We start from the raw sequence: 288,358 nt of genomic DNA on the forward strand, positions 1-288,358 counted from the left end.
TAAGAGAATGTGTATTTATACATTATTATTATTACTACTAATGCATTCTGAAACTGAAAAGAAAATTACTATATATATAAATATATAATAATAGGAGGTATTCACATTTTTGAAGGGAACAGTCTATTAAAAGTATTTGTCTGTTCTGTAGGACTTGTTCGGTGACGTAAATCAACATTTTCCAGAGTGAATGCAGATTAGTGGTATTATATTGTCTGCTTGAAGTTGGTATCTGATAACACTGCATGATGGATTAATCACAGTGGGTAGAGCATTTTTTGAAAAGGATTATTTGAGTGTCTTTCAGTGAGCTGCCAGTTTGTAAAGGTGATTGCAATGAACTACCAGGTTACAGCCTGTCTTGAATAATTGAAGCACCTCATCAGGTGCCCAGGAAGCATATTTTTTCCTTATCACAGGGCTTGGGTTGTAGGCTTTGTGTTACTTAATAGACACAGTGTGGGAATATTAATATGGCAGAAGAATACATAATATTAAAGGAGGTTTTAGATTGTTGAATACTGCTTGCTAACATTTAAAGGGGCATTTTTAATTCTGCAAATTATATGCTTGCCTATGTTAACTAGTCATCTTTTAATACCTCTAAATTAGAACAGTGTATTTTGCTCTATTTAGTAATGGATGCATTGCTGTAGAAAAGTTAACATTCTTAGATTTATTTCAATGTATTTCTGCTTGTAAATGAAATTACCCTGACAAATTGTGGCAATTTTTTCCTGTTCACATATATATATAAAACTATGCTTTACCTGTGGAGTGATGAATCTTACCTGTGCTAACACTGAAATACCAAACATAGGTGGTAATGTTTCTAGTATAGTCAAAAGCACAACCTGAGCACATGCATACATGATTGAGCAAGTCTCAGTCTAAGTCATTTGCCAGTACTGGTGAAGTTGTAAAAAATCAGGATTATAGGCAAGTTGTACAGCTTGTGCCATGTTTAATGCTCACAGGACTTTGCTGCTGCTATTGGTGCCACAGCTAGCTCAGTTAACACAAGCCTGTTGTTAATGCCATTATGGGCTGCAGACCTTTGGTCGCACTGTAGGCATGCCAAGATAGTGGCCATATCATCATGCCTGTTCACTGCCTTCTGGTTCTCCTCCTGGAAAGCCAGCCTTCAGTAGGAGTCTGAGGACACTGAGGTTTTTCTGGGCCAGGTTTAAACAGTCAGGATGTAGGTATGTGGTGGAACTATGGAGGAGTCACTAATGAGGAGCAGGCACTTCACTTTGCTTTCCATTCTTGCAAGTTAGACTCTTAGCCTGTGTGTCACTGAAAGCAGCCTTGTAGGTGTGCAATACAATGGTCTTTTGGTTTTCCTCAGTCACCAACTTTTCCTCTAAGGTTTCTAAGGTATTAGATACATCTTCTGATAAGTGGTGGACAGTGCTAACTTTGCAATTTGGGGGTGAGATGATATGGGTTCAAAATAATGTGATAAACTTTACCTGCTGCTAGCAGTCCTTTCAGGCAAACTCCTCTATTGCGAGTATCTTTTTTTTTTAATAGCAAGCAAGAACCGAAACCAATATAATCATTTGCCTTTTGAAGTTATTTTAATATTTTTTGTTCCCTAGCATAGTCTTTTGTGTTACTTCTGTGTAACTATAATTTTGTCAGTTTTAGTTGTTTTGTTATTTTTGCATAAAATTTCTGTCTTCAACTTATTTTTATCATAGGATTACTTATAAATGCAGGCAGAAAATAACTGTTTTGAAAAGCATGGTAAGTAGATGGGTGTATGTAGCATCTCTACTCTATAAGGCTTTCAATTGAATTATTTTAAGTTTGTAAAAATAAGCTTTTAAAAAAATCAAACCGTGAAATTCACACATCCTCCACCACCTCACCCCTCACCCTCCCCCATGTCCCTCGTTGACTGTGGGCGCATTTTATGTGTTACTTGAAGAGTTCTTACTTTCTATAGGGGTTGGAGTGGTTTGGTTTTTTTGGTTGGGGTTTTTTTTCTTTCCCCTGCAATGCTATGGCTTTACTTTTCTACTTATTTTTTAACAACGAGGAATTGCTTGGAGTGTCACTTCTAATTTTAACTGTCAGTTTAGTCCTCAACTTGATACAGCTAACTAGTTACAAATTTACTAGTAAATTCCAGTTACAATGTAAGTTACAAATTTGGTGTAGATAGAAACAACTGAAAAATGCAGCAATGTAACTTCAAGTACTGTGTGCTTCCCACACTGCTGTAGAACGTGGTTTTGGTTTTTATGCTTTCTAACTGCAAAAATGTTATGTTTTACTCTATCAGAAAACTTCTCTATGCAATGTGTGCTTCAGATTGCTCATGAATCTGGAGCTAGTTACCTGAATGATGGTTGCCAGTTTAATATCATAGTGAACTCCTTTACATTAAAAGGAGTTGTGTATAGTTATGTAGGTATGAATATACGGTTAGAAAACACTTGCTCGTGTATTTTGGTATGCCTATCTCTTACTTCAGTTTTAGGCATGAACTCCACAGAAACAGGGTTGTCTTCACTACTTTCATTTGAAACTTGTGAGAGTTACAGTAGAGAGTCATGGATTTAGTAGTACAGTAGTACTTTGGATTTACAACGGCATACTGATGGCAAGGCTTGGCCAGTCATTTGACAAAGTGAAGTGAAAGGGATTCTGCTAGTTCTAGGTTTTGGGGACTCTACTACTTCAGCAGTTTTACTAGGATATTTAAGTTAGATTTATGAAGAATTTCATTTCCTCCTCAAATCAGCGTTTTGAAACAATTTCCTGATCTTGGGGGGTTGTGGGGTGCCTGTAGACTTTGTCAGTATTTCAAGAAAGGTGTAACAGTTCAAGGCCTAGTTGCTGCTTGGCATTTGGATTGATCCAGTAACTTTTTTATAAAACTTACCCAAAATTACCAGTGGTAGGAAGAAAAAAGCCAATATGTTGGACTGTAACACATTACTACAGATCTGATTTTGGTTGTATTTGCTGTGCATAAATACCAGATTATTAGAAGTTACCCTTTTATTAAAATCAAACCTATAAAAAGAAAATAATAGCTAGTCTAAATAAGCTCGTATTATGCACTTAGAAATTTTTGATCTCTATCATACGCATAATGGTTCCCTTGATTACAATTTTGTCATTTCATTTGTAAATAATTTTCTTGCTAGCTTTTTGTATGATAGAGTGCATAGCTATCTAAATGATGAAAAGTCTGCAGTAATAGTAATTCTGAAGGTCTTTTTCTTCACTTTTGTGTCAGGATATTTGAGATTTTGTGCAGCAACATGTACTTTCTTCTCCAGAAGCCTTATGGTCTTTCATCTTTTATTTGTATTTACCTTGTTCTCTCTCACATACAGAAAAAGTAAATGCCTACCCTCTGATCGCTGTACTTTATTGTGTGTTTGAAAACATGTTCAGATTCATTTGAAGTTGCAACACTCTTTCATTCCAGCTTCTGCTGGTATAGGGAGTAGAGTAACTTGTCTCTAAAGAGACTCTTGTGCTGCAGCATCTGCTGTCTTAGAATGCAGAAAGCTTGAAATACTCTGAGCTGTTCTCTCTTATGTTTGCAGTTACTGTTGTACATCAATTGCATTGTGAGACAAAACTTACTAATACAAATTCCTGTTAATTATTTGATAGTTATTCTTTTGCTAACCACTTGCTATCTGTGTTATACGTATGCCTTTCATGTAGAAATCCAAATATCAAGGCTTTAAAGTCTTGGCAACTGTAGCAAACTACATAGAAGCTGTGATTGTTCATTCCTGGCCTTTCCAAATACCTGGCTGGTTTGAAAGCCATGTTGCTTTTCTTCATATACTGACAGGCTTCCACTTACTGCAGATACATGTTTTGGAGGAAACGTTAATTCTAGGGAGTTGTCATGCTTGCATGTTTCGTCTATGGGGCATCACTATCATCAGAGGAACCGTTTTTTGTAGAGATGAAAAAGGGAAGAATTGTTAGAGATGATTGACTATTTTTTTGAACAGAGACTGGACAGGATTCTTTCATGTAGTCACAGCTGAGTGTTAAATTGTATCAGATCTTTGTTAACTTTTGAAATAAATGCCTTCTTTTGGTCATACTTTTTCTGAAAGATTGCCAGCTCTCGAAGGAGTTGGGCTGCATTATCCACTTTTCAAGTCAGGGTTATCTGGGAGACTATATGGTGTTGATGTCTTGCTTCAAAATCTAAAGAATCAAAATAGTTATCAGCATCATTGCAGTGCAGAGCTTTTCCTGATTAGTCTGTTATTTGGTTTTTTTGAACTGTTATTGCCAATTTTCCCAAGCTGACTTCAGCTATTGCTCGTAAAGACTTCTTGTATTTTACTTTCCCTTGTAGAACCTCAAAGAATGCCTCACTTGATAGCACCTGAGAATTGCCTCGGGGTTACTATGTATGCTTGACTTGCTGGATTCTATAAATAAAAAAGTTCCTAACGTAGCATTCGTATTTCTCCCCAAACCAATTGCACTATTTCACTACTTTCTTCCTTTTTGCCTTTTTTTTTTTTTTTTTTTTAATACAATCAGCTGTTTTTCAGTCTACAGGACAATACATCCCTTTTAGCCCAGCCCAGCCTGAAAAATATTTCTAAGAATTCAATGTACAAGTAGTTTCTAGATAAATCTGATTGCTTTTTCTTTGTTCATCAAAACCCCTGTCTTGAATTCTGGCGTATTTCAATATAACATCATGTGCTTTTCACACACACCCCACCCCCACCCCCCCCACTCCTCTGTTTTATTTTAACTTTTTTCACCTTTAGATACTGACTTGTGCTTTGATAACTGGGTTTGGAGTGTTCATTTATTAAGTGGTAGAAGGTGAGAGGGAGGGAATAAATACAGGCTTTCTCAAGGAAATCACGGACTTTCTGGAATATTACCTGTTTGTTATTCACCAGTCTTACTGTATTAAATGTTCACTTTTTTTTGCTCATGAAAGACAATGGTATTACTGGGTAAGTAAAGGGTCTTTTTGAGAGAAAATGCAGGATCGAACTATTCATTTAAAAATGAATGTGAAACTCTTGGCAAGAAGTTTTGAGTTTGATTCTGGCAGGCCAAGTAATAGTATAAATGCAGAGAAAGAGTGGACAAAGAAGACTTGTGTATATTAATCAGGTGTTATGAATGTAAGCCATTTTATGAAGTAATTCATTAAGTATCAAATACGTGGAAGTAAAGTTCAGGCTTTTGGTAGAATTAGTCTACAATATGAAAAAATTTCATCTTTAAGGTCACTTGGTATAAAAAAAGTACCTGAGGAAGGAATGTTAAAATAAGATTTTACATTAATCCCTGCAGAATCTCACTCAAGTAGAGAACGAGCTCTGTGAGATTTATGTTGGGAACCTGCAATGAGGAAGTGTATGGGTGTGTGCTCTAAGGGTTATTCGTTACCAGATGTTAGGGATGAAAATCAGATAATAAAAGTATTAGGGGAAAAAAGATTAATTCTGAGGGAGTGATTGATAGTTTCACTCTTCTGAAAAATGAGTCACACTTACTAAACTGGGAGAGGAGTCTGCATCTTCTCTGCAGAGCATTCACAAAAAATGATAGCGCTAATTCTTATCATATTGCACTCTGCAATAGTGCATATCACTTAATGTCATTCAAATGGCATAGCCAGAGACAACATTCAGAGTTTCAAGTCATGATAAAGTAATCCCTTTTAAATAAAAATGGAAAAGAAATGCCTACTCTACAATTGCACGTTATTTTGTTCACTTGAAGGTATTCTACTCTTTGAATAGAATCTGACATTTGATTCAGCTATATTACTAGGTATGGAAGTTGAAATAAACTGGGCTTGCCTGATTTGCTTAAGAGTGAGGTGGCACCTAAACTTCTGGATATCTACAGTGTGGAGGAAATCCAGCTACCAAGTTCCTTTTTTTCGTAGTTTCCTGTGTGGTCTTTTCTAACAGTTTATTCCTATTATATAGCTCATTGACTTGAAGTAGGATGACACAGATCAGTAATTAAAGAATGCCTATATCCATCTGCCTAGTCACTGTTATGCTTTGTTGTCTTTATATCTACATGTTGTGCTGGCTGTGAACAGCCAAACAGAAGGACTTCCCAGTCAGGTTCCAAATCTTAATGTTTTGTCATCTTTATGTTTCACAGAATTCTGAAGCCTCTGAAGTGGTAATCCTGGAGCGCTGCTGGATTGTGGAGTTCAGGAGTAAAACAGATGTTTCCATAGTTCTCAGTAAGTAAGACATAGCTAATTATGTTCGGTGTGAATTTTTTATTTCTATCAACAAAAATTAAAACAAAAACGCCTAACCACTCAGACATTGGAACTTTTCTAAAAAATTAGCTAAAATATATCCTGTTATCTGTGAGGTGCATATATGTAAATATTGCTTTTCTCTGAATTCATGCCTAAAAAGAGAATCCTAAAAGCTATTGTTTTACTTTTTCTAAAATCAAGTGAAATTCATATATCATCTTCTTCCTCTGACAATAAATACAAGTTTGAGGTTCAGTTTTGTTAGGCATTATGTACAATGTGGGTTTTGTGTTGGTCCATAGCTAATTAATCTTTTTCTTGAATGATTATTTATTGCCAATCTCCATATTAAATGAGGGGGTTTATGTTGGTTTTTTTTCACCTCCTATCAACTTCTCATTAATAAAATTGGTAAAAAAAGTAGGAAAAAATCAGTTATTTCATAGCAATCAGAATCATTATTTTAGTGGAAATGTTTTACTTGGAGAAATTGCTGTCATAGTTTTCTCTGGAGGAACAGCTCAAAATAGCTGTTGTGTTAGAAATTTTTAATGAAATGGATTCTTTCTGATACCACTGCATGATTTTGAAGTACTTGGACCAATTTGCCATTTTCTGGTAACCATAATAGTCTAGTAGGCCCCTTTAGGTACTGGAAGGCTGCTATAAGGTCTTCCTGAAGTCTTCCTTTCTCCAGGCTGAACAACCCCAACTTTCTCAGCCTGTCTTTACAGGAGAGGTGTTCCAGCCCTCCGATCATCTTTGTGGCCCTCCTCTGCAATTGCTCCAACATGTCCACATCCTTCTTGTGTTGGGGGCTGCAAAGCTGAACACAGGACTCCAGGTGGTGTCTCATCAGAGTGGAGTAGAGGCGGAAAATCACCTCCCTGGACCCGCTGGCCATGCTTCTTTTGATGCAGCCCTGGGTACAGTTGGCTTTCTGGGCTGCAAACACACATTGCCGGTTCTGTTGAGTTTTTCATCCAACACCTGCAAGTCCTTCTCCTCAGGGTGGCTCTTAATCTTTTCTCCGCCCAGCCTGTATTTGTGCTTGGGATTGCTCCAACCCAGGTGCAGGACCTCGTACTTGGCCTTCTTGAACTTCATGAGGTTTGCGCGGGCCCAGCTCTCAAGCCTGCAAGGTCCCTCTGGGTGGCAGCCCTTCCCTCTGGTGTGTCGACTGCACCACACAGCTCAGTGTCGTCAGCAAATTCACTGAGTGTGCACTTGATCCTACTGCCCATGTCATTGACAAAGCTGTTAAACGGTGCCAGTCTCAGTACCAACCCCTGAGGAATGCTACTCATTACTGGTCTCCGCCTGGACATTTAGCTGTTGACCGCAACTCTTTGACTGCGACCATGCAGCCAATTCCTTATCCACCAAGTGGTCCATCCATCAAATCCATGTCTCTCCAGTTTAGAGACAACGATGTTGTGCAGGTCAGTGTCAAATACTCGGCACAAGTCCAGGTACATGACTTCAGTTGCTCTTCCCTCCTCCATCCATGCTGTAACCCTTTTGTAGAAGGCCATCAAATTTGTCAGGCACAATTTGCCCTTAATTGGTTGTCACCAATCACCACCTCATTTTCCATGCGCCTTAGCATAGTTTCCAGGAGAATCTGCTCCCTGATCTTGCTGGGCACAGAGGTGAGACGGACTGGCCTGTAGTTCCCCAGGTCTTCCTTATTTCGGTATTTCAAAATGGGGGTTACGTTTCCCCTTTTCCAGTCAGTGGGAACTTCATGTGACTGCCGTGACTTCTCAAATATGATGGACAGTGGCTTAGCAACTGCATCTGCCAGTTCCCTCAGGACTTGCAGATGCATCTCAGAAGGTCCCCTAGGCTTGTGCACCTTCAGGTGCATTAAATCTTATGTCTTGTGCCTGATGTTGAGGCACTGCATCAAAAAGGACTTCTTTCTGTATTTGGAAGCATTGCTTTGCATAACTATAACAGCTGAATGATTACCATTGAGTCTCAAATTGAGACTTTTCTAATTATGCCATTATTGAGTCCAATTAATTGATTGGAATCATGAGCTTTATGAGGTGGTGATGTTGCAATTCGAGTATAAATACAGTCATGTCAGTTCCCTTCTGGCATTTCTTTTACAATGCTTGAACATAATGCTACTGAACTGAACCAAGAATACAGTTGTAATTGCTCACAGGACTCTTTCAATTAGCTTTGAAGCCTGCAAACAGGACAGCTTCTGTGGCAGTGAGATTGGCAGGTTTTAACTCCAAAAGCTGGGGACGTAGACAATAATGAATACTGAGTAAGCGCTTCAGTCTGCCTGTGGAGAAAAAGAGGCTGTGAATATGTGTGGAGGAAGAAATATGCTTGCATAGTTAGGAACAGAAATTGCTAGCTGAGAGACAGACTTCTGAAAACAATGTTTTTGAAGGTCAGTAGTGTGGTTAGAGGTAAGGGTGGCATTCTGACTAGCCACCAAAAACATATTAAAGGAGAAAAGATGAAACAGTATAGAAAACTCCAGGTATGCAGAGCCAACAAATAATGATAAATGCCTGGAGGGTGACCAAGGGAATACAACAGAAGACAGAGGAAGAGACAGACAGGTAGAGGAGAAATGGATTTCAAACTTGGCAATTTTCCTTGCTGGAGAACAAGGACAACAGCCTGGCTGATGATTTGTTGGATGGGAAAAGAAAAAGCAAGCCAGGCTATTATGAGGTATTAGAACAAAACTGAAGATAAATGAAGATGATATACTGTGTACTGAATGAGGATAAAATACTAAAGTAAATGAAATAACAATCCATGTGCTGTAGGGGAGAAGAAAAAATTCAGAAGACAAAATGGGGGAAAAGCAAACCTCAGGAACTAAGAAGATAGCTTTGGCAATGGGGCTTCTATCATGAAGAACTAGCTGCATTGTCTCAAGAATATATCCAATGGCCACTGGCAGCCAAAAAAAGCTCTAAAATGTGCATCTGGGACTCTAAAGGACTCACATGGAAGCAGGATAGTAGGACATACCTGCTCACAATGTCCCATTTCTTGTGGAGCAGATGGAGGAGAGCTGTGCCAGAACACAGCAGAAGCTCCAAGGAAGGAGGCAGACTTGATCTGTGAGGTTTAACTTGTGGTGTGGCTGGGAAGGGGCATTTTCTTCATCTTGCAGCCTGCAAGATGAAGAAAATCAGCTGCGGGTTCAACTTGGAACCATGAGGGGAGGCTTTGGAGTAAGCTTTTCGCCAATTGTCTCTTCGTCTTCTGGGTGGTGGGCCAAAACCTAGGAGATGTAAGCAAGAGTGAGAAATGAAGACTAGCAGGGATATCTAAGAGGAGAACACAATGAGATGCAGGGAGTAAACATGGAGGGAAAAATAAGGACATTTTCATGCAACATCTAGTGATATTGTAGAGCTGATCATTGCCTCAGGGTCGTGTGGATACTGAAACATAAGGGGAGTACAGAAGAGGTCAGGCAGTCACAGCAGATAATCCTGTCAGTACTTCAAGTGCAGTGCTCCTAAAACACCCTTGTTCAAAAGATTTCTGAGCAGACCATGAAAGGAAACAGGATTTGTTAGGTGATCTACTATTCTGTATGTGGCGGGTTGCTTGCATGCCCTTGTCACATGAACTAGTAGCTATTAGTAAAACAGATCAGACACTGGTGTGAGATAGATCATAGAACGGTTTCAATTGGAAGGGACCTTAAAGATTATCTCGTTACACCCCCCACCACGGGCAGGGACACCCCCCACTAGCCCAGGTTGCTCCCAGCCCCGTCCAGCCTGGCCTTGAGCACTGCCAGGGATGGGGCACCCACAGCTGCTCTGGGCAACCTGGGACAGTGCCTCATCACCCTCACAGTAAAGAATTTCTTCCTAATATCTATTGTAAATCTACCCTCTTTCAGTTTCAAGCCTTGTCCCATCACTACATGCCCTTGTAAAAAGCCCCTCCTCTAGCTTTCTTGTAGGCCCCTTTAGGCACTGGAAGGCGGCTGTAAGGTTTCCCCAGAGTATTCTCCAGGCCGAACAACCCCAACTCTCTCAGCCTGTCTTCACAGGAGAGGTGCTCCAGCCCTCTGATCTGATTGAATGTGGCAGTTCACGCAGTGTGATTCATTCCTGAAATCCCAGAAGGTGAGATAAGGGGAGCATTCCAACCCTTTTGTCCTCAAAAGATCTTAAACCTGGAAACCATAGCTGTGCACTGAAGCGTCTGAGCAATGCAGTGTTAACTGCCTTGCCTTGGAGTCTCCTCAGGACTAACTGCTGTGTTCACGTCATCTACACTTGCACCTTGTACAACACAGGCGGGCATTGTAGCCTCCCCAGACAGAAATATATAATCATAGCTGTTTAGAGAATAGCCATGTCTCTGTTGGACCTTGGAAACCCTGTTAGAGGTGGTTACTCTGCGGGGTTTATGTGCCCAGGTGCTGTCAGAGGGGGCTGCAGGGTGGCACCTCTGTGAGGAGAGGCCCGGGCTGCCACAGCCTGTGCTGGACTGAACTGGTTCCAGCCGGCTCCTGGTGACCCACCACAGGGCACGGCTCAGCTCCTTAGCCCTGCTGGCAGCACCTGGGGTGAAACACTGCCCAGCTGTGAGGAGTGAGGGGGGGAAGGGCTGAGGAACAGCCCCGTGAGCACCAGAGGGCAGGTGGAGGGGAGGAGGTGCTCCAGGCACCCCAGCAGAGCTTCTGCAGAGACCCCAGCAGAGCAGGTATTCCCCTGCAGCTTGTGAAGAAACCATGCTGCAGCCAGGGGTAAAGTGTGAGGAGGCAGGAACAGCAGGGAGAAGCTGTTACGGACTGGCAATAACCGTCCCAGCCCTCAAACCTCCATGCCGCTCGGGGTGTGGGGAAGGTAGAGGAGCTGGGGGTGAAGCTGAGCTGGGGGGGAGTGAAGGGGGGTGGGGAGGGTAAAGGTCTTTGTCTCTAGTCAGTACTCTTTTTATTTGCAATAAATTATGTTATTTTTCCCAGAAGTCTGTTTTGCCCATGATGGTAACTGCTAAGTGGTCTCTGTCTTTATCTCGACCCATGGGCTGTTGCTTTTTTTTCTCCTCTCGCCTTGCTGAGGAGAGGGAGCCTGCAAGCAGCTGGCAGCTGGCTGGCCAAGGTCAACACACCATGGTTAATTTATGTCAGGCATTTTTCTTTGTTTTGTCCGCTTCCAGATGTGTCAGTGTTTGAGCAGAAGATGTAAAAAGTTAGGCAATCAGGAGGAAAAAGTTGTGTGAATGTTGGTAGGTTTTGGTCACGTAATGTTTCTCTGGAGTAGGGTAATTAGAACTGTGAGGCTAGATGTTCGAACCAGTCCCAGGAGCGATCTGAAGTTGACCACTGTTTTCCAGGATAAGATAGCCCTTTAAGACTGGTAATTGCATTACTCTGTGTGGTCCCTTAGTGAGAAGTAGGGAGGTAAGAGCTGTAACATCCCAGTAGGGCTGGTGAGGCATGAGGAGGAAGGGAGGGAACAGAGAAAACAGACAAAGCTTTTGTTGCAAGGTCACAGTCATCTAAAACATATTGCAGCGGATCGGGGGAAAAAAAGCTTGCATGTAGGAATACCCTTAAGATGGCAAACATTGCCTTTTGCCGTTTGTAGTATGTCAGCCACTTGGATTATTTTGTTTCCTTCAATAGTAGTGGCTTGGGAAGGCAGGTCAGTATCACTCCCCATTTTAGAGGTGGAATAACCAAGGCATATGCAAAGGTTAGTTTTGCAGACCTAGGCAGAGAATCAGTATCTCTGAATCCTGCCTTTTTAAAGGTAGACAGATGATCCAGCCTGTGATGTGGTATATACTTCCTTTCAGCAAAAGCAGTCTACTGCTTCACGAAGGCTGCACTTAGTACTTTTGTTGAATGCTTCAGTATTTCTGTTCAGTGATCTTGAGATACCATTGTGGTATTTAAATATTTGTGTGGTCTGCCTTGCTTCCAGCATAGGTGTGGTATTTATTTAATGAGAGGGAAGCAGCAACGTGGCATGTGTGAAACCCTGCAGGTATTAAAAGAAAGAAAGTATTATACTGCAGTAGGCAACCTGGGGTATCACACTGTATTAATTTCAAATACCTCAGGCTCTTTGTGAGCTTCTGTGGGGACTTAAATGGAGATTATAATGGAAACTTATATAAGTTTATTCCAGCATCGCAAAATAAAATAAAAAAAAACCAAACCCACAACACTGAAGATAAAATTTTTAATTAAATTCTTTATCTTTGAAAATTTAACTTCCAAAGGAAGATTAGCATAGCATCATGAGTAACCATGGGATGATTTCATCACTACTAATTTGAACATGAAATGCATCAGCATATAGAATTCAGTCAGCTTTGTGAATTAAAAGCCTCTGATGTCTGTATTAGAAATATCCTGCGGATATAATTTACGTATCAAAGCTTCCATTCTACTTTTGCTACAGCATATGGTGGTAAGCTGTGATGGTGCTTTATATTTTAGAGTGGCAGTGGCTCATTGATATTCACAACTGTTTTCCACTGCTGAGGTAGCAACTGAGAATTACTTTTTGCTAGCGCATGTAAAAAGAGAGAGAGAACCTTTAACCTTTTTGAACTCTTTTTCTTTGCATATTGGCATAGGAGGAAAAATAGTGATCCTCTAGAAAAGGGAGAGGCTGTAATTCTGGACATTGACCGTGTGCTTTGTACATGGTTTTTATTTAAATCCTGTCAGTAATTTCTTTTTTTTTTTTACTCTGTTCAACAAAATTCTATGCTTATAACTCATTAATGAAAATTAAGCAAGCCATAGATCATCAATCTTCCTGTAAATTTTACATATTTAGTAAAATAAAACAGTAAAGCCTTCTTAAGATAGAAATGAAGATCAATAACAAATAGAAAAGCTTTTAAATGGAAATGTGTTTGTTTTATTATTTTATATTCTAAAAGCCTTTTCATTAAACTGCAGTCTTGTGAAAGACAAGGGTCAACCCCAGTAACTGCCTACGCTTTTTGGTGACTATTATTTCTGACCTCATAGAAAGGCAGCTTTCTCTGCAAGAGATTTAGAGTACAGTTACAATGAAGTACAGTTTAAAAAATGAGGGATGTCATTAAGACATTTTTAATAAGAAATTTGTTTTCACTTTTAAAACAACTGAAATATGAAAGTGCTTGCCGAGAGAAGAGGCAAATACTATTGTTAAATTGAAAAACTTGGGAAATATAAGCAGCATTACAAAATAATGGGAAAAAAAAAAGTTATCTGAGGATGATGGAACGAACACCAAAATGCATTTCTGCCTTTAGTCAGTTGGGTTAGAGTAGAAAAGGCTTTCCACTGCCACTGGGGATATCTCAGCTTCTCTTTATGATATTTCCTTATTCGACAGCAGCCCTGTTTGAGCAGGGGAGGTTGAACTCTTTATTTGAGCTGCAGAAGTTCTGTAGGACTGTAACTTTCTATGCTGGCTTCTGTGGGAGAAAGTCTTGTTGAGATCATGCTTCAGTAAAAGAACTGTTGGCGAATAGGGTCCTGATCAGAAAAGGCTCTATGGATAGATATGTTTGCTTTCCACTACCTGCTTCCTCAGTTCTTGCTTCTAACTGGGTGTCTGCTATTGAAATAAGGAAAAGCAGCAAGGTGGGCAAGCTGCTGGAAGGGCCTCTAAGCACCTGCTAGTGAGGAATCTCCACTTAAGGTGTCTGAAACATGCTGGTATAGCCACTGGACCGCATTAGCTTTCCATAATGTTAATGTAAGTGATGTCTATTTCTGCCCACTTTGTATGTCAAGGGATGGAAAGTCAAGGGTTTGGACACAGTTATACATTGTAAAAGTGGGGCAGCTTCTAGACCACAAAACTTTCCTTCAGAATGTGTGTATAGCAACGCTACTGGCCAAGTGGGTGTGAGTTGATACAGTCCCAAGCGCTACATGCCCCTGCTCTAGAGCAACACAGCATGCTCTGCTACAGAACCTGTTCCCCCAGATTTCACCAGTGGTGCCTCCGTGTTGGCTTGCTTTTGCACCATTATCCAAGTGCCAGTTGCATTATCCAAATGTCAGTGCTAACATTTAGAGACCAATTTGTGCATTAAAATTATTAATATTTGCCCTCCCCACACCCCACTGATGCTAGTAGCTGTGGCCATTAATTTGTTATCAATTGAACATTCGTAACTGAACTAACAGTGTAGAGAAATGAGAAGAATCATTTTGATAGCAGGTTATTTATTGCAATTTCAGACTAGTGTTTAATGGCAAATATGAAGAGTATGTCTGATTTCGTAAGTTTTTAGATTTGCTTCTTGTAATAACTTAAATAGGCATTCCAGGGTTAACAGTTGGACTTTATCATCTTAAAGGTCTTTTCCAGTCTAAATGATTCTGTGATTCTAAGTAGTACAGTAGCAGTACTCCTGCTTTTAAGCACTCTGCTAGGTTCCAGGAAATAAACTAGTTATCTTAGGAAAAGCTGAGGACAAAGCTTTGTAAAATGTTGATTTAGATAGTGATTTTAATTGGATATCTACAAATCTACTGTCAGGACAAACACTATCAGGTAACTTTAGGTTACCTTAATATCCCAGTGCCTGATAACAGTCACAATCTTTCCCTTTCTGTTTTGGTGCGGTTTTTTGTGCGTGTTTATGCAAGCTATCGAAAGGTCCTATGTTGGTTCTTGTAGCTATGTAGACCTTCTTCAGTTCCAGAAGAGAAAGAGATAAAGATAGCACTATATACCATTTTGCTTTGAATTTAGAGCTAGTAAGTTGAATGTTTGTTTTGCAAAGAAAACCATTGTGTTCAACTGTGTGAATGTCTTCCCTGGGTTTATGCCACTGAACTCAAAACCCCACCAGGGATGTCCAGCACTAAGGTTTCTGTTCTGCTATTGCTTATTCCCATGTAGATAGAAAATTTTTTAGTGTTGTATGTTCTTAAATCTTACGTGTTCTCTTATTCAAAAAATACATCATAATGGTAAAACTAGGAGTGCATACCAGATAAAGAACTGCTCTTGTTGAAGTCAGTAGTAAATGTTCTCAAAAGGTAGGGATTTTTTTCCAAAAATAAATTGTGGTAACTCGTGTCAGCAAAAACTGCATAACAGAGGATGCTTGTGTACTTGTATTTTCTACACTAACTCCTTAACTGCAAAGTAAAAAGTGCTTTTGTCCACCCATGAAATACTCCTGTGTTCAGGATGTTTCAATACAAATCTAATTCTGCTGATATGTCCACCACTCATTTAAGGCCGTGGTTACATTTCTGGGTCTGGGAGTTTTATTTTCAGAAAAACTCATTTCAGCTAAGTTTTGTTTCCTTACTGAAACTTGGAATTCAGTGTCTGAGCTTGTTAGGGTTTACTGTATGCAGCTGATCTAAAATAAATAGCCTTGGAAGAGCAGAGATTATGATCTTTGTTACATGAATAAACCTATGTGCTTCTTTATGGCAACAGACATTTTAGCAATGTGCATTTTGGACATTGTTTGTGTTTCTTCTATTATCTAAACTTGTTGTACATAAATGTTACATGCATTGAAACAGTATGGGAAATACTTAACTTACTAACCATTGAATTTGCATAACAAAGCTTTCTACTTTTGCAGTGATGAATATTTTTCAGGTATCCTTGTATGACTCTCAGGATTTAACTTAGCTGTCAGTGTACTCCAAAGATCTAAATATAGCAGACTGTAGTGTTTTGAAGTGATAGGTCAGAATGAACTTCCAGATCTCAAAATTGGCACCTGTTAGATCAGAATACAGTGAATTATGCCCACTCCTGCTGCATTTCACTATACATTTTTGGTTCCATGCATTTAAGGGTGATTCAGTGTGCCTTTTGTGCATGCCAGTCTGATTTCCACAGCTAAGAGGTAAATATAAATAGCATGATTTCAATTGCAAGCCATTGATTTCCTCCCAAAGCAGATGTTTTTTCTCTAGCTAGCGGTAGGATATTTCAAGACGAGATTACTGTTCCTATTTAAAAATAAGGAGGAAGAAGAAAAGAACACTTTCATATATTTGTATTTTGGTGGTTAAGTATTGTCTTGTTTGTCTGACAGTCTTTCCTTAGCTATGGTATCTTGGATAGCCAAACTGCTGTTATTAAAATTATCTGTGGTTTTAAAGGCTGAATGGTATAAGCAGGTGTTTTGCATGCCTGTAAATATTTTTTTAAATTTTATTAGAATGAATGCTGGTCTTAATGCTGGTTTAATATGCACCTCTTCTTTTTTTTTTTATTTCTTTTTTTTTCCCCTTTCCTTTTTCCACTGGTAGCTCTAAAATACTACAAAATAAAACCAAACTTCTGAATATCTGAGATCAGTGACAGAGGGGAGTAGATCACTATGCTGTTTCAGACTTTACCAGAGTGGCAGAAAAGTTATCAGCTCTTCTAATTACCAGTCTTTTTGAAGGTTACTGCCCTCATGGCTCAGATGCAGTAGCAAATCACGTGAGAGCTTACAGGTGAACGAACAGTAAAGCTCAGCTCGTTCAGGTTTGGTCACTCAAGTACATATTTTGTGTGTAAAGAAGGATCTGATGAACATCTTCAGCTCCCTCCAGATTTTGGATATTCTTGTCTCAAGAACTGAACACCTTGTTTTCTGATTGAGCCAGGGCTAGAGGCAAGAGTTTGAATCCTTATTAGTACTTCTTAAATTGCCTGTGGAGCCAGAAAAACATTCCCCTACTTTCTGCTCTTCTTTCCAGTCTTTCCTCATGAATTCTCTAGTCCAACTGGTATGTGAAATCTTATCCAGCTTTCTTAGCAGCAGCTGCAGCCACACAGTTAGATTTCCATAGATCCACCCCCAGACAAAAAACCTGTCCCACCTCTACAGGGATTTGTGCCAGTACAGTTTTAAGAGGCTTCCAGACTTGAGGTTTGCATGTTTTGTCCCCCCCGCAACAATAAAAGCAGAGTTAATCGTAAGTGGCAGATGCTCAGTTTATGAAGTGCAAATGGGTTTAGAATAACATGTAAGTGCGTGCCCAAGGTTAGGTACTGAAGTTAGTAAAAGGGAATTTAAGTTCACCTTGTATTGAAAAACTTTTCTGTTGTTTGGGTTTTTCAAACTAAGGATGAAAACATTTAATTGTTCTGTTTTATCCAGGAGTATGATCTATGGCTTATTTAGGTCAAAACTATTTTGATGTCCAGCCAAATACTTCAGTCCTTACTAATACAATAGCACAGGTATATAGAGTTTTATGTTTCTAAATCAGTTGGTAACTTCTTTTAAAGAAGCATTGATTTTTCTTTCTTTCACAGTTTGTTGTTCTCAGTGTGTGTTGCACTAAACGTCACATTAAATTTGTGACTCTGTGAAGCCATCTATACTGCAGAATTTTAAATGCCTAAGATGTGGGTTTTTTTCTTCCTGTGCTAATCTGAATCAAATAGCTGAGCCTTGCTACTTAGCTGGATTCCTTGGGAGCTTCAGCTTTTTCTTTTCCTCCTTTTTTTTTTCCTTTTCTTTTGTTCTTAGAAAATGTGATCATTTAACAATTAGACTTCAGGCAGAACAGCAAATGACATGTGGATAGTAATGAGGTCAGAAGCTCCCTCATACAACCTGTTGAGTCTTCACAGAGGAGCTATGTCATGCTAAATTATCTGTATGTGTTGGTGAGCAGTATTCTGGCAAGGATGAATGAGAGGATGAGCATAAAGGAGAGCTCTAATAGAAGAAATTAGTGACACAGCCCTTCTGGTGAATCCCACAATCCATCAGAACCATGTCTGCTGCCCCTGCTAAATCAAATTCTTGTCCAAGTTAGCAGCTCTGATAGCTCCTGCTAGGCTGCAGAATGTGTGCTGAACAAGGATTTCCCATTTCAGTTTGATTCTGCCACCTAGTTTAGCAATATGTTAATTGCTTTTGGAACCACTCTGTGGATAGACTTTGTACTGACCTGAGTATGAAAGAACTGGGGTTTTGATTCAAGAGGTGGATGGGTTGCATGGTTTTGTGACCATGAAAAAAAAAATAAAATGTGAGAGTGGTGGTGTTAATTGTATGTGACATCAGTATTTTTGTAATGTCCCTTTTGAACCTGAGTTGCTAAAAACTGTGTTTGTGTTTTCTGAGCGCAGAGTTTCAGGGTGGAGAACCTTGAAGCTGCATCAAAGCCAGATTGTCAGTTTTGGGTTGTGGCACTGGGAGAAGCAAACTCTGAAGGTTTGCAGAATAAAATTCAGCAGCTCCGGAGGCTGATCATGGAAATCAGAGAGGAGAGATCATCAGATGAAGCACGGCAGTTTCTTCCTTCATCCCAAGTAGACAGTCTAGGAGAGCCACAGTTTACAAGTAAGTGCATATACTCATTTTGTTGGGGGATACAATAAAGATGGCCTACACTCTGTAGCAGTACAGATGGTGTCACAAACGGTACATAATGCTGTTTGCCTTGTTGCTTGAGAAAGGGCAGTTGTAAAGGAAGTAAACTGATTAAAATTGTCTTTAAATATCATTACCTGATACCTATTTTGATTTATACAGATAAACTTCAGGGGAACAAATGTGTGATTACTGTGTTTCTGACTTTTTGTCTCTGATATTTTCTTCATAAGACTTAGAAATCATATAGTTGGAAAAAATTATTTTCCTCTTTTATGTCCTATATAGACTACTGTTTAAAATATAGTTTAATAACTTTGATAAATGCATAAAGCTTAAGTGATACTTAAATTAGTATCACAAGTTTGTTCATTGTGATATAGAAGCACTCTGGGGATTTGAAAGCAACGCAGCTCTATGTTGAGTCATGTTTAGTGCGCTGGAGTTTGGGCACTGTATTTCAGGTGCCCAGTTACTTAATCCAGTCTGTATCCAGCATATACATAAAGGTGTTCCAGATCAATATGCCATCTCTGCTAGTGGCAGAATTCAACCTGGACATTTCTTATAACTTCACTAAAAAAACCCCACAACTTATTTACGTCTTACTGACCAAGGCCTTTCTGAGCCCTGCAGCTGTAATTTTCCTTGCACAGATTTGAATGGTTAGCTACAGTAATGAGAACAGTGTGAAACTAGACCTATTCAGCAACATCAGGTTTTTGTGGACCACAACAGCTATAAATTTTCATGGTTTATTATTATTATTATTAATTTAAAAAATCTTGCATTTCTGTTCATATACTAACTTGGTCCTTCCCATCTGACTAATTTCTTTAATCCTGGCAAATACTTAATACCATTCACTGAAAACAATGCGTAAATGTCTAAAAAAGACTGTCTAATTTCACTAAGGTTCATTGATACTGTAGTTGTGATGCAATTACTTTCTGCAAGTGAACAACTCAGTATTATTTAACTATCCTTCCTATGATTCTCTTGTTGCAGCTCTGTGGTTCACTCCTTTATCCTAGTACAATAAGAAAATACTGTCCTTTGCAGTAAAATATGCACTAGAACATAATTCCGTAATGGAAAGAATTAAAATGTTCTTATTGTCGTTGGTATATGAGAAAAGGAATTCATGGGCTATTTTCCAATAAAAAGAAGTTGGTTTGTCACATTACAATTTATATGTAGGTCAATGATATGGTGATATATTTTACTGTATTAACCTGATTTATGTAGTTTCATAGAACAGTTTTTTGTTTCTATTTTAATGTGATGACATACCTACTTAAAAATGTGTTATTAGATTTAATATTTTTCCAACAGATAATAGTTAGGTGTTGTGAAAATCTTATGAGTACTCATACATGAAAAATTGGGGTGGTTTTTTCCCCCCTTAGTTTCCTTCCCCAGCAACAGAATGTTTCTATTAACAAGAAAGAAGTCTTCTTCAAAAGTACTCTTTGTTTTCAGGCAAGAGTTTCATGCAAAGGTCTCTTTCACTATAGGTTTGTAACATAAAATGTTATTCCAGTGGCAATGGCAGGTAGCTAGAGGTATGAATTACCCCAGTGAAAGTTTTACTATGTATTGAAAATACATTTTTTTAGGATATTATTTCTAATATTTTTTCTTTTTCTTAACCTTAAAAGGTATTCAGAGAATTGCAAATGAGCCAAAGCTGGAGTTCAGTCTTGGTAAGATACAATTTTGACTTCTTGGCATTGCAATGGCTTGTTTGTGTGAAAAGTTTATATATATAGTGTCATACAATGTAACTGTTACCTGTTTAAAAGGATCAGAACAACCCTGGTTCCTTTAGATAGGAGAGGTAGCCACGCATGTCTTTGAAATGCTGACTTTAGATTCTTAAGTGGTTGAACTATCTAAAGATCTATTGAGTTCTCTAATGCTATGCTGCTCTACCAAGCTAAATATCTGCCCGCTAGCTTTGTGAATGTTGTTTATGAAGTATTACTTATTTGGGACAAGAAACTTAAGATGTAGTTTTTAAAAATGTATTTTATTTAGATAAAAGTCCTATCTGTTTAGAACAAACTTCTATTGAAATGTATTGATTATTATTTTGTAGGAAGGAGTCAATATAAATGTATACCTGATTTTCTCTTTTTATACTTAGTATACTAGTACATGAAAACTATATATTACCATAGCATACAATATGAGAGCTTTTTCAGGTGTTATATCAGCTCAAGCCTCCCTTTGTTCAGACCTGTACAGCATAATTAAGATTGCTCAGTAAGTCAAGCAAGCTAATTTATCGTGTACTTGTAATACAAGATAAAGGTGCACAATATTTACAACCCAAACTGTAGCATTTAGAAGGGGAAAGAAGGGGAAATTGTCAACTTTGTCATTGCTCATTCAGCACAAAATCTGTGATGCTTTTGAAATAGTAAATGAAATAATTATTTGCTGTAGAAGCACTAAATACAGTAATTCCATATCAGAAATCAGAGTAATAGCTACATTTAGTTGATTAATGGTTGGACTCTATGATCTTTAGGGTCTTTTCCAACCTAAATGGTTCTAATTATTCCCAGCTTCTGTATACAATAAAATAACACAGTTGCAAATAATGTGTCTTTGGAAATTTCTGATGCTCTATGCTGCGTACATTCTGAAATAACTAAAACTTGTTGAATTTGTTATGATTTTTGCATTTGTGTAGCCTGCTAATATGCATCTCATTGTATCTACACTGACAAACTTTACTCAGTGCCATTCAGTATCTGTTATATTTACTCTGATAGAAACACTTTAAAACATCCATTGCAAAAGCGTGTCCGTATGTGAGAGAGATGATGAGGGAGAGACATTTGTAAGCAGGGCATTATATAAAAAACAATCAGACTGCACTAGTTGGGGTATTTAAATTATCCATGAACAAATGTCCCTCAGAATGCCTCCCCCACCCCCCCCACCCCCTGCCCCAAGCAAACAAGATGCTGTCAGTGACATGCATGCAGGTTCTTGTCCTGCTCATTCCATCACGGCAGCCTGTTTCCTGGCCTTGTCCTTTGAACTGGGTTACACTTGGCTTATGCACTGCTGTAACTGTGCTGACTTAAAAGCTGATACCCTAAAACTGTGTCCTTTGGGGCAGATGCAGTTCTGTCTGATACAATAATTTTTAGATTCCCTTAATTACATCTGGGTAGCTTTACTGTATGCCTTATAAAAACTAGACAATTATAGCATTACAAAAGCTTGTTTGAGTAGTGGAATTTTTTTTTTTTTTTTTCTGTAGGGACTGTTTCTACTGAAATTGTTAAATGTTGGCATGGAAGAAAGGCCTTGTTCTGTCTTGGGGAATTATCATACTATAATAATTGTGAAGAACCATTTTAACTTTTCTGTGCCTTTCTATATGCGTTTTATAGGTGATGTAACTGTAGTATTTGGGCATAGCTAGTAAATGCTATGCTCCAGCAGTAACAAACTCCCAGAATGACCCTGGTGTGGTGTAGGACGGGGAGAAAGGTGCTACAGGCAGTGACTGCAAATTAGATGAGCCATACTTCAGGAGAAGTTGCTTTCAGTGATAAATGTGCCCCAGCAGGTAGAAGCCTAAAAACAATGTAAAGCCATTCCCAGACTTCTTTAGGCTCATGCTGGATGGAGCTCTGTTCACTCACGGTGTCAGTATTTGCATTTTGCTTTTGGTTGTTTCTAGTTGGAATTTATGTTCTGTGGCTTGTTCTGCGGCATTATTGATTGAGTCATTGCAGCTCTGTGAATGATCTTATACATTGACTTCTGGTGCTCAGGTAACAAGACTAACAGTGTAAACCTCTTGTTTTTGACTGGTGTTCCTGCCCAGTTGTAAGTTAGGGATATTTGTCAGCACAGACAGCTATGTAAAGCTGATTCTTAGTGTCTGGATCCTAAAACACTACTAAATATTTAAGCATAAAACATTTGCATGAGGGAAATATACCTTCAGTGACTAAGTCATCCATGGAAGACTTCCATTTTATTATGACAGTTCTCCTTCTTACTGGAATATCAACATACACATGCCAATACTTCCTAGCTCCAGCAACCCCACTCACCACCACTGTGCTACTCATACATGTACAAGTGTACACACATGCAGCACACACCTCTTGCTGGTGAGTGAGATGAGAACGATTTATCTGGGAAGGCTGTGTGTGCTGCTTGGCCCAACCAACCGGTTAAAATACCTGTCACAAAGGCAGCCAGTCAAGATGCCTTTTGTGCTGTTCACCTAGTTATTCAGAGGGCTGGAAGGGACTCTCTCTGACAGGCTGGTCTGTGCATCTGGGAAACATGCACTGCCTTGCCAGGCCAGCTGAGCCAGATAGCTGCCCCTTGGCTGCTGGCAGGCCAAGGACGCTGGTTGGCTGATCTCACCTTTTGAAGGCTTGATTTATGTCAAATTAAAGACTTGGCATTAGCTTTAGCTAATCAGTGATTTTGAAGACCTTTCTGTGAGGTGAAACAAAGCATGGTAAGTAGGGATGAGTGAGAGATTTGCTGCAAGCAAGCGTACTGCTGTGATGTGTGCTTAACTTAGGTAACCAAATCTTAGGGCTCTGTAGAGTTGTTTCAGCTTGATTAGGCTGGTCTTTGGCATTTAGAATTTGGAAGGCAAATATAACAGTTAATAACCTATAAAACTGCTCTCTAGCCTTGAAAGAATGGCTTCTATCTGTGATATTATTAATATGCAATATAACAACAATATTATATTTGATAAGTAACATATATGTATGTAAATAGACATTTGCTTTTGTCAGTTGATATATATGTTTTAACTACTAAAAAACAGTCAGTTATCACGTAATTGTACTTTGTAACTCTTCTGTCACTAGTTGGTCAATAAATAACAGCCAGAAATTGAACTGTCCAGTAGCTAAACCATAATATAGCTTTTTGATAATTTTTGGGTGCTGCCTAATATATGAGGTGTTTTTAGGACAGTATATCTAAACATTGTTCTTCGATGTTTGAAGGTGTGATAAATACATTTTGGAATAATATTATTAAAAAGTGTTGCTAGGTGCTGGTATTCTTTTGTGATAGCTAACTTGCTGCATTCTATATCCAGAATACTCTTGAAAGCGTTCTCTTCATAAAATGTCAAAAACACTGCCTTCTTTTTATTTTATTTTAAAGTTCAGTGAAGTGTTTTGGGTTTGGTGGGGGTTTTCTTCCCCTTCCCTGCCTCCTGAAGTTACAGCAAATGATGAAATGTCTGTATTCTAGCTTTCCACTGCAATATACTCAGCATTTTTGGGAGCATACCTGATCTTTTAACATTCCTTATTTTGGAGTCAGAGCACCCATTAGACTAAGATGTTTGATTTTTATATTCCTGAGGACTCTTTGAGAATATGGCTGGGGTTTGAACACTGTAAGTGTTGGGAAGTTTTGCTTTTCAAACTTTATCTTGTTGTTTGGTGTTTCAAGTCATTCTGTTCTTCATGGTGTTTTATGAAGCATGAGGAGGTAGCACATGTCAGTCTGTGCAGAGTGAAGAGTAGAGAAGAGGAACAGAGGAAAAGGACTAAAAACAGACCCTGGGCCTAAAGAACAAACCAGTCTAACAAACAGTGAAGCTGATAAGAAACTTTCCTGTGACTTCAAAGCACACGGGGTTAACTCTTTCGTAGATGATTATTTTGGAGTTACTATTCTTGGGTTGCTGCTTTAAATATCCCAGCCCATGAGTCCCAGATGTAACTAATTATGGTGTAGGTGCCTGACTTCACATTGATTTCAGTGTAGTTTGTGATATGTGAACTTAGCTGAAGTATTACATAATAATTATAGGAAATAAATTTTATTATGCATATTGGTGAGCATTATTGTGAAGTTTTTAAGACCTTGCACCTCTAAAGGTATTTGCATTTAGTTGATGATGAACTGACAAAGCAACACAGGAAAACTCAATAGTCAGAAAAATGAGGGAGCAGGGCAGAAGGCACAGTTGGTAGTCAAGGTGCTTGAACATGAACTCCATAATAAACGTGAAGTTAATATGGAGAAATAGTCTAAAAGGAAAGTTTTTTACTCCCTCAATGACCAGTAGAATTCATTTTGACACATTTTGATGTTTTTTTGAATTTGTCTAATTGCTTAGAGTTGTGAAGGGAGAACAAAGGATACTGCAGTTGTGGGTGTAGTTTAATCATCTAGATAACTGTATAGAAAGGAATATCTCTGCACGTGTAGGCATATTCAAGTACTAATTTTAATGAAAGCACCTGTCAAGCATTTCCAAAAGCTTTCAGTTTCTTGAGAAATTATGTTAGGGCGGTGAAGTCTGCTGGACTGTCCTATCGGTGCATAACCTCTAGGTGCTTTTCAGGGTATAGAATAATGTAAATATCATGGTTATATCCTTCTACAAAATCTCATTAAATAGTGCATGATTCATAGAAAACTTCACCAAGTAGTTGAAAGAATTAAAAATGGAAGTTTTTAGGGTATTTATTTTTTCATTTTACCAAGTAGTGAGTTGATGCAAGAGCTATAAATGCAGAAGTTTTTATTCTTCACTGTCATCTTTTTCCCAGAGTAATACTGTGATGGCAACCCTTGGAAAAGCTCTTGAAGCAGATTTAACTCTGCATACTGAACCTAAATGGTATATTGATGCTGCTCAAAGACCATGACTGAATGATTTTTCCAATTCTAAAACATAATCTGGAGCTTTTTCAGCAGCAGCTGTTCCTAGAAGAGTGAGGAGCAGAATTCTCCCATGTAACTTGGTTATCCTTCTGATACATCATGTTACAAGGTGATGGATAACCGATACTTTGTTGTGTTAGCCAAATTAAAAAAACAAACAAAAAAAAGTCATCATCACACTTCTGTTAAATTTAAGAAGAGTGATCGTTTCTCCATGAATCAAATGGTGTGTTGCTTCATGCTGAAGGGCATTTATCCCTCAAAAAAATTTAAGCATTCGCCATGTTTAGGAACATTAGCAAAAATATACAAATGAAGGGTGGGTCTGTGCTTTCTTGATTTTATTTTACTTTTACATTTCACCCTTTCTTGTGGAAATACTTTGCTGATTTTTACATGAATTTGATCTGGTCCCACACAAATTCCATCTTCCACCGAGCTAGCTAGTCAGGTTTTTTCCTGGTTTTACTGATGTATATTAGATGCTGTTTCTGTCCAATGACAACAGAAAATAGATGTAAGACAAGTTAAATAGGACAGAATAAATTAAGGAAGTCAAAAAGGTATTGTGATTAGAAAGAATGCTCTTTTTTCTTCTGATATCTACTTGTCCTGGTTTCAGCTGGGATAGAGTTAATTTTCTTCTTAGTAGTTAGTACAGTGCTGTATTTTGGCTCTGATGTGAGATCAATGTTGATAGGACACTGATGGTTTTAGATGTTGCTGGGTGATGTTTATACTAAATCAAGGACTTTTCAGTTCCTTGGGCCCTGCCAGCCAGAGGGCTGGGGGGGCGCAGGAAATTGGGAGGGGACACAGCCAGGACAGCTGACCCAAGCTAGTCAAAGAGGTATTCCATACCATATGATGTCATGCTGAGTATACAAACTGAGGGAAGAAGAAGGAAGGTGGGGACATTTGGCATTATGGCGTGTGTCTTCCCAGGTAACCGTTATGTGTGACAGAGCCCTGCTGTCCTGGGGATGGCTGAGCACCTGCCTGCCCATGGGAAGCGGTGAATGAATTCCTTGCTTTGCTTTGCATGTGTGCGTGGCTTTTGCTTTACCTATTAAATTGTTCTTCTCTCAACCCCTGAGTTTTACATACCTTTCCGATTCTCCTCCCCATCCGTCTGGGTGTGGGGGAGTGAGCAAGCGGCTGCGTGGTACTTGGCTGCCGGCCGGGCTTAAACCACGACTTTATTTGGGTTCTGCCTGTTTTGAGACTTTTGCACAGCAGCATAAGATGCTGTAAATGCATTTTATTCTTAGCAACTTAATGTTGCTAGGGTGAAGGGGTTTTTTTGACAGAAAGGATCTTCCCAAAAAGGTAGCAATTTCAAGCCCAGTCTAACAGACCGTGTTGTCATGTTTTGAGTCGTTCTGACTTAGGACTTATGGTTTTGAACTAACTCCTAGAGGAGTTTCCTTTTTCCCTCACCTTATGCAGATAAACTTGAGCTAACTTCAGTTGGTTTCAGTGTGGTTAAGTCAAAAAGTGAAACTGTCTTCCAAAACTGTTCTAATAAAGTGAGTGCCCATCACCTTTCATGTCATGCTGTCATCTCTCTTTTTGACAGTGTTTGATGATGGAACAGGATAATGCACATCGAGCGAACTGATAAGTGGGATCACCTAGAGTTAAGTGATGTTGAATTTAGTGAGCCCTGAGGAGAGTAAGTTTTTGTTACCATGCTTCTGTATTCTGTGTTGTTCATAGTAAGCTTGCTTTATTATATGCAGGTGTCACGTGAACACTGCTGAAAAGTAATTTGAGGATGGATTTGCCAAGACTCCAAAAAGCTCAAGACCAGAGTCCTTTGAAAAACTCATATCCTTATTCAGTTTTTTTCCAGATATGCTGGTTTTGAGTCCTGGAGAAGTAGGCCGGATTTTCAAATCTGTATCTGTAGGCACTACTGTAATTTTAGAAATCTATCCTTCAATCCCTTTAGGGCAGGGATTGTCTTCATTTGCATTGCAGCTAGAGAAGCAGCATGCTGTCACGAACCTTAAATATTAATCTGTACTAATTGTATCGTTGAATATGCAAGGACTCAAAAAACCCCAGTAATGCAACTTCGGAAGATGTTCAGATAGTGTTCTGCTTTCTTCTTGCATCTTGAGAGAATCTGAAAATTTTTCTTTCTACTATAATATACTTTACAGAGAAAATACAGTTCTTTGTAGAATATCTATGTATCCATACATAGTTACATAGATATCTAGCCTATGTATGTAGTTCATATATATGAAAATTTGTTTAATTGCTGACAACACATTATATCTAGTATAGCGTTACTCATTTTTAATTGTGTGAGTTGTCTACTTAGTTTCTGTGTCAGTAAGAAGTAATTCTTGATGAAAGTAGTCACAGAAATATTTTCGACTTGTCGGCATCCATTGCTACATAATGATATTCATTAAACAGCTTTGACTTTTGTAAATTCCATTTCTGTGTAAGTTACAGAGATTAAAATTTTGCATTACGCTGCACTATGTAGCAGTGAGTTGCCATGGTGGGCTCATTAAATGCAGGGATGTTTATTTGCTCAGAAGTGAGTCAGAGCACATGATGAACCAGCATGAGGGAGTAAATCATTACTGATTGAGCATATTCCAGTATGATAGAGGAATCCACTGACATACTGATGTGAGTAGTTAGTAGCATGAGGATGTGTTGGGGTATCAACATTAGAAAACCCAGGTGCAAACTGGGTTTCAGTCAGTTTTCTTCCATTCTGTTCTATGAAATTTATGTATCTTCTGTTTCTGGAAGCTTTTGCTTTTAAGAAAAAAAATAATTGTGTTTGAACTACCAGGAGATAGTGGATGACAGCCTTGTAAATACAAGCGTGTATAATTCAGGGCTGTGACTAAGGGAATCTTTCAAATCTAATAGAATAAAGATTCTCACAGTGACTCTCGCATGTTTTGATATAAACGCTTATCTGGAGATAAATTTTGAATAGCTATGGCTAATGTGTTTAGAGAGGAGTTCGTAGATACCTGAATTTGAAAAGCTATTTAACAGTTGAAAGGGGTTTTTGGAATTTAACAGTTCTGAATAACATGGTTTTATCATCTTAGTTCTCAAGTGATGAAGCAGATAATAGGATTAATTCTGTCACAAATGTACAAATTCTGAAGTCTTGTCAGAGTTAGAAAACTGCTGCATTTACAAGACTACGGAAAAAGGAGGCACAGACTGGGAAGAACCTTTCTTCTGCAAATCTTCAATAAAATTGGTAGGCTTTTTAGTAAAATCGGTTTCTTCTTGATATTGAAAATGATACTTTTGTGTCTGCTTCACATTTATCTCAGACTCTGTAAATGTTGTCTCATGTTTGCAAAATTCCTTCTATGCAAAATCTCCAAGGGATATGGTTGTGTCTATGCTGAAAACTGTAATGTTTTCTGTGAGGTTTGGTGCTAGTTCAGTGCCCCCGTGAGGCTGGGTAATGGAAGCAAATTAATTTCAACAGCTGTTTTAGCATGGGTTCATCTACCTTATTCCTTACCAGTGAAGATACTCGTGCTACCCTGCCTGAACTAGTTCTAGTTTCTGACGTAAAATACTCAAAGCAGTCAGAGGCCTTTATGGTAACTTGTCTTACGGAAAGTTACATAGGAAAAGGGATCCAGAGTTACTCAAGAATTTATAGATGTAGGCAGAGATTTAATGCAATTCTGTCACAATTGGTATATCTTACTAATTTTTCTCACACAGATATTAAAAAACCCCAAACAACTCGGTATTTTTACAAGCATAATGCTTGGCTTCTAAAGAATTGGGTCTGCTGATGAATGTGACATAAACTTTTAAATTATTCTGATGAAGCTGAGAACTTGTTTCCAGGGTATTTTTAAGCTAGTTCATAGGAATGTAGGATTAAAGATCATTAAGTTAGAAAGAAGTTATTTTTGGCACATTCTGCTGCTTTTTTTTCCTCATTATTTTTCTCTTCCTGCTTTTCCCCCAAAACACACCTTCTACTGTGTACTGTGCATGCTTTCTCCGATGTGTCTTGCCAATGTATGTGCTCTTTCCAGTTTGGTTTTTGAACCTCATTCTCTCACATGATTCTCTTCGGGTTCCCTGGCATGCCTCCCATGTAGGTCTCACAGGTCTCTCAGATCTCATACTGTGAGACTTCATTGGAGGGGGAGAGCATGTGTGTGTGTATGTACACATGGTATAGAGCAAGCGGCAGAGGTATGTATGAGTTCAGTGGCTGAGCTGGGAAGGGGAGAACAATGGCTTACCGGGCAGTTCTCTGCTAGGGAAGGAGTTTTTATGGGCAGCATCTTCCTAAAGGAGACTGGCACTGAGCCCACTCTCCTGTTGCATTACCAGCATGTCCACAGGTACAGATCTTACATGACCTGATGGCTTTGTGCTTACCTGATAAATAATGAATCCGTAACTGATTCTTCTGTAGATCCAGGAAACTGGTCTGAATGAAGAGGACTATTTAGATCCTTATTGAGTGAGAGTAATTTCTGGTGCAGATATTTATACACAGAGAGCAAGAAGCCAAGTAAAGATGAGTTATTCCTTTGTTCTTACAGAAAGCTCTGTAAGAACTTCTCACCTACAGCAGAGATTTGGATGGCGGTCCTGGCACTGCTGCCTTCTTCCAACCTTTCCCTACCTCCCAGGAAGCTGACATTTTAACTGTTCAGGATGTAATTGGTTTTTTTATATTTTGTTTTTAATTCCTTAACCATGCTGTGTGCAGCTCAAGGAGGCATAGACGGCATACACTGTCTGCAGAATATTTTCAGCATAAACTACTTTTTCATAAATCTTTTAAAACTACACTGCTGCTCCTGGAAGAAGAGCTTTTTTTCACCAAACTGCAATGTCTGGTAGGATTAAAATTTTAAAATATTTCTACTTTAAAAAAGAAACTGTGTATGTCAATAAGTTGGTTTGCTTTAGAGACATTTTTACCATTCCTGGTTTCGTGCTTCAGGGGCTGAAATCTTAGTTTTCTCTGCTGCTGACCAATGCCCCTTACAGTTCTGGGATTTCTTCTAGGCAGGTATGAGAAATAGCTTGTATTCTGGAATTACTGGAATCGGCTGGGATGCCACAAGTCACATTTATGATTAAGAGACTGGAGATTATTAAGGAACTGGAGCATCCTTCATATGAGGAGAGGCTGAGAGAGCTTGGACTGCTTAGCCTGGAGAAGAGAAGGCTCAAGGGGGATCTTATCTGTGTGTCTAAATACCTGGAGGGAGAGGTTGAAGGTGGTGAGGGAGCCAGACTCTTCTCAGCTATGCTCAGTGACAAAGCAAGAGACTATGGACTGAAGTTAAACACACATGAAATTCACTCAGAACACAACCCTCACACAGAGACTTTTTTACTGCGAGGGTGGTCAAACGCTGACACAGGTGACCTAGGGAGGTTGTGAAGTGTCCATCATTTGAAACGGTTGAAACCCAGCTGGATGCAGTCCTGGGCAACCTGTTGTAGCTGACCCTGATTTAGTAGGGGGTTGGACCCGATAAGCTCAAGACTTAACTCTGTGATCTGTGGCACAGGGATCTGTCGTGTAACTTTCTGACAGATTTTTGAGGCTTCTTAGAGCTTGCTATTTGGTTTGCAACGGACTTCTGTCATGTTCTGTACCATATGTTGATAGTAAGATACCTGTTGCCTTGTTCTAGACATTCTTCAGGATCTCTAAATAAGCCCTCATATTTATTTGAAATTAGATTGTTTAAAATTGTTGCCATCTATGTGGACTCAAGATATTTTAGGGAATTTCCACTCTTGCATTATTATTAAATACTTTAGCGTGTTTAGTGCACCTCGCGCTAAACAGTGACCTGAATTGCCTTGCTTTTTGGGCAAATAATGGGTTAGGACTGGAGAGAGTTTAGCCAATGTGGAATTAGAATTTTGTTAATGTTCTTGGCCTGGAATAATATCTTATTGGTGCTCATTTTTATGGGGTTTTTTTTGTGTACATTTGCATGGAAAGTTTTGTTTAATTTTTTCTGTATATTCTCAAAGGGAAGACTTACTAGTGGGAATGATTGCAAAATGAAGTTTAAAGTGTAATGGCTATTGGATATATATTTGCAGCAGTGGTGTTGGCCAGGGATAAAATTGAAATGGATGCTTTTACACTGGATTGAAACTCTTCCCCCTTTCTCTACAAATAAAGAATTTGGGTCGAAGACAAAGCAAGCTGAGGATGACTAGTTATTAATGCCCTTTGTCTAGTGTGGTGGACCTGAGTTGTGGAATGACTGTGGACAGTGACCCATATTCAGCAACAATTTAATGTAAAATAATATATGTAAAATGTAGAAATTAGTTTTAAAATTACGTTTTGTTCCCTCTACACCTGCTGCCAGTAAATCTTCCTTTTTTTAAAAACAAGGTGGGACAGCTTCAAGAGGAAGACTTCAGTGTCTGCTTGTACGTGCTCTCTGGTGTAATAATTGGCAACTTTTTGTGATTTGTAGCTGCTATGTTAGAGGTGGGCAGAATGCTAAACCTGTGGATCTGCCCTGTATCTGACCTCTTTCTGGTACAGTGCTCTGTTGAATTAAAAGGGGCACTGGCCCCATTTCTCCTTCAGCCATCCTGCTGGGTCTGTTAGGAAGGAAATCAGCAGTGATGTTTTTGCAGAGCATGCACTAGCAGCTGTGCCCTGCCACTGCCTGCCAGCCTGCGACTGTCAAGATAGGTGTGTGGTTTGCAAACCCTGACAGGGCCAGATACGGGCTCAGAGCTGCTCAGCATTCTCAAGGCTGAGGCAACTGGGACGTGCCCAGAAGCCAACCTGCAGATACCTAGGGGCCTTTTAGAGTTGAAAGCTTAATTACCTGGAGACTTTAGATACCTCCAAAACTAGGTAGCAGGTGTGTGGAGGCTTAGAGTATTCTGTTGAAAACCCACTCATGGACATCTCTGTCTTTTTGTGAGTTTACGCTCGACTTTTTACTGTCACTTTCTGCAGTTGGTCTTTTCTAACCTTTAGCCCAGTCTGTAAAACACTTCAGGAAGAATTCTCTAGGGAGTTCCTAGCATCTCTTTCCTTGTGTGTCCTTCTCCTTGAAGATAGTCACCTTAAAATTCCCAAAGAGTAGATAATAGATAATATGGGGGACTAAAAGCAAGCAAATTATTTACAGGTTACAGTAGTAATGAAATTAGTTCATGCTTGTTGTGCGGAATGGTAATGACTAAACAGTCACGAAACAATTCATGTTTTGTAAGGCCAATAGTATAGTAATTGATACACTTTTAAGTAACTCAAAGCATGATAGCTCTTGACTTTTTTGACTGTAATGGTACTACACTGTGTTAACTGAACAGTTGTCTTTCAAATGGCAGTTGTTAAATACATCTCTAAATATGCCTATAGAAATAATTGCAGTAATACTTTCATGTTACAAAACATTTCCCCATGAACTTTTTTTTTTTTTAATCCTCATATGTGGAAACAGACATTCCATAAAAAGCAAAACATTTAATTAGCAGAGAAGACTGAAGTCATCCTCCGCTTTTGAACACATTAGTTATAGATGTACTTATTTTTGGAACTTTTGAAATGGATGTCCTGCGGTGAGATTTGACTTGAAAATTAGGTTCGCCTGCAGGCCCTGAAAAAAAATGAAATTCTCCAAAAATGCAGTACCACAAAATCCCACAAGACACTGAATGCAGCATGACAAGCAGACTGACCTGAGGTGCTTATGACAGCTTTGCTGAAAACAAACAAAATGCTGAAGAATGCTTTTCTTCATTGTTTAACCCCTACCTCCTGTAGATAATAAATTTTCTAGTACAGTTACGGACACTTCAATTATTGTGTTTAACCATATTTTTTGTACCTTTTTTTGTGTTACGTGGTATATGAAATAAAAATTAAATAAATTGAACTAAATTTTTAAAATGCCTATCTTGTGAAATATAGTTGAAATGCTCAAAAGAAGTATAAGCTGACACTTTAATCTGAAATCCTTCTGCATTTAAGATTGATTTCCGAGGGATTGAGTGAATGCAGAATTTCATTATGATGAGTTAAGAAGAATCTGGGCTTAGCATTCTTTGAAGACCAGATTTTTTCACACCTGAGAAGCTGAGGATTGTTGGCTTGTAAATGATTGTAGGATTGTAAATGAACTGCTTTAAAAGGTAAAATGCACTAGCACTGTTTTCAACTGAGATCTGAACATGCTCCCGGTGAGATGAAGAGCAGCAATGCCCAGGTCATTCTGGATTTAAATCTAAAATCTGCCAGGGAGGCAAATGAAGGTTTGGTTTTGGTTGGGTTTTTTTTCCCCCTTTAATCCTTAAGTAATATTTCTTTGTATGAAGGAGTACAAATAATTGAAAATGATTTCTCTGGCAAGAAGTCAGCTATGTCTTTACATATGTGTCAACACATCAAAAACAAGGCGGTTTAAAACATAGTATTGTAACCTGTAAATAGCAGTCTTTGACCTTTGAAGAAATTCCTGCTGGAAATGACAGTCTGTTTGTAATACAAGAATTCAACTTTCTGGTTTAGCATGCAGTATGGTGGGCCCTACTGCTCTGTAGAGCTCATTAACATCTCCCCCTTTTTTAGATCTGTCTCAAAATACAAGCTGCAGACTTTCTGTAAATCTGTGAGTTAACAATTTAGAGTAATAATGTCAGGCCGGTATCCTAGAGAGATGAGCTCGCTCTTGATTTTGAAGAAACTGGAAATACAAATGTATATGCTGCCTTAAAAAAGTTACTTTGTGACATCTAAGTGTGGCACAACTACCATCAGTATGGTTATTTGTCACACTGTACTTTTTTAAAGGCTGTTTGTCTGTACCAACAGAGTGCTGATGGTTGAGATGTACGTTTTGGAGAAGTTTAGGAGTAAAGGTTATTTTTTTCAGGATGTGTGAGTAAACGAATCCAAAATGCTCATGGGAGATGGATTCCTTGAAACCTGTCCTCTGACACAACCCTTAATCTGTGAGCTTTTGTTATTTCTGGACTCTGTTGTTTATGTGAAAAGAAACATATATATACGCGTGCGCGCACACACACACACACATATATATATGTAATTCCTTATAAAGGGGTTATACTTTGTTATCTCATGCAGGTCCCATGCTATTAAAGTATTCTTTATTTGTCAGAATGGCTGTTTCAAAATCCCCTGAGGAGTAAAGCACTGTCTCTTACTTAGATCTCTAATTTAGGTATTAATCCAGAATTGCCACCTTTTCAGATAAGTTTTACCTAGATTAGAACATCTCCTTTTAACTATAGCTCACGCAGATTACTTGGTATTTATCATGCATTTCCTGACTAGGAAATTTAATCATTACAGGGCTAAAAGTGATTGTCCTAGATTGCACAAATCTATTTTCTCCTTTGATTAAAACTATGTTTTGCTGCTTTTTGCCTTGACTTTGAAGTACATTTTAGTCCGGTTTCCTTTTAGGCATGTGAATGAGCGTGGCTTTTGCCTTGCTAAAAGATGACCTCTGGCGTATTGGAGGAACAGTGCTTTGCTTTCTATTTTTTGTAGAGAACCCTCTTTTTCGACAGGGACTCACAAGTAATTTTCAACATTTGACAAGCCCCTGTGCAATGAGAACCAATTGTGAATCAGACTATCATTTAGAGTACTGGGGAAGGGGATAATAAAGAAACAATGCAATCACACTGCTCGGTAGTACCCTGCCTGCCTTTTTTAAAGGCCACGTTCTGCCTCTTTTGAGCACTACACGTGGAGAGTACTACTGTGGTCAAACCTTTCTGCCTTTGTTTTTGGTTGTTTTTTTTATGAATCTGTGCAGTTGATCAAAACCACGTTGCTTCTTCACCCTTCGCTGAAGGCTCTGTGCTTGGCATATGTAAAGGGAGGAAACCAACTCTTCTCAGACAAATGAATCTTAAAGGCTGTTCAGTTATGCGGCTGAGCAATAGTTTTGCTTGCAAGTCTAACTATTAGTCTTTTCTTTTGTTAGTTCCTGTTGTTAATATAGCTGTCTACTGCGTCCTGTCCTGGCACCGTCATCATGATTGCCTTCATTATGTAATATTTTCAATTGAAGAAGAAATGAATAGTTTCATTCACTAGCAGTGTCTCATGGGCAACATGGCTATGGCCACATAATCAATTAGCTTATAATTAAAGAGCTGGCACCAGAGAAGTTTACGTGAAAGAGACATCCTTATTGCAGGTTCTAAAACTGCACTGTTGTTGAGATGTACGTGGGTCTGGATTAACATTAGCTAGCTTGGGTGGTAATAACAACATAGTTGTGGGGCCCTGGAGTCTTCTCCAGGCTGCACGACATGCTGAAGAAGCAGGATGGATCACTCCTTGCTGATGTCTGGGCTCCTGTAGCTGGACTTCCACCCAGACGCCAGAGTAGCTGCTCACAGCTGCTCAAAGCAGCTGTACTGCAGTGAAAGAAGCACCCTAAAGGATTTCAGGTTGTATAGAACCTTCAGGTTGTATCTGAACCTTGTTGTCTGCTGTAGTTGCTGGACTCTGTGTTGCTTGACTGCCTGCCTTAGTTCTGCAAGGGAAGCTTCTTTCCTCACCAAATCTGAAAGTATGTTGTAAAGATGTATATGATGACATGGATTTGGAGTAAGGCTGAGCAACAGATGCATTTTCTTTACATATTAGAGACAAAGACTGTCTCTACAGTGTTGTAAAGTAATACTGCACACGGAGGATCAAAACCACTTAATGCTTGACAACTGGTGTAGCAGTGTGTAAGTGCTTATGTCAAAGGAAGAAATGTGTGCTGTTAGAATAAAAGCAGATGTGGCAGACTGAAAACTTTGAGAGGGACTTGGCACTTTTGTTTCTTTTCATCTTTCTGTGGTATTGCTGATGCGGTTTTGTACATTTATTTTTGAAGAGGTGGGCAAAGTTAGGAACCAGCAGAATATATTTTATTTATAAAAATCTCAAATTGTTAGAGGTTCTAGATGTTTCCTGTGAGCTTATAGTGTAAAGAAACTCAGTCACGAGAAAAAGGAGGCCTGTATACCGTTTGCTAGTCTTTGAATTCTTCACCTGATACTTAAACCTGCAACCACTCTATTTTTGGGATAGTGAGAAGCCTTTGAAAGAAATTACAGTGTTTGCATCTTTATTAGATAATTGATATGACAATATTAGGAAGAGGTAAAGGAAGAAATGTTTTTTAGCTCTGTTTCCAGGAGATGTAAACCCTTTTGTGGTATTCTAAAATACTAACAATACCGAACTAAATTACAGCTTTGGAATCAAAATTCATTTTGATATGAATAAATTTTGGAGTATAGTGATGTACAGCAAGATTTTTTTAAGACTTTAAGCATTTATTTTCATTTTTTCTCTTCTTCTTTCTTCATTTCTCTCACCAGACAACTTAAGTCACCTTCAGGTCAGGGTATAAATACTATTAATAGGTGGTGCCATGAGCAGAATAGTTTTGGACAGAAGGTAAAGAGGATAACTGAGAATCTAGAGCAAGAGCAAGAGCTCTGTCTTGCTGTCACTAGACTACTGCAGCATCTCAGAAAGACAGAATTCTATGTGCTGTCAAGAGGCACGGTGTGCTCAGTGAGGAAATGCAGTCTGTTTTGGAAGAATTACATTTTTATGACTAAATATAGAAGTACATGGAAAAGATAGAAATTCTCAGATACAGTTTCACAGATTAAAGGAGTTTAAAAATATTGATCAAGAGAAGTTTGTAACTTAAGGAACCAGCTGTTCTGAGCAAAGCTAGAAACTCACTTCTGTGACCTTGTTGCCATTGTGTAGCTTAAGCCTAGAACACAGAGATGGTGAAAGTCAGTTATACACAATTGTAAATAAAACTGGAGGAGTGTGACTGTTAGCAGTGAATGTGCTGAAACAGATTGTCTGACTTTAGCAATGGATTAACATATTATCAAAATGTAAATACCACTGATGAGGTGGTTAACACATGTAACCGTGCATTCACTTCTGCAGTGGAAATACAATGCCTGTGAGCTGTTCGTTGATCCATTCAGCTCTTGCATCTATTGTACCTAAACTGTGTAAGTAACTGGGGTTGTCCAGGCTGAATAGCAAAGTTGCAATATGAAATAGGCCTGCTCTAACATGTCAGAGGAATTGAAACCCACACTCAGGAAATGGCTATTATTGCTGCTGGTAATGGCAATGCAAAGTTAAGTCTAAGCCTTTGCATTTATTTTACTTTCTTGGAGAAAGCAGAAGGGTATGCAGTTTGAAAGTGCTCTGCTTAATGCCCTAGTCCGGCATGAGGCTTTCAGTAAAACGCAAAAGACACAAATCTTAAAATTCCTTTAGTACTACAAAACCAAGGGGTGGGCAGAACTTACTCTGAAATAGATTACTTACGATTTTCACAGTGGTAATTCTAACCAGATTTATCACTTCATATGCAAATAGGATGATGAGTGCAGCTGGCATCTCAACTCCTGGGCATGATCACTTATCCCTACCCTCTATCAGCATAAAGCATTTTCCCCCAGCAGCACTTGTGTATCTTATTTCAATGACTCCTAGATAATCATGCTCTTTTAGCTGCAAATTAAGTGGCTAATGATTGAGGTTTTTCTGGACAGCATATTGATCTTTCTTACAGTAAATATTGCTAATATTGTTGGTATAGTGGGATTCCTGCCCCGGCCCCCCTCCCCCCCCCCAACCTGTATTTGCAGAGATGTCGTAGAGATATATCTCTTTGTGCTTCATCTGATGACTGCCCTGTCATCTTTTTCTCCTTGGACTGTTGGTAGCAATTTTCTTCCCACTGTTAATTACAGTCATCCTCTGAAGGATACTAATTGTGTTATGCATGTGTATTTTCTTGAGATATAACTAGGTTACTTTAGCAACCAGCTGTACGTTCCAGAGAACAGAGATGTATTTTATTTTTATACAAGCCTGTCATCCCCAGAGACAGGAAGAGTGATCTTGGAGCTTCTCTTAGGTAAAAATCAGTGGATCTTTACTTACATGTGGTCCAAATGTTTTGGACCTCTAATCTGTAGAGATTCTTTCCATTGCAGTTTACCAGAGTCTGAGTATCTGTTTTAGTGACTACTGTTGATGAGTGTTCCTCCTAATACATACCTGTTTCATGACCATGTAACTATGCCCTCATTTTGCAATAACATGGATATTATAATTTCTGTGGCTGTGTCCTTCAATATTTAGTGTTGTAAGGTGAATTTTACTGGGAATCCACTCTGCAAATTTTTGCGGGAGTAACTTCTCTGTTCTTTTGGTCTCTGGGTAGAGGTGCTCTTTACCCACCAGTATACTGAAGCATTCCTGCTGACACATGAATGGGACAATCAATTAGTAGTATTCATGATAAACCAATTAGTAATATTTATTATGGAGCAGTAGCTGGAGGAGTACTCATTAACACCGTTCAGTGCTAATACCAGTCTTCAAATGTTTGTCTCATTTGCTTTCAGGCATGTTTTGCCATGCAGAGAACACATTGCTGTCCTGTTCTCATCCCTCTTACAGTTGAATTTACACTCCTAATTTAAAAGTACGACCAAAGCTTTCCTGTATGTTCTAAAGCTGGATTATTCCTAAGCCTTTATGTGTGCCTGACTGAAGGTATTGTTTTCAGCAAGCTTGATTAGCACTGTGTTCAGTGGAGGCAGAAGCAGCGGTGATGTGCACTTTCTTCTTCCTGCCCTCCTCAACATCTGCTCCAGGGTGGAGGAAAGAAAACTGCGTACTGTTTAGTGTTCTGCATGTAGCACAGGTCTGAATGTAGTGTTCTCTTATTTAATGTGTCCTTTTGCCCACTAAGGAATAGCTGCACCTCAGTTAATTAGTCTGTCTTGACAGACTGTACAATATTATTTATAAACTAGGTTGCTTTGGGATAATAATGCTGCTGCAATGCCAATGAAATGAAAAAGAAAAAAATTTTGAACATCATGTTCACACATACAGGTGTGTGAGACATGCAGGCTTCTCCCATGCCCCTTGTCTTTAGATGCTACTAATTTTCCGTTCTGTTTTGACAGCGTACAAAATAGTGTGCTCTGGAGACAATGGGGCTATGGTGGTTAATTCTTTTCCCTCGCCAGACCCCTGGAATCTCTTTTGGTTTGAAAATGGGAAGGAATGAAGCTGTGTTAAATGGTGTTTCTGTCACTGGTTAAAGAAAAAGCTACCTCGCAAATTGCCATGTAGGCCAATACATGCATCGTGTGAATCTGTGGTCTGGGAAGACATTCACTGATGTGCTCTAATTTCCCCCACTAACAAAAATAAATGTTGCCATTTGAATGCCATTTCCCAATTCTGGGGCTAGTGCTTGGTTTTCTTCCCAAACAGCTCTGTGAACTCTGAGCAAAGAATGTCTTTCAGTCCCTCTGCCCATGTCATTTGTTCCAGCTACTGGATCTTTTTCAGTTCTGGGGGATGCTGCATCTCCCTGTTTCTCTGCCAGATTAACTTCTGCTGGCTCCAGTTGGCTTAGTGCTTGGAGCCCTGCTGAATGCCTGGTCAGAATTGTTACAGTTTCAGGGAACGTAGATGATGAATTTCCAGACTATTTCTCTTTGTTGTTGTTGTTTGTTTTGTTTGTTTTCCCACTTTTTATTGTTATATAGTCATTGGGATTTTTTAATCTTTCTCTCAGTGCTCTATTCCTCCATACAGGTAATGTTTCACAAAATTCTCCCTGGTGCCATGAATTGGTCACTGAAATCATGAAGCAACATTCTGGCTGTGTTTACACTTTAGCCCAGTTTTGAGGAAACAGTAACCCGCCTTTCTCTTCAGCTGTCTTCACGTGTGTGTGTGTACACACCCAGAAGAAGAGCAGAGGCGGCACGCTAGTGCAGCATAGAGAACAGTGAAATACTGAATGTGGCAGGACTCTGGAGTCAAATATCTACTTATGCGCTTTGCATTTACAGCACACGTGATTTGTGTGCATTGTAGCAGTACTGACATGTACAGGGCAATATGTAGCATGACTGATAGAGAAGGAAGACTTGTTTACTGTGATTCATGTAAGAATAATACCATGGTTTTGATAGTAGAACAGTAATGGAAATGACATAATTAATATTCTTTTTGCTTTTATTCTTTAGAAAATAACTGTTGAAGGATAACATCATTTATTTCAAGGCATTTTAAATGGCAAGAGATCTACATGTAGACCACGTAGGTTTGCAAAATAAATGAGTATTTGTAACTACATTCTAAAGAAATTCTTATTCCTTGCAGCCGTTCATCTTGCTTTACACATAGTGATTACTTTGCTGTATTTCTTTCTTTAATATGTAGAGAAGTTGTTTCTTTCAGCCATCTTAACTTCTTTTTCTCTGATTTAAAAGCATAAATTATTCCTAATGTAGTTCTTCCTTAAACATTCATTGTACGCTGATAGGCTTAGCAGAGATGGGATTACCGGGGGAATGGATGACTCAGGCTTTTACACACTGAGTCAACAGTCACAATGAGTAGATTCATATACTTCTGGTGTGTAAGTACAAGCTGTCACTTCATTTCACTGAGTTTTGTTGATGAGTTTTTCCAGAATTAATTCAAGCATAGTGAAGTATTGAAAAGTTATGTGACCTATGTATATGGTCTGCTTGGGCATAGGTCATGATGGAAAGCATGTTGATGTTGTTACCTGCTTTCACTGTGTTACATTTGCAGCTAAGAAACCAGCCTTGGCACGCCTTTCATGTTTGCATTTTCATCAGTTTCTTTTTGAGGAGTATGTCAATAATGCCCAAGAGATGTGTCTAAATATGTAACTTATAGCTGGTATTCCACTTTCACAACCATGTCATGTTTCACATAGTCAAACATGGTTGACTGTTTGTTTGAGAAGACCCGATTTTCAAACATACTGCTAGTAAGATAGTTTAAAGGGCAGTAATGCAGTGTGGAGCTGTGGAACTTTCTAGGCTCTGAACAGGGTATAACAAACTTCTCCTGTTCTTTGTCATCAGCTTTAAAGTAATCCTTATGTATTCTTAAACATTTCAGTTGGGCTGTTTTTAAGGGAGGTGATGCACTGTGGCTCAAACTGACAAATTCTGTGTCACACCAAGTATTCAGTTGTCTGCTGGTGACAACCTTATTGAATATCCTTTCTGATTGAAATGGTAGTTGTGAACAGTAGTAGCCCAGTGTCCAGTAGAGACAAATAATTCTGTCATCGAAGTAGATGCAGGTTTCATTTATCCCTCTGCACTGGGATCTCCCAAAGAGTTCTAATACTTTGTGCTGATCCCTCCCCATTGGGGATATGCAGATGAATTATCTTAAATTTCATTGGGTAGAGCTGACATTAAGATCGTATTGCTAAGCTGTCTTTTTACAGGAAAATGATCTAATGACTGGCTATGACCACAAAAATTACCACATTGTCTCCTATGTTCAGATATCATCAAGGTGGTGACCACTTAGTGCAAATCTTCTTCCTATTGTTAAAGTTTTATCAATAGGAAAAAAGCCTATGCTTTTGGCTGCTAAAAGAATTAGTCACATCTAGTTCATGTATCTGAGACATGTCACAAGTAAATAAAAGCATTATTTATAGGGGATTTACCTCCATTCATCATGCACTAGTACTTTTTACAAGTTCAGCTGTAGGGTTCCTGCCATAGTCACTGGTGCGTTTATTTATTTATTTTTGTTTCTACTAGGTTTCTGTCTCTTTCTGTTTTTTTCCTTTTTGATGTATTCCTGTCATCTTTGGAGGTCTATTGAATTGTGAGCTGGCTAGCCTTCCTCTGTGGTGGATGTGAAAAATTCGACTACATCTGTCAATGTTCCAGCTTCTCATATTGAAAATTAGCTCTCTTGCCATTCCTCTGAAACTGTGCTTTACTGTGCTGTGTTCTAAAAACATGATTAGAGTGGAGCATTTGAAGATTGGGTGGTGGCATAAGATCAGGGTTTGTGGGGGAAAATGGCTCTATCTGGAAATTTCAATGGTCTGATTCTGCATTTGTGGTGAGCTTTAAAGAGGATATAGTTCAAACAGCTAGGTATCTGCCCAACCTGTTGTGCTTTGGTAACAGTTTTCCCATAAATCTGCTCATATTTATATTCAGGTCATATCAAGTAGTGCTAATATTTAGAGTAATTTCAATAATATGGTGAGCCTTAGTAGCAAGGAATTGCTATTCAACTCTGGTGCTGTTACATCACCTGTTTCATAAAGACTTAATAATGCAAAACCTTTTATTCTTATTGCACTTTTACCTGCAAATTATGATAGGGTCAGCTTGAGACTATCTACCAAAAGATTTCATTAGCAATTTGGGCTAAAGTAAAACTACAAAATATTCTTTGAAGGTTAGATGTAATTGTTTCCTTGTTCCTTTATAACTATGGGAGAGCAGTAAAAAAGCTTCAGCCAGTTTTCCTTTTATTTCCTCAAGCAGCAGGTCCAAGCCCAAAGGAAAAAAAAAAAGTATAAACCAAGCTGAGTTGGCCTTTTGTATGTATCAGAGCTTTCCTTTCCTTGGCTTCTCAACAAACCAGGTTTGCTTGCTGTGAGGATAATCTGACTCATCTTTTACAATGTTAAAGGTCAGCTGCACTTGATGAAGCCCCCGTTGGCAGTGACTCCTAGAAAATGTTCTTGGCTCTTTCTTGTCAATTAGCCTCTCTGAAACCAGAGGCTTTTCTTTTGTTCCATCGGGCTTCTAAGTTCCTAGTGTAGTTTGATGCACTGCAGAAAGCACTGGGTAGATCCTGTCACAGTATTCACGGTTGCATATTCCATATTGAAGAACGTAAGGTGGATGGGTTTTGCTTGGGAACCCGCGCATGCCCTGTTAGTGCACGTCCCTTCTGCAGAGCAGCTAATGGTGCATTTGTGTCTTTCCTCTGCCTCTTCTGTTTTCTTTGGTGCTTTTGTCCTTTTGGTTAGAGGGCATGAGGTGTGTTAGTCTAAAGAGTGAACTCCATCACCTACCTGCATGACTGTGACCCCAGGATAAAAATGAATTATGAAACAATAACTGAATTTCTATATTTTTATTAGGTAAAACGAGTTTTAATAATAATGTCACATAGCCAGAATACAATTATTTTTCTCATTTATATGCAAGTCACTGACAAAAGAATTGGTTATTTTGCTATCTGCTTTTAGTTATGTGGATTTTTATTCGATGAATTCTGCTCAAAAGTTCAAAATGTAGTATTAGGCTATATAAACTAACCTAATCACTGGTAGCATTTAACTGGTTCAGAATGTGTTTAAAATGGTCATGTACAGTGAAAACTGTCAAACAAGAGATGATCAAATTAAGCGGCTAAGAGAGATTTTGTGGCAGATTAAATGAGTGCTTATGTAAAATTACCTACTATTGCAGTGAGTGTAAATTCATATACTGGAGCTGATGAGCCTCTGGCAGGGAGCTTTGCAGAAGCTGCAAGTATTTTTAGTGGAAACAAAATCTCAGTTCAGTTATGCAGCATGTGACTTCCTATTTCTGTAAGTTACTTCCAAGGGACTTCCTCTGTTAAATCGGCTTGTCTCTAGAGATTTAATCTGGAGCCGGAGTGTAGTCTGCTTTGTCCTGTGCCTGTGACAGCATTTTCCCAGAGTTTTCTTTTGAGTATTTTATTTTTATTTTGTACTGTCTTCAGCATGCAAGGATCTAGTGGCTGCTACCCGTGATCGGAAGCTGAATACGTTTATACAAGTCTCAGTGGTACATCCAGCAGAGCACATTTTGACGAGGTATTCAAGCACTGAAATCGTGGAGGTGAGAGTCTTTCTTATTCAATTAACATGGTCATTAATGAATTGCTCATTTCTTCCTTAGTGAACGAGAAGTAAAACAAGTTTGTGCACAGTCTTAGGTAAGACAAGCACACTCTGCCAGTTAATAAAGCATACCTGAATGTGCTGTAGTTCTTGGCATTTAACCAGGATAAACGGTTAGAAATGAGCTTGGCTTTTCATGAAAGCTCTGTTGTTCCAAGTAGAGGCATAGGGAATACTCCAGTTCTCCAGACATAGATCTAGAATGAAACAGGGAATAGCTGCTTTCATGAAAGGACAAGGCACTGCAAAGTAAAATTAGAGTACAGTGAGTAAGGTATTTGTAAAGTATTTTTAAATTACAGAAGAACATAGGTGTATTATATGGTCTGTTATATCCTATATATCCTATCTGTTTCTTGTTCTATTTTTTACATTGGAAAGTTGATGCTTTTGCAATTTGAAAAATATTAGCCTACTTTTATAATTAGGGAAAAGTGTGTGTGTGTACGTAATGTCTGTGACTTTATGTGAAATAATTAGTAACTTGCATCACATTACAGCAAAAGTTGTCTGAGGCTGCTTTGCGAGTCTTCACTTTGCCCTGTAAGCATCATGTCAGAAACAGCTAAAGTGGTTCACAGAGGAAAATTAAGTGTGGGCAGGCAATGTAGGTGTAACTTGCTTAATTTACTGTAGAGATTCATTAAGAATGGGGAAGTCTTATTGTAAACAGAGATGAATTTGCGAAAGGCTTGTTTTAACTGTTAAATACAATGAGAATATTTCATGAGCTCTTTGTGTGGTCAGTTTCAACTAACTACTAATTAAATTGTTATAGTTTCAGGCATCAACCATACTGAAACTTCTTAATTCAAACATCTTGTTTCTGATTGGGGTGTTTCATTGCAAACTGGAATGGTGTCATGCAGAAGATGGAATAGATTATTTATTTATTTATTTATTTATCTATTTATTGAATAGAAGTTGATGCATTTCCTGACACAATGTCCTAGATCTGAATAAATCCCTGAATTTGTTGTCAAGGCTCTCAGCTTCATGGTCAAGCTTTGGGGGAGGGGAAGGCAGGGGCACAGAAAAGTTATTTTCCTTAAGAGAAATTACACTTATCATGCAAAATCCTTTATTTTACTTAATAGAAAATTTAAGGATACTAGCCTAAGAATCTTTGGAAACTAAGTATAATTAAACATTGAGAAATTCTAGCCAACGTTTTACATGATTCATTGAATTGTTCATATATCTGAGGCTATGATAAGGTTACTTCTGTGTTCACCTTTTAGATATAATCATAGTGCTACAACATAAAGGAATATTATCTTATTCCTCTACTGCCTGAAGAGGGGTGTTGTAATCCCCTCCCTGCAAATCAGTATCCTTAATGTAATACAGGGAGTCTTTATAGCATTTCTGTAGACATTTTATTGTGACTTAATGAAGATCTCTCATTTTCTGTGTGTGTGTGAGTTGTGTCTTCAGTTCATTTAAATTATTATGAGATTTCAGAAAATATTCTGGGATAAAGATCAGGTTTGTTTATTACAGGTTTCATTGCACATACTAAGACCTGCTGGCTGAGCTGTTTAGGGGCATGTTGCTAGTTTTTGTTGCAGAAGCACTCAATATCTTTTCCAGTTAAAAAACTTTTCAGAAATCTTTTTGAAACTTTCCTAACAAAGTTTTGAAGTTCTCTGATTTTCTGACTGCTTGGGTAATACTTAGCTGTTCACATCTCTCCACAGTAAAAAGCTAATTTGTTATAAAGAGCCCACAGTTTCTGTACATCCATAATGGCTTACTACACATTGCACAGCTGTTACCTTACTGAATGTTTACTCATGTTACACAGGGTACAAGAGATCCACTGTTTTTGACTGGTGTGACATTCCCACCGGAATACCCCATCTATGAGGAAACCAAAATAAAACTAGCAGTCTATGATGTCAAAGATAAATCTCAAGACACGGTAAGTGCTTTGCTTCATTCTTGCATAAATCGTACTGAGGATTTAAGTTTGTCACTATATTGTTCTTTGGTTCTCTTTAGAAAGTTTTCCAATTGGGGAAATAGGTTTATGTACAATTGGTTTTGCTTATTTCTTATACCTTAAATGTACTGTATTTTTTGTTGTTGTATTAGAGAATAGAGAAAGAGAGCTATGCACTTAAGATAGACCCTTTGCTATTGTTTAATTGGTTACATGAATCAGCACGGGTATTCCTGGCAAATAAAAAATACTTTTCTGTGCTTTTTGATGGCAGAGAACTTATGAAATACACTGAGATAACACCACTGTGAATAATTTTCCAGAAATATGTTTCTGATATGATTCTGGTTTGGGCATATAATAATAATAGGGCCATGTAACCTGATGTTTGAGAGAGGTAACCACATTTTATTTTTGATCTCTTGCATACCCGCAGTTCTCTTGTGGCTGCTGCTATTATCTATTTGTAAGGGCCCAAGATCATCTGTGTCACTGCTAAAGGTCAATAATTTTGGGTTGCAGTGTGCATTTCTGGTTACACTGTCAGCTTTTTACTTGACAAACAGTTATTCACTTGAGATGATATATGGAGGTCAGTGGGGTGATCTGAGTGATTTAACTGCCAAACATAGACCATGAGTACCAGTTTATGTGCTCCAGGTGATCTAAGACAGACTTGCAGAGCTAGAAGATACCATAGGACCTATGGGAGATCTGCATTTGTCTTCTGTGGCAGCTGGAGTCCAGCTGATAGCTTTCTCTTGGGCATCAAGAATGGTCCTTGATGCCTGTATTTAATTAGCTGAAATGCTCTTTACACATCTGTAATTGGCCCCCATTACGATTAAAGACTGTGCAAGCTCATTCAATGACTTTATATGCGTTCATTACCCATAAGACGGAAATTAAAGGCATAACTTACAACTTCAGACTGTCTTTGCTTACAAAAGTATAGTTACAAAGTTACAGATTTAGAGGACTTGTAATTTTTTTTCAGGTAGAAAATAGTTTATGTGTTTGTTTATGTTCTGGACCTTTGTGAGCAAACACGTTGGATCTGTCTCCTTACTGTCCTCTTTAATGGGAATGTATGGAATATTTCAGACACTGAATCTGTACTACTTTCGGTTTATAGACTAAAGTATTTTTTCTGTTTAAGAATAACCAGGGAGGGGGCATATACACACATTTTCAGAATGTTTATGTTTTAATTTTTGCTTATGGTTTAGACTACAGGGGCTTAAAATGGGATCTGCTATTTATTCAATAGAATTGTCACCCTTGGACAGATACAGGAATTGAGTGAAAGCAGTTTGACTTTGTCCCTTCCCTTCCAGTTTCTGTTGTGACTGACAGATGATGGAAAATAATATCCTGTCTGTAAGCAAAAAGAGTGGACTTGATTCATAGAGCTATCCCTGTACTACTACTCTTCCAGTTGGAGGTCTTGATGCTGCCTCTTATACAGGACAAGATCTAGCCTCGAGAATCGATAAAATTTGATAATTTACAAACTTTTAGTAACTTTTTATAACTCTTCTTTAAAATTGTAGTACAGGATTAGAGTCTCTCCCAGAGAATCCCGTTAATGTAGCTCATAAGTCACAAGAGAGAACTACTACTTTTGTCATAGTAGTTATGTAGCTCCTATGTAAAACACCTAGATTATCATATCTTTTTGTAAGGGAAGACGTTAATCCCACCCCTGGTTTATATATATTTAGCTTTTTTTTTCCAGTATTAAGCCATTTTAAAACAGGATGTAGATAAGAAAAAATTAAATAAGCTTTAGAATTTGAGTTAAGGTAGACTACTGCAAGTGTCAACGACCCTGGGCCATCCAGGTTGTGACTTCATTTGTGGCAATATTTGGACTTCTGTTTATATCCTAGAATATCAGCAACAATAAATTTAATGGTTTGACTTTCTTTACTATAATTGGAAGCCATCGCACTTTTCTATTAATTCAGGTGACCTTTTTGTGTCTGGAGGTGTATATAGATTCATAAAAGTCAGGTTTAAATGAGCTATGTTTGTTACTATTACTAGCGTAGCTGCAGCTGCACAGACCTCAGTCTTTGCTTCATGATCCAAGAAGTGGGCAGTAAGCCTGTTCCAAGTGCTGTGGCTTCACAGTTCTATTATCCAGGCTACAACAAAGCTGACTTTCTTGTTTCTCAAAAAATGCTGCCACAGATTATAGCCACAACATGGAGCCCCACCATTTCTCCAGACAGGTAATCCACTTGGGGGTAGAGGTGAATCCAAGGGTGTTAGGTATGCTTCTGCTCTTCTAGGTCATGCTTCCAGAGCAGTCACCAGCTCGTACAGGGGAGCATTTATGGCAGAATCAACTTTGGATCTGACTGCAAAATAGTTTGGAGAAATTGAGCAAAGAGCTACAGTAATAAAATTCCCACAGCATCAGGGCTATACTACTACTGGTTACTTCAGTTAACCAATTCAAAATAGCTAATATCCCTCGTCCTAAATATGTACTTATTCTTTTGTTATTTCCCTTGTAATTAAAATGAAACTAAAGGAAGTGAATTCTATGCATTAATTAAACTCGGCAGGATTTTACTGCCGCAAATACAAGACTGTAGAGAAGGAGGGAAAAGGGCAGTGACTGCATCACAGGGTGAAGCATTTTTGTGTTTTTTTGCCTAAACCTGCCTCTTTCTGTACAAGAGAATTAGGTCTCTTTTTCAAACCCACTAGATTTTTACCATAATACAAAAACAATTATATACTGCTTGGTTTATGCACACCGGTCATAATGCTAAAGTGAAAGGGGATGCTTCCCAGTGTGACACAACCAGAATGTTTTTTGGCACTTGTGACATGCTACTTGGGCTGCTCTTTTTAAAAATTTCAAAATAACCCTGCAATTCTTGCATCCCTGTACCAGAAAGCGGATAGTTAACTTCACTCTTGCCTGTCATTTAACTTAGATTATATAAGGAGTGAAGTTTAATTATATTAAACTACTGTGCAGCTGGTATCACATTGACTGTGGTTGATACAGTGAATGTTCTAACTGCACTTTTCACTTTTTATGCATCTCTGTCTGATGTTGATTATAATTATATTTTGGCTGTGTCAAGCTTTCTGTAATTGAGGCTTTTTAATATAATGAAACAATTGGTTTTTTTGTTTTGCCTAGTCTTCTTAAATTAGGGTGATTGGTTACTGTAAATTTTCATGTAAATAGAAACTTTTAATAAAGACTATGCTATTCCTACTTTACTTTGATATAGTTGGAATAAAGAAGTTAATAGTGTGTTTATGAAATGTAATTTAAATATATCCAGTGAAGCCATGCATACAAAGCAGTAGGTAATGCATAGTCTGAAAAATGTACTGTGACATCTGTTTCTACATCACAAAAATTTTCATCTGATATTGCCGTGAGCAAATTTATGTTTCACTGGCTTGATTTGCACTGTCTTTAAGATTTTTAGATATTTGGGTTTTGTCATAATGCTGAGGCTGCACCTGTTTAAGTCATTGTCCAAAAAAATCAAAATTAGAGGCTCATATGCTGTTAAAGTATTACCTCTGTACCACTTCTGTACAGGCATGCTATTCTTATATTTCCTATAAGCATGCAGGTTTGCCCAGTTTGGTCTAGCAAATTTTAAAGCTAAAACTGGATTAATTATCTTTGAAAATACTGCTTTGCACAAATTAGGTACCACTGCCATGACAGACCTGGAGAAAATACAAAATACATGAATTTGTGTTACACTAAGAGGCGGGGATGCCTAGTGACTAATTTGGGAGGCAACAGTCTGTCTGTCCTGCGTTCGGAGTGTATACTACTTGCGTCCTGCAGCGAGCATTCTGAACTTCATTGTGTAGAGCACTATGGTTATATTTTTGGGCAAGTACATAACATTTAGCTATGGTGAGGCTTTTCTTTGCTTTTTTTCCAAGATCGATTCTTCTGTGGCCCAATCTTCATCTGATTTGTGTTTATTTCATGCAGTTACACCTACTGCTTAGATTCTTACTATACCGACTTTTCTATCTGTAAAGTGGGTTTGAAAGTGTTTGTATCTTGTGTGATGGGATTACTTTTGTTTTAATGCAACAAGATCTTGAGGTAAACACTGTTCTTGTATGACATGCAGTGAGTTGGGCCACCTCCTTTTGATCCACACATGAAGAAGTGTTGGAAGCAGAGGAAATTAGCAACTTTATCTGGTTACAACTTTCTGTATGTAGTCCCTGCATCACCCCTTCACAGATTCCCCTTATTTATAGGAGGAAATGGAAATTGGGAAGCCCGAGAAGAAGCTTCAAAAGCATAGATTTTGAATACCAACTAGGGTTAGATTATTTAACAGGTTTTTTTGCTGTTTATCTTAAACACCAGCAGGTAGATACAGTCTCCTTTAGATGGATGTAACTACTGGAATACACATGTGATATTGAAGATATAACCAACTGTGCTAAAGCTCCTGAGAACTAGGAGAAACCGGATGTATACAAGGCAGTTGGAATATTACAGGTTCTACTGTCTGGTCTTGCATTGCTTACTTCCCAAATTTTCTCTTAATCAGTGAGAATAAAGTCAGATTAACATGGTAATTTTAGGAGTGGTAGGCATGGAAACACAGTATTAGATACGGGAATTTGTTATAAAGTGACAATTTTAGATTATTTAGGCTTCAAATTACACCTTTTAGCTTTTGAGGTTTGAATTTTCTATTGAACGTACTCACCATAAATGAAAATTTGCAAAGGGTTTTTCTTTGTATGTTTCTTGATATTGCAAGTATCCCTATTAAAACTGAATCACACCAGGGGGAGTGGAAAATGAAGACTGTCTGTCATGAAAGAAGCATTTTGAGTTCAGTTGTGAAGCCAAACCTGAAGTGGCAGCAGCGTTTCATGTCCCCTTGTGGGCATTGATCTGTAACACAAAACCACCGTGCAGTTAAGTGGGGTTTGCCACCTCTGCTGAAGAGGCCCATGGCTTGACTATTAGGAACGCTGCAGAGCAGTATGTGAAATGCATTAGCAGAGATAAATGTAAAAGCTTGCACGTCACCTACTTGCACTCTGCCTGTAGCAGAGTGCTCTTAGTCCCTCACTCTTGTGAACACTAGAACTACTGAAGCTGTTTTACTTTAAAACTTGAAGCGATGTTGAAAATGCTCTATTTTGTTTAGAGAAAAAGCACTTCAAATTCTTCCTTTTAACAGTTCCATTCACTGTCATCTCTGCAGAATTTTTAGAGAAATATTGCTTTAAGTTAGAAACTCTTATTATCTCATTCTTCTGAACAGAGCAGTATTGTACGGTACCATGGTCCTACCCAAAGAAATATTTGCACTAAAGCTTTAGATATTCATGTTTCTTTTCAATATCATATGTTTTTTTCACAAATATATATTTGATGATAAATTTAGTTTTCCTTTTGCATCAAATTATATATTCTTACTAAAAGCCATTATTGGAAATATTGAGCAGAGGAATACTTTTTATTCTTCTGGGAACATGCATGTGGAATCCACTTAAAACATTATTGTCCATCTTTCTCAGTATTTTTTAGAAGTCTGGACACATAAAGGGAAATTCAAACTGCTAACTTTCATTTGGGTTTATACTGAAATACATTCTTTCTTTGAAGTGGCTGAGGGTGTAATAAGGTTTTCTATATCTTAGTGTATCTGCGAGAGAGTTGGGGATAAGTGTCAAGACCAGGAAAGTTACAGGTATAGACCTAAAGTCCATTTGTAGCCTTGCTGCTCTTTGTGCCTAGCCCTTGAAAATTCAGTGGGAGGATTTGACTTTGCAAAAATTTTCTCTCTTTGAAAGCATCCTACTTTTCCTCCTACCGTTTTATTATTTTTTTTACTAATTGAGGCAAATTCTTCCCTATTGCTGTCTTCAGGGAAAGTTGTAATTTACTGTTCATTAATTTTCCATTTTCTTTTCCTTTTCTACCTACTCTGTCAATCAAATGCTATTGCTGCCTCACATCAGTCAAAGGTTTGCTCCAAGAGCTGACTTTACGGAAAACTGCTGTAAAACTACGTAGTGATGAGACCAATTGTATTCTGTACAAATGTAAAGGGTTCTAAGGGAACCAAATAGTGAATAACAGAAAAACAGAAAAGATAACATTTTCCTGTAGATTTTATTTTAACCAGCTAAGAATTTCAGTAACATAGGCATGGTTGTTCCAATCTCTGTAGCATGCTCCAAAAAGCTTGCAAATGTAGCGTTCTTCCATGAGTACTTTGTATGTATGTATTCATAGATATCTTTCATTGCTTCATCCCTAACTAGACCAGCACAGACCACATCAGAATAGTCAAACAAATCCAAGGTGGTTATTGCACTGCTGTATCATTTCTAATGATGACTTGCAGGGTTCAAGGGACACGTGCCTAGTACAGAAGGCAGGGTTGTTTTCCTCTGAAATATGCATGCTGCAGTGAATAGAGGAAGAAGAGCATGGCACAGTGTTTCTTTAGTCAGTGTGGAGCAACTGGACTGTGAGAACATGGCCTCAAGTTGAAGAATATGCCTCTGTCCTTTCAAAGGGTTGATCTGCTTTCCTTCCCAGTGCCTTTGACCCTGGCATCACCTGGACAAGGCACTGGGGGTGCAGCTTCTCAGGAGGGGTGGCTGGTGCCCTGGTAGGCTGGGTACTGCAGCCCTCCTGGGCAGCCCAGGCACTGCAAGCATGAAGGATTTTCTTGTACTAAACACAGCAACATGGGAATGTTGAATGGCTCAAAGGATAAGATTTGTCTGTTCTCATTGATGATTTCCCTTTTTTATCAGGTGAATGATCAGTTAGTCCCATCACACCAACACAAATTCTAAAAAGTACAAAGGGGAGCTGACATTCAAGAAAATAGTGATGTTTGCCTTTAGCTGTAGCTACTTAAAATTATACACACAACAGATGGCATGTTTACCTATAGTTGATGGGTAGTTTATAAATGAGAGGGGCTTCCTGCAGATGAAAAAAAAGCAGAAGACTTAAGATGTTTTTTCTAGTATGGAAAGCTGTAGTTTTGCCTGTTGAACTCATTTTTTGGTAGTTTCTTTACCTGGAAAATAATTCATCAAATCAATGCCTCTCTTGTTCATGTAGAAGCACTTCTAACTTTAAGTGGACACATTGAACTCCTTGAAAAATTGCAATTGTGAACTTCTGTTCAATGCTTCATGTTCTGTGGGTTTCTGTCAAATAAGACTTTAGAATAATCTATTACAAGTAATTGTATTTATACTGCAGGAAAAAATGTTCATGTGCCATCCTTTACTTGCAGCATTTATAATTTTACATTAACAGAAATGAATTAACTGTAGGAAATGTGTTAAATATTGAGGGGGGGAAAAAAAGAATAAGAAATGCTTATAGCGTAGCATCTGCCTCTTAATCTTCACTAAGGAACTTCCATTTTTCTCAAAGCCTGGTTCAGTACTAATGGAAATAGTTCAGTGACTTCCTGAAATTATTTTGATTTTTGCTTTATAATATTTGTTATCTTAATTTTTTAGTATCTTGAAAATCTGACATATCTGTTCTCACAGAGTCCAACCACAGAGTCATAGAATTGTTTAGGTTGGAAAAAGCCTTCAAGACCATCAAGTCCAACCATCAGCCTAGTACTTCAGGGTCCACCACTAAACAAGTCCCTAACTACACATCTTTTAAATACCTTCAGGGCTGATGACTCAACCACTTCCCTGGGCAGCCTGTTCCAATGCTAGACAACCCTTTCAGTGAAGACATTTTTCCTTAATATCCAGTCTAATACTCCTCTGGCAAAGCTTTAGGCCATTTCTTCTTGTCCTGTGACTTGTTTCTCGGGAGAAGAGTCTGATGCTCACTTCGCTACAACCTCCTGTCAGGTAGTTGTACAGAGCGGTAAGGTCTCCCCTGAGCCTCCTTTTTTTCAGGCTAAACACCCCAGTTCCCTCAGCCACTCCTCACAACACTTGTGCCCCAGCCCCTTCCCCAGCCCCGCTGCCCGTCTCTGGACACGCTCCAGCCCCTCAGTGTCCCTCCTGCAGCAAGGGGCCCAAACCTGAACACGGGATTTGAGTATTGAGTACTGGCCTCACCAGTGCCCAGTGCAGGGGGACGGTCACTGCCCTGGTCCCGCTGGCCACGCTGTTTCTGACACAAGCCAGGTGATGTTGGCCCTCTTGGCCACCTGGGCACTGTGCTGGCTCATGTTCAGCCAGCTGTCAACCAGCACCCCCAGGGCCTTTTCCTCCATGCAGCTTTCTAGTTGCTCTCTCTTCCCCCAGCCTGTAGTGTTGCATGATGTTGTTGTGACCCAAGTGTAGGACCCAACTGCACTGAGCCTTGCTGAACCTCATGCAATTGGCCTTGGCTGATGGATCCAGCCTGTCCAGACCCGTCTGTAGAGCCTTCCTGCCCTCAAGCAGATCAACACTCCCTCTCAGTTTGGTGTTGCCTGCAAGCTTACCGAGGATACACTCAATCCCTTTGTCAAGATTATTGATAAGGATATTAAACAGGACTGGCCCCAGTACTGAGCCCTGGGGAACACCACTTGTGACTGGCTGCCAACTGGATGTAGCTCCATTCACCACTATGCTTTGGGTTTTGCCATCCAGCTGTTTTTTTTACCCAGCGAAGAGTATACTTCTCCAAGCCATGAGCAGCCAGTTTCTCCAGGAGAATGCTGTGGAAAATGGTGTCAAAGGCTTTACAAAAGTTCAGGTAGACAACCCAGGACCTTCCTTTCGTCAACCCCTGCTGGCTGCACCCAATCCCCCAGTTGTCATGCACATGCTGCATGATGGTGCTCAGGATGATCTGCTCCGTAACCTTCCCCAGCACCAAGGTCAGGTTGACCGGCCTGTAGCTCACTGGATCCTCCTTCCAGCCTTTCTTGTAGATGGCCACCACACTTGCTAACTTCCAGTCAACTGGGACCTCCCCGGTTAGCCAGGATTGCTGGTAAGTGATTGAAAGTGCCTCGGTGAGCACTTCTGCCAGCTCCCCCAGTACCCTTAGGTGGATCCCATCAGCCCCATAGACTTATGTGCGTCTAAATGGGTGTAGCAGGTCACTGATCATTTTCCCCTTGGATTATGGGAGCTTCGTTCTGCTCCCTGCCCTGGTCTCCCCTTCAAGAGGCTGGGTACTCATGGAACAACTGGTCTTACTGTTAAAGACTGAAGTTAAGAAGGCATTAACAAACCTTGGCCTTTTCCTTATCCTTTGTCACTATGTTTCCCCCCCTTCCCCCCCCCCCCCCCCTCCAATAAAGGATGAAGATTCTCCTTAGCCCGTCTGTTGTTGCTAATGTATTTGTAGAAACATTTTTTTATTGTCTTTCATGGCAGTAGCCAGATTGCATTGTAATTGGACTTTGGCCCTTCTAATTTTCTCCCTGCATAACCTCATGACACCCTTATAGTCATCCTGAGTTGCCGGCCCCTTCTTCCAAAGGTCACTAACTCTCCTTTTTTCCCTGAGTTCCAGCCAAAGCTCTCTGTTCGGCCAGGGTGCTGCTCTTCCCGGCTGGCTTGTCCTTTGGCACATGGGGACCGCCTGCTCCTGCGCCTTTAAGATTTCCTTCCGGAAGAGCGCCCAGCCTTCCTGGACTCCTTCACCCTTCACAGCTGCTTCCCGAGGGACTCTGTCAGCCAGGCTCCTAAACAGGCCACAATCTGCCCCATGGAAGTCCAAGGTAGCAGTTCCGCTACCTCCCCTCCTTACTTCTCTGAGAATCAATAACTCTGTCTATCATTTCGTGATCGCTATGCCCAAGGCGACCCCCAGCCACCACATCACCCACAAGTCCTTCTCTGTTCTTCTTCTGTGGTCCACCCTCCCTAGCTGGCTCCCTGACCAGCTGTGTCAGAAGTTAGCTCCCACACGCTGCAGGAACCTCCCAGGCCGTTTCCTCTCCACTTCTGTGGTGCAGTTGTTTTGCCAGCAGAAATCCGTTAAGTTCCAGTCTCCCATGAGAACAAGGGCTAGCAATTGTGACACTTCTCCCAGCTGCTTCTAGAATATTTCACCTGCCTCTTCATTTTGGTTGGGTGGTCTATAACTGACTCCCACCACGCTATCGGCCCTGTTGGCCTTCCCCCCGATTGGTACCCATAAGCACTCAACCCCGTCATCGTCGTCATTCAGCTCTAGACAATCAAACCCTCCCTGACACACAGGGCTCCCCCACCGCCTCTCCTTCCTTGCCTCTGCCCTCCGAGGGGCTTATAGCCATCCATTGCGGCACTCCAGTTGTGCAAGTCATCCCACCGTGTTTCCGTGATGGCAACTACATCACAGTTTCCCCGCTGCACGGTGCCTTCCAGCCCCTCCCGCTTGCTGCCCGTGCCGCGTGCATTGGTGTGGGGGCACTTCAGCTGGGCGAGCGATCCCGCCTCCTTTCTGGGGGAGAAGCCCTGCTGCTTGCGCGACCGTTCTCAGGCACTTCCATGGTCTCTAACACGTCACTAACCCCTGCCTCTTTGCTGCCATATGGGTCTCCATCCCCTACCTCGGCTGAGAGAGCAGACCCAAGGACCTTTGTAGCACACTGTCCCTCAAACACTGGTGTACCACCCCCAGGCCTGTCTAGCGAGCCTGGTTTTAGCCCTTTCCCCCTTCAAATCCAATTTAAAGCTCTTATAATGAGCCCTGCTAACTCCTGTGCAAAGGCAAACTTTGCTAGCTAATTCCTCCATCTCCCTTCATAGAAAGGCACTTAAAAATACTGATGTGAAAAAGAAGGTACAGTACATTTTAAACCTATTTCTTCAATGCTAAAAATATTTCTGTGTAGTATTTCATATATTTAGATGAGATAAGGATTGAAAAAAATAGAAGAAACATATATGGTGCAGTGGTAAGTGCTCTTGCTTTTGTGTTATATGAAAGCGGGCAGTTAAAAAGAGTTTAGAAACATATTTTTGTTTTTAAGATTTTGGGGTGTTACGTCTTGGAAATTGAAAACAATAAATTCAGTTTATAGGAACAGATTTTTCTTCCTCTATTACAGATCTCACAAAAGTGTTCTTTACACGTATGGATATGCTTGTATCAATAAATGTTTGCATGTGAAATTTTGTACTTAAAGTAAAGCTGAGCAAATAATTCTATTTAAAAATCAAGTAAGAGTCATATCTGTTGGACATAATGTGAGATTTGATCTTCTTGAGTTCTTGTTAGAAGAGCAAAGTAAAGTGCTTTCAGAGTAAACTAGTTAAATGTTTTGTTTTATGCTGTATTTTAAATATTTGATGAATAAACATGAAAGGCTTGTGTAATCACTTAGGAATTCCAGTGCCGTTAGAAATGCACGTATCATTGAATTTTACAGTAATCAAAGCCTTTTTTTGTAATCATTATGCAGTATATTACAGAAGCAAATTCCCATTTGGTTGAAATTCTCCATGCTTTGCTTTCTTCATGCCAGAACTGAGGACTTTGTTTTGATCTGTTCTTAATTTTGTCTTGTTCACCATGGGTTGCATGATCAGGAAGAGAGAGGAAAAAAATCTGTTTTCTAACATGCATTTTTTTAAGAAACTGTTTGCATTTTTTTAGTGACAGCTGGAAAGCCAGGAGAACAAAGGACAAATATGGTTTGTAGCATGGTCAAAATTTAGTGCATTTTGTTCTTTCAAAATCTCAATAGCATAAATGTGAACAAACATTATGAATACCAACAACTGAACTCAAGGTTTTGGTGTACAAAATGGTTATGTTATTGAACAGAGTATCATCTGCTTTGTAGTGTTATAGCACTTTGTGGTATACGAGAGACAATTCCTTTCACTGGGGAGTAAACTGACTTCCCTTACCTTAAATTTATTTCTTACTGAGATAATGGATCATTACCAAGCAATCACTCGCACAGTGACATTAGGTATGATTATAGTTGGTCTTTTTGGTGGGGTTTTTTCAGTATTTTGGGGTGTTGAGAATTTGGTGGATTTTGTTTCCCCCTGGAGTTCTTTTCTTCACAGTCACGGTATTTTTAAAGCAAGAATAGTTGAAGATTTTTATAGTAACATGCAGCTGTTGATGTTTATTCTCACAGTCTTATTACCCTTAAATCCTTTGTCATGTATGCAGTCTCACTAATGTGAAAGGAAAAAGCTGCAAGTCACAATTATATAAACCACTTTCATAAGATTTTTTTTCTTCTTTTTTTTTTTAATTCAAATTCAGAGTAGGAAGCACTATAGGTTTCTATTTTATTTATAGTTTCTTCCCCGAAGTTTTTTCTTCCCCATCTTTCTCTGCAGCCTTCAGCATATCTCAGTAAGGCACAGCATTTAAAATATAACAATTGTAATGGTTCATAGAGCTATCAAGGTAATTTAGTTTAGAGCAAAACCAAATATACCAATTTGAAAAGACTCTTCTATTAGTTTTGATTGTAAAACTTACACCTGAGTCATCTTCAAGTGAAACTCAGAGGGCTCTCACTGGAAAGTAATTAGAGAAATGCATTTTGTCTAGAAGTTGATAAGCAAGCATGTTGTTATACAGGCCAAGGAGTAATAGATTTGCACCAATTCCAGTCTCTGTGTTCTTGTGAGATAAAATGAAATTTTTTTGAGGATATGTGTATTACATTGGTCTGACTTGATTATGTTCAATTGTTTCTGGTGGAGGCTGAGGTTGTCTTACTTTGCGTGTCTCACTGTTACATATGGTTGTCTACATTGTTCAGGTTTTTGGCTCTACGGTAAGACTATGGGCATGTGTCACTAGTGTTAGGCAAAACAAACAAAATCACTGGATCTCTGTGGAGTAGAAGTAAGAACGGAGTATACTACCTTATCTTTCCTGGATCTATTAGCACAGAAGTATTCAGGTGGGAACAGGACTAGAGGCAGCACTGGACTGCAGCTCCCTGGCTTTATGTTCCCTACTTCACCCTTCAGAATTTTTACTGGGAGTGTCAGAAGTGGCCAATAGTACTAAACTCTTTTTCTACATGCATTGAGAGATAAAAGCTAATTCCTTTGATTGCAACAGCATCTGCACCACTAGCAGTTGTATGGATATGTTTTGTCTTAAAATACAGATTCATAAATTTGTGTTATGAGAAAACCATTTGTCTGTTGAGATTACTTCAGCCGAGATTGTCTGCTTCCTGACAGAAGTTTGTGTCATGTGGGACAAACATGATTTATTTCCTGTAGAAGGCAGGAGTCAGTGTGTCTTTGAGATGCTTAGAAGACTTGGATTTTGACACACAGCTGCCTTAGTGAAATCGAGCATGGAGGTCCTTGATTTGTTATAGCTATAGATTCTCACTGCCTCTATTCCTGGGGAATAACTTGGCAGCTTTTCAAAAAGAAGTAATTGCAAGGCTCTCGCTCAAGAAATTATCTCTGAATGTGGAAGCTCTGGACAGTTACTGCCCAATTATTGCTACCCTGATCTGAAATAACATCACCCCTGTGACAAGGAAGTTTCTGAATAATCAGCTGTGCCCAAATGGCTTTCAGGCTTGGGCATGACAGAAGAAAGACTGTCCTTGCAGTATAAATTAAAGTAAGGGTACATACACACTGTTCCATTGAGAGACTTCCTGAAAGACTTTTTCTGTGTATGTATAATACTGTGCAAGACTTGTGTCCAGAGTTTCATTGTCCATTAAGACAACCTTGCTGTATCAGTTAGCAATCCTCTTTTGGTGGGTAAATCTGTCTTGATTTAGAATTAACCCTAGTATGGAGTATTTTGTAGTAGTGCATTCCTTTCCCCTGCTCCTTGGAGTGTTCCTCAATTCCTCAAGTTGTAGCTCATTGGCCCCAAGAACAGGCTCCTGCAGGATAAACCAGAGGGCTTAAAGTTTTAATGTCTTTTTTTTTTTTTTTTTTTTTTTTTTTTTAAGACACATGAAACATCATGATCAGCAGTACATTTGGTATGAAGAAGATAAAAAGCCTGTTGACTGCTGTTGTATTAAACCCCACAGGAACAGGATACAGGCATTTTTAAGCATCTATCTTAACTATTGTCCCTCAAACTCCATGAGCTATCTATTGAAGGAGTTAGAGAGACAGTAACAAGAAGTGAAGGGACATCATATAGTTTGAAAAGGCAAACTATTATTTGCCTTGGTTTTGGTTTGTGTTCCCCCTGCCAGTTTACTGTTTTGCAGATTTGCAGTTTTGTTTTCTATTTAGTTTTCAGTTCGGTGTGCAGCCTGATTTGTATGCCTGAGAAGGACCATGCTGTTTTCTTAGTGGTTCTGAAACTCTTACGTGAAGCTGTTTCTAGAGTTACCTGATATTTTATTTTTTTTTTCACCTTTAGTTAGACATGCTGGACATATCAACTGAAATACTATTGAGTGTGACTAATCTGTCCTTTACCCAGGAAAAGCTGGAAATTCAGGTTATTTACACAAAGTAGTCCATGCCTCTTATGATTTGAACACTTTGCTGAAGCAGCATAAAATATTCTGGACTGTCAATCTCCTTTTTAAGAGAAATTGTCATGAAATTTGTTTTTACTATATTTGCATCTGTGATAAAATTGCAGTGAATCTTATGAGACTGTATAGCTTAGTCACTCCTCTTGATTAGGTTACAATTGTGGGTATGTTTGAATTACTACAAACAGAAGGGGCAATAAATTCTTTGCTTCTTCAGTGAGTGGCTGTCATTTAGAGCAGATTATTGACATGCTGCAAATTAACCAGCACAGCATTACACTTGACATTTGATTAAAATGGAAGTGGTTGGTTCTGACTTGGGAGTTCAGCACTCTAGGTCCTGGCTGTTTAAAGACCAGGTGTCTTGTATCCTGTCTGCTTGGCACTTCCCACAACTGAGATTGCACAATCTGAAATCAGATGCAATAGGTACTTTATATGACAATGGCAACAGGTTTAATATGAGTCTAGGGATTGGGAAAAAGTTACAGGTTTTAAACTAATTACAAAGTTTTATTGGAGATAAAAAGCAAAACTGTGTTTTATAAAGAAAAGCAAACATTTCCAGGTGGTTTTCACACTTACTATGATTCTAGTTTAGAGATGGTAAAACTAAACGTATGTGGTTTGGGGTGTGTATAGATGTTTTTCTCTACCATCTTCCCCACCAAGTGACCAGAGCTCAAGAATTTGCCCTGGAAATAAGAAACTTCATTTTGAAAGTGAGATTCTGAGGCAATCTCTGGACTGTGGGGCAGATATGCTTTGCAGTAACATCCTGTAGCCCTTCTCCACTGATATGGAAGTCTGGGAGGAGAGATGTGGTGAGTGTCTGGCAAGCATCCCAATACGAAGTGCATATTAGCAGGCAGATATTAGGAAGAATCTCGGGGTCTCGATTTTAGATGTGTTCTAGAGGACCAATCTAATAGTGCATAGCAAGGTAATCCTATCATTGCTGTCTTAGGTAACACACTGAAGTCATTTGTCTGTTTCATGGCTGCTGAAATTTGATTTGGGCACATGATGTGTGGGAGACAGCAAGTAGCTGGCCAAGCACAAAGATTAGTAGGAACATAAGGGGGCAGGTAGGGGCCAGGCTCAGATGCTCAGATGCAGAGAGATTGAAGTAGAAAGTGTTGCCAAACTTTGATATGTTAAGAACTTAAACAGCCCATCCCTTTCTATCCCAGGTTTACAGGCAGTTAGGGCTGGATTTGTTTGCATACAAATAGAGCCGGATCTCCTAAGCGGGCTTCAAGTCCTAATTCCTTTGCTATTAGCTGTTGGAAAATGGAGGGAGTTACTGGAGAAATAACTATCAATACCGTGGAGCCTCAAGATGGTACATCTTTGGTTTTGAGTTTGTAGCGCAAAGTAGAGAATTAGCTAAAATATGAATAATGCAAAGACTAAGAAGTTGTGCAGTAGAAGTACAAAGCTCAGGTAAAATGAAGAGAAGACCACATGCTTCCCTACAATTGCTTTGCTAATCCAAAGTTCATGTAATTATACAGTATACCTGCACAATCTTTATTTTCTGTGCCTAAGGCTTTCAGGTTAAGTGGTGGTAGTGTCATTTGCTTCCATAGTCACTATGTAGTAACACTTAATTTATTAAGTTGTAATGGGGTTTTTTTGTGTGCAATGTTGAGTGTGAAAGTTGGGGGAGGGGGAACAAATTCAAATTCAGCCTCTATAAACATGGAACTTAAAGCATTAGTAACTACAACAACTGTAAGTAAATTGCATGTTTTATTTTCCTTGAAAAATGGAGCCAATATATGCTGGTATTACTAGCAAGCACAGTATGCTGACTTTTGAAAGTGTATTTCTTACTATTTTTTTCTCAAATCATATTCACAGAATATTGAATTGTGTGTAGTTTGCTTACCTATACCAAAATAGAAAATTCAAGTAAATTTATCTAATTTTATTTATGGTTTCTGATTCATGTGATTTATTCATGGCTCATTCAGATTTAGTCCTACAAACCATGAGAAAAAGCTTATAATACTTTATTAAAGCCACTTAATTTTTCAATGGAATATTTAAGTTGCCTTTTTCAAAAACAGAATAATTTTAATTACTATTGTATTAATGTAATAATACTACATTATTAGTAGCGCTTATTTTAAGTGGATAAATAGTTTCTACCAAATTAGCCTACGCTGATGCTCTAAGACCATTCCCCTTCTGGAAGAATACAGTGGTTTTGGAGGGACATTTGGTCTCGCTCAAAATTCTAAAGTTAATTTATTTTCTTGACTTCCATGAAATGAAACCTGTTTTAAAAAGTGATATTAGACAAAACAGCCTTTAAGTGTTTGAAAAAAAGGTCCAAGAATATTCACCTTATATGTTAGACTTCTCTTGAGGTGGGTTTCGTTTGGTTTGGTTGGGAGGATGTTTTTAGGGGAAAAGTGACTATTTCTACTAAGGTCCTTGGTGTGATGGTATTTTAAACTTGTCTGGTCTAGCTGACTGGGTGAGTCAAAATTTCCACATCGCATAAATTCTGGAGCTTGAGCTGGCAGGGAGTCTGAGGGTGGGGTACTGCTTGCAGCCTGGAATATAGGTTAGTGTCTGAGCAATAATATGTCTGCAAGAGAGAAGGCTGAATTTCTGAAAGGTGAACTTATTTACAAGAAGTTTTAAAAATTCATTTTTAGAAGAAGGCCTTTTTATTCTTTTCCTCCTTCTCCCAGTTTTCACATCACTGAGAAGATTGTGTTTTAGTGGTTTATTTTATAAATTGGATGAAAAGTTTGGAGTTTGCCCCCCGTGGTCTAAAAGAGCAGTGTGTGCTGTTTAATGCTCTGACTTTTTTCTGTATGTTGCTTCTAGAGTCAATAGTAACAAAATCGCAAGGAAAATGAAAACAGTCTGTATGGAAATTCTAAATAACATTGAAGGTCTGCTGCATGTTAATGGAACAGTTCCAAGATATACAGAAGGAACTTTGTCATGGTTTAACCCCAGCTGGCAACCAAGCACTGCGCAGCCACTTGCTCACTCCCCCTCACCCATCAGGATGGGGAGAAGAATCGGAAAGGAATGTAAAACTCAAGAGTTGAGATAAGAACAATTTAATAGGTAAAGCAAAAGCTGCGCATGCAAACAAAGCAAAACAAGGAATTAATTTTCTACTTCCCATGGGCAGGCAGGTGCTCAGCCATCCCCAGGACAGCAGGGCTCCACCATGTGTAATGGTTACTCGGGAAGACACACGCCATAATGCCAAATGTCCCCACCTCCCTCCTCCTTCCCCCAGTTTATATACTGAGAATGATGTCCCATGGTATGGAACATCCCTTTCGCTAGTTTGGGTCAGCTGTCCTGGCTGTGCCCCCTCCCAATTTTCCGTGCCCCTCCAGCCCTCTGGCTGACAGGGCCTGAGACACTGAAAACTCCTTGACTTCATATAAACCTTACCCAGCAACAACCCAAACCATCAGTGTGCTGTCAACATTGTTCTCACACCAAATCTAAAGCACAGCACTGCCCAGCTACTGAGAAGAAAATTAACTCTCTCCCAGCTGAAACCAGGACAAACTTGTATACATGTATTTACAGTCACATAGTCTTTTAGAAAAGGTGCCACTTCTTGAGATATAATTTCTTCAGGATGTTTAAAGAAAAAAGCTGAAATGTAGGCTACCATATCAAGTATGTTTGTTTATTTATTTATTTGTGGGGTTTTTTTCTATCTCAATCTATATAGTCCTTGTAACCACTAATTAGGTTAACTGTCTTTCCTCTCTGGAAATTCTGGAAATGGAAAGATTAAGGAAAATTGAAGAAGTAGGGCTTATACTGTTATATTTGGTTAGCTTCAGATCCAGGGTTGGTATTTTACAGTTCTGTTAATCAATCCTTTTCTTTGTATCTGAAAGTGGAGGTGATGTGTGACTGCAGTATTTCTCTGATGGTATTAGTTCAAACACAGAAATGTTTGCAGCATGTACTGAATGCTCCCACTTGTCTTTTCTGGGGTTCTGTGAAAGTATTCCTTTGTTCAGAAAATTTTGATACTGAATATTAATTTGCAGCAATTTATTCACTGGGAAGTATTCGTGCAGGGAAGGACAGCAACTACCCTTTTAGTCTGAAGAAATCCGCATGCATATTCTCCTATTTTTCAGATAGAAGCCTCATGGCAGCAGGTAATTATTTTGATGTTGAAGGTATAACTGAATGAAAGTGATCTGTAATTGTTGTGGTTCTTATGATGTTGTATCTTGTGTGTAGCACCGTTGCAAAATTTTGCTAAGTGTGCAGGCTCTGTGCATGCCTCTTGATTGCAAGCTTTCTGTACTCCCTTTTGCATAAATCCTTATATAGAATGTGTAGACTGGAAGAGAATGACATGCCTTGAGATTAAGCCAGAGGATGCTGAACCTGTGATCTGCATGGCGCTTCAACTCCTGCCTGCATTGCTTCTAGCAGTCAAGCTCTAATTCAGGCTCAAAGTGTCAGTGCTACACAGAAATTACTCAGTGGGGCAGGGTACCTGAGGAAAAGGCCATAGTGCTTTTCCCTTCGTGCTTGATCTGTTCAGACAGATTTGGAGTACAGACAAGTGTGTCTGTGGGATAGGTTGGTGTGCTTACACTGTGGAAAGCAGGGGAGTCTGTTAGAATTTCTGTTGAAGAGACCCAGCCATGTCTGTATACATAGCAAGAAATGAGATTTTGGTGTAGTGCTTGTTATTTTTAGGAAAACTCTCAGAAGTATTTTGCAAACAGAGACATTGTCTTTGGTATGCTGTCAGACCTCCAGCAGACGGTGCATCTGCGTGACAGTATCGCGCCAGGGAAACAGACCCTCTTGTCATGTGTGAATGTAGTTTCTATACAGAAAGAGGGAGAGAGACACTTAAAATTAAGTTAAATGTACTCACCTCTGGAGTTAACAACTGTTTGACTTGAACAGATGGCAACACTACACACTGCCTGAAGGTAAGAGCTGAAGCCATAGCTTCTTGAAGGTACTGGGAGGCTTTTGACAGGCAGGTGTAGCTGTCTGAATCAAGAATGCAGATGGAACAAATGCAATCGGACTTCTGGTTTGGGAGTAAATCCTCACAATGAGCAAAGATGTACTGAAGTAAAATTCTTCTAGAATAAACAGTGACATTCTGTTTAACTGGATTCACCTGGCAATCTTAAAGATAGTATTATGCACAGTGGCCTTTATGATGGAACATGATGTTTGCAGTATGTTAGTACAAGCTACATTCCCTACCCCCCCACCCCCCAGGCTGTTAGTATTTTTATAGGATCTGAATTGAACTCTGGGTGCAATTTATTTCTTAATATTTCTTCTTAATGGAAATTTTCTGTATTGTAAATGTATATGAAAGTTTACCTAATTATGTCTCCAGAAATACTATTTGAATCCAGTGTTTTCAGAGATAACAGGATACTTAATCAGCAGTCTGTCCTTATTTGGAACTGAAAAGGAATTGGTTGAAAAAAGCAAAGAGAAAAAAGGAGGATGGGTGCCTCACTCATCTTCATGGGAATCATTAAATTCCCTATGAACTTTTGATACGTTCATGTTGCTTGGTGGTCGTGTTCCTATCTTTCAGTTCCAGGAACTTGGAGGGTTAGTTCAACAGTGAATCAAACCTGATTTTGCCATGGCCTCCTCAGCACTTTCTGGTGGTGTAGGGGCCCCATTTGGCTAGTGCAGCTTGCACTGGGGCAACCAGCACGGCGGGAAGCTGGTGGTACAGAAGCAGCAGCTCTAAAGGCTTGCCTAGAGGAATTAAAAAAGGGTTTTAGTCAGCTCTATTTGGTCTTCTGGAAAATGTCTAAGAATTCTGAAAAGTGCTTTAACAATAACAATTTCTTTTCGGTGGCTTTATAGTCTTTGAAAGCCTCTGTTTCATGCTCCTACCTTTTTAGGTAGTCTTTCAAAGCACAAGACATGTTACCCTTGAACAAAAGAGAACTTTTAGGCATGGATTTCATTGAATATTTTTTGTTAAGTTGGCAACTGCAAAGACAAGGAGAGTTGATTCTTAAATAATTTTTGTTCACCTTCAGATTTTCGTAATTCGTGATAGGCTCTGTTTCATGTTGCTTTGTTACTTTTTGTGTTTTAGCATAGATATACCACACTGGTAAAAAGAAAAAAAAGAAAAAAAAAAGACTAAAAAAGGCATTTCCTGATAGGACAAAATTACTCCCTTAACAGAGAGAGAATTCAACTGACCTATGTAGACTGTTGCTATGCATATGCTATAGTAGTCGTGGAGGAAATCATAGCTTATATGCTGGACTGGAAAGAAATAATTAAAAGGTCTGGAATGGTACTGGAATGTCTGAGGTGCTTTATAGGAATCAAGCATGCATTTTTCTTTTCTTTCTTTTTTTTTCCCCTCCATATTAGAACTTTTACTGTAGCTGAAGATTATGTTAAGGCTTATGGGTTGAATTTATAAAGATACTCAGACTGGAGATATTTATATATCTAAAGGTGCCAGTGGGATGCTGTATGGTTTCTAATCAAGTTAGGCATCCAATTTTTAGTTTTTTAGCTACTTGAGGTACTTTAAGTTTCCCTGTACCTACTTTAGGCACTTTCAAAGCAGCCTGAAGAAATCTGTCAGCGCCTTTTTCAGACTTTACATACATTTAAAAAATGTGACCCTAACTTCTCCAGTTTTGTGTCTACTTCTCCTGGTTTCAGCTGGGATAGAGTAAATTTTCTTCTTAGTAGCTGGTACAGTGCTGTGTTTTGGATTTAGCATGAGAATAATGTTGACATTCTGATGTTTTAGTTGTTGCTAAGTAGTGCTTACTTAAAGTCACGGATTTTTCAGCTTTCCATGCTCTGTCAACATGGAGGTGCACAAGAAGCTGGGAGAGAGCAGATCCAGGACAGTTGACCTGAAGGAACTAGCCAAAGGGATATTCCATACCATAGAATGTCATGCTCCGTGTATAAACTGGGAGGAGTTAGCCGGGAACCGCCAATTGCTACTCAGGGACTGGCTGGGCATGGGTCAGCAGGCAGCAAGCAATTGTATGATGCAGCACTTGCATACTTTGGTTGTATTTCTCTCTTTCTCCCTCTCCTCTTCATCACAATTATTATTGTTATTATTATTTATTATTATTTTTAATTTATTTCAATTATTAATCTGTTCTTATCTCAACCCATGTGTTTTACCTTTTTCCAGTTCTCCCCATCTCATAAGCGGCCGCATGGTACACAATGATATATGTTTTCAGGGAGTCTTTGGGTAGGCTGGGGGAGAGAGATGTCTCAGTGACCAATCCTTGCCTTGGTGGTTATTTTATAAAATCAAGGGAATAAATTCAGTCATATGGTTGTTAGGCCCTGGAAAAAAAAAAAGGGGAGGAACACAGGTTTCAATGCAGTTGCCCCAGGTGCATGTACAGTGAGACAAATACTGTGAGGATTGACGATCAGGTAGGAGCACCTTTGGGGTATAGAACCTGGATGTCTGGTAGGCTTTTAGACAGTCAGCAACATGGTGTCAAGAGAAATTATTTTCAGAAAAAAGTTGCTTTAAATGTAATGAAGTAGTAATTCAGAAGAGACTGTTTCCACTGAAACATTTTTGAATTAATTCCAAAATGTTACTAATGTGATATGCAGCTTCCCTCATATTTCTGTTGAGAAACGGAATGGATATCACTGTATCTAGTTTGTTTTCTAAAATTCTGTTTACTATTCTTTGTACTTGAATACACAGATGGTTACTATAACATAATTTTGTCTTACATGCCTAGAGACAAAAATATTGTTCAATTTAGTTTTAATTTCACAATTAGGTATTACATGTTATCTTCTGTATTTTGTAAATGGACATTCAAAAAACTTGTTTTTGTTTTTTTTACTATGTAAAAATTGTGTTTTCACACTGTGGTTTTGTGTTCTGGAGGGGATGAAGATTTATGTTGGTTAATTCAGTGGGTTGAAACCATTGTAAAATTGAAGTTGAACTGACCATTCAGAACAATGAGAACAGGTGCATTGAATCTGAATGATTTTTCAGTCTTGGAAAAAGAATTAAGATTTTTGTTTTGAAAGAGATAAAGCAACAGTAAATATGTGACAAAGTGGGATTTCAATAAATAAAAAAGTTAAAGGCAATTAAGAAATTTGGATTCAACCTTTGCCCTTGTTTTTTAATGAACAACTTAGCAGGCTAAAATTTTGAACTGAGATATAAATAATACTCATTACTCCTGTTCTTAGAGTCACAGGGAAGTCTGTGAAGGCTGTGATCCTTTGCTTCTAAATCTTTTTTATACAGGACCACTGGAAAGGAAATTAAGTGTATAATACAGCAGTGAGAATACATTTATGGAAGTTCAGCTCTGTCAGCATGTCCTTCCTAAATTCCTGTTCTCTGAGTTTTGCTGGGCATAAAAACTAGCTTCAGGCTATGAATATATAAAGATTTAAGGCTAAACTCTTACAATTATATGGGAATTTTGAGGCAGGAATCTCTTACTATGACAGTGTGAATATATGTCATGATGAATATTTTTCTGAATGAATTTTCAAGCAGGTAGTCTTTTTTTAGGTGCTCAGTTGTGATGGTTTGGTTTTGTGTGGGGATTCTTGGGGGGTTGTTTTGGGTTTTTGTTTTTTTTTTTTTTTAACTTTCCATTTAAAGTATTTAGAAAGGAAGAATATGCTGATAAGAAGAAACGAGGAAAATGGTGTATAGGATAGAATACCGATCCCGTACACATATGGATGTATGTAAATACAACAATAACTATTACAAGCAGGACAGTACTCGTACTCACTCATGCACTGCAGAACCAAACAGGAATTTGGATTTGTCTGAATCTGTCCCACTGAATGTGGATGTACACAGACTAGGTGGTTAAAAATGATGCAGGCTTCATAGCAGGGTATCTCTGCTCTGGCGCAGAATAGCAGTCATAGCCCTCAGCGCAATGCAAGCGTAATGGCAGTCAAGTGGTGCCCAAATGAATTCAAGAGGAGTAAAGCGCAAAGGAGATTTACAATTTTTCAATTACATTCAAAAATATGGCCTTTTGGAGAGGAGTGTTCAGTTAAGTTAAAAATTAATCTTTTTCTGAAAAAGAATTGTGCTGAGTCACAAGGTGATCTGTTGTTGAATGGTTTTGGTATTATCCAGTGTCCAGACAGTGACTTTTATCTATTTTATCAGTGTATGCTAAGAATGCCTTTTGTGTAAAATATAAGTGAGAACATGAAATTGGAAGGTCCATTGCCCTTCTCTATCTAATTTTCAATAGCCCTGGATTTAAAGTCTGGGGAATACTTCCTTGGTTTAAAAAGCTCATCTCCTTCCTTTGATTTTAATGCAGTTACATTAATTTAAAATAATCCTCCTTCCTTATACCTCTTGTTTTCTGATGCTAAATAGATTTGAATCATTTTAGTCTTACCTAAAATTGGTTCTCCATTCTTACCAGCATTCTTAATACTGTTTCTTGAATATGAATGGCAAGTGTACACAGTATTGCTGATAGATCAGGAAAGGTATTTCCATTTTATCTGAAAAGCCTATTTGCTTTTTTCAAAGTTTTTGATCCTCATACTCAGACTGCTTATTAATGATATGCTTAAGTCTTTCTGCCACTGTGTTTTCTGAACTAACGCGCTTCTAGTTTGTAAAGGAAGTGCTAGTTGTTACTAATTGAATGTATCGCCTTGTACTTAATATGGTTATGTTTCTGTTACTCAGATCTTCCATGTGTAATTCTTTCTGTATCCCATTGCGGGTTTTACTTCTTATAGATTCTGCTTTTTAAATTCATTATAAAGCTTCTACAATTTTTGCTTTAGTGTTCAATGAAAATCTGAAATAAATTAGCCCTGCCACTGAGTCTCGAGGAACTCTCATTACTGTTTTAACCCTACCATTTCCTGATTGGCCAGTCTGTTAATCTCTCTAATTTCTTTCCAATGGGCTAATAATTTTTGAAAAGATATTATATCAATTGCTTTATTGAAGTCTAGAAGATAAGAGCTACTGCATTTCCTTTGTCTAGGCAATCAGTTATCTTACTGAAGGAAAATAAATCAGTCTGCTTCATCTCCATTTAATGAACACGTGTTTTTTGAACAAGAATATATATGTATGCATAAATACTGTGGCAGCCATCGGAAGTACAGTCATTCTAGTCAGGGAATGTAAAACCATGACTAAATCTTAAATTACTGGAAAGGTCTAGAATAACTTGCAGTTTTTACTAAGATGCCAACTAGACTATCCACTACTGTTGTCAGCCTACTGATACTGGAGAAATCTAACTATGAAGAGCATGAAACATTGTGAACTGATGGGACTTAAGGGAAAAGAAGATGCAGAACTTCATTAACAAAGGTCTGAATCATAACTGATGAGGTTCTGGAGCGGTGGGTGTTTTTCTTTTCTCCTTTAGCATATTTGAGAGGCTTCACATCTGTGAGATCTTAAGTCTCACACAGGTTTAGCTTCCGATTTCATTATTTTATATTAATCGGTAGTTTATATTCCTAAATACTTTATAGGTCAAACATGTCACTCATTGTTTTGGTTTTCTTTTCACGTTGTGCAACATAGCTGTATTTCCTTTTAGTACTTACCACAGTTTATTTGCAAAGTGTTTCTGACAGCAACTTTAAATCTGTTTGGATCTCGGCATGTTAGTGGGTTCCAAATGGCAGCAGGTGGTTCTAGGTGGCTCACAGTTATCAAAAGCATGAGGTGATCTTAGATGCTGCTACATATCAGTGCTGTTCAGTCTTTAGCTTTTTTCTTCTCAGTTTTATGATTCTTCAGGCAGCTTTAGTGTTAACACTGAGCTAGAGTAACATGTCTTAAGGTAACGCATATTTCTTTAAAGCACAAAATTGCATTAATTTTGCTGGAAGTCTAGTCAAGTGATAGAAAATCTCCTTTGGACAGTCCTAACTTTAAGTTATCTTCATGAGTTAATGAAACTATTATGGTCAAATTTGGTTTATGTACATTTGAAACACTGTTCTCTCATGACAATTTTAAATGGGCAGCAGCAAACTTTTTAATAACCTCAGGATGTACCTCGATTACTGCAGAAAAGGCATTTTATGGGGTCTCAGTTTGTTGCATAATTTTGTTTAACAATTTTTTTCTGTGGAGAAAATAGAACTTTCAAGCTTTTGGTAGATTTCTGGTGTGAAGCATTTCTCCTTTGCAGTTTTGGAGTTCTCAAAGACAAAGCTTCTGCTCTTGTATCTAAAGGAAAGAATGGGTCGATTTTGCTCAGAGTTAAACCCATCTATTAAGAAAAGAGAATCCCAAATTTTCATCATGGGTCCTCAGAATATGTCCTCCCCTTTCCCTTCTAAGTTAGATTTTTTTTTTTCATGTAAGACACAGCATTGAAGTAACAAAACTCTTAAGATGAGGTTGAAAAAAAAGACCAACAATTCATTGTATTAATTTCTGTCGTGATTTCACATTGTACACTTAATGTGCAGTAGACGTACTGGATATTGCAATAAAATTCTATTCAATGTTTTCCCCAAATTTTTTTAAGCCATTTTAAGCCATGCAAATACCATTTTTTCTAGCTGTTAAAATAAAAATTTACTGTTGGGTTTAATTTTAATAAAGTTCCTTTTTTGCACTAGGTTCTCTTTTATAGAGCCGAAGCCCCTGGTTTTCTAGTGGTGTTACTTCAGTGACATGGATTTGCTTCTAATTTGCATTGACACAGCTAGGAGTGGCCCTTAATTATTTTGAGCAGTATCTGTTTTACAAGAAAGCATGAAGTATTTATATTAATGTTTGAAAATACCTGTTAAACAGCACATTTGTCATTACACTTATTGAGTCTTTCCCTATTAAGCACAATTTTTGTTCAGACTTGTATTTTCCTTACTAAATTGCTGCCATCTAGCACTTAGCTGAGTCCATTTTCCTTTGAGGTATCTTGGTGAAAGGGTTATTCCAATTAAATGTATCACAGTTAATTAAAATTATAGTGTAATTTTATTCTTTTTGTTATGGTCTACAAATTCAGAAGTTTCAATAGCAATTTCTTATCTCCTTTTATACTTTTCCCCTTGTTTTGCTGGCTTTGAAGAAAATAGCCATTAGCAGCTTAGACATTATTAGGGCAGACATTGTGCTGGTGTATTTGTGTTCCTAGAATGGAAACCATTGCAGAAACCGTGTGTGTTACCGTAGCAGTAAATAATTGCAGTTGCACAATTTGTTCCAATGACAGTGATGTTAATGCATTGTTTGGTGTTTAGTATTGAGTCTAGGGAAGTGGGAGGTGGAAGTGAAATTAAGAGTTAAGGTGCTCAGTTTAATGTGGATATGCCAAAATCAGGCATTATTATAAAAGAAGTATCAAAAAGAGCCTTGTTAGATACAAGAAATTAAGACATTTTTCACTTCTTGAAGTGTTGACATTGTATTTCCTGCTTCTTTTACTGAAGAAGAGAAATAAAGTATGTAGCTAGTGCATAAACTCTCATTGACACCAATCGGCATGGGACCCAGCTTTCAGATCTCAAAATTTTGAACTGTGAGTGAAAAATAGTGCTTTTATCTGCCTTGAATTTTTTTCTGTTGTACAACCTGAATGAAAAAGGTTTGAAAAAGTAATGTACAAAGTAACAATTTCTTTCACTGAAGCTAACTTCAGTGCTTCTGGTTTCCAAAATAATTTAAAATTTGCTATTAAAAAAATGTAGACTACAGGTTTAGTAGTAAAACCAGTTAAGTAACTGGTTTCAGTGTGTTAACAAGATCTGAGGTTATAAAGGAAAGGTGGTTAAGCAAGCATGGCTCTTTAAATAATTTCATATGTAGTCTATCTTCTCTTCTGAGTCGGCACCCAAATTCTTCAGAACAAGAAGGTGCTCGTAGCTCTGAGGGGCCCACTATGTTTTGCTAACCATATTTCTAAATCCTCTGAGGAGATAAATCACTTGAATAGCATGCTGGATGAGAGAATGAGAGTTACACATCAGAAGTCTCTGAATAGCCAGGCTTTTAATGTAGCTCTGCCCAGCTGGATTATATGACTGCTTCTTGGGGATGGTTTCAATTAGGTTTTGGGCTTTGAAGAGGTATTAAAATAGTACAGTGGGTGGAATACAGGAATGTGTTCGTTAGGGGGATACCCCCAGCTGTGAAGAGAGGAAGGAAGCTGAGTAATCCTGTGGTATAAGGAATGGGAGACAAGAGCCTATGTTCTTCATCTTGCTCCAGGCTTACTGTGTTATCATAGGCAAGTCACAAATGTTTTATTTCTGTTCAGCAAAGGCTTTTATTTTTATGAAATTACCCCCAGTGTGTGAGATGAAGTAAGTCTGTGTACATTGCTAGGATCAGTGTGTTGGGTTACCACGGTTAATGTCTGAAGATGCTAAGCACCAACATAGTGGCTAGGTAAAGAGGAGCTATAAACAGGGGAGAAATACCAAGGTGTTTTACAAAGAAATGCACGGGATGTTATATAGTTCACTTTCGTTTTTAACAGAAGATACTGTAAAGAATGCCAAGCTTCTTCCACCCATGTATCCATTTTTATTTTCTAACCATGCCTGGTTACATGGAAGCTCTCTTGCCTAATAAAATTCTGTCATTTTTATTGTCATCAATCATTTTAAACAGAGGAATGCTGAAAAGCTTAGAACTGTTTGGAGTTTTTAGTACGCTACTGCTCGTCTTGTTTGGTTGTTCCTACATGCAGCTGTTGCATGAAGTCAGAGATGTTTCAAAAGCTTCAGCTTGAGTCCTTTGTTCTTGGTTAAAGGATATCCCTGCTTTTAGATAACGCTGGTAGCTACTCTGATATTAAAGTTCTGTATTCTAACCGAGTGGAAAAATTAAGTGTTCTTTCTTCCTCAGGATGCCAGTGGGCTGGCTACCAGTGGCATCAGTATTGAGCTGTCGTCCTGGTGCGACAACTTGCTTGCACATGGCTGGGCATACTTTTTTCACCTCTTCTTAAATGCAATATGCATACTGCTGCCAAAAGGTGGCTTTCTGACTGCGTTGACTAGCGAGTTTTGAAATGGCACTGTTCATGTTCCTTGTAAAAGTATCAGTGACAGAAAGGAATAGGTTTTTAGTTTGCTGTAGCTAAATTCCCCGTAAGTAGCTCATTGTATCTCTGGCAGTCTTGGGTTGTATGGAGAAGGGAAAGTTACTGATTTTCACCCACCTCTTTGATGTGCAGAGTGCTGGCCGGGATGGAGTAAGAGTTCTCAACAGCTAAACCAAGTAACAGGACTGTAACATTTTCTTCCTCAAAGGTTTAAAGCTCATAGTAATAAAGATAGTAGAAGCAGAATTTTTCCATTAATGGTTTGATGGCTAGAGTTCATTTGTCTGCCTGAAATGAACTGGGATCTATCTGTCACAGAGAATTGGTACCCAAAGTGTTGCTGTAGCTTCTGGGTTTATTAACCCTTTGTTGCAGGAAGTGGGATATGTTGGAGTGGGAGCTCCACAGATTATTGCTGTGGATGAGGAAGAAGAATGCGATTTGAGCTGGCATTTAATTTAGTTACCTCGTTCAGCTACCTTTAATTTAAATTGTTACTGTGCTGTAGCTTCTGGGTTTATTAACCCTTTGTTGCAGGAAGGGCTATGTTGAGGTGATAGTTCCACAAATTATTACTGTGGATGAAGAAGAGAAATGTGATTTGAGCTGGCATTTAATTTAGTTACCTCACTGGGCTACCTTTAATTTAAATGTTACTGTGCTATAACCTGTACTGAAATATTTTGTGTTGTCCTACTTTGTAGCCAGTTAGCCCCTGGGGACTTCACTTTACTTATTGGCTACAGCTTGTTTTCACTTTTTTTGAGTGTCATGTTGTTGCTCATTTAGTATGCAAACATATGGAGATGATTTATTTATTTATTTATTTAAACTTGAGATGTGGGTGTTAGACTCCTCTGATCTATTGTACAGGAATTCCTGTAATTTGCAGGAGCACAAAGCCATTTGTGAGAAAATTTTTTTTCACACATGGAGAGAACAGATCTTATTCTCTGTAAGTAAAAAGCAGGAAAGTCAGGACTAGATTACAGAACAATCACTTAATTCAAACGTGTGTGTGTGTTTTCATGGAAAATTACTTATATAGTACAAGTACAGCAATTATATGTTCATATAACAAATAATTTCTATGGAACCCTATTATAAACGCTGGAATATAACACCCAGGTATATGTTTGGCCCCATGCTGCGGTGAGCATAAAGGAGTAGAGCTCTTTTCTGAGAAGAGGTTCAGTGTAACCATGCTGACTCCTAGTGTCTCAAGAGCAAGTATTTGTGCTACATTGGCCCTGTGCCACAGGGCAACCTTTAGCTTTGCCCTCCACAGAAGAGGAATTATTTTGCCAGATGATTCATGGGTTGCCAGCGGAGCAGGATTTATAAAGAATGTCTTGGGACTGTTTGTTATCAGTGGAGGATGTGGGAAAGTTAGGGGAGAAAAAAGTGAGAGGAAAAAATATTGCTGTTAATACAATTGAACTGCGTAATTGGAAGTGGCTTTTGTTGTTGCTCTTCTATATGGAGGCACTGCTGGAAATAAACTGAGTATGTGCTCAGGAAGTGTGGTTTTCTTAAATGGTATTCATTAGGTACTGGTGCTTTGCAGAGGAATATTTTCAAGACAAAGTGATGGTCAGTCTGCAGATTTTCTTTCTTGGAATGAATAGTTTACTGAGATGACACTATTTTTTTAGATGAAATGAAACAGGAATAGTAGCTCTGCTCTTGAGAGATCTTTAGCATCTATAACACAGTAGATTAACAAAAGATTAGAACCGTGAATAATTTTATCTACCATACTTGACTTCTTGAACAGTTTTTTTCTTAAGTTTATTTTATTTGGCTGTTGATGGTAGCTGTAGTACTGGCAGGAGATCTCTTGAGTGTTGGCATTTGTCAAATGAAGTGCACGATTATAAAATGATCTTCAATCCACAGAGGAACACAGAAAGATTAATGGAAGATCTTTGGCGAGAGAACTAATGATGCTAATAGTGATGTTGACACTTCCAACTGCTGCTTCCTAACATTGTCTTTGGAAGAACAAAGTTTGTTTGAATGTAAATTATGGAGTACTAGTATTTTTAACTAGAAGCCTGAAGTTAGAAGTAAAATAGGCTCTGTTCATTTGGGTAATCCATGGAAGTTACAAAATGATGTCCGCTTTTGGATCCACTTCAGTGGCAGTGAGGCTTTTTCAAAGGCTTCTACCAGCTGTGTTTACAAATAAAGCTACAAAAAGGGAAATGGTAATTTTTTTTTTCATGAAGGGACTTCTTTGCATTGTTTCCTCCTTATACCTATAATATAAAAAAGGGGAAAATGTTTAACTTCTGTTTTACACCTCAGTTGTAAAACTTCATAATAAATTATATGAAAAGAAAACCTCTACAGCAAACTTCAGTGTTCAATTCTTGGTAGCAAAGAATGTAAAAGAGCAGAAGTTTGGCATATGAGCTCAGGAAACTTTCTGTTCAGGGGCAGTGCATATATCCTGGAAAATTACTTCTGGTATGGATCCTTGCTAGTACTGTCAATGCTGAGATGTAAAAATCAGCTTTTCTCTGCAGGGGCTCACGGCTCTCTGCATTTGTCTCACTGAGGGAAAGAAAATCATTCTCTTTTTCTAGGAGAAAAAGACCCCAGGAAGTAGACACGCTGCAGTTGGTATATGAGCCTTGAAGAAAAGCAGGGTCTGGGTGTTTTCTGGGTATTGTGGAATCTGAATCGATTCTCTCAGACAGAGGCTGAAAATAGCATTCCTTGTGTCTTGTGAGCGATGGCAAGATGTTAAGCGAGGTGCTGTTTCAGGAACTGCATGTTTCACTGTGGCAGCATTTCTTGTACACAGCTGTCATGAGAAGAAATGGATACATGCTAAGAAGAAAGATGCTATATAGGAAAGGAAATTAACAGCTGAATTAAATTGTGATGGTGGAAACAAAAATTACCATGACAGCAATGAAAGGGCATGGGGAGCAGAGTGTTGATGACCAGAACTTACAGTATGGACTCCAGTAGCCTAGGTGTTCTGTAGGGCAAAGTTATTTAGTTTTATATAGATGTTCAGTGCCTTTCCAGATATGAATGTAGATCAGAAAATAATTTCCATGAGGTCACAGATAAAAGGCTTCTAGGTTTTAAGTACTTGCTGTTTTGCATGATGAGTAGGCTTCCCCTCTCCCTGCAGAGGGCTGGAATTCTGTAGCTTTTGTGTTTTTTCATTAAATTCTTCATGAATTTCATTTGAAGGGCCTTTGGTTTCTTCTCTTGTATACAAGACAGAAGGCCAGTATTGTTAACTCAGAGCAACCCTGAGATTTCTTGGGATTCTAGGGGACCTTCATATGCCCTTAAACTGTCCCTCTTGAGATATATGCAATTGCAGATTGCTCACAGGTTTGTGGAGGGATGATGGTGTAGAGAGCAGTGCATAATTCACTGCCTTTCAGTGCCATGATCTCTGTGTAGGAGGATGAGAATTTTAAGCTGCAGTGTTTAAATCAGACGTGTCATGCACATTTTGTTAATCCAAATATTATCTTGAGCTGAAGCCTCACATGCAACTTGAATCAGTGCTGGGCTCTCCTTTTAAAAGAGTCTTCAGCTATTATTTTTAAATGTGGAGTTTCAAATAAGTCCAAGTATGTCTTAGTTTTTGCAGGGAGTGGTGTACTGAAGATCATTAATGCTTGTTTTATTCTACTCTGATCTTTTCAAAACCAAGAGATACAGAATTTAATAAGGTGCTTTTTATTAAATATGATTATGCTTGCAACATACGTTCTTGCAACAGTATTAAAATAGGTACTATTTCAAGATCTTTAGTGCTTAAAACTGAGCAGAGTTACTTCATGAAATCACAGAATGCAACAGAAAGAAATCAATGTTAGACTGTGTCCACTGAAGGTGTACAAAGAAAAGAATTTGTATACTTTGGTTTAACCTCTCATTTTCATTCTTGTACCTCTGAGTGAAGACGATTTCTTATGATGCTTACATTTATGTGCAAATAGCAGAAATTACAGTAAATTTTACAAATATATATGGGAATATTTCTTTTGATTTTGCTGATTTTTTTATTTTGCAATTAAATTGTTCACCTATTAGATTTTTAAAATATTTTCCATTTAATAAACTTTTTTTAGACAAAATACTGAAAAGCATTTTGACCCCTTTTATTCCTTCTTTTGAGAAATTAACTGTGTATAAATTACTAAATCTTGGCATGCTTTATGGGAGATTTTAAGATAGGGAGAACTGTTTCAGTATTCATTTCAAAAAAAATCTGATGATACTACTGCTGTGCAAAATAAACACCAAGTTGGGAAACACATGTGAAGGTGGGATTTTTTTGGTCTTCAGAAAGATGTAATAATCTGTTATATAGGCAGTTTCAAGTCATGTTTATAAAACTTATTTACCTCCTTAAGTTATACTCTCTCTGCACTATATTATGTATAGTCTTAAAAAGTATTATCATCAAGTTTTTTTATTCAGATTAATCCATTGCCTGTAGAACTGAAAAATTCCTTTTTTATTATCTTTGTTTTAAGTACTCCTTTGCTTTCATTTGGGGTAGCAACAGTATGTAGGGAGCTGCTGAAATGATACCTCAAAATGGAATGCTTTTTTGAATCAGTACCTTTCCCTCGGTTCCTTATCCCACTTCTCATGTTCCTCAACTTCAGTTTGCAATATAAATAACTTTTTGTAGCATATTTTTCTGGTTAATTTTATCTATCCTGTATCCAGGTTTCTTTGTGGTCTTCAGTTAAAAAATTGTATTGGGAATTCTTGTTGAAAAGCCACCAACTAAGAAAATACTTAACACAACCCATATTACAGTGCAGCAAATGATTTGTTCTTGCATTTTATTAGTAATTTAAGATGATCTGACATGAAAGCAATAAATGAAATAGTATTACTCAAAAATACCATATCACTTGGTGAGACTGACTAAATTTATAGTATCAAAAAATAAGCTGATCTCATGCATACATGTGCATTTTGAGTAGTTAATGCTAGAAGAGTATAACACACAGGTCTTATAACTAGTCTAACATGACTGATTCTGAATTAAATTTTCTATGTATCCACTTTCTTGTCAGCTGTTTTATTGTCATTAATTCCACTCACAGGTGGAACGAATTACAGATGTTAAGCAGAGTTTGTCCCAATACCTCCAGTATTAATTGCCCTTGTTATATTTTCATATTCTTTTTTTGTCATGTGTAAATGTGGCTGTTACTGTTCTAGATAAGCATCCCGACTGCTTGCTTACCTGTAGCAGAAGAAATAAAAGTCATAGATGTGGGGGTGTGGTGTTCACACTTGGTTTTGGTTTGGCCTTTTTGGGTTTTATTTTTTGGGTTTGCTTCTGAATGGAATTGTACAGTTCAGCTGCTGGATGTGGATTTTTTAACATTGGAAATTGCATGGATTTTATTAGAAAACTAGGCACATGTGCCTTGACATTCATGCTAAATTAGTTCACATCTTGAAATGCTTGCTAGAATTGGTTAGATAAAGATACATGCATTTTATCCAGTGGGGTTTTGTCTTGCTTCTGATTTTTGTTTAAAAGGGTCAATCTGCAAGATGGCTGAGTTCGGGCAACTACTGTAATAATCACATTGGATGCAGAGGGACTGTAATAACTTAAACAGAATTTATTGTATGAGTTGTAAGATGCTGAATGAATACAACGTTATTTCACATATAAGCTATTCTTTGTTGCATATATCTTTTTCACTTTTAGATATGAATTGTAGAAGGGAAAACCTCTAAACATTAATTTTCTAGAACTGTCACCATCCTGTCAGGACATGGGATGCTGTGCAATTCAGGGCGCTGTATCACAACCTGTCCTCAAGCTGAAGAGATTACCATATTTTTACATGTATAACTACCATTCATATAACACATCTTGTATTAAAATGCTTTTCTTTTATAAAGAATTATTCCCTGTGTGGGGAAAAAATTCTACTGAGTGTTGGGGCAAGCAGTGAGGAGAAATTGTAGGCTGCTCTGTACTTGAAGTGAAAATGAACACCACTTCACTGTATTAAGGCATGTATTTGCTAGGCTTTACTGTATTACTTGTGCTTCAGTGCAACTAGTGCTGTTCCTGTGAAACTGATGAATTAAATTATTTTGGTATGTAAGGGTACTAACACATTTTTGGAAGTACAGCCTTTGTGCTGTACATAAAATCTACTTGTTTTCAAAATGCCTTCTCAAGATGTTGCAGTATCTGTAGTCAGCCATTAAAAGTTATGCAAATTTACATCATCTATTGCAAGACATATCTGTTCATTTGATTTATTTAGACAGAAATCAAATCTGTGTCATCTAATCTACATGACATAAAATCATACCTGCTAAAATGTGCATGCGCTTTTTTTATCCCCTGCTCTTGTTGTATTCTTACTTTGTATTGCTAACATTAATTTTGATCCTTCTGAGAACTGTTAATTGTCTAAAATGCAGGTATCTTCTGTAAACTAGTTTACCTAGACCTGAACCCAAATTAAACAGAATCTCAAACACCTTCCCAAACCCACTTGACTTTGAGTTGACTGTTTTTGGGAGAATATTAGCTAAGGTTATTTATTGACAGAGTATTTTTTAAAATTGGAGTTTCTGTTCAGTGGCATTGAAATACATGCCTTTTTGAAATTTCCAATTCCCATTCCTGGTGTCAGTTGGTATGTATCCTGAGATATGATACAGGCTTTAAATCTCTGCATCCTACAATATTTCATGTCATCTGCTGAAGAAGCAAAGGGTGAGTCAGCAAGCGCTGTCATCTTGGCAGAGCACTTCTGGAAGCAACAAAGGATGTGATAGTGAAAAATTATTCTGTGCATCAGAAGTGAAAGAGCAGTGTGTAAAATATGAAAGGGGGGAAAGCTGTCACCAGAATTTGTGCTATAACTTTCCTGGCTGTGGCACCTTCATTTAATGAGCTGTAGTGTTGTGGCTGGCATTTGAATATCTCACAGAAAATATGTCTAGTGGGCTAGAATGGAGATGACTTACTTGGCTTCGAAACTTCAGAACAGATGACAGCGTGTCTGTTTTCTTACATACTTATGGCAATTTGGGGGTGGTCTGAGGGTCCACAGGTGTAGGCAGACTTTTGCTAGACAAGCAGATGTGATGGAGGAAACAAGTTTTCTGGAGCACAAGCTTTCTTGAGTTTCTGAACGAGACTTCATATGCCAAAAAAAAAGTTATCCCTTTCTTTCAATCTAGTATCAGCCTGTCTAATAACAGATACTATCTTGCCCAGAAAACATTATCTTGCTGAATTTCCAAATAAGAAGTTGGAAGATAAAAGCAAGACAGAGTCTATAACTGACTTCTAGAAATAGAAGCCTGGTCAAATTTCAGACCTAAACATCTTTTCTAAGAATACTGTTCCTAATTTTTTCTTGTTATTTGCTGATAAACCATGATTGAAACAATCCTGGAAAATTAGTGCTTTTCAGTTTCAGAAAAAGTTAATCTATTCTATATCGTGGAAATGAAAAGTAAAAAAATAGTTCAGATATTTAACTGTATTTGGTGTTTACTCTGAACCTTAGGATCTTTTTGCATCATCAGTATATAAATTCTGAAAGAAAAAATTACTTTATTTGCCTAATGTCCTTATTCACACTTTGTGACTCGTAAGAATCAGAATTTAATTACGTACCAAAGACAGCCATGACTATCAACTTTCCTGACTCTACTTATCAGTCTGAAAGTAGGGTGCTCATAGCTTATTCAGTTTTAACTTAAGATCTCCGCAAAAGCTTGATCATGCTTATAGAAAAGGATTACCACGTCTTGCAGATTACAGTTATGCTTTAAAAGAAAATAAAATTGACAAAGTAGTGGGGGAAAAAAGGGTTTATCTTAGTATGGCAATTAAGCACATTGGCACATACTGAGGTGAGGAAAACTAGTCTTTCTGTAAAATGGTTTTGAGATCAACATCATGTGCATTTCATATAGAAGTGACTATGAATGTAGTTTCACTGATAAAACCGTGAAGTACTCTTAATATGAACTTGTCTCTGTTACAACTTTGTATTGAGAAGTGGAGGAAGTCTGTGATACCTGCCTTTTGCCTTGTCTTGTAGGTACAAAGCTATGTTTAGGTTGCTGCAGAGTAAAATAGGCCCGTGTTGATACCTGCTTCCAGTGATACCTACCTCTTGCCTTTAAAGCAGAAACTAATTTAGATTGTGAGAAAGATGAGATGCTTATCTTGAAATCGCTTCTGAAGCCAGCAGTGAATTTAATAAATAAATAAATAAATGTATAAAACCCCTTTCAGTTTCTCATCTCAGAAGAGAGGGAGGTTCTGCAAAGGTCAGAGCACTATCGGAGATTGTCTGCTTGTTTAAAGATGGGTGACCAGTAGGTTATTTGCTTGAGTATTTATATACTTAGAAATTTAATTCCAGTTATGCAGGTTTAGCTGTTCCAGTCCAAGAACAAAATGCTTTCTCAAACCAAAAAATGAATTTGTACCTCTTTTCTTTGTAGATAGTTTTGGAAATGTTTATATTTGGATAGCTGGGAATGTTTGTGTTTGGATAGTTGAGAATGTTTATTTTCCCAGGAACTTCCAGAGGTTCCTGTGAGAAAAATTCCTTGTTCTCCTCATGCAGGGTTTGTCAGCAATGAGGACTAAGCATGTGCGAGCCCTAGACACAATTGTAATTCTCATGACAGTACTGCAGTTCTACAGGTTGGAAGGGACGTTATCTATGGAAGTACAGCTATAAGCTTGCTAAAATGGACATTTATTAACAGATGGATCCTGTCTACTAAAATAAAGAAAGTAGTGCTTGTAGCAAGCCCCCGTTATGTTCTCCCTCTTATCTGTCTAATCTATATTTATGCCTTCTACCACAGTAAAACTGATAAGCAATTTTACCCAGAGTTTCCCAAACCAGAAGGGAATTACCTTCCATTAGGTAGTACTGCCATCAGACCTTAGACTCCCTTATTTTTTAAACATAATCACAAAGTGTTATAAGAACAAAAAAAAAAAAATCCTTATTGATAAATCTTATTTTCCCTGCTTTTCTGGAAATATATGTGAGAGTCCTTCAAGCTTCCACTTGTTAGAGAAAAAAGCTCCTGATCTGCTAAAGGAAAAAGGGATTGCAGGCTGGGACAATTCTTTTACCCACAGATCTGTTTCAAGACACTCAGTATGGAATAATAGAAATGGGATGAAAAACAGTGGTCTCGAAGTACATGACCCTATATTTTCTACTAATGTGAACTTTTTGAATGAACTAAGACTTAATGCAGTGTAAACAAGTTAAGTGAAGGTAAATTAGTTGATCAAAGTGTGACTGAGCACCAGGTCTAAGGCAGCTGAGGGAGGCAAATGATTACCAGATGAATCCGGGGAACTATGTTCAATATATATAAGGTAGGCCTTTTCTGGAAAGCTGTCAATAATGTGATCCTTCACGTTGAAGGAAGATGAATTAGGATCAGACAGAGTGATCTGGGAAATGGGGAGCCTATTGTATGACATTGTATTGTAAAAGCTTGCCTTATTGTCCTAACAAAATGAAGTATGAGAGGGCATATGATCCCTTTCTTACGAGTACATCAGGAGACCAGTATGAGGAACACAAAATAATTACTTAGCTAAAAGACCATGTTGGCAGAAGAGCAAATGAGTGTAAACTCTATGAATAATGCTGGCCTGCAAATCAGAAAATTACTCTGAACTATCATAGCAATCATTTTTTTAAATGACCTTCCAGTCATGTAGGAGAAGAAATTCAAATAATTTCAAGGTGTAATTCAAAAATGTGTGAAGGTGTTTTTATTACATGGTGTCTGTGACAGTAAAGTATTGAAACAAATGATCTGGAGGTTCTTACAGCTCTGTGTTGTTAATACTTCTTTTTATTAAATTACCAGGCTCTTGACTGCTTTTCAAACTTTTACAACCACTTTTGAGGGTAGTGGGGTTGGTCAGAAAATACGTACTCTACACATAGTCTTTCGTACAGTAGAGCTGAAGCACCTTTCTCTGCTTCTCTCAACATCTCCTACAGATGTCAGAAATACTGACGAATGGGCGCTGCTTGTAAACATGGCACAGGCTTCAGGGAAATGATGTTATTTATCTTAAGTGTTCACAGAATTTCTTTCTGGTTGTGCTACTGCTGCAGCTGCATGCAGCAGTAACTGCAGGGAAAATCCTCTGCTGTATTCCCTGAGGGAGACACCCAGTGGGAAATGAAGGTCGAGACTGACTGGCTGAGCAGAATTGCTTTAAAATGTTCACTTTAAAATTTAAAAACGCATGTGAAGAAATTACCTTAAAACAAGGAGGAGAGGAGAAAATCTTTAACTTTCTTTTTGGGTAATCTTAGGACAATTTTCTGCTTCTGTGGGAGCTTACAGTTGGTTAGTTCTGTACCTCACATAAAAATTACTCATTCAAAATACTGAATGTAAGGCCCCCGACAGGCAAAGCATTCAGGTGTTGGCAGAGGGGTGATACCAGCTTCTAGAGGGAACTTAGGTGGAGAGTGTGTACTGGGGATGTGACTGCTCCAGCTGTGGAGTGTTTTAAAGTCTGAGCTCTCGTTTTCAGATGTTCCCTTAAGTCAGAATACTGAGGGATATTTTGTATACAGTATTGAAAAGTCTGGACTTATTTAAGGCAGCAGCATTTATTTTTTTCTATGTCTAATATGTGAAAAACCTTCTGCCATTTGAGTAAATGTTGCTATCTGTTGAGGAATTCCCAGTTCCAGTGTTGGAATTACTTATACTAGACACAAATACAAACTTTATTTCATGTAAGTAACTGGCTCATCAGTGTAAATGGTGTCAATTTTAATCTACAGTAAGGTTTCTGAAGAACTTAATGCAAATTTTTTTTATGGCATTAGATAACAGATTATGAAATGCAGATTTTGGCATACTCAGTAAACTTTATTCGGTAAAGAAAAAAAGGGACTTTCAATTCATTTTTCAAGATAGAGTCATAGTGCAATTTTTACACAAGTTTTGATGCAGAAGATTGTGTTCTGGTAATTTTATATTGCCATTGAGCTCATAATCTGGTTGGTCCAGCAATTTTTGTCTTAATTTATGTCGTGCATCATGTACTGATGCAAGGCTGTGTTGACTGGCTGTTCATCAGACAACTATAGGTGCTTTTGACCCTCTGCTTGTATCCTCTCAAGTGTCCTCTGAAGTAAGTGTTTCAAGTACAAGTTCTTTCCTTGGCTTCTCTAGCATGGTTTTTTTGGCACAGGTTCTCTGGTACTCATATGGAAATGAGATTCTTTTAATTATTTTTTTTTTTTCCCCTATCCAACTGCCTCAGGCACTGTGAGCACTGCTGAATACTTCCATTCTAGGAAGGCATTTTCCCCTGAAACTACAGCTTGCATGCTTGGGTTATAGTCTGCTGCTTCAGGGGAGCAAGATGCACAGACAGACAAACTGAGAGATTGCCAAATCCGTAAATCCGTCATGTTTTGCTCAAGCGATATGCACAATTAAATGGAGAGGGGAGGGGAAGAAAAAGCGTGAGGGAAAAACCAATACAGGTATTTCTATAGCCTATTTTCTTAATCATTCTGGGGTGAGTATTCTTTGGGTTATAATTTGTCAGAACATCTGGGTTTCTCCGGCTGCAGTTAACTGCTGGTTTTTTTTGATTCTGGAGTCTCAGTGATCTTTAGATAGTGGGATTGTAATAACCAGCCTGAGGTATTCAGACTTGAGCAACATCTCCCTGTTGGCTGGCCTGTCTAGCTGAATAGCCAAAAAAGCTTAGGAATGCTCCATCAGTAGCTTGCTGACAGAAGCTGGAATTTGGCTTCTGTGACTTGTATTTCACAGTCAAAGCAAGCAGTGAAGAGCAGGTGTCACAAGCCCTTTGAAGGGGGTTTTTACTCTTGAGATTTTGCAGGTTGTTCCCAGTATGCAACAGACTTTAAAGGGGTGATTCCTGGAAATTATGATGGGAAGGGAAAAGAGCAACCAGCATACTGGCTGATTGTAAAGATAAAGAACTTCAAACACAATGTTATATTATATTATATAAAAATTATAACTGGGGAAATGCCGAGAATATTTAGTACCTCTATAACACTACAGAAGATCTCTTCACATGATTGGGCTTTGTTCAAAATAACTGTGAGGTGGAGGAAAAAACCCTGTATTTCATTATTTCACTACCAGTGGTCATTATAATGACTGCAAAAACCTGACCTTTTAAAGCAAAAGGTTGACTAATAAGCAACGAACCAAACTGCAATGCAATGCTGTCTCTGTCAGTGAGCACTTACCACTGCGGGGGACTCTGAGCAGGTGAGTGCTGTATTGGTTCCCTGTCACGGCCACTGCAGTGCGTGGATGGTGTTATGGTGTTTCAGACCCCTGCAATGCTTGAACCATCACTTGTAGGGGTTTCTTAATGGGTGCAAACCCTGTGCACAGAAGACACAGTGCACAGGTTACCTTTTGCTAGCAGCTGGTCACAAGGGGAGTGACAACAATCTCATCATGCAAAACAAGAATGCTTTGCAGCATAGGTCTGCATTAATTCTTAACTGAGAGTTAACGGAGTGCAGCAATACATGGCTTTTTCTTCTCCCTGAAAAGCAGTGTACTGCAGCAAATGGTACTGGCGGAGTATCTGTACCCCAAGATTCAATAAAGAGCAAATTAAGTATTAGTAGCAGAAGAGCATCTATTTTTAATGATGCTAGGGTTTAAATGTTAATTATCTCTAATTTATAAAGTCTGGTTTCCTTTGTCACTTTTAATCTCACGCATAACCTTACAGTTGACAGATCTTTCTGAGTGGAATTGAAAAAAAAGCTGTCTCAAATAGGTTAAAAAAATTGATTCTTGTGCTCATGCTGTGTACTACATTAACAAGGTAAATAAACAATTTCTTCCTTTCATTTTTTGATTGCATACGCTGAAAACATATTGAAGGTTATTTAGATTTATATGGACAGATTTGATAGCTTCTTCATATTTACGTTGACTCCAAGAGATAAATCAAACTTGGGACTTTGCCCTCAGGGACTAGTTATTTATCTTATGAATAGCTGTGGAAGAGAATAGACCCAGACCTAGGGAGGTTGTTTAAAATGTGTGGTTTTCACCTGTGTATTTCAGCTTTGGAACATATTGCGGAAGCAGCAGTGTATGTGATCTTAATGCTTTGTGGAGGAAAGACCATTAACAGGAGCTGCCTTTTTCCCTCCTAGCACAGCTTCTGCACAGTCCTTATATCAGTGTTTGGTAATTTGCAGACTTGAGTGTCAGCAGCTGAAGCTTTGAGCCATGCTGACTTGGGCCCTGTACCCACACTGTAACTTCCTCCTGGCACATGAGCTATAGTGGGACGCTGTATGGATACAGTCAGTATCGTTTTGCATGGAGGCGCAGTGCAAGGTAGTTCAGCTCGGGTATGGCTGGCAATTATGCCGAGTTAATAAGCCTTGCTGGATGTGATCTGACTCTCTGTAGCATGTCCCGAAGCACTCATAATATATAGATTTTTCTGACACTTGGGCTATTCCAGCTTCCATTTGGAAGTTGCAAAGGTTTTTTGTGATGCACTCAATACAGAGAGAGTTCCAATGTAATCTTATTTCTGAATGGTGGTTTTCAGTTTTTTGAAGGCAGTTATGCTCATATGCACAAGCTGTAAAAAATAAACAAAACTGTATTTGTAATCAAATACTCAAGGCTTAGGTGGTTTTCTGCTTGTTATTCATACACCTAGTTATGTACCTACATAAGCTGTTAAATTCTTCTAACCTCAGACTTTGCTCAGGGGGATCTCCTCATGTTTGTTTTGTGCCATGTGTCTGTACTCTTCTCTAGAAAGCGTACCAAGATGCAGCCTATGCAGAGAAGAGAAAGATACTTGTAGAGAAGATGGCAAGCAAAGCAGGTTTATGATGATTCTTAGAGACGGAGGAGTTCGTCTTTTCCATTGTCCTCATATTAGTTCTTGAAAAGTGTGCCTGGAGGTAGTACATAGTCTCAGTGCTGCACAGATGAATGATTCTGACTCCACACTCCACGAGTCACAATCAAGCACTGCCTATAAAAAGTATCCAGCCGTATGCAGATACGCCTGCCCTTCTATTGACCCTTTCAGATAAACAGCTGAAACTGTCACTTGGTATACAGCAAATAATAAGGACATACATATAGCAGGGAAATAGATACATATTCTTTTATAAATTTTATTTTCTCTTTTATTATTTTATAATCAACATTAGATATATTATACTGCTGCAAAAGCATTGCTGTGGAGTCGATATAGCTTATGTTCCCTTTACTTTTCATCTTTAATTTAATTTTAACATTTGCTCATGTCTCCACATAGCAACTTTTCCACTGGAACTGTAAACCATGCAATACCACATATATGCCTATTGGAAAAAGATTTTATTTTCTGCTTTATATGGACTCTTAGAAATAATTATGCACTGCAGGCTGGAAAATTACTCCGCTGGCATTGTTGTCCATCCACTAAGCAGGTATCCAACAAAATATTGATGGAAGTGTTTTACTTTGCTGACTATGCTACGTTGATTGAACTATTTAGCAAACTGTTAATCTATATGATGAAAATAAATAGCTGGTAAATGTGCAGTGTCTCATCAATATCTTCTAAAAATGAATTTGCTGCATGCACCGGAATGGGATCTATCCTATAAAAGCTGATCAATGTTGTTGCAGAACCTAGTAACAATTTCAGTGTTCTTGGCTCATCCAGCACATACACATGAAGCTACAACTTCTCTGACTGAGAATCTACGATAAATATAGTTACTCCCCAACTCTGATGAGTGGTGCCCCATGGCTGGCAGGCAGAAGGTGGTGGTGAGGATGGGGACCATCCATAGCAGTCATCTGTGGAGCTGTGGTGGCTGTGTTAGCAGAGTTCAGTGCTTGCTTTCTGTGCAAAAGGGCCTGTGGGGGAGAGGAAAAGTGCAGATGGTCACTGTCCCAGAGCGCTTCCAGGTAACATAAAGGTAAAGTCGCCTCCACACGTTGCATTCCTATACAACTGCCAGAGTTATACTGAGGGAGTGAAATTGTGAATACTTTCCTGGAAGGTGCATATGAAAAGAGTGTAAGTCAATTTTCAGTGACTCAGTAGTCTCTCTTACCCTGTGCTTTGCCTGATGTGGTGTGTACCTAGTTCTTGTTAGATGCTGGGAGCATATAACAGTGGTGACAGAATAGTGCATTTGAGCAGCCAACAGCAGTAAGGTAAGTACTGGGCAGTCCCTGGAAGCCACTAGTGATCTGATGAGGTAAATCTAGAATAAGTGATAAAAGGATCTAGCATTATTTCTTTGCAAAATTGAAGTGCCTTCTGAATGTGGCCTTTGAGCATAAACTGAAATGCAAATGCTTTAAGGGCAGGCACAAAAGTTTCAGTAGTGATTCAGTCTTCTGAACTTTGACAGCCTGTGTAGAAGTGGCTTAGACTACCATGAATGACTGAAAAAAATGTTCTTTTTAATCATATAAAGCTGCCTTATAGAAAGGACAGTTAATTAAAGCTGAATTTAACATTTAGGCCTGGTGAAATTTGACACTTAGGTAGGTCTGTGATAAATACGCTAGAAGTGTAAGGATAGCTACTCATTTTATATTCTTCTACATGAGATTTAAAGAAAATGAAATGTATCATGAATATCCACTCTAGTGCATGAGAGTTCTTCCTGGTACGACAGACTGTTGTATACAAGGTAACCGTATTGTTCTACAAGCTAAATCACTGGAATGAATATTTGTCAAAAATATTTTGCGTTTGACCTAGGTCACAAGCTGTCTTTCTTGCTTTCGTTTTTGATCTCTTCATACATCTCTTGTCTGGGAAGATAGGGCTGTAACGTGTGTTGTTTCAGGGAAGTTCAGTCTTACCCCAGTTCTGAATAAACTCACAGTTCAGAGGTTTGCATTTAGCTCAGGAAAATTTAGAGCAAATAATGAGAAAACTGAAATTCTATCAGAATAACAGATGCTTGAGATTAAAATCTGACTTTTTGTTTGTATATAAGTTTTGTAGTTGTTTTAGAATACTGTTGGGGCCATTAGGAAAAAGTTGGTTTATGGCAGACTTTTAAAAAGTACAGTAGTTTGTTTAATCAGGTAATGCACTAGGAGAATATTTACTCCTTCAAATCCCTGTATTTCTGTTTTTCTTCCTCTTTCATTTTGTTGATCGGGACCTGAGTTGAGCTGTTTCTTATGTTTTTTATTTGGTGCCAAACTGTCTTTGTGCGTGTGCAGTGATGCTTACTTGGGCATATGTGGGCATCTCATAATGGGACTCTGATAACTGCAGTATTCTGAGAGTTAAAGTATGTTTGGAAACTCAAATCAACAGACAACATGGAACAGACCAGGCTATAACTCCCATATATGTATGTACATACACATGTACGACTTCTCTTTTTAATGAGTATTTTAAACCTGTTTCTAAATAAAATATATTTACACACACATGGATTAAAAATTCCAGTTTGCTTTCAAAAGAAGCATATTTCAGGGAGAAGAGAGGCACAGTGTAATGCCAGTCCCACTAAATGTAGTATTTCTGTACGTTTGGCTATATGACTACTGATTATAAAGTGGTTAAAACCAAATGAAAATAAACAAACAACCATGTAACTGAACTGAAAAGTGTTTTAGAAATGAAAACTGAAGCTTGTGGATACTTTTTTTACTCTTCTCATTGTGACACTAATGAAATTGAGCTTGGAACTTCAAACAGGCAACAGAATTTCTTTCCATATTTAACTCCATTTGGAATTATGAAATAAGTTTTTTTTATATGGAAGGCTTATACTGTAGGTTTTTCAGGTGTTGCCATCCTTTTCCACTTCTCTGCTGGGTCAGAAAAACAAAAATAAGTTCTCCTGAACTGAGACTTTATTCAGCAAAAGAATGAATGAATGAAAGAATGAATTTTCTATAGTTCTAAATGTATGTGTATTCCATTGATTCCAATAAGCATAAAAGATACTTGGACTTCCTCTTGCTTTAAAGCACGCCTTAGGATCATGCAAAAACAATTACACATGTTTTAAAATACTTACTGAACTACTACTGCCTTACAAACGCATCTTATAAACAGTGATGATAATTTAAGAATGAATCTTCCTCATTTGTTCATGTTTCTGGAATAAATATCCATAATAACTAGAAAATGGAAATACCACACTTCCATGTTGGGCTGTATGTTACCTATTTGAGGCTAGCGTATAGAACAGCTTTTTAGCATCTTAAAATGATGTAGAATTTGTGGAGTGGCGTTGATACTCCTTCTGTTTTTTTAAGAAACACATTTGCTGTAAGTTATTTCCCCAATTTCCCCAGTCCCCAAAAGGGCAAGTCAAGTATCACCAACAAGGAAATATCAGTAATTGTATTTTCATTCGTGCCCTAAGGTATTTTAAAAAAGTTTGTGCTAGTGTTCTGTAGCCAAATATTGGAGTTGCTAATGTTATACTAGTGGAAAAAAATCTAAATGTAAAATTACATCCAAATGAGGACTCCCACAAATTTCTAAAATATGCTGATCCTCATTAAATTGATTATAGCATTTCTTTACTATCTTCAGGCTTTTGGGGGGGAAAACTATATTTCTCACTGTAGAGAATCAAGGAATAAGAACTGACTGAGAAAAGCTATGGTTCTCTTTGGTCATGTCTCTGTGGTAGATTTTTGCTTAGCTGTTTCTAACAATATGTTGTATTTAGGATAACAAAGAGACAAAATTATCTTTGTTTTGAGGGAGGGTTTTCTTTTTTGTGTGGTAAGTTGCAGCTAGAATAAAATTATTGAGGGACACGTTTGAGGGCATGGGACAAAACAAGTCTTTCGCTGAAAGATTTGCAAAATGAGTTTGAGTTTTGTTTTGAAATCAAGCCAAAAATTTGTCCTTAGGTGGCCGTGCTGTAAATGAATATCTGTTATTTAGGCTAGGTAATCAAACAGATGTGAATGCTCAGTACATGCCTCCCTTGTGTGTTGCTGAAGCTGGCATCCTTTTTACCAGCAAGCTAATGCAACGGGCTGTTTTGGCTCAGGCAGGCCACATCAGGGGGTGTTACAGAGGTTGCCTTGTACTTTTTCTGTCGCAATTTTACTGTTTAATCAGTTCTCTGTTCTCATTCAACAACTCAAAATTCAACAGTAAAATCATGTAGACACTAAACCTACCCCCCTGAAAACCTGTACTGTATTTTGGGAAATATTTTTTATGTACTTTGTTCTTTCATTTGTGGTTGAAAATTTTGGTTCGAGATAACAACTCTAGATGAAAGACTCTGGCATTCAAGTTAGAGCCAAAGAGTCTTATTTTAGGAAAGGAACAACTGAGCACAACTTTTCTCCCTTTAGAGAATCAAGAAAGTTCAGAATGATAAATGGGTAGTGGTGAGAGACTTTCTCCACAGGAACTGGAAGAATATTGTGCTTAAATTATTAATTAATTGGGTTTTGATTATATATACCTCCCTTTAAATTTACCTCCAAAATGCAGAAGGTATGAGGAGGAAAAAGGTGCATGAGCACTTATCTCGTTCTTATTGGAAAGTAACAACAAAAGAGTAATGTTTCTTTTGCCTTTTTTTTCCTCTCCCCCTCTCAGGTCCGCACCAGTGTCCTACCTGATCACAAGGAGCCACGAGCTGATGTTGGAGTAAGCAAATTTTTTTCATTAATTGACCTTTTTAACCTCATCAGTAGATACAGACACCCAATGAAGTGAAATGGTGTTCTGCCTAACTGCTAAACAGGAGTTGGCTAGCTTTTTTAATAGCAGAAGCTGGGTAAAATGAATAAAAAAATTGAGGCAGAAGAAATAGTCTCAGTGATTGATGTAATCCCATTCACGTATTTCTTCAAAATCTTTTTCAATGGAAATTATCCTGTGGCGAGCATCACTATCTAGACTTCCTGCTACTGCCATACAAGCAGTCTGGATAAGATTGAGCTTGGAATCACTTTGCCTCAATGAGGCTGGCCTTATGGTTTTCATGTGCAGAGTATAAAAAGTTCTGCTGTGGGGGTTGGCTTTGGGTTTGCCTTAAGAAATTACACTGGTGACGTACGGAGAGCAAATTTTTCAGTGTAGGTCTGTAGAAATTCTGGCAAAGGTATTGGGTTGTCATTTCTGGGTTTGAGAAGGCTAGAACTTCCTAGGGTGGGAAATGTTGGTCCTGCTAGAGCTGAATAAAAGAACAAACACCATCTGGTGCAGGTGTCAAGACGTGTGTCTGCAAACATTTAAAATAACTGGAATTTAACATTTTTAGCCTAAGGTGTTAACTTTCCTGCATTACCAGGGCTTCCTTGGCATATTTTCCTGGACTTCAGCTAGTGTTTGAAAAATCTATAGCTTGGCAGCAAGTTCAATCTAAGTGAAATAATCACTGTGTTTCAACTTCTCATATCGCTATTGTAGAGACTTTTCTCCTTGGCTGACTGAGATTATTCATCAAACTACTCAAGGCACATATTTTAAGATGTATAATTTTAAGTACCCCACTAGCAAAATTAAAGAGGAGCATTACTCTGTAATTAGTATTACGGCACCAGTTCTGTTTAAAGCCTACTTTTGAAGCCTCTCCAAGTCACCTGTGCAAAGTTAGATTGGTTTGTAGGCTGCCAGTTCAGGCCCCAGGGTAGACTATTTGTATCTATATCGGTATGGAAAAAGTATTCTCCAGCATTGTTTGAAATTAGACCCCTTGAACATTAGCATAACTCTCTTCATTTGGGTCATGGGATCATTCATGATTTTATTTAATTTTGCAAATAACTCCTAATCAGTTTCATTCCAAATATTCCTCTCCCTCTTTCCAAATGGTAAGGTTGCAAATACAAGCAATCACGTGCCACGAAATGCCAGAATAAAGGCTGCTTTACAGATGTTGTGCTGTAGGAAGGGTTCTTATTAGACTAAGGATATACTTTTCTAAGGAGATAACTAATCTGAGCTAAATGTGCCACCATAAAGTTTTAGTGAAAAAACAGTCATGTTGACTGATCTAAAGGAAAACAGAATACCTGTATGTTCACTTTAGCAAGGCTGTGCATCATCATGTGTCACACCTGACATATTTCTTGTAAAAATACTTGTTTCATTTTGGCAGTGAAAACTAACCATGATCTTTGCTTGTACAGCTGCAGTATTTTTCTCTATGTATTTCCTATACGGTTTTTTCCCCCTGTTACTTCCTGTTCAGCACTTCCCAAGTCCACTGTTTTCCCAGCTTTCCCTAAACTCTCCACTTCATTTTTTTTCCTTTGCTGCTTAAGTGCCAACCAAAGCGCACAGGAAATTTAAGCCTGTGTCATTGATAGGAATGGGCCATAACAGGTCACTTAGTTTACCAAACTGGAGACCAGTGTTGATGCTTACCTAAAATAAGAACTGTCATTTGAACTGTACATTTTATATGCAAGAAAACCTATCTTATTGTAAAGCTTTATTGTTAGCATTCAAACACTCATTATCTATCAAGCAGGCTGCAGGGCTTTTTCTCCAGAGTAAGTTACGCTTCTCAGTAGCAACAAATTCTCTTTTTCCCTGAAGGGGATAGTTGCTTTCTGCATGCAGCCTGTGTTGACTCAGAGCAACTTGATTCTTCTTTAAATTGTATATCCAAGAACATATATGGTTTAGCCTGGAATTTTGCTTTGCCAGTCCAACAGTAGAGTAAAATTAGTGTAATGTAATAAAACCAGTCTTCGGGTACTTCTTATCGTATTCTTGCAAAAATTCAATGTAGTTTTATGACCTCATTATTATTTGTTCAGAGCTAGTGATATTGAGTTGTATATTTGAAAGATAAATGGATAGAAGTTGGCTGTGCACCAGTTTTCTTTCCTGTTGTTCCCAGGGCAAGAATACTACTGTTGGCCATGTTGACCAAATGAGATTTTAGCAATGTGCAGTGGGATGTGAACAGGGGTTAAAAAATAGCAAAAACGGAAAAGAAGATGCATTTGTTTTCGTCTTTGCATTGTTTTCTTGGTAATGTGTGAAGGTGATTTTGATAGAAGGAGAAGATACAGTGGTGTAGCTTAATTAAACTGTAGACATTCTAATTTCACTAGCACATTTCTCTGCACTTGTACTGCAATGAATAGGTCCACCTTACAATGGAAATAAAGGAAAAAGGCACTGCTGTAAACTAGAGGAATGTAATATTTCTATTAATAAACTTGTGCTGAACTCAGTGTAAAAATACCTTCTTAGTAAATACATTCATCTTTGGAATACATAGATGGTAGTGCCTAAGGCTTGAGGAAAAACCATAGCAAGAACAACTTTGGTAACACGCTGAAAATTTAGCATTTCTTGTAACCTAGAGAAATACAGAAAGAAGATGCAGAATGCAAGTGCACTGAATAGTTTTCCTGTGACTATACATTTTACAACCTGTTATTTTGTCAGGTTGTCAGACTGTGCTTAATGAAAAAGAGAGAGGTTCCTGTCCATAAAACCAGAGTTTAACAATTTGCTGATAATCATGCTACAGGTGCATAAAAAATTTCTGCTGAGTAGTGTGTCAAACTAGTATATTGGAATGTAATATTTTTCTGTGTACCAAAGAAAGATTTCAAAGTGTGAGACCAAATAAGAAAACAATTAAAACTTCAAAAACTAATGGAGTTGTTATCTTTTCTTTCTGCTTTGTTTTGTAGAGAAGCTTCCTGGGCTGTACAACTTTTAGAGTAGGAGACTTGGTAAAGTCAAAGGAGCAACAGTTGACCCTTACCCTCAGGTAAATGTTTTTCCTCTGTTGTAAACTGTGTTGAATTAATAACCCATGGCATTTTGCATCTAAAGAAGAGCCAAAAAGCAAAAAAGGTGAAGGGTCTAGAGAACAATTGATATGGGCAGTGGCTGAGGGAATTGGAGTTGTCCTGGAGAAAAGGAGGCTCATGGGGGAACTTATTGCTTTACACAGCTACCTGAAAGGAGGTTGTAGCAAGGTGGGTGGCAGTCTCGTCTCCCAGGTAAGAAGAGGTAGGATAAGAGGAAATTATCTCATTTTGCACTGGAGGAGGTTTAGATTGGATATTAGGAAAAAAATATTTGTTGAAAGGGTTATCAAGCATTGGCACAGGCTGCCCGGGGAAGTGGTTGGGTCACCATCCCTAGAGGTATTTAAAAGACATGTAGATGTAGCACTTGGGGACATGGTTTAGTGGTGGACTTGACAATGCGAGGTTAACAGTTGGACTTGGTAATCTTAAACCTCTTTTCCAACCTAAGTGATTCCATGATTCTGTGATTGCTGCTTAACTGTGTTTGAAACTTGGTATTACTTCAGGTACATTAGATGTCAGCTTGAAGTGCCTGTATTTATACCATGTGCAAAGTCAAAATGAAATACCAGTTCTTTAGGCTGGAGCTTGCCATGTGTCAGATTAGAAAAGGTTACAAGAATTGCAGAGAACTTGAAGTAGGGGGATGTTCTTTCAGAGTTTCCTTTAGAAAGGAGAATAGGTTCTCACTTTCATTTGATGCGTGTGATTTAAAGAATTAACATTGTACAGTTTGCTGGCTTGATGACTAAGCATATTTAAAGATGGTGGACTTAATGACTCAAGGCTTCTTTCATGTGGAATTGGTTGCAGTATCCTAAACTCATTCTTATATGCAGCCAAACTCAAAGAGCAGAGGGAGTGGATGTGCAATTCCAGTTAGTGACACAGAGCTACAGGAGAGTCAGAGCCAGTACTCAAAAACTAGGGCTGGGCTAATATTTCTTAAAGCTGTGCACCGAAGAAGAAAGTCCTGGTTTCACCCCTGATGCTGATATGCGCGGCTTAAGATGAATCAAGACACAAATCAAAACTTTTTGAAGGTTAGGGGAAACCGTTTAGGTGGTGATTTTCAGAATGAATTAATTGGGCTTTATACAGTGCAGGGATTTTGGTGAGCTCATTTTTGCAACCACAGTGGAGGCTTATTTGGGATTACTGGGTAGGCACAGGTAAGCTTCACAGAGCAACTGCCTAAACTCACCCTGTTTCTACATAGGCAAAATTTTGGGAGGAAAGAAGCTGTGACTAGGAAAAATGAGATATTGGGATGTGTTCTGCCAGGGGTATTGTACTTATGCTCTGTAGAAAAGTTGTGTTATGTTCTTTATCCTGTGCACACAAAGCCAGCCTTGATTTCACTGAAAGCCCAATTTACAGTCCATTCAGTGATGTTGTAGTACTGTCGCTATGTCAAGGACACTGCATTTTTCTGGAAACAGAAACTTCTTGAAGTATTTTGGTTTAGTACTGCACCTGTCTCCCTATCATAACAATAGTGTTTGCGTGTGTGTGCAGTTTACAGGGCAAAGTTAACAAAATGCCTTGATTTTAATTTCTCCCAAACGCAGAAAATGCCCTGCCTAAAAAGCAGATACCTTTGTTTTCTAACAAACAAACCCGATGGGATAAAATGTGAATTGACTAGTCTCTGTGGAAATGTATGGCTAGGAAAACAAACAATAACTTAGTGTTCTTATAGAATTTCGAGTTGTCTCAAGTTCTTTAGGACAGACTTTGCCTCTCTCATTGACAGATTGAAAACCTGATGTGAAAGAATGCCTCTGACAGATGTCATAATAATTGACAGAATGTAAAATTTCAGGAAAGTTTCAGAATAAGTATTTTGTATCTCACTCATCTAATTTGTAAACAAGAAGTTCGGATAGATAACTTATAAGCAATAGATGACAGATTGCCAGGTTAATTTCAGCTGAACTTCTAAGCCTTTTCAGATTTGCTTTTAATTAATATTTTTAGTACTGTATGTCCTCTTCGTGCAGCTAACACTAGAAGACAAATATTGTGCCAACTCAAATTAATTTGCAGACACATTATGTTGCAGGTTTTATTTGGTTACATTTTTTTTAAAGAAAAAAATCCTAACGTTTTAAATGTGGGATTGTTTCCTGATCATGGATATTCAGCAGCACAAAATCAGTAGAAATGATCCACGTTTCTTCAATGGCAGTTTAACCAGAGCAGTCTACTAACCTAAACTTGCTTTTTTCTAATTGTCCTATTATGTTAGTACACTTCAGGAGGACAGAGAATATACCAAAGGCCTTGAGATCCTCCTTTGTTAGATCTGAAGTAGAGATTTAAGGATCTGGAAATAGCTCTGTGGTGTGCCCTGTAAATATTGGCTCAATTATAGAATCTGATTACTTTTTCACTTTTTTTTTTTCCCCAGTTGATATTATCTTGCCATTGTCTTTCTGAGGCACAATGTAACAATATAAAAGTGTTTGTAAAGGAATATTCTTGCATTTTTCTCAGTTATTTTCTGGGGGGCTGGCATATATGTACAATTCCTTTACAAACTGTAGTCTATGTTTTCCCTTTCCCCACCATTGTACCTTAATAGTGCTTAGGGACACAAGTTACAAAACCACTGCAAAAGAAGTTTTTATTTTGATTGTCATTTCTTCTCTATAAAGGTGCCCTAAACTGATGGCTGAGTGTTTACTTTAGATGTGTGCACCTATATCTAATCATCAAAACCTGAACAAGTCAATTTGTAGGATTGCTCCGATGTTCACAATGTACACAACCGTTGTTGGCAGAGGAATTTAGTTACTAGAGACATGGGATTGCAGTTTCCAGTATGAAATTTATAAAAACAGAAATCAGAAATACATTCTATAGGCCTAAATGTTTCATTTTATAACGGTAATGCAATGCCATTTGTTTCGAGCTTTCTCAAAGGATTATGATGGAGAACAGGATGAAATGGGCTATTCAGTAAAACAAAAGCCATATTCAGTAGCAGAATTTTTCTTGACTATATGTTGCAGTGTATCCAATTACAAAAAAAAAGCTATCATACATCCTTTTTTCTTGTAAATGAGAGTTAGGTATACTGATTGCTAATTTAGTAATTAGAATCATAAAGTCATAGAGTGGGTTGGGTTGGAAGGAACCTTAAAGATTGTCTAGTTCCAGCCCCCTGCCACGGGCAGGGACACCCCCCACCAGCCCAGGTTGCTCCCAGCCCCATCCAGCCTGGCCGTGAGCACTGCCAGGGATGGGGCACCCACAGCTGCTCTGGGCAACCTGGGACAGTGCCTCACCACCCTCACAGTGAAGAACTTCTTTCTAATATCTAATCTAGATCTACCCTCTTTCAGTTTCAAGCTATTCCCCCTTGTCCTATCCCTTCATGCCCTTGTAAAAAGGCCTTCTCCAGTTTTATGTTTGGGATTTTTTTATAGTTGCTTTGTATTTTAAGTTCAGGTTAGAGAATCTTTTTGCCATAACTTTCTTTTAAGAACAGTATAATGTGTTTTTGGCTTGGTTGAGGTCTATGGCCTTTTGTAAAGGGCTAGCAGTTAGAACTTCCATTAGCTGCTTCCCCTGTGGTGGTAGTTTGCCATGTTTCCAGGAAAGGTCCCTTTTAGCTTGGCTGATTTTGGTATGATTTCCAGTAAGTTACATGTAAGAAGCAGCAAAGAAAAAAGATAATAGTGCTCTTTTGTGCTTTCTGTAAAAATAAAGTCCATCGGTCTGAGATATCTGAGATACTCCTCTTAGACAGTTCAAAAGTGTAAATAGGCTACTTCAATATGAAACAAGGGTAATATCAATACCACTTGCCTCTCTTGGCCCCTGTAAGCAGGAACTTTATAGCAATGGAGCTAACTATACAAAAACAAGAACTAGGATGAAGTGCATGAATTATACAGATTATTTAAGATAGTGTGCCTGTGGGTGTCTGTCAATTGTGTACAATACAGACTTTCTTTAAACACGTGGCTCTACTTGACCTCTTGGACAATATCTGTCAATCTGATTAATTTTTTTTGCTGTCTTATTTTCATTAATCTAGGGAAAGACCAAACCTATTTACCTTTAAATAAAGGAGATAAACCATAGCTATTTTTGAAAAGTTAAAAAGAAACCCTCCAAGACTCCATTAAAGAAAGTCCCCCCAATTTCCCTCCCTCCTAAGACTGTTGTCCAAGTACCTTGTAGTTCAGCGGGCCAGAAGATGTGTAGCTGCACTTCAGTAGTAGTTACATTCACAGTGTTTAACTAGAGAGAATTTGAGAGCAGCACACTAAATTTTGCAGTCGTTTATGTACATATAACTTCCTTAGCAAATGATGACTATAAAATACTATATATTTAGCTGCTTTTCCCTATTAAAATTCAGTGCAAGTCTGCCTACAACTAGTTTTACTTGGTCTCCGTGCTGAAATTGTTTCTTGGCTACTTCATGTCATATCATCCACCCACCGCAGGAAGCAAGTAAAAAATGGCTTGGCTTTATAAGCCAGGCAAATCTCCTGTACAGTTTTGGTGAAACTTGTTTTGACATGAAGCTTAATCAACCATACATTGAGATAATGAGAACTGAGTGGAGTTGAACAGCGCAAAACTTTATTTACCTTTGAATGCAACAGTATGTTATTTACCGGTGGACTTGTTCAAGAACAGTATTGATTGCAATAGGCTCCACTGTCGTTTCATGGAATAAACTTTTCTATGCAAGTATAGTAGTTTTGTGCTTGAATATTTCAGAATCAGTGGAGAAATTAATTTTATGACAATCTGTATGCTAGTCTGTACTAATCACATTTATTGTGTATTATGCATTGGAGAAAGGGGCTGCCTGGTAGGCTGAAAGCATGCAGTTTGCTTTTCAGGCAGTCACTCACCTTGTCATTTATAATTAACGTCGCTATGGAAGTACACAGTCTGCTTTATTTTTCTTTGTGTTCTCGAGCCTTTTTTGAGTTTTTGTTTTTGGAAGAAAGGTATGGCCATGGGAACCAATTAGCAGGCGTAAATTTGCATATTCAGTGTGCAGCAATGAGATTTGATGAGAACATCATTGGAGGCAAATGACTGCTACTCTCAGTCCATATAACTCACTTGCTTTTCCGCTCTTTCTCTCTTGATGCCTGGGTTGAGCTTTTATCAACAAAAGTATTAAGGTGGGCACATATTCCTGCTGCTCATGATAGTGCTGGCTAGCTCCTTCCCTCACATTTGAGGGAACTGATACTGACCTGGTGATCCTTTAAGGACTTGAGGTGGTAAGGAAAGCCATGTGTATAATAAACTTTAATATTAGAGTCATTAGTAAGTAATTACAGTTGTAAACCTAAGCAGATTTCAATGATAGCTTCAAAAGTCTCTGGGTTTGGCTCAGTGAGTAGAGCAACTATGCTGTTTTTAACACTGATAGAAGTATTTTATTTTTTTTTAAGTTCAAAATATACTGTTTCACTCAGAAACACCTCTGCAAGGTGCATCAGAAGATGAATCCTTGGTGACTCCAGCTTAGGTAAAAGTGGACTGTCACAGGAATATGGCTGTGGTAGGTGGAGTGAGCACCGCAGGATGCAGACGTGTTGGACTGAAGGGTTAGGGATAGACTGAAACATTGCCAGCTTTGCTGCCGAAGTCTGCATCCGATGACACTGGATTCTAAATCTGGTTTAGAAATCACTGTTCTAACACTTTGTGTTCTTTTCTTTAGCCATATTCCAAATGCAGATGCACTGTGGAAAGGTATGAGGTGATTGTTGCTCCTTGTGCCAAGCTGCTAAAAAAATGAGTAATTTTCCAGCTCCGTAAACCAGCTAGAATTTGCCCCATGTATGGCCTTCTGCACAGTGACACTTCTTTTTGAATCTTACTGCCATATTCCCCATTGCCACTGTCCCATACTATGCAGGTTTGTCAAGGTGCAGTCCTTTGTCCTGCGGGTCTATAGTGGCTCATGACTGTAAGCAATTTGATGTAGGGACAGGCTGCACTGCACCATGTGAGTGCAGAGTGTGCTTTTCAGCTTTATTAAACCACAACAAATAAGATGATTCTATCCTAATGCATTATGAAGTATCCTAAAACTAATTAATGATTCTCCTGATGCTCGGTTGAACGGTGTGTATGTGTGAGATTGTCTCTTCGTGTTTGTCCAGGCAAATGGCGTGAAGTGTATACATACACACGCTTGTGTGTGTGCAGTACTGTTTCTGCTAGTGCAAAGTAAAATACAGATGTTCACCTTATTGAAGTATGATTGCTAGGCTTTTTTATTATTATTATTATTTTTCCCACTGCATCACTTAGGTTTCTCACTTTTAATTTTCTTTCAAGTGAAATTTTAATCTTGAGGTGTTGCTTGCAAGTTTTAAATGCATGGCATGTCAGTTGTTTGAAGACTGTCATGCACCAGTGGTGTTTTAAATTCACAGCATCTGACACAGCTAATGGCGGTTTCTCCCTGGGCATTTATAGAGCTCTTTGTTGATTTATGTGCCTGTAACAATTCAAAAGAAACTCCGGGTTTTTTTGTTTTTAATCTGTGGTTTCATACTTCCATGTGCAAAAATAAGAGAAATGGAGGAGGGAGTACAACTACAATGCAACAGTCCCACTGTTTATTCTGTTGCATTACCTTCTCTTGCAGATACTGCATGTTTCAGATTGTAATATTATGTATGTATTAGACCAGAACAGGAGTGATTTTGAGAAAAAAATGATTGAAAAAAAAATCCATAAAGTTAAATTAGATCAATCACATTTTTCTAAATGTGTATGGAGAAAGCTTCCAAATACGTATTGCTACTCGTGCAGGCAAGCAGTACAGTGCTCACTGCTGTACTGAGGCCAAGCCTCTAATAACAGCAATGACTGGGAATATTTAATCTTCTAAAGAAAGGGAGACAAGGACTGAGAAAACATAATTGGCATTTCCATTTTTGTTTTGTTTTACTCAAGCAACATGCCTTGTTGGCTTGTATCAGCTCATTTTTAAATTCAGCTGTTTTGCTCAACATTTGTTTATAATCTTAACTTACCCTGATGTAATTTTAAATCAGATCTGTTTTATGTAGGTCAGTCTCAGACTTTCAGGTCTCTTTGGCCTTATAAAAATGTCTTTCCTAAAAAAAGGATGGGTAGGGTTTTGCTTCTGGGTGTCAGATGTATGCAATGTTTTCGTTTCAGACCAGGGTAACAGCACAATGCTGTTGCATACTGAAGTCAGCCTAGCAATGAGGTCACCCACCTGACACTTTGATCAGGACACGTTAAGCTGTTGAAAAAAATTCAGTCTTATCACCACACATCTACTCTGACTTTTAAAGGTGTATGTGACTGGCTAACATCTGTTGTATTCCCTTTCTCCTTGGAAATGTGGTAGTCCATTTTTTGAGGTAGCCTAGTTTGCGTGCTGGTTTGACATATGAAAGAGAAAACGAAGTCAAATAACTAAGTATTAGCAACTCAGAGGAATGTTCTTCCTTCAGAAGAAGCTTAAGTTGTTCTCATGTATTTCAAAATTATTACGTCTTTTTGCTCATAAACACCCTTTGGACATTGAACCCTTCTTCCTCATTACTTTTCTTTTGTACATTTTGCTAATTCATGTGGCTCCTTTGGTTGCAAGGCTATCTGGAATTGGTTTATTTTTAATTATTCCTTTATTCTAGTCTCGGTAATAAATTTGGCTTATAGCAAATAAAGTAGTGAAACATGTAAAATATGAAGAATTGTGTATTTTGCAAGGTTTTATATAAGAATGTATTTAATTTGTGTAGTTGCAAGATGAGTGTATTCTACTGAGTTGCACACTCAAGCATAATGATTTGCAACCAAAATAATTATTTTAATTTGAAGCTTGGGGGTAGCTATATTTTGAGACTCTACTGTAAAAAATGAAAATTTTGATTTAGCATGATAAATAAGTAGCCATGCCTGAAAAGCCTAACCTATGCACTTAACTTTAGTCAGTGTAAAGAGCCGGCATACTTTGACTTAATTAAGGCCTTATACTGCATGCAGAAATACAGATTGTGTAAAATTGGGGGACTTCAGTGCAGAGACAGGGTCCTGGGGCATGAGCAAGTACCCTGGGAAAGCCTGCGCATGGCAGAAGTCAGCGTGGCAAAGCTGAGCTGAACCTGCCCTGCCTGAGAGCGGGGGACGATGGTGGGCGCCAGCATGGTGCTGCTGGGGGGCTCCCAGCAGGACCTGGTGCATGGAGCCATCCTGCACCAGCAGAACTGGGGGGGGCACCTCCATGCAGCATTGCGCTGTGCGTCGGGGTGTCTGGCAGCCGCTGCTCGGGCTGCAGTCTGTCTCCCGGCTGGTGAAATGGGGAGGAGGGTGGTTGGGGAATATTTCCTTCTTGTACTAATATAACGTGAGGACTATTCTTTGAAGCTCTGGAAAGGTGTCTGAGTTGGAGGGGTTTTAATGCTTTCCTGCCAGCGAGGATTGCCCTACGTATGTGGCAGATTTTAATGGAAACACTTTTTTTCTAGTATTACTGCTTGTGAAGGTAATTTTTTCTTTTTTATTGGCAGCCCTCTAGTCTCTTTTCTATGTATTCCTTCGTCTTGCTTCATCACTTCTCATCTTCGCTTCTGAGATTATACACAGTATTGCCCCAAACTCATTTTTCATTTTTCTTCCTCTCCGTGCTTTTGCAATTCTGCTAAACTTACTCTCATCATTTCCTTTTGATGATTTTTGCTTGGTGACTGTTGTCATACTTTCCTCATTATTATTAAATGATCTGTTACCCTTCTTTCCTTCCTTTCAAAAATTCCAGCTGTTCAAAAAAGCCAGGGGAGATAGACTGTGCCATTAATCTTGATGTTTAGCTGCCAGTGAAATCTGTTTGGAGTTTAAACCCTTGTTTCTTCTAAAAGATAGTGAGAAGTGCTTTTGTTTGGAAATCTGAATTGCTACTTATTTTTGCTTAATTGAACCATTTGTGGAGGTAATAATAAAGGAATTCACCTGGAACTATATTATTTTCTGCTATATAGTTAAAGACATGGGACTGATGCTGAATAATTACTCTGTGGAGGGACTAGAAAAGGAAAAGTGATATTGAGATTAGTTTCATTATTTTGGTTTAGCAGGAGGTTTATTAATATACTAAGCACGTCCTTCCTTTGCAGATTATGTTGGGAAACAAAGCAGTGTACTGTGCAGTGAGATTGCAGTTCATGAGTGGCATACGGGTACAGCGTTACAGTCCTTTCTCTGATGGTCCACAGACAGAGTAATGGCTGGAATGAAAACTGGCAATGTTCGTGGATTCTTCCACCATTTATAGCACTTGCCCATCCTCAGTTCCGTGATGAAAACTTTCATTGCTATAAGGAACTTGGAGAAAATATAACATGCCTTATTGTTAGCATTTGTTTTTTTGACTGTCAATAATAAGTTCAATACAGGTGACTGCAGCTATACAGAATGGAGAGGGGACTAAGTGTTTACTGACAATATTTTTACTGAAGGAATAAAGTACTGCAAATGACCCAATGTCATGGGTTGTTTTTTTTCTAGGACTTCTGATGGTGGAAGGACAGTTGGTACCATTGAAGTCAATCTTGTGAAGATGGGTGAGCTAGAAGATGGGGAAACGGACCACATCACAACAGATGCCCAGGATCAAAAGGTAGAAACTCAGTTCGTTGCACAAAGTTAATTAGAATGATCAGCTGTACCAAATGCCTACATTACTAATTCCAAATTGGGTTAAGAATTTAAACAAAAAATTCCCTGATCTTCCTAAACTAAAAATAGTTTTTCATGAAAATGTACACAGTAATATTCTATCCTCAGTTTCCTAGTCCCTCCCCTTCTTTAGGAAGAAAAGAGCTTGCTTTGACCTCAACTGATCATATTTAATCAATCCTGATCAAAAAACTGTCCATCCAGAGATGACATAAATCTGACTTATTTTTCCCTTGGACAGTTGCTCTGTTTTCTGCCCTTGAAGTCCTGTTCATGTGGATTTTTACGTGCAACCTCTGCCCACAATACTGAAAACCTGGAAAGAATGACAGACAGGCAAGCCAAAGAAGAGGTGAATCCCCTTCCAAAGGGGCAGGTTCTGCTGCATTTCATGGGAGCACACAGTGGTGGGGAAAATCAGTGGGAAGGGTGGCGCAGCAATGGTGCCTCAGTGTGCTAGCATAAGACAGAATTGACTGGAGGGTGTATGTAGGGATTCTGAGTTGGGGTGCTCATGGTTCAGGACAAGAGAAGGACAGAAGGGCTCAAAAAGAGCAAAAATGCTCTTAAATAGGCAAGCTGTTGCAGGCAAAAGCAGTGGAGGCTGGAGCTGGAGAAGGTATGGAGGGAGTGGATTTGAGAGGAATGGAGAACCAAAGGAGGGAGGGTGAAACAGGTGGGCGGTCTCTATGATGGCAAGAGATTTGGGCTTGGGAGAGATTCAGAAATGACTGCTCAGAATGAGGACATCAGGGTTTGAATGATTTGCAGTTAATAAAAAGGTCTCTTTAACTGCATCCCTGACTGATGGCAACTGACATACCTGTACAGAGTTGCTTCCTCCTGGTGTCTGCCTCTGCAGCCCTGTTCTTACTGACAGAATTTTTGCAGCTCTAATAATATGGTGTACTGCTATACACTATGGTGTATTCTGCTTTTCATGGAAAAAAAAAAAAAAAAAAGATATTTTACATAATGCTACAGGGAATGTAAAATTAAGGACTGCAATTTTTTTTGTATGGAAGTAACATATAAGAATGTATTTTTGGAGAAAAGGGCATTGTTCTGAATATCTTTTCTACTCAGCCAAAACAGTCTCCTTTTTTGGGCCAAACTCTGAGGATAGTTTTTACACTTTTTTTCACCGTTCTTCTCAGAGTACTTCAATGCCCTTTTAAAACAAGGGACCAGTGGGACCAGTTCCAAAGAAGCCAACAATCACTATGAAATCTTTCTGGTTTTATGCTATAAAACTTCCACAAGATATGTGTGGTGGGTTGACCCTGGCTGGAGGCCAGGTGCCCCCTGAAGCAGCTCCATCACTGCCCTCCTCAGCTGGACAGGGGAGCGAAAATATAACTAAAAGCTCATGAGCTGAAATAAGGACAGGGAGAGATCACTCACCAGTTACTGTCACAGGCAAACCAAACTTGACATGAGGAAATTTGTTTTATTTATTACCAATCAAATCAGAGTAGGATAATGAGAAATAAAACCAAAACTTAAAACCACCTTCCCCGTACACCTCCCCTCTTCCCAGGCTAAACTTCACTCCTGATTTCTCTACCCTCTCCCCTCCAGTGGTGCAGGGGCATGGGGAACAGGGGTTACGGTCAGTTCATCACACGTTGTCTCTGCCACTTCTTCCTCCTCCTCACACTCTACCTCTGCTCCAGCGTGGGGTCCCTCCCACAGGAGACAGTCCTCCATGGACTTCTCCAACGTGAGTCCTTCCCATGGGCTGCAGTTCTTCACAAACTGCTCCAGTGTGGGTCCCTCCCATGTATCACAGCCTCCTTCGGGCACCCCCTGTTCTGGTTTGGGGTCCCAGGGGCTGCTGGGGGGGGATCTGCCCCTCGTGGGCTGAGAGGCACAGCCTGCCCCACCAGGCACTGCCAGGGAATCGCTGCTTTAGTGCCTGGAGCCCCCACGGCCTCCTCCTGCCCCAGCTGGGGGGCTGCAGAGTTGTTGTTCTCACATAGTCTCACTCTTCTCTCTGGCCGCTGTGGCACAGTAACTTCTTCCTCTTCTTAAATACATTATCTACCACCCTCACTGACGGGCTCAGCCTTGGCCAACAGCAGGTCCCTCTTGGAGCCATCTGTCATTGGCTCCATCAGACATGGGGGAAGCTTCTAGCACCTTCTCACAGAAGCCACCCCTGTAGCCCCCCTGCTACCAAAACCTTGCCACACAAACCCACTACAATATGCAGCATGAACTGTTTTTTCAGCCTTCTCTTTCATTTCCCTGTTCTTCGATTTCAAAATGTAGAATGGGACTATTCACAGTTATTTGAGATGTGATTAATGAGCTGTGTCTAGCTTGGGGAGCAAGAAGGCTTTAATAGTGTCTTTCTAGGGGTTTCTAATACTTGTCAGGAAAGACCAACCTTGTGACAGCTCTATTTTCTGTGATCTTTAAAGGAATCTTTAGTTTTATGGAGTCTTGGTTTATATGTTCGTAGTGAGGATGAGATTGTGAGAGTGTAGAGTTCATGAATTATTTCTAAGAAATAAGTTCTGAATTAGCTTTGCTAACTCATTAGATAAACTATATGCAGGGAATTACTCCTGGAAGAGTAAGGTGATAGTTAAATTCAATCTCAGATATCAACTGCCACCAGGGGAGGATTAAATTGGATATTAGGAAAAATTTCCTCACCAGAAGGGTTTTCCAGCATCAGAACAGGCTGCCCAGGGAAGTTGTTGACTCACCATCCCTGAAGGTGTTTAATAGACGCGTAGGTGTAGCATTTAGGGATATAGTTTAGTGATGGGCTTGGCAATGTGAGGTTAACGGTTGGACTCGATGATCTCAAAGGTCTTTTCCAACTTAAATGATTATGTGATCCTACATCTTGTTCTCTGCTTCAAGCTCTGCAACAGAACATCCAGAAACTGGGGAAGCCCTGGGAACAGAGCTCCCTATCATCTTTAGAAGCTATCTGGTGTCTTTTCTGAGTGGGGGGAGGTGGAGCATTAAAAATACACTTCCTAGTACATTTAACATAGGATTGCACCAGTTGATTTTCCCATAAACTTGTTATACTTTTATTTTATACACTAATCTCATAAAAGAAATCTTCCAATTCACTTCTATAACAAATTACTTTAATCACAAACTGCAAGCACATTTTAAAGACTTTTTGTGGTTTCTGCTTTGCCCTTGTTTAAAAATTCATGGAGTGCTTACTGACACTGTGCATGTGCAAACTGCCTTGTCTAAAGACAACTCTGAAAGCACAGAACCTGTAAGAAATTATTTTAACCTCTGCCATTGCATTGGTAGGAAACCTTTCTGGTTTATTATGGAATAGCTGATCTTGCCATTTTCTCTGCTTTAATTCTCATTATGTTGAAGTATATTGGGAAAGAAATATAAGGAGAAAAATGTAAATTATAATTAAGGGTTGAGAAGTTATAATATCAGTGATAGTGATATTTTTCAGTCTGCCATTTATAAACTGTTCTGAATTTCCTTGTAACAACTGAATGTGTTACATGTGTGGTTGCATTTCTTTTGTAGTGTGCATTGGTTCGTGAATGTACAGCCAGTGAGGGCATAAGTGGTAAAGACAACTTGCCTTCGTTAAATGCAGGTAAGTATAACGTTTGTAAAAGATGACTGTTGCAATGTGATGTCACATTCTGAAGAAATCACAAAGTTTTGGGGCAGGGCTCTAAAAATACTCTTCAAATAATACACTTTTCAAAAAAAAATTTACAAAGTTTAATTTTTTAATGTTTTATACATATTTAACAATATTATTTTACTGAGAATTGTGAGGAAAACTTCTGGAAACGTATGTCAATTATGCTTTCTGAAACACTGCTAAAATCTCCCACTCCTACATCTTTACTGTTTAATGATTTTCGAGACTGTCAGTGACTTCAGTGGGCATGGCATTAACCTCATAATTTTTTGTCATGTCATTGTGTGACATTCTGTTAAAGTAATTATACATTATTGGTAACTGAATACCCTGGAGAATTAATCTCTGTTATAGCTGATGAAGTAGCAATTTCAGTTTGATCTGGAAGGTATATGTCCTAAAATGAAGGAAGCTGTTGGCAAGGTATTCTCAATTCTAGGTCAACTCTGTGCTTGAGTGTATGGTGTTGAACTAGATCTATTTCTCTTTCATCATACTGAGAAATATTACATGCTGATATGCTGGACCATAAAAGTTTTATTAGCCCAAGTTTCTGAATCTCCATTACTCTGCAGTAACAATGTCACAAATAAGTTATATGGGTCATCTGAAACCACAGCGCTGTCAAGAATTCTGTGTATTTGTTGCATACAGTTGAGGAGAAATGTTACTGAAGTTTTAAAACCTTTAGAGAAACTTTTTCATATGGCCTCACTGATAGGACAGCATTATTAGATGAATTTTGTAGTCTGAAGGAAGCACTAGAAACCTCCAAAAAATAGGGTTTTCCATGTATGTATGAATGCTGTAATTTTTCTCCGTGATTTGTTGAGACTAGATTAGAAGTAGTGAAAAATTTCTTCTTCAGAACTGCCGTTTCTTTTCATCGGTTCAGTGTGAGGCTAGATATGTTTGTGGAAAAGTTATTCATTGAGGATTACTAAATGCACAGGAACTACATCTGGCTCCGGAAATTCCTGAACTGAAAATAGCTGGAGGCAGGGAGAGTGTCTTGCATCTCTAGGTATCTATTTATGGCTCTTCTTGGAGAAAAGATACAGAGCCAGTTGAATGGTTTGGTCTAATTCAGTGCAGTCGTTCTTTGATTCTGATCCTGTATGTCATCCAGATAAGTGGGTCTTAAAGAAATGACATTTCTGTTCAGAGAAAATGTTAGATTCACGACTGATTATTTTTTTTTCTTCAGTTTGCTGCCTCTGTTTGGGTGAGTTTGTCTCAGGATTTCTATTGAGGTTTTTTGAATGGGGAAGTGCTGTAGTTTGGGAAATGTATTTTGTCAGAACTGTTTGAACTTCCAAAGTAGATGTCAGTTTTATGGATAATGAAGTCTAGATCACTTCGTCAAAAGTATTTGCACATGATTCTACAGTATATCAAGACAGTGCTTAACATTTCTATGTTTAATGTTCTCATATACAAACACACAATATAAAAACCAAAACCTCCACCCCACCCAACATTGGTAGGGCTTATAAAGTCAAACAACCCCTGAAGGTTTTTGCCATTTTTTGTTTTTTAAAAAAGCAGAGGGGAGAGAGCAGAACTGCACATGCATATGCAAGAAGTGACAGCACGCAGGATATTGGAAAGAGTTTGCAGTCACAGGAAGTTTGTTCTAATAAATACTTATTCTCCAGTCTGTTTCCTGTACTTGTGACTTCCTCTTCTCACCCCAGCGTTGCCTCCACTTCCCTGCTGACACCTGGCACTAGTTCCAGGTTTTGTCGGTCCCACTGTTTTTATTGAATTCCCAATTCCTTTTCTCAGAAAATTTTAGCTCTCCTCAGCCTTTTCCCAGACTTTGTTAGACTTCTGACTTTTTCATACTTCTTCCCCAACATGCCTCCATGACTGGGCTTCATGTGCATCAAGCTGTCTGTGTTTCTTGAAGACTGACTTTCTCATTTGAGTACCAGCACTGCCCTTAAGCATATTGTACCACATGCTAGCTCTGCCCAAAAATGTATTCATCCACTCTGTACCATGACATGTGCACAGTTTTGTTGGTGTTAGAAGCTGGGAAGCATGCAATAACTTTCAATAAAGGTAGATCGTTGGTGCATGTATGAGGTGTTAAGTTCAAGTTTTAAGTTTTTCACATCCTGAGATTTCTTTCCCAAGGCTTATGTTGTTCTCAGGTCTGGGTGGATTGCCATGGTATTATAGAAAAATGCATATATCTGTTAAAGATTTACTGTCAGTATTCAAGTTTATGAAGCACAGACCTTTCTTTGCAGGTTTCTGGCCTCATTTGGTGCAGCTGGAGCATCTTAACTGAAAATTTTTAAAAATAATCAGTTTAAGCCAAATTTCAGTGTGGCAAAATTAAAGGCAATCAAAAACTAGGACTGAAGGGAAAAGAATAAGATCAGTCATGTGCTAGAAGTATGTTACAGGCAACCTGATAACATCAATATTGCCTACACTACTTTCCCTGCTGTGTACATACAGAACTATCTACAGTACAGTATGTATTCCATATACATATGTATTTAGTACATGTGTATACTGTTGTATTTCTGGTTCTTTCTGTTTCATGTTGTTTATCAGGCCTTCAAAACTATGAAACTGAAAAAATACCCCTGTGTGAATCTTTAAGCCTGTAGGCATAGATGCACATTGGCATTCTTCTGAAATTTAAATCTTAATACAAGGAACTCGCAGCCCTCAAGTGAGTTATGAGGCACTTATTGAGTGAGTGGGAATGAGTACCGTATTTCACAGAGGCTTCTCTCTGTTCCATTTATACCCCAAGAGATTATATTTATGTGTCTCAAAATTCAGTTATTTATTTATAACACTGGAGAGTTTGCCAATTGTTTGCATGTAAACAAATTGCACTTTACAATTAAAAAAAAGAATAAGGTAATTGAAATTAAGCAAAGATTAAGTAAGTTGAAATTTATCTTCATGAAATGATATTCATAATACACCTGTGCTACAAAGGAAGATATAAATAGAAACACTGCTAATAAATTAGTATATGGTGGTGGTATACTTTGATCTATGCTTGATAGGGAACAAAAATGAAAACAGAGTATTCAATCTTTTATTAATTTTTGATTTTACTTGCGGGGAAGCAGTATAAAAGATATTGCATGGAATAAAAAGCACAGAGGTCTTTAAATTTAAAAATGGGAATGTCAAAAAATATGGATGGTTAAATATATGGCATTGGCTTTTAGGTTTCATGCTACAGAGAAAGGCTTTTAAAATAGTTTTTTCTCTTTTTAACCACTGCAGTTCATCTGGATTTTTTTTTTCCCCCCAGTGCCTTTCATGGTCGCTGTCTAAATACAGGAAGGATTACCTTTATGAAACTTTCACTCATTTTAATAACTATCTTTTATAAAAACAAGATCTAGTCTTGCCATCCTTACTCTTTGGGTGGTTTTACATGACTTCTGGATTTCTTTTTTAGACAATTTTAATTATTTTATGTTTTAGACTATTCTAGACAATTATAATTAGAAAGCAGTTCTGTTGTAATTTGAAAGCAAAACACATCTGAGATTTTTACGGACTCACATGACTTCAGTAGTTTGGTATATAAGAAAAACATACTGTGCTACTCTCATCGACAATCTCAAGCTTTACCAATACTGCAAATGGGAATTATTTGGATTCCTTGCGAAAACAAAATTCCCAGGCTTTTTTTCTGACTTTGTAAATGCAATTTTCTTTATAAACCCATGGAGAAATGTTTTGGCCATTTTTTAAAACTTGCAACACACTTGAAATTATCCTCATCAGAAAATTCAGGCTCGGAGGTAATACCTGAAAAGTAGTTTAATAATTCTGACAATAAGAAAAGTCACAACTTTGGATCCACATTTTCAAAGTGATTCCTAGTCTCCCTGGCTATTATCCTGCAGTCCTGTCAGGTGTTTGTTTTTTTTTTTTGTCTGGTTTTGTTTTTTTCCCATGATGGTGGTGGTAATAGTGAGGAGATGGGAGGGAAGAGATTGTGGAGCTGAACATGTGCATTATGTTCTCACAGACAAATGTCAATTTTTTAATGTAATAGTTTCTGAGTGCAAATTTAAGGGCTGTTCTTGGAATAACATCCTTTAATATCTTCTTAGGAAGTAGATATAAAAAGGTAGAATAGAGAAAAGAGCCTTTTGTGTCCTGGTAAAATGTCCTGGTGAAATGTCCTGGTAAAAACGGTCAGCCTGCTTCTTAGCAAACAGGTGGCACAACAACAACAACAAAAAACTAACTCAAAATTATCATCTGTTTTGGCAGGTTTCTTTTTAAGGGCAGACCTGAATAAGCCCTTAGTTTCTTGAGCTCTTCCTGATTGTCATTCCCTATTTTGTTAATGGAAGATTTTCAGTGCCATTTATCTACTTTGCGGATTGACAGAAGCTTTCAATATTATTGACAAAACTGATTTTGTTAATTAGAAGAATCTCAGCAAAAGAGGAGGAAAATAAGGAAAGCATTACAGCAGATGTTAATTAAGTAATATAATAAAGGCCAGGCACTGGGTATAAGTTGATCATAGGTACAGGACTTGGAGATGCTTTTTTTTTAGTAGGGGATGATAGTTAGTCTGTGTGGTGAGGATTCTGAAGCCATAACATGTGTGTAAAGATGCTTGAGCATTGAGGTATTTTGGTTGTTAGTAGTAACGAAAAATTGCTGGGTTTTATATGCTGTAGCTATAAGGATCTATTAGGCTTATTTTATCACCCTAAGTCAGAATTTCGGTTTTGTAAGTAAAATCACTAATAAAGGCAAAACTACTCTAAAAAGGCTTCTAATTTCTCATCAGACCAGTGATTAAAGAGATCTCAGTAGGGTGGTGAGAACAGAATTCATCTATAATGACTTAAACATTATTTACAACATTCCTTTCTTTATGAACAATAAATGTTATCGCAGGTATCCTTGAATCTGAGGTCTTGTTTTAGGCCTTTCCTAAAGGACTTCTGTTAAAAAGCAGTTTGATTAGATAGGGAAGACAGTTTGTATATCTTCAGTAACTTGGTCTATGTTTTTCATTCCCTATAAATCATCGTACATAAGCAGTAACGGTGACAGTGAGTTGTGAAGCTGAAATTCCTATTAGTAGATGTCGTTTTGACAGTAGCAGTTTCCTCGCAACACACATGGGAAATGCATTCCTTTGAGTTATAGGCCATTCAGTGGCAGATCAATGGGAGCCTGCTCTATGGCAGCTTTTTCCAGAAGGCTGATAGAAGGGTACTCTTGGAGAATTTGGATGGCTGTCCAAAGGCATTCTGAGTTAGGAAGCAGTGGATGCATGTGCTAAATGACAGTCATTTGTCTCCAAGTAAGCTTGTCAAATAGTTAAACAAAACTTTTCTTTCTCAGCTTTTCCCCCATTTGCACTTTCTGAAAAATTAATTAAGAAGGGGGAGGGTTGGGGGTGTGTGTGTGGAGGGAACAGAAGGAAAGGAAAGAGTAGAAATTTCCCACGTTTATTATAAAGCATCATTGTAAGATCGGAATGGAAACATAGCCAATATGTGAGAGTTTAAGATAAAATACATGGTGGGTTTTAAGCATAACCTTCCAAGACATCAAGTAACATGATTTTCCTACATCAAGTTACAATAGTGATCTGAGAGCAGTGTGTGTGATGTATTTACAGGATTGTTATATTTATTTTTGTGTAGTGGCAGACCATGTCAATGTTCAAGTTGACTTTATAATGGTGTCCTTTTGACCATGTCAGTAGTCAAGTTTCCTTTAATGTAGATGCACACCATCTCTTTGTATTAATGACTTTGTGTGCATATCATGGAGAAGATGCATCAGATACAGCTAAACTCTGAGGCATGCTTCACTTGTCCCATGTAATTTATTAGCAACGTGAGTGATTCTAGCAGATGGTAAGTGATGGTATTGACTGTATGTGAATTCATTGTTTGTGCATTCTGTTTTTCCTAACTGTGCCTGAAGTGTAAGAATAGAGAGCATAATTTACATTCTCACTATACTGAAATGCTAAATTCACAGGATACCTACTGTGCGGGTAAAATGTGATTTATACTGTAATAGTAATACTTTGTCCTCCACATGCTGCTATAATAAATTAAATAAAAAATTAATGTTTTTAATAGAATTTTAATGGTTCTAAAATTAATTCTGGAAGCAAGGGGGGAAATAATGTATTATTTTTGGATGAAATTGTTGTCATAAATTTTCAGAGTCATATAACCACAGTAAAGCAATGATATAATTTTTCCTCTCTGCAGTGTTAAAAAACCCAATCAGTAAGTTATACAGATTCCCTACTTCTGACAACAAGTGGATGCGGATCCGAGAACAGATGGCTGAGACCACCCTCTCTTTCCATGTTCCTAAAGAACTGATCAATCTGCACATAAAGGAGGATATGAGAAGGTAAGGAAGAAGAAGTAGCAATAGTAAATACTAAATTTTATTTTTCTGAGTTGGAATAGTTTAAGTGATGAGCTAAAATATCAGTTTGTGGTATGAAATAGGTAAAAGTGTTCTTTTGGGCTGCTAAGAATTTACAGCTGTAACTGAACAACAGAATTGATGCCTCAGAATTTTTAGGACTCCAGTGACTTCATGAGTTCTGAGCAATGAACTGTGCTACAGAGTGGTCTTTAAATGTGTAAGCATCAACATTTGGTTACCATTATGAATACTCTGAAAAGTTAACATTTTATAAAGAAACAACATGACAAGGGTGTGAACTATATTGTAGTGTGTTTGGCTTTGTGACTGGGCAGTGCTAATGTCACATACAGACATCATGCAAACAATGGAAAATGACATGTTTGTAGTTAATAGATGAGCAATGAGAATATAAATCACATTCCTTTAACTAATGTAAATCGATCTGCATAAGAAAAGGATACCAAGTAACGTAAGTTTGAAAACTTTGCTGGATTGGCCTTGTAACCAGCAGGGATATCTGAGGATCACTATAATATGTATGGCCTAGGAAAAAAGAGGATAGTGAGCACAGGTGTCCCAAAATCCTTTTTATGTCTGAATTCCCACTCTAACGACTGAAATGGCAGCCTGTCCTTGAATGCTTGTAAGCTGTGCTGATACAACTGTGGGAAAAAAATACTTTAGGCAGTCCAGGGCTTCCTTAAAAGCATATGTTCTTTTTCCAATGACACTGGATGAGGTAGGAGATAATGCCTATTACCCCATGCAAGCTGCCTCACACATGGGTGGGCATCTGGCCTCACGTATAAGAGTAACACTGTGAGCTACTGCTGCATCCCAAAGCCATCCTGTGTACTTTCAGGCAGCTCCCTCCATCAGAGGGGGTTGCCTGTGGCTGTTTACAGTGGTGGTTTGTCCTGCAAAAGGAGCTTCTTTTCTTTTCCATTTACCCCATCTGCTGCTTCTGTATGATCTTTTTATGCCAATAGAACAGCATGTGGGAGACCAGAATCTTGCTTTTAATGAAGTCAACGGGCTGATACATACTTATGTATGGTGATGACGGCTTATAAAAATCATATGAATTGTTATAATACTTCATTTTATTAATTTAATACTGTGTTTAGGCATTTATGGCATGATCTTGTTTGAGAATACTAATGTGTGAGGATTTTTTAGTAAGTAGTAAAAATAGATTATGGTGACTTGCACAGTTCATCCACTTCCCAGATTTTAATTTGCCCCCTGGGTAAATGCCTTTTAAATGTTAGAGGATTACTTTAACCACTTTTACTACTACTGCGTTATTCTCTCCAAAGGCATAATGCAAGTAGTAGTGCTTGCTGTTATTTCATATTATAGCATTCACCTCCTTGGATGAAGGCATAGTAAAGAATCACCGTGGTTTGTTTTTTTAATGATTATTCAATACTCACCAAAATAAAGAAAAGCTTTGAGAAAGAAACAGAATGAAAGTTGCTCTAAGTTTGAGGCAAGTGGTTCTGATTTTCCTGACTGCCATTGTCGTTAGCTGTTCAAGCCTAGTAGAAAGTGCGGGCGTGAGAGGGAGAGAGACAAAGTGATTGTATCAATCTGAGTGATAAGGTAAGACCAGCCAAGAGGAGCAACAACTTGTGGTAGAGTATTAGCGAATGGCGAGAATACAGGCATCTGTGTCACCAATCATTGTGTAAGGGTGTAGGTTTGAGCTTCAGCTTTGTATGGGCTTTGCCTTTTGAAATAATCACAAAGATGCGTGTTCTTGTGGACTTCTTACATTTGTAAACTAGAAAAACAATGTTAGCAGGATATTGTTATGTTAGTTCTTGAACTTGTATAAAACCTACACTTACCTTGAGGCTGTTCTCTTTTGAAGTATTGTTCTCTGCATCTTTTTTCGCCAGTTAGTATAAAAGAACAAATATTTTTGTCTCAGAGGCCACTTCTTATCAGCCTGTTTCATTTTATTCCTATTGTGGCTTCAGTGAAGTCAGGTCTGAAACAATTACCTAGAAAAAATATCCAAGCGAAGTGTTAATGCCATTCAGTATTGTATTTTAAATTATCATTTAAATTCCCTTTTCTCATAGCTCTTAAGATCGTTCATCTCTTGATACAACTGCAGTGTTCATTCTTAACCAAACTTTTTCATTTACTGACATGATACTCTGAAATATGTAACCTCTATGATTTTTTGACTTTTTATTTCAGCATGGAAAAATGTTTTTAAAGATATGCAGGCATTAAAGATTTTATCCTTCAAACCTCCCTGGAAGAAGTTTTAATAGGAGCTATATGATCAGTCATTTTTATTGTTTTAGTAAGAGTCATGTAGCCCTCTTTGATGTTTTTTTATGAAGAAATTATTTCTGTTTCCTCTTCAAGGTTTTCCAGTGAGTCCTTTCCTCTGTTTTTAATATTTCTTCACACAAATCTTGTCCAGATATTTTGCATCTATCATGCCAGATTAGCCCAGTAGTTCTTCAAACCTAACGATTATAAAAAAAACTTAGTAGTTTACAGTAAATGTTCAGAAAGTTAGTTGACCCATATAATCTAAGCTTGGAGTTGCAGGTATAACTTGTGTTGCACTCGATCAGCACAGCAAGAGAATTAGGAGGCTGTAGTAGAAGCTGCAGTACACGTGTCTCTGATTTGCCACTAAAGCTCTTTTGAGTCCCTTGGAACCAAACTCACCTTGGGCTGGAAGGCAATTCCACCTACTTACAGCTCAATTTAGCCCATGGCATTTGTGGTCACAACCCATAAACAAATTTCAGGGATAAATTGCTGAACTTTCCTTGAACCCTCTCTCTGGAGTATAAAGCACACTCAGGCTTTCCTCCTGCATCAGGGATGGCTGTCCTGTCCCAACTCCAGCAGCCTTTTCTTGTGCAAATCTATGTTGTTTGTCTGTTTTCTGATTTCTTTCACGTAACGTTACAGAATGAGGACAAAGTTCAGACTGTCCGAGAGATGGATGTTTTTTCTACTACCTTTTAATATGCGACTTCTATAGAGAAATGGAGCCCCAGGCAGAAATGCTACATGTTGGGAGCAGGCATTGAATTTTCCAGACGTTTGTGTGTTATTTTTTACATTACTTATTTTTGAGCAATTGCACTGCAAAAACATTGTATTGATAAGAGGTAATAGCATAACAGAAGTTATTCTGAGTAAACTGACCATGACTTCTGAAGCTGAATCAACCACATTTTGACGGGCACTGTTAACATTCTATCCACTTAATGACTTGTAAAACCTTACTTCAAATAACTACCTAGCACAAATGTTCAAAGAAGTAATTTTTTTTAACACTTAAAAGTGTGTCAGTAAAATGTAGTTCAAATACAGGCAGATGCAGTATTTACCCCATTGTGCATCAAAAAGTATGTAAAAACTTTATTTTCTTATTCTCCATCAGTTACTCCATAGAGGAATACAAGTGTATGAATGTAAGTGTAACCTGAACTTTTGTGAGTGGTGTTTAGACAATTTGAGCCCTCCTCAAACATGATCAGTTTAAAATACATTAATTTATAAACTAAAGGATAGAATATATTGTCATGTATGAACACTATTTAATTCTCTGTCCTCTTGATCTTGCTGTTCATAACTAATTTTGGAAAAGATGGTCTCCGTGAAAGTCTAAGAGGAGTTTTCGTATTAAACTAAATGAAGTAAAATTTGCTGGGCTTTACTTTGTTACTGGATATTTAAAGTGGTAGTGCATTGGAAAGGAGTAACATTACCTGGTTTGTTTTGTGATAGTTACCTCTGCACAACATTACCTATTATTCAGCAGTGCTGAAAGCTACAAAATGTTAACTTACATTCTGACTGTCCCGTCAGGGAGGGGTTTCTGTTGTTTTCTGCAAAATCCACCCAGGTTTTAAGAGTCCAGAAAATCATTCTGTACCAGTCAGCAATGCTTCTCAGAGACTGGCTGCTAAAATTTCCAGATGTTATATTTGTGCACAGCATGCTCTGGTCTTAAAGAAGTCCATATTGAGCAAATGATATAACATGTAAGTGTTATTAGAGCCTCCCACTTCATGGTGAAGGACAATACAAAACCAAAGGAAAAAATAATCTTGTTCTCAAGATTATAATTATTTTAACACACTCAGATTCTGTCATCACAAAAAGCATTTGAATTACTATGTTGTTAACTAGGGATTTTGCACTTACCAGTACTTATCTGTGGTTCTAATAGCACTAAGTTGAGTGTAATTTTGTCAGTTCATGTCAGTGGGGGTGCAGAGAATATAAATTAGAGGCATTAAAGTGATTTAAAAAGCTTTGTATGGTTTTATTATGTTGCTCATGTCATAAAGATCCTCACTGTTTATTTTGAATGATGTACTCTGATTAATAAATTGGGGAAAAAAGAAAACAGAAACTTACAAAACTGTTTAAATACTTGAGTAATCATGCAATTAATAATGTGATTAATCTTGCCACATAGATCATTGCAAGCTGAAAGAAAGAAATGAAGTTATAAACTAGGAGAGTAAAATGTTTTTCTTATACCATAGGGCTCATGCAACATTGTTGTAAGCGGATTCCACTGTTTCCTGATGAACAGTAAAATTTAAAAACAACAACAAAAAAACCCAACCCTAAACCAATTCTATACACCATTGCTAGTTACTAAAATATAATTTAAGATTCAAGTGTAAATTCCACAGATGCCATTCTGAGTATTACTGAATTTGATACTCTCTGCAATTGTGTAATGCAGGAGAATTATCTTCTGCTATTAAATGCAAATCATAGAATTAACCTCAAATGATCATGCTGTTTGAAAATCTTGAGTCTTTCAGAGATATACCCAGTAAGAAACTATTGAAGGAAGGGAAAGTTTTAAGGCAGGAAGGAAGAAATGGGATATATAGCTTATATATTGTCTACGCTTTTGGGTAATAAAAAGGAGATGGTGGTGGATAGAAATGCAAAAAGAACTTAAAAACTCGGCTCTCAGGAACAATATAAAATATTCTCAAACCTTGGCAAATCTCAGTCCATTTTCCACATACACATAGAAGAAACAGGGTTTTAAATATTTTTGATGTGTTTCGTGGCTTGGCTTTTTGGGATGATTTGTTTAGTTGATTTCGTTTGATTGGTTTGGGTTTTGTTTTTTTTTTTAAACAAATGTTTAAGGCATGCAAAAGGTAGGCACAAGCTACAATTGAGTTTTTAGTAACCTGTCAGATCAGACTTAGCAGAATCTGAAATAGCTTTGGGAAGCTCTGTAAGAAAAGAAAAAATGCCAACTGTTTTTAAGAGGTTCTAAATTAAAACTATTAGGAAAGAAAGGAAAATATCCATTTATTTGTCTTTGTGGTAGCTTCCCCAGAAGGGATTAAATCCTCCTTAGTAATTATTTGTCTGTTTTAGAAACTATAGAGTAAAAAGACTATGATTCTTTTATTTCTGGAGAGAATGTTAAGTTGTTTTGATGGGTTAATGCCTGTATATCACAGGACCATAACTTGTGGTAAAGAAAAATCAGAGTAACTTTATCTGCTTCTATTCTACAAAAAAAAGATTATATGCCTATCCATAAACATGTAGAGTTTAAAGTAAAATTTGTTAGGAAAAATAATTTCTGTGCGCTCTCCTTAAAAGGAAGCTTCTAAGCTTCCTTTACTTATGAGTGATTGAGTCATGGCCCAAAGCTTATGGTGTATATTTGCTCCAAGGCTCCTGTTTGATAAATATTCAGAACTTTATCACCTTTAGAATATTATAAAACTTTTACAAATATTATCTCAGAAATGTCTCATCTTGTTTTGAATCCTCCTAAGCACTTTGCTTCTGATGTTTTGTGAAAGTCGATTTCAGAAGCTAATTTTGCTTGGCAGAGGTAAAAATCACTTCCTTTTTACAGTTTTGAATTTGTCATGTTTGCTTTGCTGGGAATTGCAGTACTGGATTTTTGAAGCTGAATGAATCAAAAATCACTACTTCGTCTTCATTTTGTGGTTTATGTGCTTTTATCGTATGTCCTCATAATGTTCTCTTCTTCATATAATTGCACTGATTTTTTCAGCTTCATCTTAGAGGTTGTAAAGGTTTGTGCTGTGTCCTTAATGATGCAAATGGCTATTCCTGCTGTTCCCTTGTCTAAGACAGAGTAATCAGATCCAGAAAAGTTCGTTGAGAAAATGCCCCCTTCTGACTCATCTTGCTCATCTTAATAACTTGCCACTGGTTTTGCTTGATTTTGATTTTATTGTCACTGACCACAGCTTTCCAGTGTGCTTTCCACAGTGGTGTCTGTACTGTTGAAGGTAGCATTAGTTATGCAAAAACAAGTTTATTTGGAACATGGTTTCAGTATTAGGACTTTCTTAACATACTTTTTGGACATGGTGCATGCCATTAATTCAAAGTACTCCCTATAGAATTCAGTATTTTGCATTTTCAGCATTGAATAAGTTTCCTTCAGTCTTCTAAGCTGTTCCTATATCCTTATATCCAGTGATGAGAAAGAGTCTGTTTGGTTTATGATTATTACAGCACGTGGCACAAAGCAGAAACTGTTTAAGTAGAAATTATCAACATTAATAATACAGGAAATTATTTGTGCCTCTTGCAAGTACTTTCAGTAGTTTGCTATAATCATGCAGCTAAGGTGTTCCTAAAAATAAAAAAACCTAAACGCATGAGTTGATAAATTAGAAGGCAGAATATTAATCTGAGCCTTAGGTGCTCAGCCGTCATTTGGTAATGGGCTTCATTGAGTGTTTTCTTAGAACAAAAAAATTGCATGTAGTTTTACTTCAATAGCAGCAGTATTTAACTGCTAGTAATGTCAGAAATTTATCCAGTCACATAGTGTTTACGGATCCCTAGTTGCTTTGATGTGTTGTTCATAAAGAAAAGCACAGATATTTCAATCCAGGCACAGATCTATCTAAACCATCCGGCATATCAGTGTAACAGCTTGTACAATGACTGTGCTTTCCATCAGGAGAGGAAGGCTGGGTAAAACTCAATCCCCTAAAGGGCCGAGTCCCCACAAATTGTAGCTATGTAAATTAGTATATCATTCCAAGAAAAATAAGTTGTTGGCTTTTAAGTAGGAGCCTGAAATGAAGGTTCATGACATTTCTAGTTGTTCTGTGGGATCCTGAGAAGTCTCATAACTTGTTCTTAGAATTTTTCATCTCTTTGAAATTGTGTTGTGTTAACACCAATGATAATTAATCTTTAACAATCAGTGTGTTATATAGTGCCTTCAGTAGATCAGGATCCAATATTGGATTTTTCTGCCATAATAGCAGAAAAGAGTTTTGAAGAAAGGCTAACAGGTAGATTTTAGATTTTTTTTAGTGGGGAACTGCTTTCAACTGTAATGAGACGTGTTTAGTGAAAGCTGGCATAATTAGTCTACTAAAGGGAAGAATGGATGTGAAAAACAGAAAGTACCTGAGAAAGGCTTAAAAATAATTGAACTAGCTAACATTTGAAGTGGAGGAAGAGGGATGGGACAGATCGTTTACATCCACATTGTGGTTAGATACAAGCGTGGCAAGATGGTCAAGGCCATCAAGGAAGCCAGTGAAGTAAATTGAGGCAGGAGACAATGAAAGTTGAGATGTGCTCCTGGGTGGGAGTTTCTGTTGTGCATTGACAGAAAAGGCTATCCAGGAGACAGTCTGAAGAGCTGAACAGCAAGATGTAGACAAAGCTTGGATTTGATTCTGTAAGAAGAGTTGAAACTGATGCTGAGCACAGGACCTGTCATGGTGATGGGTGCAATTACCTGGAAAAGACTCGGAAAAGTCTTTAAGAGGGGATTTGGGGTGAGAGCAGATGATAAATAGCTCTGTTCTAACACTAGTGAGTTTGCTCAGAGCTTACTGCTCTGTTGACAACCTATTCAAAATTCCATGGCTACACTGAAAAGGTGCATAAATAACTGATTTGTCCACTGTAGAACCAATATTTATTATAATTATTAATTTTCTTGTATAGTGCAATTGTTGTTTGACACAGTTACCGGTCAAAGTGCGTTTTTAGAGGTATACGGTTATGGCACAAGTATTATAGTATTATTAAAACAAAGGAGTTTTTTAAGATTGTTGTTGTGGGTGTTGGTACAAACTATAAACTTTCAAATTTCAAAAATATTATGTTACTTCAATCTGTTTGTTTACTTTTGGGAGGAGCCCTTCACAATAATGATAATAAAGCTTGATACTACAGAATAGTCTTGATGGAGCTTAGATACAGAAAAGATAATTCTTTTTTCAGCCATAACTCAGAGTTATACCAAGTAAACAACAACAGTGACAATTAGTAAGAAATCACGAGACACAAATACTATCTAAATCCGATGCCTTATATATTTGCACTTGGAAAAAAAGGTGGAAAGTGTGCAAGAAGGCTGGTTTTGGAGTAACAGTGCCTATGCCATGTAATCCTGTTATACTGTATTTTTAAATTGAAATAAATTTAGAAAATGTGCTATTTAAAGTTTCTATGATATATATGCTGTAGGTTACTATAAAACTGCGTGCTTGCTTTATTAAAAAAATGCAGATAAGATGTGTCTTTTTATGACATACTAGTGGCTGTATTTAGACTTCAGTGACGGCATATGTGTTTCTGAGATGAAAGCCTTGTCGACAATAAGAGCAGGATTTCACATTCCTTGAAAACATGTTAAAGTTAAAATGGTGGGATTTGGGCTTTCCCTTCCCGTTGCTGTTGGCATCAATGGAGTTCACTCATAGCTGGTTAAACCAGTTTTGGGTTTTGGTTGCGTATTTTAATCTGAGATAAGGGGTTTCTACTCCTGCTGTTGCTTGAGTTGAGTACAGGACCAACAGCTCCAGGAGTGGGCTTAGAGGCAGGAGAGCAGAGGCCCAGCAGTGGGTTTTCCATGGGATAGAGGGCTCTGAATGTTGTGCTTTGATGTGCCCACCTCTCGCTGTGTAGTATTTCTGCAGTCTTTGCAGAATATTTCTGTATAGGAGGAACAGTAAAGTTTAGGAGCTCAGCCAGGTCCAAACATTGTTGCTGAAACTATTAAATAAAAAAACCTAAATATTAAGGGCCAAGATATCTTCACTGCTAATAAATAAAATTGTATACCCTGACAAATCTTATGAGCTTTTCATAGGAGGAAGCCCTGAGATTTTCATTTAATGGGATGTCTTATTTTAAGCTCCTACAAATTTTGAAGTAAAGGGTGGTTGAAAATGATGATTTTGTCCTGTTACTGCTGCTGATTGACATGTCACAGCATTGCCAGTTTGTATTGATGGAAGAAAGTTGATTTGATTCATCTACTTCTGTTCTTCAGGTTGAATGAAATGGAAAAAAGTAACTGTACATCATTAGTAAACCCAAGTTAATGTGTTGTAATCTTTGTTTCTATTTTGTTACTTTTAAGGACATGTATGAACAAAACATCTTAATTCTGCTTCCAGTGCAATCGTATGATTTCGGTTGTCATATTAACAAGGAGCAGAATTATGCCTATATAGCTTATTCAAAAAACTATATAGGGCTTCTTCAAGTACATCAGTAGGAAAAGGATGACTAGAGAAAATGTGATCCCACTGCTGAATGAGATGGGTGTCCTGGTGACAAAGGACACAGAGAAGGTGGACTATTGAATGCCTTCTTTGCTTCAGTCTTCACTGCCAAGGCTGGCCCTCCAGTTTCCCAGACCCTGGAGGCAAGAGAGAAAGTCTGAAGAAAAGACAACTTCCCTTTGGTAGAGGAAAATCATGTTAGAGATCACTTAAGCTAACTTGACAGATCCATGGGTCCAAATGGGATGCATCCCTGAGTGCTGAAGGAGCTGGCAGATGTTATTGCCAAGTCACTCTCCATCATCTTTGAAAGGTCATGGAGAACAGGAGAGGTGGCTGAGGACTGCAGGAAAGCCAGTGTCACTCCAAGTCTCCCAAAAGCCCAAGAAGGACCCAGGAAACTACAGGCCAGTCACCCTCACCTCTGTCCCTGGAAAGGTGATGGAACGGCTCATCCTGGAGGTCATCTTGAAGCATGTGGAGGAATAGAAGGTTATCAGGACAATCAACATGGATTCACCAAGGAGAAATAAAGAAATCATGCCTGACCAACCTGATAGCCTGGATGGATGGAATGACTGGCTGGGTAGATGAGGGGAGAGTTGTACATGTTGTCTACCTTGACCTCAGCAAGGCTTTTGATACCGTCTCCCATAACATAATCATACATAAATTTGGGAAGTGTGGGCTAAATGAGCGTACAGTGAGGTAGATTGGGAACTGGCTGAACGGCAGAGCTGAGAGGGCTGCGACCAGCAGCGCAGAGCCCAGCTGGAGGCCTGTGGCCAGCGGTGCTGCCCAGGGCTCAGCGCCGGGCCCAGTCCCGTTCAGCTGATTCACCGGTGACCTGGGCGAAGGCACAGAGCGTCCCCTCAGCAGGCTGGTGGCTGGTACAAAGGCGGGAGGAGCGGCTGATGCCCCAGAGGCTGCGCTGCCATCCAGCGAGAGCTGGGCAGGCTGGAGAGCTGGGCAGGAGGGACCTGATGGAGCCCAGCAGAGGCCGGTGCCAGGCCCTGCCCTGGGGGGGCACAGCCCCACGCACCAGCAGGGGCTGGGGGCTGCCTGCGGGGAGGCAGCTCTGCGGGGAAGGGCCGGGCAGTGCCGGGGCACAGCAGCTGCCCCTGGGCCGGCAGCCAGCCCCGGTGGCCCAGGAGGCCGGTGGCGCCCTGGGGGGCGTGAGGAGGAGCGTGGCCAGCAGGCGCAGGGAGGGGATCCTGCCCCTCGGCTCGGCCCTGGGGAGGCCGCCCCGGGAGTGCTGTGCCCAGCGCTGGGCTCCCCAGTTCCAGAGACAGGGAGCTGCTGGGGAGGGCCCGGCGGGGGCTGCGCAGGGGGTGAGGGGCCTGGGCACCTCCCGGGGGAGGGCAGGCTGGGACACCCGCGGCTGCTCAGCCTGGGGAAGGGAGGGCTGAGAGGGCTCTGATCGATGGCTGCAGACATCTTCAGGGCCAGCGGCAGGAGGACGGGGCCAGGCTCTTTCAGCGGTGCCCAGCGACAGGGCGAGGGGCAACGGGCACACGCTGAGGCACAGGCAGCTCCCTCTGAACGTGAGGAAGAACTTCTTCACCGTGAGGGTGGCAGAGCACTGGGGCAGGCTGCCCAGAGGGGCCGGGGGGTCTCCTTCTCTGGAGACACTCAGAACCTGCCTGGACGTGATCCTGTGCAGCCCGCTCTGGGTGACCCTGCTTTGGCAGGGGTTGGGCTGGGTGATGGTCAGAGGTCACTTCCAAACCCTGACCATTCTGTGGTGCTCTGATTTTAATACTGTTCACTCTAATGCAAAGCTAATAATGATGGGGAAGACTTCAGTGTATCAATGTGGGGGTTTTCTGTTTAGCAAATAATTTTAAGACTTTTTGGCTGGTGGTCAGAGCTGTTTTGGTAAGTGTAGCTCTATGTTCCTGTGCTGCAGACTTGTTGGTCTTTTTGTCCCACTTTCTGCCCCCTCTCCTCCTGTTTTTCCTTTTACTTGAGTAATTTTTCCTATATGTAAGAGCTGTCCTCTGCAAGTCTTTTGGGGGTCTTCCAAGAATTGCAGTGAAACAGTCTGCTTGCTGCTTTGAAGAAATTGAGAAAAACTAGTTGATTGTGTTGCACAAGTTTTCTCCTGAACAATTCCAGTTCTTTAAAAGCAAGTCCTCCAAGTGGCTTTGAGGTAGATACAGGATGAACTTAATTTGCAAGTGAAGAAAACTAACAGAAAGCCCAGTGTGCTGTTAACTATGCTTGTTTGTGTAGGAAATTAGAGTGATCTCTATTTCACCCAGGTCAGCTCTCAAGGGTGTACAGGAAAACTGATAATTTGTTAAAGGATTTCCTTTTGGATTTTCAGTGACATGTTTGGTTACCATAATACTGCTGTTTTGACCTGAGTTCTAGGGGACTGATGGGGGGGTGGGGGGGTGTTGCTTTGTTTGGGGTTTTTTTTGAACACAAAAGAAATGTGGTGAGGGCTGGTGTGTTGGTTAAACAGACCATTGTAGAAATGCTGCTAGAACTGTGTTTATGATGTGTAGGAAAGTATCCAGAGAGCAGAGCAGAGTTTATCATAACACCTATGTTGCAGGTGTTGGAAAAGGAGCAAGCTTTGTATTCTTTACAACTGTGTTTAATATTTCCTCGCAAAAAGTTACTTGCTGTGAACATAGCTCTCTCGAACCTGAAAGCATTCTTACCCCCAGGGAAGAAATAATATTTCAGTTCGCAGGCTATTGCATTTGTACCAGATGAGTTTTGAACACAAATTACTGTATTATTCACTGATTTGGCATTCTTTATTGTGTAGGCGAAATCAACAGATTTTACAAGCACCCTGAAAACAGATTTTATTTCAATTAGGAAGTGATTTTGTGGTGTGGGTTTTTTTAACAAACTGATTTTGGGTTAATTTGAATGGATGTTAATAGATTAATGACTTTATTAGCACCTTCTCTTTTTGTCTTTTGATACAGGAATCAGGAACTTAAAGACTTGGGAGAACTTGCTCCTCACTGGGACAATATGCGCAAAAGTGTTATTGCTCATTGTGATCAGATGCTGAGCATGTACCAGGATACTCTTGCAGAGCTTGGAAAGCATACAGGTATGAACCTATGCTTCTATGAAAGTAGCCTCTCCTCTTCTGGAGCAGGTAAGAATTAACTAGATTGATTGTTATTAAATACTGGCATATTCAGCCACATAAAAATGAAATATGAAATATTTGTAATTGTATTTCTGAGATACTCACAGCTGCCCTGTTTCCTTATCTAAATAATTTCCATGCGTTCCAGCAGTTTTTCACAGTTAACATGGTACATGGTTACACAGCAGCCAAAAAAGTTGGAGAAATGGGGGTGGAGGGTGGGGGTGGGTGGGTGTTTTAGTTGCACGTTCCCTTGAATACACTGCTCTTCTAGTATTGAATACCATCTGGCACTTGAAACCAACCTTAGAGGTAGTTTCGTCAATTTTTCTTGAAACTTCAGTTACATTTAACACTCTGCAGGGTAACATAACACCTAGCTATGCTTTGCATATCCTCAGCACAATAGTTGTCATTGCCCACATTGTGCCAGGTAAACACAGAATTAATATGGGATAAGCAGTCTGTCCTCAGCCTAGAAACAGCAGTACGTGCTGCCTTGCTTTTTCCTGTGGGGACAGAGGTCTTATATTCTGATGTGCACTGGGTGTTTGTTCTGCTAATATCTGCCATAGGCCTGTGGTCAGGGTCTATAATGTATCATAGTGTCTGCATGCCAGTGGAGTAAGACATCATCAGTGACAAATGTTCAGAAAAGACAGCAAGTCTTTTCCTCCTGTAGTAATTCTTACTCATAAAAAGAAAAAGACTGCAGAAGAAATTATTTCTCCCTTTGAATTTCTTTTGTTTTGATCACAAATCATTCAAGAAACTTACTGTAATTCTTTTCTATGTTGTGAGACTACTGGAATTATTTCCTGAATAACAGCTGTATTTTGAGAAAACAAAGATTTCTGTCTTTTTATAGGATGCCTTTCTTCCTCTCCCCTTGTTTTAGAGGTGTTTTGGAAGGAAATGGGCACATTTGTTCTGTATTCCTACAGAGGCCTTATTGCTTCTTTGTTGCTGGTGTCAGATTTGTAACTCCAGTCCTCAGAGTCACCATCTCAAATACGCGTTTTCGATGACCATGCTTGCCACTGTTGCTTGCATATGCTCTTTCACTCTATATTTTCACTATTAGATGTTCTCACTGTGGCCTTACTCCTGTAAGTGTGTGTGTGTAGGCATAGCAGTGCATGTCAGAGGTAAATACTGGGCATTATGTTACATATATATAGGTTTACAACCTAGAATATTTCTGGAAAAAAAAAGAGATATGTTTTGGTCATGAATGTTTGTAAAAATAGAGGTATAAAGAATGATAACAGCTTTTGAAATATCTGGTATATATATTTATGGAGAATTTGCAGTATTTTCTTAATTAATTCTAGCTTTCTACATAGTCCAAACAAAACTTTGTGTGTACCAAGAAATGGAGCAATTTGGGTTTAGTTCAATATATAACTAAAGTGCATAGCAGAATAATTTCTTCTTATAGAGAATTGGGTACATTTACTTTTATTATAATCTGCTGCATTTAGTAGGTGAGGCACAAATCTTTCTTTTCCAAAACAAGTATTAAATCTATACTTTTATCCTATAGCCACCATCTTCTAATACAGGACTAAGCATGGTATTTCTCATTCGAGATCGCTCTGGGATAGCTTTCTTGGTCACAGGAAAAGAGAAATTGTGTTTCAGTGTATGAACTAAAAACAGCCTCTAACTGAAACACTAAGCATTTTGGGAGCAGTTGATCACCTGCTTAAATTTATGGGGAAAAAAATCTCATCTGTTACACTAAATGTTATCTGATAATTTGCATTTTGGTTGCAAAAGTGGAATTTCTTTTATTTATATTTGTTTACCATCATCAGAATATTCCAGTTCCGATTTTGGCAGTCTGATCCAGTATGACACTTCTTATGTTCCTCTGCTTTAACAAATATATATATATATCTTTCATACTTTGCTGATTACACTTTGAAGGCACTCTAAAGTATCATGTATAAGGCAATACATACAGATTATCAAGGCATCAATGTAATAATAATAATTTGCAGGGAAATCTTGAAATTAACTTTTGAGATAAAAAAAAAAAAGACAATGTAATCTATTAAGCCCAAATCCTTCAAGACCCGTATTGTGCCAAGTGAATTTAAAAAGAGTTGGTGATTTTTAAATGACCTGTCTGTGCTGTGATTTGAAAGAACAGCAGTGGACCAGGGAACTTGAGATTGTTGAGGAAGACAGTACCAGCACATATACAAAAGAGTACGAACATTTCTCGAAAAACAAACCAGAGCAGAAAACCAAATCAACCTGGTAATTGTAGTGAGGATGAGAAATAATGAAGAGGTGTTAATTTGGAGGTGAACAGTCAGGTACATACCTAAAGCTCATTTTTTCAACAACCCTTTTTCCCCCCCTTACTAATGTAGTGCTGGTAAAATACTTGGTTTATACTTGGAAAACCCCGATTGTGCATCTTGTGTGAAAAGTTACTTTAACATTTGAAAACTTATTTTATTGTGATCAGCATGATATGTATGTGTACATTCTAAAGCCAAATAATAGTCCAGTCCTTCTAATGAAGACAGTATTTAGTTTTAACCCTGCACTATATTTGCATAAAAATGCACTATGATTTTTAATTATAAATATAAAGGGGGGGTGTCTGTTGTGTATATGTATGTAGAGCTAGACTAAAACCTCAAATCTGCATTTTGATCCTATAGGCAATGTAGGATTGGCTGCCCAAAAGTAAAACAAAATCTAGAAGAGATTCTTATATGCTTCTGCTGTCCATTACTTGTCTTTAACCAGATTTTTTTCTGCCTAGATCATTTGCCACAAGTAATTGCAGTTCTGTGTAGAACAGAGACAGAGATTAATCTCCCTGCATACAATTTTCAGAAACTTGTCCCTACTTATTTTTTTTTCAAAAGGAATGGAGGGGATGTGGATAAAATTCATTGCATGTTTTAGGATGCAGTGTCCCGGTTCCTCTTCCATTCCCATTTGGGATTTTTTTTCTCTATAAACAGTACACATTATACTTTTAAAAGCAAGATTATAGTGTTTGATAAGAAAAGCAAGACAGACATATATTTGACTTCATTCTGTAGTTGCTAAAAAAATAATGTTGACAGAACATTGTAAAGACAGGAAATTTAAGTACAAGATAGCAGATGCTAAGAGGAGAGATGTGAGTATAACTTCAATTCAGACTTTTCAGGTCAGTGTATCAATGGTGTTTACTTTGCCATTGTCAAAGATTCATGCCAAAAAATATTTTGCTTTACAGTTCAGCCTGTACCACTAAGCTTCTCTACTTTATCATAGTTAGCACGTTACCCGAGTTTGTGTTGAAGCAGTTCTCTCCATTCTGAAACAGCTTGAAAATTTCAGTGCTCTGGAGTACCTGTGCATCTGCACTGGAGATCCAGATCTGCTCAGAAACAAGCAGCCATCCTAGTAGGGGTAGTTGCAATCAGCAGTACTTCTACTTAAGAACTCGGTAAGGTTGATTTCTAAACTAGACCAGGCTTTTGTTACCTGGCCTCAGATGCAAAATTCCTGAGTCAGGTTGCTATTTCAGGAAGCCTCATTTTAAGACAATGCCAACTGGCTACATTCTTCTAGGAAAGCCAAGGAGTGCTTTTGCCGCTGCCTTTGCTTCACTGCCGTGTTGGCAGCCAGAGATATGTGGAAGCACAAACTCATTGACATTGTTCTCCTTCCTTGGTGCATCAAAAGCAGGGTTAATGTTAACATGTTTAGCATTTTTGCTCTGCTACTCACTGAAAAATTGCTTTCCTTTAACAAGCAGTATTTTACACGTATCTTGTCAAACAATTCTGAAGGACCAACTCCATGTAAGTCGTCTAGGTACACATATCTCCGATCTGCTTTTGTATCAGTGCTAGGAAAGATACTGTTCACTCATAAGTAAGCAGAGTATAGAAGGGGAGATAGCATCTGCAGCTAAAATTTTTCCAAACCGTTCCCAAATTGTGTTTTCCAAGAGATACCTACTTTCACGCTCAACTGAGCTATTTGTGGAATTTAATGGAGAAAACTGTTGTTAGTAGAACAATTAATTACTTTCATTCCAATCTCTCAATTTTTAAAAGAATCAGGTGACTGCATTAGTATTAGCAATTTTGGTTTAGCAGCATATTTACTTAAAATTGAGGTTTAAGCAAATTAAGACTATTTCTAATTTAAGTTGTTTTGACAAACACTTTTATCCTCAGAAATGGGTAGAATTATAGAGAATGCTAAGTATTTTTATTTCAAGGAAACATAACAGGAGTCTGAAAGGGTTAGGTAACATCAAAACAAATAATTTCAGGTTAATCTAAAACATGGATTTGTGGTTTTGGAAGGGAGTAGAACTTTGAAATTGTTTTGTTTTAGTTTGACCTGAAATAGTTTACACACACAGAGAGTATTTTTTTTTTTTTTTCACTTCAGTCATCAAACTGAATTTTTTTCATTCATCCAGCCCTAGAAGGAGAAGAAAAGACAATTGAGGTTAAGGCAATTTAATATTGCTGTGGAGAATTGGACACTATCCCTGCCTCTGTCACAAAGTTCCTATGTGACACTAGGCAAGTCAGACTTCAGAAGTGGTTAGGGTATGGTGTTCCTTTTTGGAAGCCTAGAAATAGAAGCAAGATGTTTTGCAGGAGTATTCAGTACTTATGGATGTAATTCAGCTCGGTGGGAGCTGTGCTTCCAAAATGGAATGTGATGTTGCTTTATAATGCATGCTCTGTAGAATGAGATCCCCTGTATCTCATAATGATGCATTGTTTCCTAAATGCTTTGACCTTAGTTATTCTCTGCCATTAGAATGGATAAAATTATATCCCTTTTATTCAGTCAGTTAAAATTATTCTATAAATATTTGTAAAGCCATTAGAAACTGTGTTATGCATGTGGTAGACAGGTTTGAGGAAATTAATAATCCTGGTTTTGTTGGATCCTTGAGCAATATATGTGAATCCAGATAGCAAAGTAAAAGTTGGAAAGAAAATATGAAACACTGCTTCTAAAGTGAGCAGCAAAGACCCTAAGCATTCAATGAGCTGCAAAAAACTAGTATGTGATATGTCATTGAAGGCTGTATCACAGCACCTCTTCGGGTGGATGTCAAATGAAGGTTGCATCTGTATTCTGGTATTTCCTAACTCTGAAGAGTTTAATCTTGCAACAATAACAACAACTATTTTAATAGAAGGAATCTATTTTTCTTGGTCCTTCAGTACAACTTACCAGGTTATATGAAAACAAACTATACTGAAAATTAGTTTTATAATATGCAGATTGAGATATTAATTCCACTGCATGGATCTCTCATACCTGGGTAAACAGAATAACCAATAGCAGTGGGTGGTTATTATCCCATATGTTTCTGGCACTCACTGGATGGGGACGGACTCTTGTTTCACAGATCTTTTCTGAAAAGAAGAATAACAAGACTCAGCAATGCTGCATGTGTTCTACTCCAGTTCAGGATAGATGTGTACTCCAGGGAGAGCAGACCTCCTCCCTCCTACTCTTCTTTTGCCTGTCCCTTTTAATCTGCTGTCATTTTATTCTCTTAGTCTGCCAGTGCTTCCTTGTTTCAGACCCAGTTATCATTCCTTAAGCTTTGACCTTGATCTCAGCTAAATTCTCATAAATAATCTGCCCCTTTTCTGTTTTCTTTCCTAATTATTTACAGTCTTCTCACCTGCACTATTCCCATTTTGTTTTTGATATAGTTCGAGTTCCTTTCACTGCTCCCATAATTTTGCTTTTCTGCACTGTCCAAGTACAGGTTTCCCACTGCTGTTCCTCATCATCAGTGACTCCTGGTTCCTGCCTGTATCCCCAGGTTTCCTATCAAATCTGAATCTTTGACTCCTGTCAATTGCTTTTTTTGCTACCTCTGCTCTTAATCTTGTTCATGTATTGCTTTCAGTTACTAAACTTAGGTGGCAGCCTAAGCAGGGTTGACTGGTCTGGAGCATCACTGGTTCACTTTGGCAATGTGATTTGCATTGGGAGACTCAATGTTAGTCCTGTTGGAATCTTTGGCCGTTTCAACAGATAACCTCTAGCAAGTCTTCACTGAGCAAGTCAAAAAGAATTTGTCTTTTTGTTGTTGTTGTTGTTTGCAAGAAAAGGTTGAACCTTTCCAAAGATATTTTATTTTTAATCCTATCTGAATCAGAGGAATTTTAGTCCAAATGATTAATGCTTGGCAAAATGATAGGGTGCTGAAAAAATGGTCTAAGTATGGGCTGACTGAGTGAGAGGATAGGACCACCTCTCTTTCCTAACCTGCACCCTTTCTTTTTATATATATGCTGTATCAAATATCTCCAGGTAAATTACTTTTTCATACTGTCAGGCTTTAATTATATTCCTATATACCACCATAGGGTATATAATATAATAATCTCATACTTTTGAAGTATGCAACCGGATGATTTTTTCTTTTCCATAGTGCTGTGCTGCTTGTGATTCTGGCTTTTTAGAAAGAAAACTAATTTACAATTTTTCTTAAGCTAGTTTGTTTCTTTATTTGAATTAATAGGAAGAATGCATAGCCTAGTGAATGTAATACTTCAATACTTTAGTTTGAATAAAAAAATGTTACTTGGTGAAAATGCATTACCATCATAGCTCTGTACCCATGTGTCCTTAGCACAGAATAAACATAATGCACATTAACTGTGACATTGCTTCAGCAGGCTATAGACCGATTTCATACAGAGGGAAAAAACGTCTACCACCTAGAATTAAAAAAATCACATGGTTCTGTGAATTAAAAGCTGTGTTGTTGCTTTCAATATGGATACATGCTGAGACTCAAGTTAGTGAACCATTCTTCTCCTAATATACAGTCGCACATTAAAAGTAAATTAAAGACGACTCCTAACATACAAACATTGTCCTCACATTGAAAAGAAGACAAAACATCTGCTGGGTGCTTAAGATAATGATTCTTTAAACTTTTGTTTTTCAGGTTCTTCCTTCAAATCAAGCTGTAGCAAAGGAGAAAAAACATTAGAATTCATCCCAATAAATCTTCATCTGCAAAGAATGCACGTGCATAGTCCTCGATTGAAAGGTAAAGTATATTCTGCAGAGAAATTCCCCAAGTATGACAAAGTATGCATTGAAATACAATTAAAGTTGCAGCTGAGAGGTATGGTTTCCATTTTAGCCCTTGTAAAGATGTAAATATCTTGATTTACATATCCAGTTTCAAGGATGAACATTAGGTGGACATGCTTTCACGTGAAATTTAAAACCGCGATAGAACTGAAAGGTATGCTGTTTAGAGAGCTGAATCTTGGTATTTTTGAGTTTTTCACTTAATAGTAGGATATTGGTAACAGTCTTATTAAACTTTGTAGGTAGGACATAAAGGTGCTGCAGATAAAAAAACACAGAAAGTAATAGTATTGAATTGATTTTATATTTTAGTAAATTCATGTGCAATTTGGGCTTACGTGGATTTGGAAGAAGGTTGAGGAGAAAAGAATATCAAAAAGTACACTTGACTTTTAAAGAAAATTCTAAGATTCATTTCATGTTGAATGTGTTTTGCCAATCAGTGAAATTAGCTTGTTCACAAGATTCATGCAGTATGGCTTGATACAGAAGGTTTCTTGTATGACTAGATTGTGGCGCTTTTTTTTTGTTTGTTTGGTGGTTGTCTTATTTTTTTAATAAAATCAAAATCAAGCTTCCAGATTCTTTATTTAAGAATGCATACTGCTGCACAGGCTTAAAGTGTTTAATTTTTCATTTTGATGGGTTCAAGAAACTTTACTGTGTGGTTATTTCCTGCCTTTGTTTTGTGTACTTATCGGGAACCTGCCTGTCTTCCTGAAGGATTTGATTTTATTCTCTCAGGCCTGTGTACTTGCTTCTAAAACCTAAGCTTTCTGTTTTGGATGTTCTTTGGAATATTTCTAGAGCAACTGTGTGTGTACTGTCCATGGAGGACCACACTGAAGTAAATCATGAGATCAAAGAAGTGACCAGCTTGCCCATCCTCCACTTTTCTCTACAAGTTCTGTAACCTGCCCCCGGACATAGTGCCGCTGAGATTGATCAGAAGTCCTGAGTCTGTGCTGAAACTTAGGCGTCAGGTCCAAAGTTAAAGCTGTGCAAGGGATTTCTCTGCCTCACCTTTTGACACCACAGGTTTTGGTTACTGACTGCAGCTCTTGGAAAACTGTGAAGTGGTTATCTAAATTTCTTTTGAGTTCTTTTTTTAAAATAAGTATCAGGAGTGTTGTGCTCATTTTGTTTCTGTGATACCTCAAACAAATAATTAAATGCAGAATATATGTTGACTGAAATGTATTGGTAACCTGTGTGTGGTTAAAAGTATTCTGTTATGGCAATGCAGAACTAATACTGCCATAATTCATACTGACACACTGCACAATGTTTAGTAAGAGTCACGTTGTTCTAGGGCATTGGCTTAATTTTTCATTGTGATCCATAGTGTCAGTGTAGTCTAAAAGCCAGGCTTACCTGTCTTGTTTCTAAGGTGGTGTGGGTATTTTTTCCCCACTGTGCCACCAGAGATGGTGATAGAGCACAATGCATTTCCTCCCAGAGATTGCGGGGATGCACTCGCCAGCCTGTGATGCGAGTTGCGTGGACATTAAGGACAGTGCTACTTTTGAACTTAGTGTGTCCTATTTCTTAGGAAGCCTTAATGAGCTCAGTGCTGCTTGTGCCTAAGTCAACTTATTCAGTGCTACCCTGTGCCACGTAAGCATTTGCTTAGTGTTAAGTGGAAACATCTCACTGATAACACTGAAAATACTTTGAACTTCTAATACTGTCGGGAAGGGTGATAATTTTTTGTAATGTTTGTGATTCTGTTTAATGCAGAATTCTGTTGCTGCTGCTTGCATATAATTTTAGCAGCGTCATTTACAGATAAAAGATTGTAATGATACAAAAACATATAAGCAAATCATAGTATGGTGAATAATTTGATGATAATTTGAGATCTATTAAATTTGCTGTCACTAGAAACAGGGAAATTACACTCTGTAAGGTTTTTGCCTTATAAATACACTGCATCTAAGCAGATTGTAAAACAGTAAGTACAAGCAGTGATTATAGGAGTATTATACTGATGTTCATCCACTTCCAAGTTGGAACACAGGGACTTCTGATTGTCTGTTAGATACTATATTGGTTCAATATTTTGTTACTTCTTTTAATGAACAACAGTGCCTCCAAACATTTTAACAAGATGGGGATTTATAGTAATAGAATATGACAGCACTGTTTTAGTTTAGCTAATGTTTTGAAGTTAATTGATTGTTCAAAAGCATTTTTAGATTTCTAATGACGACAGGTGGTCAGAACCTTAATTTTACGTCTTTTCAAGAAAACCTCTCTGGGAAGAGGGCATTGTATGTTTATTTCCTAAATAAAAAACTGGAATGAAATATTCCATTTAATCACCCATGACTTTTACACTACCTGAGTTTTGTTTTGTTTTTAATGAGTTTTCTCCTTTGTCCTCCAAAACCACTTTGCTTGTGATGTATGGTTAATTAGTGCATAATTTCAAAGGGTACAAAAAGAGATAAATGTTAGAATCATCTTCTGAATTTAGAACTTTGTTTAAATTACAAAACTCTCCCTTTTTTTCTTTTGCTGTTGTTTACTGACCTGAGAATTAGATAACATGGTTTTTGTTATGCTCAATTTTAGAGATTTTGAAATATTAATAATAAAGAGAACTTGTGTTAAAATCAGGGAATTTCTGCTTACACATATTCTTGGAAGACTGACACCTTAGTTACGGGGAGCTCTTTTCATGTCTTTGTATACAAAATGGGTTCCTCAATATGCTTAGGATATTTTGGTAGCACTATAGGATAAATATAAGAAAAAGTAATTGATAATTGTTATTATGTTCACCTTTAGTTGGATAAATGATTTCTGTATCTATTACATAGCCACCGTCCAATCTATTTAGTCTACAGAAATAAGTCTCATTTTATGAGCACTAAAGAGCTGTGTCTTGTATTAGATATATACGGTTTGAACAGGTTTTGTAGTTGCTAATCATTCTGGAGTAAGCAGCACTGACATCAAGTTGGTCTTTCTCATCTCATGCTTTGCTTGGCCTATATCAAAGGGCACCTGGAATATAACCTGGAGACTGCTGGGGGCGGGGAGAAAAGATAAAAAGAAAGCATGTGAACATTCACAGAGGCGGTCATTAAACAAACTGATGAGCCGTAAAGCTGTCATTAACCCTTACGCTGTCGAATGTCTTGATTTTGGAATGCAAGATAGGTTTTAATCCCATCCCATCTGTCGTGTGTATGCTTTTTTTGTTCAACATGTTCAGTAACAGGTTTACTTTTACTGAACTTTGATTTGGGTTGGTACTGGGTACTGACATGGAATAGAAAATACCTGTGTGTTTAAACTTCTAGTAGGAACACTTTGAGAAAAATATTATTTCATTATAGGATAACTATCCCTCTCCATTTGGCGAACACTACATTTTGCTTTGTTCATCATCCTACAGAAGTTAAATTTATGTATTGCCATAGCTTTGCTTTTGTCCCTGTTTATACATTAAGTGTGGTTGTTTTAAATAAATTCAGGGGACTGAAGATATTTTTATTTTGCTTCTGACCAGTGTGAGACACTCACTGCCTGCTGTGAAGGCAAGAATGTTGCTTCAAATTTGAGACTGAGCTGTGCTTGACATAAAAATCCCTTAGCTCTTTAAATTGATCTGACAAAGCTTAGGTTTATGGAACTTCTACCGTGTCACTGTGGCTGCCACCGTGTTGCAAAAGCTCTATGCTTTATTCTGAAGAAGTGATGAGCAGTTAGTTTATATTTCTGCATGGTGAAGGAATTGTTGGGTTTTGGCAAGTGTGTAACAGGTGTTAGTGTTTCACTTGTATAAGTAGGAGGTGAGTGTATCTCTGGGTCACAATTAGCATGAAATGATGGTTGATTTAGAGTTCAGTTTCCTTGCACTGTTTGCATTTTCTTTCTTCAAATTCTGAAGTAAGTATTTGAGGAAGGATTGAGGGTTTTTTTAACATCTACTAATTAATCATTTGGGGGGAGCACACTGATAATATGATGCAGCTCCTATGACTGCTGCATTTTAAGCTTTACCTCAACTGTAAACAGTTGTCAGCAGTAGTCTGTTCGTGAAGTGGGTGATGGTTGTGAGTTCCTGAAACATTCCTGTACCAGTGCATTCATGCTGCATGTCCTTCACAGGGACCTGCATTGATGTGTAAGTGGAGTATGTCACAAGGCATTCCTCCCGAGTCTTGCAGCACTTTCCAGTGTACTGTGCTCTGGAGAGTGGGAATGAGGCTGCCCCATGCCCATCAGCAGGGTTGTAGACATTTTCTTCTTCGCCATCCTCACTCTCCCATGTTCACTTGCATGGGGTAGGTGCTCAGCTGTTCTGGGTGTGTCTGTGTCTCAAACAGCTGCCCCTTGACCATGCTGAGAAGAGGCCACAGGCTGAATGAAAGCTTCCTTCTAGGTAAATACAGCCACCACCACCGCCCCCAGAGTAGCTGTAAGCAGGGTCACTATTTATTTTTAAAACAGAGTCATAAAAAGCACTAGGGTTTAGTCTTTCAAATGTGTTCCTTTAGTTTCATAAGTTATCTGTAAATATATTCAGAAGCCATTATTCAGTTAACCTGATGGGTTCATCTCTTATTTTTGTTTCAAGACAACGCTGTTTTAAGCAATAGAACTACTTATTGTCAAGTACCGGTGGAGCTCCAATAGCCCAAGATTATTTATGATGGATACATTTCTATGAAGAGCTGAAAGAATAGGCTATTTAAGAATCTTGAAGCTCACCTTAGGCTAATGAAATTATGTCACTTCTCCTTTTAAGTGGAAATTGAAGAGTCACCATTTAATTGGAGTTCAAATTAATTTGAGCAAATATGCTTTGAGATTCAGCTCTAGAAGTAAAACATAGTTCATTAACTGTGAATCATTTGTACAGTGTTCTTGCTTCTAGGGATATTTATCATCAGAATGCAAGAAAATTTCTATTTTAGGAGAGGATTAGATTTTAATTTACATGGAAAGCTTCCTTGCTGAATAAAATAGTTCACTAAAAAAAATATATCCTCTAATATTTCCTATAGAAATACATTTCAAGAATGAGACATTCTGACCTGTATTTTTATACCTTCAGTAAGCTTGGGCACAAAACAATTACTGCTTAGGACAAACGTAAATTCTGAAAATGTAAATTTAAACTTTGAAGGGGTAGTTATTGTGGTTTGGGATGTAGCTGAATCTTCATCTCTGCACTGGCAATCAATCACAGGCAAAAAATGAGATATTGTTTTTGAAAAAGATGTTCCGTCTCTCCAGTTCTGTAAGCATACATCCACAGAAAAAGTTCATCCCATATAAATATATATATCAATCAGGTACATACATATATATATATATATATATATCAGGTACATACAGAGAGTAAGAACAGTTTGTTGTATCAGCAAGAATTTCAATAGTATAGTTTATTTCTGGTAGCTTTTTGGCTGAAAACAACTGACTTGTTTCTAAACATATATAAAGACTAAGTATATGTCATAGAACAGGGCGCTTCAGTTTAGCATTAAACAGGTAGTTATATCTGGAAGTGGAAGCTAAACAAATTGAAACTAGAAAAGAAGTGGAGATTTTTACTAGTCTGATTAACCATTGGAGCAACTTCTCTGGGAATGCAATGAATTCATTGTCATTTGAAATCTTTAAATCAAGATTAAATGTAGTCTTTTTTTTTTTTTTTTTTTTTGGGAGAAAAATAAATGGCTTCACTCAACCAGAAGATACAAGCTTGATGCAGAAATCATTAGCTGTAATTCTGTAAGCCTGTATTATTCAGGCAGGCAGACTATTCCATCATAGTGGTCTCTTTTGACTCTAAAATGCATGAATCCGTGCATCTTAACATGACTACAAGTTAAATAATGAAAGGGGTAGTAAAGTGAAATATATGAAGGGCCAATTTACTTGGCAGCTTTGTAAACTGCAGAGCTAGAATGTTGTTCTACACTGTGGCATATAATTTAGGTGTAGCAATAAATCAGATAAAATTTCTTAGGTGTGCAGGTGGCTGTATGGAAAGATTGATTAGCTCTTGGGCCTCCTTGAGACACAGATTCTCTGTTATTCCTTGGAAATAATACAGACTTGTTCTCACGTCTTGTAAGGTAGGTATCATAGTGTTGCCATACCTTGGACATAGACGCATGCAAATCTCTGTGCTTGTCTGTTCCCCTTCCAGATGCTCTGTATGATGTCATCACTGTGGGAGCCCCAGCAGCGCATTTCCAAGGATTTAAGAATGGTGGTCTCCGAAAACTGCTGAGTAAATTTGAGGCAGAAAGACGGAAGTAAGTATTTTCTAAGTAGCTAGGAAAATACTAAAGTTGCATTACAATGTTATGAACTCACTGAGTAACAAAACAGTTTACCCTGCTGAATACGTGGAATACTAGGTTAAAATCTACTAGAACTGGACAAGCATGCATTCATGAAATTTTTCCTTTATCTTCCCTCCTTTGCTGGACAGTAAAATTGTAGCACAGTTTACTTTCAGTGTCAAGACTTGTTTTAAACACATACTAAAAACTGTGAAATTGTCTTTCCATACTATAAGAAGCTGGAGGAATATCAGTGCTTGAAAACACATGGTTCAGAATGAGATATGTCTTTGGTAATTCTTGTGCTAAGTGCAAAATAGCTATACACAATTTTTCAATAAAGAAACAGCAGCTTAATATAGCATCTTCTTTTCTGACAGCCGTTGGCATATGTGGACAAAAATCTTTTTAGCGTGCCTGTGAAATAAATAAAAAACTACTCTTATTCTTCAGAAAGCCAGAATAAGACTAGGCAAAGAGACAGGCCTTAACTGGAGTTTCAGTTTATTGCTGTACTCAAATGCTTTGGTAACCACTGAACACATACAGAAGTGTTAGTTGTATGTTTTTCTATCTCAGTATTGAGCATATTTGTGTTTGTTGCTATGGCTGTTAAGAAGTTTCAAGCAGCCACAGCTGACACTGGCAGCACCCACAGCTGTGACTGCTCAACACTTGGACTAACTGTGCCAACCCCATGCAGTCAGTGACACAGCATTCGAAAAGGAATGCAGGAAGTACTGTATGTATACTGATCTAAATCATCACGACACTCCATAGGAAATGAATCCCATTATAGTTAATGCTTTAAAAAGTTTCACAGGTACATTATCATAAAGAATAAAAGAAGAAATTATAAAAATCTACTGTTGATTTCTCCGTTAACTAGAAGTTGGCATTAATGCTAAAACCAAATAAAACCCAGCAGATACATTTCCTTTGAAAACTTTTTTTTCCCCCTGTTGGTACTGCATGGCATAAAACCCCTATTAAATCTTCTAAAATCTTTCATTTCCCTGGTCACCTCTGGTGATGAAACCTGCTAATGAAGCACGAATATCATTGATTGTTAGACCTACAAATGGACTTTGTGTTAACCACAAGTACCTATTCTGCTGTCAGCAGACTGGTATAGGCAGCCTTATCCCCATGATATGGAGGCCTATGAAGTACGTGTTTCTTGACTGAAAAAATGTCTAAAGACATTTCATAAATTATCTGCAACTTAACTATCTGATTAGTATAGTTGTGATAGTATTTAGTGGGGGTTTATTACATTTTGTAAGAAATTGAAGTCATAAGTGATAAAAAGTCCTTTGCAGTTCCAGTCCTCACAGTGTTCATCTTTCAGAAAATGAACAGTTTCTCATTTGCACAGTTCTGCAGCATATCCGCATTGGCTCAACGTGGTTTCCCAAAGTGGAGGATAGCTGTGAGGCAAACTTGAAATTATTATCTGTGATTTCTGCTCATTGGAGAAAAAAAGGGGAAATGCCTTATAGGGAAGAGACAGTCTGTCTTGAGGTCTTCCTGGGAGAACATGTATTGCAGTATCTCATAGGAATGAATGGATAATACCCTTGTTTCTTAGTTGCCCATAACAGGGGAGAGGAGGAGATGATGGGCCAGACTGTTCTTTGGATCCTGCACAATGTCACCTGTCAGAAGGCTAAGATGGCAAAGGATACTCAGTGCAGCAGAGCCTCTTCTCATTTTCATTCATTCCTATTTCACTGACTCAACCATGTAGACCTCTGGGTTGATAGAGGATTGTGTTCAGGAGCACTGGGTAAACCTTTGTGCAGGTTTTACTAAGGCATTTGAACCTATTTCACAGTGCATACACATCACCTTATACATCACCTTATATCTTCCCTGCTGCGTAGACTTTTCTGCATCCCTTTGAAGCACCTGTATTTTGGTGACTTTGGAGGACAAGATGCTGGACCTTTACTCTGACAGTGCAGTTTTCTTTGTGTTTTTTTGTTCCCCTGGAAGAGCACAAGTCTGTCTTTAGGATGATACAGCCAGAATAACGACATTTACTGTCACGTCAGACTCTTCCTAAAAAAAGATCCTTAGTCAGGCTAACAAACTAAAGTTTAAGCACTGAAAACAGGGGACTGCAATTTTTCGCTAATTGCTTGCCAGACCTGAAGAAAGTGGTCACTTAATGTATGAATTCCCATGAATTAGAAAGGAGGAAACCTCCAAAATTCATCTTCTCTTTATCTTTGAGGGCAGCTCAGAGAAAAGTCCACATGATGTTTTTTTATTTCCTCAACGAGAAGAACTTTTGTGAGTCAAAAGGCTGGAGCAAGCAAGCTCTGAATGTGATCTCACTTATTTGAATATTCAAAGTGAGTCTACCTTAAATAGATACATAAAAGGACCATTCTCATTCTTACCACGGAGAAACTTCTTTCACTGTGGCAATGACAACTTTATATTGTATGCACCTGTTTGTTTAGCCGCATGAGGATGCTTTGAGGACACATAGCATTTCCAGGGGCAGCTTTTACAATTCAAATTTTCTGTTGTAGAATGGGAACAGCTTTTCTGTAGGTTTGGTTGAAGGAAGAAGTGACACCTTGAGATATCAGTCAGAATACAAAATGAACAGAAAAAAATGCAGATTTAGCAGCTGTTGCCTTTAGGCTAACTGAGCTGAAGACCTAGAGGAAGATGTGGGAAGAGATTGTTTCTCAAGCCAGTCCTGGTAGCTTTCAAAACATTGTCAGTGCACATGACAGAATGCCTTGAATGCCTTTGACCTTCAGGCTGATTATTAGAACAGTTTATTGAAATATTCAACGGTGTCAGCATATCATAAAATAGTCCATGCTCAAACCTATACTTAAGCAATTAACAAAAAAAAAAGGAACTGTTAACTGGTAGCAAGGTTATACTCCATCTTGCAAGAGCATAATTGCATTTGCAATTGCCAAACCAAAACATGATTGAAACATAGGTTTCATGAAAGCTTATCAGACAGAAGAATGTGGAAAATGTATCTGAAGATAGCTCTGGCATATTTTCTATTACACAGAATATACATTTCTATGCAGATGAAAGAAGGGAAGGTGGTGTATAATGTTTATTAAAAATGCAATATTTTTCCAATTCTTCTCTCATTTGTTACCACCAAAAAAGTCACATTAAAAGGGAAAAAAAAGTTATTTTTTGAAAATATGATCTCAGATAAGGAGGAGAAAAGTTCTTCTTTCAGGTGAAAGCAAGGCTTGATGGTATGTGATCTGAAGCCAGGTCCGTTGCTTTATAACGCATTCACAATCTGTACTATTCTTTATCTGCAACAAAGGGACAGATAAAGGGCTTTACCACTACAAACATCAGGCATGTCTATAAGGCATGACTTTAGTATGTCCCTTTAGTAACTAGTAGTGAACTTCATAAGACCAGTAAGAACAATGAATGCTATTTTTAAATCTTGTTTAGGCATGATAGTATTTAAATTGAGCTAAATGAAGTATGACGAATAAAGGATGCTAAATCATTGCTGAATAGTAATTACCTGTGTTTACCTGTGTATGATATACATTTATTGTAGAATTTTTTTCATAATGCTGCATTAGTTTGTTCTTTTTATTTTTTTCCTTCCTTATTTCTAGCTAAAAGAGAAAGTCAGTCAGTTGTTCAGATTCAGTCTTCTGTTGGCCTGCACACAAGCATGGATTACTTCTCCTTCCAGCAAATGGAAGGGCTTGTCTTCTCATCAGTCTAGATGGCACACCAAATTATTACTTTTAGAGTTCAGTTGTGCAGGAACATTTAAGGCAGATATTCTGTAAGTTATACCCATACAATGACTCACTGATTGAAGTGTTCATAAATCACTTTCGGTGTACATCAAAGAATATTTTCTGATTTAAAATCTAATTTGATGATCTCTGCTTCAGCCAAAACACATAGACTTATGATTACAAGATTTTTAATGCCCCAGTACTAACCATCAAGAAAAACAGAGGTGTCCCACAAGCTATATTAGGTGCTGTGATTTGTTATGGTTTTGTACACCATTTCTGGCAAGTTCTTCAGAAATTATCCTACTTTCAATTAGCACAAACTTAAAGCTGGAATAGTACTGAAAAGGATTTTCTGTTGATCTTTTTTTTTTTTTTTTAAAGCCATACTAATTTGGGTTTGAACTGTCTAGAAGGACCCTTTTTTGTTTGACAAGGCCTAGATTTTTGGTCAAGGTGTGCTCCTTTGCTAACGTGCTTGTTACTAGAGATTTTATTAATGCCGAGATCTTCAGGGTTCCTGTTTCCAGAGTTTCATAGCCTTCAACCCATTTCCATTCTCTGAGGAACCTGAAATGGTACTATTTCACAGAAAGTCACAGAGAAGTTGAAATAGTAATGATTTGTGTTGATCTAATTGCAACCTTTATTCTGAAAGGGAAACCACAGCCTGTCAAGCACAGCATTTCTCACAGAGACATTATTCTTTGCTCACTTCCCATTTTTTGTGTCTCTGTGTATATCTATGTGCGTGTGAGAAGGAAAATTAGACTTTATGAATATGAACAACTTTTCACTGACCATAAAATCAATGTATTAAGGTCGTTGGAAGTTTTGTTGAGAAACTGCCGAAGTTTGTGCTATTCATTGAGACAGAAAAATCTCATCACAGTACTTTCCAGCCGCTAGGCTCTCTGGACAGAATTGCCTGAAGTATTTCCTTAAGCATACACAAAAGAAAGGGGACTGGGGCTGGACAAAGAAGAGAAGGAGGAGTTGGGGGAGATTTGCATGCAAAGGTTGGCAAGGATTGCAAGTTTTGGAGAGCAAGAAACTGTTCCATCTACACAGACTCTAGGAGTGGCAGGAGGAGAGTGGATCCTGGCTTTGCCATTGTTTCTTTTAACACATTTCAGCTGGTGGCCAGGAAGAGGCTGCACTGAAAGGCACTGTTTAGCCTCAGGCTTATGGTGGGGCACAGTACCTTTTTCCTTCTATAAGAACTGTGCTCAGTTACCAGGCATGAAATTCTCCCCTATTTTAAAGGCTGTTTGCATCTTTCCACCTATGTAAGACACTCTAAAACTGATTTGAAGAACTGTGGAAGGCTTTCCCTAGGCATTCAGCCTTCCTGTAGGGAGTCTTCCTAGAAAGATTTGCTGTGAGATTAATGTATCCACTGTGGCATCTGTCCTACCTGGGTCTCTAGAAAGCTGATGATGGGCATGTTGACCTTTCTTTTCACTGAAGCTCATGTCCCATTGCCAGCTGAAGGCATTGATGCAGAGTTATTCCAAGGGTCAGTTAGGAGTGAAGAGGAAACAGAAGAGCAGCAATAGAAGGTCTGTGCATACAACCTTAGCCATTTCTTCAAGATAAGGATTTGTGGAGATTTGGGCTTCACAAGTAAATATAGATTAGACAGAAGTAATAACATAATTTCATTTTCCTCAGTATTCAAAATTAGAACTTCTAAGTTTGCAAGGGAATCTTAGGGAAAAAAATAAATTCGAACTTCTGATCTCTCTCAGGCTTGTTTTCCAAACTTCAGTACTGATCATATGGTTTATTTTTGTTTCGTGAGGCAGTGAAAACTCTGAGGTTTGGGTTGGTTTTTTTTTTTTTTTAATGTAGCAATTTATTTTTAATCATAACTTCCCACTTTAGACAGAATACATGTGATGCATAAATAAGCCACCAAATTGGTATCTTCAGTAATGTCATAAGCTCGAGGTTATCTGGGGCTAGATGTTCATGCTGTGTATGCTTTAACTGTGTTCTTGATGTTAACGTCTGCAGTTTTGACCATGAAAAATGTGAGGTCAAATGTTCATTGTTCAAAGATTTTAACCCAGTCCCAGATGGTGACAATTTAACTCAGTCACAGAAATTACTCAGTTAACAGCAGGAGTGGAGTTACATGGAGTGTCATTAAAAATTAGACATTTAGCGTATTGCAGTATTTATTCTCAGGCAAAAACTTTGTTAATTTAGAGTTAAAATCGCAGATGTAGTCAATGTCATCTTTATTAAAATTGCATGACTATGTCATTAAAGCAATTTTAAAACTGAAATGACCACTGGCAGTCCTGTGTACATAGTTAATGATGGTGCCAATATATGGAAACGATTAAGTGTGGGTTTATATGCTTAGTAGAAGCTTTGAAACTTAACCCAGAAGACATTATTATAGAGTTTTTCAAAAGGTGCATGACTAATAACATATTTTACATATCAAAGGTAGGTTTTCATAGTGCTGCTGATTTCCTGCACTGGACCTACCCATGTGGCCTTTGTCCTAATGCAAAAGTTTCTTCTTTCTTGTAATTCCCTTCATCTAGTTTCTGCATTAGGACACCTGTGAAACATTTCTCCATATATTTTATCACCACCTACTTCTTTTAAGTAATACTACTTATATATCATAGCTACGTGTATCAGCAAGCTCTAAAAACTATTATTTATAAGGAAACTAATTTAATTGAATTGGAAGTTAGTAATGTCTTTTCACAAATGTGAAGGCCACAGAAAATCTCAGGGTAGTCAGCCTTAACAGTGTTGAGACACAACAATTAGAAATTTCAGGTACTCCCAAACCTGTTCTTTTTGAAAAATAATTGTGCATTTTCTTGGGGAGAGGGGGAAGCTGCCCTCAAATTCTGAAAGAAACTGAATATTTGGAGTTGTCTCATGCTTTCTGAGGCTCAGGAAATGTTAATATTAGCTAAATAATGAGGTCTGGTAGAACATTCTGAAGAAAGAGTCCTTCTCTTCACTATGTCTTTCAGTTAAAAGCTGTGATTGGCTCTATTAAAATGAGAACTACCCACAGGTTTAGAATCTTTCCTCTTTTCTTACAGAATTGGCTGTAGCTTTTCTGCTGCAATATTCAGTGAAGCTTAGAGCTGTGGGAGATCAGTGAAAATTATCTGGGAATTAAAGGTTGAGGGGAATCCCAGAAAGGAGTATGTGCATGGTGAACTTGGTAACAGTGTAAGCCAGATTCAGCCTGCAAAAAGGCTCTTTAATAGAGGGAGAGAGAAGCCTGATGGGGAATTGGAGAAAATTCTTCCATGCTGCCAAGTATCAAGACTTTTAAGACTGTGTCTTTGCTACAATTAACATAGACTGTTACTCTTCATCCCTGCCCTGTCTAGGGAGTCTGACAGCTTGAGGGTTGCAGTGAATGTAGAGATAGATGTAACTTTGGAAGGGAATTTCACTAACAGTGTTGCCACCTTGAAGCCAGAGCTGTGTCCATTTCCTCATTTCTCAGAGGGACGGTGATTTTTTTTTTATTTTTTTTTTGCTCAATTTATTAGGACAGACAGTTTATACAATTAATTTTGTTGAAATATTCATGATTCTGACTACTGCACTCATCAGTCTAGCAACTCATATAATGGATTGTGTGTTGGAGACATAGTGATTTTAATGTGGCTGGTAGCATGACTGATCATGGCAAAGCTTTGCTGATTCAGATGCCATTCATTCTGACTGCCTCTACAAGGAATTGTATCTAAAAACGGAGGCACTGGTGAAAGACAGAAAAACAGGATGGAGTATTGTGGAACTTGGGACTGTAACTCGGCCAAGTATCTAAGCAAGAGGCTTAGTTTTAAGATGGCGTGAATCTGTCTGTTTTTGCCAAAAGTTAAGCCTTTTAAGTTTTATGGAGGTGACTTCATTTGGACTTCTGAATGTGTATTGCATATGTCCTTTATTGAATTAAATTTAATTTCTAAATTGTAGAAAACCATTGAGGAGAAACTGGAAGGGACACTAGAGGACACAAAGGGGAAATGGGGGAGTGAAGAGGTCTGGAAAAAGACAAATGAAAAGCAATACGTGAAGTTCAAAGGATTGGATGAGTGTCAAAATTCAGGTCTTGATATATGAAATTAAGAAAAACTGAAGTCATTGGGGAAAGGGTGGAAGAGGCTGAAAGATGTATGACAAATAGACACAAGGAAAGAAAAGAGATACAGAACCAACTGGGGAGTAGTATCTACATTGCTTTGGCATTGGTAATGTTCCAGAAGTTTCATAGTTGCATTTTTTTCCTGCATTATGGGTTGATCTGAAACTGCAAAAGATTTTTGTTAGTTTCTCTGAAAGACTGAAGCAGGGCTTTATAAAGAGAAGGATTATGGACAAGAGTTTTAGGTGGGGAAATGTATATTACAGCAAAGAACCAGTAGGTGTATGCATGCTGTCTAAAATGGAATTTTGGAATAAAGGTATAAAAGGATATCGCATAGTTAGTAAGTGTTGGGGGGAAAAAACAAGGGAAACAAAAGAAGTTGTGCAAAAGAATTCCTGTAGTTTCTGAACAGTTAAAAGGGAAGTAGGAAGTTTTCAGTGTGCACTTGTGTGGTTTTGTAGTAATTAACTCTCACACGCCATTTCTGTGTCTTTTCTTGCAAACTAAACACAGGGGTTTTTTATTGCAGATAACTGGTTATTTGGTTATTGAAACATAGTGTGGCCATTGATCAATTAAACATTAATGGCTCATTTTGAAAGACCTAGTGAGGTAATTAATAATGTGATGGGCAATTCACTGGAAAAACAAAGAGCCTTATGCTCTTTGTGATTATTACCTGACTTGGTGAAACCTGTTTCTCTAGAATTACATTTTTGAAAATAAATAAATAAAACCCCATTTTTCTTATGTTAATATTAATTGCTGATTACGTGATTAGGTTGAACAGTACTACTTGGAGTGTTTGATGGTGGGCAGTCTGTTACCCTTTACTGTTCAAGCAAGGATTTGGTTTTACCATTAAAGGAAAGAGGGTTTCAATGAAATCAGTGAAGTTCAGGTATCTGTAATTTTTTTGCAAAACTAGGACTAAGATTTTTAGCACATTAAGCATTGTTATTAATAGCAGAAATTATTTTGACATTATGTGACTCTCTCTCTGTTATTACAGTACTGGATACCAGTGTATTTACTATTCACCTGAAAACACAGCCAAGGCAAAAGAAGTTCTCAGCAACATCAATCATCTACAACCTCTCATATCAAGCCATGCAGACCTGCTGCTTAATTCTGCAAGCCAGCGTTCTCCAGACAGCTTGAAGAATTCTTTAAAGATGCTTTCAGAAAAAGTAAGATTCAAATCTTCGCTGCAATGGAAAATGGAATAACCAAGTCTCTAACTGCTGAGTTTTTTTCTGCATAAATTGACTTTCACAGCATCAGGAAATGTTAAATAAGCTCTGCTAAAATGAACTTCAAAACGTTGCTATTAGAAAAAGAATGTTATTTAGCATTTCTGTAGGCTTTTTGCATAGAAAAATTAAGGAAATCTATAAAGATTGTCTTTATTTGAAAGTATAATTAATTTAATTTCATGTGTCATTGTTATCCTCTAGTGTTCACATACTGGGGTTTATAGAAAATAGATTATTGTAATTAATTTTGTGTTATGATAAAAGTTTATTTTGTTTCTCTTTCTGTGATACATCAAACTGCTACTTGTGGGATGTAGTTCAAGCCAGGTTTGTGCATAAGCTTTAGAACAATACAGCATTATCAAAAATGGTGATATAGTCTGGAAGGAGAAGCTAGGAAGTTGGCACCAGGAGGTCTCAAATTTTAATTCTTTTTCTCCTATTATATTCCTCTGTAGCTGTAGGCTCTTCCTCATCTTAGTTTCTTTAGCTCTAAATTAAGGAAGATAGTATTTTCCACTTGTCTCACAGAGTGATATGAGAGATTAGCTGAAGTCTAAAGTACTTCTAAGCATATGTTAGCCTATAAAAATATTAGGCACTATAGCTATGACCAGAGGGCTTGAAAAAAGTTTCCCATTGCTTCATGGGCCGTACCTTCTGTAATGTGATCTCAATATGACTTAATAACACTATCAATAACCATTTCAATATATCTTCAGCTATTGGGAAGTGGCAACCCCTGTGGTCTGTTGAGCACTATTATCCCAGCAGTACATTGTTCAATGGGAGAGTTTCAAACCTGAATATTGAGCTCAGCTGCATACTGTGAAGGCATTGCATTGGAGCCACGGGGGAGATAAACGTTGCTCTCAGTTACAGATGTTAAATCCAAAGTAACTCTGAGAACACTGAAGTCACTGTGAATTACAGGAATGATATAAGAAAGTAGAATCCAGCCTGGAAAAGAAAGGGAGGAATTTAGGAGGGGGTTGTGGCAATTATAGTGTACCTTCCCATGTAGTACTGGAGGCCGTTCTTTATTGTGCATAGAATAGGTGGAGCTGCTCTATTAGTGGTTAGTTCAAAGAAATATGCATGCACAAGTAAAACAAATCGAAGAAGTGTTTGTTCTGAAGATTCAAGACCTGGTTTGCTGGGGAATTCATATATTAGCTATAGCCGTTTGCTTTGCTCTTCCCATCTTTGCCTGTCTGAGCAGGAGGAGCGGATGATTTCAGAGTGGCTGCAAGGAGCTATGATACTAACCTGCCATTTGAACCGTGGCCTATTGGAGAGCCTGACTACAGAAAAGGGCCAACAAAGACAATCAATTCAGTTTGGAAAAGTCACAGATCTTTTAAATTTATAGCTGGTGATTTAGTTGTAAATGTTCATATCAACTTTTCAGGGCCAGGATTAAATTGCTGGTTAGTACATGAGCACAGCTTCCCAGATGTGGAAGCAGGAGTCTCACCTGATGTAGTCCACCTGACAGCCCCTGCTATCTATCCAGCCTCCACCTTTTGATTGGAAGAGATGAATGCAGTTGTCTGGACAGCTGCTGAATGAACAGTTGAATATCTGCTTCCCTGTCTATTCCCAAATGCACTCTGAGGAGAAGGCAGATAATTGAGAAAGAAGGTGGAACAGCTGCTCAAGAAACTAGTGTGGAGGGATATCTGCTTGTAAAGAAGGGAAGAGAGTTGGGGAGGAAAGGAAAGGCCGAGAAGCAACTTTAGAGAAGGGCACTATTAAGTTTCAAAAACCCAAATTGTGTGAACCCACATAGTTCTGCAATTAGATCCCTCATATATAAAACAAAGCATCATCTTGATATCCTAAGATAACCTGTCTATATAGGTTATCTGTATAGGTATACTCTCTGGTTCAGTGTGGGAGAATCAAGACCAACAGAGTGTTCCTGGTTATATTTAAGATAGGTTGGCATGCTCTTCTGACTAGAATTACATGATGCCTACCTGTATGCTTGAGGCATATGAGGTGCTTCTGCTCTTGCACCTTTTGTATACTTTCTATTTAAAAAAAAAAATGTTCTCATAGTTTTAACTTGATAGAAATTTAGAAATTAAACCAGTGTTTGAAGAAATCATAAAAATGATTTGCCTGGTGATTAAATCCCTCAAGTTTATTAAAAAGCATATCACTTTTTATTTAAAAATAATGTTAAGCTTGATATATAGAATAATTCTTTCTAAAAACATTAGGTAGCAGCGAGTACATCTGAGCTATCAATAATGTCAATTACAGTTAAGGATTTACTTTAGAAATGGAAGGACTGGCTCCATGTATTGAAAGTGGAAAATTAAATCAAGTAATTCCACTGCTGCTTCATAAATTGAGCTTATTCTCTCATATTAAGCATGGTTTTACTGCTCCATAGATGATTTGCAGTGTACTGTAGTGTTTTCCTGAGACTAACCTTTTATCAACACTTTCTGTTAATTGATTAAGGAAGCCTTTAGCTGTCGACAAGTATATCAGCATTTGCAGCTTGCAGAAGGCTTGATAAATTCATTTTCCAGCTATGCCTATCTTTGTTTGCAGAAATATTCTTTAGTCAAGTATCTAAAAGAATTTGCAAAGTTTTCATTTCTTTGTATAGACTCATTTCGTGATTTCAATATGATTTTATAAATAGTGATGTTCTGCAAATTTAGCTGTACTGAGCTGTAAGAAAATGCAGTTAAAATGTAGTTTGTTGTTAAACCAATGGAATCCCTGAATGGAATTTAATTAGAGAAGCACTTTAGTTTTTATATGAAAAAAAGGAGGTTCACTTCCATGCCAGTTTGCTTTTTAAAATTATTTTTCCCTATAAAATATTGATATTAGATTAAATTACTTAAACAGCTAGTTACCTAATATGCATTACAGCCATAGTGGGCATTCCTTACTTGAAGGTGTCCAATACTTAATTTTTTTCTGAAATTTAAAGCTTTTTTGAGTCTACCATGCCTGGTGCAGAGACCTGAAATGATCTCAAGCAGACTTTGAGGGGGGGAGGTACAGACCCTCAGCAAAACCGCGACGAACTGTAGAACCATCTTGAAGAGAAGCTCTGTTGTTACCATGCAAGAAAAGTCAACTCCACAAGTCTCACTTTGCCTCTGCTTTATAGAAGCTTGATAAGGTTTTATAGCAGTACTCCCCAAAGAGTACCTATTATCTAAGCACACAACATGTGAAGGCTAGAAATGTAGAAAAGTGAAATTGTCCTATGATGCGTTTCAGGGCAGCCATGAGGCAGACCTGCAGGGCTATGTATAAGAAAACTGCAGCTGTTTAAGCACCCATTCCCTCAGGCACCAAGTTAGCAAGGAGGACACAGAATAGGTCTGGTGAAATTGCTGGGGAGATGAATAGTGTCACCAAGCCTAATCACTAAAGAATCCCAGCTGAACTCTGAAGGAAGTCCTGATGTTGGTTTAAAAAAACCATAACTTTGCTTAGATATCCCTGAGATTCTTACTTTTAAGACTTTGGAGTTTTATTTGCAGCAAATTTTCAGCCTTTCTATGTGCAACCATGTCCTAAACATCATGAAAACTGGAAGAAGGAGAAACTTCTCAGGCATGTGCCTAACCCAGCAGCTGGAGCTTTAAGACACCAGTTATTTAGAGCATTGTGGTCTAAATGTCAGTAAACTTCTGAGGGCATATTGAGGTAGGAAAGCCAGAAAAATAAATTGCATAGGAGTAGAGGTGCCCAAAAGGGGAGTAAGTACTAGCAAAAAGGGATGGGCTAAGAACAGAAGTAAGAAGTGCAGAAAAACTTTGAGAAAGATTTACAGGGAGATAGATGCTGACACTTGAAACTTGTTTGGTTTGGGGTTTTTTTTGCTACTTCTCCTCCAGGTTTTGCATAAGAAGCATGAAAGGGCTGAATGAAGCTTGGCTGGGCAACCTTTATTTCTACAATTTCCTAGCTTTGTGTGACTGCTTGTTCAGGCTGGTTGCTCTGACTCTTAGCTACATATGTTTCCGCATGCCCGTTTAATTAAGATTGTGTGCATAAAGGCAGTTCAGCATCTGAATCTGCACATGACAATCCACTATGTTTTGGGTAAATAGGAAGGCAGCTAAATCCCACTACTCTGCAATAAATAAATTCAGGTAATTGGGCTGTGAGAGAAATGTGAAACTGTTTCATCATCATCTGTGAACCAGGGCCTCTGACTGAGGAGAGGAGCTCTGGCAGCCTGGGTCAGGTGTGGTAGATGTGGTATAGTGTCAGGGTGCATGCTCCCCCTGCTTGGACAGATGAACCCTGTCAAATGTTCAAAAATGTGACTCGCCCCAGCTGTCTGTCACTGTGGCTTTGCTACTGATTGCCACCCTGAAGTGAAAGGAAACATCTTTGCGCTCACCCTCTCCTGTTCAGTAAGTCGTGCCAGCCAACTCCGAAGTAAGAGGCATGGTGGAGACAGGGCCACGTGTTGTGTGACTGCCCCAGATGGGCGTGCATGGCAGAATGGCGGCAACTGCAAGTGCTGTTGCATAGATACAGTACAGAGATGCTAAAGACCATATGCAGAAAGCATTTTCCTTTTCCTGTTGGGGTGGAAGGGAGAAAAATCATGCAGGGGAGGTTGGAGGTTTTTAAAAATACAGTAAACTTCCTGCTGTCACAGTCAACCAGAAGGATTTAGAAAAATGATACAGTGATTGAATAACATCTTCAGAGAGCCCAGAAAAACTACTTCAAGGTTTCCTTTCTTTAAAAATGAGTAAAATAAATGTAGAAATTGGTTGTCATCACCTGCCTTGATTTCTGGGTTGATACCTACAGGTACGAACATTTATCTCTGGAAACCCTGCATTTGCCGCTACTGCAATCTCAGCAGTGTAGAATGGTCTGGTTTTAAGAAGATCCTTAAATTTGTTAATCACATTTTATCTGACACTTGCTTGGAAATTATTGAGCAGTGGTTGGTTAGTCTTGGAACTTGTTCTTGTAGAGGCTTATCTCTGCAGGCAAAATTTGGAACTCAAATAGAATAGGATTGTGTGAAAAAATCGATGATATCTATGACAGATACTGTACTTTTGTGTTAATCCTTCAAACTCTGGCTTTGTAGAATGTGATGATGTCCCTGAAACTTTTGAATTGTTCCTCATTGTTTGTTGGTCTGCTTTGTTTTCTGCCTCTCAGGCCAGCCTGAAACAAATAACCACTCTGCCTAAGGGTAGTTCGGTGTTATAGCTGTGTTGCAGTATTGCATTCTTTGATCTAACCTTTTCATTCATTGGGTTTTTTTTCTAGACAGAGTTATTTGTGCATGCATTTAAGGATCAGCTGGTCAGAAGTGCCCTTTTAGCACTATACACAGCCCGGCCTGGCTGTGTCCTCAAGAAACCAGCTGTGCCTAGAAACAGTGCAGAAGAGGAGGGTGATTCGCAGCATCAGGGTCATCCTTCTCAGATTAAAAGACAGGACTCTATACCCCATCATTCCGAGTATGACGAGGAGGAGTGGGTAAGTAGTCAGACACTCTTGGTTGGTATTCAATCCTTAACCTTACAAATCAGCATAAACAAATAAAAGCCTTAAATGTCCCGGTCATTTCTTATGGGGGGTGGGGCGGGGGTGGCAGGGAGTGGGGAGGGGGTGTGGCAAGAGGGGAGCAAAACCGTGAAATAATATTTTTCAGATGCATTATATGTTTTGAAATGAACTTGAAAGGATTTTTGTAAGTACGGTGTGCTTCTGAGTGGCTGCTTGGTTGTACATGTAGCAGTGAGGATGAGGAGTATTTCTTGCCCAGAGAGGAAAATAGCCTTTCTTTGCTCTTTAGTTCCTTTTGCAAGTTAGGCAGATTTAAGAATACTGGAACAACATGTGCTATTAGGAAGGAAAATTCTTTCCCCCCACCCCCCAAGGCTGAACATAAATGGTTTAAAATACACATGAATTAGCCCTTAGCAAAACAGAGCTCTTTTCCCTTAAGACTGTTCTTAGAGGATGTCTGAGACTGTGTAAAAGAATTAAACATGGCTTTTAGATTCGTAGCATATCTTTCAAAGATTTATATTATGTATATGGCTGAAATTTTGTAAATTATTTTGATGGATGTGTTTGATGGATCTGCTTCTTTTTTACATACACCCTGAACTTAAGCTATTTTTACTTGGTTCAGGCTCATACTTTCAGTTCATCACTGCATTCTCATAAATGTAAAGAATGCAAGCATATGAATCTCTTTTCTATATAATTAATTACTTGTGCACTACAGTACTTACACCTGAACTGTAATTTCTATCCATACCACAAATAATGGAAGATAAATATATTTCTTCTAGAGAAAAGAGAAATATTTCCAACCCCCCATGCATTAAGTAGTCATTAGATTTAAACAATAACTAACTCATTCTTTTATGTCATCTGGTTTTAGAGGCTTGAATTCACTTTTTCGTGTTTTCTCAACAACCTGAGGGGCTAGAATGGTTCATCTTTCCTTGAAATCAAAGCCAAAATGTTTGTTTCCAGCTGTTGAAACAGTCAGAAAAATAAATACCACCATAGATTTAATAAAAGGGAGAAATTTTGCATTGGAAAAATGGCATTTTTGTGCAAGTTGTATTTTAATTTAGTACTTTAATTGAGCTTTTCTGCAGAGAAACTAACTTCACTGTGTTTCATTATCAATTTTTTTAAAAAAAAATATTTCTGCCAGGTACTTGGTCCTCATCTATTAAAACATATAAGCATATTAGTTTAAAGTGTAAATATTTTTTCTGCTGAATTAATAAGATTACCTGCTTGATCAAAGTTAAGTGTATCTAAGTATTTTCTGAGTTAAACTGAGTCAGAGTCACTGTCAAACTTGAGACAGTATAAATCTTAGAGAAAATTTGTTTTTTTCTCATATGAAAGATCACGCTTCCATTATTTTTCAGTTCTTTCTGTCAATGGTGGTAATGAATAATATGAGTTTTAATGATCAAATTGTCATTAGCATGATGAAAAGAGAAAGAATAAATGAGTTTAAAATTTGAAAAAATGCTTAATCTACTCTGAAAGTTAACTATAAAGGAAAAAAACTTTGAGATACATTGCTTTGTATGCACAGTACTATATCCTCCTCTGTTGTTTTCCACACACACTATTATCAAGCACTAGAGTTGCAGTTTGCAATTGGAATTTCAATTTTAATTTTGCCTGAAATCTAATCAGTGACATCAAGAACTCTTTAAGCTGACCCTGTTCCATCCACTTCCAATGACTGCATTACCTTACAACCATCATGAAAACGAATACAAGGCAGCGTTCAAAAACTAGGTGAGATCCACTCACTTCTCTGGCATCCAAAGTTGTATCTAAGGAATAATTCCCATTTGCTTAACTGTGCAGGGTGCCCTTTCACTGAGTGACGAGTGTTTTCCAAAAAGCCGATTTCTTCATAGCAATACTTTGTTGTACCTCTCCTTGATACCAAGTACAAATACTCATCCCAGGGTAACTGACAGCAGTATGGTTTCAGCTGTTTACATCAGTACAAAGCATTGCTGTTGAAGGAAAAACAACTAACTTGAGAGTTTTAGATTGCCTCTGGGTAGATAGTCTCTTCCTTAGCCAGCTGATTCCACTATCCTAGAACCTCCCTGCAGGAGGGAACAAAGCATGTTGTCCTGTATAGCACAAGAAAAGGTAGGCACGTTGCCATGTGGAGCTATTTCTGCTCTCATTTCTGACTGGCTGCTCGCCATGGTTGGAGCTACAAAGAACAGGCAAAATGGCATTTCCAACAAGTAATGTACAAATACTGACGTGGTACTCAGACAGGCATCTTGAATACCGACCTGTGTGCAATACATTCTACTCCAAAGCACTGTCACATCAAAAAAGGGTGTTAGTCATGCACATTAGTTAAGATATTTGCTTTATTTATAAGCATACCTCAAAAAGACCTTAAGGCAATATGGGGCTATCAACCCATATGAAGGAGGCAGGACACGGTATCTTCATAGCACTGGGGAATGCAGTTGCTCTCTCATACTTGGCACAACTAAAGCATGCAACTGCAGTGGTGTATGTAGAGGGAAAAGAGATGTCTAAGGAGCTCTGTAGTGAATTTAGAAAGCCTGAGAATCCTTTAAAAACAGAAAAACAGCCTCTGGGACTCCACTGACCCGCAGTGCTTAGGAGGAAGACATCCAGTCAGGTGCAATGACAGGAAAACAGTTTCTACTCCTGTTCGGTGAAATGAGGGAGTTGAATTGCCCTTGAACAATACTTACAGAGCAAATGGAAATTAATTACTTTTTTTTTTAATTGGGTGGATGAAATAGAATTCTTTTGCAGAATGTCCTAAGAAAAGTGTCCATCCTTCTGTGATGGCAAGGCCTAGCTCTTCACGGAGATCACTATAAGTATGCATGCACGTGTGCCAGTGCTACAGCAGAGGTGGCAAGAGAAGAGCAACTATGGCCATTTCTAACTAGTAACACCTAGCCACATGTGCTGGGACTTCTTAACATCCTAAATGGCTCCTGAAAGTTGGAAGAAGTAGATGATGTCAATATGTTGTTGCCTTGTCCCAAGAGGGTCAAGCCCTGTTACAGATTTCCACATTCCCTGTCATGTGTTTGACTTTTGAGCTTAAAGAAGCAGTAACGAGAGGGAGCCAGAGACCTTGTTTCTCTTGTTCTTTCACACCACAGTCGTAAACTTACCATCCAGTTAGCTCCAAAGCAACTGGTGGGAAAACTGGTGTCAGGGGAGAAGCATCCTGCTTGGGAATCTAAGGTCTTAGTACTTCAGCATACCAAGAAATAAGACATTTTCTTCTGATCCCTCAGCTCACACAGAGGCCTTATAGGACTGCTTACTTGAGAGGCTGTGGTTGATTTTGTCCTTTAACCTGGCACATGCAGCAAAATGAACATTTGTGAGGTAGTTCTTAAGCAAATTGGAAATAGACCACTTGGGAAGGTGAAAGGCGCGTGGAAAGTGTGCTAGGCTACAGGAAAACGTTATGGGAGTAGTAAGGATGGCAAAGAGTGTGAACTGGATGGATATTTTATCACAGAGAATAATATGGAGTCACTTGATTTTCGTTGATTGGAAACTGCTTTTTTACTCAAGAATCATTCTTAACAAACTGCAGAATTTCAGCAGCTCTCTTGGAAAAATGTGGGCATCTTTGGTTCAGACAGAATAAAGTCACAATTAACGATAGACACGTCTACTTTTTCTGTCCTCCTATGATGGCTTCTAATCCCAGGAACCTTCTATGTGGAGAAAAAGAGCTGGCTCCCTCTCACTTGCCCATATGTAAAAAAGCCAGCTATATGATAATAAGAGTGAGCTTTCTGGCAACAGATGTTTATGAATTTGCTTCTAAACCCTCGGGGAATGTTTGTGTGAATATTGTATAGACATCATCTCAATGCTGGGTTAATAGTTGGTTTGAAGAGAGAAAAGTGTTCTTTCCAAAATGAAACAAAGACTCGTATTTGTGTTGCTTGTGCAATAACTCCAGATGCTCATTAAGAGCTTAACACTCTTTGTGTTGGGATTAAACTCCCCCAGCAGAGGGAGGCAAGGGAAATTACGTTGCTGAAGCCACGCTAAGCAACTTGAGTTCATATACCTCAGCAACTTCAGTGACTAGAAAACCTGAAGTTCCCTGCTACTCTCTAGTAAAACTTGCAGCTACCTGGGGCCAGAATTTCTGCTGTTTGCAGTATTTCATTGCTCTTCATAGAATCCTTCCCAAAATAGTACTTGTGGGTGGTGGAAATCAATCATTTCACCCACATTCTAGATGTTTTTCAGGAATGCTTGAGGTACATACAGGATGAAACTTTTAAAGGCATCTATATCTCTCCTCTGTCTTTGGCTTTAAATTGTATTTATGCATGTGAATGATAGTCATGCGTCTAATGGTTTGTTTTGTGCATACCCGTGCAGATATTTCCACTTGTTACATTGTACATGCAGTACTTAAACAATCTGTGAATGAAATGCAGTTCTTCATGAGAGTGACCAGCTTCTTGCCTCTTTTAAATCAATACCTTTTTCATAGTGTGGGGAAGTCATGGGTTTATGAAGGGACAGGATCAAACCATAGTTTCTACATCCAGCTACAACACTAGATGCTCACTTGTCCTTAAGGCAGCCCTACAAGAACTTTCCAGGAATCAAGTTTGGGGAGCTGGAGGAGAGGATCTGTGTTGCTGTACAGATTCTGCAAGTACACGCTTCTGTCTGCAGGCCTGTGTCATGTCCCTCAGGGCAGGATGCCTGCTTGTCTCAGGGTGTGCTCTCAAGTGGAGGGAACGGGGAAAGATCAGATCCCTTAGTCAGGATAATGGCCTAAGAAGTGTGGCATGTGATTAAAGATAAACCTTAGATTAAATGTTTGCCTTGAGAGTAGTTCTGACTTTGCCTTCACCCAACTCCCAGGTGTTACCATTTCTATGGAGCAGTGGTATTTCTCTGAGTTTTCAGTTTTCTTTAACCTTCTCTCTTGTTGTCTTTTGCAACTCCATTCTTAAACCTCGAGGCCTGATGTTTACATAATGCTTCTGGCTATTATGTCATAAAGTAGGAAGAAAAGCAGTGATATTATCTTCCCATGTTTAATGCTCAAGCGAACTGGTTGCTCTGCATCAGTTTCAGAATGACTCAACATTGAAACATACACATGGGGGGGCGGGTGTTGTGCCTTTGTTGTGTTTTGGGTTTAGTCTGATTGCTAGCCTTTTGCACAGCTTCATTTCTTGTACAGCTTGGGTTTTTTTGCTTTTTCTTACTCAGCCCCACAAAAGTAGGTGCAAGACCTTCAATTTCTGCAGCATCCAGCACCTGAAGGACTTTTTCTGTATCTGTGTTCCATAACAGCTCGCTCTTTCACTCCACATTATCTCTTTTGTCCTGGGCTTGTGCAGAATTTCTTCTGTCAATCTATTGTAATTCTCATATTTATTATAAACTCAGTTAAGTGTGATGGTTGTAGTTTGTGTGAAAGGTGAAGAACGAAACAAGAGATTACCTAGTAAACATGTCATGACAGCAAGTTTCTAATTCCAGTCTGATTTTTACATTTGCCTGATCAGAATAACTGATGTGATAAAATAGAGGGTATGTTAAATTATCAAAAATAGATTGTCAAGTACTATGGCAAAACTGGCAGTTGCACACAAGATTTGATTTGGCAAGGCTTTGAAGATCTACATTTTTGCTGTATTATTTCAAATAGACTAACTGCTCAGTTTCTTGTGATTGTATCTGAAACTTTGCATGCATTTTCATGTAGAATTTGAATCATATGTGTTGTCCAGTGTCTAAAAAACCCCAAACGGTTTCAGTTCACTCATTTACACTGCAAGAAAAAACTCTATGAAAAAGGCTTATGTTGGTAGCAGGTGAAGAATGAGAAAAATAGTAATATGCTGACGCTTAATATTTCTAGTAATTTGCATGCCTCTGTCTCCACTTTATGGTAAGGTGTTTAATAAGGAGTTAGTATTGTCTCTTTTTTTTCTTATTCAGTAATGTGCAGTGATAATGATGCTCTTTTCAGGACAGGGTTTGGGCCAATGTGGGAAAGAGTTTAAACTGCGTTATTGCCATGGTGGACAGACTCCTCGAAAAAGACATCAGCAACGTTAAAGAGGGTGAAAATGACCCTTCAGCAGCAGATTGCAAGGTGTTACATGCAGGTGGTAAGCAATCCTTTTTTTATTATTATTTTTAAATCATTGACTAGACTAAAAATTGAAAAGTTACACAAAAACAATACAGAGAAGCATCAATAGCATCTTTGATGAGGGTTCTGATAGCAAGGTTTTGCACAGCTGTAGCCTTGTATGATGGAAGGCTATTTATCAAATTACAGCTCCATTGTCTGCTCAAACTGCTTGCAGTGCTCAGTTTTTTGTGCTACAATGAAAACCTTTTGAAACCACAGTGTTTTTCTTTGAAAGCTGATGTAGTTTAATTTATTTTAGATTTTACTAGAATATATCATTTTAAGGGAAAAAAAATAATGGAGTGTATCTTACCCCATAGGAAACTTGTAAGAAAAGGTGAACATTCTGTTTCAGTGTCATTCTTCTGTAAACCCTTCCACTTTTCTGAAGTGGTACACTGATTTTTGTCTTCTGACTTGCTAAAATTCATTCTTCCCTGAATACAGTTGTCAGTCTGTGTTAATACTGACAGCTAAGCAGAGCGATTCCATGAGATGATGTGAGTAGGACTTTGTCCACAGCAGGTCCTTATCACCAAATCTTCTGATTTCCTATGGCTGCATTCCTTGTTGCTTTCTCTAAGCTTAGATTAGATCTGCTTCGTAAGTCTGAGAAGACTTTCTGATGGGCAAGTGTGTTGCAATAAATGAAACAGCTCCCTAGTGATAATGGCAGCAGTCCAAATACAAGGAAATCAGAACCAGCCCTTGTGCCACTCTTCAGTTAAAACAACCAACCAAAAAACCCATAAAACCTACAAAAAATGCCACAACCACTTTATTTTATGGAGCTTTGTATAATTTTGGCTTTTTTTTTAAAAATTGTGTATTTTATCCTATATTTTCCTTTATATGTTCTTTCCCCACCCCCCTCAGATGTAATATCAAGGACTGTAAAGTTATTAAAACTAATTTCTAATTTCTTTCTTACATAACAAGAATTAATACTATTTTTTAATCTGTATATCATCTGTGTAGTTGAAACTGTAGAAACTGATGAGCTTCGTGCAACAGATTTTGGTTGTAGTACTGATTTTTAATGCAGCTGCAAGGTCAATATTTTTACCAGCATGAGAGATTTTTGCTGCCATCCTGGAATTCTTGCTTTCAGTGCCAAACATGTTGGACTTGGTTTTGTATGAATAGTCCAGAGACCACAGTATTTCTCATCTGTTTGCTTCTCTGAATTTCTGTCTACCAGGCCAGTATTCCTGCAATGTTAGATAGATGATACCATCTTCGTTCTCTAGTGAAGGCTTGCAGGTGCTAAGTATCAACACAGTTAGCTTTCTACATTTTTCTGACCTTTTTCAGATAAGAAGGTACAAATACTCAACAGTGGGGTAGGTTTAGTTGTCAACTTGAAAGAACCTCTGGAAAGTGAACTGATTTGATTAAAAGAACAGAATTGAATATTTATTCTTGTGTCTAACTCCCTTCCCTTCTCCTGGTGCTAACAAGCTTTTCTGCTATTGTTAGCAGAAAGCGAGTATGTCTATTAGAAATGTTTTGCAGCTAAAGCAGTAGTACACTTTCACCCAGACTTCCCTGAAGTTACTGCAGTGCATTTGTGTGTGTGTATATATAGCTATGCATGTACTGGGGTTTATCTGTATTCCATAGTTATGGAAAAAAACTTCAGATTTCCACCTCCCTCCCCAGTCTTAAAAAACCTCATGATTTAGGATAATTCTTTTTGGATGCTTTCTGACATGCTTAGCGACATGAATGTTTACAGATTTTTCCTTCACTCTCTTCAGCCCCCTGACCATGTCCTCTGTTGGTCTGTTTAAGCTGTGAAATATGTTTAACCAGTCCATTTGAGTCTTTCATTTTAGTTATAAAAAGGTGTGCTCTTAGCTTTGATTCAGGCTCACACCCTACACAGGCAAATGAAATATTGGTTAGAGCTTTGAGCTCACAAAGCCAAAAAACCTTAGAAGTTACTTCCTTTTGTGTGCTATAATAGTCATCAAAGAGAATGAAAAGTACCTCTTGCTAAGCAATAATAGTAATTGTAATGGTTATAAAATTATAGATGTGATTTATTCAGCTGAGGAGTTGTCTTTTGGAGCTGACAGGCCAAGGACAAAAAAATACCAAGAAGTTATGGCACTGGAATAAATTCTTTTCTTTTTCCCCTCATTTCATGGCCTTCTCTATTTCTCTTGAACCAGTACAAGTGCCCTTCTGTGAGAGCAGAATCAGTGCTTCTGCTGAGTTGTGCTGGGTGTTTGGTAACACCCCATCACATGGACACTGCAGGAGATTTGTGGGGCAGATCACTTTGTTTTCATGTTCTGCTTTTTGACGAAGACGTCTTTCCTAATGATGTTTTCATGAGGGTGTTGTGCAGTGCCTTTGACAGCTTATAGGACTATCAAGGTCATGTAGAAATGGAGATGTTTTAAAATAAGTTTTATTTATAGGACTAGATTACAAGATGGAACTTTCTGAAGAACCATCCAGGTGTGTGCCAAAGTTGGTTGCCTAATGGTTTTCAAAACTATTGTCTTTGGGGCTGGAATTTTTCATGCTTGACTTCTCTATGAGAGTGTGGGTTTATATGTTTGTTTTTCTCTGCATCTCCCTCTCTGAAGTTTGGCATGAAGCCCCGAGGACTCATGGTGAAACATTTACATAGGGGCTGAGATTCTAAGTTTAGGGTTATAATTCTGCCTTAATTCTACTCCATTTTATATTTAAAGCTCGTCTGTGTGAGTTCATAACTCTTTCCTAAAGAAATTTCTAAAATTACATAATTTTATGCTACATACATTTCACAAGCGTTATGTACGTGAAAATTTTGCCTTACCTTGCGATTATATATTATACCATAATTTGAGCATAATGTATTTCATTAACACTGCAAATGTATGGGCACAGATGGATTTCTGAGTCTGAAACTGCCTCAAGTGCTGGAGTTGACCCTAAGGAAAGTTGTGCTGCTGTTTGTAAGAAAAATGGGGAATACCCAGGGTTTTGACCTAAACATTGAAAAGTATGCTGTAAAGTATGGGATGAAACGTATGCTTATATTAGTAAACCTGACGGGTTTAATACTAATCTTTTTTTCTAGAATATAACAATGAAAAAGATGTCAATGCATGCATGCATGCTCATTTTAAATGACAGAAAATGTTATGACAATAATTTGATGCAATAGCATATCCCTGTAACTATAGATGTTGCCATAACATATATTCAGACATTCCTAAGATAGGTTTATATTTGCAATCTGTGTTGATATCATGTGATCTTATTCTTCTTTTCCCAACATGGTTATATTTATTGTTACAGAATCTTTGTAATCAGAAATATCAGTAGCACTTTTTTCTTGTACTTACCTTTCAACATGAATTATACCCTCCGTAGCCTAACTTTTCAGGCAGTCTGACCTTTGAGTGTATTCTTAAGACTGAATTTGAGTTATCAGTTACCAAGGTAACATGCTATGGTTTCATCAGTTGCAGGATTATGACTTCTGTGCAGGATAAATCAGGAAGAGTAGATGGATTTGAAAAGGGTGTGTGTGTATTCTTGTAACTCTAGGCCAATTTGCCTTGAAGAACTACTTAACAACATTAAATTCTTATTTTACCTTTTCATTTTCCGTGGGAGTCAGAATGTGAAAGCCTGTCCTGCAGCATTGGAGGTGCCAATGAAACACAGTAGTTTGCTCTTATGTTTACACAGCCCCTGACAGATCTCCATCTTTAGCTGTGCTGCTAAAAGAGGCAGTTGTTCCCATCTGCTCCTTGTACCACAACATCAGAACTATCACCCAGCCATTCCTCTGCTGGCTCTGTGTGAGTACTCCCTAATTTGCTACATGCAAAATCCACCACATTATCTCAAACAATTTAAGTTGGCAGTGTGGTTGTGCCTGGATTCTGCCTTAAGTAAATGATGGAATCATAAACTATGTTTATGGGCAGATGAATTGGCCAAAGGTAACCTTCAGCACAGGTAGCAAAGAGCACCTGGTGCCATATTTCCTAGCTAGAATGAAGGAGAACGTCTGTTCATATCCACATTGCTATAGGCATATATGGGTTAATTTTTCTTGAGGAATCTGATACCTGACGGGGCATCATAAGTCTAGATTAAACTGCTCTGTTTTTCAGTGCCCTAGGGATTGGCACTACATCCTTTCAGTGCATCCCTCCCAACGCAATGCTGGTATAAATGAGAAATAAAACTGTATTCTGCTTTTGTTTGCATTATCAGAAGAAGAGCTTTTACTGTGAGTGATCATTTAGTCAGGAAGATGAAAAATTCTCCCTTGGTCTGTGTTTGCTTGAGTGGCAAGCATTATTCTTTTAAGGAAACAAAATGCTTCTAAAAAACTTTCTCTTCCCTTCCTTTTCCTGACATTTTTTCTCCCATTCTCTTAAGTGTGTCTTCACATCAACTCTATTTCTGCACTTTTTTTTTTTCCCCCCCTTTCACTTTTGTTTTATCCTTCTTTTTTTGATAGGGTTCTTAACTGGGCTATATGTAGCTCAGCATGTGAAACAACCCCTTCAGCAGTACTTTCTCCAAGTAGTTTAGTTATTGATGGAAGCTTAAAAATGTGTAAGGGAAGGAAAGACTATTTAACTGAATCAACAAACTTTTTTAAACAAGATATCAGATTATTTAGTTGCACAACACTTCTAGAGTGAGGTTTATGCAATACTGCTATGTTTGGAGTATATTAGATTTCTGCAGGCTTATGTCTGTTATTGCCATCACCTTCTTTTTTAGTTTTTGTTGTGACTAAAGCTGCTGAGACACTTTATATATGTATGATTAGATGGTTTCCATTTTCACTATTAATCTATATGACAGTGTAGAAAATCTCAGATGATTACAATGGAATAATAAACCTTGATGAATTCAAAATTGTTCTCCTGGACACCCAAACTGCGCAAAGTAAACTGCTGTTACGTGAACTGCAGAAATACCAGGGAGACTTACGCAGGTTTTTTGGTGTTCCTGTGAGAAATGCTGCAGAATTATGAGCATACAACCTCATTCTTTCTCAAAGAGCTTAGCCCTCATACCAGAGTTAAACTGAGCTCCTAGAGCTGAGTAGCAAGGGGAAGAAGTACAAGGCTGACCTTTTTACGGTGTACAGTTGAATACACGAACTCTATGAAGTCTGTTTTTAACTTTTCTTAAAAAACAAACAAACAAATTCAGAAGAATATTCCTATCCTAGGTAAATAAATTCAGACTCTGTGGGTTAATTATTTCATGCTGGTTTTGAGGGGTTTACTGCTCTTTTGTGTTGCTTGGTTTGTTTTGCTTGCCTTTTCTTTGTAAGAGAGAGTTTGTCTAATGTTAGATTTGTGATATCAAGACAACTCATTTACGTTGTTTGAGTTTTATTATTTTGATCGTATCATGAATTGCCTGTGTGTTCAGGTATAAGGGAATAAGTGGTTAGCTGCAGTGAAAAGTTAAGTCGTGGGTAGCTGCTGTTACATTTATCACTGACCGTCTGCAGGGCCTTCTGTTCCTTTAAGAGTATGACATTATGCTTTCTTCTGCTTTTAATTCCATGTTTACTTTTTAACTTAATACCATGTATTTATTGAGATGACTTGAACCTATCAATGCTTTCCACTGATTTTTAGGTGATGCAGACAGCAGTGACAGAATTGACATTTTTCTCTGTTACCAGGGCAAAAGGAGATAGGAGTGCTATTCCAAAGCTTTAGAGCTTCTGTTTGATTACCAGCACATTCTAATAAGCACTTCAATGGGCCTGACTTTGAAAAGAGCAGGAGCTTGCTTTTGTGCCAAACTTTATCAAATTTAACATGCAGTTTGACATATTGAAACTTGAATATTAGCATGTAGAAATGACTAGTTAGGTGCGAAGCAGGTCATTTGCCTGTGCAGGCATGTTGATGAAGAGAACATAGGACTGAAGAGCTTTTTCCAGCAGCCAAAGGGCAAATCCCATCATTAAATGAACTTCCACAACTCTCTGTCAACAATGGAAGTGAGGTTATTTACTCAGTGCTTTGCTGCACATACTCCTGTTTTAATCTTATACTAACTACATAGTGATGATACTACTACCTTTAATTTCATCCTTCCATTTTCCATGTTAATATGTTTGGCTTTTATGCCTTGTTTTAGTTTCCTTTCCAACAGCTGATTAGCACATTTTTTTAATTGAGTTTCCTTGCTTCATCTGTAGGCTTTCACTCTTGCTTGAATGCTAAATATTCCAAACAGGACAGGCTGCCTTTATAATTGTAGTGACCTGACAGACATGCTGTAGTCTCCTTGTTGCTTCTTTTCTTGCTCCTAATGTCTTTTTTGATATGTTTACTCATTCATTTAATTCTTCAGTATTTTCCAAAGTATTTCCACTGTGCTGAGGATGCAAATCTTGCAATTTTAACTTCAATTTGACACCTCAAGTGTCAACATGTGTCTAAGTCCTTGAATGTGTTAAACACACAAGCAATAATTTGTACTATTCCCTTCTCTACAAAGGGAGTTGTAGGGACTCTACGAAGATTCTACAAAGCTGTCGTCAGTCTCTGTGGGAGTAGAGATCCTGAGCTGTGGTTGGCCCCCCGCATCTTGTTTACAACTGATTCTGAGCTGGCTGCCAGGTTTCTCATGAAGGGGGACTTGTAGGGCATCTTGCACCTCTCTCCACTCTTTTAGACATGTAAGCATTGACTTGTAACCAAGCAGTATCCTCACATATCAACAATGTTGTGGCGAGTTTGATCAGGATAATGTCAACCTGAATTTAGACCAGTATTTTAAAGGTCCTTTTACAAATAATATCTCCTTATGAATTTTATTAATATTCCATATTTAGCCCTTGCATACAAGACAATTTTATTTTCCAAATTCTACTGAATTTACTTGCAAGCTTCAACATACAATGCTTTTTTTATGTTTCATAAGCTTCAGTTTCACAGTGCTTCTCAGTTTCAAGGAGCAACTTAAAAGCTGCAGTATTTGCTATAAGTAGGTGCTTCTGAGGGATATCTGGAGCTTTGTGCATTGTTGATGAATGACTACGATTTATATTCTTGCTGGAGTATTTGCAACAGGATATCCTGCATAATAGGTAACGTGGCAATTTTAACAGACCAAAGATTGAGCATCTGTATAGATTTTTTTCTAGAGTTGTCTTTACTGAGACCTCAGTCTGTGATACACCTCTTATTTTGATCTTCACACACAAAACTTGCCTTATAATAAAAGGTTAAGCGTGAGACTATACCGGTCCATTCATAAATACTCTGCTCTCAAGAAACAAGTCAATCCCTGTCTTAGATTTGCTATCTAGCTCCACCTTCTGGGGACTGGACATCCTTACTAATTGGGAACAAGAATTTTCAGGCTGAGCAAGTAGTAGATGATTGTTATGGATGACTTAGGGTGTGGCTTTATCTTCTTTCCTTTGAGCGAGTACAATTCTATTTATATTCTATAATAAAATAATTTATCCTTTCTCAGTCATTAGAGTAAGGTTTCCTACAAACTTACATTTTTTATTGTTTTCTACAAAGCAAAATGCATATGTAGGTAAAGCTCTGGATTCTTTGGGACATTAAATACTCAGTAGGATTTATTTTTAATATATTTAGCATGAATATCCTTTAATGAAAAAATGGCCATAAGAATTTCAAATCTTTGAATTCTGTCTTAATACAACTATTACTGTAAAAACTTACTTATGTTAGTTAGTATTCCAAACATGTAGTGTCCCCCCAAAAATCCTTGTGAGAAAACGATCTTGAAACTACTACAAATTATGTGCACAATAATTTGGAATATCATAATAGAAAGTAGTTATCAGTTGTTTACTGCCAACCTGGAAGGCTGCATGAAGTAGAATCGACTTAGATTTGTTCTGGGTCCAGTATTATTAAATATTTTCATTACTGACTTGGCTTATGAAATATGGATGATGCTTATAAAAATTGCAGATGCTTAAAGCTGGGAGAGGCTTTAAGCACCATGGGAGCGGGATTAGAATGGATCTTGATGAAATGGAGCACTGAAATATTAGGATGCGGTACAGTAAGAACAAGTACAAAGTTATGTTCCTAAAGAAGCAGAAATATACAGTGCAGATTGACCAGTAAAGAGGCAGCTTGGTAGAAACAGATCTAAGTGTTATGTGACTTGTGGCCAGTATGTGACCCCTTCTTTTATGAAAAAGAGTGTCAGTGAAGCTCTTTAGCCCTATCCCCATACCCTGAAATTGTAAGAGCAGGTTCACAAAGTGTGTTGATTCTAGAAATTCTGCTTTTTCTGCCTTGCCCTGGCTGTCAGTGTACTTGCAAGATCCTTGTCTGTGTCTGTATCCAGCTCTGCTTTCCCATGAAAATGGAACAGATGTCTATTAGCTGTGCCTTCAGGTCTACTTTAAAGTGGCCAAGTATGACCTTTTTCATTATTTGCTCGAGTCAGAAGCAGACAACAAACTCTGTTCTTAACGCACACAGCCTTGTTCGCTGGTTCTGTATGCCTTGCATCTTTTGATCTCATTCTGCTGCGGTTGCCTGCCTTGACATTTATTTATTGATTAATTTAATAAATTGCTGTAACTTAAGATGCAAAAGGAGAGTTTAAATTGTCTGGTCTTTCTAGTCTGACTTCCAGTATGTCACACCTTGTGTTCTACCTTATTTCTAAATTTGACTGCGTCTCACAGAAGCCTCTGGCATTTGGTTGTTCTGCTTTTATTCCCTAGAATAAACAACCCTGTTAGTACTTATTATTTTCTCCTCATGAAGAGGGAAATTCCAGTTGCTGCTTGGCCTTTTTCATAGGCTTAAGGAGATTAAACTCTAAATCTTAGTAGCTCTCCCCTGCAAGCTCTCAGTTTTTTAGAGTGGTGTATTTAAAATGTGTATGCCAGACCTTGGCACGCGGTGTATCAGTACTCTCTTAGTCAATGGCATGTATAAAATCACCTCTTTTTGCTGGAACATGAAATTGGGGGTGGCTTATGTTCTGTTTTGTTCACGATGGCTCTAACTTCGTAACTGCTGTTTTCCAGGGAACAGTTCTTCGGTCTGTATTACTCACACTTAAATATGTATGACTATTAAAACACACCTTGTCTGACTGCAAAGACATTATTTGCAAAGAAACCCAGGTTGTTCTCTGTGACTGCTTTGTCCTTGTTCCTGTTTCTTCTCCTGTGCCTTATTTTTTTCCATTTTCTCCTGGCTTTCAGAGCTCTCTCCAGTCTTCCGGGCTACAGTTTTCTTCATTTACACATTTTTCTGGAGCATAACCAAACTGACTTTGTAACAGACAGCTATGTTTTCCTGACTGAAGAACTTCTTCAATACTAATGAGTCTTTCATTGGCCTGACTAAGAATGTTACCTGAAAGAATGTGCTGCTATCTTCCACCTAATTACAACTTAAATGGAATAGATTTTAATTATCATTGATTCTTAATTACACTAATCTACAGAAATATGAGTCGGTGATGGACTGTATTAAGTCAGTTATATTCCCTGGTTTTATATAGATTCTTCTGGAGTGTTGATTTCTCTTTCATTTTAAACTATAACAACAAAACTGAGATGCAGATTCTGAAGGAGGGTGATTTTTTTATTATTAATATTTGCTCAACTTAGGTAAAACCATATGCAACTACAATGCAGGTTTGATTTTCTTAAATCTGGAAAAATTCAGGAACAACTTGGTTAATTGGGCAAGTCTGAGTAAGCTCTTCTGATTTTCTTCCATTCCTTGTTACCACTTTTTTTATTTATAATGTATTAGAGTGCCATTTTTCAAGCATTTCATTAGCTTTTTTTTCTGATATTCCTAGCATATATTTTAACACAGCAAAACATATTACAAAATAGTTCTAAATCTCTCTGCTCGAAGTAGCTAAAAAAATAATGAGTTCAATATCTCTAAATATTTAAAGAGAACAATATAGAAAGAAGCTAAAAAGAAAAAGGAGTGTGACCTGAAGGTTAGTGTTTTTCCAGCCTAATCATGAAACAGATAATATCCTTTGAGATATCTGTTTGTTCTTCTGTTTTGCCTTCCGGCACCCACTTTTTCTTAAATATAGGCTCTCCACACCTTTTTTTATGTCAGTGTTATGGTTTGACACCGGCCAGCGGCTGAGCATCACACAGCTGCTCACTCGCTTCCCCTGCAGTGGGGGATGGGTCAGAGGATCAGAAGGGTAGAAGTGAGAAAACTCATGGGTTGAGATCAAGACAGTTTAATAGGTAAAGCAAAAGCCGCTCACTCAAGGAAAGTAAACTGAGGAATTCCTTCACCGCTTCGCATCAGCAGGCAGGTGTTCAGCTGTCTCCAGGAAAGCAGGGCTCCAGCACATGTAATGGTTACTTAGGAAGACAAACGCCATACCACCGAGAGAGAGAGAGAGAGAGAGAGTGTGTGTGTGTCTCTGTGTGTCTCTGTGTGTGTCCCTCTTCTTCTCATACTCAGCATGACATCCCATGGTATGGGATATCCCTTTGACTAGTTTGGGTCAGCTGTGCTGCCTCCCAATTCCTTGTGCCCCTCCAAAAGTCCTTGACTAAGTATAAACTTTACCCAGCAAAGATGTGCTGTCAACGTTGTTCTCACACCAAATCCAAAAGACATCACTGCACCAGCTACTAAGACAAAAATTAACTCTATCCCACAGGTAGTGTTTCATATGTTTAGACAGCAAGTTTTCAGTGCAGGAAAGAACAGGACATCTTCATCTTGACTGTATTAATCTTGTGCTAAACGAGTTTTCACATGTATCGCTGTGTGCTCTGTTTATGACACTTTAATGCAAGTTTTACAGAGAAGTTAGGACTGTTTAGAAGTTACTGTTTCAGGGCATAGTTGGTTTGAGGCCAAGGATTTAGCCCCAGCCTTGCTGGTAAGCTGGAGTCCTACCTCTAAGCATATTCTCCAGTGACATTTGCTGTACCACTGTGGTGAGGATAGAGCTGCAAGGTTGTTGTAAAGTGTAGGGTGCTCTATGCAGCCACTGCAGCTGTCTTTCCATTCTGAAAAGGATTTCTCTCTTGTTTTAGGTGACTGGTATGAACAGCTTTATCCCCTGGTGATTACCCTGAAGGACTGCATGGGAGAGGTGGTGACCAGGGCGAAGCAATCGATGGCATTTGTTCTGCTCCAGGAGCTTGCCTGTGGCTTGCCACAGTGTTTGATGCTGACTCTAAGAAGAGACATCGTCTTTAGTCAAGCAGTAGGTTGTCTTGTGTCATTTATCTTCTACTGTTGCTGTAATTAACCATACTATTCATGCCAGTGTTTGTGGTTTTCCTTTTTGTTTTTTTTTTTTTTCTTTTTGCAATTTAACACAAGTTTTTAATGTGTTTTCCATTACATCCATTTAAATATTTTGTAATTTGATAGGGAAAATTATAGTAAATGGAAGTCCACAGTAACGGTATCACTGAGTCAGAGAAGTAGGTCTGCAATGGACTGGAAAATGTTACCTAAACTCCTTTTTGCACAAAGTATGAACCACAAAGCTATTTTTAGTCTTCCCAGATTATATGCCAGTTTCCTCACCTGCAGGTGATGTTCTCACCTAGCCTTGAGTTTTCCTTGCTTCTGTTCAAACTAGCTAAGGTCACCTTGGAAATGAAGAACATTTGGAAGGGGTTTTTTCAGTTTGTACCAGCATTTTATGTGTTTGAAGACTATTAGCATGTCTTTTCTCAGACTTGGCTTGTCTTGGTAAATAACTGCAGGTCTTTTGATCTTCTCCTGTACATCATGTTTTCCAGATAGATTTTTCTATAAATGATCTAATTTCTCCCTGAAGTTATATGGTTTTCCTAACATAAGTAAGGAGTTCAGGTGCAACTGCTGAAGAGATTCAGTTGCATTAGGTACCGAACTGCTTTCAAATCCATCATAATTCACAGCCTTATATGTTTATAGCCTGCCAACAAAGGTTCTGCTTTCACTTATGTTAGTGTAAGTAACACACAACACCACGAAACAAATGAAGCTTATCTAATGTAAAATAAGGGAATATTTCACTGCTTTTTACACCCCAAAAATGCTTCACTAATATATTAATATGAAATTATACAAGTAGTCACTAAACAGAAATATCTGTGCTGTTTTCTCAATATCTAAATATAAATTCTGTTGTGTATAATGATAGCAAGCCTCATTTTAACTATGTTATAACAGTACCTCAGTTAATTTCACATTTTTTCTTTGTCTTTATAGCTTGCTGGATTGGTCTGTGGGTTTATAATCAAATTGCACACAAGTTTACATGATCAAGGATTTTTACAACAGCTTCATACTGTTGGATTGCTTGTGCAATATGAAGGACTACTTAGTACATACAGTAAGTATTGTTCTTGGGTAATTACGTTCCTTATGCATCCAGACCAGAAGTTTACTCAGAAGGTTCTTATTTTAACCTCTGTTCTGCTTCCAGCAATTTGGCTTATTGAATCAATAAATACTATCCTTAGTTGGCTTCCAAATAATAGCACATGTGACGTCATTGATACTGCATTGTCAATTCTGCATTAAAAATTACTCATTTATTTTATTCTCCGTTCCTCTTAGAACAGTAGTTGCTAATGATTCCATGCAGAATGCTGAACTACATTGTCTTAAATGCAGGAGACTCCTTCCTCAGTACAGCTAGTGGAACTTTTGGTTTTAATAAAAACTGTCTCCATTTATATAGGTATATTCCCTGACCCAAAATAGCAGGTTTATAAAGCGAACCCAAACAGCAGACTTAGTGTTACTGACTGTATCAGCCTCTGCACTGACCACACCAGTACTTGTCATGTGAAGATGGCTTGAAAACTGTTTAATTCCTAGCTTGTTACAGATGCCATTATTTGACAGGTATTAAAAAGGACATTTGGAGGGGAAAACTGCTGTATGTTTCAAAATGCTTTGAACTAGATGTATTGGAATCCTTCCTCAAATTAGAGATTTTGACCAAAGTGGAAGGATTTAGCATTTGTGAAGCTCTTTAATGCACAGGCAATTGCAGATCCTCGCTTGGAGATTGCTGTCAGGCTCCCTTTTGCATGATGCTCATTGTTGTTATTCTCAAAACCTTTGTCCTCCATCAGCAGGACAGTCTTTAAAAACACTATCAGAGTAGACAAAAATGGCTTTTCTGAGGTTATTCTATGCACATATAGAGCAGGCTGATTTTCAGAGGTGCTTAATACTCATAGTTGTCATTTAGGCACAGAGAATTGTCAGCAGTTCTAAAAATCAGTCTGCTTTTATGTAGGTTACTTGAATGTGGATTTAGGGCTGTGATTTTTAGATGCACAGACTGGAAAATATAATCCCTGTATTGCTTTACTATAACCTATTCAGTGACTGATCTGTCTACTCTCTTAATAGCCTCTGTAATCTTTCCATATAGGTGAAGAAGCAGGGATGCTAGAAGACATGGCTGTGGGAATTTCAGATTTGCAGAAAGTAATGTTTAAAGTAATTGAAGCCAAATCAGAAGATTTTTTGCCTATTATAACTGGAAGGCGGTAAGAACTTTGTTTCCTGGAGCCCATGGCATGTAGTTGTAATCTGTAGCACACGAAAACCCAGGTAATGGTTTTCCTGTTGCTGAATTATATTATATGGAAAGGGCAGTAGCTTTGCTTTTCTTGAGGTGAATGGAGGTGTAATGAGGTAGTAGGGTTTAGTAAAGCTAGTAGTAATATTGGCTCTGGGTTACTTTCCTGATGAAAAACTAAAAGTTCCAATTATTAATACAAATTAATCAAATGTGGGTTCTGCAGAGTTTCTGCTGCATTTTTCATGTATAGATACGGAATCAAAGAGAAGTGACAAGGTTAATATTTACAAAAGCGGCCTCTAACTGAAGAAACCTTAATTCTGAGGTGTCCAGATCTTGTATTTCAGTATGACAAATGAAATTGCATTTCTAAGAGTTAGGCCTTGATTGTCTTAAGATGGAAGCTGAAACACTCAGATGCCAAAACTTAGTGGTCACTGAAAAATTATGCCTCTCTTAGTTGCTGAAGATTACAAAGGACATACGCAACCTCAGAAATCCTTGGACAAAGCCACTACACTAATACATTGTGCATTTCACATAAGCACTGCTGAATATCAGGACATAAACTGAAATATTTCATTAATTGTGGCTGTAAGAGTGCTAACAAGATTGTTACAGAGGAGGAATGGGTTTTTCATCTTCATTATTATTCTAGTCTGAAGCTACAAATGTTTTTACTTTTGCAGAAATCCCTTCCTTAATAGTATCATTAGTCTTAAGATGGCTGTAAATTAAATTCAGCTAAAAGCAGCAACTTTTAGAAAAGATGTTTTCTCTGAAGGGGGCTTTCACCAGTGATTTACTTAATTATTCTGGATGATTCACTCTCATCCTATGGGCCTTCCGAGAAAGGATTGAAATAAATAGCAGGAAGGCCGAAGTATGATAGGCAACACGTCAGGAATAATTAAGAATAATTGTGGTGTGTAGATAAAACAGAAGAAATACATCTTTTGAAAATCACAGCAGTCAAAAGTCTTGAAAAATCCAGCAGCTACATTTACTGGCTTGCTGCCATTACTGCGGTACACTGAACTGTCATGCTAGGAGGTCCTGGCTTTGAAGGAGACTTGAGCTTTAAGCTGCTGCAGGCATTCTGGATTGATGTAGTAGTCCGTCTTCAGAAAGAAGAGTTACTGCCTGTGATTGCTGTACTGTACTTACTGGCAGGTATTCACTGGATAGAATTGGTATCAGAGAAAAAAAATCTTTAAGGCTTATGTGGGGGAGCCCCTTTCCTGTTGGAGCTGTGATTAGACAGCTCCTATCAGACAACATTGTTAGTCAACCATAAAAGGAGAAGACAGTGGAAAAACTAGTTATTTTCTAATTAATATTTAAGAACCCCACAATTTTTAGATTACTTCGGTTGTAACATAGTGTGGCTCGATCAAATGAAGCTAAAAGGCTGTAGAAATGCAAGACAGAAAAATAAGCTACAAATTTCTATCTTGCAGAGTCAGAGTATTCACTTGTAATTGTTTTCCTAGGGAAGTGCTTGAAACTGAGATTCTAGGCACACAAACAGATCAACCCAAAGAGCATGGCATTGACTAGCATTGTGCTGACCTGCTGATGTGGGTGGCTGACCCCAGCCATCCAAGTGAAATAAAATTGTGTTCGGGCACTCAGGTTCTTTTATTATAGGCAAAGGTATTTAATACTTAATTTTATAAAATTCTTTGATAAAGTGTATTTGATTGTGCAGATGAACTTTGAGGCATCACGGGGTTTGGTACCATCAGACTGTCACTTAGAGCCATGTTGAAGCGATCTAAAAAGTTTTCACTTCAGCTGAAAGAAGAGCTGGGTAAAGCATCTCCCAGCTGAGACGTAGTGGCTGACCACGTGTGCGTTTTCTTTGTGTTACAAACCAAAGCAAAAGTGCATGCTACAGGCTGGGGGAAGAGCGGCTGGAAAGCTGCATGGAGGAAAAGGCCCTGGGGGTGCTGGTCCACAGCCAGCTGAACATGAGCCAGCACAGTGCCCAAGTAGGCCAACACCATCCTTGCTTGTGTCAGAAGCAGCGTGGCCAGCGGGACCAGGGCAGTGACCGTCCCCCTGCACGGGGCACTGGTGAGGCCGCCCCTGGAATCCTGTGTTCAGGTTTGGGCCCCTCGCTGCAGGAGGGACACGGAGGGGCTGGAGCGTGTCCAGAGACGGGCAGCGGGGCTGGGGAAGGGGCTGGGGCACAAGTGCTGTGAGGGGCGGCTGAGGGAGCCGGGGTGTTTAGCCTGGAGAAAAGGAGCCTGGGGGGGCTTATCGCTCTCTGCGACTGCCTGACAGGAGGCTGTAGGCGGGTGGGGGGTGTCAGTCTCCTGAGTAACAAGCAACAGAATGAGAAGAAACAGTCTAAAGTTGTGCCAGGGAAGGTTTAGACTGGGTATTGGGAAAAATTTCTTCACTGAGAGGGTGGTCAAGCATTGGCCCAAGTTGCCCAGGGAGGTGATGGTATCACCTTCCCTGTAGGTCTTTAAAAAACAGGTAGGTGCGGTGCTTAGGGACATGGTTTAGTGGTGGACTTGGAAGTCCTGGGTTAAAGGTTGGACTTGATCTCAAAGGTCTTTTCCAGCCTAAATGATTCTGTGATTCTATGCATGTAAATTACTTGTTCTGTTTGTTGTAATGAAACAAGAGTGTGCGATTTCAGCCAACTGCTAGTGGCTGCAGGATCTATGACCCACAGCTGCATGGGGGTAATTTTTAGAAGCCTTCTGACAGGACTGCAAGTGTTTGTCTGTCTTCATACATGATGATGACAAATATTAAGAGAATAAGGCAAATAAAGTAAAAGAAAGAGATATTCTTAACCAGTCTGGTTTTAGTGAAATCATATACATTTAAATATTTAAATTTACACCATTTGTTTTGGAAGAGATGATGATTTATTATTTACTCTCTTAAGAACACTGGACTTCTCCACCCTGTTTTCCTGAGAGATCATTAAATGTTAAAAATGATGTACTGATTTTTCCTTCTCATTGGAGAATGTAGTAGCTGCATTATGCATCTCATGCTAGGATCAGCTCTTATCTCTGCACTGACTCTAGCCATTAAAGAGAGAAACCACATGGTGATAAAATTTACTGCTGTATAACTGTTTCTTGTTGAAGTAGAAGCATAGGACCTTTAAGATTTTTTGTAAATTGATGTCAAACAAGTCCTCTAGATTTCAGTACTCCAAATTCTTTTTTTCTTTTCCCCACCCAACTTCAGTACCATTCCTGGACTTTATAGACAGCTCTCTGTCACAGCTTAATAGTCTTTTCTTTACGTGATCAGAAATGGGTTGTTTTCATTGTGCAGTTGGTTATAGATTTTTAAGTTACCAGGGATTATCTCTGAGATTATAAAAAAAAATATTTTAAAAAATAAAACACAAAAAATTACAAGGGGACTCTTTCAGATGGTACTGATGTTTGTTTATCATGCCTAAAGATCGGCATTTCCCAGTGTTCTTTCACACACTGAAAGTTGTAGTTTTGAGGGTGTGAAGTGTAGCAATGCAGTGATTTGGTGGCATTTTGGTTCAGTAGTGTATGCTCTTTGAATTAGACTAAACCAACTTTTCTTCTCAACCTCATGAAAGCACTCCATCACAGATAAATGTTCTGGTACCACTTGACATCAGCTCAGAACGATCACATCCAGGTAGAGAATGATTGCTGCTATGCACAAATCATGTGAACGGAGTCCTTTACTGTCATACTTACTAAGTCTATTTCCTTCATATGGGTGATTTAATTAAAACACAAACCAAATAGACTTATCTGGGGAGTAGAACTATTTTTTTCCCCCCTTTTTTTTTTCTTTTCTCTCTGAGACATGTATCCTCCATTCAAAATGGATAACCCCTTCAGTAGGAGCATCTGGCATTTACTCAAAGATTACACACTAGTTCTAGCCCATACCAAGGCATATGCTGTTGCCCTAGCTGGACATAATCACATTCCAGTCACAAGTCTGTACTGGGTCCATTTTCTTTTTTTCTCAGATATGTGGGCAGTATAGAGGTTCAGACACAGCCACTAGCTCTTCTAAGCTGAAGCTGTTTATCCAGGCACCTGCTCTGAGATAGTGCCACTCATCCCTCCAGCTTACCAAGGGTGTCATAGCTACTGCAGAAGCTGCCCTTTTTCTTCAAGGTTTTCTGCTTTTTCTCACCCAAATTCTACACATGGGTAATCCAGATTGTATTTTAATTCTTCAGCAGTAACCTGATTGATTAAGATAAGGGTTGGAAGGGCTTCATGATAGATTATTTTAATAGGTGCAAACAGTTTTCCATCTTAAGTTTAGACACAAAAGTTGTGTGACTTCCTAGGCCTGGTTTCTGTAGGTAGGATAAAGATCCTCCTTCTCTCCTGTTGCTGTAATATTCTTCCTTCTTGGTGGTATACCAAATAAGCTTTACAGAAGAGAAAATTTCAGTCTTCATTATCAGTTGGCCCTCTGAATGATTAAAATGCCTAGTCCTGGAGACAAATGGACTTGCTTCTAGTCTATTCTTTTTTATTAGACTGATAGTTCTAATAACAGAAAAAAAGCTAACAAAAGCTAAGTTAACAGCATCCCATTGTTTCTGTTGCGAGGTCAGGCATCAATCCTCAAAGACAATTCAACTTGAGGGTTCCACACGATCGGAATTTGGACTGACAGCCACAATAACATGTTTTTCAAAAAGTCAGACTAAACACAAACATAAAACCAGTACTTCTATATATCATATCCTTTCTCCTAAGGTAGGATTCATGTTTGTGTAATGAGCCTTCAATTATTATCTTCACAAAGCCAATGTTGTTATTGGTGATGCTTTCTATCCCCAGGGAGAAATACCAGCCACTGAAGAAAATGGGAATTTTGCATTGGGCTTTTGTGAAAGGATTTTGCTCATATTACATTTAGAGTGGATACAGAATTAAGTTATGACTTCTGAAAGGAAGTTGTTTCTGAAACCCTGCAAAGATGCATTTTGAGAGTTGAGGTGTTCTCATTGATATTTTGGTAGCAGAAGACTTTTTTACTGCTTTCATCTTTAGTCCTATTTTCACTTCAGTAAACAAGTCAGTATCAAGAGTGTAGAATTACATATACCTGCCTTTTTTCCTATAGCTTGGTTATGCTTTTAAAACAAGCAAATTGAATCATCACACTTTGTGGTTCAATATAATTAAGGGGAAAAAGGGGGAACTGATTTATGAGTCTACATGTTCTCTATAATTTAGGAGGGTTATAATTTTAAGCAAATAAATCAATATTACCATCCTTATTCCTTTTTATTTTTCCTAGTGAACATTACATTATAGAGGTCCAGCTTCCAGCAAAGATGTTTGAATTGCTGCCACAAGAGATTAAAGAAGGAAAGCTGATTCGCATGTATCCAGTACTCTTTAATGTTGGAATCAATGAACAGCAAACACTTGCAGAGAGGTAAGGAAAAAATAAGTTTCATTTTCTGTCCAAATAAGCCATGCTAGTTACACGCTGTCTTCAGGATTAAAAATAAATCTTCTATTGTTTGCTCTTGGACCATCTCATGTTGACTCAGTGTGTATTTTAAAAAGTGTTAAAGGAAATAAGCACAAGCTATGAAGCCATGCAAAATAATGAAATAGTCCAAGTGAAGATATGACCATATGCAAGACTTTATTTCACACAATCAACACAAAGTTTCCTTTGGATACAGTTATAAAATGGGTTTCTATTTCACGGATGTAGAAATTTGTATACAGTACTTTGGTCTTCTGAAACATGAGTTTGAAATTTTGGAATTTTTATTAACTTAAAGGTGAGGTTGAAGATGCTGGACAAGTCATAATCTAGAAAGAGATTGTATTTCTCAGCTTTTTAGGGCTTTTTTCCAGGGCTGAGGGAGTGGTACTTAATAATAGGGAATGTGTTAGTAATGTGTTTGTTGGAACATGAAGGCTGATGTTAAAGTTCTGATGTGTTAATATTGCTCCTCTGAAAAGATTGCTGGAAATTAATTAATTAGTACAATAACAGTCAAAGATTCATCAACCTATTAATTTTCTCTTTCAAGAGAAGGGTATCTGTCAGTCATGTTAAATTACCAAGTTTGTGCAATACTAAAACTGCAAGGTAGACATCAACGAGACAGCTACTTTTTTTTTTCTTTTTTAACTGGTTCTATTAACAGAGCATACAAGAGACATAATACCTATCTTTAGATTCCATTCATTACAAACTGAAAACCAAAAGCAAAATTATAGCTGGTGAAATAGAGGGAGACAGAGAAAAAGTGTTAACTGGGCAATAGGCAAGAAGTTAAGCACAACAGGAGTTTCACCTCCTGTTCTTTGTAGACAGCAGAGTGAAAGCAGTCTTTTAAGGAAGACTTCTAAGGGGTGCCATCAGGTGGCTTCGCGGATGTTTATGGGAGTTCTGAGTGGTGATGTGTGAGAAAATGTAGGTAGAAAATTTAAATGGGAGACAGGCTGAATCAGAACACGGTAAAAACTGGCATTTTACTGGTGAAAGGGTTGAGTAGTTGGTTTGAGAACTTGAAACATTCTTGAAAATGAAAATAGCTTATTCTTGATGCCATAAAGAAGGGAAAAGTAATGCTATGAGAGGAGTGACATGGCCAAAGTGGTAGCATAGAAAACCAACAAAATCAGTCATGACAATTGTGGCTAGGACGCATCATGTTTCTCCAGAATCAGAGCAAAGGAATATGCAGTAACCAGGAACAAAGTTTGTGAGTGCTTACATGGGTGGGATAAACAGGAAGGACTAAATATTACAGATGCCTTGAAGAAAGTTTTGACAAGATTTAGAAATGGCCTGGATATACGGGGACTTGCAGGGCAGTCATTGTGAAAAGGTGTCTGGCTTGCAGATGAGTGGCAGAAGAATGGTTGCATTGTGCCCAAAGAAAGCCATGAATGAAAAGTTAGTATCTGTATATCTATAAATGTAGATACATATTAATAACTATATCTGTCAAGCAAATCAGGTTGGATTATTCCATGTAGAAACAGCTTTTCTGCATGCACTTACAGGTGTAAACATTAGCCTTAATTCAAAATATTGCTTGACTCCTAAAGCTGCACACTTGTCTTCGAGATTGGAAATAGTGCACGTGCTTTTTGGTAAAAAAGGGGGGGGGTTGTGGGAAAATGAACATAAGAGTAGAAATAAAGTTTTGTGTTAAATTTCTAGAAAATGTTACTTAATTAGATGAAAACATCTCTTCTCTCAGTAAAGCACAGTTCAGAATATATCTGATGTAAAAGAAATATTCTCATGTCACAGTGCAGCAATGGCTACTGAGGAATTAGCTGAGTCTTTTCTTTCCTTGGCCCATTTAGATATTTGATTTCATTCTGCATGAAGTAGCAGTACATTTGGTATCTTCTGATTTGTGTCCCCTGTTCTCTACCTGAATTTCTCACTTAACCTGTCCATGCCTCTCTTTCTATACTCTTCCATTTCCTTTTCTTCATTTCAAGATCAGTCGCAAAACTTGGTCCTAACTGTCTAAGGGACATTCCTGCCTTTACATTCATACCTCTCATAGCAGAGGTACCAGGATATTTATTTATTTTTTTAGCCTATGTGAAACTTGGCTGTTGTAGACATTTTGGTCTCAGAAAGATACTTGTCTGTATAGCTATAGTCAGTTCATGGATAAGCGTAATGGCATCCTGATGTCTGGATTTTCTGTGAGGTGCAGGATAAAGAGGATTTGGACTACGTGTTCCCAGCAGATCTGACTGCTGCACGAAACACCAGGACATGCTCCTGAGCCAGCCGCAGCACTGCAGAGTGACTGCTGAGGTCTGTGTGCTGCAGCAAGCTTAAATGCAGATGACTGATGCCAGCTAGCCCGTGGGTCATAACTCTGTGAAGCTTAATAGTGAAATCACTGCTCAATAGCAGAGAAACTGTTCTCTCATTATTTTCAGATACAAGAAACCAAGATAACTAACAGCTCAGGAGCAGCGTAGGGCAGAAAGGGCCCAGAGAAGTAATCAGTTTGGCTATTTATAGCAAATATTCTCAGACCGGAGCAGAAATTAGTTCTTCAGAAGGTTTTCTACACAACACTCGCATCTTTTCCATCTTGTGTGGCTTCAATATTGTCCAAGTCTGGTAGGAATTAATATACCTAAGCAACAGCAGCAGCAGTAAGAGCTGTAGGAGTTGGTGTTCTCTGCCTGCGGTGCCATTTGAAATTCCCATAAAGAGCATTTATTTATTCAGGATCTGTGAAGAGAAAAAAGAATATGTGCCTTACTGAATGTTTGTCTGTTAATGGATTACTTTGTCCATAAGTTTTTGGAAGAATTATCCCTGATTGATGGCCTCATTCCCAAATATTAGTTTCAAAGCACATGAGAGATTAACAACTGTATGTTTGACAAAATCTAGTACATTTGATACTAGAAAAAAAAATCAAGTTATTTCTTTATGCAAAGAAATCAGTCTGAAGGATAATTTAGCTTTGTTTTGGGTTTGTTTGGGGTTTTTTTATCATCATTTTATTGTGGTTTTTTACAGGTTTGGAGATACCAGTTTGCAGGAAAACATTAACCAAGAAAACTTGGAACTTCTGAAAGAATATTACAAGCTGTTTACAGAAAAAATGCCTCGTGATTGTGAGTACAAAATAATGCAATATCCAAATGGCTTTGAAAAGATTTGATAGGTGAAATATAAGAAACTAATATTAGCACAATATTAGTATGCAGCTTTTAGATTTAGGCCTCGGTCCCATAACTTGTTCCATAAGGTTACACACTTTGAGCCTGTACCCTGCTAAAGTCAATAGTGATTGCAGGCCCAAAGCCCCAGTAGAAACTACAGGGAGAGTGAAACAGAGTCATGATGAACTAAACAGCTATTTTAAATTATTATTATTATTATTATTATATGCTTTTTAATATTTCAAGTAGAGGACATTCTGTACATACTACATTTTTACAGAAATACTCGGTGGGAATTTTCATCAGTTTCAGTAATTCTCTCCATTCTTACTTTGAAAATGTATTAAGGGATGGCAAAACACTGAGAAATCTGCAGATGCAAATGCAAGCAATGAGCCACATCATAATGTCACTGATATGAATAACACTGTTCCATTAGAATAGGCCCATATTCCAATTTTATAGAAGTTCAGTATCATAAACATTACTATTCTGTTACACTGATTGTTGAAAGCAAACACTGAAAAGACCATTTGTATCAATCTAATGCTGTTAAAGTAGCCTTAATGCCTAAACTATGTTCCCAAATGCTGCAGAGTTTACAGCCTGATTTTAAATAGCTCAGATTTAGGTCTGTGCTCCTTCCCTTTGGGTAGAGGAGGGGTGAATCTTTTGAATCTGAATGTCTATCATCCTACAGGACATATGTGTAACTCCTCATGGTTGACTACTGCTGGTTAAAATACCATGCAAAGCTGCTGTTCTCTTGCAGAGCACCTTGTCTTGATTAGTTTTGCAAATTATCCATTACGTATATGTACTTGTAGTTATATCTGATGTGTCATTGTATATGTGTACATGTTGGTCTTTTATACCAGGATGATTTTCATTTGTTAATAATTTTGACAGAAATGAAAACTCTGTTCCTAAACGGTGTGCAGTATCTCCATCCATCCACCCACTACAAGAAGTTAGTAATTAATTTAGGGGAATCCTGCCAAGAAAGCATCCTGAAAAGCTAACCTCATCTGGGGTTAGGTCTCAGGTAGATCTGCTACCTCATAAATGGATCTGATTGTATAAAAGCAAGATTTGCATGCAGATAGTATTGGCTGCTTTTCATTAACAGAAACTAACTTTGTACTGCCTTCCTGCAAAAGGGCTATTAGTGGGCCATGTGATCTTCCTGGACTTCTTCCAGATTGTGCAGGCTTTTGAGAGCTATGTTTGTCTAATTCATCAGGTCTTTTCTGGTTATTATTACCTTCCTGCCTTTTGTCTACCTCTAAGATCTGAGTCTGTTCTGTGTCCAAATTTTTACAGAACACGAATCACCTTCTGGTTCCATTCCCCTTCCCAGTATCTCCCTGCCATTATATGGAATAACTCTTCTGGCTTGGAGGAATATGCCTTTTAAAGCAGCTCCCTGGAAAGAAGTTAAGCTTTTCAATTTGCCCAGCTGGGGGAGAACTTCAGTTCCTCCCCTGTTCCCCCACCTCTTGTGCTCAAGTTCCTAGGAAGATAAACCTCCATCCAAGCTGGCAGCAGCCCTGGTGTTGTAGCCAGGTGAGAGCGATTCAGTATTGATGGCTCTGTGATGGTTTTGCCACACCTTTGCAGACAGTTTCCTAAACGACCAGAGCTGTGCCACAAAATTAATGCAGGACCCGGTTCACAAAGATGCTGGTTACACATAGTGCTCATAAAGCCAGGCAGGATTGGAGGACTCACAGCCCTGTTAGCCAGGCTGGTGCATCAACCCTCTTTAGGCAGCCTCACTTGCTTGCTGCTTCCTTCATGTATTCCATTTCAAAGAATTCAATTTTCCACTCCTATAAAGGTGTTGCCACTTTTGCTGTCAGTTTTTTCTCTTATCTCTGTAATTCTGATTGCCAATAACATACTAGCTTTCTCTTTTATTCCCAATTATTAAAAGCCTTCAGCTGCATGTAACTGCCTACACCAAATGCTGACTTTCTATCTTCTTTTAGATCAATATGCCCTCTGTCACTCACCTGTTTCTTAATCTCTTTAATTCTCTAATAGGAAACTCTGAAAACAATAAATAACAATGTGCTCCCACAACAATACAGTGTTTCCCTAGTGATACATTCTCATAATCTGGAAGCATCTTTTTAGAGTACAAAGAAACAGATATGGGATAAGTATAATAGTCTAGTAGGCTGTGATGTATTTTTATATGCTCTGCATTATCTAATTGTATGATCAGGACTTGTAATACACAGATAAACCAATCCTCATTAAGATCATTACAAAACTAGTTCAAATGTGCTTTTTCTGCATTTTTTTTCTTTTTGGTAGCACAGTATGAGTAAGGCAACATAGACATTTTTAAAGTAGTTATTTTTCAGTATATTTAAATTACTTCTATGAATCATGCATAAGGGAAACTACACAATTCATTAGAGATAAAAGGTAAAAGCCTGATAATAAGAGGGATCATTCCAGCTGTGATCAGGTTAGGAGAATGGATATAAACCTGTGTTAATAGTTGCCTCATTTCTCCTCTTTGAACTGAATTTTAGGTTTTGGATTTGAGGCTAGGGTTGGAAATTTTTTTCCTGTTGAATGAAATATCCTACTTTTTCTTGTTGACAAAAGGTATTATTAATTTGGTTTAGTTTTGTTTCAACTGGTTCTGAGCCTTTCTTTGGTGATAACTGTGATTCAATTTCTTTCTACTTCACTACCATAAGAAGAAATAATTTCAAAAAACAGATTTTGGTTCTCTCTACTGATTTTTTTAAACTAATGAAGATAAAGGTAACGTTAGAACAAAACCTTCATATATACACACACGCAAAACAGGCATAAATTAAATTGGCTCCTTTTGAATTGTCATCTATGATTAATAAAACTTCAGCTCATCTGCCATACTCAGGGAAAGCAGGTAAAATTCTGGATTTAAAGTAAACTTGGAATTATTTTTTATTTCAATATAAAAGTCCCATTTAATTTCAGACTGAGAAATATCCTTTGTTAGTTTTGGGGGAGATACTTAGTGCTATTTAACCCTCCTGTTATGTTATATTAGGAAATAATTGAGATGTTCTGTCTTGAAGACAGAAGTAAAACATTTTGACTCAAAACTAAAAAAAATCATCCTATCAAAGCAGGTTTTAATACACTCAGTTGTTTTTCTACTCAGTGCCACCGAATGTCTATAATAGTTGCTGAACAGAACTACAGCAGAGATTTGAATGTTTTCACCATCCATTTACAAGCTAGAAGTTGAAGACACTGTAATTTTCCATGGTGAAGGTCTTAGGGAGGAAAACCCAATACTTAGAAAGAAATAAGGTTTGCTTATTCCCTAAATATTAAGCTGGTGGTTTCCATCCTGTGTTCCCAAATAAGGCAATAAATAATAGACCTGTTCTCTGCTATGGGCATTCTTTAGTCAGCACAGCCGTATCATTGGCCTTATCATAACAAGCCACCTTATCATCCTTTTTTTCCAGGTCTACCACATTTTCAAGAACAAAATGATTTAAAGGGATTGCTAGAAAATCTCCATCAAAATATCCAGGCCAAAAAGAGAAAGAATGTAGAAATCATGTGGCTGGCTGCAACGGTAAGCTCTCTTATTTCAAATACGTTCACATGATAAACTAATTTTCACATGCCTGCTGATACTGTAAGTGCAATGAATTTTAAAGATATGATTGGAAAACTCAATTATTAAAGTGCAGAGATATGCTGAAATGGCTCTCTAACATTTCCATTCTGATTGTCTGTCATCCCACTCGTGACTATATCTCTTCTTCCTACACTTAAACCAGATACTTTCTTTTTTCCACTTTCTTTACTGGTAGAACTGCCTAGAATTAAAGTCCAGAGATGGTCTTGGTCACTTTGTTGTCCCCTATATGCTCCAAGCTCTTTTCTGCAGACCTCCTAGCCAGACCATCCGTGGCCTGTGCTTTTGCATGGGGTTGTTTTGTCCCAGAAACAGGATTTTTCATTTATCTCAGTGAGTTGTGTAACAGGGTAAAAGAGGTTTGCTTTTTGTTTGGGGCATGCTTTTTTCTTGAACTAACTAAGTCTGGTTTTAGGCAGAGGAATCCCTTCACCCTCAGTATGGGCAGAATCAATTCCTTAGGTGATCACACATAGATGTAAATGTATCACCTCATATGAGAGAGACAATAGAGTATTCAGCTACAGTATCTAACATTTTTGTTTGTTTGTTTAAAATCATATCTATTCTTTGATAATATAGAATTTCGTTATTCAAAATATCTTCCTTTTATTTTAGTTTCCATAAACCTTGAGGTATGATGCAGGACATGATTACTTGCTCTGGCTTTTAATACTGCTGCACTCAACTTTTTATTTTCTGTAATTAAGGTACTTAGGTTTTATAAATAAGTGTTTAATTATATCAGTACAACTTCTAGTCAGTCATGTTTTATGGGGTTTCTTTAGCTAGTGTCACCATGACAGCCACTCCAAGGGCACTGATAAGCAACATGAAATAAGCTAGATATACAAAGGACAGACATTCAGACAGAAGGAGAACACAAATAAAAACGTTTATTGAATAATGAATCATACTTATGTCTTGGTTTAACCCCGGCTGGCAACTCAGCCACATGCCCCCTGGTTGGATGGGGGACAGGATCAGAAAGAGAGAAGTGAGAAAACTCAAGGTTTGAGCTAAAGACAGTTTAATAGGTAAAGCAAAAGCCACGCACACAAGCAAAGCAAAACAAGGAATTCATTCACCACTGCCCATGGGCAGGCAGGTGCTTAGCCATCTCCAGAAAAGCAGGGCTCTGTCACGCATAACAGTGACTTGGGATTACAAATGCCATCACTCCGAATGTTATCCCCTTCATTCTTCCCCCAGCTTCGTAAGCTGAGCATGACATCCCATGGTATGGGATATCCCTTTGGCTACTTTGGGTCAGTTGTCCTGGCTGTGTCACTTCCCAATTTCTTGTGCCTGTCCACCCTTCTCACTGGCAGGGCCTGAGAAACTGAACTATTTTCTGACTAGTACTTACATATGACTAGTATATACTGACTAGTATAAATATTACTTAGCACCAACTAAAAAATCAGTGTATTAACATTATTCTCACACCAAATCGAAGACATCACTGCACCAGCTACTAAGAAGAAAATGAAATCTATCCCAGCTGAAGCCAGGACAACTAACTTTGCTTTATTCATATAATTGCATTTTGTTTCCCAATTCTGTAGGTTTTGCACTTACATGTTAAAAAAATAAACAAACAAACAAACAAACAACACCACCACCCCCAAGCTTTACATGTTTATAAAGAGCTTAAGCTTTTCAGGAATGTGAAATTCAACCAAGTAGTCCTTCTAGATTACAAAAGTACCCTTGGTGTCTGCTCATGTATATAAGCAAAGACTGGAGTCTTTGGTATCCACTGAAATTGAAGCAAGACCTTGTGTTTTGAGGAACTTTCAAATGCATATACCCTTCAATGCAAATAAATATTTGATAAGAAAATATTAATAAAATTTTCCACCACTTTTCCTTAACAGCAGGAACAAGACAATATTAACTAAGTCTTTGTATTAATAATACTGCTGTAATTTTTTATATCGCTAAATAGCATTTTTCCTTGTGGTTGATAAGTATTATCACATGCTATTGCACTATAAATCTGTTGTGAATAAAAATATAAGCTTTTCTTGCAGTACCAGTTCTGCAATTACCATGAACGTTGTTTTTAAAGAAGTAAAAGATAAATCAGTACAGAATAATGTAAAATGAGCTACAAAGACTATGACAGAACTTACTTAATCTTTGGATATAGAAAGTTGTCTTCTACCATCTACTCTGGATTACCTGAAAATTATTTCATGAGTAAAAAGCATTCTTTGGACATACAAACTGTTTCAGATTTTTTCCTTCACTGTATTCTATTTCTCTTTATGCTACTCTACTTTAACCTTCTGAAATTAGTATTTCTGGACCCATTGATCTATATACTGTAATACAGTGCTATTTATTGGAAGGGATGTGAGGGTATCACCTTGTTATTGCAGTAGATGTATGAGATTCTACATGGATGTGCATATGTGTCTGCACCTGCATGTAATCCCTGTTGTAATGAGACTGTGAGAATACATCTGCATTTTGAAAGTCAGCTTTTGCATAACTGGTATCACAAGCATTTCTTATTCTAAATATAATGGGACAAAGATTTAAATGTTATATATTTTTATTTGCTAAGCTTCACCCTTCATCTTCTGTCTTATATCAAGAGAAATAAGGAGTATTGATTTATCCTTGGTTTAGTCCTCATGGTTTTATGTGCTCTTATCATCCTTGCTTTAAACTTAATCACAATCCTGATCATTTGAATTTGTGATCATAAGGGAGACTTTCTAAGGCTCTGATAAATATGAAGTCTATTCCTTCTCCTCCAATATCTTTAATATACTGCGGGAAGAAGTAAGCAAAATTGAGGATAAAATTCAGGCTGGACACTAATCGTAAGCTGTGTATTCTGGTAACACTACGTATTTGGTATTGCCCCTTATTAGATTTCTAGAGCACCAGATCATTGTTTGCCCATTTTAATGATTTACTTTGTTTAACTGCTGCTGCTTAGTGAACTGAGTTATTCAGAGGATGTATTTGGGCCAGCGTACCAGGTTAACCTACATTTTTCCTTATATCAGAGTCTAAGGTTTTTTAATCTGTTTATTTAAGTTAACAGATTGTTTTCTATTTAATCCACTTTAAAATGATTGAGACATCTGTACTGAATTTCAATGCAAAGTAAGCTTGTGGTTATGGTCATTTGCTTGTTGTGCCTAGAATGCTGCCGTCACTAGCCAGCGCTTTACATGTATGCTGTCAGCCCAGATCGGGAATTTCTCCCTTCCCTGCATCAGAGGCCATCACTCATCCGGAATTGTCTGGTTTTTCCTTATGACTCACTCCTCATGGAGCCCAGCAGAGGCCGGTGCCAGGCCCTGCCCCGGGGGGGCACAGCCCCACGCACCAGCAGGGGCTGGGGGCTGCCTGCGGGGAGGCAGCTCTGCGGGGAAGGGCCGGGCAGTGCCGGGGCACAGCAGCTGCCCCTGGGCCGCAGCCAGCCCGGTGGCCCAGGAGGCCGGTGGCGCCCTGGGGGGCGTGAGGAGGAGCGTGGCCAGCAGGCGCAGGGAGGGGATCCTGCCCCTCGGCTCGGCCCTGGGGAGGCCGCCCCGGGAGTGCTGTGCCCAGCGCTGGGCTCCCCAGTTCCAGAGACAGGGAGCTGCTGGGGAGGGCCCGGCGGGGGCTGCGCAGGGGGTGAGGGGCCTGGGCACCTCCCGGGGGAGGGCAGGCTGGGACACCCGCGGCTGCTCAGCCTGGGGAAGGGAGGGCTGAGAGGGCTCTGATCGATGGCTGCAGACATCTTCAGGGCCAGCGGCAGGAGGACGGGGCCAGGCTCTTTCAGCGGTGCCCAGCGACAGGGCGAGGGGCAACGGGCACACGCTGAGGCACAGGCAGCTCCCTCTGAACGTGAGGAAGAACTTCTTCACCGTGAGGGTGGCAGAGCACTGGGGCAGGCTGCCCAGAGGGGCCGGGGGGTCTCCTTCTCTGGAGACACTCAGAACCCGCCTGGACGTGATCCCGTGCAGCCCGCTCTGGGTGACCCTGCTTTGGCAGGGGTTGGGCTGGGAGGTCTCCAGAGGTGCCACCCAACCCCGAACGTTCTGTGATTCTGTGATTCACTTCAGATAGTCACAGTGACTCATGGACTTCAAAAGAGACTTCTTCAGCCAAGCAGTTAACTTCTATCACAGTGTTATTTTAAAAAAATTGTCTTGTAGTACTTTATTTAAATCCCGATGCAACTTTCCAAATTTTTAAACAGATTTAAATTTTAAGATTTGGAATTATAGGAGGGAAGAAACACTTACAGGTTCTCCCTTACTAGCCTGTACTTCTTTGGGTTCAAGTTAGGTTCAATTAATTCCCTGGATTCATCTTTTGACATCACTCTTACCACAATATTGCAGAGACCTTAAAGACTGTAAGTATTTTGGGGGGGCATTAATTTTAATAAAATTTCCAAGAATGCAATTAACAGATAAAGAAGTACTTATCTGCTGAAGTGAGATTATGAAGATCATGTTCCAGTTTCATCCTGCAAGATCCCAAGTAAACGTAGCCACGCTGGGAAGTTCCTGCTGTAATTTATTGCCTTGCCCTACCTACTCTTGTTTTCTTTTTTGATACTTTTATACCTATGAATGTCCAGGGACAGGAGCAAGCCAAGCATAGTACTACCTTTTCTTGGGACAAATTATATCAGGGGAAAGGTAGACTCATACTTGGGCACACCAGATCTCCTTCAAATTTTTCTTTTTCTAGTATAATGTTGGTTTAACTCAAAGTATAAACTAATGAGCTGGTACAACCACAGTATGATTCTAAAGGTGAGAAATTATCCTTAAAAATATATCATGTTTCCCTTAGAGTTTTGTCAAAATGTACAGTGAAGGTAGATAGTCCATGGCATTCATTGGTGTTAAGCTTTAATTTTTCTGGGTCAGGCATTGAACAGTTTACCTGTTGAAAATACAGACTATATTTACATTCAGATGTGTCTGAATCCATACCCTTGTGAGAAGTTAGTCGAGAAGCCAGTCCTCTGCGTTCACAACTGTGATTTAAGGCTTGTCGAAGTTTTTCTTCATTTTGTCAACATTTGCTAGGCGGTTAGACAGTTAAGCTTTAATTGAATAGGGTGGTTGTCATAGAAAGTGAGAAAAAAATGAAGCAACTTTTCCTTTTATAGTCTATGCTAACACGAATACTTTTTATTTCAAATTCAGGAAATTGGACGTAATGGTTTGGTAAGCTCTAGTACGATTATACATTTTAGTGACTTGCTTAAAATGTTTAGGACTAAGAATAATAGATATTTTATTTTTTTTTTAGTTGGGTCCACCGTCAATTTTTTGCCTCACTTGAAGGGGGGGTGTTGGGGTGGGCAGGAGAGAGACTTGATTGTGACTCTGCAGTACAAGGGTGTGTTCAGCTCTCAAAATCAATAAAGGCTCCTCTTTCCTCAGCGGGCAGATTATTTGTAGGCTTGTCCTGCTAATGAAAGCCCTGAAGATCTGCTTTTAAAATGTGTAACTTGGACAAATAGGAAGTGGGCTATAGATCAGTAGCTATAACCTTTTGGTGCTATTTTTTGTAGACTTTTAATGCTGCAAATTTATAAACAAAAGAAAAATTTACAGTCCTTTTCAGCACAACATTTTCACCCTTTGTGGCACTGTGTCAGGCCAGCACAGGCATAATTCTTAGAATATAAAAATTCCCAAGGCAGCACTAATAACTGATGTGTCTGTGTAATATCTTTATCAATGATCTGGATGGGGGAATCCAGTGTACCCTCAGTAAGTTTGTAGATGACACCAGGCTAGGGCGGAGCGTTGATCTGCTGGAGGGCAGGAAGGCTCTGCAGAGGGGTCTGGGCAGGCTGATCCATCAGCCAAGGCCAATTGCATGAGGTTCAACAAGGCTGAGTGCCAGGTCCTGCACTTGGGTCACAGCAACCCCAGGCAACACTGCAGGCTGGGGGAAGGAGTGGCTGGAAAGCTGCCTGGAGGAAAAGGCCCTGGGGGTGCTGGTCAACAGCCAGCTGAACATGAGCCAGCACAGTGCCCAGGCCAAGCAGCATCCCGGCTTGTGTCAGCAACAGCGTGGCCAGCGGGACCAGGGCAGTGACCGTCCCCCTGCACGGGGCACTGGTGAGGCCGCCCCTGGAATCCTGTGTTCAGGTTTGGGCCCCTCGCTGCAGGAGGGACACTGAGGGGCTGGAGCGTGTCCAGAGACGGGCAGCGGGGCTGGGGAAGGGGCTGGGGCACAAGTGCTGTGAGGGCGGCTGAGGGAAGCCGGGGTGTTTAGCCTGGAGAAAAGGAGCCTGGGGGGCTTATCGCTCTCTGCGGACTGCCTGACAGGAGGCTGTAGGCGGGTGGGGGGTGTCAGTCTCCTGAGTAACAAGCAACAGAATGAGAAGAAACAGTCTAAAGTTGTGCCAGGGAAGGTTTAGACTGGGTATTGGGAAAAATTTCTTCACTGAGAGGGTGGTCAAGCATTGGCCCAAGTTGCCCAGGGAGGTGATGGTATCACCTTCCCTGTAGGTCTTTAAAAACAGGTAGGTGCGGTGCTTAGGGACATGGTTTAGTGGTGGACTTGGAAGTCCTGGGTTAATGGTTGGACTTGATCTCAAAGGTCTTTTCCAGCCTAAATGATTCTATGATTCCATGACGCATATCAGTTGTATTATTCAGATTGGAGTTACTACCTTTCATGAGCTTTTTTGTTAGTTTTCTGGAGGAAAATACTGTGGCTCTGTGTATTCACTGTCCATAATTGCAAAACTGTGGGAGTTTCACAGTCTGCCTAGTGTGTAGAGAACACAAGGTGTGAAAAGGCAATCCTTTGATGTCTGCCTTTGTTTCAGATTTGCCGTAAGCTGAATGGAGTCCGTTTCACCTGTTGCAAAAGTGCCAAAGACCGGACATCCATGTCAGTGACGCTGGAGCAGTGCTCCATCTTGAGGGATGAACATCAGCTTCACAAAGACTTCTTTATTCGGGCACTGGATTGTATGAGAAGGTATGTGGAGATTTTTGCACATCCCTTGCATTTTGATCTAAGCCAGAAACAATGGTAGAGAACGGTCTAAAGTCGGTTGCAAATGTTTGATAAGCCCCAGTCGTGATTTAGCAGAGAATTGACCAGCAGCATGCCAGCTGGTAAGTCACTTTTGCATGCAAGGTCTTTAAAACTGTGTGTTTTGTCACCAATGAACAGTTTCTGAGATAGATATGTGAAACATTGTGTCACTTCACTGACTATAGAATTTGTCCAAGGTAAAAAAAAAAAACCCACAGTTATTTTAACAATTTCTTTTTAAACCTAACAATTAGGCTTTCATAAGGCTTAAAATTTTAAAAACATTCTATAACAGTATAAAAAAAAAGTTATTTTCTGTTTTAAGAATATTTTTCAAATGTTTACACGCTCATTAAGTCATTCTATAAAATTTAGACAAATATTATGAAAGCAGAGGAAGCATTTTTTACAGATGGCAATTCTTATTAGCTCATGTTATTAAAAATAAAAGAAACAGGCAAGTAGGTTTGGACTAATGGTGGTTGCCACTAATATCTGATAAAATTCTTTACTGTTCTTAAAGGTTTTATTAAATGTTTTATTCTAAATTAAAGCTATGTAGAAATTGAGGCTGATGTTATCAGGAATGTGTAATTAAAAGTTGTAGATTTCTAATTACTTGAATCTTTGATTAATAAAAACTCATTGAGCAAACAAGTTTTCAGAAAATCAGTCCAGATGCTATATTCTCTAAAGAAACTTTCATCATTGGCTTTAATGAATACTGCATTTTATTTTCTATAAGAATTAAAAAAATGTATCCACAACATTCAAATAATATATAACAAAGGGCACTGCAAAACTAATAGAAAATATTCTGGTCAGCCTACAAAGGAGTAACTGAATCATATCTTGCACTTAGGTGATACACAAATTGTGCGTTGGATTTACAAAGTTCATACTAAGCAAACAATCATGTTTAAAGTCTGTAATTGATAATTCTTGACCTGACCATTTAGTATTGTCAGATTAGGTGTTTAATCTCTAGATTAATACTGTAGGTTTACACGTGCAGGGTCCTTTTGTTTTTTGGCAAAGGTAGATATTCTAAAGGAAAAAGGTAATGTTTATGAAGAGTAATTGAGCAGAGGACTGAGACGTCTTAGATGTAGAGTTGGTTTGCAAGGTGCTAGTGTGGTGTGATGTATTAAACTGATGTATATCATTATGTATGTATCATTAGCTTGCATAAATCTCTTAGTCTCTGCAGTATTTCAGTGAGTGAATGACTTGTGTGCAGTCTTTCATAACTACATGTTTTATCATTAATGAAAAATTTGAGTTTTCTGTGTTAAATTTCATTTGTGTTGGCATCTTCAGATATGTTTTTTTTTTTCTTTTATGTCTCCAATAAATAGAAACATGTATAACTTACAGAACGTTACCAGATTAGGGCAAACTAATTATATCAAATCATTATTATGTTAGAGTAGCATTGAGTAGTAGATGTAAAATTTTCACATTTATAAACCTGATTTAAAAAAAAATAAATAAAAAACCTGATATTTATTCAAACTAATTTGGTAGTTAAAAGTGTAGTAAGTTTTTGTGAACTAAAATGTAAGCAACTTTGAGTGGTTTTTATATCACATAACTGATCTGAAAGCTGAGAAGATTAACAAATCACTTATATTTGCAGGTAACAATAAATTGGAGTCACAAAAGAATGGTCCAAAGCCCAGAAAATCTAGATAAAACTTAAAAAAGAAATGAGCAGACGGGTATATGAGGTTGAAGCACTATCAGAAAAATGTTAATTCTGTGTTTCTGCTGTAGTTTTAAACAGAGAAAAGCTTTATCCTGCTAATATCCTGTAAATGAATTTCAAACAACCTTGAACTGAAGTAGATGCGATGTTGGATGGACGGTAATAGTTTTGACTTGGGTGGTAGGACTGGAATGTAAAGCAAGGGCCTTGCAAGTAGCGGCAGTAGCATGCAAAAGAACCTGCACCATCAGGATAATAAATAAATAGATCTTTCACCTGCGCTAGTTTCTATCTGTATAACACTGTTCACACAACTGGAGGTTAAAAAAAGCAATGAGCAGCCAACTTCCCCCCCCCCCCCATGAGCTTGTGAGTGAAAGCCCAAATGTTCAAGAACAGAATAAAAATGTCAGCTGGAGACACATAGTTCTTAACTCTATGGTACTCCCCTTAGGAGTTGGTCATACAGTTTTAAGAGCTGGTTTTGGGTGCTTTTTTGGTTCTCTTTAGTGCTACAGACATTCAGCGGGGACTATTTCTCCCTCCCCACTGCCAGCCTGCTGCTGGAGGTGCCTATGGAGCAGTGCTGGAAGTGGTGCGAGCTTTCCTCCCTTTCGACCACTGACTAGGGAGTGTGGCAAGGACCTGCAGCTGGGCTGTCTTGTAGGCAGATGGAGAACAGTGAATTGCGGAGAAAGGCAATTTGAAAGAGCAAAGTGGGAGGGAAAAACAGCCAGGCAAAAGAGAGGGGGGAAAAAAGCCCTAATTTCCACAGGAAGATATATAATGGCATTTCAACTAAATCTCGTGTATTTTACTTGAGGGAAGTTTGGTACCTACATTTTTGAGGCTTGTGTGAAGGAGGTCAACAGACTTGGTTGGTAGTCATTGTAATGCTTGCCCTTTTATTCTTTCTTTTTATTTGATTACTATTGCAGATTGTTATTTGAAAGATTATGCTGTGCATTTCTAAGCTTTTCAGTAACTACTTGTAGAAGCTTTTAAAATGATTTTCACGTCTAAAAGAACCTATTCTGTTTTAAGAGCAGAGAAAAACTGTTTGCCATTTAATTTGTAACTTTAGCAGTTTTCTCACGATGAATCTCTAGATCACTTAGTTAAACTCTGTCAATCAAATCCCTTTATGCTGATTGCCAAAAATCGCTTTTAAGCCTTTCAAAAGAATGAGTAGACAAGAAAAATTCAATTTTAACATCCAGAATCCTAACAGACTGGATTGATCTTTGAAAGGCTTCTTTCAAGAGTTAACAGTAGGAGATAGAGAATACTGTGAAACAAAGTGAGTTGTAAAAGTAAATGGCAATTCAAAAGCAGCCTTTATTGGAAATGTCTTAATCTTGAGATATAAAAATTATAAAGGTGCCTGTGTAGCTGTAAAGCTTTTTCTTTTCCTGCCAGTGCTGACACAGCTTTGCTGGCTGTTGCAAAAGGGAAGGGTGTGCTTACGGGTTCGTGCTTTCTTGCCAGCAGAAGTTTGGAGATGCTGGACTTCTGTGTGCTGCTGCTTTTCAGCTTCTTGATGTCCCTAGAATTTTGAGCAAACTGAGGCAATTTCAGATGTTTCAGTGTGTTTGCTTCAATGTCCGTTGCATAACACTGTTTTGGAAAATACTGCCAGTAGCTGTTATTCATTGACTTAGTTTGTAAGTGAAATCAGTGTCTTGCAGTGATAAACTGTATGGTATATATCACTTCTTAAACAACAACGACAAAGAAGCTGTACAAAAATCCTTCCATTACATGTCCCTTTAGCTTATGAAAAATGCGGTGACATGATGATAGGAGTTCAAGCTTTATCACTTACAATATGTAATATATGGTTTTGTCTTCTGGGTGTAACTCTAGCCATTATGATGCTGCAATTGATGTGTATGTGAAGTGGCTGTTCAGGAAATAATTCTACATCTTATAGTTTCCTTGGTGTATATATATGTGACTTCCATTGATCTTAGTGACATGCATAGTGCAGAATGAGGAAAATCAATATATTATCCCCTCTGTATCGAGTGCTTGCAATTCACATCATATTAAAATCATATTTATTATGATGCTGCCAGTTTCAAATCATCACTTTTGCAATCATCAATATTCTTTCCTTATTTTTCCCTTCACTGATATGTGAATATTTCCTATCATTCAATGTTAACTATATTCCAAGAGACAGCGGAGAGACAAAGCTGATTTACCCAAGTTCGTTGCAGTATCTGTCACACAATTCTACTTTTATTCTTTTGAGCTGGCCACTGCTTAAGGGAGTTGGACCCTGGGTAGGCAACACAGTGTGAAGTAGTTCCGTAAAACTTTTCTTTTTTTTTTCTGATTTTTTTCTCTTTATTTTCTGAATCTATTTAATGTTTCAATGACTGGGCCCCTTTTGGGGGCCTTGGGTAGTGAGTAACCTCAGAATCTTCTGGGTTTTGAGCATGGTTGCAATAAAGCCTCAAAAGTAAAAACAAGTAAATGAAATGACAAATTCGTGGTTTATGGTGAAGCCTCCAGGCTTTTAGCCTTATCATCATCCTTAGCAGGGCACAATACCTGTCAGATATTTCAGACATTGAATACAAAATTTGACTCAATGTAGGACACGCTATTTTTACTTGAAACAGCAGTCAAGGATATTTCAGATTATTTTACATAAATTGCCTGTCAAAAATATGATTGAAGCACAAACACAAAGAACGAATGGTCTGGGCAACAACGTATGGACTTTTGATGGCCCAATTATGACACAAGTAGCTCCTTTTTAAAGAGCTGTTTGAGGGCATCTTTCTTAAAGATCATCTCAAAGATCTGTGTGTTGAGAAGGAGGGATAGCTATAACAGCTCTCTGTTCAGGGACTTTCAGATGTTCTGGGCGGAATCCACAGATTCGGGCCGAGATGGACCTTGGCCGTGGAAGGGCCTATGCCAAACACCACAGTGTTGTGGTTGCTACATGGACTGGGAAGCAGGAGTAAAGGGACTGGATGAGAGACTGGGATCCACATGCAGATCTTCCTCTGCTTATCTCCCAGGTTTCACCCTGCCCCTGCGAGCTTGTGGCAATAGATGCAGTGCATGAGGGGTCACACGGAAGAGGAGGCACATGTTGTCTTCTAACCTTTGCTTTTTCCAACCCATCTGACCTTCTCCGTCATTTTTTTTTTTTCTGAGTGTGTTAGTGCAGTGTAAAGAGAAGGGAGAGCCTGGCTTCCAACATAGATTTTCCCATCATTCTGTGGTTCTTTAGAAACTTAGCATTTATGTTTTGAGGTACAGGCTTTAGATGGAAAGATTTACGTCACCTAATATATTGAAAGACGCCTGGCATTAAACAACAGGAAAGTCCAATTTTGGTGCCTTGAACTACCATCAATTTTGTTCTCTAAAACTAAATTACTACTTTTTAAAACAGCAAGAGTGCACAGAGGGAAGGAAAAAGTGGAGAGAGGTGTCACAAGGTGTAATAAGAATCAATGCTCTTGGCACCTTGTTGGAGTCTTTTGAGTAAAAGTCTATTTCTAAGCATCCTTCTGGGAAGAGCAGAATTTCAGACAACAATTGAGGACAAAATATCAAACAGTAGCTTGAAAAGGCTGTGTTAAATCTAAGGTTTTCTAATGTAAGTACTCAGTTTCACAGAATTAATCTTTTTAATGTGTCTTTAAAGCAGTTCTCTGTTTTTAAGGCTTTAAAAAAATTTTTACGAAGCCAAGAAAAAACCCACAGGAAACCCAAACACACTTCATTTGCACCATATCAGGCTTAGGAAGGTCACTGGTGAGATTCAGGCTTCTACATGGACAAATTAAGTAACATTGGTGGTTGTTTAGTAATATAGTCTCACACATTTTGTCTGTTTCACTGGGATCAGATGTTCAAGTCCATGTTTTGCAGGAGCATGTTTCCTAGCTGACTACAGAAGTTTAATTTCTGCTGTGCCTCATTTCTCCAACTTCCCAAATACTGATTTCGGGCTTCTTTCTGGTCAACGTCCCAGTCAGAGTCCTGAGAACTCTTTCGAGAGCTTTCTTGTCCCCTCTTTTTCACCAGAGCATTGCTTGAATATTTCCCTCTGATTGCTCCTTCCTCCTCTTCGATGTGTGTGGCTGCCTTTTGTCTGTCTTCTGCTCAGAGCTTGGGCACTGGCCTCAGTAACAATATAGAGAGAACAGCAGAGACAGTCCCCATGCCTCGTTGCTTTTGCTTCATATTGCAGCGGTCACCATCTGCCACGGAGAAGAACACCAAGGAAAAGTCTTGTCTAACCCCTTGACCTGGCAGACGTTCAGCATAGATTGAATCCTCAAAGAGTGTACCTGCTGAATTTTAACAAGTCTTTCTTACGAAGAGGTGATTTGAGATTATTGAAGGAGCAGGCTTTTACAATAGTTACATCTCTCATACCTTTATTACCTTGGTGTAAAAGATCAAATCCTGCTCTTCAGCATGGAGGTACTAGTAATCCTCTCAAAAAAAAAACCCAAAACAACAACTGTATTTTTTTTCTTCTTTAAATGACATTGTAAGTTTGAATTTGATCCATTCAAAATGAACTAACAATTGAAAGTAGAGTTGTAATGGAAAGCATTGTGTAACCTTCATTATAGTTGCCCTTCTGCTGGAACCTATAACCATATTCCTGGACTAATCACTGGGGAGGAAGGGAGTGTTCAAGGGAAAACAGTAAAAACCTTTGCCACTCTTTGCAAGGAATATTTAAAGATGTGACCCAGGCTGTGTTACTGAAACACTGAGCTTTTCAGCAGGCAGTAAACCAGAATTTCTGAAGTAAGTACTTAGTTTTCCTGACAGTCCATGGGGGGGAAGGTAGTACCGTAAGCAATCTGTATTGTCTGCAAATTTTGACACCAGCGTTAGGTGGGTGAGTCCTTGAAATGCACCTGCTTCTCCTCCAGTGGTGACACAGGCAAGGGGGCTGCTTCAGGAGAACTCAGAAGCTTACAGTAAATCTTAACTACCAAGTAGTAAAACATACTAATATATCAATTTCAGTGTATTACAGAAAATTATATGCTGCTTTTCCATTGAAAAAGAAAATGGTTGGCCATGTGTGGGTTTTAGCTCTCTGACAACAAGAAAGAAACCTTGATTCCCTGTGATCATTTCGCTGAAGAGAGAGTCCTTGCCCTTTGACTTCAGGATGTCTGTGACACAGTTCTCCAAAGAAAAGCCAGATTTAATGGAATTCCAATCAAAAACTCACCCTGCTCTGAGTTCTTCTGCTCTGAACTGTACTTTTTGTTTCTCAGAGATATCGAAAGGGTAAATGATCCGTTAACTAGCCAATATTAGTATTTGCCATATCTTGACCCATATGAGAGTACAGGGAATTGAGCTACGCCTTTCTTCTCAGTGAATGTTTTAATTATTCCACATAGGCAGTGACAAAGGTGTGTAATTAATTACCAGGTGCACACTATGATCACTTAGTTTTCAAGACCAGCCAAACAAAAAAACCTTATCCAATAAATTTGCTTTCTGATTCAGTACCACAGTCTGTGTTTGGATCCTTAATAGTGCAGCAGTGAATTTAAACACTGCATCCTGATTAATTAAAAAGAAAAGAAAAAGTGGTTACACTATTTCCACTCCTAAAAAAACTCTTCTAATGTAATGTCCCTGGGGTGTTTTTTTGTCATACATAAATTAAAGGACCTTCCTGGACTTCGCCTGCCATGGTTAGGCCAATCTAGTGTGCACGCAGTCAGATTATCTGAAAATATTGTTTAGTGTTCACTTTTGAGATTTTTCTAGTTGCCCATGGAAGACTTCATTAATTGCTTCATTCATGTGGTGCTTTAGTGCTTATGCTATTGCTTATTCAGAACTTCCATGAAAGACTGGGTCTTACGTGAAATCAGAAACCAGATGTGTTATACTCTCCAGGCTGAGTTGTACTAGGTTTCTTCCTATTATATTTTACCTCTATTAAGACTTTCTGGGAGAGTGTGTGGGAAAGTCCTGTATGCATATTTATTATCTGTTAAAACTCCACGTGCCACAGCTGAATTACCATGGCTTTCACCATGTACAGCTAAATCTCTCAGGAAAAGCAACACTGCCGAGTCTAAAATTTAGATAAGAAAGGAACAGGAAATGAGAATAAGCAGGTAGTAATAGCATACAATAGCTGGTTAAAATTATCATGGATCCAATCTCTACAAGAATTTATCTGCCCCTAAAACAGATGTAATTCTTCTCAGAATAATATAACATGGGCAGGGAGAGCTCATAACTTCCTTCCTGCAGTCGCAGCCATGAACAGACTGTGGGCAAGTTGGAAGGAACACAGAAAAGAGTAGCAACTAGCTGCTATTCTGGAAGCGTTGTTTTGTAATAGAAGATTTCGCATTCCTTCAGGAGAAAGGTGGTGCAGTGTCAGGCTACAGCTTCAGCTGGATTCTGTAGAAAGCAGGTAACAGACACGTCTAGGTCTATTTTTACTCTCATTTTAGGCTCCTATAATTCCCTCATCCAACTTAGTTTCTTTTGTAGGAATACTCCCTGCTCAGAAAATCATCACCTCTTCTCATCCACCCTGTTCCAGTTTTCTTCTATAAGGTCCATGCCTTTCCCCACCCTCACTTCAGTCTACTGCTCTCTTTCCTCTTTTCAGTGAGGGTTTCCCTGTTTCTTTCTCTGCTGCAGTATGCCCTTGGTGTATGATATTTTGAATAACTCCTTTGACAGTAGCCTTGCTCAGCTCAGTTCAGGAGTGAGTTTTAGTAGTGGTTTCTGGCTGTTACTTTCTGTGGCAGCTCTGATTTGGTGAGTGACATTTCATAAATGTGTCCTCATCATTACAGCAACCACTAGCGTAGCTAGCAGCAGCAAGCTGTTTCTCAGTGTTTCCTTGCAGTACAAGTCCTGGTTGCTGTGGAGTGACCAAAGGAGTTTCCATTTGGGCTACGATGTACTTATTATGGATTTCCTACTTCCATGATGTTATCTGTAATTGGCTGGAACTACCCCCAGTAACAGAGCCAGCAGCATTATATTGCTATCCTGTTCTCTGGATCATTCAGAGATAAATTTGGGAGATAATTTTGGGAACCTGCGTTCTTAATAGCCTAAGCCTCTACTATAATCTGCACGATAGGAAGTATGTGTTTATAAGGACATTAATGCAAAGCAAAGGTTGGAGTCCTCCCAAAAGACGCAGCCAAATCACAGCTGACTCCTACTGTTACAACAGTTTCTGCAGCCCTGGGACTTAACGGTGCTGTAGCTGTGTTGTGACTCTAAACATACCTAATGCTAAAATCACTGGGCACAGCCAAACGCTGTGCATCTGCAGTGCTGGTTTTGTGGACTGTGCTGTGGACTGACTTCCCTGCCAAACCTTGCTTCTCTCCCCAGCCTGGATGTTGCCATGTGTGTATTGTCTTCCAGCAGTGGCAAAAGCACCTGGCTTTTCGCCTCTGTTGGAAATGTTCCTAATGCTCCAGGAAGGTGCCGCAGCAGAGTTTCTACCTGTGCAGGCTCCTAGGATCCCAGGCAAAGCTTAGCTGTGGTTAAAGTCCCATGGACCAGGGAGGTCAGAGGTTGGGAAGGGAATCACTGTTCCTTGTAACTTCTGTCATGAAATATTTCGGGTATATGACCCAGCCTCCTGGTTAGATTGCCTGTTTATGAAGCAGGAGATACTTCTGCCTGTGGTACTCAGAAACTTCATTTACCCTTCTGTAAAAGATTTCATAGTATTGTGGCATTAGGCGGGTCATTGTTCTTTTTTTGAATCAGATAATTTGTAGCCTTTCTTTTTTTATTTCTTCAAGGAGTAAATAGCACTGTTGGGGAATAATTTGATAACTCTTGAAATATTCTGAACATCTGTAATTTTAATATAAATACTGTTATTGACAGGACTAAAGCTTACCATACTGATATAGTTAGCTCAGTGAAGGAGTACGAGGTCATATTTGTGTCTCTTTTTAGATTGATTAGAAGTTTTCTGTATCCTTCCACAGCTTATAGACTTCCTGGGGGAATGATTGCCTGAGGCCCAACTGAAGGTTTCCACAGTTGGGCATTTGTAAGAAATCTCTTTCTCTTTCTACTCCACTCATTCATCGTATGGGCTTCCTGATACATAAGCAGCTTCAGTTTCGTGCTACAGCCTCCCCCTTTGATCGTGTCTCGCTGCAGCTTGACTGTGTATATCCTTCCACTGGTGAGAATATAACTTTCTTTGAGGTTTCTTATCCCTCATTACAATTTAGCTGAACTTGGTCAATGTGCCCCCAAAGGCTGTGAGGATGCACAGATGAATCTTCCTTCCCCTTACACCAGGCACTCAAATTGTAACCTTTGCTTCTATAGGAAGACAGACTAAAAAGGTGGCAGCTAATTATTTTCAGCAGTAGATCAATGAGCTGCACATTGCTTTGAAAAAATACATATTTTCTCCTCACAGACTTATTCCAGTCAACAGTCAGCATTGTCTGAACTTATTTAGATTACTAAAAAGAGAAAGGATTAAGGAGCAATGTGATCACTTAGTCGCCTTACTTTAGGATCATCTGATTAATAGTTTGTGTCTTAGGTGAACTGGCAATTCTGATGAAAATGTATCGTTCCTGTCAAAATAATGTTTGTTATATGCATTTTGCAAAAATTACTCCTTGCTGCTCCAAATTTGTTGGGCTGTTTTTTTTTTTATTTATTTAAATTCATTTATAACTCATTCATAACTGTTGGCAGTGGAGAAGCTACAGAATACAAAATAATTAGCAACAGAAACGTTTGCTGATCAACTTCTGGCAAATTGCCTTGTGGTGCTGCGATAAACAGAAGATGGGAGCATCCACAGTAGGTTGTGGTGGAATGCTTTTTGTAATACATTTCAGATAGGAAATAATAATCAACACCTTTAGTCTGGTTTGTTTGGGGATTTTGTTTGTTTTGGAGTTTTAGCTCACTTAGTTTAACCAAGACTGGCGTGATCTCTGTTCAGAGTTTATTTCAGCTAATAAAATAGCTGTTACATGGAATGCCTCAGGAAGGCTAATAAAAATGGCTAAATTGGCACTCTGTCAAAGGCGTTATCGGCTGGTTTTGAAATGATCAAAGTAGCATCAGGCAAAGGCAAGTAATTACTGTAATATCTCATTCTCAAAGGTCCACAAATTGATTCTGGAAGTCCAGAAGAGTCCTCTTTGATAATACCGGTTGTAACTGGTTAGAATATTTATTCATGAGTTTTTTAAAAGGTGTCTGACATGTTCAGTGTTTGCTGTTTCACCATTTGTTGTAATCAGTATGCACTTAGAAATACCTAGCAACATAAACTAGTAGCAGCATACCAGTAGGACAGAGCACATTCTAAGATCTCTTTTCTCTTATTTAAGATCTTTCTATAAAAAAGATGTAACAGGAGTTTGTTTCCTCAAGAAAATGAGAAGCTTTCTAATACCTTATTGCTTTTTATTTATATTGTATTCTTCACTTCCTGACCTGTGTAGCGACTGCTAATGTGGTAAGCTGCACATGTACTCTTTCATTTAATAATCACTACTTAAACATATTAGAATTAGGTCAAGAGCTGAGATTTGAGCAGATGTGCAAACACTTCTTAATGTCAAATGTTCTCGACTCAAAAAGCTTATAATTGAAAAGCAGAGGGTGATAAGGAAATGCACTTGTATGTTTTTCACTTTTCAATGGGAGAAAGATTGTATAGAGAAGTTAAGTCACTTAGTTGTACCCCCACAGTCCTCCTCTGGAAATTGAATTTGGATCTACTTTTTTCTTAAACAGAGACTCTTTTCATTGTCTGGCTTGTTTTAAATAACAGTTGTGCTGCTGTATTTGAATGTGCAATAGCAATGCTCATAAATAAGGTTTATTGCCTTACTGACATTCACTATTCTGCATGTTAATAATTCTCTTTTCCCTTTTTGCTACTTGGGTTCATGCTGATGTACCACAGGCAGCAGGGCTGGCTGCACAATTAAAGCCTCTTTCCCTCCTGGACACTGCTGAACTGGTGTGTGAAGTGCCAGAGTGTTGGTGGATAGTCCTCCCTCAACATCATACTGAATAAAGCTCTCTCCTGCTTTCTTCATCCGTTGCTGCCTGGGGCGGAAGGCTGCTCCCTGTGTCCTCTTTCACTGTAAAAATTTGCTGCTTACAATGGTATTATCAGCAGATTTGTAGACAATTGCTGGAGATAGAATTTGATGTTTCTGTTAACACAGATTAACATCATTTGCCATGTGAAGATGCTACTTTAATTCATTCTTAAAGTGAGCCAGTGCATGTCAGACCACTACTATGCTGTTTATTTTCCCTCTTGTGCAGTGGAACTGGCCCAAGAGGTGCTGCTAAGTAGAGGGGTATTCGGTTTACTTCTGTAGGATTGGTTTTGCCTGTTAATCTGCCTTCTGTAGGATACTGTCTTGTGTTCTCCCTGCAATTTACTTCCTTCTGCTCTTTCTGGAAGAGAAAATTATGTTGTTTCATGAAGCCCTTAAGGGCAGATATGGCCTTATGCTTCATGCTTACTTTGCTCTACAGAAGTATTAGGGTATTTTCTGTGACCAAGGTGGTTGTCGGTCGTGTAATTTGTATAATTTTAATCCAGTAGATTAAAAGCCTTTAAAGTATTTTTCTGACTAAAGAAGATTGAAATCACCTTTTGATGGTGCCTTGTTGACAAGGCAACATTGCACACAGCAAAGTTTTGCCTCCTAAGTATGTTGGTCTGTGTGGTATAGCACATTGGTAATTATAGTCCAGTAAAATGTAGAAATGTAGGAACAGATGCATTTCATTTTGTCGCATGTTGCTGTTTTATTATGGACTTAATGAAATGAATGTTTAAAAATGGCTTACAAACCATACAAATATTTTTCCAAGAAACCGTTTTTAGAGTACTTCTTTATCACTGTGATTTCTGATGGTTTTGCATGCTTTGACTGGCATTTAAAATTTGAGACCTTCATGTTTTGTGTTGCCCTGTAGGTTTAGTATCTTCAGGTGAAGACACTTGTTTGTAGATGAAGAATTTACTGAGGTAGAAGTGGTGGGGAAATTTGGTCACTTCATATAATGTGATGGAGCTATTGCTGCTTTCAGGGAGGATAATGAAACTGGAGTGTACTAGCATTTTTCAAATCAGACACTTTTTCTGACTTTCAGGCAATGGGTATTCAGTGGTAAGAGGGTGCTGAGCAAATACATAGCACGGTAGTCTAGAAAGTTATTTGTAGCCTTAGCAGATTTTTTTTAAAAAAATTATTTTGTGACAGAGGTATCTCAAATTCTGTTTTCAGTCCCAAAGGCAATCATTCTTCCAGCTGTCATGAAGAATTTTTCTCCATGCAGCACAACAGGGATAACAAAACTCATTTCAGTCTCCATTTAAGTTTAATTCCAAGTGAAAACTTGAAATGAGCTGGTAATGAACTTGAACTGCATGTTTAAACAAGTGCTCAAGATACAGTACAGGTATTTTCCAGACATGGTTCTGTTCTGAGAGTGTTTGTCTCTTGAGCGGATTAAAATCTGAAATTTTCTGCTTTGCAATTAATATAGTAAGAACATTTGGAATTCAGCTCTTAGGTTTGATTCAGACCTACCTAAATGCATACCCCCAAAAAGAAAAGATAATCATTGTGACTATCATGATGTGATAATTCTCAGAAATGATGAGTTACTAAGAGAAAGAGACTGATCCTTTGAAAAAGAGAATGTTAAAACCATTTGGAAAGCAAAACTCACAAACTTGTTTCACAATCTCAGCTGTGCAGCCTGGTAGTGTGGGTGCTGTGGTGATAACAGCCATCATCTCCCACAAATTCTTTGAATTTGGACATGTATGTCTTTTCTAAAACACTAATTTGTGCCCCATACAATACTCATTGATGAACAGCGTTTACCTAAAATAAAACTGGAATAGCTCTAGCAAAGCCAAAAAGAACTACACCAACAAACGTTGGCTAGAAATTTGCCATCAGAGGTCTCTGGTGAGCCCTGTCCCATCCCTTGCTCCAAGCAGCCACAGCAGCTGTATCGCAAGCACGGAAGGGAATGCAGATCTTTATGATGCTTTGATCGGTCCTTTCTAGCCAGTCAGTTCTCCAGTAACAGTCGACACAATTAGTGAAATTGAAAAGTGTCCCCTCCCCACGCATTTTACTCTTCTAGGCACAGGCAGGTAACAAACCTTCCCAAATGCGGCTTTCTGTAGCATGGACTTCACTGGTCTCTATGACAATATATCATCAGGCGGAATAACGAGCCTACACTGGGCTAGCAGAAGTCAAAAGACCTTTTCCCAGACAGGACCAACACCTGCTATTATGGTGGGCTGCTTTATGCAAATACTGCCATTTTGTTATTACTGCATTGCAAAATACATTAAGCATCCAATTTCCTTGGTAAATGAAGCAATGTATTACCTCAATAGCTACTTTTGAAGCTATCTGCAACTTCAAACACAGATGTTAAAACTAATGGAAGTAAATGAACCCCCTCTGAATTGTAATCCTTGAATAGAGAAGTGGTTTTAGTAGGGTTTTTTTTTTAATTATAATGTTTATTAAATGAAATACGTATTACAACGGAGAGGGAAAAGTCAAATGATATTGCACGGCAAAACCCAAAAACTTTCAACTTGCTAACCATACTCCAATGGGTATGAAATGCCAAAAGAGAAATAAAAAGACATTTAATCTTGTTGCAAAGCTTAATGTTCTGTACCACATTGTATCATAGCCCAAAACAGACAATTACTTGCTCATAAATCTTTTTTTTTCTTTTATTCACATTACAGAGAAAAATCAAGATTGTCCTTTAAAAATAGCCTGTAGTCAAGTAAGCTTGAAACTTTATGTTGTTAGCCATCATGTTGGACCATATTTATGGTGCTGGAAAGAAAATCTGAGGCTTGTGTCGTTCATTTTCTAAGTGATGCAGTGGTACCACAAGAATTGGCTAGAGATCATAAAGCTCTGTAAAGATGGGGGGGGGGGGGGGGGGGGGGGGAGGGGGGAAACATCGGGCAATTAACCATTGGATAATTTTTTTCCCAAAACCTATTGAATTCAGTGCAATGCTCATAATCAAGCTGTTCCTGTCATAAAACTTTAGATACATACTGTATCAATGTCTAGGTTAACAATTCACGCTCCCAGTGCACACCTTGAAGGATGGTTAACTACCTGATTTAGGGGCTCTGAATCATCCTGTGGATGTTCTGTAGACATATGGGAAGCCTGGCTGTTAAATTTGGCGCCTAAAGAATTGCCACTCTGAGTTAGGGAGTATATGACTTGTTGCCTTTTGAAAGACTTGGATCAGATCTTGGAAGTGTATTTTGTAGTTATCCTAGCAAACAGCTGAAGGTAAAATAAAGGTAGGAGGGGAAAACTGAGCATGAGGGAGATTTTGCTGGCATGAGCACACTACCTGTTGTGTTTTAAACATGAACTTGTCAGTAGACACCAATGTATTTATTCACATGGGGTCAGGGAAGTCAAAAAAGAAACAGAACTTAAAAGTGCACTGTTAAATTGCTGTTTAATCTTCAGCTGCTACAACATTTGGGCAGCTTCCTTTGTTGATCTGCTTAGTTTATATGAAAAAATAACTAGTGCATGCTTTGGTATTTTGGGGGTAAAAGTCCGCTGTTGTTAGTTTCCTTGTTTATATAAAGAGTACCAGCTATTAAGAAAAGTACTTAAAGTGCCATTATCCTAAACTGCTGTTTACATATATTTTTATATATAAAGTTTTTAATTTGATAGCTCTTCTGGACATAAAGTTTTGTTAGCTTGCATAATTTTAGGAACACTATGAATTCTGCAAATATTTAGCTATTTTAAGTAGATTGATATGTAGAAGTTGGGGTGTTTTTCGAAACGTTCTTGAGTGTTTCAGTAAATGCTGTTTTAATTGTTCTGCCAGTGTGATTTGAGGCATTTATTTTTGAAAAAACTTATTTATAGCTAGTATTCTTTAGTAAAAATACGCAGCTAATAATCTGAATGAACGGGAGGGAGAAGCAGCTTTCTAAATAAAGTATCTGCTCTTTAGGGAAGCAGATGTTTGGTAGAAAACTTACCTTGCCCTCAGGTTGTCTATTACTTCTTCAGTTGTTAATTATTCTGAACTAAAGAGAATATTATTGGGCCAATGTAAAACTAATTTCTCCACTGAAATTTTCATTAGCTGTAATTCCCACATAGGATGGATGGATTATTGTGGTTTACATTTTCTATGGTGTTCTGCATGTATTTTATTACTAGATACCATACCTGTGAAAAGGTCATTTATTATTTCATGCACCAAAATAGCCTGTCTGCATTGATGTACGTACTCATCTGGCAAGTGCAAGTGCTGGCTTGCACACACACGCCTTTAGCTTTGTTTGAATCTTGTATCAACCATCATTGAGGATTAATGCAAAGAACAATACTGAAAAAAATATTTTAGAGCATTTCTGCTACTTGTTTGCTTTAACCATGTTGTAAGAGAGTAGGAAGGATATTATTAACCTAGTGGTACATAAACGGTTCACAAGCCAACTCTGCCCCCTGTGTATGTTAGTGAGATAAGAGACATCTGCAGCTTGGCAGTAATAACTTTTAAACATTACTTTTGCTGTTTGATTGCAGATTCTGTGTTTTATTGATTTTATTTAAGCTGTCAGCAGCAGTCCATTAATAGCATATTACAGAATTTATTTTCAACTAACACATAATTAAATACTAATAAAAGGAGACAAGCATGATTCCAGCATCCTTTCCGTGTGTAGGCTGGGCTCCAGTGAGATGTTGTGAGGCTGTTTTAGTTTCTAGTAAAGGTTAATTGAGAGTAAAACTATGATAATGGTTGAGATCTTTGAAAAAAAGAACATCGCATACCTGTCCATATATATTTGTGTCCATGGCAGAGGGTAATTTAAGCAGTTTAAAAGCACAACATCCTTGTCTCTTAACTGGAGACACATGGATTTGATGGATGAACAACTCTGTGGATAAGGAATTGGCTGGATGGTCACACTTAAAGAGTTGTGGTCAACAGCTCAATGTCCAAGGGGACAACAGTGACAAGTGGCGTTTCTCTGGGGCTCGGTACTGGGACCAGCACTATTTAACACCTTTGTTTGTGACATGGACAGTGGGAGTGAGCGCACCCACAGCAAGTTTGCTGATGACACTGAGCTGAGTGGTGCAGTCAACACTCCGGAGGGAAGGGATGCTGTCCAGAGGGACCTTGACAGGCTTGAGAGCTGGGCCCATGCGAACCTCATAAAGTTCAAGAAGGCCAAGTGCAAGGTCCTGCATGTGGGTCAGGGAAATCCCAAGCATAAAAACAGGCTGAGTGGAGAATGGATTAAGAGCCACCCTGAGGACTTGGGGGTATTGGTGGATGAGAAGTTCAACATGACCCAGCAGTATGCGTTTGCAGCCCAGAAAGCCACTGTACCCAGGGCTGCATCAAAAGAAGCGTGGCCAGCTGGTCAAGAGAGGTGATTCTCCCCCTCTGCTCCACTTTCATGAGACCCCACCTGGAGTCCCATGTTCAGCTTTGCAGCCCCCAGCATAAGAAGGACATGGACGTATTGGAGTGAGTCCAGAGGAGGGCCACAAAGATGATCAGAGGGCTGGAACACCTCTCCTGTGAAGACAGGCTGGGAGGGCTGGGGTTGTTCAGCCTGGAGAAGAGAAGGTTCCAGGGAGACCTTATAGCAGCCTGCCAGTACCTGAAGGGGCCTACAAGAAAGCTGGAGAGGGACTTTTTACAAAGGCATGTAGGGATAGGACAAGGGGGAATGGCTTGAAACTGGAAGAGGGTAGATTTAGATTACATATTAGGAAGAAATTCTGCATTATGAAGGTGGTGAGACACTAGCACGGGTTGCCCAGAGCATCTGTGGGTGCCCCATCCCTGGCAGTGCTCAAGGCCAGGCTGGACGGGGCTGGGAGCAACCTGGGCTGGTGGGGGGTGTCCCTGCCCATGGCAAAGGGGTGGAACTAGGTGAGCTTTAAGGTTGCTTCCAGCCCAAACCACTCTGTGATTGTATGAGTCTTGGTCTCTGCTCTGTTCTTACCAGTGCAGTAGATATATGCTAAAAAGGGAAATTGTTTAGTTACTAGAAGCCTGTAAGTGCTGTCCAACAGCCACAGCAATGCAGTATCAACCGAAAGCGAAGGAGAGCAGCAGCCCACTCAGACTAGAGTAGGTGGCTGCACTTTTTCATAGTTCATTGGCCATGAGCAAGTGCTAAGGGACAACTATGAATGCTGACACATCTCACTGGGCCTGGAAAGGCAATGTCATTCCCCGTGAGGTTAATGTGGGATGTGTTACAAGGTAATTGAAGGGCATTAGCATTTGTTAGAAATAAAATGGGTAGCAGAATTCCTTAAGGCCTGCCATTGTAATAGGCATTTGGAGAGGATAAATTAACAGCTTATCTGCTTTTTGGCTGCACTGTATATTTTTTCTGTTTGACCACCTGGCCTCTGGCTCACAGTTACTCAAGCCAAACACTTCAAGCATGTAAGTGTTACTGTTTTTCTTATTGATTAAAGAAAAACATGACCAGAAACATGAGCAATACCAAGATTAATGTCTCTCGGACTTGACTGGGTTGAGAACTGCATTCTTATAAAAAGTGTAAAACAGGAGATGCTGAAATTGCACAGTCTCATGCAGTGTTGTTTTCTAGGGACACAAGTTATTTCAAAAGATAGGGTTTTTCTGGAAAATTGGTGCAATGTTTATCTAAAGTGGGAGCACCATGAGATGATGTCTTACTGAAACATTTCTTAAACTGTTTTCCTTCCAGCATGCAAAATAACCAGTGTACGTAATAGAGTAGAAGAAAGCACTGTAGACAGAGATCATTCTCCATCATCCAGTGCAGGAAGATTTATACTCTCCTGCCACCTTCCATGTGGCATCTTAGGGAAGAAAGGAAGGAAACAGTCAAAACATTGCTACTGGCTTGCTGCTTCAGAAAAAAATAATAATAATTATAGGTGGATGTTTCCAGTTTTGGATGTTTCCAATTTTATGTTACATGGTTTAGAATTTTCATAGTAAAACACCTTCTTTTCCCCAATTATAAGCATTTTAAAAATACTATACATTCTGCCTACTTGTAAGTGATGGCAATTTCCACCATTAGCGGAAAGCCCCAGTGCTATAGTGCTTGGAATTCCCATATGCAACTTGCTGCAGGTATGCTTGGGGACATTAATTCCTAAAGTATCTCTATCCCAGAGACTCCAAAGTCACAGGAATTGGCAAATTTCTATAGCTTTTTGCAAGCTGCAGTTCCCAAGGCATTGCAGTGATATCTCTGGTGAAAATGTTTCCTCACTACTGAGTGTGCATTTGAGAGAATAGTCTGCAATACAGAAAAAAAAACCTGATATTTTTTATTTTTTTTTTTAAATAGTATGTATCTGATAGTTCAGTCCAGGTCAAGAAGTAAATGGGCAATATTTTTTTTTTTTTTCATCTGTCAGTGACTTACCTCATCATTAAGTGATACTGCCAGTGTAGTGAACTCTTCTTTTTCTGTTCAGGGAGTCCTGAACATGGTTCATAGAGCATATCCTGAGAGCTGTATCTTTGATCTTTGGCAAACTCTGAATTACCGTGACTGTGCTAAACCAAACCATGTCTTTTTTTCTTTATAACAGTAAGGGAAATACAGCATTACTATAAGAAGAAGATATTTCTCCCTGTGTTATAATTTGTTTATTTTCCCCTTGCTGCTAGCAAAGGCTTAGAGATGCAGGAGGTAAATACACTGCTTATCAAATCTTTAGTCTGCAGTGATCTCAAATCAAATCAAAAAGAAGGTAATTTTGTTCAGGAAATTGTAGGAGCGAAACCGTATGGGGTTTCATCTTTCCACTCTCCCCATCAATGCAGTGCTATTTTTGCTTAAAAAGTGATGGTCTGTGCTAATATTCACTTTCTGAGATATGATGAAGGGAGCTGGAAGAGTGTGTCTGAAACTTACTGAGAAACCTGCAGTCGCATTCAACATAAACATTTCCTTACAAATGTTTAGTGTCAACAAACAAAGAGAAAAAGCTTGTAAAATACGCAAATATGTTGTTTAAAAGATTCCAGCTTTGGTCCTCATCCTTGGTATTTGGGCAAGAAAAGTACTTCCTTCTGAGGTCATGCTCCAAAAAACTTTGGCTGTCTTGTAAACAGATGCTAAAACAAGTAAAAAGAAAACAGTCATACCCACTCTCTTGATTTCCCATAGAAAGGGATTGTTCTTCAAATTCTCTACATACTACCTATTACTAGAGAGGACAACAAAATCTTTTAAGGCACTTCATGAGAATTTCAACCCAGCCTTGTCATTTGCTCTGAAGGAAGTGGATGGAAAACATAGTGTATCTGGGATTCCAATAGGATGTTGCTTGCATTTTCTAAAACTCTCTTACTTCTGACTAAAATCAACCTGTTAAAGAAAAGGGAAGGTGGTTTACTGGTAGGACTGTCATGGTGCAATCTCCAGATTGCTACAGCATGCATACCAGCCTATAAGTTTTTGGGTAGGTCATTTTGGTTAGCCACCTACCTAGCCTGAGTAGGGGAGCTTTCTTTGCTGCATTTAGTGTTCCTGGTAGCAGCAGTCGTGCACCAGCTAAAATCAGGTTTAGGTGCATTTTTCGTGTTTGGGCAATCTACATGTGCGCTAACTCCCCTTGCATAAATACACCCATGTACTGTGTGTGATACTAGTGCTCAAAGAATGGCTGGGATGAGAACAGATCAGATCTCAAACTGTTGATGTGTTTTAAAAAAAACTGTCAGTATGTTTATTGAAAGTAATTAATGAACTGGCATTATAGACTTGAAATGGGAAAATAATTTCCTGTGATTTATGCTATGACTCACGCATTGGTTAATCCCATGAAGAGATTATGTGAATTGGTGTCATTAATCAGAAGCGGTCACATTTCTCCTTTTGTGTATCTCAAACTGAAGTTGCAGATATAAAACAGTAAGTTACAATATTGAAATTTATACTTATTGCTGTTCAATACCCTCTTCACTTAAAATGACCCGAATTACAAATGCAAGAAAACAGTTCTCTCTGACCTTAATTTTGTCACCTTACCCATAGATTTGAACATCTGGAAATTAATGTCAGATTTTAAGCATCATTCTTCATGCATGACTGTTTAGCTGTACAGCAAGCCTCTTCTGCCTCTTAAATCAGCTTTGCCACTTGCCCTTAACCATGGGGGGAAAAAAAGCTAAAAAAAAAATCTTTGTCGAAAGAAAAGGAATGATTCATGAAGATTTTTCATGGTCAACAGAAAGTATTTAAAACCTGATTAGACATATGAAAGAGGGAATTTATCATGGGTTTATGTTTCACTGTGCTATGTGAGCTAAATGTATAATCACATCCTTAGTAAAACTTCCTTACTATGACAGAAACAGACTGGAAGTAAGTGTGACTCACTAGCCAATTATTTTAGTGCCATACCCTTATGGAAGGGAAATACTTTGTGTATTCAGAACTTACTTGAAGAATGTAGTCATCATCACTTCACACATACTCAGGTCACTAAGAAGCCTGAGTTTTGGTTGTGATTTTTTGTTTGGTTGTTTTCTTGCACAAAGAGATAGATCACATCTGCTTTAATATTGGTTGCACATTGGATTGAATTTCAAACCTTGCAAGAGAAGTTTGTCAGGAAAAGTTTTGCAATTTTGTCCCGAGAATTTCCAATATATATGTAATCCTAATACTTTACAGAAAAGTGTCTGTGAAGATTATTAGAACCATATTTTTTGATAAAAAGAGAAAACTTTGTAGAATCGATGTGTAATACTGCACAGCAGTATTGGTAACTAGCAGAATGAAAGAGCAAATCCTTTGCTTGGAGTATAATAGAGGTGAAAATCGTGTTTCAAAAACCACTCAGCTGCCTTGACAGGTAAAGAAGAATCTCTCCTACAAACCCATCTCTTTCCAGTTCTGAAGCTAATCTCACACAGTTACCAGAATGACTTTGCAGGACTTGAAGCCTCTGCCTGTATTTGTAAATTAAAACCACTGGGGAATGTTTCTAGGACATGATCTCAGTGATTTTATATAGTGAAATTATTAAATGTTTCCTGGTATTATTTTGGCAGATTTTAGCACTCTCCTGGGTGGCTCCCAGGCAGCCGGGGAGCTGGCATGACCAAGGGACTGTTCCTATGTGGCAGCCTCTGGTCGGCAATCTCTTTTGGCAGACAAGGGGACATAGGCACAGAACGTCAACTTGGTTTTGCTGTTCAGCTGCAGCAGTGGGGAACTGCTGAGTGTGGATTTAAACTGCTAGCGTAGGTGTCTTGAAAGCAGCAGTGAGGAAAATGGTTTGTGATTCTAACTGGAATCTTTTGTTTATTTTTGTTATGTTTCACTGTATCAATTTTGTCAATGTTACTATTTTACCACATAGTTACTCTTTAATGTTGCGAGAGAAAAACATTCTTGCAGGTGTTCTTTATCAGTCACAAATAAAAATATTCACTCTTCTGCAATCAGCAGAGATTTCTGAAGTTCCTGGGATTAACACTGATGGAGATGTATATTATCAAATAGCATATGTTTTGTGCATATTAGATATAAAGCTTGAAGCTGCCCTTTCGTCTCTTCTTCAGAGTTATTCTTCTGCTATGTTAAAAGTAAACATGGACAAACAGTAGGGGGTTTGCTCTGTGGTGAGCCAAAAATGCTGAGACAGAATGAACCAATTTGGAAATTTTTGTTTTTCACATCTGTCTGAAATGCTATCTAGACAAACTAAAACTGTGTAACCTAGCATTTAATATTTCAGCATTTTCTCTCTGACTTTCTCGAGTGTAGGAAAATATTGAAACAAAAATTGCTTTCATAAACAAGAAGTCAAAATATTTCTCTTAAACTTTCCTCCTTCTTGGGCTGAAACTGTCAGGTGTGGTCTGATGTTATGAATAGGTCCTGGTTAACCTGTGCTGTATTTTCAGGAAATGTATTGTTTGCCAAACAACAGTCAAGCTCTAGCTAAATTCGCAAGTTTTGGCAAATAACAGAATATCTAACTTGGGAACAATTCTTGTTATTATGAAATTGTAATCGTGTGAACAAACAAATGATGCTGTGATGTTTTATCATTGCACGCTAGTAAACAATAGATGAGCACATGCTTTTATGCCTTTTTTTTTTTTTTTAAAGTATGGATATGTTCCTAAATTTTGTCTCAGAGTTAACTAAATGTCCTTATCTTAATCTAGAGAGGACACACGATCAGATAACAAATTGTGAATACCCGGTTCAATCTGTAAGACTCCGCATCTTTCAGAAAAGATGCCGCAGAGCAGGATTGCAGGGAGATGTTTCCATAGCCCAAAGCAGGAGTGAGTTGTACTGGTTTATTGCCTGCAGGTGCAGGGTGTGCCTCTCTTGCACTTGCCCCTGGAAATTCAAGAATAGCTAAGCTGATGAAATTGGTCGGAACTTTGGACATTTAAAGTTAGTTTGACTGCAATGAGAACACATACTTAACAGAGGGAAAGAGAGCAACTGTTTAAATTTAATTTTGTCTTCACCATTTCTTCCAAAGAATCTGTGTCTATCAGTGTGATAGCATAAAATAACAGGATTTTCCTGGATGTTGTTGTGGGAGTGTAAGACCAAGTGTCTGCTTGCCTCCTATTAAGTTCTTCTGCAAGATAGTGTGTTGAATAATCTGTTGCTCTTTACTGAACCATTGTGCTGTTTAAATCTGTACCGTGACCATCGCTGAGCCTCCCGTACCCTGCTGTTTCTGACCAGCTCCTCAAAATGGAATCTTTTTCTCTGGACAGACTGAGAACCAACCCATATACAGTGCTATAGTTTTGAGCACAAAAACCTGAATTACTGCGTATCAACTGTTTTTCAAGATCTAGGTGGCTAAATCATGAATCTACTGCTTGGTCAAACTCAGTGGACAAGCTTCATGTTATATGATGTGCTCTCTTTTTTATTTCCTAAACAATGGCATTAGAAAAGTAATGTGTTTTAACTAAACAAGGGAGAGAAGAAAGGAATAGGGACATAGAGGGTGCTGGCAAAAGCAAAAAGAATAAGGAAAAAAAGTTGCAGTACAAAAGGAAAAACAAAAAGAGAGGCATTAGTATGACAATCTGATAAACAGATTGCTTGTATTGTTGGTATGTGTTTAAACATCAGCTGTCTCCAAATCACTGACTGAATTCATCAGTATTCTTAGATCTGAGACTGCTTGACAATTTCAGTAATGCCAGTTGTTTGTTTTGGACCAGATTAGAGATTATAGGAACACATAAGCAGCAAAAATTGATTTCTAGCATCTTTGACTTTATTTAATGCCATCTAGATTTGAGGAACAAATTGTTTGTTAGTGACAACAATATGCATCAGAAAAAGAATTATTGTAAAGATCATTGATACAGAAGAATTTCTCTGATGGTTCCCTTCCTATGTTTTCCATTTTGAAACAATGCAGAAACATTTTTATATTTTTTTTTTTACAAATTGTTGGAGGTTTCATTGTATCAACTTGATCTTTCAACATAAAAGGTTGTTACACAATATTCCTTTATATATTTTATCTGAGTTCTGCTCTGATTCAGCAATCCTCCAGGACTAGGCTGAGATCTATTTATGTCCTTCTGAGTCATGTTTTACTCTTCTAGATCTGATAGTACAGCATCTTTATAACGGCCAGGAGATGTTCACAAGAATCTCATCTTTCCCCTTTGAAAAAGTCAAGGCGACCATCTAGAACTGTAGTGCTGCATGTTGAAACAGTTGATTTTTCTTTGAAGCATTTTGGTGAATCACAGTAATGTGTTAACGTAGAAATAAAGCTGCTTTCTCTCCAAGACAGTATTCTGCTTAAAATCTTTGAGAGGGCTGAAAACACTCTTTAGAGAAGCTGCTTCTTAGAAGTTCTGGATTGTGATAGTCTTGAATAAAAAAACAGGTAAGTAAGCAAAATTGTGTAACATAGAGAACTGTTAGCAATCCCTTCTATTTGCAGAAACATCTGTGCTGCTATTGTTGGAAGGGATTAAAAAGAAGCATCTCACTTTTGCCATTTTTCTGTGTCAGCACTGGAGTTTGACAAGAAAAACCCAGTAGGCCCAGAAACTGCTTGCTTGAGTCTGTCTGCAAAAAAAAGGAAAATTCCCCCAAAGTACGCGTGCTGTAAGACGTGAATTCAGACTGAAGTCACTGCTAGCACACGGGATCCTTGCATTGATAGAAAGCTGCCTATCTATTCTACGTGAAGCACTGCTTTAGGACAACATAGCATTTCCAGTATCATTAATAGCTGGAGCTGGAAAAGTTCTAACAAGAGAAGCATATATCCAAAGTGTTAAAATACATCTGCAAAAACCTTGCACGGGGATGTCAGTGTGACTTATAATCAAAAGCCAGACTGTGCCCTCGGATGTGTGCTTGACTTTATAAGGGCTCTTGAGAGGCTTCTTCCTTACACCATTTCATTGTCTCTGCTCCACTGCTTAGAGGTTCGAACGATCTGTCATCTGAATTTAAAAACAACAGAAAATACCTGCTGTTTTGCCTTTGTCTCATTTGATAGGCATGCAGCATTATCCCAATAGGAGTTTAAGATGATAAAACAGCAAGTGGGGTAGAAGACAGACTGAAATGGTTATATCGTCATTAAACTTACAGCACCCTTGGCTCTTAAGATGTATTCTGCTGTGTTGTAAGCCTCAAATGAACAACTTGAAAGTAAATGAATAAAAATATTACTATAGGTTAGAGGGGTGTTCGTGACCCCAGATGTTATGGATTTAGAAGCTTTCGCTATTCCCCTTAAAATTGCGTGTGTGAACTAAAAACTTGCTGGGTATTTTGGGATTCATCTTCCTTTCCTTTGGTGTGAGTTCAGAGCCGTTAGTTTGTGATGGAGAGAACATCCAAAACGATGGCTGTACCTTCACGCTATAATAGGGTCAGCCGTCATTCTGTTCTGGTTGTGATGAGTGTCAGTCAGAAACCAAATAAATCCAGCTGACATGGCAGCAGCTGCATTCATGCTGTTTGCAGTAATACTTGTACAGGTTTTGATGAGCCAGGGGAAGCAGTGTTGTCATGCCGCTGACAGGAGGGTGTAGGGCCTCGCTTTGTTTAACTAGATACATTAGTCACTGCGGAGAACACTTTAAGATGTGTTAGAAGACATTGTCACTGCAGTGCATTGAAAAGCATTAGCAGAGCTTAGCAAGGCATCTGACCGTGATCAAATATTCCTCTTAAATTAAAAGCGTGTTTAGGTATTCTGCTCAGCCTGTTCTTAGGTAGCTAATAATGGACTTAGATCCTCTTGCTCTATTTTGAGGATGTCTTATTGAATCATGCATAGAGTGATGTGACTAATTTGTGGAACAGAAGTCCCTGTGCATCAGCTGTTCACTGTGGTTTTCCTGGCAGGAAGATAGGACTTCTTATGTTGAAAGACACTGATCATTCTTTTCAGCATATCAAAGAATAAGTGTACTGTAGGCTTTTCTATTGAAAAAAAAAAAAAAAAGAAAGAAAGAACAAATGGCTTTTATCTCTTATTTCCATCATTGCATCTGCATAAATCTCACCGATGCTAATGGGACTTGTAGCAACAGATAAAAGACAGTCAGTCTGTCAATGAGACGTGGAGCAAAATAGAACAAGGCACACCACAGAAATAGGAGGGTTCATCCCTGTTGGGGCAACCTGCAAGTAACTCAGCCTGCTTAGAATAAACCATTGGCGTGCAAAGCTAAGGCTCTCCAGAATGAAGTACTGAACAGTGGCTAATGTGGTGGCCGTGCGTGGGGCTCTGAGCGATGAGCTAGAGCTCTCAGTTGTGGGCGTAATGGGGGTAAGCTGAAACCAGCAGGCTTACCTGGAAGAGTAGAAGAGGGCTGAGGGGATGGCGCAAAAATATGAAAGAGGCAGACTTGTGGGGTCCTGTAGAGATTAAGAAAAGGAAAAACAGCAAGCAGCGTGTTTCAAAAGTTGAAATACACAATAAAGGAGAAAATTATCAGAGTAATACAGTTAGTCCTCGCAACTGATCACGAAGGGTAACGTTATCACTGTGAGCAGAAGAGGAAGAAATGTCTGGGGGTGGACCCTTGGGCAAAGGCATTAACTGGAGTGGTCTTGATACGGAATACAGAATTATTTCTTTCAGCGTAAGCCACAGTGTTGACAAAGTCAGCATACCAGACAGATTCATTCCTTGACAGTTTCTGAGATGATTTTGTCTAAAATGCTGTTTGAGGTCTGTCCAAGTTCTATCCATGGACACTTGAAAACTGTAAACCAAAAGCAGCAGACGCACTGACACCAATTTTTTTTTTGACCTAGATTCAAGTGTTAGGGATTTTATTTTTTATCTTTGTTTTGCTATTTAAAATAGTATGGGTTGTCCTCTATTATTAGTGTGACATACAGATTGAATATTCAAAGCAAAGAAAGACATTAAAAACAACCTATGGAAGGCTTTTTTAAAAGGAAAATCATGCAAGGAATGTTTTTTTTGCAGCCCTATTCCTAGGATCCCACCTTTAAATGCAGTTCTTGCACCTCTCTTGCTATCCAAGCTCAAGAAGCTCAACGTTGTCTTTTAACGCGCGAGTCAGAAAGGCAGGCTTTCTGTAGATGAAGTGACTGCTGCTGTCTTTGATGTACTCTTCTCATTTTACCTGGGGATGTGTGATACTGCCTTTACTGTCCTACAGCCTCTTTATGGCCTGCCAGCTTTTTCGTTCTTGAAAAAACAGCATATCTGGGACATGTGCTTCTGAAAAAGCGCTATGCTGTAATCTGATATATTTGTATATTCTTAAATCCACAGAGAAAAACAGTGAGTTATCTTTTCATCCCAGAATATTCATAGTAAATAGAAAAATAAAAATATTAGTCCTTACTGCCTAAAGGAAGTCCACAAACAGGTCTCCTGAGTGTATGCAAATAAAATTAAGTTCAAAGGGATTTAAGACATATAGTTGAAATATGCATAATTCTAATTGTAGAGAAGCTACCAAGACTACAATAGGAAAGATTGGCAGTGATATTTAAATATCCCTGCTGCTCTGGTAGAAAAGTGACCACGCAGCTTACAGTGGTTCAGTAGCACTTTGCTGTTAGCAGATTAGTGCCTAGCTGAGTTGACTGAACAAGATACAGGTAATTTTCTTACAGGAGTGTAGGTGTGAGCCTTTAAAGAAAACAAACTGATGTTGACTTCAAAACTGAGTCACTAGCACTGATGAATTTTTGAAGGAGTCAATTTACCGTTATTTAAAACTATTTTAGAATAGTTGTTAATTCCAAAAAGAGTATGTGCCCTTTCTATTTCTGCCTATATATTTCCTAATAGATAGTGAAGCAGGACTGAAAAGCCTGTGAACACCATGGAGACACTATTTTGTCAGTGTTGCATCGTGACATATTTGTGATCTTTTTTCTTTGCTTCCTTAATTTATTTTTTTTTTAAACTTAATTTCATTTCTGTTCGGTGTGCGTGTTCATTTTAGTGATAGTATAGTTCATCTCATAAGTTATTTAACATTAACTTATGAACGCTGCTCTGAGACACCTAGAAAGCTTAACAGCAGCCACCTAGTCATCGTGCTTCTCGTGTCAGCTGTAGAACACAATAAAGATATTGGAAGTACTTAGCATATATCTATTTCATCGAAATTACTATATAGTTTCACTTTGTCAAAATACCTACGTGTTGGCTTTCTTTGCTGTTTAAATGCTCTTCTATTTGTTCCTAACTTCCCCTGTTTAACAGCAGACAAACCCAGGGAGCACTGAATGAATCGGATGATCCCGAAACAGGCTGTCTAACTGATAACAAGCCAACTTCTCGACACTTCTATCCTGTCGCCTTGCTGCTTGTCAGCTCACACTTGCTGGTTGTGTGGCTTATTTTAAGTCTTGCTTTGCTATTAGCCAAATATCAATAAACTTCACTTGTGTTCCTTTCTTTTCTACAAACAGCAACAAATTAACTTTAGAAAAAGGAATTATGCTGTAATATTTCTACAATCTCAGACCCCAAGGATTCATCCTTAAGATACAAATGTCTGAAATGTACTATGTTTTGGTCCTTTTTTTCTGAACTCTAAGAAGTATACTATGCATTGAGTGAATTGATTTGCTCTTTCTGTTCATGGTAAAGTTTTCCCACTGTAATTAGCTCAAAGAAAGCCCACTTACAATGCTGTCACTGTATACAAGAAGATGTGGAATCCTGAATGCTTGAACCCCTCTTTCCAGAGTAATTAGTCTGACAAATAAAAAAAAAAAAAAAAAAAAATTGCACAGAGCGAACTAACCCCTAGATAAATATTACGGGGTTGTGGTTTGTGAGACTTAACTTCCATTGTGTTATTTTCATTGTTACTAGCTGATGGGATCTTTTTTTGTTTAACTAATGATTATTTCTTTGCTACAACTAACCCTCTTTGGTCAAGTAACTAAATGGAATAGAGTAAGTTCTGTTTTGTAATGAAATTAACCTGTTTGTAATTGTTGCTTTAGTTTCTTTTGCTTTCAAGACACTTTTATATTCTTTTTAACAAAGTCCTGTTTATGTCTTGATGCACCACTTTGGCACTTGTGACTTTTGTACTGTATGTGAACAAACATCCTTCCTTTATAAAGCAGAGAGTTGGATTGGGCTGTTTGAAAAGCCATTCTCTCTTTTTTTTCATTGCAAAGCTGAACATATGGGAAATGAAGCAGAGATGAAACTTTCATTCGCAGATCTCTAGGGCCAGACTTAATAAAATGCCTTATTCCTAGAATACGCATTTTTAGGGCAAAGTGTACTCTCACGTATATAGCAAACAATTTGGAAAAAAAGTATGAGAAGGTTTAAAAGGCAAATATATTTCTGGAATTAGAACAAAATGTATCATTAAAGTATTTAATTTTTTTAAACTAAACTTTAAACCTCAAGGACAAATATATTAGGGGGGAAAAAATCTTATCACCTATTTCTGAGGGCAATAACTGTACTGGGCCTGGCCTTGGATTTAATTTTGTAAGATGTATCATCACTTGTGGAGAACAAAAATGTAGAGTTGAATCTTTGTTATTTTTACTTCAACTGTTGCTGAAACTCTGCAATGAACAAATAAAACATATTTATTTATTCTGTGTTTCATGAAGTTGTACTTTTTCCCCCTTTCACTAGAGAAGGATGCCGCATAGAGAATGTACTGAAGAATGTCAAATGCAGAAAGTATGCATTCAACATGATACAGCTGATGGCTTTCCCAAAGTACTACAGACCTCCAGAAGGGACATATGGAAAAGCTGACACCTAAGTTTAACAAAAGTGTAATCAGGAACATACATCACGCTAATTAGTGAATATAAAACTCACTGTTTATGACTTATTAATTGGGAATGTGTAACCAGATGAGGTATTATTTTTATCAGGTTTTATCGTTTTACATTAAAATAAGTCCGGTTAGTTTTTATGGAATAAAATATCATGAAAAAGCAATGGACTGGATAATCTCAAAACCAAATATATTCAACTGTTCTTTGTGAAGTTGAAGCTTAGTGACTCATAAGCCAGCTGGAATTAGTTATCTGGGTTGTTTGATCAAAGATTAAGAAGGGAGATGTCGTTTGCTGTAGGAACTGAGGTTAGCCATCTGGAAGGTGGCATTCAGACTCCAAACCAAAACCTGAGATTTGATATAAGGGGTCTCTTACTGCTGGAAATAGTTTTTTCTGGTGCCAGCATAGCGCTGAGGTCTTGATCACTAACAATTAAATCCTTCACAGAAGTGTTTATGAAAGATGCTCATGTTAATACCTGGGCTAAATATGATTTTGGTAGTTGTATTTAGCTTCTTTACATAAGAATGGTAACTTCATAATATGTTTTTAGTAATTACAGCCTGTAATTTCAGTAATTCCATTCTGATTCTTTGCAGTTCATTTGGATGTGTCATTCTTGGCTTTCTGTACCACAGTCAAATACCCCTTATTTCACTTCACTTTCACATAAATCACGTTGAAATCAGGGGAATTAATTCTTCAAGTAAGGTGACCTGAACCTGACCTGTCATACTCCCATCTTTTGTAAACCCTTAGAACTAAATTTTCTTTAGTGGTAGGGAAAATAAGTTGTATATAGAGGACTTAAAGTATCTTTAGGCTATAAAAACATGTATGTTATTACAGAGCCTAAGATAAATATTACGAGTAACCTACTGTATTAGGGCTAGTTAGCCACTGCAGCTGATTTATATCAAATTTGTAATGCTGTGTGTAGACACTCTACGATGAAGAACTATCAGCTTTAAAAATGAATGTTAATGCTTCTGCCAGCTTGTGTTAGTCCTGAAATTTGTCTTGTAAAGAACATTTGTGTTTTCTAATTGTATCTATTTATTGCCGCCTTCTGCCTCCCAGTGAGTAATACAGTTTAAAAACCTCAAGTATTCACTGGTTACTGACCTTTATGTAATGCATTCATTTTGAGAAAAAAATATCTAGAGCAGAAGTGTGAGAATTTTATCCTAATGAAACTGCACTAGGAATTTGAGCATCTGTAATTGCCATGGATAAAGAAGTTAATGTTTGCTTACTCCTATGAAAGTCAAAGAAACCTTGATGCACCATGAGTTACAATTTGTTCTTTTTAATCCATAAGCCCATGACTTGGTATAAATCTGTAACTATACTAATGAAAATACATATTTAAGAGCCTGATTCTGAAAACTCTAATTGGGTGATTGCATGGAAATGATCTATTGTGTGAATAAAATTAAACCCATCTTGTGTACTTGCAAGATCAGGCTTTGGGCCTTAGAGAAATCCTCATTCCCAATGATCATGTACTTCAGTGAAGCCAGGAATTCACCTATACAACATATTTATCTAACTAATTCAAACTTTTTTTGAAAGTAAAGTAGGTAATTTAAATAGTGTTTTGGTGCATTTGTTGTTTATTTCAGTTATGTGCTATCATGAATGACTTATTTGTCCTTCTGGTATGTATTACTTCAGCAATAGATGTCAGAAGAGTTAGCATTGCATCACAGATGAGCTCAGGTAGATGAGAATATAATGCCTTGATTTTTTCCTGGTGTGTACCAGTAGAAGTGGGTATTACTCATTGGGTGGGTTGAATGCTTGCATAAATTTGTGTTTGAGTCTTTAACTGTAACAGAGCTGTTCTGTACAAAACTTTTTTGTGGATTTATAGAACATAAATCTGCCTAGGAAAGTGATGTTTTGTTCTGTCAGACTGCCGCACTAGCCCTCGGTATCTGCCACGTTTATCATTAGCTTAAAAAACCCCTACATGTACAGTTTAGAAATAGTGATAAACTCCTCATGCACCTCTGAACTAATCCCACAGAAGTATGACAGAGAATGCTGCCCTTCCTACAGTTATTCTGAAACAATCTGTAAAAGTCTACGTGGGGATGGTATTCACTGGTGGTACTATAGGTTCCTATAATTCCTTATCTTAGTCCCGTGGACATTCTTTCAAGTTCAAAATATGAAATTCTATAGACTTTCTTATCAGGCAAATAGTCTTCCAAGATCTCCTCTCAGCATTTTAATCCTACTTGGGTTCTAAATTGCCACTGTCACTATCACGTTACTTTTATATTGAAAATGTTTTCCATGTCAAAGCCACTTTTTTGATGAAGGCAAAATAGGCATTGGATTACTATACTTTTTGTTTTAGCAGCCAATCCCAGTATGATTTTGTAAAATTAAATAATCTGTTATTTGTTAAAGATAATTGAGAAGAAAAACCAAAACCCACATCAGTGTGCTGCAGTGAAACTTCATTGAGCTTGGGCCATTACAGAAGAGTAGGCTGAGTTTTGTGCTCAATAAGGCTGAACTTTTTCAAGCTAGTTTTTTGATTGGAACATCTTTTTGTAGGATACAAGACCATTGTAAAACCCGGTGGTGTGGTTGCAAGCCTGCTTGAAGAGCTGTGTTGCTTCAGTACTGAAACAGGCTCAAATGATTCCTTGTTTGGTCATTGCCTTCAGTGGGCTACTGTACCGGCAAAGGCTGCATCATCAAAGCTGATGTGTCAGCTAAGCATGGACTCAAAACTAGTGTTTTTTCTGGTTTGCCTTTTATGAAGAAACAAAGAGGGTTTTGCTGCAGGTTGATAGTTACATTACTTGGAGTACATTTACTCTTTGTAGAAGCTGCTTCAAACCCTGTGCATTGTTTGAATACCTAACAGAGGAGTTAAATTATCCCAAAGGTCTTGCACATATCCTTGTAGTTCACTGTGAATATCAAAGGAGCAAAATTAAGCAAATGAATTTTTATGAGCAAGCTACACAATTTGTTTTGCAAAGGGTTATGGGAAGCATAATGATTTTGATGGCGGATGCACAGAAAAATGTTCTATATCTTCTCTCTTAAAACTTTTGTAAGGCATAAAATAAGCTGCTTTGAGGGGAGGGCAGTTCTCAAGGGCTAGAAGATGAACATTCAGAAATATACCTGGCATCTAAAGCCAATTCCTGTCTTACAGAGGACATTATTTGTAGAAATAAGGTCGTCAGGATCTGCATCAAGGAATCCTGAAATAAGGGCTTCTAGCTTTGACTATTTGTACAATACATTATGTGCTTATATGGGGGTTTTGTACCACAGACCAGTGTCTAAGTAGAGAGCTGGTATAAAATACCTAAAAAAAAATAAGGAACAGAAGGTTAAAGTAATTTTTTTCTCAGAGATTAATACTGTTATAATACATAACATGCATAGGCCTGACATTATTAAGGAGGCAAGTCTTTTTTTTCTGAAGTCTTCTTTTGGGGAATTTGAAATACATTCTTGTTAATGTTTGTACTTTGGCTTTTATGGAGCAACTAGGAAACGGGAATTTTTAATTATGTTATCTGATTTTTGTGTATGTGAAGCTGTGTATTTTGATGGAGTACTAGCAATGTATGTGTCATAAAGAACAAATAATGTAGGAGGACAGCTGAAACAAAATATGAACCGAGAAAGAGCCTTAATGAAGTCCTTTGCAATGTTGATTTTTGTACTGTCTGAATTTTGGCATTACGTAAGTGAAATAAGGAAATTAACAAACACTTTCTGTGTCTAAATCATTCAGTCCTGATGAAAATGCACTTATTTGCAGTGAAATGCATTGTAATGATATTATAAATCATCATGAGTAATTTAGGTATAAAGAAGTGCACCATATCATTTTGAAGCCCACTGTATAATATGCCTATAAAGAGCTTCAGAAAATAAGCTAATTTTTATTTCTAGTTTAAACACATTTTCCAGGAAATCCTATGGTCCACTTAAAAAAAGCAGAAAATGTGCTGAACATCAACAAGTGTAATAAATAAATTGCATTTAAAACTATGCAGAAAAATTACTTGCATGAAATAATGTATCTAATCAGTTAACAGTCTTTAATGTATATTTTTTCAGTTGGCTATGTTGTAAACTTGAAAGCACTGATATCTATATTTATGGGGGTTTTGTATTGTAAAGAAGTGTGCTGTACAGGTGATGCCATGAGACATGAATTTGCATCTTGCTTTTCACTTATTTGAAGCTTAAAAACAAATGTTCACAATCAGAGAGCTTTGAAATAATTTACTGTTCTTCAAAACACAAAACTACCTTGTAAATTGCATGTTTAAAAAAAAACCACACACACAAATGTTTTTGTAAAGCAAAAAGGAAAAAAAAATCCCAGACTTCAGTCTTTAGAACATTTTTCCTTAGTAACACATCAACTGTTGTGTTGCCAAAGCATTCAGCTTACACTCTGCAGCACTCAAACATTTATTTGCTCTTTTTCTCATAGCGTCTGCTGAATAATATAACATAACAACAATGAATTTCAGCATGATACTCATGATCCAAGATTAAAAACTTGCATTTGCTCAAATAAGCATGAAGCTTAATACATCAGAATAAATAAAATGGAGAACACTTGTGAACCAATGTATCCATATTTCAAAGAGCTGAAACATAAAGTATGGGGTTTGCGTGCTGACAGGGAGAAAGAGTTATGGTGGAAACCTGACTGTGATAATAGAGCGCCCTGGATCTGTGGAGTCTGGAGTGGTGAGATTTGGACCATGCTGCTCTTAACTTAGATCTGTAACTATTGGCAGTGGTGTTTTGTACTCGTTCCGTGCATGCAAAGTACTTCAAAAGTTTTCAGCACTTCTGTTTTGCTTATGAACAGTCCGACTTTACAATTTCTAAAATCCCAAATTACTTTGGTACTTGTTCTCATTTCGTGTAGCTGTTCCTTGTAATGTTCCTGTCTCACACTCTGGAGCACATGAGGCTATGTATAAGTAACATTACAGGACTTCATAGTATGTGATTGTTCAGAGAAACGAAGCACAACTATAGCAATTCAACTCTTTTTTCTATTTCAGGATTTAGCATTTTTATTTCATTGCTGTCTGTAAGCCATGTCCATTGTACACTGTGTGTATATTTTTATTTAAATAAATGTGATGTTTATTTTTTATGTTTCTGACTTTTTTGTTTGTTATTCATTTTTCATTTTCATTATGGTGGTGTTGCCCAGAGGGCAGATTGTACATGACGCTGAGAGTGGGTTCCCTCCTAAAGGATCCAGTTTGGATGAAGCCCATCCACAGGTCTCATCGCTGCTAGGAGCAAGTATTTAAGAAAAGCTGTGATACAAGAGTAAAAAGCCTGCAATGGCCATAAGTTAATTTGTTCCTATTGTTCCTAGTCTTACTACAACTTCCATCTCGGAACCAGGTGGGTCCCAAATTTTCTAACTAAAAAGAAACAAAACATTCACATACCTATAAGGAAACCCCATTCACATAACTATTGATCTGTAGAGAGTTATTCAAGGTAACAGAGGTGGAATCAACATCTTTCATAATAAATACTATTAGAAAGGTGAGGTGGCACGCTTTGGCTAGTATTTTGTCTTCATCATCTTAATGCTGGAGGCTAGACCTTGGGAAATAAGTAAGGATTGCTTCTGTTCTGGTTTTTTGAGCTGCTGTTTATAACTAGATTTATTATATAATCTGTCATTACAATGAAAGGTAAGTTCTCTGTGGTTGGCTGAAATGTAGCAAATAGACCTTCTTTTGGGGTATATGATAAAATGTGGCTTGCCTTCTCTGTTATTAGTGCTATGATTAAAGCTTGTTGCATAATTTACCTTCTCTGTTTTTCTGTTAGTATGTTTAGTTGTGTTACTGTGATATATTCAGTGACATGTTAATTACCTGCAAGGTTCTTGATAACCTTTAGAAAGCACTAGGAACTAATGGTTATTATGGATATAAGTTAAAAAGCTGTTAGCATTCAGCCTAGGAATTTTGTCTCTTACTAATAAAAGTGACAGTCTTTAATAAATACTTTGTCTCACTTTACATGCTTACAGAATTTTATCTTCCATGTCAACTTGGAATCACTTTTTTCTCATGACAGCGTAAGAGAGAAAAGGAGAAAGAACGTACAATTGTAATGAGGTGATAGAATAGTATGATAGTAAAAATATATTTTCACCAGTTCCCCTTCCAATGTTATTCTGGGACATGTTTGAGTAGAACTATGACCTGATGTTTCTGAACCATAGGCTGCAGTGGTCTGCGCTAGGCTGTCCATTGCTGGCACTGAGAATGTGTGTTCACAAATGCTGCTTCTGCTGGGCAAGTCAGCGAGAGCTCTCCTGTGCACTTTGTGTTGAATCTTGTACGGATCACAGCCTTTAGTGGTTCTGTGGCAGCTGTTGTTAATGGAATTAAGGGCAGTAGGGTTCTAGATGCAAACTGGCCTGCATGCTGCTTGTTCTGCCCATATAAGCAGACCCTCTGCATTTCTGTGTAGGCTGTTCGTGCAGTCCTAGCCCAGTACATAAATGAGAAGTATCGCTGCTCTGCAGCAGGGAAGATTTCTGGCATTGTTAGTGAAGGTGATGTAAACTGCTTCTAAATAAACTGGGATAAGAAGTTGAATGGAAAAAGTAGCTGAGATTTTTTTCATATGTGTGTATATATATATGTATACACATGCATATTATATACACATGTGCATATTATTTATATATGGTAGGATGGGAAAAGACAGTTAAATAAGATCAGTTAAAAATTGAACTCGTTATGTTTCTAGCAGTTGAATACAGTTTTTGCTGTTGGAAGTGTCGCATAAAAGATAGGTTCACAGGAATAAAGCTTTAGCAGAGTCTGTAGTATGCCTGATGGCATACATTGACTCTAATGGTTAAAGTTATTTCTGGGAAAAAAAATGGAGAGAGAAAGAAAAGGGAAAAGGAAGATGTTTCCCAGTGGCTCTCACTGGGGGGTGTTTCCCAGACTGTCACCATTCCTGCCAGGAGCCCTAAGACCTCAAATTTTGGCAGGTTGTTCTGCTTGTAACGCTGTTGGCACTGACCAAAGTGGGCCGGGATGAGGGCAGTTCTGTCTGCTGACAGGTCATGAGGCTTTGTGCTTGTGTGTCTTTGAGTCTGCAATGAACACCGAAGACTGAACTGAAGGGCAGGAAGAGGGGGAAGGGGTGAATTCTGTGCCAGTGGCAATCAGTTCTTCTAAGCACCCGCCCTAACAGTACCGGGCTGCAGATGCAAGGCTGTGAGAACAACAGCATAAGAACAAGGGGAAAATCCTGCTGTTTTCTTTTTATCTTTCCCTAGCAAAGTCCACGTGGATATCCATTTTTCATGCAAGAATAATTTGTGATTGCTGTAATTTACAGGACAAAGCAGTTCAAACTGCTGACTTGAACAGAATTAGAACAACTGTCATACATAAGCACTGATTGCCACAGCAGAATTTGCCCCTTGGGTAATATCACTCCTTAGAGAATTTCTTTCAGTGTAAAGCTTAACATATTTTGAAACACAGAAAAGTTTAAGGTCTGATCCAGAAGTTATTATTCACAAGCAAAGGATCAGAAATGGGGCACTTCAGGTGAGAAACTCCAAGGGCAAGATTTTGAGAAAGGATGCAGAAGCATTCACATTCCTGGACTTTGGTTCAGAACTGTGAATGACAAAAACATTTTGTTTTTACGAGGCTCCACACAAGAAGATTCTTGGTCGTGGACATGTGAATACTTTTAGTACACATAAAAGTTGATGGCAGTTTCCTGTAAATTATTATATTAAATAGCTTGCTCTCTAATGAACTTGCACACAGAAGCAAACACATGCCTTTAACACGGTCTCTTTAGAAGGGATATGTGCAGTAAAACAAAAGCATCTGAATGGGATCTGGTTTTGATACTGAGACAGATTTCCAACTTGTTTGGGCATTTATCAAAGGAAGAAATACATTGTGTAAGTAAGAGCTTAATTCTGTTTTCCCTGGTGCTACTTAAATCCAGGTAGATTCTCAACACTTTCTATCTGAATTTAGTTTCTGGTATGGCAGGTACTAAGGGAAAGGTTTGAGAAGCCCAGGTTAATGAAATGTTATAGTCTGGCTCTTAGTATTTTTCAAACAAGACCAGAATACCAGGAAATAGTGACAAGGATGTGTCAGAAGAATGTTCATAAATTGCATCATCTGACTTGGTTCAGTTTCCAGGTGAGGACTTAAGAGTTTCTGTGACAAAGATAAGACTGATGCTACTGTGTGGCGTGCACAGGGATGATTTCTAGCAGCTGAATTCTGCTGTCTGCTCTGCAATACAGCAGCTGTCAATCAGGTTCAACTGGAGCTCAGTAATCCCAAAAGAAACTTCTCAATAAACCCACCCTTCTTGCCACTCGTTGCCATGCGTAACATTTCAGTGTTGGGGAGCAACGGGCAAGCACAACCCCCCCCTGCCCCAATACTGTCTCATGGTACCTGGATTCTCATTAGGTATAGCAGCTGTATGGCTAGATGGTTAAGTGATAGAACTTGGAGTTAAATTTATGGGATGTATATCAAACACCCATCAGATAAACAGATGTAATAAAAGCAAGGAGCAAAGACATCTCCAACTAGGCAGGGACAGATAAGGAAGGCCACGTCTTAGCCTGAGCTCTGCATTTTAGACTGCATTCAACTTTTATCTTTACCTCAAATATTCTTGGAGTTGGAACACTTTGTTGCTTCGTGATGGTGGTGGGAGCTACAGTGGAAATAGACTACTGGTTTATCACCATAAATATGAAAAATGTCCTTGAATAAATGACAGGATTGTTTAAGAGCCGTGGCTGCTCGGCCAAGCAGGTATCATGCACATACATTTTCACACAGGCAAAACGATTTTGCAGAAAATGGTCATACCGCTTCAAAGAGTCTCGCAAAAGCAAGGAACCAAGACAGTGTTTAACTGAGAAGGTAAGAAATGAGTGCAAGAATGCATCAAGGCAATCCTTTTATGATTGAGATGCATTGTGTCTCTGGATTTCACATCAAAAGATTAAAAGACCATTCAGAGACTCATTACAAGACCTAATAGAAACAGAAAGTACTTCCTTGTTTAAATATTAACACTGTTCCAGAGGAATGTTTGATCCAAACCAAGCTAATTTTCACCCTGAAAAAAACCCAAACCCCAAAACTCACAAAACACCATTAAGTAATATTAAACAGTACTTTCACCAGCTACCTTTACCTTCTTTTGGCAGACCACCTCCCCACATTGTTGAAACAGAGGGTGATTTAAAATAAAAATAAAAATAAGAGCTTTTACTTTTTTAATATTAATATGGGGAAAAAAGTGAGCATTTCATATGAGTGGAAAGTAGCACTGTTAACATGTTTTTTGTGTGAAGCCAGTTAGTGTGCCTATCTATAAAATGCTGATAAGTTAGTTTAAAAAAAAAATAAACACCCAGTTTATATTTATATATTCATGGGCATAGTTAACAGCCATCAGCAGGGAAGATGTGCTCCCTCACTTTTTAAAAATCAACAGGAAAGTAGTGCACACAATGCAATTCCCTTTTGCATTAAACTTATTAAGTCAAATCAATTTTTATGAGCATATAGGCCAGGGCTCTGGCACTTAATTCCTTTTGATCTTCCGCCTGCTAAATTCTGTTTCCCACTGTGCTACCATGCAGTTTATTTTTAACAGATAATTTGTTCGGACATCATTAAAAAGAAAATACTACAACAGCTAGCAGTACTAAGGCACTAAAATGCCTCTCAGGTTGTTAACTGTCCGTATACGCACACACAGAAATAGCCATTCACACAAAGGCAAATATTAGAGTTAAGAAAAATGTCCAGAAAGCAGACTGATACTGACTTAGGGAAAGTCAGCATCTCAGGTAACTCACTAATTTCTATGCTCAAAGTGCCTCTTCCAGTTACCATGGTTGTTCAATGCCTGGAGAAAGAGACTGCTATGAAGTGACAGGTTTTGAAGGGAAGCTTTTGTGACTGAGTCAATGGATTTGTCTTGAAATTACAGTGACACTAACTCAAAACTATCCTTTACTACAAGTAGTGCCCTGAAAGGCACATTTCCTAACTATGGCTTCTTTTTCCAGCCAACTACTACTTAGAATCATAGAACCATTTAGGTTGGAAAAGACCTTTAAGATCATCAAGTCCAACCATTAACCCAGGACTGCCAAGTCCATATAGAGTGTTTTGTACATAAATAATGCATTTCTTTGGGACTAGGGTTTTCATGCTGCTTACATGTTTCTATGATGATAATCATAACATGTTTAAAATATTTCAATTATTCATCATGCTGTGATTATACTTCAGTAGATTTTTTTTTATTTTTTTTTTTAGTTAGAAAACTAGTAGTCCAGTGCTATTTAGTGAGGACCCTATGAACAGATCTTTGTTCTCATTGGTGTGCTCCACTTGCAGCAGCCAGACCCCTGTTTGGATCCTTGCATCAGTTTGAGCACCGAGGGTTTAAATACCTGCAAAAGCAGATGGATTGCATAAGGCCCTTGAGCCACTGATGTCATGGAGCCTCAGTAATGGCAGTAAACAAGACTATGGGCTTGAACACAGGTTAACTAATTGCTCTGCATGCCCTGCTCAGGTCTGGGAGAAGGGTGGTGGCATATTAACTGGGCCTGGAACTGTGTGGATCCAGTAATCTTTGAATATTTCCACAGTTCGTGATTGCACCTCCTGGGATTGTAAAAGCTGTCATAACCCTGTGGTCTGCTAAATATCCTGACCTTTTTGTCTTGTTCTGCCTTCTCTTGGCTTATTTTTAATTAATGATTTACTCAAGCAGTATGAGTTCATGTTCTCAGAAAAGATGGTATTACTTCTCAGGTATCTGGTTATCTTTTGTACCTTTTTTGAATAGATACTCTGGTGAGTCTGAATCTGAATCATCCATCTTTCAGTAAAACCTAAACACTGTCAGCAATACAGGGATATGATGCGACTTGTATCTTCTTGTACCTAGTTTTCCTCTATGGAATATTTTATAATCTAGCTTCCTGCTTTTGTTTCTTATTCATGTAATAACTTGGGGACCTAGATGGAGAACCAGGTTAGGAGAACTGTTGTACAAGCTTTGCCCTTTGAGCCCTTGCAGAACTGCTCAAGAGAGTGCTCTTTAAAAATTCAGTAAATGTGGGCTCAGTGAATATTATGTACAAGTCATGCTACTAGGTGACACCTCCAAAGCAGAGATAAAATTCACCAACAGAAAATTCTGCATGACCGCTTTGCTTTTGATATACCTAGCCAACTGCAAATATAGGAGGCTTTGGTAAAATGTAGGCATAATATGGTTATTATTTAAAAATAAAAGATTAGCCTTTTCAGATGTAGACTATGTTAAGTAGAACACCTGCTTCTCCAAGGCCTGAAAAAATTGTTTTAAAATGAGTTTTCACAAAACTTTGTTAAGAAGGCAAGGTTATGATGTGGATTCCAGTGAGAGAACCAAAGCCTGGAACCCGTAACAAAATTACTCTAAATTGGAGCCAGAAAGATCAGAAACTATTCACATAATCTTCTGCAGGATAATCAAATGCAGTTCAGGAAATGTCAGGTAAAATTGCCACTTACCTTCTTCAAAATGCGAATTTGTTTTATCTATCAGGTACAGAGCACATTTTGTTCTGACTTTTGTTCCACTTTTTTAACTCAGGCTTGCATCTTGCATCCAAGGCAGGATGAACATAGATAAATTTCATGTTTGTGGGAGCACACTTCATTTACCCTTTAGTAGAGAATTACTGGGTCCTCCAGTAAAATTTTGAAGTAACATATGCTGTAAGAATAAAGTGTGTAACCACAAATATGAAATTAATCTATGCTTATGGTACACAAATAGTACAATAAATATGACAACAGGAAAAAAAAAAGCTCTTTGTAAACAGCATTCTTACAATATTATTTGTAACACAACCCAACCCAGGATTTTGGTGAAGTCTTTATGTAAATTTTGGAACACAAGGTACGTCACTTTTCAGTATTCTATTTTTGTCCTAAATTTCATTTTGGAAGTTATTGTTTTGGTTTGGGTTTTGTTGGCGGTGGTGGGGTGGTGGTGGTGTTACAGGTGGGGGACAACTGTTACAGTTTTTCTGGTAGACTTCCCATTTTCAATTTGTGATAGAGCTGTAAGTCAGTGGAGAATTTATACCTAATGTACTTCTTACTTGGGAAAAAAAACCTTTCACTTCTCATTCCATCTGAAATCAGATATTAAACAAATGAAAAAAAAAAAAAGTTAGGAAAATTAGCCAAATCTATCAGGAAAACTTTGAGTATCCTGGGTGTTGGCATTTTTGATCAGCACACTCAAAATTTGAAAACTAGAATAGCAAACTCAGCCCTCTTGCAGGGTAGTAAAGACTTTTTTTTCCACTTCAACAGTTTCCTCAATCATTTTCTCTCAGTGCACTGCTTAGTACATGACTATGTTTGACAAGGAAATGTGTCATAATATCTGCTATTAGTGTAATGTATTATTGAAACACCAAAATGAAGATGAATAGCAATTAAGGCAACTTAAATTCTAGTTCAGCACACAAGGTAGATAGAAGTGTGTTATATCTATTGCTATTTTAAGCAGTTGGGTATTTGTACTTACACAACTTTGATTTCCTAAAGCAATCCATGTCACAGGAGCTTGACCTTGGAATGGTGGTGGTATGTTAAACTCTTCTATTACTTTGTCTGGTATTTGGTAGTTTTTATTGGCTGATAATTTTCATCCTCTTCCACTGTCTAGAAAAGGACATAAAGAAAAAGGACAAAAAGTATAAGGGGATCAGTGTAGTGCACAGTAATATATTTTTTTCCTTCGTAATTATGTATATAAATATATATATTCTGTACACCAGTGGGAATACAGAGACACCACACATTTTTCTCTGTGCTTTATTCTACAGCAAATTACCATCATTGTGATGATATATTCTTGAGGTTGAGATATAGACTTCAGCAGTGAAAATACTACTGATCACAGTTTTCCAAGTTGCTAACTGTACTGAGAATTTGCAAATGATGCAAGATCTAATATATTGCCATCGCAGTTCTGAGACTGCAATATAAATCTAATGTTACTTCATTTTGTTTGATCAGCTGAAGGAAATGTGAATTCCACACATCAATATAAGTTTTCCAAAAGAAAATTAGATGTTCGCATTTCTTTCAATGATAAATTAGGTATCATTAAGACTATCAAATTTTTAAATGACATGGTTTGTTTAAGATGGATCTTTTCTTTATTATACTTCCTTATTTTATTAGTTATGTTTGTAGGTAGTTGATAACTCATTCACTCTTTCTTTTCCCTGAAGAGAGTTTTATAACAGGTTATTTATATCTGAACTAATCACAACAAAGAGAACAAGTCAAAAGATAGTTCAAATAGATATGGGGAAAAAAATTGTGAACTTCTTCTATGTCCTGTTGGATGCTATCACAACTGATAGAAGAACATAAATTAAAAGCAAAGGATTTAATTTTACATGTGTATCCAGCTACCTTAAGCAAAACTGACAAGTTTTCCATTATGTCCATAAGTGGGGAAGGTCAAAGTAAATGCTTATAATCCAACCGTACCTGTCTGGAAGGAGCTGGTTGTTACAAAGCAATGGTAAAATCAAGAAAGCATATTTGTGAAGGTATTCTACTGTTATAATTACTCTAGACTGAAAACAATACCATGATCAAACCCCTTTTACAGTAACTTGTTGCTGGATTGAAGTTAAATCATAAAAATAATTGAATGATTGAATTAATCATAGTCTCCGTAACTGCTGAAGAATCCGGTTATCCAAGTACAAAACCCCACTCAAGAAAATCAGCTTTATTTTATAGAGTTTCCTGGGGCTTGAAGCCAGAAGACATTATTAACTCCTCCATGCTTTATATTATAAGGTGTACTTCTACTTTAAACCAAAATACTTTACTTAGGCTAAAGGATTTTACTCTTCAGAAACATAAAATTAACTGTTTGTAACACTCAGCATTTATCTTAAGTGCCTTGGGCCCTTGATGTAGTATGTCATAGATCAGGTAAAATATGCCCAGATAATGCCATATAGTAGAGAGCAAGAAAAATCTGAAGGCCGTTGCCAGGGAAATTCCCATCTGATCATGAATGAGTCCCCATGCGTGAGTGAAGGCTCATTAGTGGAGTATGTTAAGAAGCACCTGTGAGCATTCTCAGAGCATAGGTCCCATATACTGTTCTTTACCAGCCATGGTTATTTTATTCAGTGTTGACTACTGAATCCAAACTATTTATCATAAGAAACAGGACCTGAAGCTTGACCATCTTTGGATAAAGGAAGGAGCACTGGGCAGTATAGCTCAGATCAGGTTCATGTGAGGTAACCCTTAGTTTTGGGATAGGTAATTCAAAACCAACAAATTGAAATACATCATCAAGGGGTTTATGTTAAAGTGGAGACTGAGACATGGGTTTATGTCACCTAACTTTTATCTAATTTTAGTCTAGTTGTCATTTACATTCCCAGGAGAGAAATGGCCACAGCAAACACACTAAATCAGACTCTCTGAGGAATGTGTGAACTGTCCTCTAAAGATGCTGATCTCTCCCTAGTTAGGAGGGGACTAGATGGAGAGTTCTGAAAAATTGTTTAGATTAGACACCTGCAGTCGAAGTTAGGGTGTCTGAATCCTAGCCGTGGCAACTGCCAGCTGTCAGTGTTGTTCAGCTGTGGGGAGGAAAAAAAAAAAAAGAAAATCTGTCATTAAAAAAGCAAGGAGGAGCCTAAAATGTATTAGAATAGGTATTTTCAAGAGTCCTGAAGGTATGGAAAAGCAAGATAAACACTGTTTTAAGGAAGTGAACATGGGGTTGTCTGGATAAGTCTGCATTCTATTGCTAGTCTGCAAAAATTCAGTACCAAAAATCCCTTTTTAATAATCAGGAAGCACTTCTTGCATTTAGCCAGCAACAACATTCACTCTGGAGTGACATTAATAATAAGTAATTTATGACTGTAGCCCTTAATCCGTTTGCAGACAAGACATTGAAAGTTGGGTATTGGTCAAACTGCTTATCTACTTTAATTTTTACTCAGTGAAAGGCAGTTTCCAAATGAAAGGTAAATAAACTAATACATGCTTTTCAGTTTCATGTAGGGACTCTATTGGCTCCTTCTCTGTGTGCTAATTCAACAGCAAAGCATGTGCCGAGCTGTAATGCCGAGCTTTTTAACCTGTAAAGGTTAAAAATTGTTGTTATTGAAAGTTATGTGGACAGCACAGCAGGTATGGTGATCAGACAGACGCCTCCAGTGCCACGACCCTGAGAGGCAGTGGGAGGGAATGCATCACCGCCATTTTAAGAGAAAGAACAAGCAGCCACACTGCTTTAAATGTCTGGATTGTGAGATTAAACCAGCAAATAAAGCAGCTGCATGAATACCACTTACTGAATTCCTTTCCTTGGGGACCTATTTTTCTGAGTCTCCAGGAAGAGTAAGAAGCTGGCTAGACTTGCACTGAAATTATAGGATATTTACAGCAGTGCCAACAAGAAATTTGTTGGCAGTTTTCATATCTGCACAGCCATAAAAATCGGTGGCATTCAAATATATGGCAACAGGTTGGCTGCCCGAAATCTCCCCTGGCCTGTGCCCTGCCAAAATGGCTTCCTTTCGTGTTGAAGGAAGAAAGATAAATGAGGAGATTCACTTTTTGGAGGTTGCTGCCTGTCGGTGAAATAGTGAATATTCAGCAGTTCTGAGAAACCTCTTTTAATGACCTCTACTTCTTAGTTGTTTAAATGCTAAGAACTGGAACAGCAGTGGAATAGCTATTGAAACAGGGGGTTTTAGCGAGAATCCCAAACAAAATCAATTCCCCCTAGGAATATTAAACGTCTTGGGATTGAACACAGAAAGGTTGTTTTTTTGTTAGGGTAGGGGCTGTTTTTGTTTCTTAGCTCTCCCAGATATATTTCAATTGTAATCACTAATGAAAGCAGCCTTGGGTTTAATCCCCGCAAGGGCCACCGGAGCACAGCATGGTGGGTCCAGTGCCAGAGGCAGTGGCACAGCGGAGGAAAAATGCCGATCCAGGCAGGCGCTTTCCTCAGTGCCTCATGGAGAGCCGCCTCGCCATAGACAGTGAGACCAGGCAGGCACGTCGTTAATTTCTAGAGAGCTGGTGTCTTTCGGATATACCTTGGTAAATTAATTTGTAGCTTGAGAGGTCATCAGATACATGGAAAGAAAAAGCTCCTAGCCGACATTTCACCCTCCTCCGCACCACCCCACCCCAGCACATAGCGGCCGTCGCGTGGGGAGCTCTGTGACCCACCTTTCTCAAAGACAGGCACTGTGCGTTAGGGACCGGCTGAGAGGGATTTCCAAAGCTCAGCCTTACTCTTCGCTGAGGGGTGCACCCTGCAGGTGGGCACGCCTAGCTGTCACCCTCTTGCCAAAGCTCCTCAGGGCTGTTTCACTGCAGGGGCAGGAGAACCTTCTGGAAGGCGGGGGGAGGTGGGAGGAACCTTCGGGAAGCTCTGCAGTGTGTGTGTGCGTGTGCGTGAGGTAGCTCCTCCACACGAGCTCTGAGACTTGGGGCAGGGGGCTGCAGGAGGCCTGGAGCCTCTGAGGCTGTGACAGGAACAAGGCTTCTCCCTGGAGGGGCCGGGAGGGCAGTGAGGCATTCCCGCCCAGGAAATGGCCATCCATCAGTGAGGTATGATCACTGAGGGAAAGGGTCCATCTTGTCAGGACCAACTGGGCAGGAAGGGGAGATCTTTTTTCAATGTTGTTTCTTCCTTTGGCTTTAAAAATCAGAGCTTTAAGTACTCTATTTAAAAAAAAAAAACAAAACAAACAAACAAACAAAAAAAAAACAAACCAAAAACCAAAAAAACCCCAGCTTTTTCTAGTGAAACTTGTGGCACAAGGTCTTTCTGCTGCTGCTGTGGTGTTTGTTTTGAGGGGAGGCGCAGGCCGCCGGCCCCCCTTCAGAGCCATGACAGGGTCGGGGGGCTGGCTATGGTGGGGGGGTGCAGAGCTGCTCTCCCTGGGGGGTCTGTGCCTTCCCTGTGGGGTCAGAAGGTGGGCATTTTAGCAGGGAGTTAGCATTCCCAAGGGAATCTGCATCAAGCCTGCTTGTGCAGCTCGGTCGTGGATGGCAACGCTGCAAGGAAAACTAACTGACTTGCTTCACAACTTCAGAGTCCTTCATTTTGTAACTTAATGGCATGCAAAAGTGAGTACCTTTACATATCTTTCCTTCTTTAAAACCCTCTTACAGAATGAAAAAGAACAATCAAGAACAACCTGCCTATGGGAGATTCAAAGAAATATATATAGGTGGGTAGTAGTTTTGGCTACAAAGCCAGCAGCATTTAAGTTTCTTGAACTACTGGAATACCACCCTTGCAGGGTTACAGACTTTGCTGACTTTTGCAGCAAAACCTGGCAGCTTCTCCTGCCATGGTCCATGGGCTCTTTTCCAACAAATATGCTACATCAGGAAGTATAAACTGAAAATGTTGCATCCTTGACATTGTTTGCACCCTGGTTTTCAAATATTTGCTTTACCCAACAAATATGAGATACAAGATGGCAAAGGAAACTATTGTTAAGGATTGAGTGCTTAAAAATCTCTAGATCTGTAACTTTTTCTCCACCCTGATTTCATGCTCCGGAGTTTCTAGTGTTCACAGGAGCACTTATTGTGTTACCTGGATGAATCAGTTTTTCCTTGAGTGTCATGGTGAAGGTTCACTTAGCATTTACATATCAAGGCAAGGAAAAGTTTACACTGGGCAAAGTCTTTTCCGGATCAGACTATTGTGTACTTGCTTTGTGTTTGAAACCACTTGGTCTGTAGCTTAACAGCAGGGCATCATGTTTCAGCAAGCACTGTAGAGGAAAATGTTATCTTATTGCCACTTTCCTGATACTGCATTGTCAGGAACCAAATCAGGGTCCTTTGGCATGTGGGATTTAAATAGCCCTATCTGTCTCTTCAGGCAGTGGTGGTCCTCGGTTTTAGTTCCTTGTAAGCCTGGTTACAGAATAATTGTTGCCTGACAAGGTATGTGGATTTTAAACACTGTTATGCTGTTTTTTCACATTTCCTGGACATATTGCCTCAGGTGAACACACATGTGACATATCAAATGTAAAACTTATGTAAAATGTTTGTTCAGGCACTAGAATTTAGTGAACATTTCTGTATAGTGGTGCCTTTTCTTTTGCATATACAGTCTATTAAATCACTGTATGACATACAAACTGTAATGACCTTAAATATATGGAATCTAGAACAAATATTTAAGGCTTAATTTTTGCTTTCTTGAAATTAGATTAACTTTTTCCAGGGCTGGAAGCCAGAGTTTGTATTCTAGTGCAAAACAGAGCAATGCATTGAAAGTTTCTTACACTGACTACTGATTCTTATCATGCACAGGCTGTCATAATTGCATAAGAGCAAATAAGTCACTGTAGTTAGACAGCAGTTACCATACAAGTTAGGCACCCTCACAAGTTAAGATTCTTGTGTTTGAAAACATTACTGGGCTATGTGATAAAAATGCAAAGTGATGGTATATTAAACACAATGGTGCTATCTATCCTTTTGTTCTCCCTTGAAATGGTTGTAAACCCTTGCTGATCTGGAAGCAATCTTGTCCTTATTTTGTTCAGAGGACTCTGATGTAATGAAGACTTCTGGTACCCCTTTCTGGCAGCAGCTCAGGAATTTGAGGTCACAGAAAAGAAGTGCTTGAGAATCTCCTGTTCTGCTGTTATCTATGATCAATTGCTGTGTGACGCTACTTTTAGGCCAAGATTCTGGAATGGCTTTTAGTCACGTGGACTACCAGAGCTCTGGCAATGTCACCAGAGTTCACCAGTGAATGAAAGGATTCCTCAGGTGCCCTGGGTCTGAGGACTCTGTATAACCCCATGACTATTCATGGGAATGAAATAGTCTTTATAATGCCACCAGGTTTACAAAGTTAAGGCATTTTAGAGTTAGCATTTATCAATGGTTATTTTCCTTTCAGCCATGCTGTGACATGCTTAGCTAACATATCTGATAAAACAATTTTATTACACATGTGCAGTGAACACAGTATGTGCTGAAAACGTGCCTGTACTAGACATGCAGGTCTTTAAAGTGTGTAAAGTTCTTGATGCTGTGACCCACATTAATAGGCAAATGTACAACTATAGCACTGGTACTGTAGCATCACGATTTTTGATTAAGGATAGAGCAGTCTCAGGTCCAGAGATGCAAACCAAGCACAGAAATTTGCAATGGACAGTATTTTCAAGTGGAAGTACAGACATGCTGGGAAAAGGGGAAGTGCACATTAACATCTGTGCACAGAATTCCAGAAGTAGCCTCTGTAGCGTGGCTTCTACAACATTAATTGTATGGTTTTGTGCAGCCTTGGTTTTGTGCACCCTCCATGCCCCATGCACAGCATAGCTTGAGACTACACAGCTAGAAATTCATGAAGCCTGTGCAGAGGTCTGTTAAAATATCCTATTGAGTCTAGCAGTTCAAGAGTATTTTCTGAAGCTGCAATGTGTCCTGAGGGGCCACTTTAACTGTTTTTCTCATCGCCTTTAGAAATCTTTTCTGCTTTTCTCAGAAGAGTTCTTGGTTCTACTTATCTGTACAAACAAAGGAAAATTGATTCTCATTTAATTCAATTATCGATCAATGTGTGTTGCTGTATTTAACAGACAATGGAGATGCTTGTTTCAATTATCACGTATAAGTAATGAAGAATTTGCCGTTAGCTGTGGAGGAGAGAGAAATGAGAAAGCAGTCACCCGAGCTATGAAATTTAACTATTACTTTGTATGAAAGGCAGTGAAAACCAGGGGAAAATGTGTTGTGACATAGACAGGTCTGTTTGCTGAAGGAAACAACTGGCAAAAATTTGTTTGCAACCCTTTAAAAGGTGTATGTAGTGAGACATACAGGACAATTAAGCAGATAATTGACAATTGATAGTTTAGTTTGGTATTGACCATTCCTCCTTAGAGTGAGCTACTATTAAGGCAGCAATTTCTCTGCCTTCAGTTTCACATATAGAGATGGATATGTCATTAGCAGTTACAATCATTGTATTTTTTACTCCCACTAGCTTGAAGTTTTCTATCACCTGGTGCTATGGAGCTTTTATCCTTGATCACTGCATATGAGAGACAATTGACTTTGTCCAGAACTTTTACTTTCTCCTTTGTTCCATGGCTACAGTCTAGCAGCTAATTTCACACCAAGGACCTAATTACTTTACCTTTCCTGGCATTTCTCCTCTGTTTAAAGCATTCATAACGACTGCATAACTGTTTCTGAAGTTCTCATTAGAGAAAAAATTGCCTGGTGAGGAAATAATTTAAGAATTAAATGTGAATGCATTTGTATTTTAAATGCTATTGAGGTCTTTAGCCTAGTGAAATTGTATAGTGCTATTTCAAAAGAGAAAATCTGTTGCCAGTGCTCTGTCACACACTTCTCTAGTGCTGAAGCAGAAGTGAGCATTAATTCAACAATATTAATTTTTATTTTAAAAAATTATCATATTCTTAAATAATTTAATAAATTAAATATTTTACTTGAAATATTAATTTCATTATTAATAATAATTCATTAACTATCAATATTTATTTAATAAATATATTTTATTTATTATTTTATTATTAATAATACGTATAGTAAGCATATTTTATATATTTTAAGATACAAATACTTGTTAATTATTTATAATAAATTATTATTATAAATTATCATTTATTGTAATTAATTGATATTGATTGAATAAATTAAGTATTTAAATTTTAAAGATAAAATCAACAACAATTAATTCAACAATCAATTATTAACAACAGACCAATAGTGAGCTCCACAGTGCAGTTTCTCTCTCAGCTGAGATCTCTATATTGGAAAAAAAAAATCGATCAAGATGTAGGGGGGTTTAAGGTATTTTTATATTTTATATATTCCAATGTCTTTACAACTGTTTCAACCAATAACAAAGTCTGGAGTCTCCTAAAGCCTGAATTTGGCATCCGTAACTCCTGTAGAGCCAGGATTTTCACATCTGTTGCCTGCTTCACACACCTCTCTCCCCCCCATGTCAGTGAATATTCCAGTGTTGTATAAACTAAGCAAATTTCTTCTAGGTAACCAGTGGAGTGTGGCAGCATTGATATCCTGCCACTACACAAATTACTGCAGCTTTAAATTTCTAAGTTATACGCAATGACACTTGCAGCCAATGCTACCAGGATATCCATTTCTTGACCCTGCTTTTCACTGCCTGTCTCTTCTCTGCCTCTTCCTTGACCACTTCCTTCTCAGAGGAGGGCAATGCTGCTTGTGTGTCTTCTCGGCTTCAGCAGAGGGCTTGTGATGGGGCTTCTGGTTGGTTGTGCTCCATCTTTGCTCTGCCATCTGGAAGCACACCCCACTCTTTCCACTAAGTGCTGGAGCAGAGCAGAGGTGCAGAGTGGTCTTCATGTTGCAGAGAAGAAGTGGGTGGGGGAAAGATTGTTCCTGTGACTGATTCCCATAGGACCTTAGGCTGCTGTCTCCAGTAGGGGAAGTTTTAAGGGGACAACTCCAGCCTTCCAGTAAGATCAAAACTTCTGGGGAATAGACAGTAATGGGAGGAGACAGAGATAAACTTCCTCTTGCTTTTCCTGACCAGCTGGCTGAAATGACACCGAACCCTTGTCCAGTGTCTTAATAACAGCAAAATACTTTTTAGTTATTATTATTATTTGATATTTTAATACATTGGGAGGTATCACCATTGTGGAAGATGCAAATGGAACTGCTCAGCACAAGATTGCAAATGAGAATTCAGGTATAATACAAACACAGTAGTTTACTTGAAGTGTTAAAATGTGTTAAAACTTCCAAAGGATGGAAGAGAAACTGTTCCTGTGTCACTTTTCCCCCTTTCTCTTACTCGTATTCATATCTCAGCAAGTGTGATAGAGTCAAACTCTTCCATCTTTCAGTTCAAAATGATTCCACATCGAAAGGTAAATAAGAATCTGCTTCAAGTAAACCCACATTCTAAAACATGTCAAAATAGATCACTTCTTCACGTATTTATAATTCTGAAGTTGAAATTCTGAAAAAATTGCAATGCTGCTTTATAGATTTTGCAGATAGACTGGCTAGACTATAGAGTTTCCTTCTCTGTCTCTTAGAATTGCATGTAATTTGACCAAAAATAAGGCTTTTCTCTCAGAATTTAGTTGCATTCACTCTCTTGAAACAAAGTTGCAGTTACCAATCTGACAGTGGCATATTTCCATATTTCTTCCTCTGACATAAAAGCAAGACAGGAGTGTGAAAGGAAATCAGAATGTCTTCAACAAGAGATGTCTATTAATGCCAAAATACACTGTCAGTGAATTTTCAGAACAGTTTCAGCCACACTCACTCACTTGCCGTGAGTAGGAACCTAGCTAGGTGATTTTGTTTTGGCATTGAAGTGATGAGTTCTGAATAAGTCAAAATTCAGCGCTGAATGCTGAGTTGATGTAATCTGATACACAGTTAATTTGGAATGTCAGGTGCTTTCTGATGAGGAAAGATTTTACCTGAAACCATGATATAATCTGTCTCCCAAACGTGATAAAGTTAAGATCCAGCAAGTTTGACTCTCCCTCAAAATAGATGCTGCAAACCCACATACATTATTTATTTAGCTTTAGGTTATCAACTTTAGGTTGCTAATGATAAACACACAATTTAAGTATACTCATGATTCAGGTACTTGCAGTTAGACTATGTTGCCTTGTATGTGGGGGGTGTGTGTGTGTCTTTTTTTAAAAAAAATTCAGCTTGTGGGTATGCAGGGTATACTGGACCTATGATTTTGTTTAAAATTCTCTTTTTTCCCTTGGAATCAAATAGATTGTAGATTTCTTTGTCCTAACGTCAGCACTGGAATATTTGGAACCTGCTGTCATGCTAACTGATTGCTAATAAGTCTTTATTAAAAGCTGTAACAGTGAGATAATTAAGTTTGTTCTTCACTTGTACTTAGTGATAGAATTAGTTCTGTACTCCCCAATATATTTCCTTTAAGTGAAGGGTATGACTTTAAAGAAGGTTATTTTGCACTGGTTTTCTGCATTCTGGGGTACGTTAAATTAATCAGCAGGTTTTATAGGCAAAGTAGGGGCTGAAATATAAAAGGAATTATTGCTTAATTCTTTCAGCTGTATAAATAAACCAGCACAGATTTTGTATCCTTGTCAGGACAGAGCCCTCATAGTCCACTGGAATCACTAAGCTTGGGACAGAGTTTACGGATCACAGAATCACAGAATGGTCAGGGATGGAAGGCACCTGTGGAGATCCACAGTCCAACCACCTGCTAAAGCAGGTTCTCCCAGAGCAGGTTGCACAGAAAGCCAACTTCTTGCTTTCACACTGTATTGACCTCATGCAGATTTCCCGTTCCTGTGTACTTTGAGCATTATAATGACATCCACATTATAAAGACAAAAATCCAGCCAGAATGCACGGTCTCCAGTTCTAGATGTGAATTTCGCCATTTTGACTGTTGCATTAAGTTGCTCAGACTGAAGGCAATGGGGGACCCCTAGGTAGTAGCCCAGTTTAACCACCCATCTTCAGCCTCTTTGTCCAAAAATGTTCAGATGTTCTGCTTGGCACTGCCTTGGAGCCCACCAGTGTGAGTGCACAACATAGTATTTGTCAAAACTGTTATGGAGGATGCATTCTTGAAAAATATTTAATCATACAGGTTGTGTTTTCTTGCATCTAAGTTACTATTTCGTGCACTTAGGGGGGAAGGTTGCAGAAGCACTATAATAAAATTGCTGCCTCTGTTAGATCAGCTTTCCCTTGGAGGGAAATGAGGCCAGTTAAGACATGGCTGTACTTAAATTTTTGCCCAAATAGGTGATTTAAGGGCTTCCCCACATAGAGGAGATCTGTCTAACATTTTTCCTGACACACAATTCCCCTATGAAGAGATTACGTAGCACATTAGGGAATGCATTGCTTGTATTCCTGGAAAGGTGAGAGAGAATCCAGTAGTTGTGAAGGTGTATTTAAAGCCTCTGCCAACAAGATAATCTTAAAAATCTTAAAAATGATGTAGATTTACTTGGCCATTTTGCATCCAGCATTTCTGACTTTCCTAAGCAAGAGGCTGATAATAAAGTAATTGAGGAATGGGTTTATGCCTGCAGGCAAATGCCCGTGGTGCAGAAATAAGAACAAAGTGTAGCAAAACTGCTTCAGCTGCGTGCTAGAGTCTCTGCAAAGACAAGTTCCAGCATCCTGGCAAGAAGGCTGCTCACAGCTAAAAGGCTGAGTCTGGAGCATAGATTTTCCTCAAGTGGACAGTAGTGACGTGTCTCAGCAAGAGCCCACGAACTCGGAGGGGGTGGTGAGGGCACTGCATCCAGCTGTCTGCCCTGTCTGTGGCCTGAGCTCCCTGCCACAGGGCTCTTAATTGTGCGTGATGCAGCTGAACCTCTGCAGGTTGTAGCTCAGTGTATTAAAGGTAAAATTGCGCTGATATTAGGCTACTTCAGCATGCTTAATTAAACTTGTTCATACCGTAGACACATTAGCCTCAGCAGAAAAAGAAAAAAAAAAAGACAGTGCAGAGAATGGGGTGTGGCAGGCTATAATGCTCCTTTACTTGAGAGGCAACATTTCTCACATCAGCGTTTTAGATTTCCTGGCGGGTGTAAAGTACCTTTTAATTTCAACAGAGATCACATGTTTTTTTAGTTCTTCATCTTCTTCTTAATTCTGAGTTGCCAACAGCCCTTGTAGAAATAAAAAATTCTGTCTGGTTCTGCAGATGAATGCCTGACTTTTAATTAACCCAGTGAATGCATATAGATCAGATTTGTTGTATCCATTCATCTGTACTTGAATTAAGAAAAGGGATGTGTTCAGTGCTGTAACATAGTAAAGTTTATTTTTAATTAACCTGATTTGCACTTGTAAGTTAAAGCTGATTAGTACAGCTCATTCATCGTTTTTATCTAGGGCCACTGGGAACATTTTGATTTTCTACCCAATTGGTTCTGGGCCATAAAAATATGTCCTTTACCTGCAAGTTTTGGGTTTTTCATTGAACTGATACTAGTATTTGTAGGACTTGATATCATACAACAAAAATTTTCTTACAGCTGGGTCCCTGAAACCAGGTTTCTGCATCTCTGTCCACTTTAGCTTTTGCAGTATGTAAATGATGGATCTGAGTTTTGCAGATTGGTCCTATTTTTATCCTTGCTAAGCAGCTGCGAATCTTCCTTGAATAACTTCTCATTTGGATGGGAGAACATATTGAATCATAGAAAATCGGGGCTTACAGAGCCCATCTCCCTCCCGGTTTCACCCCTCAGTGATGTTTAACTCACTGTCATATCATTGTGATTCCAGAAGGAAGAAAATCCAAAAAACTAATGCAGCCTCCCTCCTCACATCCTGCACCACACACACACCCAAAATAAAACCGCCAAAAAAAAAATCCCGGCAAATTTATCCCAGTGCCTTCCTATCTTTAATCTTGGAAAGATTTTCCTAATGTCCACCTGAATCTTCCTGGAACAAATGAGCTGCAGCAGAAATGGCCTGGGAAGGATGTTTGGAGGGAAAATGTAGCACAGGAGGTCATATTCTCTATTGCTACTCAGCTGCCACAAGCTAAAACAAAGAGGTTGCAAGAAAGTTCACTCTAGTTTCAAGGGTGTTAAAAGGAGAGAAGACTAGGATAGGATGCATTCTGAGCTTACCGGTTCCCTTAGAGGAATAAATAATGGCAACAAAAATATCCCTGGTATTCTATAGCTGCTGTCAACTGGAGCTGGTTAAAAGATATTTGCTAATGGTGTATATAGTTAAGTATTTTCTCTCTTGGCAGCTTTTCCTGAATAAACAATTTAAGTTGGATTTCCTTGCACTAACTAAACTGCTCTAAATGTAGTCCAACATTTTTCTATATATACTTTTTATTATCGCTCAGTGCATAAGCCCTAATAACCAGCTAATGGTAATGTTTCCTTGTAAAATGCAAATACACCTTTTTGTGTGGGAGCACCTGATTCCTTCTCCTTGCTAGCCTGCACTAAGGGAGATTGATGCACAAACTTCCTAGCATGGCACAAAGCAGTTGAGTCATTTTTAGTACCCAAGTATGTCAGAGAGAAGAATCAGACTCCAATATAGGACAAAACAGGAGTGTACCAGATAGAGAGCGGTGAGCTGCTGGTGGAACTGAACCTCCTTCCCGAGTTATGTTGTTCTTGTCAGTGTGGGTTTAAACACATTCCCAGATGGAAGCAAGCAGGTTCCTGATGCGGCTGAAATTGTGTAGCCAGTACATTCTTTTCCTCAGGTGCTACATTCACTTTCAGGTAGGATGTTTCCTTAATAGGCTACAGGCCCTCCTGCACAGATTGTTACTCAGCATGAGCTGTGTTTTAACCGATACAGATAAGCCTTCATGGAAGGCTATGTGTACTCTCATTTTAAGCCAGCCTTATTGTGGTTTCAGATCAGTAAGTAAAACCAGTTAGGGCCACAATTTTAATAGTTTTCAATGAAGTGGGAGTTTTTATACAGTGATTACTCTGTTTTATTTAATTGATTTTGGATTTTTTCTTCTACACATAAGTATATGTGTCTTTCTTGAATAAAGTCTGAATAAAAAATTACCAAGGGCATCAGGTTTTTACCTTTTAAAGCTTAAATGTAAATTTATCATGGCTTTTAAATGAGTTACCTTGTGAGTAAGGATATAAAGATTTGACCAGCAGAAACAGAACCACACAATAAGCTAAGCTGTTAAACATTATTTTTAGTTAAGAACAAACACTATCTTTGAAGGTTGTCTATGCTGTGACAATCAAGAGTTTTAATGGTCTGTATGAGACGAACAGCAAAGACTTTGTGGAGAACTGTAAGCAAACAGCCTTTTAGAATGGGAATACATTACACTGTTTGACAAACTAGAACCATTATATACTTTTGTTGAAGTGCTGCCATTATTGGGACAAAGAGAGACTTTCTTTTATGTAAATATTCTCCAAGGGTAAAAAAGAAAGGTAAGAACACATGCAACTGGTATGTTATCTATCTCAACTGTTTTATTCCCACCTCCACACCCCCCTGATGTTTTAGCAGAGTCCTAGTAAAAGGGAAGGGAGACCAAAGGAAAAAAAGGAGATTGGAAAAGAAAGCTGTCCTTACGAGATGCTAACATGTTCTTCAGGAAGTCACCTGTCAACAGAGAAAGTTATTCACTTTAGCAACTACTGTCTTTGTGCAGTGAAGCTGCCGAGTTTTGACAGTTTGTAATGTCAGTGCTATCTTTGGGTCATTTTACTCCACTTTGTTTCCCAGAGTCTCTAGTATGCTGTATCAACTGCTGCTTCCCTTCAGGGTAGCATTTTCTGATAGTCTATTCTTAACTGTAAAACCTGGCTCTTCCTTTCCCATATATAATATTCTATTTAATTTATTTTTCTGGGACTAGGGTTTTTATTTACAGTATGGTATAATTTCACAGGAGTCAGATATGTAAATTCAGAATTACCAGAACCTGTGGGCATAGAGGTTCCACTAATATAAGCTATAGCTGTGTAAAACCTGTAGAGCTGTGTGGATGTTAAACTGGCTACTGACAGCCAGCAAAGTCTGATATAAGTGTCTGTTGTATCCACCCACATAAATGGACTATAAAAAAATGTAGCCATGTCTGAGCAGTATCCAGTTGAAAATTCTTTGGTTCTGACTTTCAGATGTGCCAGCATTAAATAAAACTTAACTAAATCATCAAGTAAACTCCAGAGGAATATGCCACCATTTTCCCCCCAAGATAATTCAGCTGCTTTTATTTGTAGTGTGGTAACTCCTACTGACCCTGCTCAGAAATTAAGACCATTCTTTTCCTACCACTTTATACTTTATATATAATAAAGAGAGAGTCCTTGTACCAAAAAGCCTGCAGAAATGGTGCTAAAACAAACTGGATTGTGAGGCCAGGTTCTAACTGACTTGACTGGTCACGGTGTCCAACACTGGGATGAAGTTTTTCTCTTGTTCAGTCTATGTTGATGTTTTGTGATAGAAGGAAATACTGTAATTCTTTTGTAAATTTTTGTTTTCAAAGTATTTGTTTTGAAACATACATAACAATTTTAATCTCTAAAAACTACTTCCCCAGTTCTGAGTTGTTGAAGGTGTTGGGTTTTTATAATGATACACTTGATAATGAACAATACATAAACCCATCACCCTGCCTGTGTATGATTTCCTGTTTAGCCACAAACCAAACTAAGTGGCACTGGTTTGACAGGCACTCTTTTGGTGTTATAGTCCTCTCCACTTCTTTTTTAAGCATTTGTAGGATGGATTTCCATGGTGAAGAGACTGACCAGATGTAGTAACTCCCAGACGGAGTGTAATTAAATCAAATAAATAAGATTGCTGTATTCTCTCTCTCCCCATGGCCTCACCAACCACCGCCTCCCCCTCAAGCTGAAAGGAGCATCTTATGTAGAAGTGGTGTGACACCAGTACCAAATTCAGGACTCCTTTCATCAAAGCGCTATGACTTTTCTGTTCCTCGCAGGGAAGCATGTTTGTAGGATGATTTGAGACTTTCTCCATCAAAGAGCATGAAACTGCATAGAACAGATACAGTCTGTCAGCAGTTGGGCATGGTTCCGCTAATTTGGCATTCCTTCTTTATTTAAGGTGGCTTTTTTTTTTTTTTTTTTTAATAAAGACCAAGGATAATGAGTTCTTGCAATTTAGCATGAGTTGTGTTGTAGTTAGTGCATTTCTGTCAAGTTCTGGTTTGCTAATTTCTCAACATTCATGAAAGTAAGTTTGTATTCACTTTCTCTCCAATTGTATTGTAATAGTAGAAAGGAATCACTGCATGCCATAAAATAGAGTGAATATGAAGTTTCAGTACAGGGCATTCAAAGGTTACATAGAAGAACTAACATGGAAAATATGTTGTGCTAAAATTGATATACTCATTTAAAAGTTAGGGGAACAAAGGGTGAAGAATGCATATAGCTGTCAGCTTTAAAAAATGTCTTGTAGTGTTGTCCAGGAGCTTGTATGAGAATTTACGGTTTCCATATGGAACATTGATTAATAAATATACGTTGTGCTGAATTTGAAAAACTTGGAGTACCTTTCCAGTACTTGAATGTAAGGGGGGATGGGTTGGTATTTGAATTTTATGGATAGGGAGTTTTTTTCACAAGTCCTGAATTTCAACAGGAAGGGAAGAGAGTAAACTGTAAATCTCATGAAATGGATCGGTCGGTGTCTTACGACCTTTGATTTCATAAAACCATTTTCTCACTTCATTACTTGGCCATGTGTCATAACCAGGTTAGTACTGTGTCTAGTGGTGGACGGCAGGAAATGAGACTGCATTCCCCTAGTCCTCTGCCAGTAAATCCATAGCTGTTAGATGTAACTTGCACCGACTGTAATGCCCAGACTGAGAGGTTAATTACAAATTAACCCTGTATTTAATAGTTTCCCTGGTACTAATATATGTTGGAGAGTCTAGAAAAGCATCCTAGAATTTAATTGTTGTTAGTAGCATGCTGGTTTATGTTCTAACATAAACCAAATTTGTATCGTGTACTCCCAATAGTATATGGATTTACTATTATTGTATTATTTGTTTATTATGGTATTCTCTGGACCTTTGAGATGGAGACTTAATAAAAATAATTAAATAGTGCTGTCCATAACAGCAAGAATAATAATAAAAAATCAGGCTAATCCACAAACAGAAACTCTGCATACTGAAAAGGAACATTATCTAAGGAGTAATCGCAATGTTAATAATACCAAGTTAATCCTCTTGGAATAATAAGCTTACTCATACCCCAGCACTGGCATGAAAACTCAGTGCCTGAGTGCAGCTTGAGACCTTTCTTGAGATCTGAGGAGCACGTGCAGGGGTTACAGGCTTTTGGGAGTGTCAGAGGGCAGATTTCGTGGGGCTGGACATTGCCCCATGTCTAGCTGACAGTAAGAGGTAAAAGCTGGCTTACACTTGAGCAGCACTGCCCTTCCATGGAGGGTATGAAATAACGATTGCTTTTCATCTGCATGAATGATGCCAGAGGAATAGACTCAGTGGTTTATCAAAATATCATGCTTAACTTCCAGCTCAGGATATTTCTGCATTTGAAATAAGTTCACAGGTGAATGTGCATTTAAGAATCTTATAAAACAGCTGAATGCTTGCATAGGACTTCTTAATTAACCCCTCTTAATTGCTCTGTGGAGTCCGTTGTACTTTAAAAGGTAGGAGGACTAAGAAACCTTGCCAAAGAATCACTTGCAAGCCATAATGTATGAGGGACACAGAAGTGAATGCATCCATGGGTCTTTTATTATTAACTGGTGTAAAGCAGCAGCTGTTTCTCTGATGTCTGCTATTTGGAACTGCTGAGCAACTTGAATCTACCTCTGCTTTCATAGACTAAGTATTTTCTGAGAAGAAAGAAGTCATACCTCTGACACTGGACAAGGAAAATCTTGTGCTTCAGAATGATAATACTGGGGCTGGATCTGTCCCAAATTTGCATTAAACTATTTGGAATTTTCCCCTTACTTTGTCTGCTTAATTCCCCCACTGGAAGCTGCTCCATAGTGCATAACTCTACTATTTCAACTCTTGCTGTTGTGCCATTTAAAAAATCCATTTCAGAAAGCTGATTGGGTAAGTGAAGATTCCTGGGATGATGTGTTCCGTCTTCTTGGATAAAGTGAGACTGGCAATAGGTCAGTTGCTGTAAGCAGTGGCATTTTTTACCCAGTCATGGAGTTGTACAAACAGCAATCTTATCTTTGCAGCACTGGAAAAAGCAACAGTCTATCTTCTTTCCAGCAGTGGGAATTATTTTTCTAATGAGTTAAATGGGCAGAAGACTTTCAAGGGCCTGCTCTGTACCTCAGTAACTCCTCAGTACAGTAATCTCTGTTTGATGTTCTGCCTCTTAACAAGAGCTAGCTGAGAAGCTGTCTTCTTGAAAATCTGCGTAACTACCTTGAAAGCCCATTAGTGAAACTCCTTATGTAGTTTTCTCCATCTTTACTCAGCCTATCTAAACTGAAAGGGAAGCAGAGTTTCCAGGAGTAAGGATAGAAAAGTGGATTTTTCCTTATGAGAAATCTAGCTCTTTGGACTTCCTGGCTGGCACTTCTGCTTAAAATAACAGGCCAAGTCTAATATTATGAGCAAGTGTTTCCTCCAAATGAAATACCTGGAGACATTCAGTGTTGGTCAGGCTGTGTTTAAGTCTAGACATTTTATATTCCTTTTGACTTTGACATTGTCATTCCCTCAGGCAAACTGATTTTGTTGGCAGTATCCACTCAGCAGCTTATCCTTTTTACAGCTGGTAGTTGGTTCGTAGGAAAGCTCTTGTTCTTTGTTGGACCCTTATGATGAGAAACCACATAACAGTGGGCACAATTATTTCTGGTTTCCTTCTCTTGGTTTGTTGAAAAGTCTGTGGAGAGTGGTAGGGAAGGCGGCTGGAACCTCTGAGAAGCAGTTGTCTGTTGCAGGTAATTAATGCATGGAGCTGGCATACCCAAGAGTGTTATAAGGGATCTGACACATGTCAGGATACAGCTGACTGCTTTCCCTGAAGCTCCTTTTCTGTCAAGCACACTTACCTTTTGACGTATCTGTAACTACTGTTGGGTAGAGAGGTCTCAAAGTACAAGTCAGGTAACTCTTTGCTTGATTTATGGTGAGAGGGATGAGAAAGCATGTAATGCTCTTCAGGTGAACAGTTTGCCTTTTCCTCCCATTTATGCCTGAGCATGGTTTGATCCAAATGATGCCCCCAAAATGAGTAGGAATTTTTCAGGTTTCTGTCACTGTTAAATTTCTTACAGAATTCACAACAGATTAATCAGGACATTTGTTTGCAAGTTTTTCTGGAGGTGTTGCTGGAGAAAGCAATAATGTTTGTGCTTGTAGTAGACCTTCTGCACAGCAAGTCTTGAACAAGCTCTTATGCTATTTTTCTGGTTGGTATAACACTTCTGTGCCTTAGATGTAAGACAGGAAATCCCTTACCAATTCTGCATATTGAAGTATCTTCAAAGTAGCTAATAAGTGCATTTTTCGGTGTTCTGAGGTTCAAGATCAGTATTTTTCCAAGTTTTTTGGAATGCCAATCCTTCCATTCCACGGTGCATCACCTAAAATTTCTCTTCTCAGGAGCTTCCTATATCACTGACATACTTATCTTAGTTGCTTAATGTTTGAAACTGTATTTTGAATTAGGAACTTCACAAATTCTACAGATTACTCTACCAGATTGTTTTCAGGGCCTGTCTACCAGATCAAATGAACACTGGAGGCGAAAACAGTCTTTCTCAGTGCAGGCTGGAGAACTTGGGCATGCATTGTCTTTTTTTTTTTTTTTTTTGTCTTTTTCTTTTTTTTTTGTCTTTTTTTTTTTTCTGATCCTGCTGCTTTATCACCCGTTTTTCCAAGTAACCTGCTATCTAATTGTTTAATATAGGATCATCTTTCTCAGTGATTGCCTGTCAATTTACAACTGTTTCATATAGTAGGCTACAGTTTTTAATCTTAGAAATCTACCCTGAAATATGACCAGCCACTAAAATAACTTCTGAGATTACTGGAAGTTTGGAATTCCTCAAGTTGGCCAATTAACAACTAGCTCTGGTTTTCCAGTCTGCAGCATAAACACATGCAGCCAGGAATGACAGGATCTATTTTGTATTTGCTATTTTGCATGCTACTTCTGCCTACTAAGTTTTTGCTCACAAACGATCAACTTTTTTCAAGAACTGTGTGAGAACATTTGGCTCCTTAGCATTATGAAACAAAATTCTGGTGCATTTGACCTCATTTTCAGGGTTTTGTTTGCTTTGAGAAACAGATGTTCAATGAATAGCTTCATACTTTTAAGACAAATTCTTTTCTTTCTTTTTTTCTTTTTAACATTGTAGTTTTTAATTAAATGAAGCAATTGCCTAGTAAATACCTTTCAATTTTAAAAATGACAAGCTAATTACTTTTCCATTTTGCATTACAGAGAGACAAAACTTTTGCTGTTAAATGGAATTACAATTTGTGGTATAAACTGTATTTGATGCTTTCAGTTAGAAGCAATTGTACTGACGGCATGTATTCTGCAAAGGTCAAAATGACTTTAAAAACCTTCCTTTTCCGATTAGCTTTTGAGGTTTATTTCGTCTCTGGGGATGTGAGGTACTCAGAATGCCCTAACTCACCACCTCCCTGTCTCTTTTAGAGGATGGCGTACTAAGAGATCTGTCTCTACCTCCTTCCTGGGACCTTGCTGACATGTGCAGTGGTGCTGATAGGGAGTGTTGTACTGGAAGATTCAACAGCTGAGGGTAATTGTCCCACGGTTGCTTCAACTGTACACAATTTAACGATGCCATTCAGTCTCCCTAGTGTAATCCAGTATAGCTGGAAAGCACCATGGCTTGTCAGAGCAAGCAGACAGCTAGCAGCCAGGGAGTTCCAAATTCTCATTCTGCTTCCACTATCCACTGTGTGTAGGGCCTGTCTCAACCCCTTCCAGCTTTCTTTCAACACCTGCCCTGCCTCCCTGTGCAATGAGGGGTAATGCCTGTTTAACCACCAGCATCATGCAGCCATTTTGAGTACTAACTTGCCAAAGCCTCACTCATTGCCCTCAATACATGTATTGTTATAAAAACATGCAGTCTAACACATAACGTAGCAGAGGAAGCAGTTGGGGTAGAAAGCACACAAATAATAAGCAAAGAGCGTTCCTGAGGAAGTGAAAATTCCTCAAACATCGTACAAAGCTGCAAAGAAAAAAGTTTGGTCCACCAAAGCTGATGCTAGGAAGGTGATGCTCAACAGACTAGAGGAGACAGGAAAGAAATCAAGGTCTTAAAACATACAAAAAGTTAGACTGTATTCAAACATTTGTTAGTAATGCAAATGGTTAAGGAAGAAAGACTTCTGATGAATACTAAAGGAGTCACTATTTTGACAAAAAGCAAGATTTTTCTGTGAGGTGAAGGCAAATTACTGCTGTGCAGCTAGATGAACAGAGCAGCCTGGCACAGAGCAGCTGCCAATACTGTTCCACTATCAGAAAAAAGAACAGAAAGAGCAAGGGAGAAGTTAAAAACAGGGAAAAACCACAATAGCTGAATTCTTAAAAGCTAGTTAGATAAACATTAGCAAAGCATTGAATCATATGTACTTGCTTGTGTATCTGTTTTCAATCCTTCTCAAAACACACTGCCTCCTGTGATGAAACCAGAAGCCCACATTCTCTCTGTGTGATGGAAGATGATGAATCGTCTAATGCAGGCATGGAACACCTTTCTAAACAAAGTATAAAGAATTCAGGCAATAAAAAAGATGAAGATCAGGAAGTAGTGGTGGATGGCTAGAAAAAAGCAACATTTGTGCTAACTGTGTGGGTAGTGTTTCTGCTGATGCAAATAATACAGGTGTCTATCTTTATAGTTCAGTATTAATATTTTTTAAAATTTATGAAAGTCATTATCAAGGAGTTATAGTAAAATAGTCTTTTATAGAGAGGGGCAGGTGTAAAGAAAATGCAGCATCATGATTTGAATAGGATTAAAAGTGAGAATGAAGATTAAGGTGTTTGCGATCTTGTTTCTCTGGATGCACTTCAGGTGGGGTGTGCTATAGAAATAATAAAGCAATAGGATGTCTTCTGAGTAAGATCACTACTGGTACAAAAAACTATAAGAAATAACTGCAGGGCCAGTAGAACCACAAGGCAAAAATCAACAGCTGAAAAGTTTGGTGTGATACGATTGATCTGATGTGATATTAGATTTTCTGTTATTATTAGATTAGATTTCTGAAAATCCAGAAAACTGGATTTTCTCTGTACTCTGCAAGTATATAGAAAGAAATGTGGGCAGGTTAGAGAATGTGGTGTTGGATGAGCTGGTAGAGAAACCTTAAACTCAGATTGCATAGATACTCTTTTCACTGGCAACAGCAGCAGCAGGTGTTTCTTCTAGTTATTGGACATGTGTACCCCCTCATTTTCTAAAACAAAATATATAACTCTGTATTGTACCACATTCTCACCTCCTCACTACATAAAATCCCTCCACCAGCTAGGAACTCAGCCTATGCTCTCCTCTCTTTCTAGTCTTCTATTCCAGTTATCAAAGCTGGACCAATCCCCAAGTATAAGTTAAAGACACATTTAATTCTTTGTGATAATTCTTAGAAAACCGGATTCGATTTAGATAGTAAATCATGTAGTTGGATTACTGTACTTACTATAAGCATCAAGAAGATCAAGTGGTTGCAACTAGGAAAAAATATAGGATATTGAAATGCCTCAGCCAAAAAATAGCAGAATAAGACTGACCCATGGGGGCATCCAGGGGGCTTGGTAAGCTCTGATGCTTCAGCCAACAGAGATGAGAAAAAGATACCTCTTAACTGTTAAGTGCTGCAGAAACTGACAAAATCACAGTATAATAAAGCATTGCATTTGATATCAAAGAAGCTTTATCCAGACAGTGCACTAATAGTATTACTCTCTGGAGTGGAAGGTGATGAATCAAGTAAAACAGACACGAGAAGGCTGTAGGCAGGGCAGGTGAGAATTCTTCAAAAGATGGCAAGTGTCAAGTGGAAAATTTTAATATCAAATGTGGGTGATGGAAAAGGACTAAGCTCTGAAATCATGGGACAGGAATAGCTACAGAGAGATTAAGAACAGGCCTAGAAAAAATTAAGAGCAGGCCAACAACAGAGTAATCACTGACAGGAGGGCAGAAGGCTGTATGGGAAACATGCCCACGATGCTGTGAACAGGCAGTAAGCCCTAGCCAAGCACACATTGATACACTGTACTGACACACTGAGACAAAAAAGTTTAGAGATCATCACAGTATGCTTCCCAAGTGACAACCCTCATAGCAGCAGACAACTGAGTGCAAGAAGGCATTCCTGTGCCCTTGAGTCCGTTAACCTCTGCTTGACGAGTTGTGACAGTGACTCTGACTACTCACCTGGCTCAGATCTCTGTTTGATAGGAGGCAGGTGAAAGAAGATGATTTTCATGTTCTCCAAAATATATGGCTTCAGATATGATAAGTTTATACAAAGGTTATGAATACTCATTATAACTATTCCATTTATACCACAGCACTTGTCATTGAATAGTATGCTGTCAAACTGAGATGTCACAAAAGATATACAACAAATACTTTGGTATAAAACTGAATTTGCATCAATTACATCTGACAAAGAATGGAATGAGCAATGTATTTTTGGCAGGCAAGTAATTAGTTGGAAGTGCTTTTGACAAAAGGACTGTTTTACAGCTCAGACAATTAAACTATTCAGTGTTGCTCTAACTGAGTTGAAAGGAACCATCTTTTCCCATTTCTTGCCTCCAAAGCTATAAGTAATCTGCAGCAGAACAGTATTACCCTCCATAAACAACGCCTCAGCTCACACGCCTGGGGTGCTGCCATACAGACTGTGCTTTGATTTTCTTGTTTTCTTGTCTCTGTTACTACGTTCTGCTACTGTGGCCCCATGTCCTGGTTTCAGCTGGGATAGAGTTAATTTTCTTCTTGGTAGCTAGTACAGTGCTGTATTTTGGCTCTGATGTGAGAACAGTGTTGATAGGACGCTGATGTTTTTTGTTGTTACTGGGTAATGTTTATACTGTCAGGGACTTTTCAGTTCCTTGGGCCCTGCCAGCCAGAGGGCTGGAGGGGTGAAGGAAACTGGGAGAGGACACAGCCAGGACAGGTGAGCCAAGCTAGTCAAAGAGGTATTCCATACCATATGACGTCGTGCTGAGTGTATGAACTGGGGGAAGGAGGAGGGAGGTGGGGACATTTGGCATTATGGCGTGTGTCTTCCCGGGTAACCATTATGCGTGATGGAGCCCTGCTGTCCTGGGGATGGCTGAGCACCTGCCTGCCCGTGGGAAGTAGCAAATCCGTGTTTTGCTTTGCTTGCATGTGTGGCTTTTGCTTTACCTATTAAATTGTTCTTATCTCAACCCTTGAGTTTTACATTCCTTTCTGATCCTCCTCCCCATCCCTCTGGGTGTGGGGGAGTGAGCAAGCGGCTGCGTTGTGCTTGGTTCCCGGCCGGGGTTAAACCACGACACCTCACTTTGTGTGTTAGTGTCATGATTTATCCCCAGCCAGCAACTAAGTACCACAAAGCTGCTCGCTTACTACCCTGCTGCCCCGGTGGAATGGGGAGCAGAACTGGAAAAAGGTGAAACCTGTGGGTTGCGATAAGAGCAGTTTAATAATTGAAATAAAGTATTAATAATAACAACAACAATAATAATTGTAATGAAGAGGAGAGGGAGAAAGAGAAATAAAACCCAAGGGAAAAAACCCAAACAAGTGATGCACAGTACAGCTGCTAACCACCCCCTGACCGATCCCAGCTAGTTACCAAGCAGCGATCAGCAGCTCCTGGCCAACTCACCCAGTTTACATACTCAGCATGACATTCTGTGGTATGGAATATCCCTTTTGCTACTTTGTGTCAGCTGTCCTGGCTCTGCTCCCTTGCAGCTTATTGTGCACCTGTCCTCCAGCAGAGCATGGGAAATTTGAAGTCCTTGATTTAGAGTAAGCACTACTTCACCACAATTAAAACATCAGTGTGTTATAAACATTATCCTCATACTAAACCCAAAACACAGCACTGTACCAGCTACCAAGAAAAAAATTAACTCCATCCCAGACAAAACCGAGACAGTTAGGTTCAAAATTTTTTGTTCCTATTTGCAAGCTTATGCCAGGTAGCCTTTTCTGTGCCAATATTCCCACTGGCATGACTCTTCTGTTACTCTCACAGGGATTTTAAGATGAAAGCTCTTGGGGTGGGGGAACTCTCACATGCTGACTTAATGAAGTATGTAAGCAGTTGAGATAGATTCCATACCAAAGGAACGCAAGCTAAGAAAATACTACAAATTTTGGAGTGTAAAGATGAAATGTTTAACACATTTTCCCCTTTCACCTCTAATGCCAACAGAAAGTTCTTTAACTTTTTTTTCCATTCATCTCATTTTGATACATTGTCTTCTTGAAAGCACCCATCCTAGAAACAGACTGATTTCAGTATAACACATAGCAGAAGAAAGTTCAGATTCTCAAATGCAGTGGAACTTTGACTCTGATAAGTGCTGTAAAGATGATGGTATTCCATAATTGAAAATCAGGTATGTTGACTTGGAGGGGCACCTGGTGACAATTGACGTTGGCAGGCATGCTTTGTGCAGGTTTGAATCTTGCTTCAGTTTATTTGTTCATCTTGACTTGTATTGTTCTGAAGTCATGGACTTGAGAAGGGCTTGGCTGAACAAGATTGTGTGCTGCATGAATTACTTGAATCAGCTTATAAACCTGCAGTGTTGGAACTGTGCAAAAGGGTATGTGGAAACATTTGGTTTGGGTTTGGGTTTTGCTTTGTTTTTTTCTTTAAGTCGTTGTAGGTAATCACCTCAACATTTGCTTTCAGTGCAATGCTCTGGGAAAAGATCTGTTGCCATCCTGGAATGAACACATGAGAAATTTTTAGGTAGAAACAATGGAAGTGCCTTGTCTGTGTGAACAGCATAAACTAAAAATGCAGGGCTCTGTTCTGGGCTAACAGATTAGGCAGAAGAAGAGCTATGTGAATCTTACAGAATTCAGTGTGCTTTATTTCTCATCTATCAATAAGGCTGGATAGAGTTTTATTATATGTAGATGTCTTTGACTACAGAGTTAAGAGATACGTTATAGCAGGTCAAGGGAGAAGGATGGGCTTTTTGATCTCAACAGGAGCCTAGCAATATCTTGGGGCTGCAGAGTAATGTAATGATCTTGCCGGCTATTGGAATCTCTTAGACAAGTTTATTCCTCCTGTTGGAGAGAGGCTAAGATGGTTCTACTTGCTTTGCTATGTATGGAGGATTTGAGTAGCTGCGCTCATTCCCCTTCTTCACAGGTCTTGACCATGGATGAAACTCTTCTGTCTCCACATTGAAATAATGACTGCAATTAATTGTCATGTGTCAGGACTTCAGTCAGGTGCCTGAAGTAATCCTCCTTCCTGTCATGCTTAACTTGGCTTCTGTATTTTTGTTTTTCTTCCTCTGAAATATCCAAGATAACTTAGAGTTGCAGATAGCATACTGAATAGGGCAAGCAAGCTGGGAGATGGGACAGAGGCCTCTCTCAAATGCCTTGGCTGTATGCCCTACTAATATGTTCAGTGACCTTGAATGCCTGAGCTAGGGTTTTTTCCACAGGTCAGACTGCCAGGCACCCTTTAAAATGTTTTTGTCTACTTCCCTAAGAAAAAAAGGTTTCTGTAGTCAGGGCAGGTTTTTGCCTCCAATAAGTTTAGGAGTTACTGGCTAATTTTAGTGAAATGACAGGAAAATCGTAGTATCAGAGACATTAAGTTTCTATGGATTTTGGACAACTGGGTTAATCATAGAATCATTTAGGTTTGAAAAGACCTTTGAGATCAGGTTCAACTGTTAACCCAGGACTTCCAAGTGCATCACTAAACCATGTCCCTAAGCACCACATCTACAAGCCTTTCAAATACCTCCAGGGATGGTGATTCCACCACCTCCCTGGGCAGCCTGTTCCAATGCTTGACAACCCTTTTGGTGAAGAATTTTTTTGAAATATCCAATCTAAACTTGCCCTGGCATAGCTTGAGGCTGTTTCCTCTTGTCCTGTCACTAGCTATCTGGGAGAAGAGACCTACCCCCACCTGCCAACCTCCTTTCAGGTAGCTGCAGAGAGCAATACGGTCCTCCATGAATCTTCTCCTCTTCAGACTAAACAATCCTAGTTCCCTCAGTCACTCCTCACAAACAGTTCTCACTTGGTGTCATCTGCAAACTTACTGAGGGTGCACTCAAACCCCTCATCCAGATCATCGATAAAGATATTAAAAGGACTGTCCCCAGTGCTGAGCCCTGGAGAATACCACTCGTAACCAGTCACCAGCTGGACCTAACTCCGTTCACTAGAACTCTTTAGGTTCACCCATCAACCAGCTTTTAACTCAGAGTAGCATACACCCGTCCAATCCACAAGCAGGAGGATGCTGTGGGGAATGGTGTCAAAGGCTTTACTAAGGTCCAGGTAGACAACATCCACGGCCTTTCCCTTATCCACTGGGCAAGTCACCTTGTCATAGAAGGAGATTAGTGTAGTTAAGTAGGACCTGCCTTTCATAAACCCCTGCTGGCTGGGCCTGATCCCCCAGTTGTCCTGCATGGTCTATGTGATGGTGCTTGAGATGATCTGCTCTGTAAGCTTCCCCAGCACCAAGGTCAGGCTGACAGGCCTGTAGTTCCTCAGATCCTCCTTCCTGCCCTTCCTGTAGATGGCTGTCACATTGGCTAACTACCAGTTTTCTGGGACCCCCACGGTTAGCCAGGACTGCCTATAAATGATGGAAAGCAGCTTGGCAAAGCTCTTCTGCTGGCTCCCTTGGGTGGATCCTACCCGGCCCCACAGACTTGTGCATGTCTAAGTGGAGCAGCAGCTCACTAACTGTTTCTTCCTGGGCTATGGGGACTTCATTCTGCTCCTTCTCATCCATGCCTTCAAGCTCAGGGGGCTGAGTACCCTGAAGGTAGCTAACTGGTCTTACTATTAAAGACTGAGGAAAAGAAAACATTAAGTACCTCAGCCTTTTCCTCATCCCTTATGGCAATGTTCCTCATGGCATCCAATAAAGGATGCAGATTATCCTTGGCCCTCCTTTAGTTTCTAATGTATTGTAAAAACATTTTTTGTTATCTTTTACAGCAGTGGCCAGCTTGAGTTCTAGCTGGCCTTTCATCTCTCCAGTCTTCACCCTGTATAACCTTACAACTTCCTTATAGTCCTCCCAAGTTGCCTGCCCCTTCTTCTGATGGTCATAAACTCCTTTTTTTCCCTGAGTTCCAGCCAGAGCTCTCAGTTCATCCAGGCCAGCGGTCTTCCCTGCTGGCTCATCTTTTGGCACATGAGGATGGCCTTCTCCTGTGCTTTTAAGACTATCTTCTTGAAGAGTGTCCAGCTTTCCTGGACCCCTTTGCCCTTTGGAACTGTCTCCCAAGGGACTCAGTTGACCAAGCTCTTAAACAGGCAAACTCAGCCCTCTGAAAGTCCAAGGTAATGGTTCTGCTGCCCTTCCTCCTTGCTTCTCTGAGAACTGAAAACACTCTATGCCCAAGACATCCTCCAACCCCCATCACCCACAAGTCCTTCCCTGTTTGTAAACAACAGGTCCAGCAGGGCATCTCCTGTGGTTGGCTCGCTGACCATCTGTGTCAGGAAGTTATCCTCCACACACTCCAGGAACCTCCTAGACTATTTCCTCTCTGCTGTGTTATATTTCCAGTGGACAACATGGAGTGCTGAAGAATGCAGTGGCAGAAGTTGCTTTCACCAGTGAGAGCTTTCTCTGTGGCAACCATTGTGGCAGGCACCAAGGAATCCATCCAAAGATACATGTCTCTCAAAATCTTTAGAGCCATGATCCACAGAGGTACTCAGTTGCCTTTGGCTTTTTATATAGTATTTTTTTCTGGGATTATCTTGGTATATTTCAAGTAAATTCCTAATCTTGCAAGGCTTTCAGGTCTCATCTTTCCTGTTGTCTACCAACAGCGTGGCCACTCTTTCTTTTTAAGGACTAACATTCTTGCTATAACTGGAAGATTTAGATAAGTTACGGGTCATTTCCATAATAGGTAATTGACTGGCATGTGAAGAGGTCAGGTCTGATGATCTGGCACTGCCCTCAGGCTTTATTTAATTGGAAGCCAAAGCTCTCCTATGCAGTTTACCCTGGCCCTACACCATTGGTTATGCAATAGAACTTTCTTGTGTAGTTAAAAAAACCTGTTAATAGAGTAATATCCATCTTGTGATCATGAACTACAAGAAACATAAAAATCTATTTTCCCAATAGAAAAGGAGATCTGGATCTATCAGATCTACATTTTTCAAACAGATATTTCTCTATGGTGTCTCAAAGGTTGTGCACTTAAAAGAAGAATGTGCTATATTCTAGAAAGGTTTGGATCTATCACAGCAAATTCCTAATGTTAGCTAAAACCATCACTTAGTACCATGCCTACCATGAGGGGACAAAATAACTGTGAAAATCATACAAGGTGCTGCTTTTGATCATAAAATGAAAATTAATCAACTGAGGAGCTATGATCCTCATGTGGAAAACTAATGTAAAAAGAAACAGCTTCATATAAAATCTTTGTCCTGTTCGCCAACTGTGAGTGTTTCATAGCATTTCAATACAGTTTTCAAGTTTACTCCCTGGCCCTATTTTTTTTAAATCACATTAATTTTACTCCATCTTTTTTCTGCAGCAAACTCTATGATGGTAATTTTGATTATTTGAATGGGTATTTAAAAATATATATATTATGTTAATTATTCTGTGAATGCTACCATTTATCTTTCAGATGAAATGAATCCATTTGGTTATTATGGCTTACTAGATTTATGTCTTTTTAATCTCATGGCCATAACATCTGTTTTCACAAAACATGCCAAGCTGATACAGAACATCCAATTGTCACTGCTTAGAAAATATTTTCTTTTTAGAAAAGAATATGAGCAAGAAAATGTCAGTAACTGTGTTCCATCATCACCTAATGTGTTGCATCAATCCTTCTCTGGATCCTAGTAAGGCTAGTAAGTCGTCCAACCTTGGTTCACTGACAAAGCAAATCATTGCCCATTCATTTACACATTGATTTCAAAATCAGTGCAATGCAATGTCATACCAAAGCTACAATATGAGTTCTCAGGAGAAAATCAATATAACACATGGGCTACAAAAACTCCTCATGTAATAGAAAAAACAGCATGTGATCCTATTGATACAGAATCTTGGTGACAGTTTTTACTGAAAATTATCTGAACAATGCTGTATTTCTCCTTATTAATTAATAAGGAGTCAGAGTAGAGTAACATTCAGAAACAAGTGTTTTCATCTTTTCTCTGCTTGCTAGCCCTGGGACTCCATTTTGATGTTCAATCTGTGCAACTAAACCTTTGTGTTTCTCCAGCACCCACTGGTTTTAGAAAGGATTCCATGAAGATGATGTAAAAATCCATCTTCATTTACCTATGGTAAATACATAAAATATTTTTATCTTGTGGGTAGTTTCTTTTCCCTGCATGATTTCACCAAAGATTTCCAAGAGTAGGTACGATTGACCAGTGCACAAAAATTTCTGCTGGTGGCCTCTCAGAGTAAAACAAGAACTGTCTAAACTGGATTAATAGATAAATTAGGCAATCGATAGAAGAATTATAAAGAAAACATTTTTCTTTCAATTTGTAATATATGTTTCAGGGTTTAGTGTGGGTTTTTGGGGTTTGATTTTCAGTTTCATGTAATATTTTCATATAGAAACTAGTATTACAGAGGAAAGTAATAATTCAGTACAAATACCTTGTTGAATGTACCAATAAATAGCTTTGGATTTTCTCCAAGTCCGATGAATATTCTAAAAAGAAATACACATTCTTGAAAAGCATTAAAGCAAAGGGGGCTGCCCATATCCCACACAAACGTACAGCCTGTGCTTCCCTATATAAGCTACTGCCTCTGACACATGAGAAGCTGACAACCGGAAAAGGCGTGTCACACAAATAACTTCACCTGAAGAGATTAGCTTGCACTAGCATTCCTTTCAAGTTGTGTGCCTGTCGAAAAGTGAAAAGAAAAGGTTCACTGAAGATTCATTTTAGTTTTTTGTAACTGTCAGCAGCGGTCTGCTCTTCTCTATGACCCTAAGCACACCTGATTCTGAAAAGGGATGGCTGAATGAGGGCTTACCCTATATATTCTTTTTCTGTGTAGGTACCAGCAAGTCATCAAACAGGGATTTTCAGTTAAGGTAAGCAAAGGCAAATAATAATTCACCACAGAAATTGTTCCCAGTTCTGCATGATGTGTGCGCCTTTGCTTCTGCAAAACACTAACTCCATGTGAAGTGGTAACACCAATTCCTTTACAAGAACTGACACAGGTATGTCAAAGCATTCAGCTGTGCCCTTGTGCTGGCTCTGCAGGTTTTCTATGTAGGTCATCTTCTAATGTTTTACTGGCTCCGCGGACCACTTCATGTCAGAAAATGACAATGACTGCTCCTGTTACAATTTTAAATGGGAAGTTAGGAGTTGAGACCACCCAAAAGAGAAGAGACTTGCCACAAATGATAGGAAAACTGTAGGTGATAAAGTTTTCTTAGGGTTGGCCAATAGTATGAGAAAGGATGTTGTCAGGTGGCATGTTGCAGCTCCATTTGTGTCTGCTTAATTTGTAAATGAAGAGTGGAAAAAAACTCCACAAAGCTTGGTCTATTCTGGAAGCCTAACGCAACCAGCTGTGATATAAATTAATCAACAGGTGATCCTTACTGAGGTTTATTTTTGTAATGAAAAAGAGTCACAGTGCCAGTATCCCTTTTATATGAATGGGGCTTTTGATATATGACAGATTGTTAACTTTTTTATTCCTAGATTCCTCTGCTATCTAGAGGCAGGAAAACAATCCTGCAGTGTTTCCAGCAGGGCCTTCAGGGGACTTGAATTACAGCTCATAGCACTGTAATTAAGACTTCGAGTTGGGAGTTTGCCTTTTACTTAATTCTGCCTTTAGCTGGGAAGATAAAGCTGTTGTTAAATTTCTTGCCTAGGTTTTAGAGCTCAGAAGAATTTTCTTCAAGTACAATGAAGGGAGCTCTGGTGCAGGTTCAGACTTACCCAGCTTCCCAGTGTTGGCCACCCAACTGCTGAGACTGTGAGGCATTTTGAAAAAAAAAAACACTGCTTGGGGACAAGGAGGAACAGATACCAGGTATCTTTTAGAAAGACTCCTCCTTGCCTTCTGAATTGTCAAGGACTAAGTGGAAATACTTTCTTCCAAGAACAGCCTGCAGAGGTGTTTCCAGGTCCTCCTCCTGCATAGAATATGGGCAGCTATCTTTGCTTCAATGGTCTTCTTTTTAAAATCTTGGTCAGACCTGGGGACTGCCCCACAAAAGCAGCAGAAAACAGATTGTTTTCATTTCTTGTTGTGCGTTACCAGCTCTATTTTATGTTAGGTCGAGCAGATTGGGGAACAGCCAGGTAAGTGAAACAACCCCAAGCTGAGGGAGTGGTAGGGAAGCAGGAAGTAAGTATTTTTGAAATATTTTCCCTTTGCAATCCCAGCTGAGTATTTTGGAGATTGGGTGACTGATCACCCAATTTTTGGAGATTGGGTGACTGATCACCCAATTTTTGGAGATTGGCTGTGTGGGTCACAGTATTGACACAGCTTCTAGCAGCTGAGCATGACAAGGACAAAACATATGAAGCCTAAGTTCTTCTTCTTGTTTCCTGTCTAGAATAACCATAGCTTAGGATAGAAAAGCCATTATTGCACTTGGAACAATACATGAAAGAAAAAGAGGGGGAAAAAAACCAACCCAGGATTCCTTCAAGAGGTGTAGCATCACTTCCTTCTAGTACGAGAAAAAAAATCTCACACTAGAGATCAAAACCAAATCGATCAACATAATAATTACTCTATTTGTCAGAGAATCATATAATAGTTTAGGTTGGAAAAGACCTTTAAGATCATAGAGTCCAACCTTTAACATACCACTGTCAAGTCCACCACTAAACCATGTTCTTAAGCACCACATCTACACATCTTTTAAACACCTCCGGGGATGGTGACTCAACCACTTCCCTGGGCAGCCTGTTCCAATGCTCGACCACCCTTTCAGTGAAGACTTTCCTCCTAATATCCAGTCTAAAACTCCCCTGGCACAACTTGAGGCCATTTCCTTTCATCCTGTCACTTGTTACTCGGGAGAAGAGACCAACCCCCACCTGCCTACAGCCTCCTGTCAGGGAGTTGCAGAGAGCGATAAGGTCCCCCCTGAGCCTCCTTTTCTCCAGGCTAAACAACCCCAGTTCCCTCAGCTACTTCTCATCAGACTTGTGCTCCAGACTCTTCACCAGCTTCATTGCCCATCTCTGGATACGCTCCAGGACCTCAATGTCTGTCTTGCAGCGAGGGGCCTGAAACTGAACACAAGATTCGAGGTGCAGCCTCACCAGTGCTGAGTACAGGGGGACGATCACTTCCCTAGTCCTGCTGGCCACGTCGTTTCTGATACAAGCCCAGATGCTGTTGGCCTTCTTGGAAACCTGGGCACACTGCTGGCTCATCATGTTCAGCTGGCTGTCGACCAGCACCCCCAGGTCCTTTTCCTCCAGGCAGCTTTCCAGTTACTCCTTCCCCAGCCTGTAGTGTTGCCTGGGGTTGTTGTGACCCAAGTGCAGGACCCAGCACTTCTTGTTGAACTTCATACAACCAACTCGGTTTCACATAGGAGATTTGTGAATTGCATGTTAAATTCTAAAAGAAAAACAACTCTGGATTACATTTACAATACCTACATGGTTCTTCTGTTAGGAAGGGATCTGGCTGGTATAGATTATAACTGAGCTTCTTTAAAGAATGACTTGAAGCAGGGCTTATGCCATTCTGCTTGAGGGCTTCTGGGAGTGAAACTCCCAGAGTTTTCATGTGTTCAGGCTATCATGATTTTTACTTTTCTGAAACATAAAGGGAATGATAATTTGGAAAGCATTAAATCAGGTTTCTGAAGGGCAATTCCAGTACATTATCTGTCTTGCTGAGATCTATATACTTGTTATCCTGATTCTATTAATTAAGCTCTGATAATATGCCTATCTATTTGAAGCAAATGCTGTGACACGACATTTTGTGAAAAAATGGATATTGTAGAAGATAAAACACAGCAGGACTCTGAAACTCACAGGAGGGAGTACTTCTGAGAAGAGGGAATGGAGAGGGAAGTGTAAGAATCTCAAGAACTGCATTAAGATGGTAAAAATTAAGATCATTAAGACCATTCTGGAGTGTAATACAATGCCCTTTTAACTTCCTTTTTTAAAGACCCCCTTCACTTTCATGCCAATAGTCTTTTTTTCCACAAGAAAGCTTAAACTTTCATCATTAAGTGACTTTTCTATCATATACTACAGTAATACAGTTCCATGCTAATAACATCGGAAAGCATTACATCTATGTGTAAAACAGAAATTAAGAGAAACTGGTGTTATTCAAGAAATGTTCCCTATTTCCCTCAGTTACCATAATTGATGTGTATTAATTTTTAGAAGATGGCTCTGGGAGAACACTTTTCTTAAAAAGAAAATTGATGCATAAACTTGTGACCCTTGCCTTTACTACTGTCTGAAATTATCTGAGGTTGTCACCAGATGGAACAGGTACTTTGCTATTACCACGAACTCAGTTGAACAAAGAAAAAAACCCACATGCCCCCCAAAATCTCTTCATAGGAAAATATGTTAAGCAGTGAAATAGCAAAGAAAATCATAGATAATTTAAACTGACAGTGTTTTCCAGCTAGAATAAAGTGAACTTTTTAGACAAGATGTTGGCCTAGATCCTTAGAGGATGTAAATAAGCATAAGCATTTTCTTCTTTATGAGATAAAGTCAATAATTTTATTTTTAAAGGCAGTTAAAAGAGACAGGGCCTCAGATTCTCTGAAGAACAAAAAATCAATCTAAGCAGGATAGTGTCTGAGGCTGGATAAGTCTCCTATTATCTTAATCTTGGAAAGCTGCAAAGGATAAAATTAGCCTGCAAATAGTTCAGATCACATTGATTATTCTAAGGCCTCTGGTTTCTATAAGGGCTTTTGTCATTCATTCAGGGACCATGGAAGTATGTTATTTCCAGAATGTCATCACTTTTCAACTTGAAAGGTAGCACAGAATCAGCACAGTAATCCCTAGAAGTGGGGAATATATTTACAGATTTATTTTATGACCTGTAAAAGTCTGCTATACAACATCAGACTTCTCTGCAATGTGAAATGCTTTCCAGCCTCTGGACAAGGAAGAGTCAAAGGATTCACTGAATTTGAGAACCTTAACCCAGAACACATTGTGATTTTCAAGACAGAGCATAACGAACAGCACTTTCTGGGAGCAAAATGGGGAGTCCTCTAGACCCTGTATTCTGCTTTCTCCTTACCCAGACAGAACAGAGATTTCATACATGAATATTGTAAGAGTAAGATATTTGGATGAATATTAGCCATCTGCCTGAATTTCCTGCTGTGGGGGTAAGAAAGTAAGAGACTGATTTGCTGGAAACTTTCTTGATCCTCTCTGGTGCAGACTTTATATAGCTGGCAGCGGGCTTCAAAGGATTGCCTTTCTTCAAGTGATTTAATGTAGTCTGTGTAAACTGCTTTCTCTGAATACAGACTTGACTGACCTGACTATATTGCTTCTGTAGAGTACATTCAGGAAAACATGCTGTCCTTGAAAACATAGCTAAGGCAACACACATTCATAAAGCAGTAGTACTGTTTATAGAGTGTCATTTGCCAAGATGTCTGAGCTTGTATCAGTACGATACTGTGTGTGAACTTACATTTCTAGCACCCTTCTGCCAGTGCTCAGGTGCAAAATGATGTGCTAACCTCTCTGGCTGATAAAGGGAGTTATGATCTCATTGTCCCTTATAGTGGGAGGGCAGTTTTAACTGCCCCTCTATGGAGAGTTGCTGCTTTTCCTCTCAGATTTGATACGTGACTACAAATAGGGCTGGACTTACCATTCACTCACCTCTCAGATGCAGCTGCAAAACTTACGTTTTAGCAGGCATCCAGTGAATGAACTTGACTAAGATCCCAGTTAGAGAGGCATGTAGACCCAAAGTCTGTGGAAACGTCAGAGATCAGATAGCCTGTTTCCAGCATCATTTCACAATAGCTCAGAAAATTACTGTATCATAAAGTTACTGTATCATAAAAGAATGCAAGATTAAACAATATGCTTTTTTACTAATGTATTAGTATGCTCTTTCTCGTTTCCTTAGGGATGGAAGGCTTCTTCTTACTACTTGTTTTATTTCAACAAAAATAAGAGGAAATACAGGGTTAGTGTAGTTTACAGCTCACTTTTTCAGACTACAGATATCTTGATACACAGTTGCAGCCAGTTAAGTACCATTATCACAAGAGAAACTACCAGTTCAAGGATAATGGGAGCTAATTCAGCACCTTCCTCCTCATGTTGATGGGGGTGGGGTGGGTGAGTTGTGTTTTTTCTTAAACAGGGCATCAGTGAATGTCGAATTTGTTCTACAAGCAGAGGAATTTGAGTAATACAAAACTGTTAGAAAAAAAAAAGTTCAAATTTTGATTATAAAAAATTGTGAGTTGTCTCCATATCATATATTCCAAAGAAGGTACTCTGCTGGTCCTTCAGCTTTATTCAAAGGACTGCTTTTCCCCTTAGAATACTTTTCCTCTTTCCACAGGGCATGGGTTAAAAGGGCCTTGACATATACTGCTGAGTAAAAAAATACCCATTTCCCTCCAATATGAGCTTTCTCACTTTCATAACTAGGTCCACCCCACATGGATATTTTTTTGCTTCTGTTTTGCCTCTCCCTTTTAGGGGTAGGACTCCAAGCAAAGCAAAAGTAAATTATGGTCCAGAAGAAGCTGCCAGGCTAAATTCAGAACTGATCTGACATAGGCTGTCTAGTTAGGTGTGGATGTGGCTCCAAAAGACTTTTTTGATAAGGTTAAGGATGCTATTAGGATTGAGACTAGTGTTGATGCTAGTAGCTACTGGTAAACACTGAGACAGAGGGAGGCTGGAAGAATCAGCAGCTTCTGGCTAAACCTGGTGTTATGATACACTTTTCCAACTCTGATAAAACCTTCTGGACAGACAGGGTTATGATTAAAGTTAGACCCTGCAAGGGTCAGTGAGCTAAATTTATGGTAATGAGAAATATTTTTTTGTTAGATTAAGTGGGTTAAGGGTTACTAAGAATAGCTCTTCCACATTGGTTCAGCAACTTAAGCTTTCTAAAAATAATAGTGAACAGCTAACTAAGCTTTCCTTGAGCACACCATTAATTTTTTTAATTCCATCTTTTAGTATTCTAGGTATGTTCTTGGGTCTTTATGATATTTTTTGGAACATTTGAAGAAATAGGAGTCATAATCCACTGAGTATTATAGTTTTTATGTGTTCCTGCTATGCAACCCACATGCAGGTTTTTTCGCCTATGTCAGACTTTTGTCTGTGATTTATCTTTTTGAGGAAACTTTCAGGCTTAATGCCCAATAAGGAGAGAGAGAGAAGTTGTGGGGTTTCCCTTATATTTCAGTTCAAAATATTTTGGTTTGTTTTCCTTCAAAACATGACCGCATTGAAAATCATGGTAGCTTTTTGCTTCAGGTAAGAACAATCCATATCAGATTAGTATAAAATTTTTGTTTTGGTAATTTGATTTTTGCTTTTGACTATAACTTTTTTGCAGGTTTTTGCCAAGAAATCTTAGGTTAAACTTAAGTTAAACCATCCCTTAATTTTCTCACACGTTTCTTTTTCAAAAGGGATAAAATAAAGAATTTTTCGTTGGATTTGACACAGCTGTGTTTGGTGACATGAATGAGGGCAGAGGCTAAGCCTGACTGTGAAATTGGGACCTTCTGAAGAATTCAGCTGTGGGCACATGAAAAGCAAAGCAATGCAGTTTATTCACAGCCTCATTGCTCTTTTTAATTTGATGTCTTTGATATGATGATGATTTGATATTAGTAAGATAGTCAAACGTATTTTAAAATAAAGAAAGCAATTGAGATTGAGAGACAAAACAGTACAAATTGTGAAATTTCCATCTTTCACTTGTTTCACAAAATGCATAGTGCCATAGTAGGGATAGTGTAACTGTTATACTTAAATGATGACTAAGCTGTCTGTAGGTAACAGAAGCAGCTAAGTCAGAGGAAGAGAACCTTATTCCTCAGTAAAGAATCAGACCATCTGAGATAAATTTAATTTTCTATAGATGTTGTTTGATTTAATAGAGAATGATGATATTGTTAGAAACTTCTGTTTTTAGAAGTCTGAAGGTTATTACTTTCTTTAGGTTTCTAGAGGAACTATTGCATTGATGTGGTCACTATTCAGCTCAAGATGTGAGAAGAGGAATAACAGAGCAGGAGGATATAATCACTGACAGAAAACTCCTCAGAGAGTAAGTTTGTAATTAAGTCATTACAGATGTTGACTTAGGAACTGAGGGAAATCAGTGTTTCGGATTTGTACAGTGTTTAAGAAGATACCAGCAGCTTCAGTGGTAAGGAGTGAAAAGCAACAGAAATCATGTGTGCATTGGATTTATTCCTGCTGGGCTCACTAATGTCAGTGGCAAAGTTCCCACCGACCATAAGGTCGTGTGCTCAGGCCCAGCTGCTCACGTTGTTGTTTGCTTTTTATTTATGAGGAAAACAATGAGGTATGTAATGAGCAATAAAAGGTTTCATTGGTGTAACTGTGATCTTCAAGAAGTCTAACAACATTGTGGTCCGTCTGCAGCTGCAGTATTGGCTGTTTTCCTTTACACATGAGGCACTGATCAAACTTCCTGTACAAAAAATATGTGACCTTCCTCTATTTGTATTTCAAACAAAACATGGCATTTTTTGTACTAGCAGTGCTGTTTATAATACTAGAGGTGACAGAAAAGGGATAGAAAACTTTTTTACAGATGTAAGCGGGTTGATGAGACTAGCAATGTTCTCTTTAGGACAGAGATGTTTGAAATGAGCTATTAACTTTTTCATGTTGGCCTTCTAGTCTGCTGAAAAATGAAAGCATGAAATGTAACTGATGATGTTAAACAAGTTATTTTAAGCACATCTCCCAGTTACTCACCCCTGAATAGAAGCTGGAAGATAACAGTAACTGTTCTGTATGAGAAACAGCATTTTTTGTGATAGGTGTTGACTGGGGCTTGAAGTTTAGGAATTGTTGGATCACCAAAAATTCTCTCCTTTGCATTAGTGATTTGAAGTATTTCTTCATCAACTGAAATAAGTTAGATGAGATATACTGTCATCCTGTATCAATAAATCCAGAAAGAGAATCATAGTATTCAATATCAATTACTCTAATCTTGGCTGTAATCTCTTCAGGGCAGTCACTGTCTACTGTGGTGCATTTGCATAACATGTAGCATAATGTACCTCTATCCTTGGTTGCCTTCCCAGTGTTAGCTCAATACAAAATAAGTAACATCATTATGATTCCATCATATTTCCTTCTTGTAACCAGTTTTGGCACAATTCACAAAATTACATCACTAAGGCTCAGAATTATCACTGCGTTAGCCATAATATGAGAACTGACAGCAACAAGAAGCACTGTTCTTCCGTCTGAAAAGGAGTCCCCTGCTAAAAGTAAAATTTAAGACCTTTGAAAGGTCGTTTGCTATTTATAATTTATGTGGCTCTGTGGCAGGTAGTGCAGTCCTAAAATAGAGGAGAGTAATCTCTAACATTTGTGTCACTTAGGTGAGTAAAATGGGTCATGGGCATTAGCAGACCAGGTAATGAACCATGAGTTCTACTGATGCTGAAGTCTAGAAGGTTATTGTGGAAGCCTGGACACAAATACATTTGAAGTAAGCCTATTGGCTCAAAATATCATCACTATAAATTGTGAATTCTAAATTCATGAACATGCTTTGCATAATTATAGCAGTAATAGCATCAATACTGACAATAAATAATATGTAATCATTATTAAATGGGAGTACATTTCCCTATACAAGCAGTCTTATTGGTACTCTGGTGAGCAAGTTCATAGGAGACCGAGATGAAATCAAGACTCAGACCATGATTTGTAGACATTCAGAATTTGAGTCCCAAGTTTTAAGATTGGTCTGCAAACAACATTTCCATTACTTGTTCTGCTGGTGATTTTTTTAGTCAATCTCATAAATAAATAAAGTATCTAGCATTTTAAATATTCAAAGTACTGTAGAGGCGTTACTGTTAATTATATCTCTTTCATTCTCCCACAAAAAGAATAATTTCTTACTTCTTGCTGTCTTTTTTTGCCCTTCAGTGAACTGTTACATTCAGTGCTGAATATTGAGAATTTTCAGGGTGTCCCAAGTTAGATGCCTGATTAAATCCTGCTTCAGATGTGATGAGCTTTTTCTCTGCCTGTCCTGAAACTGTGCTTGGACAGAGTGGAGAATGGCATGTTATGAAGCAGAGCTGTAAGTGCTGAAGACAAGAGGGCAAGACTCACATCTGAACACATGGGAAACAAGGTCTGAGAGAAATAAAAGCGTAAGTGGTAAACCTACACATCCTCCTGAAACCAACTTTCCTAACTTCTCTGTTAATTGTCTTGCTATGCTGCAGTAATCTTTATCCTAACTAAATAGCAAACCAAAGAAAACTGAAATAGCTCTAACAGGAATCATGCTTTCTTCATATTCCAGGAAGTGCTTTAGCAGCCACAACACAGTATTTTTAAAATACTAAGAAAGAAGTTTGATATTGTTCAGTGTTTGGGAGTGAGAGAGGAAAATATCCAAACTTAGCTTTGGAAAGCCTGTTCAACGCAATACAGAAACACCCCTGCTGAAGTGAACCATGTAGCTCCATCTTTCAGTCACTAGAGAAAAACAAAATGCAGTGATACAATTTTCAGGGAAGCAACTTGATAGTGATGTTGAGGCAACTCTTCCACTGTCACGTAGACTTGTGCCTCAGGTCACAGCTTCTGTGCCATGTCTGCTGTTTGCATGTTAGCCCCTTCTCTAGCTCATTTGGGGTGAAAGCTGATTCCCTAGGTAGGAATGTTTAGGAACAGGGCAAAAACTGACTCAGAGGTTGGATTCACCTGGAGCTCTTTGCAACTCAGACTTCAGTCTCAGACACACACCCAGCTATCAAAGGAAATAGCCCGGAAAATCCAGGGCAGAGATCCTCAATAGCTGTCAAAGCAAAGTGAGTAACACATATTGAACTTCAAGTCTTAAGAACCTGTGTTTGTCAAGGACACTTACCATGACCACATACAATTGTCTGCAATTGTTAATGGGTTTTGATGTCTATTATTTATTTCTGATGAAGCAAGTATGACATCTGTCAGTATATGTCTTAGGTGACCTCTCCATGGTAACATACTCCCTTAATAATAACCACACTTGTATGCGTGCTTGCCTTCAAGGCCTGAAATGTGATACAGTTGCTATCAAATTTCCATGCACTACTACTTTTCAACAGTCACCCTCTCCCAAGATAAAATGAGAAAATTTAACACTATTTCAGGATGAAAACAACATCTTGTATATACAAATAGTTTTCCCAAGCAAGGTTTTATCGTAATTTTCTACAATGTGAGTCCGTAGGATGCTGCAAACTGTGTTTAGCTTGTGGCTGAGGCAGCAGAGACGGACTGCTATAATCTGAACAATCCATCCTTACCCCATCTGCAGCTGCTTAGAGAGGGTCACCTTATGTGAGGATGAGGAAGAGAACGGCAGCCCATGTAAGCAGCCCCAGTCCAAAGTAGACATTGTCTCTGTCACTACATCTGCTTCAGATCTGCTAAGAAAGGGTCAGAAAACTTCACTCTCTGGGATCTCCGGATCCTTTGGGTTCTGCTTCTGGTCCTATCTTGTCTTCAACCCATATTATCAAGAGTCTGTCTTTGCCCTTCCTTTGTTAGGGAAGCTGCTGGAAAGGAAAACTAGTTTATCTGAGGTAGGGAATGGGAGGTGGATGTTAGGAAGATGCCTTTTGAGTTGGGGAGGGTGGAGTTCTGTGTCTTGGATGGGTTGGGGGGTATGGCATGAGGTGGAGTGGAAAAAGAACATGCCAGAAGGGGAGTAGGCTGAAGAAGAGGGGGGGAAAAACCCTGTCCCTCTCTGCATCTTTCGAAGTGTCCATCAGACGTAAGACCTAAGCCTCCATTTTTACATATAGTCTTTCCCCATATCTGACTGCTTGCTCCCAGGGCTACTCAGTTAAATCTAAGTACCTTCTTAATACTCTTCTGACTTGTCCCAGCCTTTTCTGTCCCCCCATCTCTTCCACCCCTTAAAAATACAATCCTTTTTCTGCCTCAGGACAGCAATATTCAATTTTACTTTCATAGCTATGCAGCTTTGAGTCTTCTCTGCTGTAAGGTAATCCAAGAGTTTAAGTGGGGAATCATAATGTTAATACGTATGGTACTTAAAACACTCTGCTAACTTCTTTCCTACTATAAGAAATATTCTGATAGGAGACAAGGAGTTACAGGCTGACTTCAGGCTAGAAAATAGGGATCCTGAAAAAATACTTTTAAGAGCTGCTTATTCCTTCAACATTCTTTAAATCAGACTTCAGGGAAATAGAGTGCTAGCAAAGGGTAAAGGCATTTCTTGTTTGCTCAGTAAGTGTTTGCTGAACAGTAAATACTTTTTTTTTTTATTTGGGTGTGACTGGAAAGTTATCTTATGATGAAATGTGTTCAAGTTTTCTCAAGTACAGCTTGCTCAAAGGAAAGTACATGGAAAAAGTGAGCAGTTTTAAGTGTGATCCCAAAGGAAGCTCTTCCCAGTGTCTAGCTAGAGGAACTTATGCCAAGGTGGAATATTCCATTATCAGGTATAAAGTATCAACTGTTTGTTGGTTACATTCTAGTAATGAACCGTCTTGAAATTATAGATCATTCTGTCTTTGATTCCTACACTGTGTTTTAATGCACAGTGAGCTATTTTCTCTGTACTATTCCATTTTGCTTAATATTGTTGTTTATTTACTTCCATATTGCTGTTAAGTACCTAACAAAGTCAAGGGGTTTTGACTGAATCTGGAAAGACTATGCTAAGCTATTAAATGGTGAATTTCCGATCTGCCCTTACATTTAAAATGTTGCAGTTCTCTATCAAAATATTAATCCAGGTGTGACCATTAAAATCTGAAATTCTTTATACCGGGTTTTATTGACCATCAAGCAGATGTGCAGCCTAGTTAAAATGCATAGAATATGATATGAAAAAATTAGTTTTCTTAAAACCTGTTCCTTAAAATTGAGAGCACGTATCACACACATACTACTGTATCCACAGTCATAGCAATGTTGGCATACTGTTCTTAGGCTAAGCTAAATGACCAGAGTGTGTCAGAATGCTGTTTCCAGGATTCTGTAGGAATCAGGACAAATTTCACACAAAGTATAACTATTTGTTTTCCTGTCCTGCATGAAAAGAATAATTTCTCGGTGATCACCACAGAACTAAACCAGGACACTATCCACTAGCAGCTCTAGTTCTTTCTTAGCTACAGTTGAACTAACCTGATACTCAAAAGGTAACTGTGCATGGTTATGGCCAACCTCCTCTAGATGCCTCTGCTTGAGCAGCAGTGTTGGACCAGGTGGCTTCTAGAGGTCCCTTCAGTCTCAACCATTCTGTGATTCCTAAAACAGAGTTTATGAAGATGAAGCCTTTACCTAAATGGAATTGAAAGACAAATGTTTGTTATGCTTGAAGGCTAACAGACAAATGTTTCATGGCATTTTCAAACTCTGAAGATGTAAATTTCTCTGTCCAGTCCTGTGATAGTTACCTGCTTCCTTTGCATGCTTTATTAGATAGACAATACATTTATATGCTTCTCTACAGACAATAAAAAAGTCTCAGCTCTGGGGCTTGCTTACACCTGCAGAGCTATAAGGCTTGCATGTTGCTATTGCATGCCCAATACAACTAAAAAAAAATTGTATTTTTATTAACTTTAATTAAAATTTGCTAAAAAAAAAAATTATAAAGTTCTTTATTACCTTAAATGAGTTTTCATGAGAACTTTGATCCGGCAGAAATTCAGTCTAGTAATGAAAATTCTTACTGAGTAATGAAACTTCTACTAAGTACAGCACTGCACACACCTTTGGGAATTCGTCACCTATCACAGAGCAGCTGAAGCATATGCTAAAAATGGAATAGTAGGAAAAGATAAAGTGTGTGAGGACTGAAACACAAGCGTTATTTTCAGTCTTTGACTTACAACTGTAAGTTTAAGGAGAATTTTGATCCCTTTGTTGAAATCCAAAACAAAAACTAAGACAGCTTGCTCATCAGGCACAGATTCTGTTGGAAGATCAAGACAAAGTTCTACTTCAGAAAGTGCCAATTCTTGTTTGGGGTCCCTGTCCTAGGTCTAGATGTTGTTGGAAAAAGTTTAGTCTGATAAGCTTCAAGGAAGATGTTTTTGAGATAACCATATTAAAGAAAATGTGACCTTGTGCTGGAAACACTGATTTTCTTTTCCTAATTGAATTATTGCTCTATGTATGTAAAATGGGTTTTCAAGTGTATGTAATTATGGAACTGCCAGTGCCATCTCTGGAATAAGAGAGACCTGTTGGTGATGAATGTGCCATTAAATTTCCCCACTTCTCTTTTCAGAAATTTCTTCAGAGACATACATATCTTACTTGTGGTATTGCGATTTGCAGAATATCTGCATCATTAGGAAGTCAAACTGTGCTCTGAAAAATATACTATGAGGATCACTTCATTATCAAAATCCCTTGCTCTAGAATTATTCATGGGCTTCTGTAGTAAGCCTATAGCCAAGTGCAACAGAGAAGGTATGTAGCGTACTTCTGAACAGAGGACTTGGTAATAAACAGGACTATGGTTATAAATCATATAAGTGTCACGAAGCAGCAAAGCAGAGAATTTAAAAGAAAAATGGCTATTACTGCTGACTGATAATTTATCTTTTAATCTAATTTTCTGTGATGAAAGATATACCAAAACCTCTGAAAATGGCTTACCACAATATTTGGTGCTTACTGCTGTGTCATAACTTCTAAGTATTACTTCAGCACTGTCATTATATCCCCCAAAATCTCTTAGAAGGTAATCAGGTGGTAGCTACTTCTCTTCTACAGACCTATTTTGTATATTTAAAGCAACTGGGGGGTTGGTGAGGGGCAGTGGTTTTCCTTTGGTGACTGCTGATTTCTCTTTGGTCTCTTTTCCTGGAAGAGAAGTCTAAATTCCTCTGTTTAGCTTGGCCTTAGAGCATGACATTATCCTAAAAACATGGGTTGTGAGCCCTTTCATCTCTGTCCTGTGATCTGGTAAAAATGTCTGTCTTCTCTGACAGATCATCTTAAACTCTCCCTTTCAATGAAATCTTTGACATAACATGGGTGCAGTGTTTGCTGGTAATACTATTTTTTCTAGTTTGCTACACACCCATGACAGACAAGCAAGTGGTGAGGTCTTGCAATCTTGAACTACCCTAGATTTAAAAATTTATTTGAGGCGGGTCATTTGTGAAAAGACACTAAGCATATTGGATAAAAATAATGTCTCTTCCAGCTATTTTTCATCATGCATTACAATACATCTAACATTAAACATTTTTTTTTCATAGGTACTAGCATTGATTTTAAGTTGTAAATGAATTTTCATATAATATTATATTCAACATAAAATGGGCCTTTATACTTGACTGGTAAGTCACTGAGCTGAAATTTGGTCTTGGCTGTGTTGGTGTAAATGCCTGTCAATGACACACTAATGCAGAATTTGACCTTTTTTGCACAGAAGAGAGGACTCAGTAGATCTGCACGTGAAGAGTTCTTGTTATAAAATACAATATTCCAGGGAAGTATTAGTCACTGTTTACAACTGAGCAGTTTTCTGGCTGATATTGCCTCTGTTATATATGTGGTTGAAACTGATTCCTAATCCTAATCCTGTTAGGATTATTCCAACATAGCCTGTTGGGTTTTTTAACTGTTCTACGAAATTATTAAACTCTAATGTGCAACTTCTTAAGCCTCAAGTGCTGTTGAGAGCTAGAACAGACTAATCTTTCAGAGTTGGTTTTCTTTTGATAGTCAGAGGATACTCACAGTCATAAATCATTTGTGTTTTCTTCTGTGATAGTGTGATGGCTCTGTAGGGAGGAAAGGACTGCACACATTTGTTCATTAACCCTGATTCTTTGGCTACAGAAAGATGCCCTCTTTGGGACTGCATGCACATAGAAACAGGAGCACAGGGGGAAATCCATATTCAGTTTGTTAACCTAGTAGTAGAGCCTAGGAATTACTTCTGGCCATGTAGTTTGGACAGCTGCTTGAAGGCATGCTTTGTCTGTGTGGAACTACAGCATTGCTTAATTAGTATTTTCCCCCTTGGTTACTTGGTTGAAAAGTTCAGTTTGTCACAGCTAATCTTTAATCCACAGCAACTCCCAAATGTATTTAGTGCACTGAATATATTGATTGGTACATGTCGAGGATGGAATAATAAATTAAAAGGTCATTTGTGTGCAGTGAAGTATGATTAGGGATCTCTGTAATTTGCATGCCTCTGAGCTCAGATACCTACTGGCAACAGTTCTATATTGAAAGTGCATAGCACGGGTACAGTGGGGTAACCTCAGCTAAGGGCTGAACTCCCCCCATCTTCTCATTTACTCCCCCTCCTTAGCAGGGCAGGAACAGAAAATAGGATGGGAAAGCTTATGGGCCAAGATAAAGACAGGCAAGTTGCTTACCAATTACTATAGAGGGCAATACAGACTCAAATTGGGGAAAACTAATCTAATTTATTGCCAATTAAAATAGATCTCAGTGTTAGAACCAAATACAAACTTTAAAACACCTTTCCTCCCCGCTTTACCATAATCAACTCGATTCCATCACTCTGGACTCCTTTACACCCACCCATGAGTAGCAGCCGGCAAGGTGCCTGGGGGTAGGATTGTCAGTGCATAGTGGGTTCTCTCTGCTGTTCCTTCCCTCTCACACTGTTCCCCTGCTCTGGCATGGACTCTTCCCGTGGGCTACAGTCCTTCAGGAAAAACATGCTTCAGTGTGGACTCTGCATGGGCCACAGTTCCTTCAGGAAACATCCAGCAGCTCCATTGTAGGGCCCTCCATGAGCTGCAGGGGATACTTGTGCCACAGAGCACCTCCTCCTCCTTCTTTGACCTTGGTGTTCCCTCTGCTGTGTCTCATGCTTTCTGTTCCTACCTCCCTTCTCCCTGTCTTTCCCTCCCTCCTCTTTCTTAAATATGTTTTCAAAGAGGTGCCACACACTTGGATGATGGGTTCAGCCTGTGGTGGGTCTGTTGCAGAGGTAGAGAAAACGTCTATGCATTGAGTGCTTGTGCTGCTGATGTTACCAAAGTTGTGTGAAATTTGCGTACCTCGTTTGCCTTGCCATTTTGTAGAGGCATGGGAGGGGACAGCAAAGGGAGGCAGCCCTTTAGCTGGCCAGACAGCAGCTGCCATGGGCACACAACCCACTTGTGCTCATCACGTGATCTGCAGAGAGAGTATCTGTGGAGAGAGAGCAGAGAAGTTGCCAGGGCAGGAAGGAATGAGATTAAGTTTAGGTGCAGTTTCATGGGGATTTCCCATGCCCTCCCAAGATACAAGTTTTATCTGGACAGCTGTGTCCTGCCTGAGAACCGTACAGATGGGCTCAGAAAGGATCCTTAGAAGATGGTCTGCAGGTTATCCACTCAGTTTCTACCATGGAAGTAGTCCCCTCTATGATGAGACTTTTGATCCAGAAGCAAGTCCTAAGCTTAAAAAAGGGGGAAGTTCTTCCAACCACTAATTGAAATTTCCATCTGTAGCACTGCTGGGTCAGAAATGCCAGGTTTTAAATTTGGTGCTAGTATAAAACTGGGTTTAGTGCCCTATTTTTGTAACTAAACAATGTATCTGAATTTAAGTTAAAAAACTGTTTACCTGAAATATAGGTTCTTATCTAGCTAGACGGACGGAGAGCTAGCTAGGTTTTTTTAATAGCAAGGGATTAAAGATGCTTAGTGGTTCTTTGTTAATTGGTTACAGCTAGTATACAGCTAGCAAGAACTTCTAGTATTTGATTTATCTGTTGTCTGTCCTTTAATATTGACTCTCATGTATGTTTACATGAATCTCCGAGAAAGAATTTACACATATATCAATTCTGTATTGCAAAGAATGGCTATTAGAATAAGTAGGGAAGTGATGTACATATATCATTAGAGATACACAGATGATGACTAATTTTGACCTTTATAAATATCTTCGAGGTTAAATAGCAAAGAAAAAATAATTATTTTAATTAATGGAAATACTAGTTGTCCCTTCTTTTGATGCTAGGATGAAGAGTCTGGCCACAAGTGAGTTTCCCGGTTTTTTGTAGTTGGGAACATCCTTTTAACTGAGAGTTGTATCTCAGTCTGAAATTGTAGCCTTACAGCATAAGAGTTGCTAACACTGCCTCATTTCGGTTACTCTCTCTCATAATCTTTTCTTCTTACTTTCATAAAGTTCTTTCAAATTCCTGAAAAGAAGGGACTGAAACAATGTATCAACTTATCAAACTTTCTACTTTAAGCTGTCCACAGCAGTTGAAGGCTGTTGATGACAGCAGAAGAGCAGAGATGATGCACAGCCTTCTGTAAATTCTGCTTTTCAACCCAAGGAATTTTCACCTCACTGCTTCACATCTTCCTTGTTATGCTAAGCAGGATCTTGGCATTCTCTACAACCCCAACTGAAGTCTGTGTCCTGGAGACAGTCTAACCCTGAAGGTGTAACCATCCATTTTAAGAGTTCTCTTTAAAAGCCTAATCCATAACTGAAAGAAATGGAGGGGGAGTATAAAGGAGGTGATAGACATAAAAGTAATGTACAAAATGCAAGATAATAGAATTAAATTATAGTCATCTGACTCACGTTCAAATTGAGATATGTTTAATATACTTTGCTTATAAATTATTTTTTAAACATTTTCTTTTCATTCTTTACTTAACCCTCTACCCTCACCCAGGATGTTGTAGGGTTTCTTCCCAGAAATGTATTTAATTGCTAACAGTTGGGATGCTTACAGTGAAATTACAGAAATTTTGACCTAAGTTTTATAGTAACATTCCCTGTTAGAATATATTCTGAGAAAGTTTTGACTATTTTTAGGTGGGATAAAAATGGGGTTAAAAACTCACTCCATTCTAAGATCACTGGTACATATATGGACTCAACTCTCTGACTTTAATAAGTAAAAGACACTTTCACTTCTTTCATCAAGGAAAAATATAGGCAGTCT

The 288,358-nt window shown here is 38.5% G+C and overlaps 1 protein-coding gene across 3 annotated transcripts; it reads left to right on the forward strand.

The window, feature by feature from the left end:
* Positions 1–6,144: 6,144 nt before the first annotated feature.
* On the forward strand, positions 6,145–231,350 carry INPP4B (inositol polyphosphate-4-phosphatase type II B). 3 transcript variants are annotated; one of them, XM_037397011.1, is made up of 24 exons: positions 6,145–6,232; positions 18,340–18,553; positions 20,245–20,289; positions 43,914–44,032; positions 45,902–46,018; positions 93,190–93,240; positions 96,255–96,334; positions 105,918–106,029; positions 109,617–109,689; positions 115,995–116,142; positions 128,672–128,802; positions 135,812–135,916; positions 142,136–142,244; positions 151,195–151,372; positions 156,725–156,937; positions 162,990–163,131; positions 174,202–174,374; positions 175,376–175,499; positions 176,556–176,673; positions 182,001–182,141; positions 185,238–185,335; positions 188,866–188,978; positions 195,859–196,013; positions 226,029–231,350. In XM_037397011.1, the coding sequence occupies exons 2-24, from the start codon at positions 18,463–18,465 to the stop codon at positions 226,159–226,161; spliced, it is 2,769 nt and encodes a 922-aa protein (XP_037252908.1). In that variant the 5' UTR covers positions 6,145–6,232; positions 18,340–18,462; the 3' UTR covers positions 226,162–231,350. The 3 variants fall into 3 exon arrangements, with proteins under 3 accessions (XP_037252908.1, XP_037252919.1, XP_037252899.1); XM_037397022.1 differs by having other exon boundaries at positions 226,034–226,154; XM_037397002.1 differs by lacking the exon at positions 226,029–231,350 and adding an exon at positions 224,619–226,008.
* The last annotated feature ends 57,008 nt before the right edge of the window (positions 231,351–288,358 follow it).

The sequence above is a fragment of the Falco rusticolus genome, chromosome 1 (assembly GCF_015220075.1).
Source record: "Falco rusticolus isolate bFalRus1 chromosome 1, bFalRus1.pri, whole genome shotgun sequence".
NCBI classification, from domain to species: domain Eukaryota; kingdom Metazoa; phylum Chordata; class Aves; order Falconiformes; family Falconidae; genus Falco; species Falco rusticolus.

Excerpts from the sequence above, each read along its gene's own strand:
- INPP4B (XM_037397002.1), top strand. The coding sequence starts at position 18,463 with ATGGAAATCAGAGAGGAGAGATCATCAGATGAAGCACGGCAGTTTCTT. Across the intron at positions 174,375-175,375 it reads ACATCGTCTTTAGTCAAGCA|CTTGCTGGATTGGTCTGTGG; the intron begins GTAGGTTGTCTT and ends TTGTCTTTATAG. Across the intron at positions 176,674-182,000 it reads CCTATTATAACTGGAAGGCG|TGAACATTACATTATAGAGG; the intron begins GTAAGAACTTTG and ends TATTTTTCCTAG.